This window comes from Lutjanus erythropterus, chromosome 4 (genome assembly GCF_056507025.1).
Source record: "Lutjanus erythropterus isolate fLutEry1 chromosome 4, fLutEry1.hap2, whole genome shotgun sequence".
In the NCBI taxonomy this organism is placed as follows: Eukaryota; Metazoa; Chordata; class Actinopteri; order Lutjaniformes; family Lutjanidae; genus Lutjanus; species Lutjanus erythropterus.
Genome location: NC_139320.1, coordinates 10,089,376 through 10,377,733, shown reverse-complemented (window position 1 = coordinate 10,377,733; position 288,358 = coordinate 10,089,376). Strand labels below are relative to the sequence as shown.

Sequence of the window (288,358 nt, the reverse complement as noted above, 5' to 3'; positions counted from 1 at the left end):
AAGAGGTTTACATGTAAGTGTATGATGCTGTTTTTACCTCTTGTCCATTCTGTAAGACAAGAGGCTGGAAGATGTGTAAATCATGCAGTTGGTTGCTTGAATGCCTTAGTTGTGAATATATTAAAAGACTTAAAATAAAAAGTACAGTAAGTGCCCAACCCACAATTGTATGTAACATTTGCCATACTATTTCATGGCGAGTCCTGGTAGTTCACCTTGAGCGTGCGCCTCATGTATGAGGCTGAGTCCTCAGCACAGGGTTCAGTTTCAACCTGTGGCTCTTTGCTGCATCTTTCTCTCTCTCTCTTTCCTGTCACTTGACAGGTGTTGTATCTAATACAGGCTAAAAAGATATAAAAAAAATAGATCTTAAAATGCGATTCCATGCCCTTACAAGTGTTTTGCACTCCAGCACATACCAGTTACCTAAGCCCAGACTTAGGCCTTAGCTGTTGGGCTGTTGAGATATCAGTACGACTCATCCTCTGGGGACCATTAGTGTCTTTACAAAACTTAAGTCTTGTTGGTCTTAGTTTGGACCAAATTTGTGGACCGACTGACAGGCCGCTAGATGGACTTTCAAAGGGCCATGCTGCTAGAAAAGGCAATAATGTAATGTTGTAGCTATTTAACAAAGTACAACACTGACCACATGGACTGAAATGTGGACGAGGGCTGGAGGGAGACAATAATTGTTTTCCTGAGGTCAAAGAGAGAGTGTATAGGGACACACTTCCTTCTAATCAAATCCAGTACAACAGTCTCTAGTTTCCTCCTCTCCACAAGAGGGAAATGCTTGACTAAACAGGAAATGTCAGATTATAAAACCAGGAAGTAAGAGTTAGATTATCAAATCACAGAGGAAGAGAAAGTTTAAAAACTATGAGACATTCTGAAACTTTAGTCCTGCACACCAAGAACCTCGTTTTCTTAAAACAAGGTGATCCATTCAACCATCCATCCAGCCATCCATCCAGGTTCACCCTTTATTTACAACCCTGTCACCTGACATTTCAAAGTCTATGTAAAGGCATAACAAACCAACAAACAACATGCGTTTACCAAACAAATGATGGGGACAAAAAGGGGCTTTTTTCTGTGGTGATGCACAATTGAGCTTGACAACATGTGGACTGTTTGTAGCTAAACAGCCCCTATAAATAGACAGAGGCATTAGTCAGAGGAAGAGAATGAATGAGGAGTGGGACGTGGTGAAAGAAGTGGAGGACTGCATCAGTGTAACCATCTCCTCTGACCCTAATCCACTATTCAAGAACCAAGACACCCTATTGGCATTCATTAATCCTGAATTGGCTGACAATCAATGAGCTCCTCAATAACTCCTAATTCATTCATTCATCAATACGTAAAGACTAGTCCTGGTCCCCATGTGTCCCACTTGTCACAGGCTTGTCTCTGCTACCCAAGTGCTACCCCTTTGCCTCCATTTTATTAGCCATATTTGCAGTTTTAGAAATCTGACATCCCAATTTTGAGAAACCTGGAGTACTCGGATAAAAACCAGGATACAACCAGCAGTGCTTTTACAACCAGCAGTGCTCACAGTAGACCGTAGTAATAGTAGTAGAACAACTGTGTGTTCCTATGTGCAATATCAATACTCCAACCAGGTGTATTATCATCCAGTGTGCAATATCTGTACCAAAATTCCTAACTCAATGTGCAATATCCATATTCCCCCTGTGCCATGGTGTAAATTTGTAAATAATGTATATTTGCTGTTACCATTTCCTATGTTATATATTTTCCCAGTTATATTTCCCTGTTTATTTTGCTTGCTGCTATTTATTGTCTCTTTTTGCTGTTGATTTTACTATTTATGCTATACACTTTGCTGCTGTAACACTGAAAATTTCCCCACTGTGGGACTAATAAAGGAATATCTTATCTTATCTTATCTTATCTTATCTTATCTTATACTGTGCCACAGAGGTGTGGACTCCAGTTAAACTCAACTCACAAATTTGATGACTTCAGACTTGACAAAATCAAAAAAGACTTTCAACTCAACTTGGACATTAACACCAAAGGCTCATGACTTCATTTGAGACTTTTTCACGTAAAAAATAATACCAAGGGTAGATTTGTTTGAATACAAAAAATGCACGGCAGTCCACAAGAAATGAATTGCAGTATGCAAAATGTGTGAGTCGAAAATTATAGATGGAGACATAAAAAATTCCAGCTTTGTTCAACTTTGGAAGTTGCACAAAGAACAGTAAGTCAAGGCTCTGGTGTTAAATGGTGTTACATTTGATGAAATGTGCGTAACAATTTGTTTCTGACTTGAAATGCAAAGTTAAAAACTTTGGACTTGTCAATCTTGACTTGGGATTTGATTTGGGACTTGAGTGCAAAGACTTGATAGTTACTTGTGACTTGCAAAGCAATGACTTAGTCCCACCTCTGCTGTGGCATGTAAACACCTTATCCAGGGTAATAAACCATCTCACAGTAGCTGAGATGGTGAGAAATCAAGACAAAGCTGCAGGCAGGTGATCAGAAACCTGAATACTGTTATGATTATGTGCACCAGTGGTAATCATTCCCAGAGACTGGGTTGTGACTCACAGGTGGGTCACAGGATATTTAATTTGGGTTGCCAAATAAATAAAAGACTATGGAGGGAATTCTACTAATTTAAGATTTACATCTGCAGTACACTTTTAATAAAGCATTTAAAATGTGTACATTGTTTTACTGTTAATCCCACATAAATCCACTTATTTTGTCTTATTTACAAAGTATGTTAAAATGTCCTAGATTGTTTTCCTGATGAGAGGCAATAAAAACGAGGCGACATGTTCAATCAGCATTTATTTCTCATGTATATTTATATTTATATTACATTCATATATGTTTGTAGATTTAATAGAATATTTAATAACATTGTTGTTATTAAATCTTTTGACTACAAGTGCAGAAGACAATGTGCAAGAATTTTTTTATTTTTATTGTCAACCCATGGTCTCCTCCTGTGCACCTGTCGACCTTCAAGTATGCAAAAGTTTTTTTGTCCTTTGATATTTTAGATTCTTCAAAGCCACCATCTTTTGATAGCCACTTTGCACAGTTGGTATAACCATCTCTTAGAAAATACACTGAGAAGTATGTTTAAATTTCTGACTGGTACTGTATACAGGGATATGAATAACCAGGTTTTTCATTTCCCATGTGAACACCATTATCCTGAATATAATTAATATAGAATTGTATATATATCATAGGATAAGACTCATACACACACATTGGGAGCATAATGATTTTTGCATTAATGGCTGTAAACCCTAAATTTCGTACTATTATTTTCAGATTTTCTTCATTTGTGATAAAAATGTAATGGCTTTTGCATCACCCTGCAGATCTTGTCAAGTCACAGCTGTTTGTTTGTGTGTGTGTGTGTGTGTGTATGTGTGTATGGGCAAGACAGGAAGTGGATCCCAACACATGGCACTGACACTAGCTGATTCCATGCGCGCGTGGAGGGGCGTGTCATTTTGCATAAAGTAAATCAATTAAGCAGAGGAAATCTCAAGGGAAAGAAGGAGAGGTTCCTGTCCTCAAATCCCCAAAGACCCTTGAAATACAAATAAAATTTAAAATGTAATCTGTGTTTCCATTACAAACCACAATTGCTGAGCCCAATAATTCTGTGTCCCACAACAAAAACTCAACTCTGAAGATTATATTTCCCTTGCTGCATCTTATACTTGAACATCAAACCAATGTTGCTTAATCAACTTCATCTTTAATCAAATTAGGTTATGATGAACCATAACGTCTAATCCAGTCTCCTGATACCTCACATGTTTGAGTCAGATAGACAGAAAATATTTATTTTAGTCTGATGGAGATACAAGGCATGAAAACCACGATTCCAGGTTGATTTCTGGGTCATTTATCTACATCATTAATGACTGTAAACAAAGATAAATATTTCACTGCTCATTTCCACTAAACCCACTGCAGTGTGGTGCAGAGGTTCTGAAGCCAAACCCCAGCGCTCAAAGGTTGAACTGTCCCTGAGGAGAGTGGGGAGGTGTTATGGCGGGTGATGGGAGGGTGCATGTGGTGTAAATGGGGTGGGGTGAGCATCTAGGGTACGCTTAGCCTCTGCAAGAGGAAAATCCAAACCCTGCCCCTAAGAGGGAGGTCCACAGGGACAAACTCACCCCATTTTATTAGAAATTCATGAATGAACCAAGCTCATGTGTTCTACCTGTGTGTGAGCTTAATAAATACATATAAATGCAATAAAAGAACAGAAGACACAGCGTTAAAAACAAGAGTTTCTGATTATACTCCTAAAGGTGCTAACCAGAGTTGAACCTCAGGCCTTCAGGAAGAACACTTTTAGAACCCTTAATGAATGTAGATGTTTATATCAAACACAAATTACTCATAACATCTCGGCGTTACTAAAACATCCTAGAGAAACCCCTCACCTCCCTCATCACCTCCCCCCCTGCACTCCCACCTCCATCCTCACCCTGAACCTTCACCTTCACTCCCCTAGAGGTGGAAGAGGGGGAGCAGGAAGGGGACACAGGCGATAGATGAGGGCAGCGAAAAAGAGCAGCGTTTTAATTGACACCCTTTAAGTTATCTGCAAGATAATTATGGCCAACAGCTGTAGACGGTGCAACAAGCAACAATGGGACTTATTTGCATTCTGCTGGAGCGCCAGACCACATGAATGACTCTTAAACAATGTTGATATGTAGTGTATGCACACACAAATATGTACACATTTATACACAGTGGAGATATTCATGCATTGACACACAAAAGCCTTGTGATGCTTTGAAATGGTTGGGGAAATGGTTGAGAAGAGGCTGCAGCTGATGACTTTTGTTATTTTGTTACATCGAGGGGTCATAGCTCTTTAAAATCCACACTCTCCACTCTGCCTCAAAGCAACAGCGGACCCCACTGAGCTTAAGAATATGTGCTCCCCATTTTAGTCCTAATGCGAGAATTAATTATGAATTAATTAACATTACACTTAGGAGCGGCTACTTTTAAATCTCTCTTTTTTCTCTCTTTCTGTGTAGTCAGGAATAATATGAGCGAGAGCCGCAGAGACACAAAGAGGAGGGATCGAGATATGGATGCATTGTGTTCTTATGTCTAAGGCTGTCTCCAGGTTATGAATTAGAGAATGTGTGTAGAGTTTGTTTCTCCCGGCGAGCCATTAAATATTTCATGGAGGGGGATAAATACTGGGAGAATGCCACCCCCTCCCAAACCTGATCCACACTGCAATTAGAGGCCCATTATCCCTCTCTCAACCCTCACGCTCTGTACAAACTGGGCCTCAAAAGCAGCAATAAAGAGCCCTGTGATGAGATATGATCACAGAAATGGTGAACAGAATACTTATCTTTAGGATTTATAATGAAATTACATAGTTTTGCTAACCCGTGTATTTTTATAGGTCATTTCCCGCTAAACATCATCAAAAAAAGAAGAGGAAACCCTCCAGCTTCACACTATTGGGTTTCATTCATTTCATTTGATTTGACATATCATGCTTCTGTGCCTTGGCAATAAGGACACAACATTGCAGCATATTGGCAAGCTCATTTGCTTTTCATAGTGAGCGTTGTGTCCAAAAAAAAGTGCCCCCTGGGATAAACACGTGTACGGGGACTGCGGGCTCGCCGCCCCAGCAGCAGGTGGCCCATTGCTGCCTAATGAACACCGCAATCTGTTACTATCGCAGCGGTGCTTTTCACCAGACAATTAGGCGACTAAGCATGTCATTATTCCAGGCCAACAAGAAGAGCCTCTTCTCTAATTTCATCTTTTCATTCCTGTTTACTCACCCACACTCCCCTCATTAACGAGAGATTTTCCAGTCCATGCTAATTGGTTTCAATAACATTCATTTTAGTTGAAAGGAAACGATTCTGTTAATTGAGGAGCGCAGAGAGAGGAGAGAGGGAGCGAGGAGGGGAAAAAAAAGCGGGGCTTCTTTTCATTTTCAAGTGCGTCCATGAGATGACGCTTTTGAAAAAGCGCTCTACAGGTTCAGAGCTAATGAAATTAAGTGATGCCGGCCGTGGCAAAAAGGAAAGCCCAAATTAAAAGCAATTTATTTTCATTGAGGCATGTGGCACTGTTCGGGCACAATTAATGGGCTGAGCAAAGACACACAGATATGGAGAGAGAGAACAAAAAAGAGACAAAGATACAAAGAGATGACTGGTGGCACAGATGAGTCAAGAGAGAGCAAAGTCTAGACCTGGACAGATTAACTGTAATGATTTATATTATTGCATTTCTGGTTCTTTTCTCTATCCTGCTTGGTTTGAATAGGAAATACAGGCACTGGCTGTCCAAATATTTAAAATAATCTCAAATACTGTGGATGTTTGTCTAAAGTCTGGCACAGAATTATACTGTGTGCAGCTCACCATCAGAATTCTTCTTACAAAAGAAATATTTTGCATGCAGAGGTAATGGCATGAACGTCTTATGAAAATGTTCTTCTCATAATTTTTGGCTGAAAGATGATTATGTTTACCTTTCATCTTATTATTTATTGGTCAACATATAGCACTATCGTATGCAGAATCACCCACATGGCTATCAGGCATGTTAATGACTAATCATTAATCAATTAATCACTGCAAAGAATATAACCAATTAAAAATGCATTAATCTGTAATCAATCAATAGTATAGAAATGGCAGCAATTGTGCCTTTTTTGGTATAGTTTTGATTGCCATTTGTTGAACAAGAAACAACAAAACAAAAAGCAAGAAAAATGATAATCGATATGATAATTTTTTGGCTTGTGAATGAAGCAAATCTACCTGCCACTTTAATATTTTTGCAGCATTTGGTTGGTATGACTAACTCTCATTATTTCTATGTCAAACATGTCTCTCTTTAGTTAAGGTAACAATCTTACCTCTCGGTCCATTTTCTGGCTGTTGGAGCCTTGATCTTATCATATGATCTACATCAGTGGATGGATTTGTCATGGAGTTACAGAATTGATTACATTAATTAAGAGTTAAGTCTTTAATTTATTTTGTTTATTAATGAATTCCTAATTTAATTAATTTATTTGAGCACCTAATAGTCAGTGACAAATGAGCAAACGCCATCTGCTGATGAGGAAGAAATATGATTGAAAACTCTAGAAGATACTAAACGGACACTGTGGCTCAGTTAAACAGAGTCATGTTTCACACACTAATAATAAAGTGAGTTAAAAAAATTGAGGGTGTCAAAATGAAATGTGTTCAATTCACACTCAGCTTTTAATTCATTAAACAAATTAATACTTGAAATGCTCAGTACAAATGAAAATTTGAACATCTACAATTTCATGACAAGTTTGCAAAATCCATTTGCTGATCATCATGTGATTTGATCAAAAGCTCCAGAACAGCTACTAAATAGATCTTGTAGGGATGGTTTCTCATTTGCTGTCTCAAAGGTCAAGGATGAACTTCATGACTTTCTTTAATATAAATGTCCACCATCATACAGAAACAAAGAGCATGACCTCAAAGTGCCGTCGACTGTCAAGTCAAGTTTATCAAATATCATCACATATAACTCTTTCTAGTAATAAATGTAAAATCAGGCCTGACATATATTAGATTTTTACCACACAATTATCATGGTCCAAAGAATTCACAATAGAATCACAATACTTATTATAGGGAAGTAACAATATATTGAATATTTAAAACAAAAAAAGTGCATTCATAATTTATGCATTTATTGCCAAATAATTTTTGCACATGCTTAGATTATGGCAGGCTATTTTTCTTTTATTAAAGAAGTACTGCAGAATTTCATTAGTTAAAAGGAAAATTAATTTTATTATATATATATATGTATATATATATATATATATATATATATATATATATATATATATCTATAGATATATATATATATATGTTGTACAAATCATATTTATTATTTAATAAAGGACATGTTTTCAAGTCATCATCTGTCCTAGTTTTTTAATATTGTGATAAAAATCATATTGTGGACTTTTTGTTGTGGTATTATACCTTTTTTTGTATCGTTACATCCTTTAACTCTGTTTTCTGTGTTCTGTGTATTGTCTCTTTTCTGGGAAATGAATTACACTCAAAATACAAGTGCAAGGGCGTGGAGAGAGAGTTTGTCACCGTAACTGTACAAAAGCACACAAAAAGTGCAATTACACATAATGGACAGTGAAAGACAACCAGCTGAATTGATAAACAAAAGACCCACAAAGCCTAACGATATTATCATATGTGTATTATTAACATGGTATCAATACTTCATTTATTAAATGTCATGGTTAATGTCAATACTGGTATTGCAATACCCCTATGTGAAATTACAGCTTAACACAACCGCCAACTTATCTATTCTTGTCAAAAATCTGTTTTTTGACTCAACTTTCTGCTCAGTGTGAGCTACAATACTAAATGTAATTTCATAGGCCTTCCAGGCAGCATCACCACAGCCTGAGAAATTGGTCTGTAATCCTTCCGGGAGTATATCAAATGTTAGAGCCTAACATCCCTGCCAACAGAGCCACAGTTCAGGCCATAACCCCTCCGCGGCATTCAGATACGGTCAGTCAGCTGCCTAACCAGCCGTTGTATGGTTGTTTAGTGACGGCAGAGTGAGCGTGTTAATGGCCTGTCTAAACAGCCTCAGCTGGGGGCCGCAGTAAATGGATCGGTGGAGGGGGGTGCATAGACAGCCCTGTGGCTGCTCTGCAGGCTGGAGGAGTGGCAGGTTGTCGCCTGTGAAGGCATCTGGAGACCAGAGGAAGAAGAAACGGAAGGGATGACTCAGGCAGCGATAATCATTACTGATCGATATGTTGACAAGCAGAGAGAAAGGCAGGAGGTGGAAAACAATTAAAAGAATTATTTGCAGTGCTGTCTGTTTCCCAGCTGAACCATCAGTATATCTGTCTCTGCCTGTGTTTCAGCCAATGAGGAACCAAACTAGTATAAAGTATGACTAAATGCCCTGCTAGTCTCCGAGGAGCTCTGAGTGCGGAGCTAGCGGGAGATCAGTGCAGTTAATTTACATAGCATTTGCATTATGTCAGGACATGAGCTACAAATAGGTATGAGTGTGTGGCTTAATTAGAAATGAGCCAGGCTTTTCAAAAACACCCTTTTGCATCATAATTGAGTCAGCTCAGCGCTGGAGTAAACGGCGGTGAGTGGGGGAAAAGATGCCTGTTTCTGAACACGCTCACAGATGATTGGTAATTATGATACACCTACCTGGGCTCAGAGCAAGTTGTATTATTTTTACAAAAAACATTTGTGTGTGCTTTGAATGAGAGCAGGGCAAACTGCCCTGTAATATCTGGGTCAAAACAATGAAATATGTGATAAATACTGTATATGAGTGCTTTGTATCCACAGGGGGTTGTGACTGTGAGGTTGCAGGTGTTGTATGTGGGCAGGTTTTTGATCAAAGATGAGCAGAGGTGAGTCTAGGATTTTTAAACCACAGAGGACCAGTGCTTACATCAGGAAGTACAAAGAGCAAGTGTAAACACAAGGTACAGTATGATTCTGTTAGCCATTCTGTCTGTATCCTGGTTTCTTCAGATAAATATTAAATATAGGACACAGTTTATGCAACTTATTTGACTCATGGTGCTTTAAGATTATTCAGGTGAAAATGGAAACTACTGGCTGAACCATGAATTATCAGCTACATACTAAACATATTCTTCCTATTAAAGAGGGCATCCTGGGGGGTTTAGAGACCCAGGAGCCACTTAGACAGTTGTATAATTATTTTAAAATATGTGATGAAAACTTTACTATCATACTAGTTTTTAGGCTACATGTCTATTTCTTCCCTATTTTCAAATTGTTCAGACTTGAGGATGAAACAACAAAAATGGAAAACTGTTCTTTTGTTGAGTTGAACAACACTACTGTTGATGAATCCGATGAGCTAGTTCATCTCTCTCAGTACTTTCTGCGGCTAAAACACTCAGCTCATCGGTGCCTAGTGAAGATGTAAATCTTAAAAAACACGGGTAACAAATATATAGGTTAATTTAAAGTTTCAGTATGTAAGATTTAGGGGGCTGTGTTTTCATTAGTGTAAAATCAAATGAAAATAAGATGTGTTGTCTTTTCATTATCTTAGAATGAGCTGCTTATATCTACAGAGGGAGCAAGTCCTCTTGGTGGTTGACATGTTGCACTGCCATGTTTGTACAGTAGCCCAGAACAGACAAACCAAATACTGGCTCTAGATACAAGCCTTTCATATTCTTTGCACACTTGGAAGAGGAGGCGAGGTGTTTGCAATCTGTAAACCCACCCCTAGATGCCACTAAATTCTGTACACTGCTCTTATAACAATGCTCAGTATTTTCCTAAAACAGCAGGGCACTGAATATTTAGCAAACATCACTGAAACAGGAGTAAAAATGTTTATTTGTAATAATGACTATTTACAGCTACAGGATGTTATATGTGGGACTGAAGAACAAATTTTAATCACAATGAAGGAACATGTGCATAAACATGGCTCAATTGGAGCCACACTATGCGCAAAGGAATAAACTATATCAGGCTTTAGCTAAACAAAAACAAAACTAAATATCAATTAACTAGAAGGAGGATTCATTATATATTTGTCTACTGGCAGCATTACTAGTGAATGTTCAAATTTTACCAGTCACCACACCATAGATTACCATTGTTTTGGGGTTTTTTGGATGGTGAGTGAAGCAAATCTTACAGCCACATGCATATTACACCAACATTTGGTTGGTGGCTGGTGCTAATTTTGAGTGCTGAAAGGGCCCTCGGAGAGTGCAGACGTCCGCCAAGGCCAAATGTCCTATCTTGCATTGTTAACAAAAATTTAATAGGTTGTTAGGGGCCCATACCAACTTTCTGAGAAATTTCATGAAAATATCAAGGGCCTCATGTCAAGGGCCTCGTGCTACTGACAGGAATTGTTTCTATTGGTCAACAGTTTTCATAGGCATGTTCACAACCGAGCCACAGAAACCCCAAATGACCATGTGAAGCTGGTCAATAGTTTCTGTTGCATCTGCATATTCTCCACACATCCTTCCACCTCCTCATGCATTTAATGGCCTCTACGACTCTCAGAAACTGTCTTTATTTTCATTCTCTCTGCTCATGTCTTGATATGTCTTTGTGTGTTTGCATGTAAGCACACAGATGGTGTTAATGTCTGCATGACCTACTTTAAGAGTGCTAAGTCCAGTATATTTTGTGATTATGTCTGTTTTAGTATTTAAACTTGCTAAGTGATGTGCCAAAAAACGGGTATGTGTTGGGGAGCCGTGGTGTTCCGAGTACCTGGGGTTACCAAGGTTACCAAATTGAATCGTCCCCTCAGACATGGCTGATCTACATAATTTGGTGGTATCATTCACAGCGTCTCATGGCCCGGGTGATGAATGGCACCCGCAGAAGATAATATTTCTGCTTGGATGTAATAAATCTTATGTAAAGTGCTCCACCGCTTATATAGCAATGGCAGAGATGTGGTAGAAAAAAGGCACACTCCTTCTTTTTTCACTCTCCCTTCATTTCTCATCTCGTTTTTCCATCCTCAACATCTTTTAGGCTCAGGAAGTCCAACTTGTATGTCAAAAAAATTTTAGTTATTAGCTACAACATTTGTTAACAATCGTGACGACTACACTATAATCATGAGGTTCACGTACAAGAAATTTCTTCGTATACAATAAATGTACTTGTTGTATGTACTCCATGCTGTGTAGTTTCTTATAATGCTTATGTCCTCAGAGACATCCTCACTGCTGCTGCTGTACCTGTTGTATTGATTGCAGCCCCAGCCATCCCCTCACAGACAGCCTGCAGTGTCCTGCTATTACTAAACCAGCCCCTGGGTCGTGAACTCGTGACCTCCTTCTGCTCAGCGCTGCTCAGCGAGGGGGCATGACCCCCACAAGGGGCTGGGAGGCCAGGGACATTCCGGATAGCTGTTCGCGTTATTCATAGCTTCTCGATCATCATGTTTTTGCATGTGTTTATCATGCATTAACACTCATTAGAAAACACAATAAAACTGAGAACAGCATTATGATAGAGATCCAGACTTAGCCAGATTCTTAGCAGTACAAAAAAGAAATATATGTGGAGTGGTTTCTATGTATATAGACTTCTGAACAGTGACTTTGTCTGTGCAGAAACAGAAGCATATGCAAATTAAATGCAAAGTGTGTGTGCTGCTTGTAGTTTAATTTGATATATGATAACGCTGCTCTAAAAGTCAAAGTCAGAAAATGTCTATTTATTCCAAAGGTTACTAATCACAATTGTTTACTAATTAAGTTTTTCGATCTCCTTCCTCCTATTATGCCCGTTTTTAATAAGCTGAGAGTCAGGTGTACTTGACAGTAATGAATGACTGATTTTAGCTGATCGTTATTGCTGCCCTCCTCTTGCCTGTGATGCTCTGCATGTGTGAGTGCATGTGCGTGTGTCTGCGCGTGCCGTGGCTGCCTAATAAAAGGGATAATTGTTCCATCTTTGCTTGCAGACACATAAAGCAGTGTGTATTGACTGCTTGACAGGCTGTGATTCCAGTAAAGCTAATGGCTTTCTCAATTCTCCTGCTCCATCCATCAGGCCCCGAGAGCACCCCGTCATGTTTTCAATTAATGAAGAGAAAACCATAAAAAAAGTTAAAAGGCAGTGTGACACGGTGGACAACAGTGTGTACACACACTCAGGCGATGGCACACACACAGAATTTGTAATATGAAATATACACACATGCACATACAAGCACACAGAGTTTGAAAAAACAAACAAACTTGAGACTTGAAAGATCTCATAGTTTTTTTTTTTTTTACCATGACACACAGAGACACACAGAAAAACAATCCTATCTGTTGTTTGCTGCAGGTTTGAAGCTCTCTGTCTCAACTTCACACCCTCAGCTTGTAATCATAATGTATATGTATTCTGGTGATGGTGGGCCTGCTTAGTTTGGGTGCAGCACGCTGGCTTTATGTAGGAGATAAAGGGAAACTTCCGATCTGCCTGGGTGAGCGATAGTAAAGCCCTCCAATTCAGGCAGGAAATTATGGAGTAAGTGGCTTGGTGGCTGATAGTCAAATGAAGCCAGGGTGGCTGGATGCCTGCTCTAATTAACCGGCTGGCAGGTTGCAGCGATATCAGGAACACCTACCGGCTAACCTGATGACAAGACCAGGGTGCGCATAGGGGGTACAAACAGGCACAGGTCCGGAAATATGCAGGATAATACACACACAAACACAAACACAAACACACACACACACACACACACACACACACACACACACACACACACACACACACACACACACACACACACACACAAATAAACTCACAAACATGCACACAAGCCCAGACAAATCAAGAGTCACTAGACAACTAGACAATAGTCACCAGAATTGGCGATTGTTGGAGCAGTGGAAAGACTAACCATGAGAGTTTGGGTGAGTGACATTTGGTTTCTGTTGAGTTTGAATTGTGTTTTACAATGCGTTAACGAAGCAATTAAGCTTGTCATAGTTTGGTAAAGGTCTTAGTTTGTTGTATTTTACTGGAGAAAATAAGGAATACATAAAAAATAAAATAAAATAAGATGAATGAATAAGTAAATGAATAAGGAAAACAGGTTTTGACAGGTGCTATTGACATATAAGACCTGTGATATTGTTCTGCATTCAGTCTAAATCCCATAATGCCTGCATGCCTACCATATGCTTCCTTTTTGTAGCCACTTTGCTAAGCGGTGCAAAAATAAAGCCAAATAGCACTTTCAGATTTTCAATCTTGTGTGATCTTGACCAGCTGGATTGAAGAAATGTGTTACCCACTGCACCCATAGTGTCACAATAAACCAGCACAAAAATGACAATTAACAACATAAACCATCAAGTTCTGAAAAAACAAATGACAAATGCATGACAAACACAAACATTTGCATTTTGGAAGATAAAACAGTGAATTTAAACCCTCAGCAATGCATCATGCAAAATTCTGTCAGCTGCAAATTGGAACGTCACAAGCCAGAATCATACAGCGTTGCACAATGGACACCATTATACAAACTACACAAGCTTTTCAGACTTAAGTTCAATTTCAGCTTCATGTACTGCTACTACTACGACTACGATTACTATATTGACTACTACTAATACTAATAACAAGTAGAAGAATAAATAAAATAAATAAATAATTAAAAACATGAAGAAAAAAGAGTGTATATCTAATATCGTAATTGAATGGACAAAGGTGTCCCTACCTTTAAGTGTAAAAATGACTTGGCTGAATAATCATAGATTATATATTTTTCCTCATTTGACAGTATGAGAGTAGACTAGATTTTAAGCCCACAACCTTTCTGAGATGCCTGCTGTGTGTATCTGCCTGTATGTGTGTGTATGTGTGTGTCTCCTCTTCCCGACTCAAACAGGCTGATGACAAGAAAGACCAGGGTGTGCACACGGGTATGAACCAACACGTTTGGAAATATGCAGGATAATGCACACACAAACACAGACATGCAAACAAGGCCAGATAAATCAAATTATATTAAATGAAACCCAACAAACACTATATTTCAGACCTTTGACCTTGTGTTGTTTAAGCGATAATGAATGCAAGATGTTTTCTGCTGCTCCAGCTATATTCCTCCTTATAATCACTTTCCAAATAAGATCAGAAAAACAAGCAGAAAACATAAACTCAAAATTTTGTTCCTAAACGCATGTCATCAGCAGAAGAAGCCATTTTCCATAAACAATTCCTTCAGTTTGCCTAATGACGGCTCATGTCTGAAGATCAGCAATCTAACGATCACATCATCAGACGCTTTACAGAATTAATTTTAAATGATTGACAGTCTTTTATATGCATATCACTAATCTCTGTAATTCTCCATTACCTTATTGGACGGAAATAGGCAGAGAAAATGGGGAAAACCACAGTTAGCAGAATAATCAAGTGAGGGAAAAAAAGCAAAATGTGTAGAATTCATTGATCAATTTAAAGTGAAGTGTGTTTAAGGGACCTAAGCACTCAGGTCAATTCATTTGTGACTACAGAGTATACAGTTACAATACTGGGACAAATGAGACTATAAAAACTGTTGGAGTGGGTGTATATTGGCCGGCAAGGAAGAGATTTATGCCTCTTCTTGTGTTTAATTTGCCCATCTAAATCACCAGTGATGTGATGTGAAAGTAAGCTAAAAAAATAAATGTCACAGTGACAAGAGTGCCTGCTGGGAAATGTTCGACATGACTGCCATATTCCTGAAGTCTACTGGCAGTGTTTACACCACACTCGCATATAAAACATTTATATCCACTGCTGGTTTTGCTGAAATTAATCAGGAGAAATACTCAGTACACTGTAAGCACATTATTTCCTGGAATAATGCTAGATTTTTCTTGCACATATATATGTTTGACATTCTGCCTGCATGTGTGAGTGCTTCTGATGTGCTACAATGGGAGTTCACACCCTCGGCCCTTGTGTTTCCTGACCAGTAATAAGTTTAATAAGATGAAAATTTAAAGCGGGGGAAAGAGAAGTTAACTTGGTGAGAATGACTCGATAGAAATCACATGAGCGTCTTGTGCTATGCCTGCACGCCTCTTCACTTAAACCAAACAGAGCTGAAGGTGAGAGAGCTACTGGAGGATAGATGAAGACGGCGTAATCATGCGTGGGAGTGAGATATAACCAATGCTTGTCAATCATCATCAAGCGCCCTTCTTGATGCTCGCAGTTTGACTTTCCTCATCGTTCGGGATAAGTTCCAACTCGACACACTGGAGGCTTTTTGAATTTGATGTAGTTATTTTTCACTTTGCTTGTGCATGTTGAATGTGACACATACCTTACTCCGGCTCGCTAACACACATGCATTTTCACAGCAGTAGGGGTTTTTTTTGTCGTAGGGGGAGAAAAGGAGGCATGGCAGCTGAGGATAAATGCATTTTTCATTATTATAGATTCTCTCCACTTCTCCGCTGGCAGTGAGAGCAACCTCTGCTTAAACATCTCTTCTCTGCCCCTCGGCGCTTCCTCGCGTTTGGACGCCGGCCAAGCAAAAAAGTAATTTAAACATTACAGGAAATTAAATCTCACATTTCCAATTTTTACCCTAAAGTTTAAGTACAATGAAAATGTCACCCATGAATTATGGAATCAAGCTGAATTTCTCCTCCAAACTTTAAACTGTAAATGTAAATGTCCTTGACAACAAGGTGGGCACTTGGAAGCGCTGACGCTCCCTCCCCCCTGATGTGGTGCTACAGCCAATCAGAGGCGGATAAAGAGGAGGAGAGGATAAAACCATTTTGCTGGTGTTTCTCCACTGGAAAAATGGAAGAAGATCAGATGAAAGTGAAATGCAGTGATCACTACTGACTACATTTTTTCATCTGATTTGTATTTTTCTTGCAATGGTGAGAATCTCATACTTTAAAGGGACAATTCACTCATAAAAAAAAATTAGATTTTCCTCCTACCACTGGTGCCATTTGTCTATCTAGATTGTTCTGGTGTGAATTGCTGAGTTTTGGAGATCTCAGCTGTACAGATATCTCTTTGCCTCCTCTTGAATATAACTATGAAACTAGTTGGCATTCAGCTTGTGGTGATCCAAGCACCTAAAAATACATTTGAACTCAACAGAAATGTCTCTTCCAGATATCATGAGCAGATTACTCAAGATAATTCACAGACCTGTATGTATGAACTATTTTTTCTATAGTAGAATCTACCAGAACTGAAACATTTTTAATACATACATGAAGCTGCTCACAACAAAGAATTATCTTAAGTAACCTGGTCATGAAATTTGGAATATGATGCTGGTATTGAATTTTTCAAATGTATTCTGCTTTGACCACTACAACCAAAGTGCCATTTAGTCCCATTATATTAAACAAAAGGCAGATCATAACTCCACAATCTAGATGGACAAATAACATGACAAGCAAGAGAAAAAGTGTGTTTTTGATTTAGGTGTGAACTGTCCCTTTAACTTTCAATTTTGTGTCTATTTTCAAGGCAAACTGTTGAATCTCTTGCAAAGACATCACCTGCTCAACATCATCTATCACAGCATCTAATGTTACATCTTATATTAAGACTCCAGTGTTCAGTCTTATCCCAAGATCACCTGTTAAAACATGTCTTTGTGATATTTCATTCTCTAAGCACAGCATTACTGCAAAGATAATACATCCACTTGATATGTCTCACACCCAGACCAAATTATATTTACTGCTAAATCACATTTCTGATGGCGCCGCGTTATTAGAAAATTGCATGTTGTGCGTTTGATTTATGTCTCAGCATATAGAGAAGAAAAAAAAAACATCCACCCTCCCACGCTTGCAGGTGAGATGAGTTCCTGCAGATTGCTGTTAGTGTCATCCTCCGGGCTAAGTGTTGTATATTAAAGAGACATCGCAGTGGATTGTCACCCCGGCGCCCCACCACCTAGCAATGGGCCATCTTTAATTATGGTCCGACGGAGGTGAATGCATCAGAAAAGGCCTGACAGAGCGGCCAGTGTGTAGATTATTTTAATTTGCGCCCCGCCCCTAGGTGAGCGATGCGGCCGGCCTTGACCCTCCTCTGACTGCATGGATTAATGCCTGGTAATGACTGCTGAGGCTATCATTGCGGCGGGCATCATTAATTATCCTTATTGATTGTTGCTCTCAGAGATAAAGCGTTCTGCTGACTGGAAAATACCCTCTATGCACAAGGTCAAGGTAAAAAAAAAAAAGACGAACTTAGATAATCGCATAGGGGCCACCACACCTACAATAGAAGATAAATATGGCTGCCACCCAATGCGCCCCATGCCGCTAATGTCTCACTCTCTTTGTCCTGTCCTTCGCTCCTGTCCCAACCATTTCCTCCTCTCTCCCTCAATCTGTCTGTCTCACCATTTCCTGCACCGTCCTGTCATTTTCTCCCAACAGGGACTGTAAGAGAGTCCAACAGGAAACCTAAGCAGGTTATGTCCACACCGAGAGATGAAACATACAGTTTGTGCGCAAAGACTAATGATATGACGGGGAAATCTGGCGAGAAAAGAGGGAGTGTAAGTGAAGGAAGATGCTGAGAGTGAGAGAGGAAACAGTTGGAGGACGGCAGGAAAGAAGCGATGGGGAGCAAAGGCAGACAGCAGTGAGGTAGGCTGGGAGGCAGCTGTAGTGCTCAGGCAGATTAAGTTTCTGTGGCTGCCATAATGGAGGAGACAGCAGGAAGTCAGGGTTTTATATTTATACTACTCTACATCACCCTGCCCTCATATACATGGAAAACAGGCACACACGCACCCTTGTTGCCAATATTCAACTCTCCATCCCAGCATGGTGTCCAATCTGAGCATAGGGTACAAAATCACACAAAACTTACAAATACTGTAAACATATTCAACCCTTTTGCCAAACAAGAGCATCGGTATCAGACGACTCTGCAAAACTCTGAATTGTATTCAATTATAATGTTTTTTTTAATGTCCAAAGTGTTTTTAAAATCCTAATTTCTTATTATTATTTTTCTAGTGCTTTTTCCTACAAATTTGCTTTTGTTTAGAGCATTTGATTAGATTGATAACACTATGAAAAACTGCAAGAAGTCAGTCAGACTAGCTTAAAGCTATACTATGCTAGACATGTGTTATATATTTTGTTGAGTTGTGTACTTACATGATCCACCGTACTTGCATGTCTTGCTAGATAGTTGCTGTTTGCCATAACTTTTTAAAATGTATACTCTACGCATTTAAGGAGCAATACGAGAGTTGTTTTCACCGCCTGCCTAAGTCATACAAATATGAATTAACTGTTAATTAGTTAATTTACATTAACTGCTGCTGTCTGTAGCCATCATTAGCTAGTTAGCACACTGGCACAGTGTTGGTGTTCACACCTAATGCACGAGCTTTTGTTTTCAGACCCCATGCGATGGGGACCCAGTGGAGAATGACAGTGGGGAGTAGTGCCGGAATGAGCACCAGAACCGTGGCAGGCCAACCGTGTAATGGAACCGGGCTTAGCAGCCTCCCAATAAACATGGCTGGATCAGGACCAAACAGCCTCCAAGACCAACAGAGGCCAGCTTGACAACAGAGAATACAGTACCTGGCTCCCACCAGGACTCTGAATCTGTTCAGGTTCAGGGGAGGCGTCAGGTGAGAGTGCAGTGAGAAGGAGGTCAGACATGAGAGAGGCAGCCAGGAGCCAGAATATTTTCACATATAATTCGGTGAATTAAGGACTTATTTTGACCAAACCAGGAGTGGAAATTGCTGAAACAGTGAGAAGACAAACCAAGACCGTTTCAGTGAGTTTTATTTTGTCTGTTGAGTGTGAAGTATGTTTTATGGTAAAGTTAAGTTAAAAAGTAGGACTGAAGGATTTTGAAGAAATATCTAATTGCAATTATTTTGACTGATACTGCAGTTGTTCTCTGATTGGCAATATAAGAGGAAAGCATCATTTTTACATCATTATTCTCATTTTCATTGAAAAACACATTAAATTGATTATGGTATAATATTTTTTTCAGGGATTTGTACTAAACAAAGATGTTTTCTGAAGTCTAGAGAATGATGTGTCGGCCAGGACACCTCTGCAACACCACAATATTCAATTTAAATTTTGACACATATTTTACCTTTAACAAATATTGTGCATATAGCGATTTCCATAAAATTATGATTAACTGTTCAGTCCTATTAACAAGACAATTGAAACAGTAAAAAGTAGTTTAAAAAAGCTAGTAAAAACAAGTAAATTAGGCATGACAAAAGTGAGAAATATGAATTCAAGTATGCAGTTGTATTCCTCTGTTTTATAGGGAAAATAGGTCTAAGATTACCTTTCTTAACATTTTGTGAGTTTATTTTGTTAATTTATTGGACAAAAACCTAAAAGGCTAGCTGGTTAGCATGCTAACCTCAGTAGATATCTCTGCAATACTACGAAATCTTTGCTACAACACCAAAACTGTTATTTCTCCAGACTCTGTAATTTTAGATAATTTTGAATGGTTTGAACTCATATTCAACATGCTTGGCTGAATATTCACAGTAGGTGAAGCCTACCACCTTCAAGAGATGCCTGTTGTGTGTATCCGCCTGTATGTGTCTGCATGTGTCTCCCCTTCCCGACTCAAACGGGCTGATCCAGCAGACAAGAAGTGAGTGTGACAGAAATGTATTCTCTTTTCAAACGCTGGTTGGAGAGGCTGCCGTAGTACCTTTCTTGTCCTCTTTCTTGCCTGCCTTCTCCAAGCCTGGTGATTGGCATGTCTTCATATGTGGATCCTGTTCTTCCTGTGACTCGCTCCTCTGTACAACTAGCCAGTGTCAGACAACAAATAAGTTAAAATGAATCCATCCCAAGAAGAGAGGGAGCCACACTTAAGAGGAAGAATATGCAGAAACTCATTCATAAAGATTTATGTAGTTCTACAGAAGAACATTCAGGTTTTCATGTTCTTAAATTTGATATGAAGGATACAGTTAGGCATACACTGCTGGGTTTGGTGGTCTTGATCCATAAATGCACTTTGTCTGGGTTTCATGAGGCGAAAGAGACACAGGCGGTGGAGGTAGGGTGAGATGAATGAGTAGTCTGTCTTTTTTTGTTAGTACCTGTTTGAAGTGTATCAGAAGGAGCTTTCCAAGGTCTGGAAATTCATTACTGGACAGCAGCTTTGAAAGAGGTCTGTTGGATGTATATGGGTTTCTGTGTGTGTGTGTGTGTGCGTGTGTGTGTGTGTGTGTGTGTGCGTGTGTGTGTGTGTGTGTGTGTGTGTGTGTGTGTGTGTGTGTAAGCCTGCAGCCCATTGTATTCTGAGTGGAATTGCTAAGCAGTAGCCTGAGGCCATGAGAAGGCAGCTATGGCCAGGTATGGCTAGCCATTACTGCAGGGCATCAGACTCAATCAGACTCTCTGGAGAAAAGATCATACAGGCCTTACACACTCATATAGGTAGTGTGTGTCTATCTGAGTGTGTGTGCATGCATTTGTGTGACAAAGACAGACAGAAGAAACACACAATCGGTGTCTACATTGTCAAGCTTTTATAGGATCCAGAGTATTTGAACCAGGATTGTGATCTTATTCAGAGTTAAAATTACTTGTTTGATCCGGATCAAATGACCCTGCCCTCCGTGTGTGTGCGAGTGTGTCTGTGTGTGTGTATGCAAGCATATAAAACAGAGAACAGAGGAGGAAAGGAAACTGAGAAAGAGAAGTTACACTGTTGATGTACGACTGTTGGCAAATCAATACATGACCACAACACTGACATGACAGCCCAATCAGCCAAAGGCTGGAGGTACAGCTTCAACACTTACAGTATTAAACACCAAGACATACAGTAAACTGCTGCCGTGTCATGTTTCTTATTCTCCTCTCTTCTTTTCTCTTCCCGTAACTTTGATCAAACATTAGATTACAGTTGAATCTGGCTTTGGTTTTCATAAAGAGAGGCGATCCTCGGGGCAAAAGGACAGATTCTCCTCTAGGACAAAGATCAGTGAGACAGGCTCAACAGCTACCAGAGTCCCAGTATGCATCAATCTTCCAGGCTTCCAGGTGATGTGACTAATGCTGGGTGGTATGGCTCAACATTTATACTGTTGTGTATTTTGAAGCATGGACAGTAATGGTATATAACTCAGTATACTTGTTTTTCTTAAAATTTCAACAGAAGTGCTTCTGAGCCGTAAAGCAATGGTATAACTACAGTATGGTAGCTATTACTGTACTGTTAACTAGATTACTTGGACATATTTCACATGGCTTAAAGTAACAGTGTCACAATTCTCCAAATCCTTAATTTGATTTGACTTTCAAAATTGGGATTACTATTCGATTCGATTCGATTTTTTAGGGGCACTGAAGTTTTGCAATTGCAATTATTTTGACTGATTTGCACAAATAAACCAATCACTGGTTTTATGTGCTGACAACTGTCATTTCTTCTGTTAAAATCTAAATATGATCTCAAGTGTGATATTATGGCTATGACATATTTTACATACATTACAGAAATATTTTAAGAACATTTAATGTGCAAAGTAGAATAATGAATGGAAAAACAAACAAAAACCTTTCCAGTACCACCCCATGTAATTACTGTTGTCCTGGTTATCTGACTTTATAAACCCGAACCACATCTATTTAACGTAAGTTGTACTGATCTTTTTTCCAACTCCCCCTAATCTTTGTTGTGTGATTAACTGAAGTTACACTAATTGTTACAAACAAGCTAAAAATAAAGCTGTCTGTATGTAGTCCAGTTAGTTTAGTTTGCCACATATCATAAAATCTAGCAAAGCTTCAATGTTATCGGTTCTTTTTGGTGTAACTTATCATGCTGCTGCCTTTCCTCTCCTCTGCTCTCCGTGTCAGGGTTGAGTTTCTCCAAATAGACAAACACACGGAGTGAAGTCAGCAGAAAGGCTGCTGAGGAGACAGTGAAGGAAACCAAGTAAAGATAAGTCAAAGGAGAAGGAGGCCGATATTTTAATCTGCTCTGTCCACAGTGTCTCATCCACGGTTGCTATTTTTTCCCCAAGCACAGTGAGGAGCTCAACTGTGCAGCACATTTTTTGGTTTTAAAACATTTTCCAGACAATTAGTTGGAACAGTCTGATTACGACGATTCCTGTGACAAATCTTGGGACAACTTCCTTTTGGTCAAGCAGAATTGATAATTATACCAATCAGCACAATATTGTTACCAACAGTACTGTTTGTACCATCCATCCCTAGGTGTGACAAGTACTAATTATGCATTTTACAGTATGTGTATGATGCTTGCTTCAGATATTAACTGTAATGTTATATAATGAGCTCATTCTATATGCAAAAGATAAGACGAGACATATTACACCTCAGTATTTGATAATATTATATGAAGCTCCTTCTCTTTTGTGCTGCATTTAAAACAAATCGGACATAAAATGTTTTGCATTCTCACGTGGGTGGATGTGATGTGTTATGTGAGCACGCACGTGGACGATAAACACACATAGACACACACACACATGCAAAACAATTTGAGGGGTGCATGGGGGGGCTGGGGTGTAGTAGCATGATGCCCATCTATCTTTCTGACATCTTCTAACCCAATCCCACTGGGGCTAACTGAATTCAATCCTCAACATTAGATAAGCACATACCCCCTCCCTCTACATGTGTGTGCACGTGTGTGTGTGTATGCGTGTGTGTCTATGAACATATCACACACATAGCAGCAGGTTTAGATTGTTTCTACAGTCAAGTGTTGGTGTGCAGGTCACATAGCAGGAGGGGGAACGAGGCAGAAATCAAGAGAAAAAAGCCAACAGGCCAAGCACACAAAGAGAGACCCTGGAAGAGACGGAGAGAGAGAAAGAGGTTTGACGTTGCCTGTCCTGTGGGAGTCCATCCTCTGTTTCTCCCCTCACCCTTTCTCCCCCTCTCGCTCTCTACCCCCTGCCTTGTAGCACCCCCACCCCTGCAGTTCTCCCCTCTCAGCAGCTCTCTGCTGATTGTTTGGGCTTCTTGGTGCCTATCAGGCCCATCGCTCTATGTTTCCATCAAACGCAGCATTTATCTTATCATTGCCTTGACAACTGCCTATTAGTCCAAAAGAGTCTGCAGGCTCTGTGTTCCCATGGCGATGACATAGTGACATTGCCAGGCAGCTCTGAACCGCCCGCCGAGATAGTGTACCCTTTCTCCTCTCCTCCTTTCACCCCACTCTTTCCTCTGTCTTCCTCTTTGCCCATCCCTTTGCCTCCCTTTAGCCCCCCATCCCTGGAGCTTACAAGTCTTTGAGGGTGTGTGCACATGAGTGTGTGTGTGTGTGTGTGTGTGTGTGTGTGTGTGTGTGTGTGTGTGTGTGTGTTTGCGTGTACAAACATGCACGTTTATGCACAACAGATGGGAAATTCTGCTGTCTGTGTCTACTTGCCAGTCTGTATGTGTGGTGTGTTAGTCACCGAACAGGAGAGAACAGGGGATCCAGAAATGTTCTACAAACACCTGGTGAAGGCATCTACATTGTTGTGTTCTCTGTGTTCTGTACCAGCATTTAGGCTGGTATATGACCTCATTAGTGAGGGTCTGGGGACTGTGAAACATTTGAGATTGATATTTTACACTTTTGCTACTGGAAAAGAGATTCTGCAATCACATAAAGATGAATAAAAAAAACAAAAACAAATGATTAATGCAAGAATGAAGGCACCAAGTGGCTTTACAGCTCCAAGACCCTGTCCTGGAGCTCCTGGTGCTCCTGATGCCCATCATCAACAGTATCCTGGTTAATTACTGGGAAACATAATAATAATAAGACAAACCACAGCAGCCTAAATAGAAGATCTGCAGAGGGGGCACAAGGAAAAAAAGAAAGACAACTCTGATATTTTTAGAAAAAGGACCTCAAGCCCCTGACCTTGTCTAGCCTCTTATTGCCTGCCAGTATTATTTTAGGCTGAAGAATAGCAGTGATCAGATGCTAACCTGCTGGGTATTTTCATGTTAAGCACAGACACAGATGAGTAATGTGGAGTACTGAAAATGACACCAAGACTGTGACGAATGATTATTTTAATAAGTGATTAATCTGCTGATTATTTTCACTATTACCTGATTAATTGTTTAGTCTATAAAATGTAACAAAATTGTGAAAAATTACAATTTCCCACAGTCCAAAGTGATGGTTTCTTTTGTCCAACCAATAATTCAAAACCCAAAGACTCTTCATTTACTATCATAAAAAATAAAGAAAAGCTTCAAATCTAGGGATGCATTGATTGACCAGAGACCGGAACCAGACGGTTTTCTGTGTGACTGACCCTGGCCAGTGATCGGCCAGTCAGTGTCACATGTCTGATTCTGTGCTGGTCATATCGACACACATGTTCTGCACAAGGGTCACATCATGCATACAGCAGACACTGACTGTAATGTCACACCCACCACAACGCTGATCACAGCAGCACACACTCAGCACACACTCAGACACATGCTTGCATGAAGTCGGTGTTAGTAATAGATTCCACGAACACGATAAAGATGCAGTCTACAGTCTAACGAGACTGTTTATATACTGACTGTTAAAATCTCACCTCCTGTCCTGGCCAAAGAATAAACAACCTGTATTGATGTGTCTCCTCAAACATCTTCTCATCCAGACTTGTTTAACTTCTGCTTCTGTTTTTCTCACTGCAAAGGTTTCATACAGCAATTGCACTGCGTCAGTCTCCAGTTTGTTTACATCTGCTTCCACATGAGATCAGACTGTGTCAGAATTTAAAAATTCCACGAAATCTCCTGAGATCGCGTTTCCTATAGTATAATGCATTGTGGGATTTGTAGTACGAGTGGTGGGAGTGCTATTTGCAGGCGGGCCATTCATAATAGACACATGAAATTATCTCATGGGCTGTATATAATTGTATTGTGGACTGGATGTGGCCAGCGGGCCTAAAGTTTGACATGTGTGCTCTAGTACATAAGAAGGCTTGGCTGTAATCTCAAGCACTTTTGGAGAAAATGTAAGTGTGTTTTACATCCAATTTAACTTTACAAGAAAAGCTGCAAAAATGTTTGTGAATACTGTCAATTATAGCTCTTAGACTGAAAATTGGAATCGGCAGATCAGAGCCTTAAAAAATCAAAATCACCCATGGAAATCTAATCTGTAATCTGTGCGTCTCTAAGCAAATCTTATAGGCCCAGCAAATGTTGGATATTTTTCGATGGAAAAAACGACTGAAACAATCAATCAAATCAAATCAATCATAATTAGGGCTCTCTTGAAAGATTACACTTAATGCAGAAAACTCAATAATAGGATGAAAACCCAATTCTCAACATTATGATCACCTGTGACAATTTGTAAGACAGGCTGTGCGACTGGATGGTTAAATGTAATGGATGTAAACATGTGTCTTATGTTTACGTTCTAAACTAGGCTACCTCTTGAGTTTTGGTGAGGATAGTTGAGTGTGAGAAACTGCAGATGGATACAATCTGACCGGCAAACTCTGGCTTAAAAACTCAAACTTTTAATTTGACTACTGCATCATAGCCCTCTGTATCTGAATTAGAGGTGCTAAAAGATTTCCTCCACTCCTAGTTCAAATGGTTTTGACAACCTCAGACTAATCTAATAATTGTTGTAATTCTAAATGACATAGTTGAAACATCCGTGGTGCCGAATAAAATACTGTTTCCTAACTCCACTTCATCTTGTCACTGTCTGCTGTTATTTCTGAACACTCACTCACATGTGGTTTCTTAATTACATCTTGTAATCTGTGTTTGAATTTGTTCTTCATAAAAGTACAGAAGACATGAAAACACACTTACACAAACACTATAATTTCACCTCTTATCAGCATGTTATCCTGTGGTCAGTGATTCAGTGCATTAGCCGTGATGTGTTGCTCTGCCTCAGTCCTCTCTGTGGATGAGAGAGGAAGGGGTCTCCGAGGGCAGCTCAAAGGGGCCCAGCTCTAATAATAGAGTGTAAATCTCAGTCATTACTGCTCTGACAGGACACTGTGTCATCATTGTCTGGCGCACAAGTCCACTCGAGTGGGGAGGCTTCAAGTTAACTACTGTTTTTATTGTGGGCAGCCCAGAATCCCTTGTAGTTTGGTAAATGACAGAGTGTGAGGGGAGTTATGAGTGCAACACAGGATTTTTGATTCAAGCTGCAACAACAGATATTATGATCTGTTGTGAACTTTGACTTGCTGCTTATTGATCCAGACAACTACCACAAGGCCAAAAAACTTTTGCATTTGTGAAAGATTTTCTTGAATACATATGTCAAGCAGAGTTATCCTTGCAAATTTGAAAACCACTGTTGCTAAACCAGCACTTTATAAGGCCGCTTTCCGCTGCTAAAACAGCACGCCACTGGGACTGACATTCTATATCCTGTTAAGGAGGAAATCATCATTGGTCTCAATAACAGCGGACCATAAAATCACATTTCAGCATCCATCGATTTTTATTTCATAGTAAATGGCAGGTAACAAACCACGGGGCCGCTGAGCGCTGCAGTGTAAATGCGCCTCTGATAAACAGTTAAAGAAGTTCATCCACTCTGCTGAACTGCAGCTTGGCGGCAGAAAAATCAACACTAATCTGATGAGAGGCAGCAAAACAAATTCTACTGTTGTGCTCTCAACACAGAACTCAAGGGAGAGGGGAGGAGGGGAGAGGAAGAACCAAGACAAGGGAGAAGGGGAGAGGAGAGAGGTTAGGATGAATGGAACAGGTGAGAAAAGAAAGAAGAAGGAGAAGAGCTTAGACAAAGTGGGAGAGGTTGTGAAAATTGCATTAAAATAGAAGGAGCAAGAGAAATGAAAGAAAGTAAAAGGAAAAGATGAGGTAAAGAAGATGTTTAGAGACAGGATACAGCAGGAGATATGCATAGGCAGATGTGGGAAAGAAAAAAGAAAATGAGCTTGAACAATAACATTTATTCATAGATATTTTTCTCTTGATGGCTTGATTTACTTTTTTCCTTGAATCTTGAATGGTTCTATTGCTTTAATGACGACATGTCATGCTTGAATGTGTTAGCCCCATCACTAGATATCATGTTACTAATGACCGTTGTTCAAAAATTACCATTCCATTTTTACACCGAGTCACTACCTTCTGTGTAGCCATCTATTGTATGAAATTTAATTGGAAGACTGAAACTTGCTTGAAATAGGTAATCCTTCACAATGAACACTTTCTGAATCAAACTTTCTGTGTCAAATTTGTTAAATCATTTTAATGCAAGACCCAACTATCTTCACATCCATTGAACAACATGCATGCTTAATCATTGTTTGACCATTCAAGTTTGACTATTCAAAAACATACTGTAGCTTATATACAGGCAGTGCTAACAGACAACAGTCCAATCTCGGATGTCTGAACACCTGCATTTACCATGTGATGATCATACCGTTTTGACAAACCAATTAGGGGTGGATGATCTGGCCAAATAATTATCTATTTCACAATAAAAAAAATAATAAAGTCAAATCTTTTTCTCAATTTTGAAATTCCCTGTAGTTCTGTAACCAGAACTCAAACAAATGGCTGCCTACAAGGTATGAATCCAAAATTTTATAATGAGCTTTGTAAAAATGGATGGCAGTGCTGCTGTAATGGTTTGGAGACCACTGTGTATGCAAGTTGTGGGTAATTGGTTAAAACATGAGTTTAAATATGCTAAACATGCAAGAAGCTGTCTAGTATGTTCTTCAAACACATTTCCTTAACCCCCTACGTGCCCCGTCTCTGTCTATTTAGTCTTTCTCTGTTTTCTTTTCTCCTTTAGTCTCTCTTGTCTCTGTGCTCTTTTTTGAGAAAAATGCCAGATCAACAGAAACGTCACATCCAGGATAAGGGGCTTACTTTTGTATCTTCTAATTGAAGTGCCTTCCTACCTTAGTGTCTGACAGCTCCTTTTGACAAGTGATGTGTTTTTTGAAAGTGAATCAGCTTTCTTTGGCTCTGAGTGCTATAGACAGCAGAGATCAGTGAGGGTCAAGCTGAATGCTGGGCTCTATACTGAGTTACTGCTGTCTCCTGCCATCACAAAGCTTGTCATTCATCTCATCGTTAATCCTGCCTTTTTCTTTCAGCAGATACATTCTCTTCACGAGCTTTTTCCCCTCTGAAGTACCAAACAAGCCAACCAGACATGTGGTTCAGCAGCCCATGTTGTTTAACAAATCTTTAAAGCTGCACAAATCAATATTTTTTTATATAAAACATGGACTACGAACAATGTACTTAATGTTAGCCTTACTTTACAACTCATCAGTGGACATCAGCTACAGTTGTTGGGGTCAGTGTGAGGTATGTTTGATAGAACTTAATGATGAACCAACCTTCTAAGAATTTGCTTTGTTCAAAGTAAGGAGAAGATCTACAGATCTTATGTTAAAGATCAAAGTAAGCACTGTAACATCACAGATATTGAGGATCATTGACACATACCTTTCATTGTGAAATGTCCAGTGTGATCAGTAATACCTGTGTTGTCTTGAGTTTATTAACCAGTGTGAAACACACTGTAGCATCCCTTTGTTTTCCATGTGAACAGTGACTGAGTCAAAGACACAGTTAAGCGTGTCATAAAACCTTGTAGGGGGGATTTCTGGATGAATGGTTGGGTCACTAATGCATGCAACATCAGAGGCCAGACCGGAGGTTTGCATCCGGTGTCCCTCCAACTGTAGGCGTTGGTTTCTTTTAACCTTGCCCACAATCTTCCTCTAACCTTAACCAAGTAGTTTTAGTTGCCTTAACACAATCAACCATAACCACGGAGGAGACGGATCAAAAATGAATCATTTTTGTAACAGTCATGTAGCCTAAATCGTTGTTGAAGATGCAGACAAAATACCTATTTTTGTCATTTAGGCCTGGAGAGTTGTTGCAATTAAAACATATTCACTTACACCACAGCCAGCTAAAATCAGTGTTGGCTCTAACTTTTACAGTAGCTGCCCTGGGAAGAATTTTAAGACCCTGCTTCACATAAAATACTACACTATTGTGACTTTTACCATGTCATGCCATGATCCTTGTGGGCTTTTATTAAAGAACATGATGTCTCAGTCATTCAGTCTTCTTTGGTATATGTCTTGTGGTTCTGGTGGTGGAGCACAAAGCTCATCCATACCCTCCAGCTTCTGTATGTATAATCCCATCTTTGCCTGCACTGTTTAGCATCGCTCCATCAACAGTTAGAGAGTGAACCTTCAATTATATCTTTGACCAACACACACATAGCCAGTACTCATCATTGGAAGCCAGCCACATCCACATGGAATGGAAATATGGTAAGAATCAAGTCTTTTTGTCTGGAAAATTTCCTAAATTTTACTCCCTCTGCCTCTCCTTGGCGTCTTCCCACTTTCCCACTCCAGCTCTGTGTGTGTGATATTATGAAGAACAGATTTTCCAGAAAGGAAATGAAAGGGCTTGTTAGCAGAGGAGAGGAGAGGGAGAGAAAGAGAGAGATCAGAGGGCCAGTGTTGAGGCTGACAACAGCCCAGTCTCCCAGCACCATCAACCGACCCACCCAGCAGCTAGCCAGCCTTCACAGGGCCGCATAAATCCACATGCAGGTCACATTACTGCTCGCCTTCATCAGTGTTTACTGGCATGTTAAAGATTGTAATAACATCGGTCAGGACAGAGATTTTTAATTTAGATGTTTTTTTTAAGGGTTTGTGACCCAGCTGTGGCAAGGGGAGACGTAGTCAGAAAGAGACAGATGCTGGCACAGAGGAAGAGAGGTGTAACCACATTTGGACGGAGATGAGAACAAGGCCTGCAAGGTCAGGCTCTATAAACACTCTTCAAATTAGGATGCTAAACTTTTGTTATACATACTATGGTTCAGTCAACAATTTGTGCATGTCTTCATGTTTTCAGTGGTCATTTGAGTTAAAATAATAAAAGCCGTTTGAGTCATGACAGTAAACATTCAGCTACAGCAAGGAAATAACCCACAAAAACAACTGTGCACAGGGACATCTGAAATTCCCCCTATTTTTTTTTTCTTAACAACTGCCAACAGGGCCGACCCAAGACTTTACAGGACCCTTTGCAGAACTGGATTTAGGAGGACCCCACTGACTCTGTGACACCAATACTATTGAATATTTTTAATTGTTACAATTATAACTATTGTTACCACTGCAATTCCAAAAAAGTTTGGCCATTGTGTAAAACGTAATTAAAACAGAATGCAAATACTTTTTGACTTGTACTCAAAAGTCAAAGAATTCAGGTACTAGACTGACCTGTCTGCAGTCCAGACCATGGCTGGCAGAGGATCACCAGGGAAGGCACCAGGATGTCTGCTGATGTCTGTAGGTTACAAACAGTCATTAACTGCAAAAGATTACATATAGATTAAAGATGATGACTTTATGTTTATTATTATAACTTCAAGACTGTGTCAACTTGTCTTGTTTCCCATTGAAAATGTGTGGTGCATCAATAAAGGCAAAATATGGCAATGGAGACCCCGGACTGTTGAGCTCTTGAAGTTGTATATCAAGCAAGAATTGGAAATAATTTCACTTTCAAAACTTAAACTGTCCTCAGTTCCCAGATGCTTACTGAATGCTGTGAAAGAACAGGTGATGTAACACAGTGGTAAACAGTGTTACAGTGCCCCTGTACCAGGGTTTTTGGAACGTGATGCTGGCATGAAACATAGTATGAGTATCTATTTACAAAAAACAATCAATCAGTTTGAACATTAAATATCTCATCTTTGTACTGTATTCAATTGAATATAGATTGCATATCACTGAATTTTGTTTACATTTATGTTTTACACCACGTCCCAACTTCTTGGGAATAGGGGCTGTAGTTGTAGCTGTGTTGTTTATGTTATTAATATAATATTTCATACATTGGTCACATCAGAGAGTAAGGAAGGAAGTTTGCAAAAGTGATTAAACAAAACGTGAATAAAACTGTAATACATAACCTCATTCACAACATGATTTCTGAGGCAGGCATGTCAGATAGATTTTCATCAGCAATGGTTGCTGTTTAACAATGACGACTAGAATTCCCATGATCCCACCCTACTTCAGATGTCATCAAACTACATCTTTTGCAATTCTTTTAATGTGAGAGAGAATGTACATAATCTATATTTAACATAACGTTGTGTTTTTTCTGATTACCATTGACAACATTAGCATTTATCAGCGTTTATGCCTTGGGCCAGCTCTCATTGCCAACATCCTTCTCCCTCTTTCTTGGGCTATAACTTCTGTGTAAAGGCTTGAAGCTGAAACACGGTTTGTCAGTGTATTTTCTTTGGGTAGCAGGCCATAGCTCTGCTCAACTTAGATATATTGGATTTTGATCAAATACTCGAAAAGTGGAACAAGGACTCTGTGCTTATTTAAACTGTAATGTTGAATACACAAATCAGACTGAGCGCTGTGATGAGGCACACACACTTACACTCACTCACACACACTTGCACATTCCCCTCTGCCCTATAGATTGTTGCTGGGCTGAAGCATGAAGAGCCTTGCCTTGTTCAAGGTTATACACCCACTGTTCTGTTCCACTCAGCTGTGTAACCATAACAGTTTAATGACATGGTATTACAGGGCTATCACACTTACAGCATCATGTTAACACCACAACCACTGCCTCAGTCCCACACAGACAGTAGGCTATATCAGATTTAGGCCCTAATCCCACTCATTTGGCCCATTGTTTTGTACATTCACACGGACTTTCTTTTCTTCTTTTTTTCCTTTGCTTTTCTCATTGTCTTTCTTTCTTTCTGCTTTTTGTACCTTTGCTAAAGTCAAACTCTGTCGCAGTACTACTTAAATATTTCAGTTTTATACTACTTTAGCCCTCTATTACACTATATTTCAGAGGTAACCAATAGTGCTTTCAGAAGAGTACAGCCCTCTACCAGGCAACACATGGTGAAGCACCCACTGCAATTTCACCACAACTATCAGATGCAAGTTGCAAAGCAGTAAATACATTTTATAATATTTTAATAGTCAGAGTTATCTTTGAGATACTTTATGATACATAGGATAGGGTAATGATGTCATAACTCAACATCCTGGGGATTTATTAGTGAATAACCTTAAAAATGAAAAATAAACCCAATAAGAAGTCCAAATTTCATTCATTCATTCATTTTCTGTAACTGCTTTTCCGGAAGTGTCGCGGGGGGCTGGAACCTATCCCAGCTGACACTGGGCAAGAAGTCCAAATTTCTCAATTTAAATTTCATTTTTATTTATTTAGACCACACTGTTAATTACTTAGAACAGAAATATAATAGAGATAGAAATCTACTTTTTTGGAAAAATTCAAAAGAGGTGAAATTCTAGTTAATTTACACTTGATGTTGGTAAGAACCTGCATATCCCAGTGGAAGTTGTGGCTTTTCACAAGGTTAATGTTTTTAGCATAGCTGATTAGATTACCCCCAGTAACTGAATTTAATTCCATTAAGTAATCATTATTGTGTTCAATTTCTTATTCCTATAACAAACCAAATTAATGAAAATTGGTCTAGAATTAAGCTACAATCGATTTTGTGGTCTGCATCTCGTATTTATTTACTAGCAGTCCATGAACGCTCCAATACAGGGACTACACTGACACATAGCAGCAACATAAAGCAGTGACCACTGAGGTACAGTCAGATGATGGGGATTTATATATCCCATATTGTGCACAGCTTTAGTGGTTCATAACATACCAGGCATTAAATTAATCTGCACATACTCTGGTTCAAGATTAAACAAATATTTTTTTATGGATGTCAGTATTTGAACCATAACAAAGGCCACAACATGGCCTGCAACAGACTAAGTTAACTTTGTTTACTTAAGCCTTGCATTTGGTGGTTTGCGACACAAACTGGCTGGTTAAGAGGAGTGAGGAGTCAGCAGTTGGCATAAAGCAGAGCAGCCAATAAAATGTTTTGTTTGTTTTTTAAATTGTGAATCATCACCAGCTCAAGAGGCCCTTGAACAAACATAAATGTGCACAAAGAGACAGAGATAAAAAATAGTTTTTTCTTGTGCTCCACTGCATTTATTTGATGGCTATAATTGTGTACTTTATATATTTTAAATGCACTGTATGATGACCATATAAAATAGGATAAATTGTTTGGGGCTGTAACAATTAATAATTTATTAATCGACTATTAAATTTATCGACAACTATTTTGATAACCGATTCATCATTTTGAGTCTTTTTTTAAAAAAAGAAAAAATATCCAAATTCTCTGTGTTCAGCTTCTCAAATGTTAATATTTTCTAGTTTCTTCAGTTATCTATGACAGCAAACGGAATATCTTTGAATTGTGGACAAAACAAGACAGTTAAGGATGTAATTCTGGTCTTTGGGAAACTGATCCAACATCTTTCACCAATTTCTGACATTTTATGGAACAAACAACTAATCAATTAATTGAGAAAATAATCAGTGGATTAATCAATAATGAAAACAATCATTGGTTGCAGCCCTAGAATTGTTTTTGAGTACGTTTAAGTGCCAAAACTATGTCCAATAATTAAAACCTGCTACATTTCAACCAATTACAGCATTAAATGCAGCATTCACTTTAGTGATCCATTAGTAATAATAATCCAGTGATATGACATATAATAATATAATGCTGACAGGAGCCATTTTGCTTATTGACTCTTTAAATTTGATACTTTAGCTACAGTTTGGTGATAATAATGCTGTACAAATACTGTCAATACAGGATATGTAATGGAGTATTTGTAACATTGTGGTATTGCTACTTTTATGTAGGTAAAGTAACTGAATATTTCTTCCACCACTGTCTCTTCGTTATTCAGACGTGGCACATCTCCTCATTCAGCTTCATCATCAAAACACCAAAAGACAAACTATTTCTTGTGTAGTCTGGTGCAAGTAACAAACAAAGCTGGTCTGACTTGTTTATTTTGATGCATTAAACCTGACCCTCAGAATCAGCCACAACAGCAAACTGATGCCAACCCTCGAAGCCGAGCTAGTCACTTGTGATTTATTTCATATTTCCATTTGATTGGGGGCTGTTTTGGGGTAATCAGGCTCTGACAGTGGGCCCTGTGCTGTGGCTGAGCTGTTTACATAGCTCTGCTGGAGACATGTTGACACTGAGGAGAGCTGAGACGAAGAGCCGTGCTTCTCTCAAGGTCTGGACAGTATTTGGATCTGAGTCCGCCTGTTGTGGCAAAGGACAGGTCAACCAGGGCAAAGAAAAGCCAGTAGAAACAGGTTGGACAAAGGACAGGAAGAATGAAGAAATTAAAGCAGAGTGGAATATTATATACAGTAGTGTAGTAGGAAAAATCCACACTAATCTAATTTAAACACTGTTAATAGCAGCTACTAAGACTGTGTATTTCTTGATCCATTTTGTGGTTTGGTGGTGCACTGTTACCCTTCCCACCAATAGTAGGTTGATTTGATTACAGAAATTACTTTAATCATGTTAAAACACCAACATTACACAAAATTAGGTGTTAAGAACAGTCATGCAGGAAAAATGCCATCACAAAGATGCAGAAATATCTATTTCTTCTGCGATAATACCCTAAAACAGGCCTATTCAACTCGAGGACCACAAGCTGGATGTGGCCCTTTTTAATTTTTCTATGGCCGGCAAGAGGTGGCCTGCAAATGAGACTGGCTTGTGTGTGATAAGATGAATACAACTAAGGTACATATCTCTGATATATAGCTCTTAGACCATATTATCTGAGCCAATATGGTATACTTTAAGCACCTGTGTGCTGTGATTGGCTATAACGGGACTACATCCTGGCTTATGCAGTCAAATTACGTTGAAATAGCAATGTCGAGGCACCGGCTGGCTCAAAATGTCTGATATGGATAATAATAAATCACCTAATTGAGTATGTAATTGGAGAGAAATTTTTATCAGAAATTCTAAACCCAATTCTGGACATTACTTGAAAGACACCCTTCACATTCCTCACGTTTGAACAAGTGGATGGTGAAACAAAATGGACAAATACATGTCATGTTTACTTTCTAAACTAGGCTACTTGTTTACTTTTGGTGAGAATGGATTAATATAACTGCTGTGTTAATGTGTATGTTGCACTTAACTGTTATAGATAGTTGTGCTAATTTTAACTACTTTATACAATGCTGAGTAGATCAACTACAGCAACTCATCACGGTCTATTATTATATATTTGCACTGAAAATTTACAGTATTGATTTTTAGAGAAAATATGTATATTGAGTAGGGATGCATGATAAATATCTGAGCTGTTAAATTATCTGCCAATATTTCCTATCACAGCTATAATTGCCTATCTTGTTATCAACATTTGTTGGCCAATAAATATCGGCTATAATAATCATATAATTTGAAATAGCATGTCAAAACATCTAATAAGCCAAACCAAAGTATGTTTGTTGAGTTTTTTGATGAAGTTTTCTAGAAAAACATAAATGAACATTTGAAGAGTCAGAACTGCTTTTGTGTGCTGTGGAATATAAAATTATCCATCTTTGCTCACTACTTATCTCAGCCTTTCTTACCCTCAGGCGTGCATAAACTACAGGTCATCTGAACTTAAAATACAAAATTGTGGAAATGTCAGTTGTCTTATTGGTGCTGGCAATAAGAAGCAATTAATTATCAGTTATTGGTATTGGCTGAAACAAATCTATTTAATGCATCCCTAATGTCAAGATGTATACATATTGCAGAAGTGAAAAAGCCTAAAAATATCATATGTCATTGTCATGTCATTGTCATTTGTGTGACTAGTTTATTCCCTGTAGTATTATACCTGTTAAATTCATGGTTTAAGAATTATGAGTAGTCATTAATTGACAAAGTGCTCTATGTGACCCACGAATCCCCAGTATTTTTTCTATTTGGCCCACTTGATATTGAAGTTGAATAATCCTGCCCTAAAAAGATCTGAATGTCTCACATTTCCAACTTTTACATTTTTTCAACCAAAAACGAGCTAACTTTATAATAGTTTTGGTCCTCTCTACAAGACAGTTATCAGGTTATTTTTGACACTGTAGAACACCACTGACTGAAGCAGGAGACAAAGCTGGTTGAATGAAAGTGGGTACAACAAAAGAGTTAAATGTGGAGTGAGGAGAGCTGGACTGAAATGTGCTGCACAAGACTGGAGAAAACTATAAACTGAAACTGGAAATAAACTTCTTACTTCCCTTTTCATGTCTGCAAACATGTCCTCACATGCCCGAAAATGAAATGATGCTAAATCTGCGACTGAAACAAGTTCCGAAAAAGTGAAATTCCTGAGATAGAGGGTATTTGCAGCTGTCATGGTGAAGAGACGAGATGTTTATCTCATCTTTTCCTCAACTGCAAAAAAGACCCCAGTAGAAAAAGTCAACAGCCCCCTTTGCACCTGCACCAGCAGAAGGCCCCGGGTCACTGACGAGAGACAAAAAGACATGTTTGTGAACTTTCCAGTGCCGAGCAAGTGGAATATTGAACTTTTCACATTCAGTTGCATCAAAAACCTGAAAAGTTTGGAGAGCCTAATCAATTTACCAAAAGGTTTTTTGTTTGACTGCAGAGCAAGAGTCAAATCTTTGAAAAGCAGAGGCTGACATCCTTGAAAAAAAAAGAAGGCATGCACTGAACCCACGCCTTTGTATTCTTTTGGTCTTTGTTTGTAGAAGGTTCGTACATGGAGGAGGAGGTAGTTGGCTCTGAGTATCAACCTCAAGTAATATCGCACACACATGCACGCACACACATTTGTTCAGTCTTTAAAAGAAATGTATAATGCTGTTAGATATTATTTTAAGTCGAGGTACTGATTTCAATGCCAAATGTCAAATCAGATGTAGATGACTGGGAGGGTTTTTTATGCTAATAAGCTGGTTAATATTCTGATGATATGTCTACATGAAGCCTGAGTGTGTTTTAATATCCCAGAGAAGGTGTGTGTGTTTCTACCTCCACATAGAGACGGAGCTGGTGCACCCAGGGGCGAGCCAACGCAGTAGCTAGCCTGTGTCGGCTCGACTGGAGCGCCTTGCTGTTTTACCGCAGGAAGTAACACAAAAGAGCAGCAGGAATGTTTATGAACACCTCAATCCCCGAGGACCTGCGGGCTGACCTGATTATCGCCTGTCTGTAATTCCACAGTCGGCAAGGTGCTGCTACTCCTGGAGGGGTTTGAAAGGGTGTGAGCGTGTGTGTGCGTGTGTGTGCTCAGTGTGTGTGTGTATTCCATCACTGATAGGTATCATTAAACATCATTAGAGGGTTGGAAGAGTCTCAAGCTGCTTTGGTTTTTGTGTGTCAGGCTGTTTCTGTCAGACGCACTCTAGGAAGATCACTAACAGCGCAGCCCTGAAGATACACACACACATTTAAACACACACACAGTGAAAAGAGGGTATTTATCAGTCAAGCTTGTTTTGTTATTGCATGCATTCTTTTGACATGAGCTCTGACTGTGGCCTTTGTAAAAGAGGAAATCAAATAACAGGGCCAACAGGAGCAGAGCTACAACCCCCTCCAGCATATACAAACAGAAATAAACCTCGGCTGTCTATATCTAACAATAGGACAGCAACTTTTACTTCAAGGCTATTGCGAAGTTTGAGCAGTCATTTAAAAGGTTTGTGTATATTTGTCTGTTTGTGTATTCGGAGACGGCTGGCATCTTCTCATTCATTTCCCCAGACAGCTATTTGTTAAGTTATGTTTAGTATTCACTGCCAGGATGTGTCATGAGCCATTCTGTTGATCAGCTGTTGATTCGTGGGCCGATGCAGGAATGCCGCGGTTAACTGGTTCAGCATGTTTAAATGTAGAGAGCAAGCGGTGAGGACCAGGCCCCCAATCAGCACAGTGACCTACACTGTGTAGCGAGCGCAGCCACGAAACATCTCTATCCATCATTGAACGCAGCATATCCATGAACAGACCAGTGGACACGATAGAGATCAGAGGAGGCCAAAGCATAGCTGGGTGCTGCCATCTTCTGGCCAGGCGCCACATGAGGAGGGCATATTCATTTTGTGGACAGTATGATACATGTTTTTTTAAACATTAAATCAGAGGTTATCTTTTTTTTTTCTTAGCTAAGAACCCCTTACAACATAGAGAAAAATACTGGGGACTTTCTCACGTATGTGTCACACTTGTACTTAGTTATGTAAAAGAACAACACAAGACAAGAAAATTGCATTAGAAAGATCATTTAAAAATATCTGTGTCATGTCAAACAGGGCTGCACAATTAATCACAATATTATGAACTCATAATATGGCCAAGTGCAACACCCAAATCACAGCACCCTGCAATTTTTTGATACAGGAAGAATGTTTGACAAAACGGCATTACAGTGAAGTACTGTAGTGCTACAAAGATGCCCTGGCCTGAAAATCTTCAGATACAAGAAAAAATGCAACACTGATCATTCTTACTATCGCAAATTCAATTTCAGTCAAAATAATCTCAGTACAACTTCTTTATCATATCGCGCAGCCCTAATGTCAACACAGAATAATAGAAAATAGAAAACAGGCCCAATAAAAAACTTCACGACCAATGGGACTTGAATTTGATAAAAAGGAGATGTTTCCACCACTAAGGGGTGACACATGTGTAGGACACTGATAAATGCTTGACTGGTATGTATATATATATATATATATATATATATGTATATATATATATATATATATATATATATATGTATATATGTATATATATATATATATATATATATATATATATATATATATATATATATATATATGTAGAGACAGAGAGAGAGAGAGAGAGAGAGAGAGAGAGATAGATAGGTAGATATAGATATAAAAATATGGTTAAAAATATCATGAACTTTTCACGGACCCTATTTGAGAACCACCACATTAAATTCCCCACCTGTGTTGAAGTTTAAACCATCATGGATCAATACCAGTGAGGCAGATGCTGCAACACTTTCAGCCATGTAACATCCTATATTTAAACTTATATTTGTTATAGCATAGAAACAAATTTTTAGCACACAGAAAACACCTTCAGACTCTAATTCACAGACTCTAATTCTTTAATCTTTGCGAAACAAGCGAGCAACTTAGAAAACTTCAAAGCTTCAATAAACTGCGTTTCTTTACACCCGAATGTTCTGTATCTCCTCAGGTGATTGTACAGTACTACAGAGCGTCTGGAAAAAGCTCCTGGCTACCTCTCTCCACCACGCCTGAACGCATCAAGCTAATACGTGGTGACGCGTGGTGAGTTATTGCACTGAGTACCAGGCCGCTGGTTCTGCTCACAGGCCTGGTTTGATCTTTTATTTACACTCCTTTTTGCTCAGGATTTCAGGACAATTTTCCCAGCTCTTTACAGTCAACAAACTACAAAGCAAGGCCCCCGTCTCTGGGAGGCATGTTGAATAGAGAAAAAGACCGCTGGTTTGGCTGCTTGCTTCAGAAACAAAAAAACTAAATCGGTTCAGCCACTTTGGACTCCATGTTGGCCTGGTAAATAGGTTGATCTGAGCATGACAGCTTGGGAGAGAAAGTTAGGTGGATGGATGGACCAATAGACTGAGAGACAGACGCTTACTGCAGACAGACAGACGGGCAGACCATTACATAGTCAAGGTGGAGGACAAACCATTTTGACTGCGAGTACGGTTGCATATTCACTCAAGTGGCTGTCTGCATCAGAGAAATAGAGCCACTACCTAAAACTATTATTCTGCCATTAGTTTTCTGCAGGTCACGATTGTGGCATAATGCAATAGCATTCATCTATTTCATTCATTTTAGTTCTTAGAGAGCGACACACAATTTAATTACCCATCCTCCTCTTTGGCTGTGGGAGCGGGAGCAAGCGCCTCACCCCCCTCCCTCCGCTCACTCACTTCTCGTAAAGGATCGAGGGTGCCGAAACAATGATGGATAGAGTCTGAAAAGTGCATTATTTCTGATGCATTTTTGATTATTTCTACCCTTTCCCTTTTTTTCAGGTAATGCAATAAGCCTGATACGCCCTGAGTTCTGTCAGAGACATGGATATTGCAACAGCTCAGGCATCGCTTTCTATCGGCAGGAAAGTCATTGTTTCTGAAACAAGGAGGTTTTTTTATAGCTCTTTTACTCTTTTTCTCCCTTTTTTCATTTTTTTTGTCTGTCTGTCTATCTGTCTGTCTGTCTTTGTTCGCAGCCTTTGTGATTTTGTCTGTCTATCTGTCTCCAGCTTGGAGACATTCTCATTTGGACTGGTGCCTTGGATGCCCCAATAGACAGCCACGATAGTTCCTCATCGAAACAATTTCAAGGACCTCTTCAAAGTGAATGAATCAATAGTGCTCATATGTGGGGTTAAAGCAGAGGTTACGCTGATATTGTTCAACTCCAGACACTCCCTTAGCCCCAACATGCTAGCCAGAGCCAGTGACCTCTTGTTTGGTTAATATAATTCATTCTGTAAATAGAGAATATCAATCTCTCTAAATATAACCCCACTTTGCCCTAAACAAATAAATATATATTTAAAAAACACAAAGCACAGGGCGAACCTTAGGGCTAATACTCTTATGTCTAAACTTGGTTTATCCACAATCAAACAATGCAAATGTTTCTGATGTCTGAAACGTAGGTGCTGCCAGCCAGAATTGATCCCACAGTCCTTTGAGCTATTTTCTCAAACAAACCAATTGTGAGTGCAGTTCTCTTTATACAGATTACTTTAACAATATTTTCCTCTCTGCACATATTACTGCTCACTGTGATTTCATTAGTCAACAGGGATGGACAATTCTACATTTTTAAAATTATCTTATTTATGTAACAATCTTACTGTATCACTTATTCTGAATATTGTTCATGAGAAAACATTTTTCATGTTATTAATAGTTGGTACAGGTTGGTATCTTTTACACAATACATAAAAATAAAATAGATCAACACTGTAAAGATTTATTGATCTGCATAACACATTAAAGATATAGCATTAATCTTATAGCCTACCTCCTATCTGTAAATTTTACACAAAGAAGACGTCAGGAGGAAGGTGTGTACTTATGTTTTTGAGATTTTTGCATTAGTGGGGTCTGATCATAAGGGAAAAAAGTACAGAAATACATTTTATGTCTACTAGACCCTTGTGACTGCATTGAAAAAAACTAATTTTGGAATTGATACTTTTTAATGTTTGTTAGCTGAGAAGTAAGAATCAATTGCATCAATCTGTTGATGTCTCAAAACTCTTTGACAAATAATAATAATAATTAAAAAAATACTATAGTTCTCCAATTGGCTGATGTCAGGGAAGGTATTTTGTCATTCAATATACTGCAATATATTGGATACTGTGAGCAAGGTGATATATTGTTATTTTTTGTCTAATTCTAGGTAAACTGTCATAGTATAAAGAACACACCACCATCTGCATAAAATCTCAGTTAAAAAAAGGTTTACTTTTTTATTTGATCTGGTGGTTGGGGGTTAAACAAAACACAAAATGAACCACTGCCATGAATCTTTGCACGCGTCACAATATCATGATAGAGTTTTTGAGAATAGATTAAATCTCAATACTCAAGTGTATTGATATTTTCTGACACCGCTGTTGGAAAACAACATTTTATAAGCAAACAGCTATTAATTGTGAAAATAATCAACCAGTTAAACAACTGTGATAATAATTGATAGTTGCAGCCCTAAAATCTAGCCTATGTTCACTTGAATTTACAGTAGAATTGCTTTACATAATACATGTAATAACAATCTAAATGTTTATGTACGTTTATGTAGCTTAACATCTTTTCAGAACTTTGTGGCACAAAGAATGCTTTGGGACCCTGTGGGTCATAAGAGTGTTTGGCATCAGGTGGAAGTTGCTCAACGTCTGTTTTCATCCATATTCATGTTGTAATTTCACTATCGTTAATTCTGTCTGCTCTATATAGGCCCTTGTTGCATGCAAAGTTGTTGCTATATCTGAGGTTGGTCTCCTGTTTTTTTCCATTAAAAGGTTGTTTGTAAAGTTTTTCCATCTGAACTGGGGGGGGGGGGGGGGGGCAAATATAGTTCATTCCCACCCCCGAATTGTTTACACTTACAATGATAGGGAGAGCAACTAATAAAAAAGAATCCAATTTGAATGTTAGCAAAAGTAGAAGAGTCAGCAGGATAATGTCTGCTTACTCTTGTTTGTTTATTTTCCCTACATAAATCATACTCATTCAACTTTGTTTCACTCAATATTTCCCCTGGTCACCCACACCCCCGCAGTGGTTCTATGAGCCCCCATTTTGAGAACCACTGAGATAAAGGCTGCCGTATGCTGTACAGACTGTAAAGCCCTTTGAGGCATATTTGTATTTTTGGATTTTGGGTTATAGGCCTATTAAATAAACTGATTTGTCTTGACTTATCATATAAATAATTCCTCCATATTTATCTTTTGAAGTAAAATAATGCATTTGCATTTATGGCAGTGCATAACACTGCATGTTACACTAAAAGCTCGCCAAAGAGCCACCATTTGGCACTATTGAGCTCCCCTCATTCTGTGACTGTATGTCCTCCACCTCGCTAACCTTCTTCTTACATACCAGTGTTACACACCACTTTTCTTTGATTCAGCCAACAGTTCTACACATACAGAGCTGCACTGCACCACTGGGTCACAAGCACAGGTGAAGCAGTCCAGGTGAGCTTGGCAGGAGAACGCAGACGGCTGTCTGTAGGACGTGAGACTCAGATGGGCTCTGAAGCCTCGTCTTGGCATCCCACTTCACACGGAAACACAATGTAACCCAGGTAAGGTAACAGTATACAGTACACAGCATTGGCCAGGCTCCATCATGCATTTGATTGGCCAGAGTGCTTTTCTGTAATAAACTGTGGGGAAAAAAGATCACTCATTGTTTAATTAGTGCATTTGAAGCATAATCATTCAGGGTTAGACCTGAGTCTGCGGGACGTAAATTGATTTCCTGATGAATTAATGAAAGTATATTATTGCTGTATTGTGTTGTGTGCCTCTTAACCAACCTATCAGCTGCTGCCCTTTTATTGAAGTGCTTCATGATGGCATTATCTTCACAGCCTCCAGGGTGATCTCAACAGACAAAGCTCAACTCTATTGCTTTGTAATACAAAAGTTGCTGAAATACCAGCTGGTAATAAGATTTGTCCATCAACTGTTGCTAAATGAGTTAAAGGGTCAGAGTGGAAGTCAATCACAGAACTTTACTTTCCTCCTGCAGCTAAACACACAATCACACACAATCCATATTCCACACAATTCATCTGCAACCAGAATCTTCTAGATCCTCTGCTCTCCCTCCCATACACACACACACACATGCTCACGCAGACTCACACACATTTAACAGGCCCGAGGTCTCCTGACATAGCCTCTCTAGTGACATTTCGTCAGAGGGTGAGTGTGGCATCTCAGCCGTGTTGATGTGATTGGCTTTGTGCTTTGCTGTCGTAGTGACCGGGAGAAGATTGATCGTGGGGGCGAAGTGTGTGTGTGTGTCTGAGTGTCTGAGTGTGTGTGTGTGTGTGTGTGTGCGCACATGGGAACAGGTTGGGGTGGTGGTAGTGGGTGTTTTAGAGAGGGGACAGGCTGGAAAGGTCAGGCTTGGAGGTGAAGCCTCTGATATTGACTCTACAAAGGTTCGCTCTGATGAGACTCTAATACCTGTGATCCCACAGCTCCACGGTGTAAACACACACACAAACACACACCCACAACCACAATGAGACATGCAGACAAAATAACAATGCTGCTCTGAGGATTACTTTGAATTGATTACAGCAGTACCCAAGTATATCAAATAGCTAAGAGCCTGAAACAAAAGTCAGATTATTTTCCTCTGGTGTGTCTTGAGTTGCAACAATTCAAATTGTTATTTCATGCTTTAACTCCAGAAAGACTCCAGAAACGTCTGTTCCCAGTCCAACACCACCATGCTGATCTTTGTCCCATCATCCTGTGCATGTTAACAATTATTCAGTCAGTCTTACTTTGGTTTGGCTTTTATGCAGTTGTGTATACAGTAGGAGCATAACTGTTGTGCTTTGTCATTTTGCCAACTTTTAAATTCTTTATCCTGCTGATCGCTATGAAGAGACTTCAAAAATATAGCTAAAGTATCAAAAGTTACTCATTAGACAGAATGGACTTTTTGGAGTTTTATATTATTATGCATTCACAATAATTAAGGATTTCTCATTCATTAACACCACACTGGGAAATTATTTTTTAAAATGTGAACATCTTCCAGCCACTGATGGATAAATGTTCAAATTCATCAGTCACTCAATAGTAAATCATTGTTTTGTGTATGAAATCTGCCAGCCACTTGCATACTTTACCAGCATTTAGTAGGTGGCTGGTGCCATTTCCCACCATGATTAACACATTAACAGCGTTTCACTATCACAGCTGGGAAAACTAGCAAGATCTCTAGCGAGTTTCAAGCTTGTCAGGTCTATTGCTAACAGAATGATAAGTTGAGATAGTTTATTCAACACATGTATTTTAACCATCGACTAGAGGTGTTTCCTGCATATGCAATGAATCTTCAGCACAAAACCTTCAAACTGAACCGATTATAGATTAGGGATGTGCACAGTTATTCAAGTATACGATTAAACATTGCCACCCTCGCTAGTCGGAACCAGAAATACTAGTTGGTTAAACTATTCATCAATATTTTATTCATGTACAATGCCTGTTAAGTGTTGCCTCTAAGATATTATGCAGCTGCTGGCTACTAAATGGGGCTGCAACCCCGCAGACACAGACTGTTTCACCCAGCACAAATACCCCGATGGCCTGACCTTAGATGTTATCTGCAAAGTGGGACAGATGACAACTTGTAACAGTGCAGTTTGTCAGTATTTTGACAGAGAAAATAAAGTAAGCTCGTATGTGCGCTGTGTCAGAATGAACTGACATATAACCACTTGACATGAGCAGTGTGTAACCACATTTAGCACAGACACGGACATAAAGCTGCAAGCAGAGCAGGCTGCTGCTGTTAGCACTGCTAATGTTAGCAACACGGTTGCCCCTTTTTGACCAACAAGAACCCAGTGCTATTTCAGAGCTGGTGCCAGTGCCAGCAAGGAGTTTGTTCAACTTGCAAACCATCTAAGACCCAGCTTACTGTTCCACAGGCTAGAGAGACAAATCATTACACAACGAGGTGTGTAAAAGGAAGAAAAATAAGCACAACTTCTAACTTCTTAACTACTACTAACCACTACTGCCTACAAAATGAACGATTACTTCTGCCATTACCAGCAGATTGATCACACTGAAGTGTACTCAAGCAAGACTGTACTACAACTACGACTTTTACTTATGTAAAGAATACTTCCTCAAACAATGTGAGTCACATGATCTGGTGGGTAACAAAACGATGTTACACTGGCCTGCAGCCCCTCACATACCTAAAACACATTATAGCAAACTTTCCAAACAGACGTCATTTGGATAAACTTCTGTTTAATTGACAGGGAAATTAGCCATTAGGAACATCCCTACTAAAGATTGCTGCAGGGATGACACATATTTCGACCAACCCGGCACTTAGAAATCATCCTGGTTCCTTTGACAATTTTACAGAAAATAAGCTTTGTAGCAAACAAAAGCAGCAAGCAGTGCTGTTGAACAGGGTCCCAGAGAGCAGCAACAGGCCCTCCAACAATGTGCTGGGCAGAATCTGGGCCTTTGTAAGTGATTCTGATACACCTGGGTTCAAAGAAGAACTGAAAAACCAAAAACCCATTCATAAAACTCAGTGACCCTGAGGAAACCAGAGGTGCAGATATGCCAACTCATTTCTGAGTTTTTCTGGGCATTTTATACCTTTAATGACAGGACAGCTGAAGACGTGACAGGAAATGGGGAGAAAGAGTCGGAGAATGACATGCAGCAAAGAGCCATGGGTGAGAGCCTCCGTACATGGGGCGGATGCTGTACCAACTGAGCTATCCAAGCGCCCCAACTCATTTCTGAGTTTTAAGACACATTCCTGCAGTATTCTCTGCTCTGTCAGCATTAAAACTGAATGAATTGTTGAGCAGTGAAGCTCCACTCAGTAGTGACTGAAAGCACCGTTGTCCACTATGCTGTAATTACTGGTTAAAGCTATTTGAAAGACAGCAAAAGCCACAGAAACAATCACAATGTGATTACTGTCCCAAGTAAGTGACCGATGAACAATAAACTTTAATGTTTGCACAGACCTAGTTTTGTACTGAACTACTGAACTCTGATGTGATGCCTTCGCTTAGAACAAAATGAAGTTTATATAAAGTCCATGACAATGCATCTTTAAACTAAAGTGAAAGAAACCATTTGAATCAGCAAAGTGATTCATAATTTAAACCATCGACTCCTGGTTCATAACAGTGTGAATCTTTCCTCTTTAGTGGATCAGTATCTATTCAGACAGATGAAGGTAAAATACAGATAGATGGTGCAACACAGTTAAAGCTATCTCTCACAGAGCACATTCATGTCAAAGTTCAACAAAGTTATACTCAACATGATTTGCACAGATTTACGTCACCGCCACATCATGCCACTGATTGCTAAGATTTGACTGAAACTGCTGCAAAGTTTCACAGTTTTTACAAACTGCTGCGAATGGGCCTTTAATCTGCAATAACTGTCAGATAAATTTAATGCTATTAAAGAGTACCCTCTTGTTCTCCCTCTTGAATCTAGTGGAGTATAACTATAATGTAACATAAAATGAAAATATTCCTTCCTTCTACCTTTTTTCTTGTTTCCTTCTCCACCTTAACATTCTTTATTTTACTTCATTTTTAACTCCTTTCTTCCGTCTTTGTTCAATGTTTCTCTTTCCTCGCTCGTCGTCTTTCTTTCCCTCTTTCTTTCCAGCCGTCTTTCACCACTGGCTGTTGTGTTTTCTTCAGGACATTTCCTAACATTGTTCCTTAGTTCGCAGGACCGTGCCTCTATGTTTCCTGCCCCGTCTCAGTCTGTGCCCGCGCCCATTCGTCTTACGGCCACCTGGCAGCGCGGGCTGCCTCTCAGCATTTCCTCATCTGATGCTGCTGGTGCTCGGTGGGCCCCGGCCTTCTCACTCGCTCAGCCCCGTGCCCAGGGAACCTGCCCAGCTAATTAAAGGAAAACAAACTCTACGCTTTCCACCCGCTCTCTGCAAAACACTGCTTATTAAGGAGTACAAGTCAAACTTCATGATTCATTAAGAAGAGGAAGTGTGAGCAGACTGGACAGATCAGTGAGCAGTGGAGAGATGGAGCGAAGGAGGAAATGGGGGAAGGTTTGGGAGTGTATGTATGTGTTTAAAGTTATTTAACAGTGTGGGGTGGGAGAGCCTAAATTCATCCCAAATGGAGACAGAGATCCACAGCATGTAATTTTGATAATAATATCCTGCAATAAACTGATAGATGTGGTTTTACTTTTTTTTTTACTTTTTGATAGCAAACACATTCCTACACTTTTTTCTTTTCACCCTCTCTCAGGTCTGTTATGACTTCTGTCGTCTTTGTCTCCAATGTGAGTCTTGTAATTTCCTCAAGGAAATGTGTTGAATGAAATATTGAGTGCTGAGAAGCTATCCACACCTGCTTTGGTCGAACAGATACAGTATGGCAAAGTAATGGAAGCACAAGAATGTACTGAGAAGAAAAGGTATTTCAAAATGCATTCATTCAGGCTTTATGTCTAAAATTTGTGAAAACTACTCAATCACACTGAAAAAGAAACAAAGGTTTTTACTTTTTTGCTTCAGTTTGGCACAAGAGTCACACATAAATGCTCATCATTTCATAACCAATGATTTTTATGTAAAATCTTGTTAGTATTTACAATTAAGTAATGATAATATGGTTTTCATTTATTATGAACACAGTATTTCAAGAACACCTTGAGAGAATTTCTTCAAATTTGGCTCAAATGCCCATTTGGACTTGAGTATGAACTGATTAAATTTTGAAGCTCAAAGAAATGCAATATCTGAGAATGCCTAGACAGAATTTCATCAAATGTCCACTCGGATTTGAGAATGAACTTATTCAGACTCAAGAATTAATTGTAATAAAGACAACATTTTACACATATGTCCAAAAGGATAAAATCATGAGGTGTTGACATTTAATATCCAAAATGTTAAAGGTCAGTTTCACTGTGACATCATAATGTTGTGCCAAACACTCAGTCCTCTGTACCTTTGCTGAAAAATACATTTAATATCTTTACTAAATTCCTTCAGATTCATCACTGCATATGCAAGCCTGGATGGACATGGATGTAAACTGCTACTGGACTGGTTTGCAGGGGCAGAAAACCACAAGGCGGTAATTCTAGTTGGGTAATTATAAAGTAATGAAAACATTCTTATGAATATTATGTTCCCTTTATGCCATTTTCTGCCAATAAATCATCATAAATCATCATACACTAGAGCTTTAAATAGCTTCAAATAGATTTAAGTTTCTATCAAATCTTCAGGCACACTGGCATGAGCACTACAGTATCCTATGATGGTGTGAGTCTGGACTTTGAACTATCCAAGAAAAGACCTTTCATGCAAGCAGCACCATATTTTCCTTACCACTTTGTTAGAATACTATTCTCAACATAACTTGAAATAACAATCACAGCTAAAGCTGGGCATGCACTACACAAATTGAGTCTGACTTTTGAGCTGCACAAGTCATTTTAGAGTCAGACCAAACTTAAAAGTTGCTGGATATTGTTTGTCGTGCAGTGTGTGGGGGGAGCCAGGAACAATCAGCTGCTCCCAAATGGCGGTCGGATTGTTGGATAAATTTTTGACATGTCAGAAATTCTGTTCATCTGTTTTCAGGCTCTCACACAGCTGAAGCAGAGCCAGGAGTCGATTCCCCAGCATCAGTGCCTTTTCTCTCACTGCACCTGCGCAAAGTGGCAAACAGTAAAACTGCCATGGTGACACAGCGCATTAGTACGGACAATAAAACGAATCTTGTTTACTTCCAATTCTCTGTGCAAGGCAGCATGTGTCTGCCTTGTTATTGCTAGCAAACATACTTAGAGCTTTCAAACAAATCTATTTTAACAATTGTCACTAGCCAGAACAAAACAAAGGGGCCAACAGGGCTATTTATTTTTTATTCTGCACATACAGGTTGAGCACTCATGTTGTGGCTTGATGATCGGACCGAACAGTAATAGCACATATATTGTGAGCTTTGGCTTTACATCAAAGACAATTTACTCACACAATTTGAGTTGGAATTAAAGATTTCTAAAATCATGCCAACTGTGAAGCCATATTCACGAGAAAGTAAATTCTATAATAAAAAAAGCACAAAACAAGCTATGACCACTGTCTGACAGCTGAAGTCCTCCAGAGGTTATTTATGTGAGCTACGTGGCATTGCGAGGATGAAAAGGTCATCAATCCAGCTCTAAGGTTTCCTGTCTACCTATAGTGATGGTGCTACCTGATCCATCTTTACAGTCAGTTGTTTCCAGCATTTGTCTTGGAATCAAAGTATAACTATTTAAAAGACTGCAGACACATATTGTGTATAAATGTATAAAGCCCAGGGTAACTGCTTCTTTCTACTACTGACGCCATCACAGAATCAAAGTTAGGATCACTGACATGGCTTTTAAATTAGGTTACAGTACTGTTTATTGATGTGTGCATATGTGTATGTCACTGCTAGATGTATATGTGTGCTGGCATGCATGTTTACATATGTCATCAACATTTTGGAATAACAAAGTAATGCACATATCAGTGGATGGGCCAGCTAGTGTGAGTCTCTCAGTGTGTACTGTACGTTACAGTGTGTCAATGTGTCTGTGCCCCATTCCTCTTTTCTCTCCTCTCCTCCAGCTTTCCTCAGTGTGATGTTTTCCTTTGGCTCTAATGAGTTCTAAGTGGCCAATACTTTCTTCTGCAGGAAACTCGTGTCAAACTAATTAACTTTTAATGAGAGGAAACCCACTGATTAGAGTGTTTTTCTTGGCAAACGAGCCTATTAATTCTGTTGGTTTGAGCAGCAGGGCTGAGGAGTCGGGTAAGAAGAAGGCCTCTCTTCAGCAGTCTGCACCACTCCTTCTCTCTCACTCTCTCTCCTGCACACACACACACACACACACACACACACACACACACACACACACACACACACACACACACACACACACACACACACACAGCTCCTGCCTGAACCCCTGCTCAGTCTGTTTGACCAGCTGCTGAAGCTTGGGCTCTTTGAGTCCACACACACTCTTTTACATTCTCTCTCTCTCTCTCTCTCTCTCTCTCTCTCTCCCTCTCACACACACACACACACACACACACACACACACACACGATTGGCATCTCCCCTCTCATCGCTGCCCAATACTGCTCTCTAGTGACTGAAAAGATTTTTAAAGATATTCTGTGGTCACATTTTCGTGTGTGCTGGAGTTTATCTAACAGCACTTTTAAGGTTAATCCTTCATGAGCAGACTCCTCTGCCTGTCTGAGGAAATTAGAGAGAATTGGGAGGAAAATAATGAATACTGAGGTGGTTTTACAGTTTTTAAACCAACTAATAAAACAGTTCAGGAATAGTTATTTATTACTTTATCAATATCAACATGTGACACAATAGAAACAGCGTAGAGTGAGAAAATGAGTACAGACAAAGAGAAAGTTCATAAAAAAGGACAGATCGGCTCGCAAGTATGATACACATATATATTAAGTCTGTTAAGTCTATTACCTGTGTATTTTGATAATAAAGTGGATAGAAAGTTAAGTTACAAAGTAAGGCATTTCAATTCAAAATAAAATTATTAATTATTAATTAATTAATTAATTAAATAAAATTCAACCTTTTTTTCCTTGGCCTTTATTGATATTGACTGAAATCAAACTTTTTATCATGATATATTTTTCAGCTGTTGCCCAACCCTACCTTCCACATTAGTTTGTAGTGTATATTATGAAATAATTAATCAATTCATAAATTATCTTATTGACAGCTACTTAATTGTGTGGATTTGCCTCTTTTCTTTGTCATGCTAAATATAGTTTGTTTTTGGACTGATGGTCAGATAAAAAAGGTTATATAAGGATGAGATGAGACTGAATTTGACTGTATAACTGCATTTTGTATGGTTGTTAATCTCATGATAAAGTTGACATTTGACCTTTCAGGCTATAGGAATCACTAAATTTACTGTTTTGTCATTTTATCAACAAAGCTATTAATCCAAAATAAAATTAGCTGATTAATGTATATTACTGCAAATATAATCATTAGTTGTGTTTCTTAAAATATGTGTGGAATAATGTATCACCTTTTTCATCATCAAACAAACACTAGGGCTTATACTAAGATTTTTTTTCCACTATTGGATTATTCAGCAGATTGTTTTCATGACTAAAAAAAAAAAGTGAAAAATGCTTCTCACAATTTCCTAGAGCCAAAGTGACATTTTTTCAAATTGCTTCTTTTGTCCAACTAACAGTTCAAAACCCAAAGACTCCAAGAAAACCTGTAATTGGCATTTTTGCTTAGAAACTGAAACAATTATTCAATTATCAAAATAGTCAGCAATTGATTTTCTCTCAGCCGACAAATTATCTGACTGACTAAATATTGCAGCTCTAACAAGCACCAAAGAAAAACACATCTGCTTTAATAATAATTGGTCCAGATGTGTGCTGTATACAGTTAATCTTAAGTATACCATTTAATATTTTTAAATTAATTTAACTAACAGACACTCATGGTATACCATGAGGAGTGACAGTAATTACATTCAAAATGTCGACATAAAGATAAAGGTTACAGTAGATACTGACTGATAACATGACACTCAGGCAGTATGAAGGAAAAAAAAAACTTTTTTTGGATATAGTTGTCAGTTACTCCCTTTGTGGGGCAGCATGTGTCTGAATTAGGCTTCCATTATAAATCTGTGTAACGTTAGACTGACAATCACATGAGGGCCACACATTAGGGGGCAATATTTCAATGACAGACACATTTTCATGATGATAGTAGATATTTTCTGAGCGTGTGTGTGCGTGTGCGCTTCAGCAGGATCAGCAGTGGGCCTATTTGACTTGAATTTTCATATCAGAGTGGGTTTAACTGCCAATAGACCACATTAGAAAGTACTAACATCTTATTACGGCGGCATTTAGATCCAGTGGGAGCGGAGCGCCGCTCTCTGCCATTCCCTGGAATCCCGAGTGGGAGTGTTTGATGTGCCGTTCGGAGTGGGCCTCTCAGAACCTGGAAAATGTGTCTGTTTCATCTTTCAATTACTGTCAGGGTTTGAAGTACTGATGTTCTACCTTTATCTGTCACAATATGGCTCAAGTTTGTTGAAGTATCTGGAAAAAAAGGCGAGCCAACGAGTCCAAAAGAGAAAGAAAGAGAGACAAGCAGGCCCGGCAGCTGGTGCTGTTTCAAAGCCTGCCCAAGCCCTTAAAGATGAAATCCATTTTGTTTCAAGTTCCGCACCCAGCTCGCCTGATGAGGGCTCTGGGGGTGAGGAGGGAGAGAGGGAGAGATGGAGGGAAAGAGACAGAGAGATAGAGAGGGAGAGAAATCTGTTTGATTTGTCAGAAGTTCTTTAATTTAATCTACAGCTGTCAGGATGCTGACGATCCAGACCTCATCACTGCCTTTTATCTGCCTGATTTCACCCCAGGCACCAGACACTCTTCTCTAACACACACACAGATACACACACTCACAGGGTAAGTGAATGAGAGAGGGATAAGAGAGGACGAACACTATTCATTTATTAAAGAATACAAAGAAAAGCTAGAAAGTAAAAGTACAAAACAAATAAACAAGGGAACGTCATCTAGTATATTGGACTTAGAGTGACACTTAACGTGCCCGGTTGACTTTGTAAAACTCCAGTCTGTGTAAAGAATATGAAGACATATGAAGACACACAGTGCACACATTTACACTAGGATCAGTGTACATGGATAAATACAAGGCTTCCACTGCAGGGTTGGGCCGGTGGATGATGGTGGACAGTCATCAACCACTGAGCCCTCTATCATCATAACACTGTTTAAAAATCTTCTGTGTTTGAGGTAGTGTCCACTCAGAGTTGCTATAGAGTTGTTGCCTAACGTCATGTTTTTGAAACGTGAGAGAGAAAATGAAAAGAAGCTGTTGCAGCTATTCAAAGTCTATTTTATGCTTATTATTTTCTTTTTAAACACAATGAAGTTACAGACATGTGGTGCAGAGATAAGGACCCTTGTAGACGCATCAACAATATCATTGTCCACCATGATATTTCACTTTGGACATCGTCATATGCTAATTTGGTATACATTACCCAACCCTAATCCACCGGGTGTCAACTGTCACAATTCATCAACAAAATATGTCTAATTTGACATTTACTGCAGAATTAAGGTGAGAAGATCACTCAATTATCCCTTAGTTGACAGAGCAGAGGAGTGATTAGTTCAGTTCAGTTCAATCAGTAACGATTATAGTTGAAGTAATTTTTAAAGCAAAATGCCAAACCATCTCAAGTTCCACTTAGTGATGTTAATGAGTAATCAATAATTGATTAATTGCTGTCAAGAATTTAACTTGTTATGCATGTTTTATGTACCATTTCTCTAGAGCTCACAGGTTTTCTCACCAACTTGTTTGGTCTGCCTTGTTAGTCTAGAAATTAGGGACACAACAGATTATAGTGCGACTGTGGCCCGTACAGATCACTGCCCACGTGATCTCTGGAATAAATGAAACCATCACAGTGTGAAACACAGTTTCACTCTCTCTGTAAATTTTTTAAAGTAATAACTCTCTATATCTCAATGCAGAGTTGCAATGATGTGTGCTGTGTTTTACTCTGCAGCTCATCTCTGTGCAGCAGCTGAGTCTAAAAAAAAGAAGAGTGACTGAATTAAAAGCTATCGCATCTTCTGTATCGAGTGAAATCCTGACCATGACATTTTTACTGGTGTAAATGGGAAACTTGTTGTCATGGACATAGATCAGAAGATTATGATGTTTACTGTAAGTTTATCGATAATAATAATGATATAAAATAATATCATGATGATGATGATTATTATTATTATTATTATTATTATTATTATCATTATTATTATTATTAAATGTACCATTACATTACTATGATGGTGACTACAAACAGAAATCAAAGCAAAATGCATTTTTAAAATAATTTAATAATTAACCCTAATCCCACCTTTTATTTTACTTTGCTTAGCCAAAAAAATGATCTGATCTGCCACACAAAACTCTGATATGATCCAAACCATGAGTTTTGTGATCCGTTGCACCCCTACTAGAAACGGCAGTGATTGCACTGCATTTGACATTGCTTCGGGTTAGACAAGAGCAGTTATTTCAACAGCTATCCAGGGGAGCTATCCATTTAAATTGTTTGTGCTTCATGAATTCATGTTTCTGCTGCTAAATTGGTTTAAATAAAACTTGAACTGAGAAAAAAGAAGTGTGTTATGTATCTTATTAATTATTGAAGATTAATAAATTATTGATTGTTAACATGTTCAACAGAAAATGCACAAAATTTGAAACCCTAGCTCCGGCTTCCAAATGTGAAGATTTGCTGCAAATCAGTCAAGTTGATGACAATGCAGATGGGCATTTTCTCACTCATGATAATCAATTAATTAGCAAAATATTTGGCAAATAAATCAATAATAAAAAAAATACAATACTTGACTTCTGATGTCTGAAAAGATTTTTGTCATTCCCTTGCTTTGGGGTTGCCTGATATCATACTGAATTGACATCTCATTACTAGAAATGCATATTGTTGGCATATCATTGTTATTGGCAAATACAGGATTAAAAGTGAAATATAACAAACAACTCAAAATACATATATATTTGCCGATATTATAACACTTTAATTATACACACACAACTGTCAGCAGTACTTTTCTTATTTTGCCCAGTGAACATTTTGTATTTTATGTCTGAATCTGGCAGTGGGACATCATGAAAAGATGAGCCAGAATAATATTTTAATTTGTAAGAATACGTTAACCCGTTATTAGTTGGAAAATATTGATATATTGGATATCAGCAAAAATTCAGTATGGTGCATCCGTACACGTGACACTCCATTTCCATCTTTGGTCTGACATTGCCTCCACTATAACCGATTTCTGTGGGGGAGGGGGAGGCGATTTGCCCTAACCAATCACTAAAGACAAACTTATCCACCTGAATCTAACATCATTTTAAGTCAACACAGAAAGCCATGCCAAGATATCGGTTTAATAGTGGAGCAGAGCAAAGTAAAAACAAACTACAACATGAGGCACTATTGAAAAGACATACCATCTACAACAGCTCAATGGCAGTGTTTACTTTGTCTATAGCAGTCGCCGTGGCTGTTATTACTCCTTGGCTCCGTCGCACAGCTTGACAACACTTGACAATTGGTGAAATTGGTGAAAACTTTTAGTATTTGAAAGTTTTCAATTAGATATAACAAAAAACATTTTAGACTAAACAGCACTATACAACACACTAACAAACGTCTCTGTTCATGTTTGGCATTTAGGGAAAATATGCAGTACCAGTTCTTTATTCATTCCTTTGCCTCTATTTTTGGCTGGTTACCTAGAAAAATTTTCATCCCTCAACTGGATAGAGGTGCATGTGCCTCTCTTCACGTGTGTGTGTGTGTGTCTCTGTGTGTGTGTGTGTGTGTGTGTGTGTGTGTGTGTGTGTGTGTGTGTGTGTGTGTGTGCGTAATACACTGAGTAGATGTGCAGATTGCTTCTGTTAGCCAGTATAATTTATGAAACAACTGAGGTTTGGAAGGAATTTTGCACCGTGCATTTATTACTGTGTGGCTCTTTATGAGCTGATTCATCTCTGACAAACACATCAACCATATCAACTTACACTTGACTGCATTTGCATTTGATGGCTACTTTGCAAAGCTCAGATTATGAAAAATCAGTGATAAATATATTTACTCAGCTTGCATACATGAGTCAGACTCCTCCAAACCTCAAGAGTTACAATCGTCTCCATGATAAAGACACAAATGCTGGGGTCCCTGAGTGATTCCCAAACGGGGTGGGGGGGGGGCAAGAGCCATTGCAGGGGGAGTGTAAATGACCAGGGGAGAAATAAAGACTGAAATGTTGTTGTCAACTGTCAACTTCTGAATGGGGGCATGTCAGAAGAAGTTTGAGAACAATGGGAGTTGAAAGTTAAATGTGATAGTGTGAAGCAGGATTTGACATTAACCAATGACCTGTATTCTGTGAGTTAAAATTTCTATTACAACAGCAAACGATACCTGTTGCTAACTTGCTGTTCAGTTTACTGATGCTGCTCAAACAGCTAATGTGATCCTTAGAAACACAAAAGGTGGACTATGAAAAAATGAAACAGCAAAGCAAAATTTAGGAGTGAATGGACGCAGGAGTTCAAGTGGCTAGAATATGACACATGTAAGGACGTAATGCACTGCTGTGTGTGCTGTCAGTTTATTCAGCTAGCAGAGAGGTAATCTAATTTTTCATTGGAAACAGTAAACACCACATCACAATTCATAGGAATAAATAAAAATAAAGTTCATTTAAATGGAAGAGGTAATCAGAACATTAAGTTTGTCATATGGCTGCACGATTAATCATCACAAAAAACAAACAAAAAAAAATCACAATCTCGATTCATACCTCTACGTGATCCATTTCTAGATGACAACAATTCACTTGCTCCTTAGGACAAACAAACCAAATCACAAAATCCCAGCCAAAAGACCACACAAACCTCAATAACACAAAGGTTATGCAGTGCATCACCATTCTTTATTTCTATGTTTGGCAGCATTTAAGCTAATTACACTGATTAAGTGTTCTAAAGTAAGAAGAGAATAGAGACAGCACTTTGATATACGTTATGTGGTCTGTCTAAAGCCCTATCTAGTCTAGTTTTTTAACTGGAGTGTAGACTGCAGTGGAGACTGCAATAAATATTTTTATTGAAAAAGTAAGAATTGTTAGTTTGTTGTTTAAGGGATAGTCACATTGATATATTTATTAGTCCTTTCGGAGAAACATCCTGCACCACACAGCAATCGGCAGATAATTAAACAAACATTTAAACAACAGCATCAACACAAAATTGGTGGTTTCCTGTCAGAAAAAGCTGTCTGAGAGCAAGATAAATTTGTATAAATATTCTAAATATAATGTACATTTAAACTGATAGATGTTTTTTGAGTGGCCCTTTTCCTTTCTTGCTGATCCTGTACTGATACTCCTCTCCGCTTCTCCAAACTGAGGGCGTGCCAACCATCATCTACTGTAGCTAATGCACTGACTATTGATAAGTACCTCATACAACCCCACTTCCAATAATCTGCACTTTAAAGCAGCTCTAGCATCACAGATTACAGCTTTTGTCCTCTGTTTTTACTTTTGGAAAGGGGTTGCTCAGGTTCACATCTATTGACCTACCTTCCTGATGTGTTTAGAATAAAAATAAATAAATTATATGTGTGTATATATATATATATATATATATATATATATATATATATATATATACATATATATATATATATATATATATATATATATATATACATATATATATATATATATATATATATATATATATATATATATATATATATGTACATACACACACACACACACACACACACACACACACACACACACACACACACACACACACACTCATATATACATATATACTCATATATACATATATATAAATAACTGCAGCTATATGCTGGACTTTCACCTTGATGTTAACTTGTCCTCCACAGTTGGAAGTCCATATGTTCAAAACCAATACTGTCCATATGTTATTTTCAAATGTTCTGTTTTCATTTTTCTCCATTTTATGCCTCTCCGCCTACTTTTTAATATCACTGTATTTCTTCCTCCATCTAAGTCTCTCTCTGTGGTTGTATATCCACCATCAGCTTGTCCTCTACTGGCAACAGCTCTCATTTCCCATACTCTCTCAATCTTACACAAGTCCAGTCACCTACTCTCCTACACATCATATTTGCATCCTTTAAAGAATATCTCTCAAACACACACTCAGCAGCACACATGCAAGCTTCCGACCCTCACCCCTACAGAGACCATTCTTCTTTTTCCCAGTGGGGGACCCTATTGCAGATGGACATACACTCCTTTTGTGTTAGCTTGTGAAAGAGGAAATTAGAATTAGACACTCCGGCCTGCAGAAATGTGATCCTGCTGCTCTCCCTGATGGTTTCAAATGCTCTTTTTTTTCCCCTGTCCTCAAGATAATCCTGAATCGAGGAACCTGCAGACGCTGGAGAGTGCTATCTTGTTATTGAATCTGAGGACTTAACAAGAAAAATAGGCTGCCTAAAGCTGCACTATGTCGAACCCCTGCCAGAAGAGATCCAGCATTTCACCAAACCTCTTCACTCCCTTTTTTTCTGTCTTGGCTGCTCTACTTTTTCTTTTCCATATCCTGCATTTCACTTTCACCTCTCAGTTAACATTTACTGTCAGACATACAGGACTGGGATTAGGATAGAACTCACAATGCATTCACAGCTGTCTGGCTAACGCATTTTCAGATTGATTTATCATTTATGAGTACACCAGCACTTATTTCTTGGCTACTTTACTTGTCTTCTTCATTGCTGCTCTTTTGCCTCGATCCCCTCTTTTAAATCCACCCCTCCCCATCTGGCTGCCTCTGTCTGCAGCTCTGAGGTGAGTCTAGAAGTCTGTCAGACCGCACAAGATTTTGTCAGGTGTCCAAATAGTATTTCTACATTCTGTGGCCTTTTTATTAGTTGCACATACTAGTGCTACGCAGAGGAGCAATGTTGGGCAAGTTCAATCTGCAAATCATTCATTTTGTTTTACAAAGAGAAAAAATAATCACATAAATTTACTAATTATCTGTTACACAAGCTCCATCAGAGGACCTCTAAAAACTCCAAGGCCAACACACCCACATGTTGGAGTTTCACTGAGCATGAACAGCTATGCACATAAAGGGTTTGTTTCTCTCAAATTCTGCTCATAAATTTGTTGAAAATCTGTGTTAGAGAGCACTTCAGCTTTGCTAAAATAATCCATCCACCTGACAGCTGTGGCATATCAAGATGCTGATTAAACAGCATTAATATTGCACAGGTGTGCCTTGGAAAAAATGCATATGTTCCTGAATTGAGGAACCTGTGGATGCTGCAGAGTGGTACTGAATCTGAGGACTTGACAAGAAAAATAGGCCAAAATAGCTCATCACATAAATTGACTAATTATGTGTCACACAAGCTCTATTGGAGGATGTCTAAAAACTCCATTACACCCACTAGAGATGGGGGAAAAATAATTCTTAGATGCATTGGGATTCTGTCTGGAAAGATTATTAATTCATGCAGAAAAGTCAATAATCAGAAATTTAAAACCCAATTCTCTACATGATCGCCTGTGACAATTTTCTCAGATTGGGCTTTATGTTCCTCACGGCTGAACCAATTGAAACATAATTTATTGTTCAGAACTAGTTTGCTTCTTGAGTTTTTGTGAGGATGGCAGTGTGAGCAACTGCACATACATACAATCTGACCAGCGCTCCCTGGCTTAAAAACTGACATATAGAAGCAATGAAGGGAAAACGGACCTGGACAAGAGTCACACTGTGTGCAAGTTGTGCCTAACTTAACTAATTATAAACCATTACAAATGTGTTATGTTTAAAGCATAGCCACACAGTGAGAAAAAAATAAATCATGTATAGAAATCAAAAAAATGGATGCATCAATAATCATTTTATAATCATATTGTAGTCCTCTAAATTGGAATCAAATAGTGAAGTGACAAGAGGTTTCTCCAACACCTACATACATGTTGGAGTTTCACTGAGCTGAACAGCGAGTTTAGCCCCAGTACTGCTGTATCCTCAACTTTGAAAAAAAACAGGTGATTCCTAGATACATCAGCGGTTAACTAGCCAGCTAAGAAGACACAGGGACTATCACATACTGTAAGACAATTTTTGGGTTACCGAAAGGCATCTCTTTTGGCACAAGCTATCCCTCTGCACTACTTGAGTCCACATGCTACACTAAGTTGAAAAAATAAAAATGAAATTGATATAACATTGTGTGACTCACAAGATTCTGTTACTTTATTAAGAATTTCAGTCCTGACAAGGTGTCTTGTGTCAAAGTTTCTTTCCCCTTCTTTTTAAGCCTCAGATTAGGTTCTGGTTCAATACATCACAGAGATGTCAGGCTGGAGTTGGCTAATGTTAGGTTCATCTCTTAAAATGTTATATTATTAGTAACTGTAACCCCTTACTACACCGCTGTAATCCCATTACTGACATGTTTCTGAGAAACACATCACTTCCCAGCTACTGGGAGAGACTCTACTCTTCGGGGCAAGGATTCAGCACAGGGTAAGAAATATTTCCCAAGAACTTGGCTCGTGCCTGCATTGTAGTTTCATACTATTCCTGCAAAAAAATTTGGTCCATTAATAGATCAGACTTCAGTAGATTGTGCAGGGCATTATATGTGCTTCCACAGGGCAGACTGAGGATATGAAAGGTCCTGACTGCAATATTTCAACATGCCTCAATTGATACCCTACCACTGAGCCTGAAACGGTGCAGGTGGCGTACCATTGCACCAACAGCAGCCAGTTCAGCACAACATCCATTAATCTGTGTATGAATTAATTGTTTCTGACTGCAAAGGTATAAATATAGCAGGTCCAGTTGATGATGGAGTCACCATTATTTATTTACAATCATCTTTGCTTAACGTGGTCTTTCAAATTTTTTGTATAGCCTGTCTAACCTATTTCTAAAGACATAACAGTCAGATTAAACAAAATTAGCTGGACAAAATGAGGATGGTATCTACCTTGTTTCAAATATCTGGACCACAGAAATACTTTCACAATCTGGTCAGGCATGTTTGGCCATTTTACTTCTGTCCTTGTATTGAAGACACCTACAGGCAGGATCACATTTATGGGTGATTACTCCCATCATCTGTTTTGTTTATTAAACTAAAACTGTCCTGGCCGAGATTGACAGCGAGAGAAGACAGATGCAGGCAAACAACATAAGGAAGATAACACAAAATTAAAATGAAACAGAAATGCAATTAAGACGGTGCATGCAAAAGGTTTACTGCTGAGGACGTGTCCAGCACCATTGATCAAGTTAAGGAACTTTTAACATTTAGTCAAACAGTAACTGGACCTTACAATCCTGCCGGTGTGTTTTATCTTCTGAATGACACTTGCTAAACTTGGATTACAGAGATAGAAAGTGTATCTAAAGTGGCCAGTAAGTATGTGTGCATGTATTTCACTTATATGGATATAGAATTTATTTTTATCTATTCCAGATGGTTTCATTGCTATGATAAGAGAAAATTATGTGTTCCCAAAGCCTTCATTGTGAACTCACTGGAAGATTTAATAGTTATTTTTTTTATGTTAAACATCACATATCATACATTAGTATCGTTGGATTGGTGCAAATATCACATGAATGGTTTGTCCTGATGTACAAGCTCATGTAAGGGAATGCCTGATGTGTTACTGCCACCCAGAGATCAAATTTGGTATACCTTTATTGGATACAGTTGCTAAAACTAACGCAGTCTAATAGAACAGACCTGCTACAAATCCTACCATAATGGAGGTCATAATTCTGATCATTTTGGAGGCTTTAGTTTGTGGCACCACTGAATTATATTGTATTATACTGAGAGATGTCTCTATTATTCTGTCTATCCTAATTAATACAAAATGGGTGGACAAGATCTTGAAGATACTTATCAACACGAAACACAATTCATTGACAGCCTTAAAAATGTCCTCAAAACTGAACCAGCACCTCTGTGAAACATACATATACATAATAACCACAAGGCTTATTGCAGGGCTGTTGTATAGACTGCATTACAGTAGCTTTAGCATCTGAGTGCATATTTCCTATGGACTTTGACCTCACATTAATTTACTGTTGCAGAATTAAAGGGTTCAGTCAAAGTCTCTACACTTTGAAGATTTCACAAGAAAAAAGCTATCATCCTGACATTGACATAATCTACGAGGGTGGATGGGAGCTATGTCAGTAGTCAGGACAAGGGTATCCCTTTTAGGCATCTGCCCACAGGGGCCCATCCAGTGGTGGTAAAATAGCAGTACTGAAATCAACAGGGGCCATACTGATGCTGCCTGTTCTTTTAGAGGGGCCAGTCATAAACCTTGGAACAGAGTGCTCATTTTACGAGAGGAGTGGTTCAGATGCTAAGTCAGACAGATGAATGTATGTCATTTGACATTAGGTTAACTTCTCCTGTCAGTGTCCTTGACAAAGATGCTGGCTTGGAACTGGAGTTGATCCCCTGGTGCTGCAGAATGGCTGCCCACTGCTCCAAACATTTAGGATGGGTCAAATGCAGAGAACTGATATAATAATCACTATATACGCTGTACTTGTGGCTGTAAGTGACGAATATGGTTGATTTGTCTTTATTTACCTTTACCAACAAAGTGAATTCAGAGTACCACACCATTTCAACAACAGATTAGGGTTGGGCTGATGGATGATGCCATCGTCTATCACAGTGGCTGACAGTATTCAACCACTGAGCCCTCTACCACTGTGACAACATGATTTCAAAAGTTTCTGTATTGGGGTAGTGTCTTAAAGTTACAGACAAGTGGTGCGAAGACAAAGACCCTTTTATACCCACAGCAACGATATAATCGTCCATCGCGATGTTTCCCTGTGGACATTTGTCACACATTCAATAGATGACTGGACAATCAATGAATACTAACCTGGAGAAATTCTGAGTCATGAAACGCCATGCAGGCACTTTTCTGCTGACTATGTCATGCTATAACACAACAATGAACAAAGTAGGCCTACATATATGTTAAAACATAATTTCAACATCATCAACAGCCACAAAGCAAGAAGTTTAAAATACTACCAGCCAACTGAAGACATTTAACCATCAGGGAAGAAAACAGCTAGACACTGAGACACAGGCAGACCGGTGTATCTGACTCACCTTGTTAAATCCCTGAAGTCTATTTCATGAAGTATCCATATCATATTATATCCAGCTGCACTTGTTGCACTGATGGTCACTCTGTTGGTTTGTTTGACAGCACTCGTCTCCTCTTCCCGTCAGTGGTAGATAGCTAGCTAGCTAACTGGTCTCACAACGTCACGGAAGCTCATATCATTAGCAGATAAGCATAACGCCGTTAACGCTAGCTAACTCGTCGTTTCATTTAGCTAGCTTAAATGTTGTTAACTTTCTTTATAACTTTTTTTTTTTCAAACTTTGTATGACGGTCGTATTTTTCAAGTTTTCGTCAGAGGACTGCCCATTTACAGTTCATTCCTGCCATGAACTGGACTTTATCTGACCGTTTGATGCCAACTTCACCTTTCTCTCAGGTAAACTCGGCACGATTGCCTGGAATTTAACACTGCAATACCAACTTTGACCACACAGTCTAGATACATTAGAAGCCATTGTAACTCGGGGGAGGGAGGGGGGCGCTGTTTTACTGATTTGAGGAAATTATTGTCAATGCAGAACAGATGAAGCACAATGAAATGCGATTTTTAAAATGTAAATTGTACATACACAAATGTAGATATATATTGTTTAAGTTTCTCCAAGTTTTATGGCATTTCAAAATACCTTGAAAATATTATTTCGAACCTTAAAGAACTGAAAAGACTCTGAATCACTTGTGTTATTAAAAATCCCCTTAAAGTTGATTTTAGGCAGTTATCATTTGTTTTGTTTTGCTCACGAATGTTTCTTTTTGACGCTCTTTTGATAATGCTGATTGGAATTATTGTAAGATGTGTTTAACCGTGATTCTACCAGTTTGTTATTGGAAGATGTTTCACATTGGTTTGAAAAAACGAACAAACTAACTAAACATCTAGTTGCGTTATGTGACTAACAAAAAAATATTTGTAATAAAATTATAATTGTATATTTGGAGGATATCTGAATACAAACATTTTTGCTGTAGAGACATGGTGCTGCTGAGCTCATTTTTGTGACCTTTTCTCATTTTAATACACTTGGCACGACGAAGTCTGTTTATCTCCATTATTGCAGTAGAAGTATCTGCAGCAAATATCTCAAAATCCCTGCAAATAAACCCCAAACTATCTTCATTAATACCACTGGTAAAGAACATGCTTCTTGTAACAATACCTCAGATGACTCACCTCATACTGCAGTGCTGCTTTGGCACAGGAGAGGGAGGCAGAGCACTACTGTATTTAAAAACAGCGGCCTGACAGGGGATAAGTAGTGTGTTAAGCCTAGCTTCTGGAAGTGAAATGTGATTATTAATCCTCCCATAAACCAGCATCTACGGAGCAGCATGTCTATTTAATAACTAACATGTCAAATGTAAACTGATGCTGTCAATCTGAATCAGAATAATTCTTTTTGCCAAGTAGGTTTTCACACAGACCTACAAAGAATTTGCCTTGGCATTATGGTGCATAACAATAAGAGAAATGAAGACAAGGCAAGAAGACAAGAATCATAAATAAAATCAGAATATAAATAGAATAATAAATAAATATTTCACAGTTCAGTCTGTTGGAATGCCTCAACTGTCAGAAGATAACTGGGAATTTTTGTTTATGAGAGTTTGAGTTGGAAGAACAAACTGACTGGGCTAGCAGGAAAAGACATAAATCTATTGTTCTAAGAAACATAATTAGTCATCCACTGTCTCCTTATTCTTTAGTCTAATTTATCCCTGTCTTTTGGCGAATACTTTTCTTACTATTCTCAGCAAAATTTTGGTCCTCCAGAAATGTTTTGTTAGGGATTGACTGACCAGAGTCACACAGTGCATCTCATACAAGTGAAGGCAATATTCCTGAGCAGTTCAGGAGTCACTTACTATACAGTAAATTCACTCTTACTCAACTCATCAATCTTCAGATTGTAAGGGGCAGTTTACGATGAGATTTAGGTGTACCAGAACAACAGCTGAATGTTTTCTTAAGCATATTTTGTGACATTTTACAGAGGAACAGCACAAGTGGGAAAAGTCCTTCCGTAATTTGGAACAGCTGTTGCTCAGGAGTCAATACCCCCTCACAAATACATGAACACACATCCACATTCACATTTTCTGCTTTTGAATTCTTATTATTGTTGTTGCTCTTATTATTATTATTATTATTATTATTATTATTATTATTATTATTACGTGATTTTTGTGTTCACAGTAACCTTGTGAAATTTTAATATTATTTAGACAGAGCCCACTGGCTTTGTGACTCTCCCTGCATTCACTGTGTATTATTTATTATCTATTTTTTAGAAATGTACAATAGTTACAATATTTATTTATAAAGGTATGAAACGATATAAAATCTAAGTGAACTAGTTTTTAAAATGAAGAGAGCTGTATAGTAATTAAAACAAGCCATATTCCACATTGATCATAGTAGATCACGTGTCCATTTTCTACCGCTACGTGTCGCTGTTGTCCTGTGTGTCTCCCACACCCCCTAACCTCCACTGTAAATGCTGCTCCATCCCTCCTCGGTCGTGACTGGACTGCTGATGAGCAGTTGACATTTCAGAGTTCCCCTTGAGATACGTGGTGTATACTGTTATTGCCTTAAACACCCGGTCAAATCCAAGTTAGCAGTTTAGACTGTTGAATACTGAATGAATCCATTGTCTGGCAGCATTTTTGGGTTCAATTTTAGTGGGTTAAATTTTTATCTAAAAATATATATGTGTTTATTAATTGATACGAAAGAGAAATAAAAATGCAGTTGCGGCATTGAAAATTATCTGCTTTTTTAACACGTCAAGCTGGACAAAAAGACAGAATAAGAACACTGCCATTGATACTTTTAGCCTTCAAAATAAAAGCACCACTCCCAGTCAAGAACCACTTTCTCTCGTGTTTGCCAAATTTGTTTTAAGTTGAAAGTCTTGACAGGAAGCGCTGTTTTTGATTCAGCCCAGTTTGACACAGGCATCTCCTTCACTCTGCGCTCTGCGTGTGTGGATCCGGACCGACGGTGTATGTGTGTGAAGCGTGTGCGCTCATGTGTGTGTGCGTGTGTGTGTAAACACAGCCCATGTTAGGAGCAGAGGGCTTCAGGTCTGACTGCAGCACAAACGAGGACCAGGAGGCTGAATCTTGCTCGGTGTGACCGCTCAGATGAGGAGATGGCAGCCGAATCGACCCGGAGATTCACCAAGAACCTGCTGAAGCCGGGGAGCGCGGCTGAGATCCGGCAGACGGCGTGCAACGCAGTCAGACACTCCGCAGTGACGGTGAGTAGAGCCGTGGATGATCTGTAAAAACATGGTGGTGGTGGAGAAAAACGCATCACCACCTGTGGGCCCAGAGATTTTTTTTTTCCTGCTCTGAATTTTTATCGCTTCACATCTGGAATTAGATTTGGTCTCATCAGACACCGCAGCACCGCAGCTCCTCTGGCAGACCCGACATTGGCATTCATGTTGCATCTTTCTTCGGTGCAGCAGTGCTGTTCAGCCTCTGTCTATTGATCCTGCAGGAGGGGAACAATTCAATACGTCTAAATGGATCAGGAGGTGCAGGAATCGCCACATTTCTTCACCACTATTGGAAAAAGAAGCCGCTTATTGGCTGATAATGTGGCTATAAAGTGGTAGAGCCTATCATGTTCCCCTGTGGGTTGGAGTTTATTTCAGTGTGGCTCGCTCAAGTGAATGAAATGCAGTAAATAGCGGCTGTGGTAGTAGGATAGTGGGATGCGGCATGATGATACAGGCAGCGGTTTACATCTGCCCAGCGGTGCACCAGCAGGAAAGATGGAGGGAGGAGCAGAATCACCACAGGGCTTGATTTACGACTAATTCTATTATCGTCAGGCTATTTTATAAAATGAATTGTATGAAATGTGTATATTTGCTCCAGTGGGTGTGTCACGCCTTATAATGAGAGCCTGTGATTGACACATTAGATAGTGGGAGGAGGGGTAATCCAGGAAAAAACAGCCACATGTACGCGCACAGACACACACAAGTACAAGGATTTGTGTTTTGATGATGTCCTTTTGATTCATCTGGTAGAGGACAAATCCGCTACCTTGAGTTTTGCCTGTGTGTGTGTGTGTGTGTGTGTGTGTGTGTGTGTGTGTGTGTGTGTGTCCATTCTGTGTAGAGATTAGCATAGAGAAAGGTCACTCCACTCCACTCTCTCTTTGCTGCTACTCTACATCCTCTTCACTCTGGTGTTAGTGTGTCAGTGGGACACATGCAGAACAGAGCGTGGTGAGAATTGATTGGACTAAAGAGAAAAAATTTGATGTTACTCTTGATTTTTCAAACGTGGTGCATGGCAAAAGACAGGATTAAAATGGAAAACAATTGAATAGATTCACAATGAGTGAAACCCTGCTTTTTCAGTGTATTGTGTGACTGGAAAATGGATTTTCTATGAGCAGCCAGATGCTACCACAAAGATTGGGCAGGGCTGTGTATTGGCAAGAATCTGGCGATACGATATGCATCACGATACAGAGGTTACAATTCAACAGCATATTGCAATTATTTCAGATTTTTTTTTTTTTTAATCTAACTTTAGGAAAAAATGTCATTTTAGAAAGAACACACAACCTTATGCATAAAATCTGATTTGAAAAAGTTAACTTTTTAATGCAATCAAAACAGTGAAGATTGATAACAATTTGAGTTGTGTGATATGTTAAAAGTTACAGCTTTTAACATCAGCTGGAAGCTGGCCACTGTAACTGGTGATTGCCTTTATATTTGTCCCCCTCCCACCTCCTCCTATCCTTCCAAGTGTTAGCAGGTTTGCTATGTTACACATGTTCACTACATCAGTGAAAGAAAACAAAGTCACAAAGTATCAATAAATTAAATAGTCTTGCAATATTGTCCTTATCAAACAGAAATATACAGTGCACACCTTCTAAATCCAAGTTTCACCCCATTTAATGAACTGAGATGAGCTTAACTGCCTCATTAACTCACTGTAAAGCACACAGATTTCACTCACTGAAACTGTCTTGGTTAGCCTTTCCACTGTTCCAACAATCACCAGCTCTGGTTTGGCTGAAAAAAATCCTTAATCCACTGCATTAGATGTTGAAATAGACTGTTTACCTCTTTTTCCTCATCCAGCCCAGTGTGCTTGTCGTCCAGCTCAGTGGTGTTGTGCTGTGCAGCCAGGGGCTTTTACTCTGCAGACCATCAAATTAGCAAAATGAAATTACAGAAATCACCACAAAAAAATTCTGCCGGCAATGAACTCAGCTGATCACAGGTAGCTGATATATTCATCCAATTGCCCAACTGTAGCGGTCAGAAATTGAACCATGTATCATAATATCACAGTACAGTGTTTTTTGGGGGGCTGATACAGTATCACAAAAATGAGTATTGTAATATTCAAGTGCATCTTTCTTTCTTACACCCCTAACACTGGGTCTGCTGAATATGACAGGATACAACATAAAGCAAACAATTCCTACATGAAACTGCTCACAACAAGGTCTGTGGATTATCTTGAGCAACTAGGTCATGATATCTGGAAAGAGACATTGCTGTTGAGTTTTTCAAATGTATTTTTTTATGCTATGAGCACCACAAGCTGAGTGCCATCAAGGTCCATCATATTTGAGAGGAACTGACATCTCTATGGCAGATACCTCTAAAACTCTGTAATTCACACTAAACTATTTAGATGAATAAATAGCAATAACAATAGCACAATTGTTTTGATTTTTGGGTGAACCGTCCCTTTAAGAGTAAAGGTTTACTGCCAGAATGCATTTGTCATGTCCTCAAATGGAGTTCAACAGAACAGCGCTTATTGATTCCCTCACTGGATGTAGAAATTGAGTGGTGGGTCACCTTGTGTTGATGTCATTTAGGTCACTGATACAGATGTTGCACTGCAGTAAAAACATACCAAGCTTCACTGCTTCGTGTAAAAGCCCCGCAGCTTAACTCACACATTCAGTCTGTGGTTTTCAAGCATATACTTGCAGACAAGATTACTAGTTAATAGAAAGGAAGTGAAAGATATACATGAGACTGATGAAGAGAGATAGTGACAGAGTGAGAATAAACATCTCAGCCTGAAACAAGAGGCACTTGAGCTGACTGATATCCCACCATTATCACCATCATGTGCAGTTACATTATTAAACATGAACTGTTATGCTAATTAAGACATTAACTAGCAAGTCTATCAACATGTTTGCATTCCTCATTAAGCCCCCCATTATTTTGATCTATTTTTAAGACTGTTTGGCATGCTATAGTAGAAAAAGCACCATTGTAAATAATAAAATTAATGATGGCTAAATTCCATTTAGCTGCTTCAGTTTCAGAGGTCCTGCTATTGTGCATGCTGGCTCACTATCATAGCTTAGTGGTACACTTGAATAGCATGAGAGCGTTATTAGCATTAATGATCATAGCTTTTTAAGGCACTACTAAAGGAAAACACTTGAGTCCATATGCAATAGAACTGGTATTTGTAGCAATACATCTAGAAAATCAGATCTCGTTTTTGTAGAAATACCATTTTTGAAGTTGCTGTTCATTCATGATCTAAATTAGCCTCCTTTAAAGCAACCATTTTGACTCTTGGTTGAGTAAATTTGGAGTTTATTTAAGAATATAAAATATTTGGTGGATTAAATAATGGCTAGAACCTTCTATCCCAGTATTTGACTGATCAATTACTGCATTAAGGTCTTTTATTTCTTGATAACAGACCACTGCCATGGATGCAGTTCTGCTCATGATGAATAATTAAATAATTTTTAAATCAATAAAATCAGTTTAAAATTAGCATTTTGTGTCAAACTGGTAATTTTTTAAAAAGTAAATAGCCATGTACAGTAAACAGGTCATTATTGTGAAATGAACCCCAACAGGTTTTGCAGGATTCTGTACATTATCTCATATTTAGACAGTACTGAGATGTACATTTATTGAGTACATCAACTGAAGTATGTACATTAAGTACTTGTACTATACTTACTCGGATTTCTATATTATACTACCTTATACTTCTACATCACTTCATTTTGTAAACCAACATTGTACTTTTTCTCTTCTACATTTTTGATAACACTAGTTACTTTCCAGATTCAGATAATTAACACAAACTATAATCCACAAGTAAATTATGATGTATTATTATAGATTACTGGAAGATACTCCGCAGTAATGTCATAGAAATCAGCCCAACCACTGCCAACTGCACAGTAATGTCTCTTTACAATATTGTGACCTGGTTACTTGAGATGATCCACAGTGAAGTACTTTCTTTCTACGGTACAAAGAAAGTAGTTCCTACATGAAAGTGCTTGATATTGCGGAAACTTGGCAAGTCACACCAAAACAATCTAGATAGATAAATAGCACTACAGACCAGAAGAAAAAATATTCTAGGTTGATGTGTCCCTTTAAGTACATTTTTATGCTATTACTTTTGTACTTATGTACATTTTACTTGCTTGTAATAGTTATTTCTTTCTTACACCGTAGTACTGGTACTTTTACTTCACAAAGATCTGAGTACTTCTTCCAGCAGTAAATACTGTATATACTGTGATGACATACATTTTCTGTATAATCAGTTTAGAAAGTATTAGTGGATAAAATAACCAGATAGAAACATCTGTTTTAGTTATACTCCAGTGAATTCAATACCTGTCAAGTCAAAGTACTTTATAACATTGGTACAAAAATCATATAAATATACAATGTTCCACTACTTGCCCACAATAGTCTAGTGCACCTCGAGGTACAGATGTATATACATGCCAGTGAGAAGAGTTTAGCAAATTCAAGATTGACAGGCTTATATAATCTCGTGTATATAATTGTCATGTTGCCCACCCTTGTGTGTAATTTACCAGAACACCAAACCAAACTATGTCACAAAAGTTGTTTTTTGTGTCAGTGAAACCCAAAATGGAAACTATGAAGTGATACTTTGATCTATGTCAGCATGACAAACATCCTCATTTTGGTCTCCATCATCCATCAGTGCTAGAGACAAACTGGCTTTCAATTCTTCTCTATATCTTGAAAAAGCCTCTAAAGATGAAACCAGCCATAAATAATTTCTTGAAGTCGTTCTATATACATATATCGGATCATGCAGAAACATGGAGAGAAGCGAGAGGGGGAAGCTGGGTAGAAGAGTAAGCATGTGTGTAAATGTGTAGGTATAACGCTTGTGTGCACACTCAGACTTAGGTTAAGTGGGTGTGTAAATGTCCATCGGCGTTGTGTGTGTGTGTGTGTGTGTGTGTGTGTGTGTGTGAGTGGATGTTTTTGTTAGTGTGTTAATGCACAGGCTTTTGTTGGTGAAAGAAACCAGGTCAGCAGAATCAGGCCCTGTGGCACAGCATTCAATGAAGCATGAGCCTCTTTTTCTCTCTCTCAGTCTGACCCCCTCTCTCTTTTCATAGTAGCCATTTTTCCCTCATTTGCTTAACTTCACCCCCCCCCCTCCACTGACTTAACTCCCCATCTCTCCATCCATGCCTTCACTGATTCACACTCTTCTATATTTGAGTTTTGGCACTGTTTTCCTCTGTGTTTCTTACTGCCCCACTGCTCTGCATGGGTCCTCAATCAGGTTAGATCAGTTTCTGAAATGTGTGTGAATGTGTGTGTGTGTGTGTACAATACCTGGTAAATCCCCCCGGTGCACGCTGCATTTTCCTCTGATGAGCTGCTCTGTGAAAGAAATCACTGCTTTCTGACTACTTCTCTGTTTCTCATAGTGGTCGGCCCACCCGTCCTCAAATATGCAGGGAGCAGGGAAGGGTAGATAGATACAAGAATGAAGGATGTAACGGTGGTTGACTTTTGGTTTTTAAAAAAGAAGTACAGTTTACTGCTTCAGTGACAATCGGATTTTTTCCATTACATCCTCTCAGGCCTCTTGTCTGGCCCTGAGCTCCTGCTGTACACAAAATAACTATGAAATTAAACATAAAACATATACGAGTGAATAACATATAAGATATATTGTTAATATATTGTATATAATATATAATGAAACAGGTTTTGTATCAAACATGCAGTGCAGTTTTTAAATCACATTAATAAATCCTCTTTGAGTCCATTGGGACGTCCACCTCCCTTGCCACAATTAGTCTCTTTCAAAGGCTGTAGCAAGCTTGGTTTTAAAGAGCTAGAGTGAGGATACTGGTGTCATATGAAACAAGATGACCTACAGAATCCACTGGCAGCAGCCAGGTTATGCTTGTTTGAGGCTGGCGAAATAAGGGCCTGTATCTACATAGCATACAAACAGCTGGCAGGGTGCTATGGAGGATTGGCATGAAATGTATGTGCGGTATGGGAATAAACACTGCACGTGGGTTTGATATTATGACTGACATTAACTGCAAAGCAAATGCTAACAGAGGGTTAACTACACAACCAATAACAAATTTACAACATGCAGAACAACTGTGTCCAACTGATCTGCTCCTACAAATGGGCTTTTCTATGTTATGATAGTAGTACATGGACAGAACAAACTTCTCTTTCATTTTCTTAGTTACCAGGGTGATGAGTCTCCATCTAATATTTGATTGGTTGCCTGAAAAAAACTGATGGTGATTACAGTAGTGCCTTTCTGAAAAGTTCAGAGATTTTTTTAACCAGAAGCGCTTGGAGTGTCTCTGAGCGTTCTTAAAAAAGACCCAGACACTCTCTCCTCATTAGAAACAATTGAAGAAAGATGCTGGCGGTCAGAAAAAAACACTACATGGCCACAGGCCTGAACACTCCAAAGCTAGGCTAAATTTTGGCTGGTGAAAAGCTGGCAGTCCCTTGACCTTTCACCTCAAGAGATCTGAATGAAAATGGGTTCTATGGATATTCATGAGGTTCCCCTTTACAGACATGCCCACTTTATGCTAATTCTAGGCAGTTTTGGTGCTAAAACCATGCAGTTATTTGCATGTGTCATTTTTGCCTATTCTATTTCAACCACTTTTTTAAACTTGGCCTCACTGCATAAATGACCTATTGAGACCTCTAGGATAATCACAGCTTCATGAAACTTAACAACCACAAACTAGAGACCTGGATCATTCAGAGAACGTGTTCCTCACTATGTTGACAATAAAAGGTCTCTGAGAAATCCCTAGAACATTTGCCATTCAGTTGCTGGAAAATACACTTTTTCATACCAAATCACAGCATTAGTCAGTCTGTGGTGTTCCTCAAGGTCTTAGTGTCTCAATGTTGTATTGTATTTTGGAGGGATTTCTGACCATTTTTATCAATTACAATGGTAAAGATTTGCACCAAATCTGTTTAATAAAAGGTATCAACGCAAAAACTGCTGCAAGAACGTCATGATAGATCACAGGGATTCACTCATAATGTTCTAAGGCCTCAACACTCTAAACCTTTCACAATGTAAATTAAATCATATGTATATTACAGATATATTATTAGATAAACTTGACGCAGGTTGCGGAGCTGCATCTAAATTAGTCTTGAGGTTCCCAGCTTTCGGTTATTGTATACCACTTCTATATGGCATACACTGCTGACCTGCTATCTCCCCCATAAGACCACTGTCCCCCTCTAAAAATGACAAAAATAAGTGTATGATATGAAATTGTGGAGTGGAAATGGTTAACAAGAAAAACAGAATTTAGACCCATTACTGCACCAGAGTGAGTGTGTTTATCATGACTCTCAGCAAAAGTGAGCAGCACAGCCGTGTAGACACAAGTGTCATTCTTGTTGTGACTCTGGCTGCCTGCTGGGATGAACCACATGTCATACCATGCCTGGAGGATGCCAGCCACACTAACCACACAGCCAGACATTCAGGCCAACATGCCCACCCTGGCATCCCTCTGCAGCTCAGCATTTATTTGCCCAGCAGCAGCAGCAGCAGCAGCACAGGGCTGCTTGTATACAGTCACTAACACTCATTGCTTAAGGCCATATGCACACTCAATGTATTTTTCCACATGGTATCCTAATGTTTGGTGTTATATTACCAGCATGGTCCTGTCTTTCCTTTGGCCACAGATAACGTCACTCCTTCCTGCACTTGGCATCTTCAGTGCCCTTATGGTACTAGCTTCATGCCTGATCACATATTGACTATTTTTGGTGCCCACTCCCAGTCTCCAGGCGTTTACCAGGAATTTTCCATTTAGTTACAAACCAGTGTCTGTTATCCAGTCATAGAGATGGCCCCGTGATCTCATGATGTTAAGGTATTTAGTGTATAATATCATTATACCAGTGTTTCTTTCCTGATTTGGTTTATTAACTTCAAATCACTATATAATTTTTTACATTACTGCTGCTGACCATTTTCCAAAGCAAAACATGAGAAAAGCTGACTGTTGCTGGATGTTTCAAGCATGTTTCAAGTCTCCGCAATTGGTTTTTATTATTCGCTAAAAAGTATTCTCTTACCTCTGCTCTAAAAACAAGAGAAATTTAAGTTGCAATGTGTAAGATATGGCCAGAATTTTAAATGTTGAAAAAAAAGAACTGTAACTGAAATGAACAATTACGTCATTATAGCAAAGATGTGTATGTTTTGTGTTACAGAGGTATCTACTGAAGTTAGCATGCCAACCAGCTAGCCAGGCCCATCCGGTCTAGTAATGATGCTTTGTGCTTCAGGGAGCAACAGTCTGATCCTCTGAAGTTTCAGCTGCTAGATGTATGTGAGCAGTGAGTTTACTTCTTTCACAAGCTGTCCGAGGTTTTTTTACACTTACACAGGAAATATACTTACACATATTGTATATTATTAATAAACTACACATTCTGACATGCTTGTTTATTAAAACATGCTTCACTTCACACCTCTCCTGTCCTCGCCTGCCTTCTTCATTGCTTACGGGGTCAGAACCGCTGTAAATCACCTCAGTACAGTATTACCTGTTGTCAAGTTGACCCCTGCTGGTCTTGGAGGTTGTGTCCAGTCCTGGTCCAGCCGTGTTCACTGAGAGGCTGCCGAGCCTGGTTCTGTTGCCCACAGTGTAAACACAAACGCTGTCCTACTGCTTCGAGCTGCAGGTCCGGCCAGACTCGAGTTAGCTAAAGGCCTCGAGCTACATGGCTAACTGAGCTAACCACAGCTAGTAGCTACAGGCAAACACAGTTACAACAGAGAGTGTAGTGAACAGCAATTAGCAATTACTCTGGTGATAAGCTACACGTTTTTTTTTTTTTGTTTTTGTTTTGTTGTTGTTTTTTGAGTTACCTTTGACAGGTGATTATATTTTATATATTGTTCCTTTGGGTTCAGTTTTTGTCATCATTCTTGTAGGTCATTCTAGTTGTTATCCACAGAGGAATCAGCCTGTAGTGGTCAGTTACAGTCATCAACAACTTACATGGATCAAAAAGCTTGGGACAGAATCATTCAAATGCTCTTTAGATAATTTTACAATTTTTTAAAAAATAATTTATGTTTTTAGTAATCCATTAATCAACCATTTTGTGCATCCAGCTGCTACCTGAGGCTGGTGCTGTACGCATATTAAAATCATGACGGGAAAAATAAAGTAATTTTCTCTCAATGAAAAATGCAGTTTGCTTGACGCTCATGATAAACTGCTAAAAACGAGCTAAAGCGATGCAATAGCCAAACTGCAATAAGCTGTTTATTTAAATATATATACTTACAGTACTATACTGTATTGCAGTGTATATGAATTATGCACAGAAATTGAATTTGCTCAGTAATTTGAAAAGCCTTTGAGACATTTGTACTGTTTTTTTGAGGCGGTCACTTAAAGTCAGTAAAAAGCAAAGCTGTAAAGATGCAAATATCAGTTAGATGGTAATCTGCATGAGAAATAAAGATTTTTTTTTTTTTTTAAATAACTGTTGTTTACAGTGATAGACGTGATCACAATAAGAACTTTCCACTGTAGTTAAATCATTCTGTCAGATCTCTTCTGTGTTGAGAGGTGCCTGGAAGGTATGAAATAACACCAAAAACAATAATTTACCACTCTGGAAACTCACTGACAGTGATGTAAAATACATGTGACTTATAGTTAATGGGCTTAAACATGCAAAAACTCTTTGGTATGGTGGTCCTTTACCAGTGTGGTTCACCTCCATGCTTGTATGTACGTTGCTGCTCTTCTAAACTAATCGCAGGAGAGCAGTATGTGTTCTTTGGCTTTAACACTAAAATGTGAACACTCACACTCACTCTGCAACATACAGAGAGAAAGTCACACTCTGGGTAAAGTTCAAGTGCTTTTCCTTCCTGTATTATTTCAGATTTTAGATATGACTTAAAACGTGTACTGGATGTTCATATTTCATTGACCTCCCTTTAGCTTGTCTTTTTTATTTTCACCTCAGGATTTATTCCATTTGTTACCTAACTCATCTCACTTTACAGTTTGTGGAAGAAAGGGGGATATTTCTTGATCTCCTTTCTTCTCCTCTCCTCTGTCTGAAAATTGGACTGTTTTTGGCTTGTCTCTTTAGATTGGTTAAATTTTCTCTGTTTTCTGTTTATTTGCATGTACATCAGCGTGTATTCCTTTGTCTTCTGGACTTATTCTAGTCATGTTCTGTATGCGTGTGTCTGTTCTTCTAGTAAAATACTACAGGGCATGTCTGTCTGTCTGGAGTTAAAATGTGTGTCAGACAGTGTGGAGGAGCAGTCATTTGTTGGCGGGGGGCTCGTCTACCCTGCGTCCTCCAGTCGGTGATGTGTTGCGGGTGTGTGTGGTTGTGTCCAGGGACATGCTGTCAGTCTGACTCTGCTCTCTCCTCATGACGCATCATGTCAACTGCCTGGGCTGCATTGTGCATGACTGCTGACCTGTGTGTCTGTCCACCACACACGCACAGCAGCCTCATATGTGTCTGTGTGGTACCTGTGGTTCTGCAAAACCAACAATTTAGTCTGCGTCAAAAATCTTGTAGCAAGCATACGGGTTTGCAACTGCTTCCAATTTGTGTCATCATGGTTTTTTAATCTTGATTTGACCGCAGCACACTGCTCGGTTTCTAGAAGAGAGTCGTCAGTGTCACGTAATCAGTCACTGGCCACATGCACTGTAAAAATAAACTTGCTTTAACTTGAAAATGTCAGTGTTCAGGCTGACTTGAAATTTTGAGGGAATTTGAAAAGACACATTGAGGTAATTTTGTTATGATTCAAAACTTTTCTAGTCAAATAAACGTTATTATTCACTTGTACTTGAAATAAGCTATATTGAAGGAACTTTCATATTTTGTTGATTTTGATGAAAAGCTGTCATATTTCCACAACCATAACCACAAAATATAACATCAAAAATAAAATTTTCTGAAGAAAAATCTCATTCTGCTTCTTTTTAACTGGCTAATATACTACTCATTGTTTGGCTGGGAAAATTTAAATACAGGCTTGTTTCATCTGATTTTGAGTAAAATCCAACCTGGTGATATGCATCAAGAAGAAGTATAGAAACAGCTGATCTTTTTGAGAATGATCTTGTTAACTTGTGTAGATTAGAGGCATCAATGTGTAGGTTAGAAGCATCTTGTTAACTTGTGTAGCTTAGGGGTATCAATGATAAATTGAGACCTTTTCATAACCAGTTAAACTACTCTCATTAAGTGCCTTTGTTAAATACTCGATTCTGATTGGTCAATTACAACATTATAAGGTCTGCTACTTCTGTAGCAAACTGATGCTATGGACACAGTTCTTATCATAGACTCTGGAAGAGCAATGAAATTATTTATTATCTTTTTTTAAGTTAATATTTTGTGTCAAATAATTGATTTTTTTGGTGAGTAAACATGTAATAAGCAGGATGTCAAATACAGATGCTTTGTGTTGGTAAAACATCCTCAGCTCAGCAAAATAATGAGGAAAATACGGAAATACAGGCAGAGGGCAGGGTCTCTGCAGATACAGCCACCAGCACACACTTCTACTGGGTCAATTAATTTATTAAACTTTTAGAATTAAATACTAACCTTCATCATTTTTTGTAATATTACTGTGAAAACTAACAAGTATGGCTTATCTTAAAATGTATTAGAAACACACAGCATGTTTTCAAATATTTTTCAAACTGTAACACAGAAAGCTCTCAGGAGTTGAGAGTTTTAATTCTCAAACAGTGCATGCCGGGAAGTCTGCTAATATACTGATCATGTTTCTTTAGACACTTGATGAGTTGATTGAACTCTGTGCACTACATTCATTCAAGTCATCATTTCAAGTTAAAAGACTTCAAGTTAGAAGAACACGTTTGTAAGTTCTGAAGTGTTTTGAAAGTATTCTAGAAATTTTAAGTTTAATTAACTTGAATAAATAAAACTTGTATATTTACGTGATTTTTTACAGTGTGCAACACCAACTAATACGCCCCTCTCATGAGAGTTAGTCAGACTGATAAAGCTGAAAATCAATTGTCCCAGAGGAGAGACACCAGTTAGATTACCAGTAATTAGCCTACAGTCTACCACCACAGCCATGTCTCTGTTACCACGACAACAGAGAAGGGTCAATTGAGATGGAATTCTAACAGGAAGTGCTCCTATCACTCCTTGCATATCTCCACTTTTTTTTTTCCTTGTAATGTATCTTATTTCATCTCATCCATTGCTCTTCTGTTCCCACACTCCCGAGTAGAATTTCTTAAATTAATTTGCTGCTGAGCTGCTGATATTAGATTTATTCTTTTGATTCTGTAACCCGCCTCTGTGAAGTGCTCTCTGAACACCCACTCTGTTTTATCACCCCCTGTGTTACATTTCATGTTATTTATCTATCTTGCATCACTCTTCTGAGGTTATTGTTTGCACGATGACAGCACAGGTAAAACAGTAATATACTTCAGTGTATTAGAAATATAATGCAAAAGTTATTACAAGTATACTTTTATTTTTTTCTTAATTTTAATTATATGTAAAGTGTACTTGCAATACTGTGTTGCGTGTGAATTGTACATTATTGTACTTTTAAAAAGTATCCCTAAACTAAATTGCAAATACTTAATGGTAAGTTGGTTTACATTTGAAAAATAAAATGTTTTCAATTCCTTTGTAATATGCTTTGTATTCTTCATTGAAGTGTGCTTTAATTTCACTCTATTAAAAGGCAAGGTGAGGCAGTTTATATAGCACCATTCAGACACACTGCAATTCAAATTACTTCACAGGAGAATAGAAATTAATTAAAATAAAACATTAAGAGAATATAAAAAATGCATTTAAAAGACCATAAAAACAATAGGCAAAACCAAGTTAATAAATAGATAAATAAACATTACAGAAACTGTTTAAAAGAAAATAACAACAAAAAGGGAAAGTAAACAAATAAGTAGTCACTGGTTACTTTAACAAGAAGTATATTTAAGTGTGCTTATGAAAAGTGCTCTTCAATACATAAAAAGTTTATTTAAAGATGTACTTTAGTGCACTTTGAAAAAGTACCACAGACAAGATAAAGTTTAATTAATCAAACATGTATATTAGTACATACACAGCCATCTACTTGAAGGGTACTAAGAATAGATGAAGATGTTCCATGGCAGCACATGCAGTTTTACTAAATACACTTGACATTGTGCTTTTCTACAATTTAATTTCAACAGAAATATATTTGGTATAAAATTTGCTGTTCCAAAACAGCAAACTTATTGTTAACTAATCATTAACATACTTCAAGTACGTTGGAAATTAGTCTGACTGCAAGCAACTCAAGTATGCTAAAATGTAATATACTTGGCATATTTATTTTTGACCAGGAAAGCCTGAACCGTAGATGGGTTTATCGTTGTTGAAGAAGATCTGCACTGATCCTGACATTTCTGTCTCGTGCCTCTTATTACATCTGGAGAAGACAAGATAGGACAGGGACCAGAGAGAGAGAGCCGGAGCCAGAATCAAGCTTATAATTGGGTCAGACGTCTCCAGCCTTATCATTTTAGAGAGTCAGACTATAAAGAGGGGAATACCACGAAGAGGAGGAGAGAGATTCAGTAGATCTGTCTCACCTCCCAGAGGAGTTCATGCTGTGGCTCTGCTGCAGATAACCCTTAAAAACACTCTGTTCTCTTTTGGTGTATTTAGCAGGCTCCAATTATAAAACAGTTTGCATCTTTTTATGCACCGTGTATGCACATGTCAGAGTGTCTCACTAGCATTAGCAGGGTCATATTTGAGTGTACATGCAATTCTAAGTATCTTTGTTCTATATTCATGTTTGCATGCTAGCAACTTCCCAGGTCCCTGTGGACTTTCATGTAAGTGTTCCAGTTCTTGAAGAAAGTTGGTTTCTCAACACTCTTCCTAGGAGAAATTCTGTGCTGTTGTCTTAATGTCCATGGAGGCGGATATAAAGCTGCGTCACAATTCAACAGAGGCAGCGTTTCCTTGCCTGCCAATAGAGTTATTCTCTTACATAAGTTGGGGTTTTGGAAATCATACCACAGTCAGATTGTATAACCACATAAATAAGACTGTGAATGAAAAGAGAACAATCAAGAAATGAGCTTTTGGCTTTTAACATTGCAATGGAACTATTAAAGTAATGCTTTACAGGATGATTATCTGGGTTTATAGTGAGAGTGGGCAGGCCTGCCTAGAATAAAGACCACCTCTGATAATGTTATAAAATATTAAATTAAATATAAATAACTTCTAGGAAATAAAACTAAAAAGACCAACGCTTATTCACACTACAAATATATTTTTAATGAGCGTGGCTACCACACTACAGGCCAAGCCTGGCAACTTGCTTTGTCACAATACTGGAGTCTCTGAGTTTGATGCAATACCTAAAGAAATATATATATATATTTAATGCCATTTTTGATACCAAGGGGAAAAATTGACAACATAGAGGGCATAAAAGTTTAGATTTTTTAATATGACAAGATGATAACATGACAGCAAGAAGCCTAACCAAAAACATTAGTTGTTTTCACTTTAGATTAGGCATTCAAACATAACTAAATCATCTAATTAACTAATCTTAGAAAATAAGTTAATAGAACTGCATATTAAGTGCATCAGCATTTAAGTGTGTTTACTAACCATACAGAAAGGAGCTGGGGCAATGTGGACACTGCAGTGGTGTGTGTGTGTGTGTGTTGTCTCGCTAACTCTCTCTAACTTCTACACCACTGGGTCACCCATTCTGTTACCACATTTCTTATTTCTCACCTCAAATGTTTTCAGAAACATATTTTGATGTTGTGTTTAGCTGTAATACTTTAATAATGCTTTGATTATAGGTCTTGTTCCGTTGTTCGGAGTGGTTGTTGGTTTATCCAAATGCATCCAGCATTGCATTTTGGCCTGCATGTGTTGGAAATGACCTGAGGGGTTTGCAGATGATGCCAGGCTAGTTTAGTCCAGTATCTACCTGAGACACTGATCACAAAATAAGATGCTTTATGATGCAGGTGAACGAGTTTCCTAAGGGAAACCCTCATTATACTGCATCCAAATTAGCACTGATACATGGCATCATGAGATGTGGCTCAGCAGAGACACAGCATGAAAAACAAAATATTAAGGTGGAGTGCAGCACATTCATTCATTTTAAATTTATATATCATTAATTTTCCATCTGTGTCAAAACTGTTTCACGCCTATAGAAGACGATGCATATGATGAATCACACGCTCACCACAGATTGTGTTTCCTGTCTCCACCTCAGTTTGCATGTAAGTCTTACCTTGTAATCTATGTGTGTCAAAGTCGATCGTGAAAGCACCACCTTCTAGGTTGTGAACACTTTGACAGTGAAACAGGATGTCGTCTCTCTCTCTCTCTCTCTCTCTCTCTTTCTCACACACACACACACTGCATTTTCGGAACAACTCAGCATGCAGCTTTTCTGAGAATCCTTGCTGTGCAGTTCTTCATGGCGCCTTCGTCATGCAGTGCAACCTAAACGTGTGTTCATATCACTTGAGAGATTTCAGCGGGGTGACACATACTTATTCTCTTCCTCCTGTCAAACCTCCCTTCACCCCGTCATCTCCCTCTCTATTACCCCTCCCACCTTCGCTGCCTTTCTTTTTGCTTTGCCTTTTCCATCTCTACATGAATTCCCTAATTGCCTGCACTTCTTTTCTGCTCCCTCTTTCTGTCTCAAACTCTACTGGATTTTCATTCACCCGACTCTTCGGTTCTCACTCCTCGTTATTTTGAGTGAATGCTTCTAGTGTCACCGGTGTGTGTACATTCACACAGACGAGAGAATAGAGAGCAGGATTAGAAGAGATGAATAGCTCTTTGACATTTGTTATGACTGAGCTGCAGACGACTCGGCCGTGTTTGCCTGATAACAGTAGGACCGTGCACTGCCAGGCCTTGGTGTGTGTCTGTCCTCATCATCTTCTCAATGACTCATTCAGACAGGACAGAGAAATAAAAGCAAAGAGACGAGAGAACACAAATAAATCTGAGCCTGTCACTGTCACTAGTGACACTGTCTCCGTCTGAATTCCCCCACTGTTTGAACTCTGCGTGGTGCTGCACAGTGATCTCAGTGGTGTGTGTGCCGAGTGTGAAGACAGGAAATTCATTTTTTCACTCTCGAAATGTATGTAACCTTGTAGCTTCAGACTGCCAGTTGTTGAATTGTATTGGAGGACAAAAAGTCTGTTTAGTCTAGGTACGCTCTAAAGAGTTTCAAAAGAGTTCTTGCTGAAGGGCTGAACTCTTTTTGTAAAAATCCAAAGAATCCAAAGAAAACTTTTTAGAAGAAAGAGTTCTTCAAGGATGGTTAAAACGAACTCTTCCATAAACTGTTCTTTGTAGAACCCCCTGAGTGGGTTCTAGATAAAAACCATGGAATATGAAAAGATTCTCGGTGGAACCTGCTGGGTGAGTCCTGGGTTAGTGCCCTTAAAAGGTTGAAAGGTTCTGAATAGAACCATTACATCATAGAAGGGTTCTCTGTAGAACCTCTCATAGGAGGGTCTCAGTGAAAACACTCACAAATATAAGTATAACTCTTCATGTTGGGTTCAACTTGAACAGATGTCAAGTTGAACCTTTATAAAAAGGACTACCAGGGACCAGAAAGAGTTCTCCTGTGGCGACAAGCCAAAGAACCATTTGTGGTTCCTAGGCTTGGAATCGTTATTTCATGGAGTGTAGGAGAACTGGATGGAGGGAAAGTATGTGTGTGTCTGTCTGTCAGTGTTTGTGAGAGGTCACATGAGAGGAGGAGACACAGAGGTCCCCGGGGCTCCATGCATTGTGCCAGTGTACGTTTACAATAGGCTCTTTGGAGAGGCTTCACAGCCAGTGAACTGCTCCATTCAGACTGAGCTGACCGGGCTTTGCCTCACTGGAGCTTAACTTTTATCCTCTCTCCCTCTCTCTATCTCTAAAGCTCTCCATCGAGCCTTGCCACCCTGTCCCGTACCTTAATGGACACCATGTCCACTCGTCCGTCCAGACTCTTTCCACGGCCCCCAGGGAGGGGGTGAGGGAGGGGAGGGGGGTCCACTTCACATACTGGACTAAGAATAGTTCTCTGCGAGTGAATTGCAGTGTTGTGTCTCTCCCTCACTCTGCATTCCAGAGTAGGAGGCCTGAATATGCTACAGCCATTACCGTCCGACCCCCATGCCCTGCTGCCCTCGCCCTGTCGTATCACACACATACACTCATACACACTGTGTGGCAGTGATACGTGATGTGGACTTTCCCTCATTAACACTGACTGGGCAGAGTGGAACAGAAAGAGTACAAGATTGATCTAATTAAGCAACAAATTGGCCGGATGTAAAGAAAATGTGTCAGCCAAGCTGTCCTCAATGTCTATGACTGGGTTATACCCACAAAGATTAAATCAATTTAATTTAAAAAGATACATTTTAATCAAAATATGCAAAATCAGGTTTTAAAATGAGTAAATCTCAATTCAAATTTAAGCAGAGTTTCAAGTTTTGGTACGGTAGAATGAAGTTTAATCTAGATTTGGAGTTAAACTTGGGAACTGGGAATAAAAAGAGGTTTAAATTTAATCTCTCTTAATCTAAAGCTAGTTCAAAAGTTTGGTGCAGCATAAATTAAAGTTAAACCATGATTTAATCAGGTTTAAAAATTAATCACTTTTGTTGCAACCCAGGATTTAAGTCTTAAAACAGAGCCGTGTTTTTGTTTCATCCATTGAACCCTCTAAAATCTTTTTATCCCTTACTGCTCTGCGTGTCTGACTGTTCCTTCGCTGGCTTTGATCAACCCGCCTGACCCACCAATAATCCTGTCTGACCGAGTCTGTCCTCTCCTCTGGCCCTGGTGTCAGAGGGTAAAACAGAAAGAAACCGAAACAAGCAGCCATTATGGAAATTTCACCACCAGTTATTCACCTCCATCCACACATATACACAAAGATAAAGGCACACACATTATGATGTCTGCAGAGCCTGGCTCCCTGTTAGAAATAGAACTGATAGTCTTCACTTTCAGATAATGTGTTGTCTTGAGTATAGCGACGCACAAGAAGACATAGCTGGCATAACTGGTCATAGCACAAGATAAGTGGCTGAAAAAAGCAAAGATATGACTGCTATCAGCATGCAAGCGAGTATATTCTTCACTTCACAGGTGAATTTCTGGCACATAATCTTTTTCCACAGTAGCCTATTTATTTAAGAAACAGACAATAAACTAAATTTATCAAATTACAAGTGTTAGGAATCAGTTACCAAACTAGATTTACTTGCCGTTTTCAGTAAATGTGTGTAAACGGTCTGCAAAAAACAATGAAGACCATAAGTTCAACCAGCCAATGAGTCAGCAGTATCTATAAATGATTAGTTTGACATTTTGGGAAATACTAGGAGGAAAATTGGGTGTGAAAGTCAATAGCCTACCATGACACCGTGCTAAATATGAAACTACAGCAGTTAGCTGTTAGTTTAGTTAGCCTAAAGATTGGAAACATATCGAAGTTGTGAGGCTGGCTCTGTCCAAAGGTAACAAAATCTACCTACCAGCACTTCTAAAGCTCACTAAACATGCTATATCTTGTTTTTTAAATTTGTCAAAAAAAAAAATTACATGCCATGGTTTCGCAGAGCCATATTATTTCATTTTGTCTTAATAAGTTAGCTTCAGAGGTGCTGGTAGGCTGATTTTGTTATCTTTTGACAGAACAAGATTAGCTGTTTTCCTTTGTTTAAAGCTTAAGCTAAGCTTTAAGCCGAGCTAAGATAAACTAAGATAAGCTATGCTAAGCTAAACAACTGCTTTAGCATGCAGATGTGAACTGTGTTGATCTTTTCAACTATCTCTCTGCAAGAAAGTAAGCAAGTTTATCTCCCAAAATGCCAAACTATTTTTTGAGCTAGTTGTAATTAAACATGACAAACAGCAGTGAATCAACATGAGAAAAGAAATACATGCTGTAAGTTCTACTTGGAACCCTTTCAGATAATTCAACCTGACGTAAAGGTTTATACCTAGAACCATTTGTGAAAACCCCCTATTGGGCTTTTTATACCAACACGGAACTGGCCCTGTACAGGTTCAAGAACCTATTTTTAAGCTACCAGAAGTAAATTTGTTCAGAACCCTTAAAGTTGGTTCCCAACTGGAACCAAAAAAAAAAAAAAAAGATTTTCCTTGGGAACCAAAGTGGGTGTGTCGTATTCTACAGACTGCTGTGCATTTTGCATCGCCCTGTGATGAGGACATCCTTTATTACAACGGTTCTTCTCAACACTGGTGGACATGCAGGCTGGTTCACTAGATAGCGCCAAAGTTCCAAAAATCTTGAATGGAGCTGGTTCAGTAACCAGAGCTGCTTTGGTGGAAAAGAGCCTTATGAGAGGTTTTAAGGAGAACCACTCAGTAGTACAATGGTTCCACCCAGAAGCCTCTCTGGGGGTTCTATCCAGAATCTTTCCACCTCCTTAGTGTGCTAACAATAACCCACCCAGGGGGTTCTACCACGAGTCCTTTCATATTACGGTAGAAAAATCCCTCAACAAAAGCGTTCTTCAAAGAACTTCTGAAGAGCTCGTTTATACAAAAATGGGTATCTGGATAAAAAGGTTTCTTAATGGAACCCTTTGTCTTACAACACGGCCTTGTCAAACCTTTTCTTCAAAAAAGGGTTCATCAGAAGCAAATGGTTCTGGATAGAAACTCAGTCTTATTGGAAGAACACTGGTGGAACCCTTATTTCGAAGAGTTTTACTACCATGGCAAGATAATTTTATTTTAACTTGTATCTTTAATAGGCTGTCTCTCGAGGATGTATGGTCAGAGTCTGGTCACACATTTTTTTCATACAGTGGAGATGGATTAATCTCAGAGACACCTGTCCCACTCATTGCTATTCATGCTGACTGACACAAAGCTGTGTCTCACTGACATGTGTCTCACAGGAAATATAGCCCTGAGCCAAAACACTCAATAAGTGAAGGCAGGTGAGGAAACAATACTCAGATCCATGATTGTCTGTCACGCTTGTGGATGGTGATGTTAGAGGAGGGTGGGAGTATGTAGGATTTTTGCTCTCTTGTCTGGCTCACTGCATGTATGACTGTGTATCTTTCTGTGCGTGTAGTACATCAATTCTGTGTGCCTTAAATGTCAGCCAAAGAGCTGAAAGCGGATCTGCAAAAGAAATAAGGAGGGGAAAAAAGCACAGGGGCAGAGAGGGAGACAGGAGGGATTTTAAGTCTCTAAGAGGGGGAGAGAAATTAGGGGGGAAGGGGGAAAAGGTAAGGGAGGATCATACATATGAAAAGGCATGAGGAAAAGTGTTCAGACCAGCTGCGTCCTCCGTCTAAACTGGGACCTCTGGGAGAGGGAGCTGTGCTGAGTGGGCGTCTGGTAGATAGTTAGTGCTGGTGTAGAGGTTACACAGAGGTTACATGTAGGCTTTGTGTAGGTGTCATAAGTAGGCGTCATGACTGAATGATTTATTGCGAACGAGGCATTCTGGTGGGCTTTTTCTTTACTGTGAGGGTGTTGACTGGGGGCTGGTATGAAGTCTTATCATTTATTTTTCACTCAGGCTGCAGAGTGAGCCTGATGTGACTGTTCATAACCACAGCATCACTGTGCTGGTACAATCTTAGAAATAAAGTGCTAACTAAAACCATAAAGGGTTCTTCGGTTTGTCTCATAGGAGAACCCTTTTGGTTCCTGCTAGAACCTTTTACTAAGGTTCCACTTAGAACCTCTTCTGAGACTTCTACTTAAAACCCATCATACAGGGTTCTATCCACAGCCATCTGTAAAAGGTTCCACCAAGAATCCCCTATGAGAGTGTTTAAAGGAGAACGCTATTATAGTGCAATGGTTCTACCCAAAACCCTCTCTGCAGGTTCTGTCTAGAAACTTCCCACCTTCTAAGGTTTTTAACAGAAACCCATCTGGGTGGTTCTGCTGAGAACCTTTTTATATTCAGAGGTTTTATCTAGGATCCACCCAGAACTTAGAATGAGAAGGTTTTCATCTAGAACCCATCCAGGGGGTTCTACCACCAACCATTTTATATTCCAAGGGTTTTATCCAGAATCTGCCCAAGGTGTTCTGCTAATAACCCTTTTACATTCCAAAGTTTCATTTAGAACTCACCCAGGGGGTTCTACAGAGAATCTTTTTGTATTCCAGTGTTTTCATCTAGAACCTACCCAGGTGGTTCTACTGCGAACCCTTTTATTTTTCAAGGTTTCATCTAAAATCTGACCATTGGCTCTACTGCTAAAATGTTCATATATTCGAAGGGTTTTGTCTAGAAGTCAGCCTGGAGGTTCTACAAGAACACTTTCATATTATGGTACAAAAAACCCTTGATACAAGAACTCTTCAGTGATTTCACTCATCTTTTGGAAGAACTCTTTCTTTGAGGGTTCTTCGGATGAAAAGATTTCTTAATGTAACTCTTAGTCTCACAAAGAACTCTGCAAACCTTTTCTTCAGAAAAAGGGTTCTCTGGAAGCAAATCGTTCTGAGTAGAACCTCAGCCCTTCAGATAGAACTCTCTCCTTTGGAACCCTTATTTCTAAGAGTGCATGTGTTTCTGGCATGCGTGCATGAAAGTAAATATTAGCTGGGGCCTGATGTAGGATGAATATGGCAGGTTCAGAGTGAGGACACATTTTTCAAGCTAACAGAGTTACAGGAAACAGAAATCATTAGGGATAATTGCATCAGGAATAGTTAAGGGTTTCCGAGTGTCCAGCTGAGTGGATGTAAAGGAGAGTTTGGGGTATTTCAGAGTTTGACTTGGCCAGCGTGATGAAGTCAGTTAACTGTCTGATAGGTTGGAGGCGTTCTTACCTGGACAGGGAACAGGAGAGGTCTTACAGCTGTGTAAATGGCCCAGATACGATCACAGAGAAACAGTGCAGAGAGAGTAATCATGACTACTGTACTGGACTGGTATTTATTATGTTGCAGCAGTGCTCTTTCCAGTAATATCAGGTTTTGATAAAAACCCTCTGCAGCAAGGGTCCTTATTCTGTTTCTAATTAAAATCTCTCTTGGACGGAAAACATCACGATTAAAGGAGCTCTTTCGCTCTGCTTGCTGTTATTACCTTAAACTTTTCCTGTAGTACGAGATGAGACTTTATCTGTGTTTCTCATTTAAGCCGTCAATAACAACATACCAGCACTGACTCACATTTTAAAAATACCGCACAGACTGAAAAAAAAGCTTTACTACCTCCTGTATTTGCAGATGGATGGGTATGATCACAAATATTTATTACAGAGTGCATAAGAAGCCGGCAGTGACCTCAGCCGTCTACACTTGACGGCTGAGGCCCGTTCCGGGACAGGAGGAGGGGGAGGGGACGGAGGAGAAACAGCAGGGAGATGTGGAGAGATGCCACGTGGGAGAATGAATTAATGAGACACCAGCTCTGTGACAGTACAGTAGCTGTGTGTGTTTCAGCTGCTGCATGGCTGCTAAATGATACCAGTCTTCACGCCTCACAGGTCAGATTTTTCTCCCATGATGCATTTTTATGAATATGTGAGTCTGTGAGTGAATATTAAAACGAAACAGGTCGGTAGACAGGTAGAAGTTTTATTCCATTAAATCCAAGGTGTTCCCAAAATGTTTCACAGTGGATGTGAGTCACCTCACCTGAAACAAAGACCATCTTCACCACAATCAAAACTGTTATAAAAACTAGTGTAGTTTTATAGAACAAAGCAGATAACTTTAGCGAAAAGGAGCTAATTTTTTTTCACACAGCAAATGCCACAAATTTAATGAGTGTGATTTCTAATCTAATCAGAGATCTCCCCACCTATTGTTTGTTTCAGAATTTCTTAATGCAAAATAGTTGCTTGAACAACAAATCTACACACCTCACACGTTTTTCAAGGACTCCTCAGTGGTAGGCACACAACTTCTGCATGTAACCACCCCAATAAGAAAGAGTGTGTCATAAAAAAGTTTGGATTGGTTCTGTGGTGCACTTAAAAAAAAACAAAAAACTCTTTAGTTGTTTCCACCCAGTTTTGGCAGCAAAAGCAGGGAGATTGTCCTCAGTATCTATTGACCAGTATCTATTGAAAGCATTCAGTGACTGACTTGTGAGTCTACTAATCTACTAATAAAATTTCACACCTGATAAAATGTGTTATCCAGATGTAATGATGCCAAAAGGTCAGATAATACCACAATATGATTTGTTGCAATATTAGATAACAAAAATATATATATATATATATATATAACTTGAAGAATGTCCTTTAGTGAATAATAAATCTGGTCTGTACAGCTTTTTTTGTTCGTTCCTTTCATTCTTTAATAAAATAAAATAAAAGTAGCCAGCCATGACCTAAGTGTGTGCAAAAAAAAAAATTGGCATGAATTGTCTTTGGCAATGGATTCTTGAATTATGTGTGTGCAGTTATTGCAATTCAAAAAATAAAGCAGCAGTCAGTAGGCTCTTTGTAAGATAAAATAAAAATCATAGAAATAAATAATTGGAAATAAATAAATAGAAATGTTCTGATGGTGAACATAAACCTATAAACCTGACACATACAGTATGATACTTATATTTCATACGACTCCATAAATTATGCAACAAACCACAGTAACTTAAAAGTGAAACATCTTTCTCACTTTACATACAATTCAAATATAAAAAGTCTCTTTCCAGTTACTCTCCCATTGATTTATTTCCATTTGAAGCTGTCAGGCTCTATTTGACCTGATACGCTGCCTGATTTTCTGTTATAATAAAGTCAGTTCATTGACTTCCACAGATATATTTGTCCTCAAGCTGCATGTGTGTACATTTGCACGATTTTGTGCTTATCTCCCCTGAACTGTTGGAAGAAGTACAAATACTGTAAATAAAATAGTTCGGTAGTTCTGTGGAGGGCAGGTAAGGTGGATGGACAGGAGAAAACGTAAGGCTGATTGTCGTTCGGTGTCGGTGGGTGAATTTCAAGAGGGAGGTGAATGTGAGGAGGATGAATGGAAATTTTTAACAATGTCCCCCTCCTTCCCGGCAGTTGTTTCTCACCAACTTCCCCTCTCCCTTATTCACCACCTCATCTCCCCTCGCTTGGTCCCTCCCCCAACATCCCTCCTGCCTCAGGACTTTAGTTCTCAGTTAAAGACATTTTAATAGCTTCCTTTTCTAAACAAACCAGCTGCCAGAGGAACAGATAGTATCTCTGGCACAGAGCGCCACCTGGAGGTCATTCATTAAAGACGTGGCAGTGAGAGCAGCTGCTGCACAGAGGTGTGGACACTGGCACAGAGCAAGTAATGCATTCTCTCAGCCATGCAGCCTGCTGTGTCGACTTCTCAGCACTAGATGGCATTGGCAGTGTGCGGTGGCTCTGAATTCACTTCTTCCTGTTGCCTCCTCCAGGGAAGAGCTCAAGTCAGAGCCAGATAAAATAAAACTATCTCAGACATTCCACACGGTCTGTCTTCAAGTTCACAACAAGATCTGGTTACAGTAGGTTAAGTGCGATTTCGGTTCAGATTTTCAATTGTCTTCTCATTTGAAAATATTTCCGCAGTGTGCATTAGGAGGGATATCCATTTAATCAGAACAAGTGCTTCTAATTTCCCCCAGCAAATAAAAAGGTACATGACAGGCAGGCATCAGCAGAGGGGGTCAGAAACAAAAACAAGAGACAGAAGAGTTGAAGTGAAAGAAAAACCTCTGGAGGAGCAACAAAATCAAGACCAAAATGAGTCAGAATCAAGAAAACCCCTCCAGCTCCAAGTGAAATGTTGTGCTTGAACAGAACAGTCTTTTGTCTGCTCTGTCGAACTTTCGGATTCAAAATGACAGTCAGAGGCACTTATTTTCTATAATCTATTTTGCCACAGCTGCAGCACAGCAAGGTAACACCATCAGTGTATACAAGCACCTGAAAGTTCTGACAGACTACCAGGATAGTTTTGTTGACATATTTTCTCTAATAAATTCTTAGCAAGAGATTTTCTTTTTAATCATGCAGAAAACGATTTCTTGGGTACCTTGGTGCATCATGTGAAAAGTGTTCTCAGTTTAGACCTTGTCTGTCTTCCTGTTTGTGCAAAAGACGGTGTGTTGTGGTGTTGCATCCGCAAGCTGAGGTTTTACTGAGAACAGCACATCAGGATGAGTCTGAGACAATATTAAGATCACTTTTACTACATGAACCTCAGAATACTACTATACTTTTACTACATGAAGCTGGCATTTCTACTTGCAACACTAAATGAGATAAATCTGTATTAATCCCAGTGGAAACTCTTGTAGTAAGTAATTAGTAGTAACTAGTAAGAACTACTTCTACTGTGACCACTGGTCCAACAGCAGTTGCAGAAACATACTGGTCATTTGATGAAGTTCATTTTGATCTCATTCAACAAATCAGATCAAAATGTGAAAAATTATTTTAGCTCTTAATAAAATGATCCCAGATCAACTTCCAACTTCCTCTATTCTGCAGAATCTTCCTCCTGGCTGTATTTTCTTCAGCTGCTCAGTTATTTCTCTTTTCTTTTAGTAGCTACAGTCAGTGAACGTTCTGCGTCTCTGCAGCATGTCACAGAGAAACGCTGTATGTGTGCGTGCTGTGTGAGAATTGGGGGGTAGTGCAGCCAGAAAAAGGGTTGACCCCGTGTCCCTCTTGTTGCTCTCTGAATGCCAGGGGCCAAGCCGTAGTTTGCTGAGAACCCAGCAGCCTTGAGTGACAGCATCCTTCCTGTTGTGGTCACCATGGGAACGGGAGAGTGTTTTCCCAAGTAAACTCAGTGGAGCTGTGCACCACATCAAACAGCGCTGCCATGAGTCAGCCTCCAGCTCTACAGGGAACCTAACTATAGCAGAGCTAACTGCTTACAAGGCAGTGTGCAGCAGCTTTAATGGACTGTGGTTTCCTACTTGGCCTAGTTGGCTGAGGTATTTGAAGTCAGTAAAATGGCTTATGTTTGTCTTTTGTGTAAATAGTTAACCTACATGTGTATGCAGCATGCAGGCACACGCATCAAACTGCCACAAATCTGCTGGAGTGTACATAACCACTGCTGTGTCACCTTCAGTCTTGTTCAGCGGACGAACAGTTCTGCTGGGAACAGAAGGATTATAGAGACTGAGGCCGTACAGCTGGAAAACATTAACTCCACAAATGATGGCGGCACACTGCCCTATACACCCCAATGATGTCATTCTTGACAGAGGTTCAGGTTAACCTCGGTCACACAGGGAAGCACAGAAGCACAAGGAGGACACACACTCAGGGATGCTGTCGGTCCAATAACCGGCTCGCCTCCCCCTCCCCCTCCAAGCATATAGAATAGGGCTTCGTTATATAGTAAAAAAAGACATATTGTGATTATTTTGACAGATAGTGTGATATGACATATGGGGAAAAAAAACTATTCAAATCATGATGATGCAACATTTGTTGGTGTTTGTACCAAACAAATATGTTTTCTTACATCTGGAGAGCAAGCTTTGTAGGCCAGGGGGACGTCTGCAGCACTGTACTTCATTATAACGCTGTTTTGTCTTTTTTTTTCAATCAAAATTGGGATTTGCATATTGCACTTGGCCATATGGCAATATCAACAATATTTCAATAAATTGTGCAGCCCTAGTATAGGAGAAGCTGCAGGGGCCGGAAAACATGCGAGAAACACGAAAAATCCTCTCTAGTACAAGTGCTTGGTTTGTCCATTCTGGGCTACTGTAGAAACATGGTGGTGGCCTACATGTATATGACCACTTCTGTCTGCCAGTACAATTTAAAGGCGTGTTATCTAACATTTCCACATTAAAATGTCTAAAAACCAGATCTATACTATATATTTTGTTGTGTTCTTTCCCAAAATGTTTCCAGCGATTGTCAAACCCAGAGCGATCTGGCAACAGTGATCGTTTAACAATGAAGAAGGCATCTAACATAACCAGATGTGACTTCACAAAGCCATCGAACTACATCTTTTGTTGTTGTTTTAATTTGAGAGAGCCCCTAGTGGCAAAAATTATACATGGTCCATTTAACAAATATGGACAATAAAATATTTCATTATCGTTAAACTGTAGTCAGACTTAATGGCACCAAATGACTCTTTGTAATGGTTTCAAATTATTTAAAATACACAGTTCTTTCTCAGATGTCTGTTTGTGTTCTATTATAGTCTTGGTAGCTGCTTTATCATTTCCTATTTCTTTCTCCTGAAGTCACAGTCAAAAATAGCAGAACCTTACCAAGTGCACCAAGTTAACTCATTCTCCATTTCCTCAAAAACAATAGCACCATTCATATTTTCCACAGAGCTTATAAGTAATAATGGATATCGCTTTATTTGGGAAATAAGTAACCAATAAAATAAAGCACTGACAGATATAGTGTTTTGTTTTTTTTTAATACATCAAAGGGAGTTCAGAAATTGGATATTCGAGTTACAGATAATGGATTGAGGATAAATGAGGAGTGACAGTGGGGGGAAAGTGAGAACAGAATGAAGAGCAGATTATCAGTCTCATTGTGTGCACGGTGGTATGGGTGTTTGTGGTTTCATCTGGGGTTGTGAAACTAACCTTGTAGAGTTTTGTTCTCCCATTTCATTGTGTGATTTATTTATTCTCCTAACCGACTCTAACTCAAGAACAAGTGTCCTGGGAGCTGAGCTGCTTTACACTGCATCATCTCCATCTCCGTGTCTCTTCTAACCACAGAGGGTGTGTCACTTTACTTCCATGGAAGCGCGAGGTCTTTATCACTTATTCAGCACTCTCCACCTCATCGGCTCAAAGTTGCCTCAGGCGCTTTGCTTAAAATTCATCTCTCCCTCGCCTTCTGTTTTAAAAGGAGGTGAAGTGAAACAATTACAACAAGGGCTCCAACAAAACAAACATTATGCAGAAAAGACTGTAGCTACTGTAGCTTTCTTTCAATTAACCCCTTACACTGACTCTGCATTGAAACTGCAGTGTTTTACTGTAGGATACCTGCCAAGCATTTTGATTTGAGTGAATTTAACTGTGTGGTGCGATCAGGCCTTAGGTGTCCTAATATCAAATGCATGATTCCATCTTGTCTTTTCATGCATATTTTGCATTTGTGCATAGGGAAAAAAACAATTAAATGTAAATAACATAGTTGCTCCTGCTCCACCAAAAAGCCCACCAATATATATAAATATATGTGAAATACATTTCCTAGAAATATGAGAGGATGGACTCAAAAGCTGACTAGAAGGTAGAGCTTTTGCTTTTCAAATGATTTGATATTTAAAGTCAAAATTCAAAAGCCTTACAGACGGTAGGCAGGCACAGATCAAAACAGACCAGGCAGGCAGGAAATCCAAAATCCAAAAGACCCAGGCCAAAAGTCCAAAAACTAAACAGAAGTCCATAACACTGGGAAAAGAGCTGGGATGGGAAGATGAACTGACAAAGAAAGGAGGGAAACAGATGATTAAATACACAGGGAGGCTAATCAGAGGCAGATAATTAATAGAAAAAGGTGGGAAAGAGACAAAGATGGGAAGAAAAGTCAACAAAGACGCATAAAGCAGGATTTTCTCAAAATAATACAGGGTATGATAAAGACAAACTGGCAAAGAAAGAAGGGAAACACGCAGACAAGACTTCAAATACACAAGGATGCTAATCAGGGACACGTGAAACTATTAAGTAACCCAAAAAAGTGGAAAAAGACAAAGACAGGAAGAAAAGACACATGAGGAGAGATTTTCTTAAAATAAAACAGGGTAGAAAAAAGACAAACTGGCAAAGAAAGGAGAAAAACAAAGACTAAATACTAATCAGGGACATGTGAAACTAATTAGTAATCACAAAAGGTAGGAAAAATACAAAGTTTGTGGGAGGGGGGGTTACCGCAGAGACAAGGGAAGACTAAATAAAAACTAAAATAAAAACAGGAAATAACTGAACTGAAATCCCAAACCATAACAATATCCACATCAATTAAATTCTATAGTTTCAGAATTAAATTAGATAAATTTTCTTGTCTTCCACACATGGCTTGTGTTGCATTAGTTTAAACCTTGCCGAACATTTGGATGGGAATATACTTACAGCAGCCAGCCAGCATGGTGATATAATCTGTGTTTGAAAACAGTGTGAAGGCAGGCGGAGTGAATGAGAGCGCAGCACCAAGCTAACTGTGTAACATGAGGACATTGCTGGCATCTACAGGGCATGTGTGTGTGGGCATATTAGCATGACAGGACCATTGTGGAGGCCTGGCATACAAACAAAGCCCATCTCTGTGACTTCTGTGTGTTTTAGCTGCTGCTATCAGGCATGTTGCACTGAAGAGCTCTCACTGAGAGGCTGCTAGCTGGGGAGGGGTGGCGGTGGGTGCGGTTAATGTTTCTCTTTCTCTCCACTTTGTACTTTGCACTGGACATATGCACTGTCATCTCCTACTGAGTGGGGTGCATTAATATTTGTACAGTGCGTGGGAGAGGAACAGCTATTCCGCATGTCTGTCTGTGTGTTTGTGCGTGCTGTGCTGTTTATATTTAGCTATGTAAAGCATTATAATAATGAGCATTTACGTGGGTGTTGGGTGGCATTTTCTGTCACATTGGCATGGACACTAATGACCTTAATCATGACCTAACAGCATCACCATGGTTACCTCCTACTCTCCGCAGGGAGCTGAGTGTGTGCAAATGTCTGTACCTATACATTATGAGTCACTTGATTACAGATCTACTGACAGACTTTGAAAACAAAGCATACCGGTACATAGAGCTAAATTATAATGTATTAAAGGTCAAAAGTGTAAAATATTCCCTCTAGTGACCTTATGTGTGGGAAACTACTCGTTTCCATTTCAGTGACATGTTGAGATGTAAATTTCAATGTTTGAATGTATTTTATTGTTTATTTGATAGGGACACTGCTTGTTGCTTGTTGCCTGTCATTGTGTAAGTCACACCTTATATATATATATATATATATATATATATATATACACACACACACACATATATATATAAATATATACAGTTTCGCCTCATTTATGTGAAAATCTTGTATCTCCAAAACCATCAACTTTTCTTAAGCAAAGAAACAAACTTTTTTTTAGCCATCTGGTAGCTTTGTTTATTTATTTTAAAGTTAATGTTTTCATCTTGTAATACAACAACCAGTTTTAACCAATAATATTAATAACCCACTCTGGGTTGGTGGAGTCAGCAGCCCAGATTGTCAGGAAATCTTTTTAACAACACTTTTCAACTTTTAGCAGCAGAGACCTGAGAGTTAACAAGCTGGTGCGTTGGATTAGGACACGCCCACTTTTCAATGTTCGAATCAGATTCCCACCTGTCCTGTTTCACTCAGGGATACATCGTGATCAGGAAGCTAGATACTCTTGAAATACCATTCCATGTGGATTTTGATAATTAGGACAATGTTTTTTTCATTTGACAGTGTCACTTACGTCTGTTATTGTGTGATATTGTATCTATAACAAAGAAACAAATGCAGACATATTAATTTTATGTGTTAATATCGGTTAAAACCCACATTGTTGAAAACAGCGGAAAAATCAAATATGGCTCCTTTATTATGATCAGCACATTATCAATTTATTTTCCATAATATGTTAGGGTCTGAAATTATTTTCGCTGTGTGTCTTGGCTGTGATTTTGTCATTCTTCCACCGAGAAAATATTAAGAAGTATGCTTTGGACAGTGTTTGGTTGACTGATGTCTCGGCCTGTCACAAAGATGGCAAAGAACAGCAAACCATTTGTTCAAAGGAGATATTTGCACATCCAACAATCTCAGATGCAGGTATGTTGGAAAGTGTCACTTCAGTCCTGTGAAAAGATAATCCTGCACGCTGCTCTTGCTCAGCATCAAAACGCATTGATCACACCAGCATTTCGGCTCCTCTGAGAATCTGAGAGAGCGTGAAACGCTGTCGACCCCACTCTGGACGTTCCAAAACAGTAGTGTGATCAATAAATTGTGATACCGAGAAAGAGCTGTGTGCAGGATTTTATTTTCACTGGAATGAAAGAACAGCAAATCAAAATCCAGGCTTCAAAGTGCCCCTTCAGAAACCATTGGCTGGCATAACTGGTGCTACATCCATATCGTTTCTAAAATCTATGTTTTGGACAACCTCTGGTTCAACAAGTACAACTGGCAATGAAGAAGAAGAGGAATTTCATAATGAGAAGTATTTCAAATTGCCTGAAAACATATGAAAACCATTTAGTTCTCAGAATGCACATTTCTTTCTGTTCGTTTAGCCACACGCATTGAAAATAGAGGACGAAAAGCAAGACCAGATGTCACTGTGACATGAGAACAATTAGAGTGGTAAAAGTGATTGTTGCTGGCACTCAGGGATGTCAGATCTAATATAATGGAGTTTTATTCTTGAAGCACTTGTTTTAGACCTATCAAACAGCCCAGTTAGTGTCCTACTGTTGAACCAAAGTCAGGGGAATTTCACATTAACTCCACTGCCCTAAAACTTCACATGCATGCTTCATCTGTAAAACCGCCCACTCCCCACTTTCCATCCACTTTCCACTCACCACTCCCAAACACACTCTCCCTGGAGCCTCACACACACTCTGCCAACCTCCACTCTGCAACACTAAGCTGAATTTACTGTCGCAAACACATGCATATGCATAAACACACAGACTTTTAGACTCTTTCTTTAAAAAAAGCAACAGTTTATTTTACAAAGTCAGAGCGTGGGATAGCGTGTGTGCACTTTAAGTCCTGTCTTCAGCGCACAAACCACAAATGTACAAACAGAGCCAGCAGAACTCCGACTTGAAAGGACTGGTGTGACTGGGAGAAAAATGGTGAAGGAGACTGCTGCAGAATGAAAATCAGAAAAATTATGTTGTGTGTGTTGTGTGTGTGTAGCAGCTGGTTCTGGTCAGCTGACAGCCATTGATGACTGTGATTTGTTGGGAGAGCTGGGCTGGGCTGAACCGTGCACAGCTGCAGTCAGTGTGTGTGTGTGTGTGTGTGTGTGTGTGTGTGTGTGCCTGTGTGTGTAAGAGGAAGAGAGAAAGAGAGAGAGACATGTAAGACTGCCAGTGTGTAAGCTCAGCAACAGCACCATTAGGAGCTGCAGACTGGAGTGGAGCGGTGCAGGGAGAAGACACAGAGAGCTTGCAAAGCAGGACTGGCTGAAGTAGGATGGCGTCTCAGGTTTCCTACTGGGCTTGAACACAGCGCAGCACCACTGGCTGGACCAGGGGCTGACTGGGCCAAACTGGACTGTGTCTCCAGGGCAGACAGTTGAATTCAGGTTGATAAATCAGTTCAGGTGACGCCTATACTGCTGGACAGGATCAGGCTGGACTAGGAGTCAAGAGCAGTGGATTATGGGTTGTTCGGCCAGTGTGGTCCTGCTTCTACGGTCAGTGGGCGGGGCTGACTGCGGTCACATGTGTTCACGACAGGACCAGATGTCATTGGATGCTGCCACTCCAACCCTAGAGGGTTACACCACTACCACCTCACCTCTGACCATCATTGTAATGGTAATCAACACCTCCAACTCCACACTGACTTTCTTCCTAATGCATGTGTGGGCAGGTAGAGTAGACAACAGTATGTGGGTGTGCACCATGGCATCATATTTTAGTGTGCATTAATGTATTCTTTTTATTGCATTTTAAATTGCAGTGATGGATGGAGAGATGTCCTGAGCCAGAGTCCTGTTTCAGTTTTCCAAGTTTGAAGTAGCAATTTTTATCATGCGTATAAGCTTTATTTTCTGAAAGGTAGGATTTGTCCAAGCTGTCTGTAAATGCACCACAAAAATAGCTGATTGTTGAGTCTCATTCCCAGGACATCAAATACTGATATTTTGGCTTGTTAAAGTGTCCCGACCACAGAAAAATAATGAGAAGATAAGAAAATACAAGCAGATAACATGGTCTGTGCAGATACAGCCACCACAAGGTGGTCAAAAGTATGAATACTTTTTCAGTACCATGTGTCTAAAAACAATACAGTACTAACATTTAATAGTACTAAAAGCAACATAGCTATAAAAAAAAGAAAATATCTAATTTAAGACCTCAGTTCAATTGTGCTGCCCAAAGTTTGGTTTGCAACAAAACCAGACAGTTTTCATTAACAGCCAGCACTGTGCACAAGTAGCTAATTTAAAAATTTGCTCTTTTTGCAGTGTTTTATATATATATATATAATCTAGTATTGTATTGTACTTGTATTGTATTGAAATTTAAAATTCTGGTATCATGACAAGTCTACCACCACCACACACTTCTAGTTGGTCATAGGTGATTATTTAAAGGGATTATGTTTATATGAGTCTAAACATCGTATTTTTCTGAAAATGTTGCATATTATGCCTTTAATTTTGTCTTTCTGTACTGTTATTTGCCATATCTTTGGCTTTCCTTCTCAAACTATCCCTTCTTTTACTGTCTCTTTCTTTTCCTCTGCTGCAGAGGCTGATGTATGATCAATGATTGGGGCCTGGTTGTTTCTCTTCACAGCTGAGAGGCAGAAAGGCGGAAATGGAGGGAGGAGAATAGAGGGGGGATGGTGGGGTCAGACATGAGGAATCTAGTTTCTGTGGGAAAAATCTGCTTTCTCTGCATATGGCCCACAGAGAAAATGATAAATATAGCTGTTCAAACAGAACCATTAAAGAGATGGTGGAAGAGAATTGCTTGAATGAATCAATGAAGGCTTGAATGACTAGGTGAAGCAATCGATGAATGAATTACATGAAAGTACATGTGTGTTTCTCCTTACAGACTTTTCTTTTCTGTACAGTGCTGCATGTCAGCCATCTGTTTGGTATCTGTATCTATTAGTGCTGGCCAGATTTTTCATTCCCAGAAAGACCCTGGTTTCTGTAAGCCTGGTGGAAAAAATGTTAGAGTTTTGGCACAGTGGGATCTTTACAGTCGCCCTTTCTGTTTCCCCTTTCTTTCTTTCCCCTCCATAAACCATCTCTTCTGGTGCCCGCTCCTCTGGTTTCTGTGGCAAGCTAAAGTCATGATAGTTTATACTGCAAAGCCATGCTTTCCTGCTGATTCTTGTACTATAAGTATAGGAGCATGTGAAGGCCAGAGTGCACGAGAAATGAGAGCACTAACTCTACCTTTTGCTGAGATTTTTTAGCAGGAGAATTTTCCAAAAAATCCAGGGTATCTACCCTTTTTGGCTTAAGTGGCTCAAAAGAATTTATTACCTCCACCAACAAGGCCATGTTTTCGGTGCTGTTTGTTTGTTAGCAGGATTACGGAAAAACTACTGGCTTGATGGCCATGAAACTTGGTGGAAGGGTGCAGCATGTGCCGAGGAAGAGCACATTGAATTTTGGAGTTGGTCTGAATCACAGGGTGTAGTGATTTTCTTAACATTCCATTGTGCTTTTGGCCTTGATGGAGGCCTGCGTTCACAGAGTGCCCTCTTAGTTCCAAAATGCAATCATGTTGGGAATAGTTTTTTCAAAATTAAGTCACCTTTTTTTTAAAAACAATGATGTCACTGTTCTCAATTTTAGCTGTTTCATGCTTAAAGACAGTGATCTAAGGTGTGATTCATCAGTGGTGATTTACACAGGAGGTTTTGTGACATACGCACAACTGCATTAGACACTCAAGTAGGAAGTTGACAGCTGTGTGTTATTTGTGTATGGTATCACCAAGCAGGAGTATACAGACCGAGAATAGTGAAGTCCCGGGTATGGAGCCCTGGGAAACTCCAAAGGTCAAATGCAGCTTTGTTAAAGTTCTCTTATGAAGATATGAGTGGAAGAAATTTAAAACTCAGAGCATGAAGTCATCCATAACTTAATGTCATGCTGTCTCCTAACTGCGGTCAGAAAATTTCTTGAGAAGATGGTCTGTGGTTATGAAACCAATGACATAGTCGACCATTTTGGCTGGGTATGGAAATATTTCTGTTTCTTGTCACTGCCTTATCAAGAGATTGTCAGGATAAACCAAAACTGTTGAAGACAGGACTGATACTGGATTTTTGAGGCCAAGGGGCCAGGAGTAAAACATTACCAGCTGATATATTTGCCAGTATTGCAAAGACCCTTCAGATGTGCTTATCTAAACACTTGTGACAAAAATATGTAGTAGAGGCAGGATATTTTACAGAACAATAAATTTTATTGTCCAAAATGAGAACATGTCACTGAAACGGTAATCTTTACCGGTAGTTTAAATAATTGGTATAAATAACAAAGAATTAGAAGAGGAGCAAATATACATACAGTTATACCTAGAAAACATAACAAAAAAAACTGTCTGGATTATGTTAATGTCATATTGGACAACATATAAACTGATACTGATATAGACCGGTATTGCTTTGATACGCCAATATCTGTCGGGGTCCTATAGGGAATTAGGCTGTGAGAATGTCAAAAGTGACTTTATTACAATAATGCTTTCCGTCAATGACACTCAAATGTCTCTAGTAGAGTCTCTTGAAGATATAAATATTTTCTATTTTAATTAGAGGATCTTGTCAAGCTTTCAAGGGGGTCCTCAGATGCAAAAATGAACAGACATGAATAAAAACATAAATATATTAATAATGATGATGATGATAACAAACAACCTAAGTGAGACACAGCATTGAAAATAGAAGAACAAGAAGAGGAACATACACATAATAGGATATAGGGGTGTTAGGAGAAAAAAGACTGTGGGAAGCAAGGGTCTAATACTTGCTACATACTGTAAGTTGCTGTCTCCACACTGTCAGACATGCAGTACACTCCCTTTTACTTCCCTCCGTCTCTCCCTGCAAGCTTGACTCTCTGTCTGTCCCTCTGACACCCTGTCACTGACACAGTGGTCAGGGGAGGAATGCAAATCTTCCACCCACTGTCCACTTTGGCTACTGTCAATCATCTTTTGGTGTTGTTGACCTTGTTAGACCTCTTGAGTGGCATTTGATAATGTGTTATCAGTTGGTGAACTGGCTGTTGACAAGCTGTGTGATTTTTGGGAATTATTTGTCCATTCACTGTGGAATGGGGGCTGCTTATGGACAGACTGAAATAGATGAGTTAAGTAGACAGCCACCACAAAACAAGTGCAATCTGTTTGTTTTGGAAGAAGGCGAGAAAGTTGGGGGGAAAAAAGTCAACACATCTAATTGCGAACAAAAGTGGAGAACACTGGTTTTCATCAGAGGAGCGACTTCTCTTAGAAGTATGAATCTCCATTAGTCCCTCTGTGTCTCTCCAGCCCAGACCCTGTATTGCTCTAATGATGTAAAGCAGATGGCTTCTGTCTAGTTTCTTCTGCTCTCTGCTGTCTCAGCTGTCTCTGTCCCCCTCTCCTCCCCTTTCTGTCTCTCTCTGTCTTACCCCCTATCAATCTTTCACACTCTCTCTTCCTCCACACTCCCCTTCTCTCTGTTTTGGTCACACTTTTCCTCACATCTTTTCCTTAACAGGATGATAAGCCCTTTAATCTGTGCTTGGGAATGACGCAGACCAGTTTGTGCGCACAAAGAGGTGAACCCTGTGATTTCTCTCCATCTTTGTCTTAATAACCCCCCAACTTTGATTCATTCTGCTCATCTTTTTCTTCCAAACCCTTCTCTCCCTCTGTCTCACTCCCTTGCTCTGGAGGAAAGCCACGTTATGAGCCACCAGTCTAGTGCTCTATTTGTGCCCTCCACACAGCTGTAGTTTACCAACATCAACACCCACTTCTCCTCACCCCTGCTAAGAGGGAGGGAGGGAGTAAAAAGAGAGGAGAGATGTTAAAAGGGATGTTTAATAGGCTGAGAACAAGGGATCAGGAGGGAAACAGAGAGAATCAAAGGCAGAAGAAATAAAGGAGTACGCTGCTGCTGAGGATGTTTGATGACATGAGGAAGCGATAGGAGGGGATGAGAGGGAGGACTGGAGGGATGGAGCCGGCTGAGGCAGCTGCTGTAGAACAGAGGACGGATGGACGGATGGATGGACGGAGGGAGGGAGAGAAAGAGTGAAAGAAGAAGCGGTTGCTGCTGATGTTAAATAGGTTTGAAGGATTGCAGTGCTAAGAAGAGCGTAATTATGATTCACCGTTTCACATGCAAAACATCAAAGAGTTATTAACGATGATAAAGTTAGAAAAACATACAGTAGATTAAGATTAATGCGTTACTTAGAAATGATTTGTCCTGGAAGACTTGCAGAGCCACGTTCTTAGTGTTGATGAGTTGCAGTCATAAAATCGCTTAAATAACAATATAATAAGTCAAAGTGAAACAGATTCAGTCAATCATTCATTCAACCTTTATTTTGTTTCAGAAGCACATTGATGTAAAGACCACATTTTCAACGTAGCTGAGTAAAAAATAAAATAAAATAAAAGCTCCTCCTGAACACACCAATAAGAGCACCAACAAGAAATGTAGATGAAAACGATGATAAAAAGTAAAAACAAAAAAAGCCACAAAACAACTTTAAGCATACATAAAAACATACAATTTAAAGTTAATAAATCAATTAAAAAAAAGATTGTCTGGACATGAAATGTGAAACCAACCTTTTCATTTCACACTTTTGTATTTGACAATTCGTGTGAAAACAGTTTTTGCACTTTAACCTCAAAATTGTCTGTTAACTGTTAACTGACACAGTGTTCACAAACTATTATTGTAGCATATAGAGTATGAAGAGCATTGAGTAGCTTTACTGTCACATGCTAAAAAGGGTTGGAATTGTACAATTCTACTTTTCCACATTTAATCACAAATGATTTAAATGCTTAGTACACACAAATCACAAAAAACAGGAGCCACAGATATTTTTGAATTTGTTTGTTCAGGGTTTGAAATATATACCTGAGGCTGCTACCTCTGCTACAATATAATTAAAGGAATATAGGTAGAGGTGCAGATCTCTACATTGCAAAAAATAATACATTCAGGTGGTTTATTTATACCTATATGCAGATTCAGATCAACTGCATCTCTCTTCCTGTGGAGATGCAACCTATTTCCCTACTGCATCTCTACCTGTCCCTGCGGACTATATTACCTTTTAAATGATGTCAAGTAGGCTTTCCAGGTGATTTCTTTAATGTGTGTTTTATTGCTGCATGAGTGATTTCTTTAATTTACCAATTAGTGGATTAGAGAGACAACTTTGTTTGTTTGTCACTGCACCAAATATTGTGGGACATTTAAGCAGCAAACTACAACTTGACAGGACAGAGGAAACTCAGTTCTCAAAGCAACAAAATTACAGAAGTTGTGCTGCTATGCTTTATGTGTAAATGCGCGCACAGTGTTTTACTTCTTAGGGAGACACACCCTATATATTACCTGCACTTCTACCTGTTCTTGTAGTTTTTATCACCATTTAAATGATGTCAGGCAGTGCAAGCTTCCCAGGTGATTTCTGTGTGTTGTCTTGATGTGTAAGTGTTTTCTTTAACAATTTACTTAGAGAAGCTGCTTTATTTCTGTTTGCACAATAATGTCACTGCAGCAAATGTTGTGGGAAATGTAAGCAACAAAACTAAAAGCTGTAGTTATAAATGTGACAGGACAGAGACAACTCTCCAGAGGAAACAGAATTAAAGAAGTTGTGCTGCTTTGCCTCGTGCAAATACACACAAAACATCTCTTTCCCTCTGGGGAGACGCTTTACCCTATTTCACCCACCTGCAGCCCGTTGACTATAAATCAGAATTTGAATTTTTATGATCAGGCTCACACAATCCGTGGATTAACCAGAGTGCAAACAGTTATAACCGCAGTCATCACTTTTCCATGTCATGTGATCCAGCAACTCAATATCAATGCTGAATTGCATTTAGAAAAGCGTCAAAAAGCCTAATTACATAAAGCCTTATGTAATGTGTTAGCAGCAGGTACAGCACTTTGTTGTATCATCAGGAGCTGTTTCCTCTTGTACTGATCTCTCTTCTCCTATGAGGTTTAGTCTGGAGGGAAGTGAATGTGCAGGCAAACATAAGATATTGGTTATTTGTGGATTTTTCTGTTAATTTTCTGTCAGAGGGGAACATGCACAACTCAGTATCTCTGTTTGTTTTCATTTTGTATATATTTAAAGTTCTATACAGTATGAGTAAACTGTGTTGCAGACAGTGTCATTTAGGAGGAGGAGTAGGAGGACAGAACAGGTTTAGAACAGGAAGTTTGTTTGCATGACAGTTCATGTGTCTGTGTGTGTGTGTGTGTGTGTGTGTGTGTGTGTGTGTGTGTGTCTGTGTGTGTGTGTGTGTGTGTGTGTGGACTGACGGTGTGATATTGATAACATTAGAAGAAGATTAGATGATGAGAGTTTGATTTTGACTGTGTGCAAGTACATGATAAGTGCTTAAATGTAAAGAGGGGCCCCTTGTGTGCACGGTTAGTAATGTGGAGTGTAAAATATTGATTGTCTGTAAGCTGTTACCTTTAATTTGTTCCGAACAGATAATTGTGTCGTACATTATTAATCATATATTCAATTGTCAGAAAGTGAAAGACTGACAGTATGATGTGTACAAACCAGAGGGACTGGTTGGTTGGTTGGTTTCTCATTTGCCGGGGATTTTCTGTGCATACAGTTGCGTGTGTGTGTGTGTGTTGGACAGCAAACATCAACTTCCTCTACATCCACGTGTGCTGACACAAACTCATGAACCCACCCTCAGTCTTAGTTCTGCTTCTGATACAGCACATGCCCCACAATGTGCGTTTTGTTTAGTTGACTTTTAATTTAGTTTATTTTTTTCTTCTGCTGCTTTTTTGTGTGTATACATTCTGACACTATACACACTTGATTTTGTTCACAATGAGCTTCAGGAGCAAAATCACCTTCAGGAAGAAAATAAAGAGCAAACGAGTGCGATCGGATTTCAACCGGCTGAGTATTGTATGTATTCTCTTTCTGTCTCTGTCACGTTCACGCTGCATTACACTCTCAACTGATATTTATTGACTCTTAAATGCCTATAGTTTACTGTCAGTGACGTACATATGCTTATGAGCTGTCAGTCATATTCATAATTGTGATTTATACAGCTAATGGTCTATGGGTAATAGGTTAATCATTGTTGTATGATATCTGTGTGCTTCATTTCCTCATCTTTTGAAGATTTGTTTGTTACACTACATTGAGTCATGCTCTGTGACAGGAAGAGAAGACTTTGAAGTTGACATTAAATGATGTGTGGAGTATTGATGCACACCTAGCAGAGTAAGCGTCCCATTACTGTGTCTAGCAGATGTTGGCTTGTGAGGGGAAAGCCAGACGTTCCCTGAAACATTCAGTCTGATGTCACGTGGGTCAGGGTAGAGTCACACGTATAAAAACCTCAAGCTAAATCTACTCACCTGCTGGCCTTATGATTGTTTTCCAGAAAAGAAACTTTTAATAATTGTGGTTTATCCATACTTATTGGGGCTATGTAGCACCCAATAATGTAATAATTTACTGAAAATGTAATAACGCCTGAAAATGTAATAAAATTTGCACTTAACTCAATCGAAAATGTAATAAAACCCAATAATGTAATAACTTGACCAAAAATGTAATAAAATATTCTGACTGATATTGTAATAACATTTTTACCGATAATGTAATACCTTATTACATTATTGGAGATTTATTACATTTTCAGGTGGGTCTTTTTTTTAAAAAAATGATAATGTAAAACTTGACAGATAATGTAATATAGAGGTCTATATTTTGTGTTTTGAGAATTTAAGACTGTTAAATACACTGACTTTGAAACAAGAGAATAACTATTGCTTCCCTAAACATACTTCGCTCTCAACAGTTTTTCAACGAATCACTACCTCGTGAAAACAACCACAAACCAACAAAACAAATTTAAGTAACACTTCATTTGACGAGGGTATGCATAGGTATTCATAACACCAACACATATATTTAAAATTTGACATAAATATATCCTCTCATAAATGGTTATTATATCACTTTGAATGACGGGGCGGCATGGCTCAGTGGGTAGACCGGCCGTCTTGTAACCGTTGCTGGTTCGATCCTGGCCTGCAGAGCTCATGTTGAGGTGTCCCTGAGCAAGACACCGAACCCCTAACCGCTCCTGATGGGTCGTGTTTAACGTCTTGCATGGCAGCTCTTCCGCCATCAGTGTGTGACTGGGTGAATGTGATGTATAATGTGAAGCGCTTTGGGTATCGTTTCAGGTATAGTAAAGCACTATATAAATACGGACCATTTACCATCTTCCTCTAGCCTATGTCAAGTGATAGTGGTCAGCTGACATACCGTGAGATTTACCTCTATAAGTACAGGTTTAATAAAAATGTCAGCATAAAAATGACAAAACATAATGACAACTGACTTGGTTATTTTTTAACTTTTGGGGTTTATATATATATTTGGGGTTTTGGGTTTTGATGTATTAATTCATCTTGGACGCTGGCATCCTGGCCACTAGAGGGCCTGCAAGGGAGAACACGATCAGGGTCTCTTTCAGGTGGTGGCTAGCCAAGAGAGACATTTCTCCCTTTATGTGACCACTTGGTAAGTGAGGATGCAATGTCAGCATCAATACCTTCAGATTTCTGTGATAACGTTTGATAATATTTGGGTAATGGTAGGCTTTAGACATTTTTTCAATTTTCAATTGAAATAAAATTGAAAAATTATAAATTTTATTGACCATGTGACTGCATATTAGCCTAGTTCTTGATGCTAACTTCTTGACACTTTAGCCAAGGCTTGGCTACTTCTATAAATAGCTTAAGACAGGGGTTCCCAACCTTTTTGTCACTGTGGTCTGTTCACAGGTGGTTCACAGGTGCACGGACCACAAGTTTTATTAATTAAGTTATTTTTTCAATCATTATTAATTTTCGAACTTTATAGGCCTAATGGTTTAGGTTACTTAGCCTATTGTTTCCCACAGGTTTTTTTAGGCATCTGTGGCAGTGGGTATTGTCCGACCGGGGGGTTGGGTGGGGGGGTTCTTTGTTTATTTAATCATTAATTTGGCTCCGCTGAGACAAATAGGGAGACGAGGCTGTAGCGCCCCCTTTCCACCGAGCTCCAGTGCTTAAGTTGAACCGCCACGTCCGTCTATTCCGAACCCCCCCCCCCCCCCCCCATTCCGACACTGCCAGTATGTTACTAGACTATTTCTAGAATTGTTTGTTCTGTGCAATCACCTGTTGACTTTACACTTAATATAGCAGTGCCCGCTCAGTTTTCAAGATAATTTAATCTTTATTTAAAGCCTACAGGTAAATCTCATAATATACTTTATGACTGACCACTTTGTCACTTGACATCTTACTGATTAAAAGTGAGACCATTCATGAGACCATTAATGAGTGAGGCCTATATTTATGTCAGGTGTCATGTAATGTGTATGTGGGTGTTAGGAATGCTTATGTTATATCTTTACAAATGAAGTGTCACTGACTTGTTTTCATGAGGTAATGATATGTTGGAAAACTGTGAAGTGAAGAGGTACGTTTAGGGAAGTTACCTGGGGTCTCCAGTGCTGCTCAAAAACTATAAAAGAATTCCAGCTCAGATATATCTGATATATCTGAGATATATATATATATATATATATATATCTCAGATATATCTGAGCTGGAATTCTGGTCACCAAAGGAGGTAAGTCCATCACACACTCAGCAGGACCAGGATGTCCCTTAGTATCTGCATGTGCATATAGCTGTATGGTATAGGTCTGCAATTCAGTCATTCTGTTGTTTCAAATCCAGTGTAGGCTATATAACAGTCTTGGATTCTCAAAACACAAAATGTAGAACTATATATTACATTATCTGTCAAGTATTACATTATCTTTTTTTTTTTTTAAAAAGACCCACCTGAAAATGTAATAAATCTCCAATAATGTAATAAGGTATTACATTATCAGTAAAAATGTTATTACAATATCAGTCAGAATATTTTATTACATTATTGGTCAAGTTATTGCATTATTGGGTTTTATTACATTTTTGATTAAGTGCAAATTTTATTACATTTTCAGGCGTTATTACATTTTCAGTAAATTATTACATTATTGGGTGCTACAGGCTACAACAATGATTGATAATGATTATTTCCATTTTCGATTTATCTTTGTATTTAATCACCAACTATTTTGATAATAGATAAATCATTTGAGCATTTTTTTTTATTAAAAAATAAGTCAGAATTAAATTTTACTCTTTTTTGACAGTAAACTGAATATCTTTGGATTTTTGTACAAAACAAGGCATTTGAGGACGTCATCTTGGGCTGAGGAAACACTGATCAATTTTTTCACAATTTTCTGACATTTTATAAACCAAACAACTAATGAATCAAGGAGAAAATAATCAACAGATTAATAAACAATGAAAATAATTGTTAGTTACAGCCCTAATTAATTTTAATTTTTTAAAAATCTGTTTATCCACAACACAATGATATTCCACTTACTGTCACAGAGGACTAAAGAAACCACAGAATATTCAGAGTTTAGAGGCTGAAAACATAAAATTTTGACATTTTTCATGAAAGATTATTCAAAACAACTAATTGAGTATCAAAATAATTGGCATTTAATTTAATTCTTGACAACTAGTCAGTTACAGTGGAGCTGCAGCTCTAATTTATTGATAAATTTCTGTCCAAAATTCATAATTTCTCAGAGCTCAAGTTGACATCTAAAGAATGCTTGTTACTTCGGGCTGCAGTGTATGCAATAATTAGTATTATTTTTTATTTTTTATCATTGATTACAGTGCCCATTATTTTCAGTATTAATGGATTCATTCTTTATACCAATACTGGATTTTTGGAGTGGATACCAATAGAACATTAGGGAGTAAAAAATGTTTTTATTTATTTATCACAAATCATATGGTATAACTTGAATTAAGAAAAATTATCAAATATACATAAAACACTGCTTATAAAATAAAACAAAAAAAAAAAAGAAAAAATCTCTGTCATGTTCTGTAAAAAACATATTAGACAATACATACACCGATAATGATATAAACCTACATAGTTGTGCCAGGCCAATGTCATGCCAATAATATTGGCTGACCTTTATGTCAGTCTGGCTCTAATAAAAAAAAAAAGTGAAAACTGTTAATTACAATTTCCCAGAGCCAAAAGTGACATTTTCAAATTGCTTATTTTGGCCTACCAACAGTCCAAACCCCAAAGACTCTTCATTTACCATCATAAATGATAAAGAAAAGCAGTGAATCCTTACGTTTAAGAAGCTGGATCCAGCAAATGTTTGATAGTTTTTCTTGAAAAATTAATCAATTCATTAATTATCAAAACATTTAGTGATTCATTTTCTTTTGACTGACTCTTAATAACTGCAGTTAATCAACTAAATATTTCAGCAGTGATTATTATTGAAAAAGTCATTATATAATACTACTATAACAAGTTATAAATGAATACATGTAGGAAACAAAGAACTGGACAATAACACTGTAGATGAACTGCAGGTCTGGGCTGAGTATAAATCTTGCTGACAGTGTAAATAGGCAAACTAATTTATAATACTGCATAGAGGTAAATATTAACAGTATATAGTGCGGGTGGTGAGCGCTGCCCTCAGCCATAGATCACCAGCTCAGTTGAGTTATATTCTTGTTTCCCCCTCTGTTCTCTCTCTCAGTCGAGGGCCAGGAGGCCTGTTCTGACTGTTAAGGTAGCTGTGTCGGGTAAAAGCCCCGGTCTGCTCTGCTCTGACTGTACGCATGGGAACAAAACCAGAGATCATTACTTCCTCCGTCTGCTACACCACAGTCTGCTCCACCTTTCTCTTTGCTGCTGCTGCTGTTCTCTGAATGACAGAAGTAATTTACTGTCGTCCTTTAAGTGAAAAATACGTGTTTAAAATGTTGTCTTAATGTGACTCATTAATCAGTTACATAATCCTTCAAGAGAGTTTTAGAGCTCTTCAAGAAAAGAGAAAGCTATTGTGTAATGGATTGTTTCGTCTGAAGTGCATCATTATTTTACAAGTTCTGTTTTTTACACTGAGTGTGTGTGTAAGAACTGGTCTTCACATATAGACGTGACGGTTGAGCTCTTGTTCGTGGTGTTTGAGGTTATAAAACGTCAGTGTGTAGTCGCTCTGTTGAAGGTTTCATTTGGTGAATGGAAAATTCACCTAAGCAACACTCAGCAAACTAATATTTCTTTTTTAGTCTCAGTATTGTAAACTGTATTGTTCTTTGTGGTGTGTCAGAGCCTTGCTTCAGCTTCAGCTTCAGCTTCAGCTTCAGCTTCAGCTGTGGTGTGACTTCCTCTTTGGCTTTTTTAGGTCCTAATGATGTCATGGCAAAACACAGGAAATGATCATGACTCTGTCTGTCATGGAGACTGTTTTAATAAAATCTTCACTGTACGCTGTATGAATAATGTGGTTCATGTTCACTACACAGAGACTTTTTTTTGCTTTCACAATATCTGATATATTCAGATATGAGATAAAATTAAAAAAAAACAAAAACAAACAGAAATTAAATGAAAATAGCTTTCAGAATTGTTTTGTATCCTACCAGACAGAAATAACTGTTGCAAAAACTGAAGAACACAAATAGATAATTACTTCCACATATTCTGATCATGCTCTAAACTAAGACCATTAGTGGTAAAACCTGAGGGAAGAGCTGCAAATTATTTTTTTGGGTGTACTAACTCTAGCATTGAAATGTATTAATTAGTTAGACTGAGACTCGCGTACAATTTGTGGACCCAAAGGATCTGACATTTATGTAATGGAGCAGATAAGCTACAGTCAGAGGTCACAAAAGAACAATTTGATAAGACAAAGATTTCTATAATGAACCTATTAATAAAGTTCTAGTCTCATTTACCATACAAGCTGGTTGATATATTATGTGGATGTTTACTTATTTTATTTATTATGAATTCAATAGTTTAGTATTTTGTTTTTCCTGAAATGTATCGTTAACTTAGTTTTAATTCAATCTTAATTTACTATTTCATTCATTTATCTATTCATGTCTTACTCATTTCTGTCTATTATATCATCATACAAAGTAGTAACGGATGCTTGGTTTCACCTAAAATGAAAATAAAGTTTATAAACAAAGGAAAACTTTTCAATATGCCAGTAAGATACCCAAACTACAGTAGATACCAAAGCATTTCTTTTTTGATATCTTAGCTGCTTTACTTTGGGGAATTATGAAAATTGTTTGTTTTTCAACAAATCAAAATATATATGATAAACTACCCAATCCACTGTATAAGTGTCAAATAAAGACATTTTCCTAAACAGAATATAGTCCAAAATTAGAAAATGTTGCTTATCAGGAAATACGTGAATCATTTGACTAAAAATTCAATGTCACCTTGAACTTTCAATGCTTCAATACTTTTTACTAGTTATCATATTGTATCTTACAGTATTTTATTGTGTTTCATATTGAGGTTAGATACTCAACAAAACAATTTAATGCTGATCAATTCTCTCTGTGTTTCCATTTGCAGCAGGAGAAGCCGAAGCTGATCGATCCTCTCGACTATGAAACTGTCATCTCTGAACTGGGGGACGAGTTAAAGGAAGACCCTCTCAGAGACCTGCTCCTGTTCCCTGACAATGATTTCTCGGTAAGTGTGTGAGACTGTGTGTGTGTGTGTGTGTGTGTGGGTGGGTGGGTGGTGGTGGTCTGATGATTCAGTTGTTAATGCATTCAGAACAAGAAGGTCTTTAGTTTAAATCTGAGACAAACATCAGGGAAATGTTCATTATTAAGTTAACTGTCAGTTTGTTCTGATTCATTGCAAGTTACCAGAGCCTGGCATGATTTATTTTTAAGGATTAAGTACATTTTGGGTATTTTCTTCCTTTATTAGACAGTGTGTGGTAGAGAGCTAAAAGAAACTAAGGTAAAGAAAGAGTTAGGATGACATGCAACAAACGTTCATATCCGGGCTCAAAATGAGGATGTTGAGATGACATTTTCAGATCAAACTCAAGGCAACTAGAAAAGTTGTGATGTAGTGTGATGAGATATCTTAAAGTATCTTATTTGGGCTGTACAACAGTACAAAATCCATATATTCGCTTTACAATTTGGTGAAAGAAGAAAAAGCAGCAATTTTTCACATTTATGGTAAGGTAAGATAAGGTAATTTATTTTTTTTCAGTGTCATGCACCAAAAGAAAGGTGCCCAGCCCTCATGGGCTTATAAGACACTACAAACAACAAACACAAAACAAGTCAGGAGCAAACACCAAGATACAAAGAGAGCGAAAGAAACAAGGTCATACATGACAAAATCAAATCAAAGACTGAGGTCTCAGACCTACTTATGAAGCCGTTACCATTGATGGCTACCAGGGATTATGTATGAGAACGTGTACTAAACTGGTACTGGTTCCTAACTGGTCAGTACAGCATGCAACAACTCAAGAAGAAATTGTATTAGTTGTTTCTGCAAAATGCAATAATAACTGCTGACACACATACTTTAATGTCACATCTATTTTTTTGCATTAGTATCAATAACGGTGTTGGTATAATCCATATTATTTTATTTCAAATATCTTTTATTTAACAGCATATTTAATTGATTTGTACTATTCCACTAAAAGAGATTCATGCACAAACAAAATGTATTAGATATTGTTTTGAAATGCCAACAGTTTTGTTGCAAAGAGCAAGCAGAGACGTGTTGTGAGTGAATAAGGCAAAGGCAAATACAAGTTTGAAGAGGCAGCCTGGTTTGAAGGGAGACGGGATGTTTTTAATCAGGAGCAGAAGTGCTGGCTTTGACTTATAACCTTACTTCAGACCTGGTAATGGATCGATTAAACACACTCTACACAAATCCCTCCTCTAACATTAGGGTTGTGTTGAAGTAGCTGGGCTTCTTCTGAAGTCATGACTGGAGCTCTAGCAAGAAGAATTCAGAATTAACCAAATCTCTGTATACATCTCATCAATTTATTGAACAAATTTATTCAATGAAAACATACAGATCTGTGTCATTGTACCCAAATCATTCCCTCATCCCATCACTTACTTATTAATAGACACTTAACAGTTCAACAGTTAATAGTGAGTGAGTCAGATTTTAGACATGTATGGATAATTGTCATGTTGCATCATAGATGACCAGTGTTTGACTTTGATGAGTCACTGTCAACTGGCAAAAGTCAGCTGGATGTATCTGCGGTTGTCATAGTTACTACAGCTGTTCTCTGTAACGCATGTTTACTCAAACGGGCTCTTAGGATGCTGAAGCAATGTTCAAAACATGACTGAGTGTTATTTCATGACACATTTCCCTAATCTAGACTGTGAAGATGAATCGAAGAATTATTAGAGTCATTTTTTTTTGACATTGCAATGAAAAACTAAACAAAGAGGGATTCACTAGGATTCTCGTCCTTTCAACAGCTGTGGTAACCATGACAACCACAGACAGGGTCACTCCTTAAACTGAAACACTGGTGAAGAGCAATTTTTACAACTATAAAGTAGCATAAAGTGTGAGCATAAAGTAGTGTACATGCCATATAACTGACTGTTTTTAATTCCATTGCGGGAACTCTTTAAAGCTCTATATTCTACATTAAATTTACATTCACACAATTTAAAATAGGTCAGTAAAATGGCGGATAGAATATGTAGTGCTATCTAAAGCTGTCAGTTCTTAATTAGACTGTGATATGTTGTTGTTTAAAATGCAACATGTGACATCTTCTCTCCACTCCAGTGTGACAGACTTATTCACACTAATCATGCATGTTAAGCATTGCGGTCTTTTCATTACAGTCGACAATTTATTCTCTGCAGTTCCCTTTAGCTCTTTGTTCATTAGTACTTTCATTACTGTGCTAATGCATTTCTGCAGATGCAGATCCCCTCCACATTAAGATGACCTAATTGGCTGCTGTTTGTGGTAAAGGGAAACGTTTGCTTGTGGACCCCTGGAGTCGTAGCTTTAATGCACGACTCCACTGGTTCTGGGTTCACAGGCTCTGTCTGGCTACAACACAATCTCCTCTGATTTTCTTTGTCTCTGCAGCCTACAGTCAATTTCCATAATTGTAAGTGAAGGCGGCTTGGCAGAGTATTGCTAATGCACAAAAGGCATTTACTAGATCTGCTTCAGTGCCAGTTGGTTAGCGAGCTCAGTGCTCTAGCCAGCTGATTGGGTTGCATAAATCAAAGTCTGTCTCTGTTCCTGCACAAAGATCTTTAGTGCTGACTTGTTTTCATTCCTATTCTGAAGACTTGGAAGAATACTTCTGTTTCTTTTTGAATATGAATGTGAACCTTAAAGATTTAATGCTGATTCTCTGTCTCATGGATCATAAAATGTACTTTATATAATTAAAGCTGCATGATTCATGGTTTCAGTTATCAGTTGTAGGTCTAATCACTACTGAGTAAGGGAATTACTTATTAAGAGATTTGATTTAAATTATTCATCCTCACTGCAATAAAGCTGACTAGAAAGAATTTCAAGAAGGAATGAATGAATATTACATCAATATACGGAATAACTTTTTGCATGTCCTCTCCAGTCATCGCTCATGATGTGTTAATATGTGAGCAATTAAGCTTGACACGTCATACTGATAAGTAAAAATAAGACTACGAGTCTCTGGGCTCTACTTAGGCACACTGGTGCTTCGAGCTAACTGCTACCATCAGCATGATAATACGCTCACAATGACAACATTAGCATGCTAATGCTTAGCAGAGTCATAACTTGGCTCTTATGCTATGACAAATTGAATTTTTAAGGATTCAAACAATGTAATTTATTTAACAAAAGTAAATGAAATACATACACCACAAAGGAACAAAAAGGCATGCGATATGACTGTCAGTAAAGTCAGCGGTGTAGTGTGTGCATGGAGGGTGAAAAAGGCGTGTAAATGTAAATAAGCAAAAGGTGAACTGAGGAAACCTGCAGCTGCCACATCACTGATCAGGGTGCCTGCAGGGAGAGGGAGACAGAGGATGAGTAACATCAGAGCCTGATTTATATTCTGGGAACACCAGGCTCAGGTGTTACAAACCCACCTGACAGTGAGCTACCAGCTATAACACACACTGCTGACCAGCAGGCATGATGTTTTACCGAGTCCATCATCTTTGTTTAGCATATTAGCATGTTAACATTTGGGAATTAGAAATAAACACTAAGTACTACTGAGGCTGGTGGGGATGCCATTAGTTCTATTTGTTCATAAAATGTAAAGCAGAGTTTTTCAACTATTTGTAACTTAAGGCCCATTTATGACTGTTGCAAAATTTCCCAGATGAGAGAAAATAAACTAGGTTGTGACAGGATTTCACCACATTCAACGGCATTGCTGAGTTCTGTTATGAATCCATGTTTGATGTATTCAGGGTCATGCTTCCTCACCACATGTTTTGAAGCTGTTACTGGTGTCTGGTTTGTCTCCCACATCACTTCTTTGTTTCAAAAACCCACCATTTTATGTCACTGTCTCTACATGATGATGTGTCATGATTGCTGTTGTGATATTAAAACATAACAGATCATTGAAATGATATATTTTAATTTGATGTTTTTATGTACGTGAATTATTGAGGACATTTAGACAAAAAATTAAATAAATTAAAATCCTAAATGTTTATTTAACCATTTAGCAGTACCACTGCCTCAGAGGCCCACTAGCTGGGACTCTGAGGACCAACTCTAGGCTGCTATAAAGTATTAGACAAAGTGAAAATTTGACCTACTGGCGACACCACATATATAATAAGGTGATCATATGTTCTGTTGATGTTGATCTATCCACTAGTATTTTTTTGAAATTTCAGTCTGAACAAAATAGTGAGCGACATCCATAATACCATGTTATCATGTCTAATAATGGGTGAGGTCAAGTTTATAAGGAAACCTTGGAGTGCATTATCAGAATGACTGTATGCAATCAATCAAAAATCAATATTAGGCTGTTTCTATTAAGACCATGTAGTGGGATTTTGCTGTGATTATCTGCAGTTTATGGGAGGCACATTAAAGCAAAAAGAGAAAAAACATCAACTTGAAGTTTGTTAGTTATGAGCTGATCCACCTCGAGTCTCCAGAAAAAGCTTAAATGATCCTTGACACACAGTTGATTTGATGAACTCCATTCATCGAGAACATCGTCTGTCGTTTCGTGTTTTGATGACGGTGCTGGAGAGAGCTGTCGAGCGTGCCAATCCAAAATCTGTACAGTTTGCATGTTTGCCCGCTCTGGAAGCGTGTGATTTATTAGCTAGAACAATAAAACTGACTTGACTTGATGAATGGGCTCAGATCTGGTGTGTTTGAAGGCCTTAACATGTGATTCATATTGTTTTTGTACACATCAAACTATTACCATATTATGCTTCTCCACTTGTTTATTCAGTTATTATTCCCTTTAACTGGTCATCAATCTGTACAAAGTGTTTTGATTTAGAACAATGGTTTAACTGTTGAATCATGCATGTAGTAAGAAATAAAAAATCAGTTGCCAAAAAAAAAAAAATAGATGAATGGATGGATGATTTCCTATCAACTATAATCAGTTTCCAACTGGGTTTTTTTTTTTTTTTAAACAGAGGGTGTTGTTCTCAGTTTAGTTCATAGATAACAGTCTAAACAACCCACACTTCTTAAACATGACACTTGCTTGGTGAAATATCACATCTGCTCTTTTCCTCCTAAAAGTTACTGTTTGTATCTCATTAAAGTATCTTAGTTTTATGTTAGGCATGTCACAATAATTACATTATGGACTTACTGAGGTCATTTATAATGATTAAAGTCTCTAGTCCATCTTTTGTATGATATTTCCTGTTGTGTTGTGTGTGTATGTTTGCTTACTTAAGAATTGTACCAACATTTTAGCCAATGTGATGCCAGAATAAACAGCAGAGCTTTTTAATCATATCATCATAAGACTATCATAAGACTTGGATGCAGTGTCTAAGCACTATTTTCACAGTGCCCAAAACAAATGAACAGAAAAAAAAATATGCTGAGACATGTTCTGCTATCATTTACAGAAACTTTGGAAGAGTAAGTTCAAATGGTGACATGGTTTGCACAGCTCCAGTGTGGGTACATTGTGGATTTAAGTCAAATGAGAGAGAATGAGGCTTTTTAAATACGTTTTTCCCCATTCCAATTCCAGTGTCTGAATATTCTTAAGAATTAAAAGTTAATTGCTCTTAGAAAGGGTGTACTTGCATTATGATATGGATGCTATTCTGGTCAAAGAGGCTGCGTCCAAAATTATGCACCACTAAGCACATATCACACCACTTCCTGAAAGCTCTCTTGCCAGTTGCAGATGTGTAACCATAGTAACCTGTGCTAACACCGAAGTAATTTATAAAATATATTACACCTATCAAAGTAAAATCTTACATTTATTCATTCATCTTTTATTTTCTGTCTTGGTACACTGCCCACCATGTCTGTTATGTTGTTGATATTACTACTGCTACAATGCATTGTGGGATATTTATGCTGATGTCGTGTCCAGTACTTGCATACTGTAATATTTCACCCCGAAAAAGTATGCACCTTGCATTCTGTTTATTTCATTCCAAGGTTTTTGACGTACAAAAAAAAACTCACATAAAGTTTTAGCCTATGAAATAGCATGTTAGCATGGAATTTCAGATGCAGTGACATCAATCATTTTGTGTCAATTTATTGATTTTTTTTGGTAAGTAGTCCTGTAATAAATGGGATAATGTGCCACATTATTGCTAAAATAACCCTCTTCAGGGTGATTCAAGACCTGCACCACCTGCTCACTTTATATTATCCCTTACGTATCAGTTCTTATTATTAATTATTTCTGGGACAATACAACGTTCAACAAAAGTAGTCATTGTGACAGGCCTAAGTGGAGCCGTGTTTTGTTTAATAATTTTCTATGTATTTCCCGTTATATTAACAGTCCCCTCTTGATCCTTTTATCCCTCCAGGTATCCACTGTGCCTCAGGAGAGTCGAACTCTCAAGTCAACTGTTCCAGAGGGGGCGGAGCTACAGGCTGAATGTCTGCTGGTCAGACAGGTGAGTGTGTGTGCGTGTCTGTGTGTCTGTGTGTGTGTGCATGTGTGTTTGTACACAGGACTGAACTGAGGGTGCTGTGGTTTGGAGTGAAAAAGGTTTCAGTTGGTGGTGGTTTGGTTTGTCAGTTTAGGCTGGCCTTAATATAGGACATCCTGATAGCAGCGGTTTCACCATGCCTCTGCAATAAACCAGATGTGTGTGTGCATATTTTGATGTGCATGTGTGTGTGTGTCTAGGCTAGGGGTATTAGGGCCCATTTTACATCGACCAGCCATAATCTCAAAGGCTCAGTGGAGAAATAATATCAGAATAGAGAAAAACTCCCCAGACAGTACTGTCACAGCTCACTGGAGACTAGCATGTGTGTGTCTGACTTTATTTGTGTGTGTGTGTGTGGCAGGGGTGGGGGTTGTCCTGTCTGAGTTTGATGTTGCAGCTGATAATATGTTTGGTCTGTTTATAATCTGAGACATTGTTAACAAAAGATCACAATCTTTCTAAACAAATGGATTAAAGAGAATAGCTTCACGGCATTCAAGTAAAGCTCCCTTCCAGTCAATAAATAGTAATAGTACACACCCTGTAAGAGAATTATTTCAACCCCTGAGACAGACAAGTGATCTATTAAGATGTTCAGATATCTTTATTTGCAGATTCCTCAGGGATAGAGACTTAATTCAGTTCCTCTTTATAATTTAAATAATCTGATGATGAATCCCAGCCTGCACATCAGTAACTTGGCCTCAGGAGAGCCGAGGTCTGACTCTGCTTTCACTGTAGTATAGCTGTTCTTCATTGTCTGCAGACTTTACAGCTGCCCCAGGTCCATTTTCCCAGAGAGGCCATCATTTTGGAGAGTTAATATTTAATCTTATTCAACTTAATCTCCATCCTCTCCTCCAGGCCTGCAAGTATTACAACTCTGAGCTAAATGTGGTCCAGTTCAAGTATGACGACTACGCTGGAGACTACCGCCTGCTGCCAAGGTTTGACACTTTGACATCACTCTATCACTCTGTCCACTGCGTCTGCTGTAAGGGATTTAGAGAAATAGGTAATCATTTTGGGAGATACACTTCAGTTTCTTGCTGAGAGAAGGATGACAAGATTGATACAACTTGTACATCTGTGCGATGCTGCCAGAGGCACCTAAAGATGAAGTTACAGCCAGGAGACTAGAAGCAGGAGAAACAGCTAGCCAAGAAGTACTGCAAGATTAATTCTCAGCCAGGCAAAGTGAGTTTCTGGAGTCTTGTCATCACCGTGAGCTTGGCAGACAGCCAAGTGGGACACCAGGGAGCGACTGCATCCGGTCAAGAAATAGTCTGGCACATAGTGAGTGTATTTTGGAAGACTCTGTCAAATTAATCCATAATTTCAAATCTGTGGATGTCTTCTGTGGTTGTTTATCCACTTTTCTATCTAGAAAATAGTTGTTGTTATCATGTTGTTAGCTGTCCACTAGAAATCATGTGATGCTTTTGGCTCAGCCTCTCGACCAGTCAGAGGCTGTGTTTCTGACTTGTCAAGCATACAAACATTAAAGTGGTATTTATTTTTCCATCTAACTCTCAGCAACAAGACAAATTGTGACAAAAAGTGCATTCCCCAAAATGTCAGAAACATTCCTCTAACCTTTGCCGGATATTGAACATTAGCACATTTTTAGTCTGATATGTTTCTGTAGAATTTATTTAATTGTCAAGTCCTGAAAGCTGGCATTGATCAAATTCATGATCTTGTTTCTTTATTCTCTGATCAAATAGCTTGTTTTAGACAGTTTTATTTGGGCAAGGTTTACAAGTTTGGCTTTTTCTTTTTTTGCCTGTTTTTTGGTATCAGTACCAAAACTCTAAATCAGCACTAACATAGAATAGTTATGGTTCTCAGCTGCAAGTTTTTACAGGTGTTTTCTTTGCAGTTTTATAACATCATGTTTTCATGTTAATAAACTACTGTAAAGTATATCTTTTTATATTTTTCTCATGTGCAGTTGTCTCATTCTATACTATTACTTTTGTAATGGATGATTACATCCATGATTAAAGGCATACTGGTATTTTCCTCATAAACATCCAGACCCAGAACAAACCACTAACGTCAAGAATCACCAATATTTGTTACACTGAGGTGGAAGGTCATTAACAAGAACAAGATGTGGCCGATGTTGAGTGAGAAAGGAGTAATAGTGGAGGACTGAGGACGACTCCACTCTAACAAAGGTTTACTGTCAGTGCTCCCTCAATCCCTTTTTTTAAATGTCAGTCAACCAGTCAGACACCCATTCAGTCAGCTGCTCGTTTATTTAAATCAGGCTGTCAGTCAGTTGACTGGAGTTGTGTCAGTCCCAGTGAGACTGACCCAGAGCGGCCCTGCAGTTACTGGTCTCAACCACAGGAATGTCCCTCTTCTGTCCCAGGGGTTACCACTGTATTCTTTCCATCAGTTCACATAACCTCTGAACTGACAACCATGATGGATTATAAAATAAGATACAGCATAAACACCAGTTAGACTGACAACAACATAATAGGTAAATAAGTTAATACTCATCACATTTTAAATTGGAGTTTAAAGTTTTGGTGTGGCAGAATTCAATCAAACTAAACTGAGGTTTAAAGAAAGGTTTAAATTGAGGCTTAAGATAGTTTCAAAGTTTGGTGCAACATAATTTAAAGTTAAGTCAAACCGGGTTTAAAAATGAATCATCGTTGGAGCAACCAAGCATTAGAGCACCATAATACCAACTGATGTTGTCTCTTGGTAGGTGTAAAAGCACAAACACTACTGTTATATTGTTTGTTTATATATTTAACAAGCTAACCAACCATAAACAGTCAGCTTATGGGCTTATAGTGAAAACCCCGGGGAAACCATAGTACAATGGGAATCTACAGCTATTGTATATGTGTGGTTGTCACCATTGTGATTGAGTGGAGCAATCTTCATCTGTGCACGCCAGTATTAGCATTCCTCTGTCAGTGGCCAGGCCGCAATCACACGAAATCTTCTAAACATAGTCCCCTTAAAAGATTTCTTCAGCCAGATTTTTTACGACTGTGTGACTTTTAGCAGAGGGTGGTTCCAGTGTTATCCTCCGCAGACTGTAGCCTGGCTGTCTGCAGCTCACAGCACACACACAAAGACATTTTATCCCATGGCTCTCAGACACAAAGAAGGGTCGGCCAGTGAAACCAGTGGAGCGGGATCGAGTGAGGACTACCTATTGTTGACTCCTGACAGGAGAACGATGGAGCCGAATCAGCCACCCACAGCCATTTGCACCACTCAGATAGAGTGGATTATTTAAATTCCTTAAATCAGTTTCTCTTTCCATCAATATATTTTATTATCAGAGTTCCACATGTCTTCTCTTCTTTCTCCATTCCTTTATAGGAAACTGTACAAGGCAGAGAAGCTGCCATCTCATTCGTTTGAGATTGACTATGAGGACATGGACAAGGATGAGGTCAGTAATGACCATCTTCTTGACAAATGCCTTTAAAATGAATGCATTACATACTGGATATATCCTGAGCTTCATGTTTAAATTAGTTTATTGCAGCCTTAAAGCTGTTAAAACATACTTTGCAAGAGCAGTTAGCTCATTACAGGTCAGTGGGACATTGTTTATGGACGTAATTTGACTGACAAATGGTTGTCCAGAGATAGAGTCTCGGAAGGTCTCTTTTTCACTATCGATCATCTGCTCCACTCTGTCAGAGGGATGAATGGAAAGCTAATGTATCTATAACTGACTGTATTTGTGTGTCACAGGATACCACTTCCCTGTCCTCATCCAAAGGAGGAGGGGGAGGAGGAGGAGGAGGAGGAGGGGGAGGAATCGGTGTGTTTCGATCAGGCTGGCTCTACAAAGGGAACTTTAACAGCACTGTCAACAATAGCATCACTGTTCGGGTGAGGAAATGTCTGATGCCGTCCCTTTTAATGCACACATGCACTTTTTACAATATGATACAACTTTGTTGTCAGTCCACACTGAAGTACACACTGGGCAGCTCCTTTCAACACATTACACACAGATTAAACATACAGTACATATGACAGTTGAAAATGGGCTAAAATGTTCAGAATGTGTCAGACAGTCATGACAAATTTACACAAACATCACATTGTATTGTCTGGATCTAGATCTCAGCAGCACACTGTTTTTAGTTTAGCAACAGGACAGGCTGATGTAAAAAAAAGAAATCTTCAGCCTGTTGTGTTTAAATGGACGGACACGGAGAGCAGAAGTTTGTATTGTCCATTTAAAAAATCAGAAGAGATACTGAAAGGAGTGTCCTACAGTTTTAATAACATTTGCACAAATTTGGATTTATCCGAACTATATAGAGTGACTCTATAGTTTCCTCCAGTCATGTTTTACACAATATAAAATGTTCAGCAAAAAGTAATAAATTGTGTCTGATGTTTTTTTTTTTTTTTTGCAAAATAAGTTCAAATATCCTGTTAAAATGGCTTACATGTAGCTCTACACCTTGCCTTCATTTACTATTCAATTATTAATGATTATGTAAATAGTTTCCTATGACTTCTTCCTTAAACCAGGTTAAGGTATTTACACCTTTTTCTATCTGTGCAGTCATTCAAGAGAAGATATTTCCAGCTCACCCAGCTGACAGATAACTCCTACATCATGAACTTCTACAAGGACGAGAAGATTTCCAAGGAACCCAAAGGTTGCATCTTCCTTGACTCGTGCACTGGTGTGGTACAGGTAAGTTTTTAAAGCATTCATTTAAGACAACACAGTAAACACAGGAACACTTTATTTGAAGGGCTGTGCATAGGATCGACTTGCCACTGTCATAACCAAATTATGATATTAACCAAGACAACATAACCTGACAGGACAGCAGTTAGCGGTTAGCCTACTTAGCCAACAAGTAAACTAGCTATCTTTCCATCAAGTAACTCTGTATCACTTAAGTACTGTACTATGTCATCAAACTGGCCTTATATAATAACATCTTTATGACAAGTTCAAGCTGTACCACTTTAGTTGAGGTCAAAGGAATTATTACACCTTTATGAAAACATGTTGCAGTGTAATAACACTTAATGACATCATCATCGTGATCATCAGTACCTGGGCACAGGAGAGCTCAGCAACACGAACAGTGACATGTAACAATGAATATATAGACATTTATATTTAGAGTCACATAGTGAGGCTTTTCCAGTTAAAACTACTACTAAGTGCCACAAATCAATAAGGTGCTAAAAAGATACAGACATCTAAACACTTCAACATCTATTGTAAGCTTCTGACCTTCATCAGAGCATCCCTCTATACAAAAAACCTAACAGCAGGATAAAGTAAACAGAAGTGACATTTAGCTTTAACTGAGTATTATCTTTTATGAGGAGACATTGTGTTTTATAGTTGTACTGCTGTAAAATGTGGCTCGTGGCATTATAATGTAGGACACGATGGCACTAAATGCTCAAGTCAAGACATTATCATGCTGTGTAGTAGTGGAGAATTTAACCTTTTTTCCTTTTTTTGTAAAAACCCAGTGACTGACAAACCTCATGATTGTCTATTTTATGTGTCTGCATGTTGTTTAAAGACAAAGTTGTCTAGTTTAAATTACAGCATTTGCTGGATGTACTGTATGGTGTTTGGGAGTAGCAGCTTCCTCTTCCTTAAAAGGCCACAATGGAAATGAGCTTTTAGCTATATTGTATTTTTATCCTCAGCATTTTAATTGTATATGCAGGCTTGGGTTTACCTTTATCATGGTCAAATAAATCACAATAGAAAACACAGACCTATCCAAAGATGGATGTTTAATTTAACAAAATTATAAAGTTGAATTAAAAAGGAAAGATGATATATCGCACTTAGAAAGGACATCCTGTTTACAAGTGTCCGCAGCCATGGCAGATGAATGCAACTGTGAATACTGTACTTTTAAGAACTTCCAAACAGTAATTTTAGTGCTGTGGTTTAAGATGTCCTCGTGACTATTCAGAAAAACGATTAACAGTAGGCTTAATAACATTTTAGACATCTTTAGACAGCTAAAGGGCCATTCACACCAAGAACAATTACTGTGTTAATGGCTATAAATATAGCATTTTGAAAATCATGATAACCTAAGTGGATTGTGATTGAGTCCACACCACAACTATAACGAGACAATATCATTAGGATCACTTTCAGAGCGATTTGATGAAGGGCTGAAGCACTGATAGCCCATTAACATCCATCCAAATTGACAGGGTGCACAACTTGCTTATTAAACCCTTACATAACTTAATATTAGGCTGCAAATTCTGCATAAAAAAACATCAACCTGAGGCATCCTGCCAAGTGGTCTCTAAAGTTCGTTCGGTGTGTACTGATGTCTTTTTTTTATCCAGGATACCATTAAACTGATGTTGGCTTATACGAAAATTTGAATACATTTGTCTTCAAAAGACAACAAATCTCATAGCAGAGTGATGGGTTCACCTAAATCCTCTTGTCTTTGAAGAATTTTGGGAACCCATATCTTTCTGTTTCTCATTTGTTTCTCTGTGCATCGTACAGCAGTAACAGGTTATCAATATCTGTTTTCCTAAACTGACACAGCTGGAGTGCACAGCATGCACTTGGCGCCACTGTTTACAGAACGTTATCGTTCATCAGGGTGGATGCTCACATCATTATTTTTATAGTTATTGTTATAATTATTGTTCTTGGTGTAAACATCCCTGTAGTTTATGATGTGATGAAAAATTATGATGATGATGTGCCTCCAAAAACTGCATGTGTAAGAAGAAGTCACATTTTCCAAAAACTGAACCAAGCTCTGGTTTTGTCGTGTAACCACATTCTCCTATCCATCCTTCCACTCATCCCCCTGTAGAATAACCGCCTGAGGAAACATGCCTTTGAGCTGAAGATGAACGAGGTTACGTACTTCGTGCTGGCCGCGGAGAGCGAACAGGACATGGAAGAGTGGATTAGCACGTTGACCCGGATCTTACAGATCAGTCCCCATGATGGTCCGGCTCCTGACCGCAAGAGTCTGGACCTCACTGACCATCGGCAGGGTGAGAGCGGATCTGTTTTTGTATTTAGGGATACACAAAGTTTACCTCCATGATGGGGAACTGAAAAACATTTGGAAAGAGTGAAGGGAATGGAAGTACAAATGGTAATTTGTGGAGACTAAGAGGAAATTTTAGCATAATTTCAACACATGTATAAATCATGGTGCCCTTAAGAGAGGAATGATTTTATACTGAGTGTCAGCAAAAATGTAACCTTTCCCTCTCTGTCTGACTTACTCTAACTAAATAATGTCCACCATCTTGCCACAACCTTAATGAGGAATTTTGGCTGGTTTGGTGTGCGATCCATAACATCACAGTCAGGAAATGAAACTTGACATAAACCTTGACTCCACCTTTGTTTAATACATCATACCTTGTTGTTAAGAAACTTGGAAGTCATAAAACTCAACCTTGTGTGCCAGCTCTGTGAGAGCTTTGGCATGGGACCACAGCCTGTAACATAACACACCCTGACAGAGCATTGAGACTTGGCCCAGTGAAAAGTGGTGGAATGATGCAATAGCCTCAGCCGTCATGGCTCTGTGGTCTGTTAGCATGCCTCTAAATCAGGCTGCGAGCATGTGGTGGTGACCTACCATTAATGAGCCATTTTGTTCAGCGTGGCCTTTGGGAAGAACTGCTCCAGGCACATGAAGGTTATATTTCTGCCTGGCTGCCTTATTACCCATAAATACCACAAATGGAGTCATATTTTATTCTGAGATGGATATGTGTCCGCTGACTCTGGTTAGTGTGTATTCAGTGTACTGCTGAATCCATTTTAGAAAATGTCATATGGCCTTTAACCTATGGGGGGAAATGGACGGTGTAGATTAACTTTCCCATCAACTCAGTGCTAGCAGTCAATCACTCAAAAGCAGAAGTCAGTCTGAGGAGTCCTGACTGTGTTTGTTCTCTCTCCAGATGTGTTTGACCTGTCGCTGAGTGACTGCTGTTTGCAGGAGAATGAAGATACGACGACTGAGAATGGCATCAATCCAGAGCTAGCAAAGGTTACAACTCTATTTCAGTTACCATTATCATATTTCATGTTTGATGAATGTACAATACACCTGTCAGTGTCTATTTAAGGTAGCCTTTGGAGTTTTTGATCATTAGTGTTGTTAGGAAGCAAGGTTTTGCATGAGAATACACATGTACACACACACACACACACACACACACACACACACACACACACACACACACACACACACACACACACAAGCATGCTTGTGACTAGCAATGTGGGCGATTATTTGTCTGGTAGATTACATTTTGGTACCTCGATACTTGGCACAAAAAATACCAGTCAGTTAACTTAAAGTCTAAGACGTTATGAAGCCATGTGCCACAGGAGGGCACTACTGCCCAGGTGTAAATAAGCAATGTGGAAAGTGGGACAAAGAAGAGGTCATTTTGTAAAACCTGTGAGATTTGTCAGTTTTTTGCTCTAGAAAATGAAAATAACATTGTATGTTGGCTGTGCCAGACTTGAGTGGCATCTAATCATTCGGCCAGGCCAATGCATAACCACATTCAGCATAGCAATGTTGATGTTAACCTGCAAGGAGAGAATGTGCTATGTCATATGGTGCTTAATCAACAGGGAAATCAGTTGTGAAGTACGTCCCTGCTTGTGATGCGACACACGTTCCTGCTGATGGTTTCACGCTTCCATTGATCAGCAGTTGGTGATAGTTTTGCACCAAAATGTAGCAATGCATCAGCAAAAGACAAGAATAGGACAGAATAAGGCTGTTAGTCAGTGTAACTATTAATATAAACAACGGCAGTTCCTAGATATGCAAAAAGTTGACATAAAGAATATTTCATGTGAAAAGAAATACATTTGTCATGTTTTAATAGGCCTGAAGGATACAGATGGTGCATTTTGGTGAGAAATACTGAATGGAAGCATACATGTAACTGCGTTTATGTCCAAGACGACTCTATAGGCTACTTTTAAGTCCAAGTCATTAGAACACACCACTCACTGAATAAGCAAAAACAGAAAACCTTGCTGGTTTTACTGATGTCATTATTCATAATAGGCATTTTATTGTTGCATCAAGTTGTTCTTTGACTGTTTCTGTTTTTCTGGCCATCTCTTTCATAACAGTACATCTCTGAGACAGATGAAGGCATTCGCTCTGCCAGGAGAGAAGAGAGATTGAATCTATTCTCACTGGACCCTGATACTCCTGTAAGTATAAAGAATGTGGCTGTAGATTTCTTCAGTGTTTTACCTTTACATAACTTACATTAGGTTTTGACATCACACATTCTACTTTGGGACATCAGTATAATGTTTATGTTTGTTGCTCAGTAAATTCTCTCAGTTCTTCTCGGTGATTCCATCTTGGTAAAATACAATAAAGTGAAGCATGCCTCCAAGTAACAAACTTTCACCACCCACAGGTTCTGAGGAGCCCACGGGCTGAACACTCATCAGCTGAAAATGCAGCAGTGCGTCCATTTGAGGAGAAACTGGGCAGAAGATTTATGGTAACCTGCAGATCACTCAACCTCATGCTGCAGGGCTGCATCAACGAGACTGAAACTGGACCGGTCACTAATGTGAGGAGTAGAAACATTTGCCTTTTGCACTTTCCAACAGTTCTTCAGAGATGCTTCAAAGTTAATTTTCACATTACTGGGTCTCTGTGAAATGAATGGCACTCAGATCTGTAAAGCTATGATTGAAATTGCTTCTTCAGTTACGTTAAATATGTAGAGAATGACTGAACCTAATCTGCTTCACTAGATTGAACCCTTCTTTGTGTCGCTGGCTCTGCTGGACATACGAGAAGGGAGGAAGGTGTCTGCCGACTTCCATGTGGACCTCAACCATGAGGCAGTGCGTCAGATGCTTGGAGGCTGCAGTAACGGGACAGGTGGTCCGGGGACAGGGATCGGAGGTCAGGAGAATGGCCTGTGCTCTCCTGCTGAGAGGAAGCCAGGAGATTGTTACCTCAGCATGGACCTGGACCAGTGGCTCTGCTTTCCCAAACAGGTACACGGATGTTACTTTCCTTCCATCCCATACCCTGCATTTTACATGTAGAATGATTCAAATGTGCCTTTCCACTGCTCTCCATGCAGGCAATCTTCTCTGTGACCAACCCCCATACAGACATAGTGATGGTGGCAAGAGTGGAAAAGGTGCTGATGGGAAATATTGCTTGTGGCACAGAACCTTATATCAAGAATACAGACTCCAGCAAGGTCAGAAAGTGGATTTTTTTTCTTCAATGCTTTAATCTCTCTCACCGACAGTTTTGACGTGTTTACGTTGCTTGATTTTTTTTTCAGAGTGTCTACTATTCGTCTGTTCACACCAGATCCCCTGAGTTTAGCTATAAATAGCAGCAAAATCTCTGAACATATGATGTTGTGGTGAATGACTGGGTTAAGCACAGGCCTCTCTCATGAGAAAGCTGGGTTAGAATCCCATCAGGAGACTGGGATTTGACTGTAGTGTGAAATTAGAAGTCAGCATGCTCCTTGAAGTTTTAGAATTATTTATTTACTTATTATTTATGTTTTTTTATTATTGATTTATTCGTTTTCAATGGCAATTTTGTCAAGGTTTAGGAAGCAAAGTACCCCACCCCACCTTCCTTTTTTCCCACTTTGTTGTTGTTGTCATCACAGTGGTTTTTTTTTTTTTGGTTTTTTTTGTAGGTGTTTGGTTGTTATTTGTTTTGTTTGTTTGTTTGTTTACTTTTTCATTGTTGTTTATCTTTTTTTTCATTGTTTTTGATTGTTGCACTGATATTTGTTTGCTATGGTTGTGTCTAGAATTACAGCTCTATTGTTGTGTAATGTCTGTCACACTGTCTCTCACTTAATGTCTGCATCTCAGTCTGTATTATGCACCCTGCAATGAAAATTTTAGTAAACAAAAAATATTTGGTTATCACAAAACAATTAGGAAAAGGTCATGGTTTGTCTCTGCCATGTAGCTGTTTACACCCCGAGTGCAATAAGCATTGTTGGCTACAGACACCTGGATGCTTGTCTCTGCCATTACAGGCTAAATAAACTTGGGTGTAAATAGCCAAATTTGCCAAATAGCCAAATAGCCACATTGCCTATTCCACCCTGGGTGCAAAAAGCCACCACATTGGCTATTCTCCCACAGGTGCAAATAGTCATGTTGTCTATTTACACCATGAAAGCAAACGTATTGCAAACATAATGTATTGTTGGTGACACACACCTGGGTACATGTCTACAGCTATGATTAGCTATATACACCTGGGTGTAAATAGCTATATTGGCTGTTCTACCCCAGTTGCAAATAACAAATATTTTCTATCACTGACCAACAGCATAGAGCCAAACCTTTTACATTGTCGTATCTCTTGGAGCAAGCTGGGAATAATGTCTCATGAAACATGCTGTTTGGGCTTTTAATGCCAGAGAAATGGCTTAATCTACTCTACCAGATTAATGCATGTCAATTACAAAGTGGTTTTCCTGTAAGGCCAGAGTTTATCTTCATCACCGAAGGCCAGTCCAGTCTGATAGTTTAGAAATTAGGTTTTTCCGAAATCCTATCCAACACAATTCCTGGCTTCCCTGCTGGCAGTGTTCCATGTGGTCCTTGTTTAAATGGCTGTGAGTGAATCACCAGACATTCAACCTGCTGCCAGACCTACTGTATTAAACAACCTCTGGTTTAGACTGTCACTCTGTCTAGTTCAGCTAAAATTTAGGGCTGATCACATCCCATTGTTTTTAAAAATATCAGCTGTGGCGTCTTTCTAAAATGTTCTTCTGTCCATCTTTGTCTGCCTCTGTCTTGCACAGATTGTTCAGAAGATTTTGAAATCCAACAAACAGTTTTGCAGTAAACTGGGGAAGTACCGCATGCCGTTTGCCTGGTCCGTCAGGTCAGTGCCCCTGGTTGGAGAGTCAGTTGTCTAAACATTTTGAGCTTTATCTATCATGTTCTGTTCCCGGGAGTAATCTCTTTCTATCTGTTATAGGTCAGTGTTTAAGGACAACCACGGGGCACTGGACAGAGATTCTCGTTTTTCACCTCTATTTAAACAGGAAAGCAACAAGATTTCCACAGATGACCTGATCAAGCTGGTTTCTGAGTACAAGAGGTAAGACAGACTGTAGGCTTTAGGGCTGTAAGTAAACCAAGGAAATACTTGGTCGACTGAAATTCTACCTACTCTTCAATCTACTAATCAATTGGCTGATGGCACTCAGCACTCTACCTGGTAGCCTAGGTGGGTGCTAACCAGCGTTGCACAACGTTGCCAGGAGTTCCTGCAGTCTGCATTTTTTTTCACACATAGTTAAATTGTTACTTTTCAGTTTACATACAGCAGCAACAAAACACATATATACCAGCATAAATCTATCTGGCAGGCCGAGCACATCTGTCATCTACACCTGCACTGAGGATCACAGAGCAAAACTGGCTTTGACCTAACAACAAAGCCAGTGCTAGCTGAACCAACACTGCAGTAGAGCTTCAGCTCCACAAAAAGTAACATGAAACACAGTTGGTGTCTGACCTACTACTCTTGTTATTTAGTTGGCTTCAAATTAGTCTTAACGTTAACAGTTTTTCTTGACTTTTCCTCAGTGTTACAACATTAGTCCAACATGGTCCCACCCTGTGGGAAGAGCCACATTAGCTAAGGTCAGATTCAACAGGCTAACCAACAACAACAACAAAAAGAAAAACATTAAGCTTACAAAACTTACAGCTTCCAAGTTTGAAGTGATGTCAGGGAGAGCCAGTATTTATCTATCATTGCACTTGAACTGTGACCAACCTTTTAACAAAGTGGACGTTGTAATCAAAAATAAACTTTTTATCAATTTAGTTCTTCTGTCCTCTGAGGCTGGGGGCCGAAGTAGGAATTCATACTGACTTTGACATGGTGTCAACTGTTTATTCTAACTTTTATGTGTGCAGGGCTGAGAAGACCAGCAAACTTCAGAATATTCCTGGGACGCTAGACATCGCAGTCGACTATATTCCAATGGAGCATCCTAGTATGTCTGCTTTTTAGGCAATACTTCTCTTCTGACTGTGTTCATTCATGTTCCCATTCTGCTGTCTTTCTGTTCGCACATTCACTTTTCTGTGCTTTCAGACTGTGTGACATCCTCCTGTGTGCCAGTGAAGCCCTTTGAAGAACTGAGCAAACACCAGCCTACTGTGGAGGTGGAAGAGTTTGTCCAGGACTCTACCAAGTTCACGCAGCCACACCGTGTCTACAAAAACCACATCTATGTGTACCCTAAACACCTCAAATATGACAGTCAGAAGAGCTTTGCCAAGGTATATCACAGGAATTTTAACAACAAAGCACAGTTTAAGTGGAAACTGACTTATAGTTGTACAAACGATCAAAAATCACGAACTGTACAATTGTTTACAGGGTGCTTCTTGTTTTTGACATACTTCATATACTTTAATTGTTTACTGTATTCACATTTTGTGTGTTGACAGCATTAATGTTACAATGGTCCTCTTGTTCACAGGCTCGTAACCTTGCAGTCTATGTGGAGTTCCGCAGCTCTGACGAAGAAGTTGCCAAACCTTTAAAGGTAGAACGCAATCCAAAAACCTGCTGACGGGACATTTATTGGCTTTTATATGACTCACTATTCTCCAGTTAAATTCAGTCTATCATGAAAAACTGGTTGAGCATGACTTCATTTTCCCCCGTTTCTTCTATTTCTGTTATTCCAGTGCATCTATGGCAAGCCAGGAGGTCCAGTCTTCACCACAGCAGCCTGTTCCACAGTCCTGCATCACTCTCAAAACCCTGACTTCTACGATGAGGTAAAGGTTTTAACAAGTATGAAGAAACATCACATGTATATGGATTGACTTAAGATTTAGTGGTCTTTCAAATCAGCAGCATTCCTTGCTTTCCATAATATAACACATGACATGCCTTTGTGTTTTCAGGCCAAGATTGAGCTTCCTACTCAGCTTCATGAAAAGCACCATCTTCTTTTCTCTTTTTACCACGTAACCTGTGACATCAACGCCAAGACAAATGCCAAGAGAAAAGAATCCCTGGAGACCCCAGGTGAGCTGGTGGTTGATCTGGAGCTGCAATTTAGTGAATCATTTATTGCGCAGCAGTGACTAGTTGCATAAAAACACTTTCCCTTAATTTACCATCTAACGATGCCTTAGGGAAAAAAAAGTTGTGTAAAATCACTATTAGAATTTTCTCAGGAATTTCTCAGGAAAGTTTTTTCTCTGGACTACTTAAGTTGCTAGAATGTCTTAGTTACCATTTTCCTCAGAAAATTGTTCTGGGTACAGTCCCTTAAAAGTGAATAATTTGTGGAAAATCAAACAATGGCTGAATTTGTAGTGATGTATTGTGGTCCATGGAGTTTGTTTCACAGCAGATTTCTCACATTGATTTTGTCATTTACTTCTTGCCACATCTTCTGCTTGTTTGTGTTTGTTGTTGTTATGGTTTGTTATGGTTCAATTTACACTCTCTATATTCTTTAAATCTTATCATTGTTTTCTCTTTGTTGTCTATTTTGGAGAACCTAGCTAACACAGACAAACTAAACGTATTAGTTAAGCTAGATAACAACTGAAATTAATGTTGTCTAGTAACATTAAATCATGATGTGAATGATGTGAATGGTGTGAGTGAAATGAATCATAGAAGTGCACATGTGTGGTATTATTACAGTAACTGTCATGAGAGTCTTTGTCTAAACACTTAGGTGAAGAGACATGCTAAGAGGATTTATACAACACTCCTGTATGAACCCCTTAAGGAAATATTTTGCTTAAGGGACAAACTTAAGTTTGAAACTTAAGGTGATTTATGCGACAGGGCACAGGTTTTTTGTGTGTGTGTTAGGTCTTGTTCACCATTCTTGTGTTTTGTCTTTATGCCTGTTTAGTGGGGTATTCTTGGCTGCCTCTTCTCAAAGAAGGTCGCCTGTCATCTCAGGATTTCAGCATCCCTGTCTCCTGTAACCTGCCGCCTGGATACCTGGCCATCAAGGAGGCCAGCAACACCAAGGTGAGAGGCAGAAAGGAAAAGGAAGGGAAAGAGTAATACTGCTGAATAATAAAAAGATTCATATCTGAAAAAGCATCACAGTTAAGTTTTCTCAGTTAAGACTCAAGCTGTCTTTTTATTTCACAGAATGGAGCAGATGTGAAATGGGTCGATGGAGGGAAACCAATCTTCAAAGTGTCCACCAATGTTGTCTCCACAGTCTACACTCAGGTAAGACCATCATCTAGGTTTCTGCAGTCTGTTTGTACTGGTCCTGTGATGGACTGGCAATGTGTCCAAGGTCCAAGGACCAGTGAATGGGATAAGTTACAGTCCCACGTGAATCTGAATAGGTTAAGTGGTAAAGAAAATGGACTAGAATTAGGACATGAACTGTAAAGGTCTTAGCCTCACTTTACCTCAAAATGAGATAATTGGCCATTTTCGTTGTGTGAGCTGTTCCATCCTAGCTTTCTCCAGCAGAATTAAAATAAATGGGCTCTAAAATGACCATTAGATGTCCATAAACGAATTATGCAACATGCAAAAGCTTATAAACAAATGCAATGTGAGGCCACGATGCACAATCAGCATTAGTGGATCTGTATAAGTGGTAACTTCCTCTTATGTAGTGTGGGACATGAAACAAGGAAATGGACTGTTTGTGTTTTCAGTTAGCCAGTAGAGGATGTTTGGAGCGCTGCACAGCAATCTCTTGACTGGCTGTTGGGTTGTCTTAGTTTCACTTGCATTACTTTGTAAAAAAAACAAAACAAATGGAATACAATGATTTAGGAAGAGGATATTTAAAGCTGCTTTCACAGACAAGTTAGAAATTGAATAAATTAATGAATAAAAATCAATGAGTAATGAAGATCAAGTACAGAATAATAACATTTCAAAAAGCCAAAGAGAAAACAGAAGAATGATAAGAGATGATTTTCAAAAATATAAGATATTGATGTCTCTTCTTTTTTATGATGGAGTATTAGGGCCACATTAAGAATCTTCTTATAAAATTTTTCATTTCAAGAACAAAATCTAAATTATTATTCTTAATACTTTTCTTATTCTCAAAATGCAAAATAAAAAAATAAACATCACCTCAATGCTGTTCTGAGGTACCTGATACCACAGTGAAGTCTTGCAGCTGCAACAAAACTAACCTCCACAGTGTAATCATCAGCCTAAAAAAACTTTCCACAATAAATTTTGTGGTTATTTCATGCTATTGTTGAAACTGTAAAAGCTTTAATTTTTTGAGACAAGGCTGAAGCTGGACCACTCACTGAAATTTTGACTGATGGTTGTGCAGTGGTGACATTTTGGGATTAACTGTTACTTAAAAAAACGGAACCGATCCACTAAATCTTACAGCAGATGAAAACTGCTGATTTTCATGGCCTCTTCTCTCTGTGCCAGGACCCCCACCTGAACCGATTCTTCCAGCAGTGCCAGAAGAGAGAGCTGGACCTCTCGCTACCTCCTACCTCCAACTTCCTGAACTGCTTGAAGGTCAGAGAAAAAACACCATATCCTCTTAATTTTCATGTATTGTGACTGACACAAAAACCTTGACTACTGAGCACTGCTGCATTTGCCTCTGTGTGGTTTAGGTTTCTTATTTATTTCCACCCTTCTCCTCCTCCTCCTCCTCCTCCTACACATCTTTTCCACTCTTCTCCAGGGTCTCCTCAGTATGGAGAGAATCCCAGTGATCATCCGCTTTCTGCCAGTGCTCTTCAACCAGCTGTTCAAGGTCCTGACTCAGAATGACAACGATGAAGTCACTACTGCCACCACCAGGTAGGTTGTGGTACTACAATGTTTACAACAACTGGATTCAACATCAGGGTGGGGGCTCAATGGATGTGAAGTTTATAGTTAATTTAATTTAGTTTATTTTGCTCATTTCTGATTCCAGTTTTACAAATTTAGTTAATACACTCTAACACAAACACATTCCATGACTAAAAAAGGAGAAGAAAGAAGAAAAATATGTGTCTTTATCTTTAAATCTTTAAATCTCTATCTATTGTCTGCCCCTTTCTCAATCATAACATAACATAAATACAAACTGTCATTTTTACTGTCCAGTTTCTTTTTTTAATTTTTTTTATTTAGGGATTTTATTGTTTTATTAATCCAGTATCATAAAAATTGAATTAAATTAAAATAGTAACAGAACTCTGCTAGCTGTGAAGTGTGTTAGATGTTTTCTGGCATGGTTTAAGGATAAAGGCTGTAATAAATAAAACAATTTCTTGTTGATGTTCTTTGTCTGCAGAGTGCTGGTCCACATTGTTGCAAAGTGCCATGAAGAAAACCTGGATCACTACCTGCACTCCTACATTAAGGTATAATAATATATGGTAGAAGGTGGTGTGCTTGCAGAAATCCTTGCTATCAAGTGTATGTGTGTGTGTGTGTGTGTGTGTGTGTGTGTGTGTTTTCTCAGGAAGATCATATGATAAATCTGAAGGCTGTTGTTTTCCATAAAGGATTGGAATCTCTGCACAGACTATTTAATTTCTGAGGAAAAAAATAAAAAAAGGGGGGCTTTATGTGTTTGTATGTGTGTATGTTTGTGTGTGTGTGTTTGGGCCAGCAGGAGTGTGGCTAGGGCCGCATGCCCAGAACACAGTGCAAACACACACAGAGAAGTAGAAGAGAAGAAGAAGAAGGAGAAGAAAGGGTGATTGAGTAGGAGGCAAACTAGGACATTGAGCCGGCTCAATCAGAAACACAAGGCGTATTTGTTTAAGGGGGAAAAATCAGTGAGAGAATGAGAGGAGAGCAGAGAAACCACAAGACCTGTTTCATGTTGGCCACAGTGAAGGAAAACTGCAGCGCCTGAAGAGGTAATGGCAGAGACGAATGGTGGGAGGCAAGAGGAGAGGACGACCAGCACAGCTAATGGAACTGGGGTTGCCATGGTAACAGATTGGCATGATGTTCAATAGTAGTGGTGCCCAATTTAAACTGCTGAGTGTGTGCATGTGTGAACGTGTGTGTGTTCAATGAGTAGAGCTGGGAAGAGAGATGGGGGCTGAATTCACTGTAGCATGAACTGAGCAGGGGCAGTAATATTATTTGAATCAAACCTCACTCACGTTTCTTAATGTTTTAATGTTTTTAATGTTTGCTTAATGTTTTATTTGCCTTATTCTGGGTTGTTTTATGTTTTTGTTCTCATGCATCAGCTGTATTTGTGAATGTATGTTTTAGAACATATTTTAGTGCGGCTGAAACAATCAGTCAATCAGAAAATTAATCAGTCATTGTTTATATAATCCATCAATTGTTTTCCAGAAAAAAATACCCAAGCATCCCTGGTTCTAGCTTTTGTTTTGAGGATTTGCTGCTTTCTTCTGTTTTGTATCAATATAGTCTGAATATATTTGGGTTTTGGACTGTTAAAAAAGCAATTTGAATAGGTCACTGCTGCCTCTGGGAAACTGTGAAAACAAACAAACACTTTTCACAATTTTTGACAATTTATTGATTAAATGATCAATTGATCAATCTGGAAAATTATCAGCGGGTGGGGTGCCCTGGTGGCCTAGGTTAGGACCGGAGCTGCAACAAACAACTATTTTCACTGTCAATTAATGCACCGAATATTTTCTCGATTAATCATTTGGTTCATGAAACATCCAAAAACAGTGAAGAGTGTCAATCACAATATTCTGGAGCATGTCATTAAATGTCTGTTTTGTCCATCAAACCATCAAAACCCCAAAAGGATTGAATTAATTGTAATGTATGACAAAGAAAAAGCAAATTCTCTCATTTGAAGTGCAAGTTAGGACCATGAACTGCAACAAACCTGGCATCTTCCCTATCTTTCTCTACATTCATTTCTTCTTTCTTTTTACTTTTCGCTTTTTCCTTACCTCCTTCTTCTCCTTTTTCTTCTTCTTATGCATCCAATATGTTGCATTACTGCCTACTACTGGATTAAAAAAACTGCCTAATCTATAATTTCAAAAAGAAAAAGAAAAAAAACTTCCCCACCCCTCATTTCACTCTCTATTAAACTACCCTTTCTAAATCCATGCCAGAGCTGAGGCAGCCTGAAAGCCTCTCTCAACAGGCCCTGCACCTCCTCTCCAGTAATTCCCTCAGCATCCAAAAGCTTTCCTGACGCATCCATAACTACGTCCATTCTTTCAGATTTTCTTTCCACCTCGGCACCACAGTTAATAACCATGGCCAGAAATGCTAAGAACTTAATCTCATCATTACAAAAACAATATCCATCATGCTTCCTACCAGTCTCTTTTTCTTCTTGAATTTTTGCTTTCCTAGCTTCCTCATGTCCTATTACCTCTTTACTTTCCAATAAAATAGAAAAACTCATTTTGAAAATCAATGCACTGTAATGCAATGCAATACAAAGAATGTTCCTGCAGCCGTACTATATATGCACCTTGAACTTGTATCTCTGACTGCTGTTCCCTTCTCTGTGTCTGTAGTATGTCTTCAAGTCAGAGGCCCACGGATTCAGGACTGTTCATGAGGAGCTTGCTAAGGGGATGACCTTTGACCTGAAGAGCAACGAGCAGGCAGCAGTCAAGAATGTCCTCAAGGTTCATCTCTATCCTCATACCTTCTATTCAGTTATCTATTCTAAATTGGAAAATTAAATTTTTAAATAAGCAATTATTGGTACTGATGTTATGCCTCTAATATCCTAGAGAAAAGTAAATTAATGCCAAACGCAGAGTCATGTGTGCCTCCTGGAGCTGATTAGACAGATAAATACTGGAACAAGTTTGACCTTATATTGACCTCTCTTGGTTTCAGTTTTCATGGTTCTTCTTTGAACTGATTGTCAAGTCCATGGCCCAACATTTGGTCGACTCTGACAAGCTGAAGGTAAGGTTGTACACTTGACTCTCTCCCATTCCTGAACACATCACTTTTTTTTTTTAACCAGTTGTTGTCCTTGGCTCAGTATAGCTCCTTCCCATTTGTATAATCCGACCTGGGACATGGTGCATGATTATTTTACGTTGACTCCCATTTTATGCTGCAGCTTCCAAGGCCCCAGCGTTTCCCCTCATCCTACCAGAGCCGTGTGGAGACCCTGGTGGAGACAGTGTCTGAACACATCTTCTGGAAAAACAAAGACCTGGCAGAGGAGACACGCAGTGCCAACTTAGCTGTAGCAGCTTTTGTCAAGGTGGGAGAAAAATGTGGATTTGAGTTTTAACAAGAAAGACAGGTTATTGATGCTGTGGGAGCTATTAAAGTTGTAGCACATGTGAAGGGAGCACGCTGTGCTATTAAGCTTACTATATATTACTGTGGGAGGGATCGATACAAACTGCATAAACAGTCTGCAAATGAAAAATGTTTCCATTTACAACTGTTGAGTATTGATTCCTCCATGATCTGTGTTAAATGATCTGTCTCTCACTGTCTTATTAGCTGATGTTTGGCCTGATGTCCGGTCTCTGTCTGTCTCTTTGCAGCGCTGCTTCACTCTCATGGACAGAGGCTTCACATTCAAGCTGATCAGCAACTATATAAACATGATCACTGCTACTGACAGCAAGGTAAAAAAGAAAACTCAAGTGCAATTGAGACAAACAGTAATGATTCATTAACTGATACACACTTCATTTTACTTTATTTGGGGATAAAACAGATAGTTCAGATAAATTGAAATGGGGTTATATGAGGTATTTATCCAATGATGGTTTATTATCTACCGTAGATGGCAGTCAACAGGCCCCTAGTTTGGGGAAGCTGCTGAAGTTCCAGTGTAGGAAGTAAAGCAATTTACTGCTGTGAACAGGGTCAGCAGTAAAATGTATTTTAGTCACCTTAAAAAAGGTCCATCACTGACGTCAACAGTCAACAGGCCCCTAGTTTGGGGAAGCTGCTGAAGTTCCAGTGTAGGAAGTAAAGCAATTTACTGCTGTGAACAGGGTCAGCAGTAAAATGTATTTTAGTCACCTTAAAAAAGGTCCATCACTGACGTCAACTGTAGGTAATACACTGGCTACCTTATACACGTCAGACAACCCCACTTCAAATGATCCAAACTATCCCTTTAATGTGCAACACACACATAAAATGCAGTGACATCTTTTTTTGTGTCTTATAGGTGTTGTGTGAGCTGAAATTTGAATTCTTGAGAGAGGTGTGTAACCATGAACACTACATCGCTCTCAGTCTGCCTTTACCCTCCGCTCGCATCACAGGTGAGATCATGAATCGAACCCTGGGGCTCAGTGTTAATGTTGTAACTATCATACATCGAGTAGCTCTCACACTCTCATTTGTCTATTAACACTCTGTCTTCCTCTCTTTCTCGGTCTGTCATTCTCTCTGACTGTTTGTCCATGTCAGACCATGCATCCCCAGAGCCACAGAGTACTCATGGTAAATATGTTCACTCATTCCTTTGTTATGTCGTATGTGTGACAGTGTGTGCATTTATGTGTGTTTGGGTATGCTTTAAGCTAGACATTTCAGACTCGGTTAACTGTGGATTGTGTTACAACTGGGTCAAAAGACATGTCCCAAGTTAGAAGTTAAAGTTAGTGGCAGGTTACAGGTAGAATGTGCTGATTGCTGCACCATTCAAAGTTGGGCCTGACCGAAAGAGCACTGTCGGTCAAGAGAGCTGGAGAGTGAATGAAGTGAGGGAGCAGTGTTAGCGAGAACAAAGCAGTGAATCAGAGGTATAAAATGATATATTCAATATATTATATAATATTTTCTGGTTGTGTCACAGTGTTTACATTCTACAGCACAAATAAATCTGCACAATACTGTTGCTTTGTCCTCAGTCAGCTCTGCCTGTGTGTGTGTGTGTGTGTGTGTGTGTGTGTGTGTGTGTGTGTGTGTATGTGTATGTGCGTAGCTCCCTCTGCAGCTGTCACAGAAAGAGAGCAGAGGAAAGAGTTACACACTGGGCCTGGGTATCTTTTAAAAAAATTACAATGCCAGTACCAATACCAGAGCCCTTAAAATGATACTGATATTAACAGAGTACTTCATCTGATACCTTCTTTTTTCTACTTCATTAGACATCCATCATGTGAGTGAACACACTCCTGAAATAATACTTCTGCATTTAATGTGTTTATTTTTATCAGATACCTCAGCTGTGAACTATAATCATACTCTCAAACATTTTGGTGACATCTGGGCACAGTGAATTATCAACTCCATTAACCGACTTCACCACACCACAGACTGAGGGTTGTAGCTGCCAGTCACACATCGCATCAAACTGTGATGCCCATAAATGTCCTGAACATAGCAAAATAATGAGAAAATAAGAATATACATACAGAGAGCAGGGTCTCTGCAGATACAGCCATCACCAGACACTTCTAGTGGGTCAAAAGTGATGATCAACAGGGATTATTTTATATGAGTTAAGGATGTAACAAAAACTCAAAGTATGATAATACCATGAAAAAAAGGTCAACAATAAAATATTTATTGTGGCATTAATAAAAATCATTATATTTATTTTGTGTATTGTGTGTGTGTGTGTGTGTGTGTGTGTGTGTGTGTGTGTGTGTGTGTGTGTGTGTGTGTGTGTGTGTGTGCATGTGTGTGTGTGTTACAGTGTTATGATGATAATGAAATTCATGGAAAATTGGCTTGTCACATTATTTGCTCGTTGTAACCAGATTTTGTATTTAGAAATGGATTAATTAACTCCCTGATGGAAAACAAATATTGGCATGTGTGTTATTTAAATCACATGCACATCAGTTCATTTCCATTTCCATTTATACAATTTATTTAGATTTCTCAGTATATACAATATACACATTTCACATCAACAAAACAAAGGCGCACAATCTTAACAACAAAACCAAACAAGACATACAACAACACACATTCATTCCACATAAATACACAAGCTCAACATCTGTACCTTCATATCTGATTAGCTTAAACAAAATATGTTAAATATAAATAAACATACATCATATATAACTCAAATGTCATTCCTGTTTAAAATGTGAATCTTTTATGCTGTCTCTGCTCAGTGTCGGTGCCTGAGTACAACCTGACTGGAGAGTTCTGCAGAAAGCACTTCCTGACCGGCCTGTTGCTACGGGAACTGGGGCTGGCACTCCAGGATGAGCAGGACCTGAGACACCTCGCTTTGGCCACCCTGAAGACTCTGATGGCCAAACACTCTCTGGACGCACGCTATGCCACCAAGGTAGCCGGCACACATGTTTATACGGGAGGAAACTAAAAGCCATGAACAATGAGTCACGAGCTCACTGCAGAGATTCCTGTTATGTGACTCATACAAACACATACACACATACACACTGACATGTGATTGTTCCTAACAGCTGCGAGCAGCAGAGACGACGTCCTAATGAATGCTGGGAAACGTCCAGATCTGAGCGAGTCAGTAATCTGCCCTCTGTTAAACACCACCAAATACTGCCAACCACAACACAGCAGCAGGGCTGTAGTCAAAACCAAATGTCTGCAGAGGCCAAATACAAGGCAACACTGTGAAAATCAAGTTTTGTGAAAGATTTTCTTGGCAGGATATATTGGATATTATGTAACTGCATTGAAAAGTATATGGATCGTACAGATTATAGACCAACAAATCATAAATACAACATTAATTAAATAGTAATGAACTGTCCAGGGACACACTGTAAATTCAGCTTTGTTTTTATTAGAAGGGGACTTAAAGTGGCTTTGCAAATATATCAAATGTATCATTACTGGCTCATTAAAAATCAAAGAGCATGTTGATTTGTTGGGGTGTTGCAAAATAATATCACTGCCATTCTATAGGCAGTGATATTATTTTGCATTTCTTTAAAATGTGGTGTCCCTTTAACTGGCTGTCTTTGTGTCTTTGTGTCTTTGCAGGAGAAGCAGGCAAGAATTGCATCTCTGTACTTGCCGCTGTACGGCCTGATCCTGGACAACATGCCTCGATTCTTCCTCAGGGACCTTTTCCCCATCTACTTCACTTCTAGTGACCAAGTAAGAGTCGAGATGAGAGAAAAAAATTATTGATTGACTCTCTGTGTGCTGTATGTATTGACTGTGTGCAATGTCACACATGTCCCTGCAGTGTTTGAAGTAAAAACACTTGGGGCTTGGGGATTCTATTATATCAACCTCACACCAGTGTACTTTAGGGCAAGGAACACAAGTTTTAACCCTGTCAGTTTAACAACATAAATCCTCTCATTCCTCAATCAGACCATGTCCTGTACATCAATCTCTTCTCTATATTACTTCCTTATCCTTAGTTGTTATACAACTAGGTTTGCCGTGATGTTGTAGGTTTGCAGGATGCTGTATTTTGTCTTAATGATGTCTTTCTGTCTCTGTCTGTCCTCTTCTATTTGATTTCCACACTAGCTGCATTTACATGGACTCTAATATTCCAATAATAAGAAGAATAGTGGCCCAATCTGAATAGAAATCCCTTATGTAGCCACCTCAGTTGGAAGAGTCTGGTCAGATCCACCCTGATTGGAGGAAACTGTCAGTCGGGTTGAGAGGGATGTTATTTATTTTTGATAATCTGCTTAATGTAAATTATTATCACTTAATAACCATGTAAAGGCTTAATATGATCGTTTCCCTCTGGTTGGAACTGGATATTTGCCACCTGTGGATGATAGGAATGATTTTCTGGAAAGGACAGAAACATGACAGTAACAAAACAACACTGCTTTTTTGTTGGAGACCTTAAAGAATTTAAGGATTGTTGAACATCTCAACATCATTAAGGTCGTCTGTCACTCTCAACTGTTTAAAGATTGCAGGAGAAGTGTGTACTACTGACTGCTGCTTAATTAAGAAGAATGGCAGAAATGAAGATTTTGTTCCCAGGATACAATGTGGGTCCATCTTGAAATTTGCATTTCAAGCCACTGTAAACAAAACACACTCATAAATACTGTACACAAACTGCAAGTTGAGTTGGAAATACAACAATAAACTGGTCACTTACAATGGAATGGTGAATGTTTACTTTCATTGAAAAATAAGGAAGAAAAGGCAGGAATACTAATAACTGGATATTTCACTTTTTTGCCATCATGAGTGCTGTTGTAAAGTTCTGTCTGAAATCTTGGCAATCTTTGCAGCTTCTTAATAACATGTTTCCACAATTCATAAATACTTTCCTGGATTGTAAAATATTATGACTGAAGTGAAACAAAAGTATTCTCCTTTTAAGTCCTCTCTCTTGTCTGCACCCCTACCAGGGCTCCCGAGATGACCTCAGTGTGGGAGGAGGAGTGGCTGGAGGAGTAATTCCTGTTACTCGCCATGGTAACTCTGTAGATGCCTCCTTCTCCAAAGAAGTGCTCAACTCCATCACAGGTAGCAGTGTGTGATGTTCTTGTCCGTAGACATCCGTCTATTTCTAGTGGTCTATATAAAAATGTGTGAATGAGGACATTGATGCTGACACCCATCCCCCATCCTCCACCAGCCTTCTCATCCCTGGCAGTTGCCACGGGTAACCAGGCCGACTCTCGTGGTTCTCTGATCAGTGTGGACTCAAACCCAAGCAACAGTGACAGGAACAGTGAGAAGATGGATGGATGTGAGAAGGTGAGAAAGGGAAGAGTTCAGAAAGCAGAGAAACAGACATATTTTCTGTTTTGACACCTCCCATATGGTCTTTATTTCTGGCTCTCATAGACATCCAAGCCAATCTGTTTGAGTTTGTTGATACTCAGATCTACTGGACCCACCAGCGTACATTCTTCTTCTTGGCGTTGTGGCTATTACAATTTTTTGAAAAATCTGAAAAGCCCGTTTTCTTGATTGCTTTATTTTACACCGATTGCTGACTCCTCACTTTTCTTAACTGATGGGTAGGTGCCACAAGTCATCAACAACTGCTAGGCTAAAAACAAGGCTTACCTACCAGTGGTAACACTGGCAAAAATAAGTCATGTATCTGCCCTGTGATTCTGATCTGATCCAAAATGTAATGGGTTCTTGCTTGGCCCAGACTACACCTTTCCGCCAAGTTTCATGAAAATTGCACCATTAGTATTTCTGTAATCCTGCTGACAGACAGACAAACAAAAAGCACTCAAAACATAACCTCTTTGGCAGTGGTAAAAACAAATACTGCTGCCATCAGTCCCTTCAGCAGCTCCCACCAATACCAGCCTTTGTGGTACCAAAGAGAAGGCTTTTAATGTTTTAAAAAATCGTTATGTTGCTCATATTTCATTCATAAAGTACACTTTTCTTCCCAACATGAAGGTATAAGAGATGTTTCCAGACCTTCTCCACATTTCCTGGAATCAAAGTTTGGCAGAGACCTGCTGAAACCTTTACTGATGTATTATTTGCTGACATAAAAGTAGTAAAATTTAATCTGAAAATACTACATCAGCTTGTAAAATCCCCATTATATCCATTATAAGTTTCTCTCCAGGTTATTGAAACCCACAAATTCACACACAAAGCCCTGATACTGACAGTATATCTTTTTGACTGAATGCTTCTCCTCAGTTTGCTCGGCCACAGTCTCTCATTGGCTATGGTTCTCGTTGTGACAAGCTGGACCAGGCAGAGACCCGCAGTCTCCTCATGTGCTTTTTGCACATCATGAAAACCATCTCTGAGGGTAAGAAATGACATTTTACAAACATGCAAACTGAAGATTCACACAGTCCAGTCCAGAATCTTGTCAACTTGTGTTTGTACATGCTGTTTATGGGTTATTATATTAAATCTGTGGGTTAGTCACATACTAGATCAACAAAAGTCCAGAAGATTTAGACAATAGTAGTTTTGTCTGCTGTTATTGAATTATTCTAAGCTCTTCAACTCACACAGAGTTGTCCATGTCCCCAGGCCAACATTACTCTCTTTCAGAAGCTGTAGTTCAGTTGAAGCTAGAATGAAGATATAAGAACTAAAGAATTCATTGGTACCAACCGTGTCATGCTAGTTTGTTAGGAAAGAGGCTAAATAACACTTCAAAGTTATGCTAAATTTTGGCGAGGCAGAAACTAGCACAGCAGCTTTCAAAGGGGTCGCGCAATCTTTCACCTCTAGATATCTGAATGAAAATGGATTTTATGGGTGTTGAAGAAGTCTCCCCTTTACAGACGTGCCCACCTTATGTTAATCCTATTTAGTTTTGGGCAAAAACCATGCTGTTTTTTTACAATATGAATGTGTTATTTTCACCTATTCAGTCTCTAGACTGTACAGGTATTACTTAAAATGGATGTGACTGTAAAGCTGGGAATTTTTGTGCTGTTTTTTATATTATTCTGAGGTTCCCAGCTTTCTTGTGGTGTACACCACGTCTTTGTGGCATATACTGTTCACCTGCTATCTCCCCCTAAAAATCTGCGTGCATGTGTGAGAGAGTGAGTGTGTACATGTGTGATCACTGGACCTGCAGCTTGTTCACAGCTAATCTTGAATACTACTGGACCAATCAACCAAATTTTTTTGTGCCCATTCATGGCTGTATGCTGAAAAACCTCTGTGATAGTTACTCGTAACTTTGTGAACCAGGTCTGTTTCAATGACTCCAATACCATATTTTCATTGGCACTTGGTTCCCCCTTCTAAAAATCTTCTGCATGTGTGACATGTCTTTTGTTACCTGTTTCCAGATGTACTGGTGTCCTACTGGCACCGGGCCATTCACCAGGAGATCTCAGACTTCTTTAACATCCTGGAGTAAGTGCTCTTCTTTCCTCACTGCACAGTGTTACCACAGCTAGTGATTCTTTGCGCAGATTGAAAAAACATTGAGACAGACATGGATGAGGACAAGAGAATGAGAAGAGAAGAAAAGGGGGGGTGAATGCAGCCAGAGGGGAACAGATGAAAGTAATGACACAGCAAGACAGAGAGAAGGAAAACAGACCGTAATTCCAGTGAGAGATCCCTATCCACTGAACAGCACAGTTAATTAACTCTATCTGTGTTTCCTGTTTGTGTCAGCATCGAGACTGTAATGTTGCAAGTCAGTTTGATCACATGCACTTCATTTATCCTGTGCTGTCAACTTACAAAATGCATATAAACAAGCAATTCTTCACCCATCACCCAAGATATGTTTGCATTTCCCGTTTCTTCAGGCTGTGTCTGCAGCACTTCAGGTTCCTCGGAAAACGCCACATAGCCAGGTGAGTGTGTTCCTCTGACAAAGAGGCAGACCAGGTCTCATTTAAATGCATTTATTGTAATGCTGCAGATATGGAAACAGCTTATTAACTCAACATACATGCTGCAGCCAAAGGTTGTAACACCCCCTCCACCACCCGCTGATACATAATTCATATAATCATGCACACACATGAATGCACACATGTGCAAATGCAGCCACATATTTGCAAACACACACAAATAAATGAATGAGGCACAGTCAGGCAGAAATACTAATATGTGTTCTGTATGCGTGTGCACACTCAGGGATGAGCTTCAAGAGGGGACAAGGTAAAGGAGGGAAGAAAAGGAAGAGAGGGGGAGGTGAAACTCCTGGATCTCGCTGTTGAGAGAAAAGCACTGCTGGATATTGTACTGTAGTAGTTGGCAAGAACAGGATGGGGGTTGTTATCGTGTGTGTGCGTGCTCTCACTGGAGCTGAGCCATTGGCACCGCTCGACTCCTCCATCTTCTGGTTCCTCCCAGCTAATTAAATTAGCCCTCTTTTTCCTTTCAGCAATAAGATGCTGAGATGTAAGCCAACAAAAGGCTGGGAGAACACACTGCTTTACTGTGTGTGCAGGCATTAGCAGAATAAAGATAGCTGGAAGCCTCGCTAACGCTCTCAGACGTAGATGAGCCTGTCTGGGGCTGCTAGCTACTTAACATTCGTCTGTAATACCAGGCCATGGGGGATTCACAGTCTTACGCCTGTGTCTGTCTCAGCGTCTCTCTCTGTTAGCTCTTTGATGCCTGGCTGAGTCAGTGTGGGCACCCATTGAAGCTCAGGAGCGATGAATTACACTAGCAGTGTGTAGCCAGACAGCAAGCTAGGAAGCTAGGAAGGCAGCTAGTCTGTCAGACAACAATTCAGTCTTTAAAGCCCCTGAAAACTTTTAGGGCTGACCTGAACACTTCAACGCTTCAAACCTTCTACCATTGCCATGGTAATTGACATCCAAATCAGTATTTGAATGTGTTTTTTTATATTGAAGAGAGGAAGGAAACGTTTTGTCAGCTGCACCAGAAGAGAGGCCAAAGACTGCGCATTTGTGCATATTCCATTTCTTGTGCTATATCAAACTCAGCCTTCCATACAGGCTGAGGGTGATGTCTCCCCTCCATCCTCATCATTAGACTTGCACCCCCTTTTAGCTCTGTGCTCCGATAACAGAATAAGCTTGGTACCCAGTGGAACCCAGTGGTCTCTGATTGGCTCACGCTAACTACCCAGAAGACCCAAACCAATGAAGGCAACGAGTACTAGCCAATCAGTCAAAGGGTGGGTCATGACTTTGTTGTACTAAGGAAGTAAAAATGCCTCCAGGAAACAGGAAAGGGAAACATTGACCATGATTCCAAAAGGGGTGGGGCTTAGGACGGGTCAATAAAAATAATTATATACATAAGTATATACATAAATAAGTTTGAAGAATGTATTATAGCTTATTATAACTGAAGGAAGTCATTGAATATTTGTAGGCAATTATCACTAAACCCCCACAAATGGAAATTTGGGACAGCCCCAAAAATTTTTCATGATTAAAGCAGCAATAAAAATTATTGTTGAAAAGACAGCATAGGTATTATTTATTAAGAGTTGATTATCAAAAATGCTAATCTGCTTCATCATGAATGTGTGGATGTAGTTTGATCAGTTAATTTCTTTGGCAGTAGCCTTGCAACATAAGCAAACAACCCCACGTTTTGTCATCAAATGTTGCTAAATCCTGAATTGTACATGGGCATCACCATTTTTTTTATCTGAGCCTCACTCATTTCAAACTGCTGAGAGGAGAACAGACAAAAAAAGAAAACAGAAATCTATCATCTAAAATAACCAAAACTGTTCAAATTTGGCAGAAAAACGTGTTCTTGATTGCTTCCAGTTCTCATGGATTGTCCATAAGGCTGATAGAGAAAATAGTTTACCAGATCCTCTTTTGAGATAATACTATATATTTATTCTTTGAGCGCAGACATAAGGGTCTGATGAAGACCTGGAGTCAATACACATTGGTCTGTTTGTTTGTCTGTTACTTGAAGAGTGTATTTTTAGCAGTATTTCAACAGCAGATGGAGTGCCATAGTTCTCAGTATGTGTAGTTTGTGTGTTGGTGCAGGGAGCCTCTCCTCCTTTACATAAGTCGTATTTTAGACTTTAGCTAGATACAGACACACTCATGCACAGTATACACTACATGACACAAACAAATAATTGTAATGTTTTCTTCATGTTTGACCTTGCTGTTGTAGTCTCTCCTCCACAGTGCATGTCTCATGCCCTCCCCCTCTATGCATGGCTGCTGCTGCTGTTAATGGATCGTCAGTGTGGCTGCACATTATTGATGTTCTGTTGCATCTCATAACCCTTTGTGTATTGACATAGATTCAGAGAATTTATGTTAATACTATCTGTTAGTTTTGTTTACAACCTTTAACACATTTTCCTCATTAATGTTGCATGGTGACCTTGCAGCCCTCTGTCTCTCCACACCCTGCCTCCTGACTGGCTGGACTCTACCTGCTGCTGGGCTTGATTGAGTTTCCTTAACGGGCTCTGAGGCAGTTGTGTTGATTGTTTCACACAGCAGTTGTGTCCTTTTTCTTTTGGCACCAATTGCTTTGTGTATATTGGTAGTTGTTTTCCCGATCAAACATCATTTAAGCATTATATGAATATGATATGTTGAACATCTGTTTGTTCAAATCCAGTTACTAAGCTGATTTCATCACATCTGTACATCTTAATCTTTGCTGTCCACTGTTTTTTTTTACATTAATGCTAACCTAAAGCTTCTACTGTCCACTAACACTCTACTAAGAGTTGATTTACACAATATTCTACTAATGGCAAACTAAAACCATCGACTCTGCTATGCCACTAACCTTTCCATCTGGCTGACCTCCCTCTCTATATGAGCTGTTTGATCTTCCTTTCTGGCACTAGTCGCTCCCATCACACCAAGGTCAGATTGGAGCTCCTGTATGCTTTTAGCATTTCATTTACAGCTTGCTTACAGTCTTACAGGAATACAGTGTGACCTAGTTGCTCTAAATATCTAATAAAAAGGTCACATTATGTTGCCACATATAGTTAATATAACTGACAAATGATGATAATGATGAACACTAACCAACAATGGTTTTGACTAAACTAACTAATATTAGCTTTGCTGTGATTGGCTCATGAACAGGAAGCTAGCGGCGGCAGTAAAGCTGGCCCAGTCCACCCATGCCAATGGCACCCTGAAGGCCTCTAACCACCCCTCCCAGTCCTCTCAACCCTCCAGCCTCTTCCCACAATGGTAACCACCCTCCACCAGGAAAACACCTCAGCCATGATGACAGAGTTAAAGACACTGAGTCTTTGGTTACTGAAATTGTTCTTAATGCTAATGATGTCTGGTGATTGGCTCAAAATGTAAATATTTTCAGATGATTTTAATACATATATAACCTACAACAACTAGATTTAGATAATTATATAAATACATCCATGTCCAGTGTATATTCATGTTTGTTGTGACCACTGTGTGTTTCCATGTTATAAACTGTGACTGTGTTCTCAGCATGTCCTTCCTCATACCTGCAGTGTTTGGTGTGGTTTGCCAGCCTCTGTCTCTGTATGTGTTAATAGACTCCTGATAACAGCATGTCCTTGGGACATGGGTGCCATTTTTATTTACCTGCCTACTAAAATGAGCAAGATCTCTTAAGATGGTTTGCCAAGACGTGGCACTAGTAGTTGAGTAGTACATTTGCTGCAGTGTAATAAAAACAACGTATTAAATAAAATGTGTGAGTACTCTGATTGATACTAGCTGCTGATCCCTGCTGTCGCCTCCAGGATGGCATCATCTGGAGGGGAAGGTCACCGACATGCTCGCTCCCAAACCATGCCCATCATCAGGGGCAAGAATGCTCTCACCAACCCCAAGCTGCTGCAGATGATGGAGACGGGTAATGCACACATAAATTTTGACTTAGATGAGTATAAAGTTGGATTCGACTTATTCATATTCGTGATTGTGTTTCCAGATGGGAATATCCAGGATGGAGACACCTTGAGTCCTACAGATATCGAGGCAAACTTGTCCACTGAAGTGTCCCTCACTGTGCTGGATGTACTGGAGCTCTTTGTTCACCATCACAAGGTCTGTGCTCATAATTTACAACCTGAAACTGTATTTCACATCACACACTTAAGGGGAATCTGTTTTAACTTATAATTTATATTTTATACTTCTGATATGTGAAGCTTCTGAATATGTTTGAATATGTTATGTTTCATTAATGTTAGTATGTATGTCTAAGCTCTGTTTTTTCAAGTTGACAATTACATGTTAATGTAAACAAATCAGTTTAAGTTTAGTTGTACAGCTTTTGCACCTTCATTTTAGGCGTTTTATATCACACCACCTTTTTCATATTCTCTCACTCCCCCTTTAAAAATTAAAAGTAAAGTAAGATTTAGGCTTTTGTAACCATAAAAAAGTCTTCAAATCATCATTTTGCTTCTGCTTCATGATAAAAACAAATCCAGACTTTTCTTCCAAACTAAATTTTCATAGTTGTGTATCCTCCAGATTGAACTGCAGTGTAAATCATGCGCACATTTCCTGCTCAATCTTAAATCAAGCCAGTGATACTCTACTGCCACCTGGTGACTAGAAGCATTTTGTTTTCAAATCTGAACCTTTCAATTATACATGTGTCATACAATATCTTGAAAGTCTGGAAAAGGCTTAATTTTATTTATTATTTATTTCTTTTTATCTATACAATCATCATGTAAACCAAAGATATTTTAATATTTGAATGTAACAGTCTTGTTGTCTTTTTTAAAAAATTCACTGCTAGATAAATCCACTGTTGATCCCTTATTTGTGATCAATAATCGTGATCAAAACATACAATCAATATTAATGTGAACAGCTGGTAAAGTAGTTCCAAGTAAAATAATTCAACAATAAATCAAAGTGAAAATATACACTAATTCTTGTGGCTATGAAGAATGAATTTTACTCTTAAAAAACTGTACAAACCCAGATTAGACAAACGATGTTGTCTGAAGAGACTTTGATATTAAAATGTGTTTTTTGCCCTTTTTTTCTTACATCCATCCACACAGAAGCAGCTGTTGCAGGATGAAGGACAAAATGCAATGATGAAGAAGGTGCTGGACACCTACTTGCTCTTCTTTCAGATCAACCAGTCAACCACCACCCTGCGGCACGTCTTTGCTGCACTCAGGCTCTTTGTACAAAAGGTCCAGCAAAACTTCATGAAAACATATAACATCTTAGCGAAGATTCTCGTCATTTTTCTTACGTGTGGTTTTATCCTCATGTCTTTGTGTAGTTCCCCAGTGCGTTCTTCCAGGGTAAGGCAGACCTGTGTGGCTGTCTGTGCTACGAGATCCTCAAGTGCTGTAACCATCGTTCCAGCTCCACCCAGACGGAGGCAGCTGCCCTGCTGTATTTCTTTATGAGGAAAAACTTTGAGTTTACCAAGGGCAAGTCTATAGTCCGCTCTCATCTGCAGGTCGGTGAGACCAAATGTAGTACAAATATATAATTTTAGTATAGTGTGTTTGGTGAATTGTGTGTCCTCACCACATACTCCTCTGTCTACTTCAGGTTATCAAAGCAGTGAGCCAGTTGATAGCAGATGCCGGCATTGGAGGCTCGAGGTTTCAGCAGTCCCTGGCTATCATCAATAACTTTGCCAATGGAGATGCACCACTCAAGGTACAGCAGGTTTTAATGTTACATTATAGCTTTGTTATTAATAACAGCTTTGAGTTTTCTTTCTTTCCAACCAGAGTTATTCTAGTGTTTTTATTTAATTTTTAAATCTTGTGGAGTGGGTTTGCTTGTTTCAGTTTAGTTTTTATTAGTTTCACTATTAGTTTAAGTGTTTTTATTATAATAAGCAAATTATTTGACTGGAGTAGTAGAAATTTTCTGTATATTTTTATCTTATTTTAGTTAGTTTTGTAGGTACACAAAATAGTTTCAGTTATTTTTTTTAAGTCTAGTTTTTATTTTTATTTCAGTCAACTGAAATGTTTTTTTAAACCCAGTTTTAGTTTTCAGTTTAGTTTTATTTCACCATAATAATCTTGATTCCAACATCCATTGCACTACTCAAAAAACGACCTGCTCATTCCTCACCTGGGTAGTGTTTTATGCAATGTAAATTATGATTTTATGGTTTTTATTATCTCATTCCTCATTTTAAAATGTCTACATATGTATCTCGTTATCTTACAGGGCATGTGCAAGATTTTACATGTCTTTTTTAGAATATTTTACACATTTTCTTATTGTTCTTTTATACGTTTTAAAACAATGAGTGTTCATAACACATTTTGTGCAGAACACTCCATTCCCTGCTGAGGTGAAGGACCTGACCAAACGGATCAGGACGGTTCTGATGGCCACGGCGCAGATGAAGGAGCACGAGAAGGATCCAGAGATGCTGGTGGATCTTCAGTACAGTCTGGCCAACTCCTACGCCAGCACCCCCGAGCTGCGACGCACCTGGCTGGAGAGCATGGCCAAAGTCCACGTCCGCAACGGCGACCTCTCAGAGGTTAGAAATGTTCTACTTTTGAGGATGCTCTTCCTTCAGAAACTTCACAAATGGATTTTTGGGAAAGAGTGTATGTAAATGTAATGTTAATGTGTTTGACTTTCCCTCAGGCTGCCATGTGCTACATCCACATCTCAGCCCTGATTGCTGAATCACTGAAGAGGAGAGGTCAGTGCACATATGCTGCTGTTTTGACTCTACTTTGTGCTGCATGGTTTGTGTGTTTATGCATATGCGCAATCTTAAAAAATTCTGAGAAAACCCATAATTTCAGGGCAACTGCCTTCACTAGATTTTTGAGTTTTGAAATAAACTAAACCCATAATCTTTTGTTGGGATAATTCCCTTTTCTTGTTTACATAAACTTGAATCTTTGAGTTTTCAAACCCCCCAAATATTTATTTCAGAAGTTGTTCACAGTGACCTGTGAACCTAATATGTCAGTATTTGGGTGCTTAGAAATTAAATGGTTGCACTTAAAATATTAGTAATTATTAATCATTATTCATGTTCACTTCAATAAGTTCACTCAACAATTTTTGAAGTAGGAAACTGAAATATGAACAGATGTGAACACCCCCATCTCTGCTACTAGTTTTCCACTTACTCTCACATTGATTACAGGATCAGAAAAGAGGCAGACTCTCTATAGATAAACCAATTAGTTCACTGACAAGAGTTATAGACATCCACCTTTTTTTGTTTTTTCAGCTTTTTAATTTTCACTTAAATTTTTATTTTATTCAGCATCATTCTTTTTTTGTTTTTCTTGTTTTTTGTTGTTAACTATTTGTTTCTGTGTAAAGACTATTGGTACAGTCACTGTACATTTTTATTGTAAGACATATATTATAGGTTGTATACACACACACACACACACACACACACACACACACACACACACACACACACACACACGCAAGCTTTAACTGCTAAAACCACAATACAAAAATCTAAAAAATCAAGAAACAGAAAGTTGGTAATTTGTTTTCAAAATTTAAGGGATTGATTTGGGCTCAAACTGAAAAATCTATTGAAGTAATTTGCCTCGAAATTTTGAGTTTTCACAACCTTTTTGTTTGTACTGTTCATACATATCTGTGCATATGCAGGGCTATGATATTGCTGTTGTAGTGTGTGCATCTTTGCAGACATGGTAACTTCTAACAAGGTCACAGCCATCTTTTGTCAATCAGAAAATCTCTTTTTTCTCTGCTAACACATTCATTGCAACTCTCAGTCCTTCATATCATCACAGGGGTTGATTTTTTGTTTGCCTGAAAATGAGTTTACTGGAGTGTCGAGTGTGACTTTGTTTGGTGAAAATTAATCAGAACATCATAGGGAATGAAGCTGGACAGTATAGATCTGTCTTTGCATCCAAATACCATCCCCATTTACAACTTCTGTTAGAAACAGAGACTGCTCTGCTTCATGCTTTTCTATCTGCAAACCTGTTTGTTCTTGTGTGCATGCTTCCCCGTTCAGCCAATAGCATGTGTTGATCTTTTACTGTATGTGTCATTTTGCATGCACTTTACGCACAGAGCCTGTAGCTAGCATACTGCCTGATCAAACGAATACTGCATGCCAGCAGCTCTGCTGATTCGTGAGCCTTGTCCTTGAGCATAAAAGGCAAAAGCAAGTGGACGTGAACTTTGTAAACCTCCTCCTCCTCCTCCGCTCCTACCAAACAGGCTACTGGAGAGCTGACAAGGCCAGGATGTCCAGTGTGTCCCCTGAAGAAAGTCCTGTCTTTAACTGTAGCTCCTTACTAACTACCTCCCGAGATCAAGACAGTGAGTGTGTGCGCCTGGGGCCTGCTGGGTGGTGGGGTTGGGAGTTCAGGATGTAGTGTTGGAGAGACAAGGAGCTCTGGGAGGGAGTGTGAGTGCACTGATGTGGTTAAAGCAGTTGCAGATGGGTGGAAGGTGTTGACATCTACTGGCGGACATAGTTCTGATTGAAGGGACATCCGTTTGTCAAATCTTAACCGCTCCACTGATTTGTAAGTTTTTCTACAGCGTGCAGTTAAATGTTTTGAGGACCGCTGTTCTTGCCTTAATGATATGAGATTATCCCTTTTTACTGTCACTGTTTGATCCTCCCTGTTCACTCAAGTCTCACTGGATGAGATGTTCAGTGTCACTGGGGTTTGATATGAAGCCTGCTCACATTTTGATGTTTATAATTTTTGTCTGAGTGCGCAAAAATGGAATGCTTGACTGTAAAAACAATGTAAACTTGTATTGTAATACAAGAATGATCTATGTGTTGGATGCATTTAATGCAACTGTATATGTAAATGCTAAACATTACACTAGCAGTAATGTGGGCCCTTTTTTGGGAAGTGTGTATTTATTGAAATACTTGCCCTGACATTACTTCCACTTGTCTGAAACCCCAGCGTCGTTTTCAATGGGCTGGGCAGCGTTTATGTGCATCAGTCCGAATGTGAAGGAGGAGGGTGCCATGAAGGAAGACACTGGTACACAAGACACATCTTACACAGAGGTCAGTGTTTAATCCTGAACAAAACCTTGAACTTCAAATAACAAGTTTTGCTCAATAAAGTAGCATTTTCTAAGCACCATAACATTATGTGGGTGGACTGGTAGTCTCGCAGGACCTGTGTTTCCTTTTTCTCTCTAATGTGTTTCCTGGTCTTGTTGAACTGTGTAGGACACCCTGGTGGAGCAGTTGGAGCTGTGTGTGGACTATCTGTGGAAATCAGAGAGACATGAGCTCATTGCTGACATCAACAAACCTGTCATTGCAGTCTTTGAAAAGAGGCGGGATTTTAAGGTAACTCTTAACCCTTTTACTCTTTGGGACTTATCTTATAACCGACATACAACATGGTGCAACTGTGCTCTTTACCAAAGTGGTTGTCGTCTTCTCACTCAGCACCCACACTGTGTAAGTAGTAAATGTACCTGGGGTCATCTGTGCACCCAAGAATTGCTCCATCGATCAACAAAAACCTGGTCTAAAGTCAATGGTGCAGTATTTTCCTGTGTATTATTTAGATAGTAAGATGAACCTAGCTAGACAGGTTCACAGGACATGTAAACTCTGCGTACACATACTCACACTCACATGCACAGTAGCACGGTGCATTTGCTCATGTGCAAGTGGAGTTGTTGACTGGACAGAGGTTTGGGAAACGTCAAAGGCAGAGGGTCCACCTTTAAAGGAGATACGCATAGCTCCCTCAGCAAAGATGAGTGCTGCTGTAAACTGTGCTTATCCAGCTAGACTGGAACAGACGTTTGTAATTTCTTTTATACTGTAAATCGATCCCATAAGGGTGTGTGTGTGTGTGTGTGTGTGTGTGTGTGTGTGTGTGTGTGTGTGTGTGTGTGTGTGTGTGGGCATATTGAGCGAGGCTTGACCTTATGTGTTTGTGCCCACAGAGGCTGTCAGAGCTGTACTATGACATCCATCGCTCCTATCTCAAGGTGACTGAAGTGGTGAACTCAGAGAAGCGGCTCTTTGGTCGCTACTACCGTGTAGCTTTCTATGGACAGGTGAGTGACAGTCCATCACTGCAGACAGCACACACACACACACACACACACACACACACACACACTTAAACAGGCACATCTGTACAGACACATTGAAAAATACATCTATGGCTTCTTAAGCTACAGGAGCAACTAAAACTTCACTGCTCACAGGCAGAATTTGGTACCCAGTGTCCCTGTTTGCATTGCACTTTACCATACAAATAAATATATATTTGTCCCTGCAAGTATTAAGACAAAACTGTAAACATGTAGGTGCTACTAAAAGAATACTAGTTTCCTGTTGTGAGCCCTGGAAAAACCAAGACTTGGCAAATATGTCCCACTCCACAACCCAGTGGCAAAAGTCATGGCCAAGTATGTGAGGAAAATAGTTTTTTGTAATTTGGGTGAAATAACTCTTTAGAAAGAAAGAAAGAATGTTTGATACAACAGATGCATTGTGCCCTGATTTATATTTAATTCTCTGACTATCTGTGGAGAAACATGCAGTTTGAGCTCAGATTTTAAGAACCTGGATGCTTGACACACTTTTGTGTTTGTTAATGAAGGGATAATATTTCTATGTAAAGATTTTAGAGTTCTGAGGTGATGAAAGAGTTTAAAAAGCTGATAATGAGAATTGGAAAAAAGAGGAGGACAAAGATGCATCTTGTCAGTGAGGCATGGAGATAGAAAGATAGGGAAACCATTTTTTTTTATTACCGGATCAGTGTCCTTAATTTCTCTGTCTGCTCTTTTCTTCCTTTATAAAAAATATTTTCTATATCAAGATTGCGGTAAGTTTTGTATGTCTTTGATTTTCCATTTTCCTCAGCGCTAACCACTTTTACCTCTCTTCTCCTTCTACCACTATTAACATCTGCTGCTCTTACCGTCTGACGGGTTTGTGTCAAGCTTGCTGTGGTCCATTTTACCTCCCATAATCTCCAACAATGAAGTTGTTTCCTCCCTACATATTAAGAAAAGTGAAACAGGACAAGAAGATGCTACTTAATAAACCTCATTTACCTCTGACATTGGACTTGAAAATGATCTCTGAACTTTCCCCATCCAGAACTAAACACTGGCAGTTGAGTTGTTCTAACATGTGTTATGGCCTGTGTGTACAAGAAGCCACCAGAGGGCAGTTTAAAATCAGACTGATGTGTCCACGGTGTGTTGTGACAGCAACAGCAACATGATCTAAATATTACACTTGCATTACACACACACACACTAACACCCATGCATGTAATAGGTTTTGCTAATTAGTGTGTCTGTGTGTGTGTTCTGGCAGGGTTTCTTTGAGGAGGAAGAGAGCAAAGAGTTCATCTACAAAGAGCCAAAGCTGACAGGGCTGTCAGAAATCTCCCAGAGACTGCTCAAACTCTACTCAGACAAGTTTGGAGCCGATAATGTCAAGATGATCCAGGACTCCAACAAGGTAACTGACAGATTATAGCCTGTTTATAAGAGTTTAAAGGGATGGATCACCTCAAAATCAAAAAATACATATTTCACCCCCTACCTGTTGTGCTATTTATCCATAATAATTATGGTGTGAGTTACTGAGAGGAAAACAATGTATTTCTTTTATTATTGCCTGTATAAATTAAATCATAACTATTGCTTGCTTAATGTCCCTTAAAACAGGTAAATCCTAAAGATCTGGACCCCAAGTTTGCCTACATTCAGGTGACGTATGTGGTGCCCTACTTTGATGAGAAAGAACAACAGGAGAAGAGAACAGATTTTGAGAGACATCACAACATCAACCGCTTTGTGTTTGAGACACCATTCACTCTGTCAGGGAAGAAACATGGTGACGTGGAGGAGCAGTGCAAGAGACGCACCATATTGACCAGTAAGTGTTTGTTTACATATTATTTCTTCCCTTATGTCAGACTAGTAGGTAACTACAGTATAAGGCAGAGTTTGCCTGACTGGTTGGTTTTTATTTCTCTCTTCAGCGAGTTCCAGCTTCCCCTACCTAAAGAAGCGTATCCAGGTGGTGGAGCAGCAGAGCACGGAAATGAACCCGATCGAGGTCGCCATTGATGAGATGTCACGTAAAGTTTCTGAGCTGAACCAGCTGTGCAACATGGAGGAGGTGGACATGATCCGGTTGCAGCTGAAGCTGCAGGGCAGCGTCAGTGTCAAGGTGGGGATTCTTCTAAAACGCTGATTGTCTGAAAGAATTTGGGTGCTTTGTTTTGTCTCACCTGATCTTCTTTTCCTTCCAGGTGAATGCAGGGCCAATGGCTTATGCAAGGGCATTTTTAGAGGAGAAGAATGCAAAGAAATACCCAGACAACCAGGTCAAACTGCTCAAGGAGATTTTCAGGTAGGATTAAATGCAATTCAGTGCAAAGTGTTGTGGATTCCCAGCCTCACACAGTAGGATTATGTATGTATAGCATATACATGTCTGGGAACAGAAGTAATAGAGTCATTTCTCTGTTCTCTTTTGCACATTGTACTTACTCTCTTCCATAAATATCCAAGTGGCTGTAGTAATTACATATCATTATACTGAAAATATTGTACCTGTCAGCAGTTCAGACAAATAGGACATTGTAAGGGAATTTAACACCTTATAAAAAGCCTTAATAGAGTTAAAAATGTTACTAGCATAGGAAATGCAGTTTACCACATCTGTAGTTCCCCAGATCTACTTGTACTGAAAACCTGATACACCAGAATCTTTTTTAACATATCAACAAAAGTGAAAAAAATAAAAAAGAAGGAAGTCAAAACTTCAACAAAATAAATATGTATAAAAAAAGTCATTAGAAACAATTTGATTGACCAAGTCAAGAAAAATTATATGAATGACACAATAAAGCACCTGTGAGGTATAACAACAAGTTAGGTCTGCAGGTATGCCAGTCGGTGGGATTAAGGTTAAAGGTCAGGTTCAGTGGCATGATTGACAGTATTAATAATCAGTATAACTCTGTTTGCCCCATGCAGGCAGTTTGCAGAAGCCTGTGGTCAGGCTTTGGATGTGAATGAACGTCTGATCAAGGAGGACCAGCTGGAGTACCAGGAGGAGATGAGAGCTCACTACCGGGACATGCTGACTGAGCTGTCGGGCATCATGAATGAACAGGTCTCACCATGCAATGACCAATGAGTGTCTCAGACTCATGTTGTTACCACATTGTTTGGCGTACTGAGCATCATCTTTTCCTTTGCATTATCTTGTGAGACATTTTGCATTTTCATGGGCATCGGCTTCTGTTTTTACTTCATTCTTCTCTCTGCTTCTTTTTGAACTTTTCCTCTCATTTCAGCTGCAAAAAAGTGTTCTTGCTGCCGGTACCTCATCTCTCTCTAACAGCTCTCTGTCCACTCTGTCTAAGACTGGTATGTCATGTCATCAAATTCCCTCATGAAAGACATCATGTCACGTTGCCACTTGCTTTCTCAGCCTATTCCAGTCTATCTACGACAAAACTGTTACACTCTTAGAAATAAGGGTTCCAAAAGGGTTCTTCCTGAAGGGCTGAGGTTCTACCAAAAATCATTTGTCTTTGAAGAATCCTTTTTTTGAAGACAGGGTTCGTGAAGGGTTCTTCGTAAGACTGAAGGTTACATTAAGAACCCTTTCTGGGCCATTTTTCACCAAACTAGCTTTGGTTCTTTAACCAGGTCTGTTCAAGATTATTTGAACTTTTGTACTGTACAGCCCACTTTTCAATCACTTTTGAGTGGAACCACTGTAAGCAAAGATTTCATCAACAGAGGGTGTTGCACAATGGATACAACAACCTGTAGAATGAGACACACCCGCGTTGGTTCCCAAGAAAAACTGCTATTTATTGGTACCGGCCAGGAAACAGCTTTGTAGGTTGGATATACTCAGACAATTCAAAATTAGGCACAGGAAGGGGACGTTCAATGTTGGTGGAAAAGGACTGTGTTTAAGACAGAGTTCTTCAAAGATTGTTAAAATCTTTGAAGAACTCTTTTGTCAAGGGTTCTATGTACCATAATGTAAAAGGGTTAGGGTTAGGGGTAGGTTCTGGATAAAACCTTTGGTTCTTGGTAGAACTCACCACCTGATTTCTTGTTAGCACCCAGAAAGTGGAAAGGTTTTTAATAGAATCCCCAGAGAGGGGCTTCTGGATGGAACCATTACACCTCAGGATCTCTATGTGGTTCTAGTAGCACCTTTACTTCTAAGAGTGTAGTCTTAATGCTTTTACCCCCTTTTGAATCTTCCTGCTCCAATGCTAGCTTTTTCTTCTCACTCTTGTGCAGATTCCTCACACAAGACAACCAGGAACGGAACGGCACAGCGCCTTCTGAATGGCCAATAGACTCACAGGGAATGCCCTGTGCCAGGGAAGGATCTTTTTCCCTGGAGTGCCAGTTTGAGCCTCAAAGTTGCTCCTTTGCTTTCTGAAGTTTCTGACTGTAGTTGTTTCCTGCTGCAGGGAGCAGCGGGCTCATGGAACTGTGACGAGTGATGGCGAGTGTAGAGAAAACAAGGGAAGAAGAAGAAGACGTGTGTAGACTGTGGTCGTGATAGTCTGTAGTCCTGTCATTGAAAACGTTGACTATCTGCAGTAGAGGCCAGACTGCTGGACTGTTAGCTACTGTTTGTTTTGGTTTTAGAAACTCAATCCATGTGTCATAATATGGATTCCCCTGCCCTGCCAACTGACTCATCAGCTTACACACTGACAGACACAAACAGACACACACAGTGCATATGTTCACACACACATGCACACAGCCTTCTCTCCACAACCCTGTCCCTTTAGAGAACAGTGACCTTACTGAGCTCGAGGTGCGTTCAGCTACATCATGTAATATATACTGTAGCTTTCTGGTGCATTTTGATGACAGTTTTTACATTACATTTTTTCTGTGGAATATCATTGTACTTCAAACTCAACAGACCTTGTAAGATGTCTAATGTGAAAAAAAAGAAAAAGATGTGGGTTACAGGTCTTTGACTAACGGAGCATCTGAAGAGTTGAACGCACCTCCAGTTCCTGTTTGAATGTAGAGCAGCTCCACATTGCTACTTTGTATCCTTGCTAACATTCTGGAAAATATCAGCTTGCCGATTTTCAAATGGAAACAACAACAAAAAAAAGAAGTATGTTTTGTAACATTTTTATGATGATTGCATTGTTACTGTTATTATTTCCTGTACTGTTTTGAATTGTAAATAAGAAATATTAATATTTAAAATGTTTGAAATGTTTCTTTTTATAAAATATACAATATATAAATATTTGTTTAGCTGAATTTAAAAAAAGAACAAAAACTAAAGTTTTATGTATAACATTTAAATAAAATTTTGTTAATGTCCAAAATTGATTTTCCTCAGTATTTCTTCATCTGCTGTCCTGATGTCAGTGTTGCTACAAATGTACGTCTTTCATTCTTTTATAGTTGGCCCTCACTTTCAGATAACACTACCCGTCACATGCTGCATTTTGTGATGAAATGTAACTTCATACACTTACTGAAGTTAAGCACAGTCCTCAGGTAGCTATCCTTGAGTATCTCCATTTTTTGCTACTTTGAGTTCTACTCCACTACATCTCAGAGTGAAATATTACACTTTTCACTTCACTACATTTATCTGACAGCTTTAGTTACTTGTTACTTTACAATTCAAGGTTTTTACTGAGAAAAAAATATAAGTAAGATTTTGAAATCAGGACCAGAGGAGAATGTTTTTACAGTGTGATATTAGTACTTTAAAGGATCTGAAAACTTCCTCATTTCATGTTACTCAGTATGTTAATCATGTTTGCCCAGGCTTCCAATCATGCTGAATGGGGTAAAAAATCTTTCTAAAATGAAATTGTGCCTCGGCTGCAGCTGTGCACAGTGGCTCTTCATATACTGTCTATTGACTAGACCAGGCAGCAGCTAATTATATGTGACTGTGAGGTCCTTCACCTGCACAACACATGTGAAATGTGTGAAATAGAAATGTGTAATGAGAAAACTCAGGCTGAAACAAAACAAGAAGAAAATCTTTTGTTGCTTTGGTTCTTGATGTAGTAGATAATACATTTTTAAATCTATCAGCCACTAATGCCAATTATACTGTTTCCATTTTAACAAATATAACAGTATAGTGTTAAACAATAAGACAACAGAAGGTTGGAAGGAGGCTGACTGACTATTTGTCATGTGTGAAGCTGTACAGAACTCTTATTGTTCTTCTGCATTGTCTGTTATATACAACTTTTTCTTTTTTTTTTTTTTTTTATCTTTTTCTTTTTTGTATTTTGAGTATAAAGTCAAACTTTCAGTATGAATGCCAGACATAAGAAAAAATAAAGCAGAGGCTAGATGGTTAATCTTAATTAACAAAAGACAACAAGTGTCCATGCTAGCCAGGGAGGCTAACAAGAACACAAGCACAGAACAACAAGTGCCTTTGCTAGCTGGGGGGACTAGCAAAGCACATGGGGGGGGGGGGCCCAAACGAGTACCCTTGCCAACCATGGAGGTAAAGAAGGCACATGAAACACAAAGACAAGCAACTTCACTAGCTGAGCATGCTGGATTAGTCTACAGACTAGCAGACTGTAGTCCGCTGAATGGCCCACTGGCCCTGATCAGCTGCACTCTCCAGGTTTTTAAGCACCAGGTCCTGATTGCAGAGCAGCTGCACCTGATGCCAATCACTGCAATCTACAAGGGGGGAGGGGCAGAACCTGGGCACAGGAGAGCACAGCACCACACAGACACTGTGGCACGTAACAATTCTGAACATACAAAATAATGATAATAATTAAAATAACTGATGTATTTTTTTCTTATGCCTGGTGCTAAAATGTCAAGTTTGACTTTATTCTCAAAATGCAAATTAAAAAAGACATTTTTTTTTTCACAAATGCCCAGCATTAACACTCTTTAGCAGCTAGTAAATGTCAATAGACTAATTTAATAATATGTTGTAGTACTTAGCTTTTAAAGGGCCAGTGCAAAGGATGAAAATGCTCTGCTGCATCAAAGCTTTCAGATAAAAGAGATCAGGGTTGTTTTTGACCAGTAGAAAGGCATTTGGCTTTAGGTCAGTCTGTCATGTCATCGTCCTCCACCACCAGTGTCACAAAATCCAGTGCTGCTATGTTTTTCATTACTTTATTGAACAAGTTAAATAAAATCACTTTCCAGTTGTTACACTTTTTTTCTCTTAAATTCTAAACAGAAATCCAAAACTTGCCGTCTGTATAGATTTCCATTACTTCCCTGTCTCACCTTTACATTGATAGACTGCATGACCCACTTCATCTCTATCCTTATTCACTACCCTCCACCACTATGAGACAGTTTCATCCAAAATCAGTGTTCATAACACAACAAACAGAAGCAGCTTATAATAAGTTTACTGTGCACGCCCAGCTCCATGCCATTGTGCATTTTGCTTTCTCAGCACAAAAGTTATTTTTTCCATTATGTAAATTCCTTTAACCACTGACTGCCACGTATCATAGGTTGGAGGGTCTTTTTAAAGGCAGCTCAGTGTTATTGCTTTCTTGGTTGCTTTTCCTGCTCATTGCAGCTGCTGGGATACCCCTAGGGATGCCAAGCAGTGGGTCCCTGGGGAGTTGCAAAACAATTATTTGATCAAGTAAATCAAATATCTCTTCCCAGTTAGTAGTTATCCAGGAATATATGTATGTATATGGTTTGCAGACTCCTCAGTGCTATTATGTTTATACCTTGAAATTTTAAAGGTATTTCAATCTTAGATATGTGTTCAAGTTGTATTTCTAGAAACTACACAATATATGAACAGTAGTGAAATATTCTTAACTCAGAGAGGCAGAGTTGTTGCTGTACAGTAATCCTGCCTGAAAAGAAGATTCAGACTCCAAAAGCAAAAATCCTTTGTGTTGGATTATTGATTTGTTTTTTAACGTCAGACAGGTCAGAACAAAGTCAGCAGCCAAATGAATCCAAATCTGAGCAGTTTGTTTAGATCTGATGGCGCCTAGAGGCTCTGATCAGCACTGCTGTGTGTCTGTCTGTTGTCTGTTGGTCTCAGACTGTGTTTACCCTGGAGCTCTGTTTTTCTTTGTGCTTTGCATCTTCATTATTGATTCGATATTTCACTGTAACCACAGCTGACGCCCCCCCCAGCCAAACTATTTTACCAGTGTTTGTGGAGCTAAGATGCCATCTGGATATAGGAATTTAAAAAAGATGAAGAATGATTTTGTTTAAAGTGATAACAGGAAGATAATTGAGCTTTTGAACCGTCTTCTTTGGAGTCATTTAATTAATTGATTTGCTGAATGTTCCCTCAGGTAAACTTTGTTCTAAGTAAGGTTTATCATAAAAATTTTAATCTCCCAGTTTATTTTTTCAGATGTTTTCTTGGAAAACTAGACATTTTTGACACTTCTTCACATACAGAGTAATGTGTGTATCTAGCCAATAGTAAAATGACCCTGGATGTATAGCCTTTTGTGTGTCAGTGTTACCTGCAGTGTCTGTGTTTGCAGCTTTGTTAGACAGATAAATTACTGACTGGGCATATCAGGCACAGACCCAAGGTGCCAAGGGGTCAGGAGGAAAAGACACAAAATGACCCAAGGGACACAAAGTTACACAAAACAACAACAAAGAGAAAGCAAATAATCACAAAGGGACACAAAATGACCACAGAAAGATGCAACACAACAAACAACGACAACAACAAACACAAAATTACAGCAGAGAAACACAAAATATCAACAAAGAGAAACAAAATGAGACTCAAATAGACAACAAAGGGATACAGATCTACAACAAAGCCAAACAAAGTGACAACAAATATACATAAAATGACCCAAATACAAAGTGACACAAATTACTTCAAAGAGACAAAATGACAACAAAGTGAAACAAAATGACCATAAAACAACAACAGAGAGAAACAAAACAACAAAAAGTCACAAAATGACCACAGAGACACGAGATCATGACAAAGAAACAGAAAACAACAATAAAGAGACACACAACGACCACAAACAGACATTTAACTCCCACAGAGAGAAACAAAATAACATCAAAAAGACACAACAACAACAACAGACAGAGAAAACGTAAGAGAAAAGGAGAAGTAAAGTAACTTCATACCTGTAGAGTGCCTCAGCATTAAGAAGGTACAGAGAAGTGTAGATTTATAGATCTCTGCGTTCATCAAACAGGAATCTTTCAGTGTCAGTATTTGATTCAAAATCAACTTGCAGAAACTTTGTGATAAAATGTATTTAAGGCCCTAACTTCAGCATACACAAGACTATAAAACGTGTGGTCAAGCTTTCATTGAAAGTGAAATGACATTAAAATTTAGCATGTGCTCTGACATAGAACGGTTTTCCATGGGATCTGGTGTCACTTTTTTCCAATCGTTGGGTATAATTACTAACCATGCAGAGAGAGAGCAGCAGAGTGGTTGTTTATTTATTGATGCTAAGCCCGGGGTTGTGGCACTGCACATAAAAAGAGGTTAAGTGGCCCTGAACATGGAGCTGCTGGTTAAAAGACAGCATGCAGTCCTCTGTCTGTGTCTCTGCCTGACAAGACCGCTGACACATTTATATCTCTGTCTGTTCACTCTCCCTCTGTGGTTGCACACCTGAGGTGCAGCAGATTGAGTTTCACTGACCTCCTGCCTCTTCCTAACAAACTCTCTTCCTTACAGCCAGTCAGTATTTCTCTCCCTCCCTCAGTCTCATCTCTATCTCGCCTCCCTCCCCCTCTGTAGCCTATTTTGTGAAGCAGAAAGAGGGGGCTGATTGGGTTTCTCTCCTCTACAGGCTGGCTTCTGTGTGCCTGTCTCCCTCTCAGTGGCCTAGACTGTGGTGGGGTCAGGTTGCTCTGAGCCTGCACTATTCAGTCCAGGTAACAAACAAAGACAACAAACATACCTGGTATCTAATGGCTCTTCCTGACAATATTTCACATTTTATTTTAGAATGGTTTAATCATGGGTCACACCTTATTTGAAAGAGTGTGCATAGGACTGTCATTGTACTGTCATGAACACAAAGGAATCTTTAATGACTGTTTATGACTGTCGTCGTTAAGTCGCATTTGTCAGTTATGTCACTTTTAATGCATTGTTTGAAATCTCTTTGTTATGACAATGTGACATAAACCAAGACAACATAACCTGTCAATGCCTTTGTCATGACAACTTGTCATTATCAAACTTAAATGTTTAGCTTTATGTTCTAACATTATATTATACTGACATACAGTGTGTGATTGGTTTTGACACTGGCCTTCATGAGACTATTATAAGTGTTTAATGAATACTTTCCATAAACTCAACTAAAGTGGTACATTCTGGACTTGTCTGTAAGCTAAATCAACTTTGTGCTGTACTCCTTTGTCAAACTGTCCTTAGAACATTTAATGACATTTTTTTTAACAAGTACAAAATGTACCACATTGCTTGAGGTCACGGAAAGTATTCATGAGACACTTATAACAGTCTCATTAAATGCCAAAATTCCAAAACCAACCACATATAACAATATAATGTTATGTTAAAACATAAAGATAAACAGGTCAAACAAGTTTCATAATGTAAAGTTGTGAAAAAAAGGCATTTTTGTCTTGGTTAATGTCATGTTATGACAAAGGTACCTCAAACAATGTCATCATTGCATTAAATGACAGTCTGATGCACACTCCTGCAAATGTGTCCAAAGTCTGTATGTTTTCATGTTGGAGTCAGACCAGCTAAGCTACAGGTGCACTCAGAGACTGTTTGGTTTATTCATAATGGGTTACAACCTGCAGCCACATGAGCTCCGTTGCAGCACCTGATCACACAATCCAGTCTGTGAAAGCCCCATTGAGTGTAATTATCTGTAATTTCCTCTTTTGTGTGCAGCCTCCCTGTATTTGATGTCTGCTGCACTGATTCCTTCTCTTATTATTTATCAAACGCCTGTTTTGTTTTCATGTGTTTTTTTCCAAGACTGCCTGTTATCATTGGGTTAACCCTCTGACCTCTGCCTTTATCCAACAACATGCATATTCATGACACAGAGGACCACATATTTATTAGTAGGCTTAAATTAGAGGCCAACCAACCCACATGTCTCTATATGTCCATCTTCAATGAAGCGATAAGACTTATAAATGATGGGAATGCAACATAATTAGTCATATATAAAACCAGAAAGAGATTATTATCTAAAAATCGCTACAAAAGTTGTCCATATTAAGCTCAAATGAAGAAGATCATAGATGGAAATTCAATTTCAAAAGTTCATATGCACATAATAAATTAAAGCAGATGTGTCTTTCTACATAGAGTGAAGCTGTGGAATTCTCTGGAAAAATTATTTAAAATGGTGCTCAAATATTATTCAATTTAAAAGACATATATAGCCTAAGGGAAAAATAATAGGACATTATGAACTTACAGAGTAATTTATGTTAAAATGACTGTCACTGACTTGAATGTCAAATCAAAGTCAAAGCATTTATTTTCATATGCACATTTAAAAATAAGTTTCCCTGTACAATAAAATTCTTCCTTTGTCTTCCACTCTGGATGATGATCTTATGTGACTGTATTCAATACTGCATGTATTGATGAACTGTTATATTATATGTTAAAAGAAAAAGGTCATCCAAAAGAGTCATCCATAATTATCCAATAATTATTCTATATAAGATCCTGCTCCTTTTTCAGACAAAGAATGTTTATAATCAGTTTGTGTTAGAATGGACTATCTGTTTTTGTAAAATTGGAATTGGAAAACACACATTGAAGTGAGTGAAATGAAAAATAAAATTAAACTAAACTAACTGAGTGAACTAAATTAAATCACTGTGCATTCAGTTAATACTAGTACAATTACTTAGATCTTCTTTTTGAAGGCTCTGTCTTATATAAATTATCTTCTGTGTCACAATCAGAAAGCACACCTTTTCTCAGTTTCCTCCCTAGATTTATCTTGCTGACAGATGTAATTAATATTTTAGTGGGAGGATATTGTAATCCCAACAGAGACAAGGGCATTACAAGAGGGTGAGCGAGGTGCCAAAACAAATCTGATCTTCTCATATTTTGTTGAGCTAAAAAACATAAAGTTGCTACAGATGCTGGAGCTTCAAAAAGTTATCAAAAACTCTTGCTATTTCAGTGCTCCTGCAGGTTCAGTAGGTCTCCTGTGCAGTGCACATTTCATTTCCGACCCCTGCTTAGTTTTCCTGAAACTGGACGCCGGCTGCTGATTAATAAAACATCCATTGTGTGCTGCTGGCTGATCACCGGAGCCCTTTCAGCTGTATAAGTGGTGAAAGGCGACATAATCTCCCCCAGAACAAGATCTGGACTGAGATTGAGTCACACACAACAGAGAGAGGAGCTCAGCAGGAGGACTTCAGCATGTTAAAGCCTCAGCAGCACGGCGAGCTCCTCCTGCACGACTCCCTACCGGTGTTTGGGAAGCCGTGGTACTGGCAGCGCAGCAGCAGCACCATGGAGAGCACCCGCAGCCTGGCGCAGGTCATCATGGAGATGCGCGATGAAATCAAGAAGCTGGAGGCGGAGAACCGAGAGCTGCGGGGAGACTGTGGTCCAGGGCAAAGCAGCCCGGTGTCTACAGCAGCAGAGCAGCGGGCGGGAGTGGAGGAAAACCCCTATGTGAACCTGAGGAGGAATGCGTCTGCGCCAGTTCTGGAGGGCCAGTACAAAGGTGAGAGAAAAGGCCTGTAACTACACAGCTGGTTGATTTTAAACTAGTAGGTTTATTTATTTATTTGTTTATTTGCTTGTTTTTACTGTTTTATTATCAAGATAATTGTTAATTGAGCACTCCAACAGTTTGCCACCACACTTTAATTAAGCCAGTGGCTACTTCACGCAAAAAAGTGCGAAAATGACACATTTTGATCAATTTTAAGATTATTGGAAAGTTATTAGATAAAATGAGGTTTAAATTAGACCAATATATAGGAGAGATGTTGTGATATCTTTTTTCTTTTCCCAATACTGATCTGATACATTTGTTTTTCTATTCCTTTGACATGGAAAAAAAAAGTTAACAGCTGTATATTATGAAGCATGTATGGATAAGATTGCTGTCATTGTTGTATGTCTATTGTCTATTGGCACTCGAGTGAAAATAGTTACATGGCATCTGTTCAGCTATTTACACTTGGCCCCCTTGTTTATCTAACTACTTTAAAAAAAAAAAAAGGGGTTAGGAAAAGATCATGGTTAGTCTATTCTATTCCATTAACCACACTGGCTAATTAAAGCCTGGGTGCAAATAGCATTTTTGGCTACACACGCCTGGGTGCTTGTCGCTGCCATGTTAGGTTACACACACCCAGGTGTAAATAGCCAAATTGGCTATTCCAACCTGGGTGCAAATGGCATTGTTAGCTGCTGACACCTGGGCAATGGTCGTATCTGCCTTTAAAAAATTAGCAGATGAGGCTAATAAATTACTTGATATTAGACCAGTGCATATTCACATGCTGATGAGTGTATTTAAGGCATTTCCAACAACCCTAAATGTTAAACAAAATTTCCTTTTTGTGTTGTTTTTTCATATATTTCTCTGCACTGTGAAAATGAATCATCCCAATGCACCATGTTCATGTTATTTCACAGAAAACACTGTCATGACTGTCCGAAGGTACTCCATAAGCTCCAACCTGTCTGGGGTGACCATGAGAGAGGGAAGAGCACAGCGGAGTGACTCTGGATGGGGAAGACTGCAAGAGGGAATCCAGCATGGGAATGGCATCTTTGGTAACTCGGCCAGAGGAGAAGTGGGGAAAGTTACCAACAGACACTCCCTGCAGGAATATGTGCACAAAAACAGGTACAGACAGGCATGTCATGCACTTTTAATCCCAGAAATGTAGGGTTAAAAAATTCTTGAATAAAGTTTGGTTGTCAGTTAGTTTTAGACTGGGTTGCACCAACAAAGATTAATTATATGTAAGATTAATTCTAATCATAGTTTAAACTAGTTTTTAACTCTGATTTAAATCAGAAACATGAGTAAATCCAAATTTAGAATTAAGGGGAACTCTGTTGCACAACTAAAAAATAATCTCAGTAAATCTAAGTTTGGTGATGTAAACGGAAATCAAATTTTTAGTTAAAAATGACATAAAATTTTGAGTTTAATCAGTATGGAGTTGCTTGCTTACCCAAATAAAATAAAATAAAATAAAATAAAATAAAATAAAAATGACAAAAAACGCTGCCTTGTTAGCTTGCTAGCTAAAAAGTTCTTTATGCTAGCTAGCTAAAAAATTAACTGAATATTAAATTGTGAACCATAATTTGAGTGTTTTAAAAAGTGCTCATTTTTGGTGTGACTGAACCTTAATATATTTTAAAATGTGTTTTCTCTCATTAAGTTAGATCTTTTCATAAATTTTACTTTATGGCCATGTAAGTCTTGTGATTTCTTTGACATTTTAGGGCCAAGGTAAAAACTGTCACCTTCCTCCTACCTGTGGATGACATTTACACCAACCGGCCGGTTCTGACCAAGCACCAGGAGGAGCCTAAAGTCACTGAGCTGGCTTCCATAACTGAGACAGAGTCTTGAGACAGGACACTGAACATATTTTCAAGACTGTGGCTGTGGCCATGAGACAAAGTACACACTCGAACTGAACCTCTGTGGCTTCAAAACAGGTTAGCCTCTTTATTTAAGTCAGTGAAGATTGGGCTCTTACTGCGTCAGCCAGCAGACCGATTTTATCACACCTGACCACACAAACAGAGGACTCTGGTTACAGGTGTGGTTTTCATCCGGCCATGGCGATCCTTGCCCGGTCAACGGTGATGAGACACGGGGCCCTCTGCAGCGAGGATCAGGTGTCTGGACTGCTCTCCCAACCTGGGGTGTTGTTTTTGGAGTGAGACAAACACCCGCAGGTGACAGGTCTTTAATGGACAGTCGTGATCGCTGACTCAGGCCTCGTGAGCAACATCACACCCATTATTTATTCATCTTTGTTTCTCTTCACAATGTAAACTTAAATGGGTTGTCAAGATGCCACGTGTGTGTCTAAACAAGTGACAGTGTTCGTAAAGAGTGTATTTTTTTAGTCTGAATCATAAGCTGTAGTCTGCTTTCATGTATGGAAGTCTCCTTGTAAATATACCAGTGTTTGGTACAATAATATGAAAATCTTTAATTTTCATAAAGGCAATGTAATCTATTACCTGTGATATATGCAGTGTTATGAATTGTTCTGATGCATTTTTAAAATTGCATTATGTTTCACTCTTATGCAGTGGGTGATTTCTTTTTTAGTTTTTAACAGTAGGGATAGCATTAATCATGTATATTTTTCAAATCCCACCACTTTGATGGTACTGATGGTAGCAAGTTAATGTGATGTGGTCGGTGCAGGTTATTTTCACATTACCTGCTCCACTCCCTTCAGTATTTATAGTATAATTTATAATATATAATACTATCTATCCATGATGAAATTGACAAATGCAGCTCAGAGAGAAAAAGATAATTACAATTCTGCTGCTTCATTGTCTTCAGTGCAAGGCTGGTCAAGTAGAGGGAATCTAGGTGTCACACTGACTGAAAAAATATGCTAAATTCAGGATTGGGTTTTTAAAACAATAAGCTTCTTCTAATCTAAGATTACAAAAATGCATTTTTTCCCTATAGTTTGTACATAATGCTTATTTTCCAATTGTAAAAACTAACAAAGTGGAGAAAAATAAAAAAGCTGTATTATTTTACAAATTTAAATTCCTAACTTTACAGTTAAATGTGAATGCCCAGCCTCTTGGCACTACTTTTTTTAAAATCTGGCCCTTTTAAAAAAGTAATTGAATAGGCCTGCTGCAGATTTTGTTTGTTTTAGAGCACCAAGCAAACAAGGTTGAAATGTATGAAAACAAAAGTAAAGTGACTTAATATTTTTATTCTCACTGACAGAGCAAAGGCATTTATTATTCAATGACGGATACATGAGCTACACAGAAAACACGTGCTGTCATCTTAAACTTTAATATAGGCCTAATATTTGATCTGCTACATTCAAAGTATCACACATTTACTCAAAGGAAACACACAATGCAGAGAATCTAGTTAGCTGATGTAACAAATAATGAACACAATATACAAAAAGCTGTTTTGTTAACCAGCAATGAGTTAAATATGCTGCATCTTGTCTGATGAGTCAATTATGGGCAATCAGCCATTCATCAGGTAATTACCAGTTCACAGCACCACACAGAACCTGGTTTGGGTGTGTTTGCTTTGATTGTTTGTTTCAACAGCACCAGACATCACCTGTTGGTCCTCTGTGTCCACATGGCTGTCACTCTCTAAGCTGTGCATTTGTTTTTCTGTGAATTTCACCTCTGTTTGGCCAAAATCACCTGTATCCTTTAACTGGTCTCCATCCTCTGATTGAACATCAGTGTGCAGGCTTCCGTAGCTCTCTGAGTCCCGAGGTTTGATGGCTGGGAGTGTCTGGGGTTCAGACATATGTGAGGATGACGGGGGTTCAGTCAGGCTGTCTCCATAATTCATTGGGATCAAGCAAAGGTCATCCGTACACGGCTTCTGAAAAGCTACAGCAGAGGAAGAAAGTGAGTGAGAGAGGGGAAGAGATTGATGTATAGCTGACTGCAGGACATTTAAAAAGTAAATAACTGACAATTAAAAGTCCTTCTTCCCCAATTTAAATGATGCAGAGTAAATCACTAGGCAGCAAACAGACCTGGTCTGCGGAGACCTGGCTGATTGCTCATCTGGTTGTCCTGATGTCTGGCACCAGTCTCCAGGTCTGAGAGACCCATAATCTGCTGCTCACTGACTCTTGTGTTCCTCTCAAGAAAGTAAGTGGTCATTCTGCCTTTCCCCTTCACCTCGATCTCCCCTCGCTTCTGGATAACAAAGCTTTTATTCTTCAAAGCCCTGGGAAACATGGACAGAGGACAAGAAGATGTGGAAATCAGAAAGAGGACAAATGTCAAATTGTGTATGAATACAAGTGTTTTCTGGCATGAGTGTGCGCTTCCTCACTGGTGAACAGTTGGGCTCAGATGGATCTTGTCGGGGAGGCCGTGACTCTCCATGCGAGATGCAGTGTTGACTGTGTCTCCAAACAGACAGTAGCGAGGCATCTTCTCCCCAACTACACCTGCCAGGACAGGACCACTGTGGAGACCCACTCGGATCTGCAGACATATAAGGAGTCAAATAACAGATGCTGTGTTCTGACAGGAGAGAAAAAACATGTTTAATGCATAAAAGCCTTAACACACATGCTTTTGAAGCAACGGAAGAAGCCTTAAAATTATTTACTTCAACACACAATATGTAGGTTGTGCTGCTCTGGGTGTCTCAAACATTGACACGCGCCTGGGATCAAAATCTATCTAACATGACTCAGGCAGAAATCATACTCAATTGTTGGTAATATTATAGTTTTATTTACATTATGGTCATGTGTGCTTACTTCCTTCTTCACACTGTGGTGTATAGAACATATCCTGTATTTTCCCAGAAATTACAACAACTAGTAGCTTGCAGAAAACACACTGTTTCCTTGAATAAATTACAGCTTTCTCTGGGTTTACCCAATGTTAGAAACAGCTGGGATAATGTAAGTACACAACTCATCTAAATATATAATATAGGTCTATGTTATTTAGATATTTTAATGCAGAAATATTATGTTATCATAGCTTTACCTAATGCCACACTACAAAAATACTTCAGTATTAAAGTAAAAGTACAGAAGTACAGTATGAGCAATAAAATGTACTCCTTAGGCAAAATGATCGCTATGACTTTTATCAGGATTTTTTTTAGAATTGGATCACTGGATCATTATTAAAAAAATGGTGATGGGTAGTTTATTTTTTATATTTTCTTTGTATTTAAGTAAGAAGTCATCAGGTACATCATACACTTGTTTTGGAAACCACACTAAACAAAACAAACAAACAAACAAAAAAGTCCAAGAGTCTGTGTGTAGAAGACAATCAGGATGGTCACAATACAACTCATGCATTTTACATGAAATCTGTTCTACATGGGTTGATAAACTCAATCTTTACTTACTGATATTTATCAAATATCTTTTAGAGTAAAAAGTACAATATTCCCCACTGAAATATGGTAGAGTATAACTATAAAGCATAATAAAATTGAAATAGTCAAGCAGAAATACTTAAACTTTGTATTTCAGTAATGTACTTGGGTAAATGTACTTATTTACTTTCCGCCATTTTGTATTTGTGAAATGCAGTACAAACACTGTTGCACCTGAATGGGTCCTCCTGTCACAGGGTTAATAACCTCTCTGGCAGCCAAGATCATACCCAGGGCAAAGTTGGCCACCCTCTCAGCATGGCTGGAGACAGGAATGGGCACCCCACCTACCACCATGTAGGCGTCCCCGATGGTCTCAACCTGGGAAACACCAAATAAAAACAGACAATATCAGTGGCTCAAAAAGTATGGCGACAAAAATCTGTGTTAAATTTGTTGTGTGTACCTTGTAAACATTGTGCACAGTTGTGAGCCGGTCGAATCGGAGGTACATGGAGTTCAGCATGAGGACAATTTGGATGGGCTCACAGAGGGAGCAGATGTTAGTGAAGGTCACCACGTCACTGAACAGGATGGTGCACTCTTTAAATTCTCCTATAGGATATACAAACACACGTAGCAGAGACACAATCGTGCACACAAACTTCAAACTGATTCAATATTCATAGCATTTTCCCTCCATGAACCTGCTTCTACAGTCTTGCCCTCCTTCAGCTGGTTGGCGACATGTTTGGGCAGCATGGCATACAGCAAGTTCTCTGTCTTCCTCCGCTCCTCCTCCAGGTGCTGAGACAGGAGGCGGAGCTCCTCTTTCTTCTTCTCCAGCTGATTGGACAGCTCAATTTCAGCCAGTCGCTGCTGATTGAGCAGGATTAGGTCACGGGTGACGTCATGGGGCGCAATGTCAGAAATGTGCATGTCTCTCTCCTCCAGCTCCTGAAGGCTTCTCAGCAGAGGAGAAGCTTGGTAGAGCATACAGTCTAGAGACGGCATCCAGATCATCTGACCTGCGCGGAGACAACATAAATACTTCTTTTATCGGCTTATAGTACACAAAGTATATATACATTTTTTTTCTTTTGTCCTCTACCTCTGAGTTGCAGCATGGGCCTGTTCTTCCACCCTTCAGGCATCATGTCCCTCCGTGTTTGCAGGACAAAGTGGCTGTTAATGAACTTCCTGATGCTGGAGATGGTGAAGGTGACTTCAGGATGCACAATGGTGAAGTAAAGGTCCAGGTGGATGCTCATCGTTTGGAGTCCAGGGACAATCCTCTGGAGGTTCACCCCTGCCTGGTGCACCACCAGCTGCCGCAGACACCACCAGGGTCAATCAGTTAATATGATCCAGTTACATGTGAATGGCGGATTTCAGATATTGGACTTCAAAATGCCCCTCTAATATATTGTAAAATATGCTGCACCTGCTCATCGAAGACTATGTGGAATGGGAAAGCATGGCAGAAAGTCTTCAGGTCAATGTTGAGGGTTGTAGGGTACACCGGCTGAAAACCCTTCAACAGTTTACCTGTGAGGCGAGACAAAAGGTGTCACAGTTTGTACTTTGCAAATAAAGGCACACATGTACAGGTGCCTGTACATGTGCAACTACTCAGATATTTTACTTAAGTACCAGTACCACAATATAGTAAGTATGTATAAATAAAGATTGATGAAACAGTGCAGAAGGAAGAATTAAGTTCTGCTATACAATTTCTATTAGTATTTTGTTTTTGTTTTTTTCTAATATTAAATTTTAAGTGAAATATTGGATCATTTGATCTCTGAGATTTGAACAGCTTTTAAGTTAAACCATCCCAAACATTTAAAGGGGAACAGTCTTCATTTGAAAAGTAAGTACTAACTATAGCTGTCAAATAAATCTAGTAGAGTGCAAAGTACAGCGTTTCCCTCTGATTTGCAGTGGTGTAGAAGTTCAAGAACATCAAAATTGTACAGTACTTGAGTAAAAGTACTTTGTTACTTTCCATCACCGATCTTGGATACAATTAATTATACTTTGGAATTCTGTTGACGTCTCTGACTCAACCTGTTGTTTCAAGGTTTCCATAATTATGGGTGTGTGTACTTTACCTTTCCCAAGGTGAACCAGTCCCCTAATGGTCTCCCAGTGACTCCTGTGCATAGACAAACTGAGACTGGATCTCTTTTGATGAAGAGGCTGAGGACACAGAGAGGACAGAGGTGGACTTCCACTGAAATCAGTAATGTCATGTTAACTGTTATGGGTCATATAGTTCATATGTAGCTAACCTCTTTAATCCAGATCATGGCATTACGTCGGTTAGCCAAAGGCTGGAGGGATTGGGTTCTTGGAAAAGGCCCGGTTTTACTGGACCGAGCAGCAGCAGCCGGCCACTGTGTCACCAAGAAAACCACATGCTCCTTCTTCCCAGTTCTCTCCTGCTCCTCCAGCTGGCTGACGATCTCCATCGTTACCTCACTGTTGAAAAAATCTCTAGCAACAGCGCTAATAATACCTGTAAAACAGATGGATGTCACTTAAGTCAATTTAATTAATCAGGAAGCCAATGAAAAGGGCTAAATTATGAGAATAATACAAAAGGTCATAGATAAAACTGCCATTTATATTAGATGAAGTGTTTTTAATTACCAGGAACAATGTGGCAGAGTCCTCTGCGGTCTGAATAATAATGAAGAAGCATGGTGCCATCAGGGTTTCTCTCCACCCGAAATGATGGTGCATTCATTTCCTACAGGAATCAAGAACAATGGATTATAAATCACAGTTTTCTCTATAAAATAAGAAAACAAGATAGTAAAGACCACACAGAATTGTCATGAGAGCAGGCACCTTGTAGGAGAGAGCGAGGTAGCTGTGAAGTGCATCCAAATTCTCGGTGAATTCAAATAAATTTCCGCCTAGAGTCCGCAGCATATGATCATAGCCTGAGCGTTTGCAAAACTCAAAGAAATATTCTCCAAACTGCCTCAAGACAACCTCTGGCTTCACGCCTGCCAAAGAAGGATAATGTATGACAAGTATGTTACTTGTTCATTCATTTTGATTTATTTTCCATTTAAAACTGCACCAATGTCTGAAACATGAACACACATGATAATTAATTCACCTAGAAGCTTGCAGGCTTCTGTAACTAACTGCATGGTGATTTCATCTTGATAGACCTCATAGGTGAGGAAGGTATCCTGGACCCCAGCTGCATCCCTGTAGGATGGTGATGATGTGGGCAAGAGAGTGGATTTATTGTTTCTGTGATTATGATAAAGATAAATGATGAAACTTGAAGAAGAAATATTGATTTTAAAAATTAAAATCTAAAGGTAATACATTATTTACCAACTACACAAAGTCATTTGGAGCTTTTAACCCTCATCCTGCCAACATAACATACAAGGACTATCAACTGTGGCCCTTGGGAACCCCAAACATCACAGCAAAATGTCATCTTATTTCTGTCTTATTATAATACTATTAGTTATGCACTTAATGTCATCTGAAGGAAACAAAGGAATTATTATGATCATTTTAGGAAAGTTACAGTTAATTTGCATATATGTGTAAAATGAAAATGAGCACATGAGGAAATCTGTCTGCTGCATCTGTCTCTTGACAGAGTGCCCCTACCCCCCAGTGGTGTGTGATACTCACAAATTAACTCAATAAATAAATAAATAAATAAATAAATAAATAAATAAATAAATAAACAGTCCTCCCTAAGAGTGTCTGACACTGAGTAAATATTTTTTTAAATAAGTATTTATTTAATAGGTATTTATATGTTCAAATCATCAAAGACTAATTATTATTTATATTTCATTTGTGTCTTCATTCATGCTATACTGACCTAACTATATGTTATTTGTGCAATAATTCAACTGTGTAATACTGTGCTATAATATTAAATCAGCAGTTGCTCATACGTCTATTCTTGAATAAAACAGTTTTTCTATAACACTGCATAAACATAAGAAGAAGACCGAAAAAAACACTGGTTAAAAAACAGAAAACAATGATATGGAAGCATTAAGAGCAAACTGACTGGCAAAGTCATGAAAAACTGTGAGACAGCTGTGAGATATGACAAACAAGTATATCTCTAGGATTCATCAGTCGGTGAGATAAAGTAAGCTTTGAAACCAAACTGTGAATACAGTAAACAGAAAAATGCTCTTTTACCTGAGATTGATCCACGTCTCCTCGCCAAACTTTTCAACTACCAGCGATTTCAAACAGGTGTTGATAAATCCATACTGTCGAGGACAAGTACATCATGGTGAAACAGGTCTAGAGAGAAAATAATAATAATAAAAAAAATAAAAAACAAGCTCTGTAAAAGCAGCATACCATATCTTTGACAAGTTTTACAGCCTAATTTGTCCACCGGTCACTTTTTCCTTCAGAGTCTCCTCGTCACATCGCTCTGTCCGCAGTCAGTCCAACCTTAAACCCCGATGATGGTGATGATGATGATGATGATGATGATGATGACTGTGTCCCCACCGACTGTAAACGCAGCTGTATGGAGACTGACAGCTGTGTCCTACAGAGACAAGGAGCTGTTCCGTCCAGCCTGGTGCTGAAATCCGTCCTGGACTGGAGACAGTACTCCTCCACATTAGAGTTAAATACATCCCGCTTTTCTACTACCTACAGTTTATTGTTAAACATCTATTAAAAGCTAAACGATAGTGACATCTTGCAGGAATCGATAAAAAATGATTTAGTTATATACATATATATATATATATATATATATATATATATATATATATATATATATATATATATATATATATATATACATGTATATACATGTATATATATATATATATATATATAAAAATAATGTCAGTGGTTTTTTTTATGGTTATCTTTAAGGAACATAGCTAAATTCAGCCTAAAATTGATAAGATTGCGGTGAAACAGTTGCAGATAATTTGTTTTCAGGTCGTTATGATCTTATTCTGGTTTGATTTCTACTGACGTCAAAAGTTCCAGCATCAAAGGCAGATAAGAGCAGTCTGTCCAAGAGTCACAGCAGGGTGCAGAGACACAGAGCATCACTGCAGTATCATCACACATACAACTAAATACTGCGCCAATGCTGTCGGTGACACATATTTCACCACAACAAAATTAAATGAAGCCGCAGGCAGCGATGAACGGGGACAGATGATGAACATCTGGCTGATCAACAAAGAAGGTGATGGACAGATCGCGCCACATCCAGTGTTTTGCCAAATATCCTCGTGATGTTTCCTCAAACAATGAGAAAAAAGAACATGTGCATACAAAATAACAACACGATGTTAAATATCACTGCGGCCTCCCCGTTTGATCTCAACACAATTTGAAACACTTGATATCAACCATTTACAGATTATGTTGGTCTGAAAAACAACATATCGGTAAAGTTTGTAGATGATGCTGCCTCATGTTCAGGATGACTGGCCCGACGGTCTGGGAGGAGTTTGCAAAAACAGGACTTTGATCAAACGGTGAAAAAGTCATAGAGTTGACACTTGTAAAGCAGAAGACTGACTGAAAAAACATGCACATGAATTGGACGATTAAAATGGTGAAATCATTTTGAGTTTTACTGTACTGTACTGTAATAATAAGAAATAAATAAAGAATGATCAGAACAAAAATAATCAGGGTCTGCAGAGCAATGCTGCTTGAACCCCTAAATAAAGTATAATAAAAAACAGTACTGTAGTAATATGTAAATATAAATAATTTATTTCTCAGAGAAATATGTCTTCACTCAAAAATAGATCACCCATGATTGTCAAAAAAATATCAAAATCCACCAACATATTTGTAGAAATACTTACAAACGTTCTGACTGTAGCCCACAAACACACATGTGCACAGATAACAAAAAAGTGGGTCTGCAATGTAACACAATGAAGGGGAGTCAGTCATTTTAACTAAACAGAGCACAGTATATTTTGTTTTAGGTCCTTCTGCACATCGTTGGACTAATCATAAATATGTATCAAACTACTTTACCACTGCAGTTTCTTTACCAATACCTTTTTCAATACCAACGGCTGCTGCATCCATTTATTTATTAATATATATTTTTTAAAATCTGAGAATCCACAACAATATGCAACTACAGGAATGTTTAGTAGCACCATGAGATATTGCCCCCCCTAAAAAAAGTAAAAAATTTAATTAAATTATTTTATGGGAGTCATTTAAGTCCCAAGTTGTCCATTACTGTAAACCTTGTTTCCATGTCTAAAAAAACTACATGAAAATCTAAAGTGAAATTTAAAAAAAAGAAAATATCTTTTCTAGCACTCTTTGTGTTTTGAATTATACAGAGCTATGCTTAAAAACTTTCATGCCCTCTGCTGGTAAAAGACTTGAAATTAAGAAAATGATGACATTCGAGCCAAAATTCTCCATGAACAAAATATTTTTTTTTTTTTAAAGAATAAGTCAATTATCATTTTAAGTCCTCTCTCTTTAAATCATTATAAACAGTCATTTGAGACCAAGATAAATTACAATAAACTGTTTTGATAAAATGTACTCTGGGCGGGCTGGTTGAGGCAACTTTGGTCCACAACGTCTTTTTGGATGTGTTACAGTGTTCATAATACAGAAAATAAATAAATACATGTTTTCTCATATGTTAATGAATATGTTGTTTTAAGTAGGTTGGTCTGCCATATTCTGTAGTGGTCAGTCAGTGGTTGTGCTGATGGTGAAATAATGGCCGTGGGTAGGTAGACAGCACCAATAAGATGAACCTAACGTGAAGTGTTTGTGTCCTGGTGGGCTTCAAGTCCGTAATGAGGTCTGCAGAGCCTTCATGTCCCTCAGCAGTCTCAGGTTCCTCTTGCTTCTCTCTCCTGGTTGAACTCTGACAGCTCCAGCAGAGCGACCTCTAGTGGACACTGTAGTCATCACTCTCACCTCATTCCCACTGCTGGGTCTAGAATTATTGGCCTCCTTTTTCAGCTTCTTTATCTGAAGAGAAGAGACATAAACGTTAAAGGCTCTTGCAGTGTGGTTTTGTGTGAATTGATTTATTTATTTATTTTTTTTTGCTGTGAGAGCCTACCTGTGTTTTGTGTTTGTAGAGCTTACTGATCTGCTCTCCCTTCCTCTCCATCTTCAGCAGGAGCCTCTCCTGCTCCCTCTGAAGTTCTTTTCTTTCCTGTTCAGAAACGCTGGCCTCCACCTGCCTCATCAGCTCATCCTGCTCCCTGCAAACACACAGACAGTAAAGTTGAAAGGGCTGTGTGAGGCACTTATCAATAGTCCGGGCTTTTACTTCAGCAGATGCCAGTCAACATGCCTCCAGTTAGGACAAGCAGAAAGACGAACCAGTACAAAGCTAAACAATGACCTGCTTTGAACAGGGTCAGGAACAAGATGCATTTTGGCCACTTAATTACTAATTTAAGCGTACACTATATTTAGGATATTTTCACTGCTTTATTTTGCAATCAGACAGCTTCTTTTAATGGGAATCAGCAGTTATATGAGCAAAGCATCACTGTCTGCAAACTAATTGAACTGAGTAGATAAAATCAGTAATTTTACCTCACTAAACACAGGAGTTGCTGGTCTACCATTGCCTCAGTGGGAAAGTTTGTTTGAGTTATTGTGTAACTTCTGTGTTTTAAAAGGATGGTTTGGATTAATCAAAGTCATACATTGACACTTTCACTAACAGACTGAGGCAGCAGTAGACCAGCATCTCTTGTATTCTGCAGAATTAATTTTGCCTATGGAGTTTGGTTTGGAGAGAGCAAGCTTTCATTTACATAATGGTGGTTTCTTGTCATAAAAAGCAGTCTGATGGTAAGATAAATCACATAAACTGGTGCTGATTATTTTTTGTTGGACCTTTTTAAAATGGCTAAAATAACTTTTGTTGCTGACCTTGCCCACAGCAGTTCATTGCTTAGCATCCATGCTGGTGCTCCTCTCTGCTTCTCCAAACAAGCATCTACTATAGATAATACAATAGATAAATACAAAGCAAGCACTTCAAATAATCTGAACTAACCCTTTAATACTATTCTAAGAATTTTAATCCTTATAGAGCTCAGATGCGGTCACACTCACACACTCATGAGTCGCAGCTCCTCCTGTAGTGCTTGCAGCAGATCTGACAGCTCTTCCCCACTAACAGAGGAGGAAGAAGAGGAAGAGTCTGAATGCCTGGGACTACACGTCTCATAGCCATTTGCGTTGTTACAGAGCACACGGCTGTTGCAGAGGTGCGGCTGGTGTCGCTTCAGCAGAGACAAAACCGACTGGACATTTGCTCGGACTGAGTGGCTGCCGCCTACTGACTAGGAGTCATGCAGGAGAGGAGAAAGAGAGTCAAAGAGAAAGCCAATGTAGCATTAGAAACTAAGTATTACTTTATTTCGAGGTTAAAATCACAAATACATGCATGTCCATAGTACCGTTCCAGCAACAAAAGGTACATCTCTGAGGCTCAGTCTGTAGTGTGGCTCTGTATAAGAAGACTGCTGTGGTGATGATTTCTGGAAAACAGAAAATGAACATAAACAAGAGTAAAATCCACAGGATAATGCAAACTTAAAAAATATTTATTTCACTGTGACGCCAAGCAGAGAAGAGAAAGGTATTCTTATTGAGAGTTGGATGCCTTTCTGAGAAACAAATGGAGAGAACATTGAATTGCGTTTTAAAAATTTAGGGTATCCGAAGGAATGCACTGCAATTTGTTCCTTCTTGATTCAACATGACATTCACAGATGTACCAACACTGTAGAGATACACTTGACTGCAGCCATCTTGTCCTATTGGTTCAAACATCTACTTTTAAAGAGGGGTTGAAACATTCTCAGTGTCCTCAAACAGAAGTAAAACCTTAGACCGTCACTGTGAAGGTCTGTACCTTTGAATTGGACTTCCTCTCTTTGGACTGTCTGGTGGACAGGCAAGGTGACACTGAACGCAGCAGTATCCTGTTGGCCTCTAAGCCTGTCTGTAGCTGAGGAACACACACACACAAAAAAAAAATAAATAAATAAATAATAGGTAAGTGTGTGCATGAAAATTTCATCATTTAGATGTTGCTTTAAACCTACAGTATGTAAAACAATAGACTAAGCTTCCTTTCATTTCCAAACAAGAAATTCAAATTAAAACTTTGTCACCTGTTTGGCCTTATCCTGGACCAGCTTTCTCTGGTGCTCCTCCTCCTGTAGCTTCATCTCCAGCCGTCGAATCTTCATCTGACATATTCAGACATACACAATTATCATTATTGTGGTGATAATAATAATAACAGAATTGAAGTTTTTTTTTCCTTCTTGTTACTGACAATTTGAGATTAAAACATATATTAGCTTTTAACAGCTGAGTAAGATCATACTCTGGATTTTCTTCTGAGATGACAGGCTTGTAACTTCTTAATGTATCTGAGGAACCAGAGTTTGATCAGAGGTTTTAAACCTACAAGATTTGGTTTCTGACCCCTTGCCACAAGTCTATGGCCTTCGTGTGGACATAAGTTGTGAGCAGTTTAACCAAAGACTGACTCTCAAATTGAGGCCTGAAGAGCTAAAAGTATTCAGAATTAAAATAACAATAATCAAATAAATCTGTTTTGTTTTGCAATTAACCACCTCAATATGTATCTTGGCAACCCATGTGGTGGTCCTGACTCCCAGATTGGGAACCACAACTGATGTTTGTCTTTGTGCTATGAAGTATTTAACCTTCTAGGGTCTGTCCGCACAGAAACAGGCTGTGAGCAAGCTTGACCAATTAGTGTCATTTGGTCTGTGTAGAAATGTAAGTACTCTAACATTTCACTGTCTTTGTGTGTACCTCGGCGTTGTTTTGTGTGCGTGTCAGCCGTAGATACTCCTGCTCCAACCGCTCCAGCTTCTCCAACTGGGCATGCTCAGACACTGTGTCGGGTGGTTGATCAGCTGACTTGGCTGTCTCCGTGGAAACCTGAAAGTGTAGAGAACAATTAATAACAGTTCTACTAATCTACTCGCTCACACATGAGAGGCTTTTACTCAAAAACATTCAAGCATGTTTTATGTGTATTTTTAAGTCTTAACATCTATTAAAGGTTGGCTTTTAAAAAAAAAATCCTGTGGGTCATGGGATTCCTGTGGAATTGCCATGGGATGGCAGCAATTTCACTCTTTATCTTGTGACTGGGACAGGAAAAAAGAGCCAGTAAGTGGGCAGGACAGGAATCTGAGTAACAATAGATCAGTTTTTACATAGATACACTATTTCCATATATATGCTATATAACACTATTTTCTTTATTTTGAACATAATGCAAGTCATTTTGTTGTCTTTTTTTCTATCCTGTCTGCTCTGAGAGCTGGCTGCTGGTTGGTTGAAGCCACCTGACCAGTGCATGACATGTGTGGACTGTGAACTGAAGATGCACACATGGTGCAACTGCCAAAATTTAAGAATTTCTTACTCTGTCAGGGGATTGGATGGTACAGGAGCAGAGGTTGCGCTAGACTTTTTTATTGTCTGTCATTTTGACTGACAGGGTCATAAAAATCCCATCATAAACTATTTTTACCTGCCTGTTAATTTTTAAAATGATAATAATTACATATTCAATAGCATTTAATTTTGATTCATTTTTAATTAACATTCAATCCAAACAAGCTGAACAGAGAATCCAAACCGTACCTCTTTTATCAACACCATCATTGTTATTGGGCTTTTTGAAGAAACTTCAGCTGCTGACACTCAGCTGCTGTGACACTAGGTGTGTTCGAGATGAGCCAGGCCTGCGCCGAATTGATCAGCGGTGATCGCTGCATAGTGCATGCCGGTTAGATTTGTGTCCCGACTTGATCCCAACTTGCACATGTGGGCAACAATAACCTCAGGAGATCGAGGCGGCCGCAGTTTGTAGAGACAGATGCCGCAGCTGCCCTCCACCAACTGCAAACGCCTGGCTGTCACCTGATTGACAAACTGACAGGCTCTGATTGGCTCATAATTTTGACAACAAACACCACGTGTTGTATAAAATACAAATTTTCTGTGTAACTGTAATATTTAATGCTGGACATATCAGTCTTCTGTTGTGCAATGAAGTTTTAATCTGTCAGCAGCAGATATTTAGTGTCTGATAATAATAAAGGTTATATATATGACTTATCAAAAGAACAGTTTAGTGCTTTACAAGGCAGATAAAAGAACAGATGTTACAAGCATAAAAAAGGAGGATCTCTTCTATTTTAACTTCAATCAACTATCAAGAACGCACTTTATTTCTTCAGCTATGATCATGATCTGCAGACTACAGGTAACCTACAGGTGATCTAACAGGATGTTCGCGTCTCTTCCTCTACTCTCTCGTAAGTCTGTTGAAAACTGTGCGACTTGACTGCAGCTTTTTGTCTCCACCTCCTGCTGCGGCCGCCTGATCTCGTCTACTCTCCAGGCGAGGCGCACTTCATCTCGAACGAACCTAACAGCTAATTAATATGCTCACTCGCCACCAAGTGGTCAGGGGTGTGAATTGCAACCTGTCAAAATGACAGATGACCTTCAGATTTTTCCGTCACCGTTTTAAAAAAACGGTCAACGACGGAAAATATTCGGTTAACGCGACCCCTGTACAGGAGTATTTTTTTTTTAGACAGGATAGGAGTAAAAACCCACTCCTGTGGCACCCTCTAGTGTCTATACCACAACTGTGACACTAAGGAGCACTGGGTTAACCTGTTGTTTGAGGAGGCTGGTCCGGTCTGCCTTGGCATTGCGCAGCATCCTCCTCATGTGCTCCAGCTGTCGCTCCAACTTCACACAGCGAGACTCTGCAGCAGCCAGGTGGGTGATCAACACTGTAGAGAAGAACAGTGACATGTCATAAGATACAAGGAAGAAGAGACGAAGAGAAAAATAAATTGCGTCAGCTATTACATCTGATTCGTACACCCACCTTGGTTGCAGTTGGACTGACCACTTTTCTCTCTTTCGTTGTGTGTCTCATCATTTAAGAGTCTCTGTGTAACTTTATCACTCTGCAGGTGTGTGTGTGATGCATCTCTCCCCACAGTGTGCAGACTGAGCTCTGCATGTCCTTTCTCCAACTCCAACCTCCTGATCTTCTCCTGGAGGTTCCTCAAGGCAGATAAGATTGCTACACACACATGCAAACACACACATGGATTGTGTGTATGAGGTTAGATACACAAATATGATGCATATGAGGGAATTATAGTCATGGTAATATGTATGTACGTACGTATGTATGTATGTATGTATGTATGTATCTATCTGTCTATCTATTATGGTGTAATAAGATATGATGTCCAAGTCTGGATGGAAGAATAGGAGGACTGGATTGGAACTTAGTGGGGACAATGTGAAAGAATGAATAGATGTCACTGCAGCCGAGACATTCAAGTAGTGCGGCATCACGTTGCACGTGCCGTAACCATGGAGCTCGGAAACACCACAATACCTGAATGGAAACTTCGCAAAACAACACACACACACACACACACAGAGATGAACAAATTAAAGTTACCTGCACTGCTGGTCTCTGGGAACGCCTTGCTGGGTGATGATGGGCGATGTAACTGATGTGTGCGTGTTTGAGGTGTGTGATGCACAAGTGTGTTGATGAAAGGACGGTGAATGGGATACTCTTTATAAGATGGGAGTGACAGGCTGTCAGATACTACTCCACTGGCTGGTGCTGGTGGACAGAACTCCTGCAGAGACGCAACACACAAGATAGACTTATTTCTCATTATTCAACAGGAGGCTGAATATAAAGATTAAGATTTTGTTTGCTACTTGTATACAGTAGACCAAAATAAAACAAAACTTTTTACATTAAAACTACTTTACATGGCTAAACGTTAAACAGCATCCACAATATCTGGGGATATTTTACTAAAGCTCCAACAATTAATCAATCATGAATCAATTATTAACTTACTTGCCAAATATTCTGATAATTGATTGATTAATCAGTTTGAGCAATTTTAAAGCATTTTTTGTGTAAATATTTTCTGGTTCTGATCAAACAAGTCATCACTTAATTGAGAAAATAATTGACAGATTAATCAACAATGAAAATGACCATTATTTGCAGCCCTATATTGTACACATCTTCAATAGTGATACTGATGTATGATTTATTGATATTCTGCAGTGCTACGGAAGCAGTTATTACATTGTCATCATCAATCAATATTTCCTATGTGCAATGGTGTAAATGTTGAGTGTATCTTGTTTATATTTCTTATATCTTGACAATATCTTGTGTGTTTATTTATTTATTATTTATTGACTTTTAACTGATGCTTCTTAATTCTTGTGCAATAAACTTCGCTGCTGTAGCATTGTAAAATTCCTGTTTGTTGGATAAATAGGGAAATATTGATTTTATCATGAGCAATAACGAGCAAATGAAGAATAGAAAGTTCAATAAATGTGCTAAAATCTTAAATTCATGCTGTAACTGAACTTAATGTTGAAACATAGTTTGTTTGTCCTGATCAAGGCAAATAAAACACGTTAAGATGAAACTTCAGGATATTTTCTAGGTCTGCAACATCAGCTGGTCTGAGTTGTAGCAACTGCTGCTAGGTAGCTTTCTGCACAGTGTAGCAAACTCTATGGCTATTATAAACGGTACTCGTAATTTTTCAGTTAAATTAGACAAAATTTAGCAAAGCTACCTTCTTCTCCCGCGTAGCATCAGCAGCGGGTGTTTTTGACAGAATCTCCATTGAAATAAAGCCAATCCAGTCTCGCCTCGCTTGTGCTGAAAGAAAGTAAAATATGCAAAATATGCTAATGGTAGTTTAAAGTCAAACTAAGAGACTAACCTAGCTCGTTTTAGCTTGTTAGCTTAGCGCGGTTTCTAGAGCTGCCACTGCTAAAATAGGTTGTGTAAAGAAAACATCACTTGACAAGCCACATAAAGCAGGGTTTCTGAGGGATATGAATGATATTCATCCCAGCCTGGTCCGCTGAGAGCTGCGTACATACACGTTCACGTTAAATGAGACTCACTGCGAGACAGCGGGCGCGCCCTTTAACACAAAACAAACGCACACAACGTATTTACCGGAAATGTAGTTTTTCCTTCGCGGAGATTGCGCAGTTTAGAACGGTGATGCCTCAGAATAAAACTACACTACCTCTGAGCCATCGGTGAGGGGCGGAGAGAGGGTTTGCAAGACTTGCCGGGATTTTTACGTCAAGTTTACCGATGCTGGAGGAGGTGGGTTGCACGAAATGTATTTCCACGTTGTAGCTATAGCTTACATATCGAATAGTATTTGTTTAATGTTTCATTTGACATAAATTGTAAGTTAGACGCAACCGATTAGTGAACATCAGCTTAAGATCGTTTTAGCTGTCGTATGAATAACTGCCACTCCAGGGTTTTACAACAAAAGTGAAAGCTAACGTTAACTTAACTCATAATCCAATCAGTTACTTGTTACTGTTAGCTACTGTTTTACGAAGTGATTATTAGGTAGCATTACTAGCTACCACACAGTTAAGCTAACACAACGTACTGTAATATGAAATGTCTGCTTAATATGGCTCTGTATTATAAACCCGGGCAATAATGCTTCATTGACATTTCTTATTTACTTGGATTCATTGTATTTATTGTCCTAACTATGATATGCTGTAGCTAGTTGCTTACTCCTCAAACACGTTATCAACATCAATCAGTCCTTCAATTTTATTGATTTCTTTTGCAGGGAAACCTGCTGACTACCTGTGAGTTGTAGACAGATCTGACATTTCCCCACATCATCATGTCCTCGGAGAAGAGCAACCTGTGAGTCTGTTTACACGATAACGTTAAAAACAAATGAATTTGATTGATGATTGTGCTGATTGGCTGTTAACAGAACTTCTGAATTCTTACAATTATTAGGAAATAACGTTTATATTCAGGTGGCATACAGTATAGGTAGGACTGGGAAATATGTCAATATTAAATCGATATTGTTATATGAGACTATACATCATCTCATCCTTTGGATGTTGTTATATCATTGTATGTTTTTTTTTTTACAATATCAAACAGCCCTATTTTTAATGAAAGTATTGTGTGCTGATTTTTCTAGGGATGATGAGGATACCTTCAAGATCCTGATCGCTACAGATGTTCACCTCGGCTACCTGGAGAAGGATGCTATCCGTGGCAATGACTCTTATAACACATTGAATGAGATCCTGAAATGTGCCAAGACAAATCAGGTATGTGGAAGTTGATCGATGTGTGTGTGTGTGTGTGTGTGTGTGTGTGTGTGTGTGTGTGTGTGTGTGTGTGTGTGTCAGTCAGATGGATGACTCAGCAGTAAAGCAGATTCATGTATATCCATGGGTGAAAGTAAATTGAAGTTCTTGCCTGTACTACTATTCACTACTACTATTTATTAAGTGTTATAAGTGCCATGTAATAATTTGTTAGTGTTGACACAACTTTCTAAATCGTAATTTGTTTTAAATTAGAGGTAAATTACAATATGTCTGCTTACAAGTTTCAAAAGTATGAATGAAAGAGGAGATGGTGATGTGTAAAAAGTCTCTTATTTAATCATACAGGCTGTCAAATCAAACGCACACTTCCAGGCACTGTGTGTGTTTCGAAGTAACAATACTCACCTGCGCTCCTATTATGCTAGAGTTACAGAGCAACCCATGGACCCAGCTTGTTTGACCTGACGCCTGTGTTGTAGGAAACAAAGCTGAACATCATGAAACATCATAATGTGCTTTGTTTGTCACTTTACTTGAAAGATTTTTGGAAGAAATAACTACCTGCCAAAACTCCACAGCCTCAGTATCAGACAGTCACCTGCAGCAGAAGTTGACGTTAGCCAGCAGTAAATAAATGGTGTTGGAAAGGCAGCAGGTTTTAAAAACCCGCAGGTCTTTGCTGGGCACAAACATACTGGAACAATTCAGAAGCAACTTATGAGGAAACTAACTTGTTGTTTATGTTGACCTAACATTATCAGATGTGTTTTCTTGTTGGAAATGTGATTGTGATGGTTTTGGCAGTCAGCTGCTGTCCTCACTTCTGTGTATCAGCGCTGGATCTCTTAGTGTTGTGGATTACTGGACCATACTGGCCTACTTTCACCCCTGTGCTCATCTCTGTCTGTTTGAATGAACATCTTCAACTTTCTTTTTGCTTGTTTGTTTGCTTGCAGGTTGATTTCATCCTGCTGGGTGGTGATTTGTTCCACGACAACAAGCCGACACGCCAGTGCCTCCACAAATGCATCACTATGTTCAGACAGTACTGCATGGGAGACTCGCCCATACTTTTCAATATTCTCAGTGACCAGACTGTCAATTTCAACACAACCCGGTGAGTCCTCCTGTGTTTGTCTGGCCATCCTTGCAGAACACTGTGTTCTTGTTGAATGACTGTTTTATTAATATTGTTTTACATGTGTTGATGTGTTGTAGTTTCCCCTGGGTTAATTATCAGGATGAAAACCTGAACATCTCTATTCCTGTATTCAGCATTCACGGTAACCATGACGATCCAACTGGGGTGAGTTACCTCCAGAATGAAACAACATTTTTAGATGCAACACAAGATCTTAATATCCAAAGCGTGAGTCATTGTTATATTGTTTTCCTCCAGGCTGAAGGTTTGTGTGCGTTGGATCTGCTAAGTGCTTCTGGACTCCTCAATCACTTTGGTCACTCCAACTCAGTGGAGAGGATTGAGATTAGCCCCATCCTCATGCAGAAAGGCAACACCAAGCTAGCCTTATATGGGCTTGGTAAGCAAATTTGTATTTTGTGTAATCTTTGTCTTTGTGTAGGATTAAAAAGAAGGGAAATAGAAAATATTGTTTCGGTCAAAATTGTCTCTCTCTGTGTGTATAGGCTCTATCCCAGATGAGCGCCTGTACAGGATGTTTGTCAACAATCAGGTAACGATGCTTCGCCCCAGAGAAGACCAAGATGACTGGTTTAACCTCTTCGCCATCCACCAGAACAGGTGAGTACATGCATGTTTATATTATTGTCTAATCCAATAGGAGGGAAATAAAAGTAACATGTACAATTTGGTCATATAGCAACAAATGCAAATTGTTAGTGTGGGCTTTCTTTGTTATTTTGGCCTTGGAGACCCTCACACCTTATTTGCTTCCACTTCCTCACTTCTATTTGGTTAATCTCTTGATAATTGTTCTGTAAATAAATGTTATTCTTTTCTGCATTTTAAGTGTTTCAGCAGCCTTTTCTTTTTGCACTGGGTCCAGTTTTGCAAAGGTTTTGGGTGAACTTGTTATGTTGCCCTCCATGTATCTCTAGAAATTAAACAAAGGCCAATTAGTAAATCTTCTGCTGCTGCAGTAACTCACAAAGTCAGGCCTTGTTTGTAATTTTAAGATTTAAACAGCTATATTTTCCAAACTATATCATGCTTTTAAGTGGTATGTATTTTCTGTGTGTCTTTGTCTTCTAGGAGTAAGCATGGACCCACTAACTACATTCCTGAGCAGTTCCTAGATGAATTTCTTGACTTGGTGGTGTGGGGTCATGAGCATGAGTGTTTGATAACACCAACCAGAAATGAACAGCAGCTCTTCTATGTGACGCAGCCTGGCAGCTCTGTAGCCACCTCCCTGTCCCCTGGAGAGGCCACCAAGAAGTACAAACAGACACACAGTACACACAGTGAATGATTCCTTTATGTCTTTTAAAGTGATGAAGTATCCAAACTCTCTCTGTTTATGTGTATCTAGGCACATTGGGCTGCTGAGAGTGAAAGGTCGAAAGATGAACCTGGAAAAGATCCCCTTAAAGACGGTGCGTCAGTTCTTCATCCAGGATGTGGTGCTGGCTGACTACCAAGACGTCTTCACACCGGATACACCCCAGGTCACAAAGAAGGTGGAAAACTTGTGCCACGCAAAGGTAACACCACCAAACATACAGAGCTGGTCTTTCATGTGTTTCTCAGTCATCTTAGCCTTCTTTGATGCTATTCAGACCTGGTGATATTAACATGTGTCTGAGTGATCTGATCAAAAGTGAACAGCTCTGATTATGCGAGTTCATACCTGGCATTAAGAATTAGAATTAGATTTCTCACTTCCCCACTCTATATGCAAATGAACATGTTTGCAAAATACGTCATTGTTTTTTAACGGTAGCCGAACAGTAGTAGCCATCATGCTGAGACAGACAGTGTTTATAACACAAAGACAGACATAACTTAATGTAAAAGATGTGCTGAATTTACCCAAGACCCAAATAATTAAGATTTTTTTGTGTACACATTGCTGAAAGAATATGGCCATTTGCTGACCAAAGGTAGTCTGACTGATTGGATCTCATTGCGTCTTCAATGGGTCTTACATTCATTCACACCTGTACTTCGAGCTGTCCACTAGCATTGTCATCACTCAGGATGCATGACAATAACAAGTGTAAACAGGCTCTTATGTTTTTCTGTCATTCTGTAGGTCACAGAGATGTTAGAGGAAGCTGAACGAGAAAGACTTGGATGTCCTCTCACCCCAGAGAAGCCTCTTATTCGCCTGAGGGTAAGACGGACAAACCTGCAGTGTGTGCATACACCTTGATATTCACCCTGCATCCAAACCCATCTTCTTCATTGCTTTCCTCAGGTAGACTACAGTGGAGGCTTTGAGACGTTCAACACTTCTCGCTTCAGTCAGAAGTTTGTGGACCGCGTGGCCAACCCGAAAGACCTCATTCACTTTCTCAGACGCCGTGAGCAAAAGGAGGACATCAAAGGTCTGACACAGACAAAATGCACAGCTATTCATCTGCAGCATTCACAATAAATCAGAGGTTTTCAAAGTGGGAGGCATGCCTCCCCAGGGGACCTCCAAAGTGTTTCAGCAGAGGCTCAATGAATGGAGGTGAAAAATATTACATTAGTTATTAAATCAGTTATAAAAAGGAGATCTAATAGATAGAGATAGAGATAAATCAGAGGTACTTTATTAGGAAATATTACTGTTATTCTCACTTCCTTAGAGTCAGAAAATAATAAATGCCTTTGGACAGACCTTTTTATATATATATATTTGGTGCAATCTGAAGTTATGTAAAACAGCAATTTTAGGATATTTGGCTCAATTGTTTAATGTATATGGGATCAAATGACTGAGTAAGAATAACTGATTGAAACCAAGCAAGTAATCGAGGGGAGGGTTGCACATGACTTTGTTTGAAGGGAGACCCACAGTCTCAGACTTCCACAGATCGATGTACAGTATTGCCTCTTTGATATGTTTCTATCTTTGTGCTTTTCAGATGAGATGAATGTTGACTACAGCAAACTGTTGAAACCCACAGCAGTTGAGGGGCTGAGAGTGGAGGACCTGGTTAAACAGTACTTTGAGGCAGCTGAAAAGGTACAGTACAAGAACGGGTTTACCTTCTCATACTGAAAGGGTGTCGTAACACTGGATTTCATCTGCTGTGTATTCTGTGTGTGTCTGTGTATCTCTTTACAGACAGTGCAGCTGTCCCTTCTGACCGAGCAGGGTATGGGGAAGGCCATTCGGGAGTTTGTAGACAAAGATGAGAAAGACGCCATTGAGGAGCTGATCTCTTACCAGTTAGAGAAGACACAGCGCCACCTCCAAACAAGAGGAGTGACTACAGAGCAGGATATAGACACAGAGGTAAGAGGGTGGCGGAGCTTGCATGGGAAGTAGGTGAAGCTGGTGTTGTTTGTTATTATACAAGTGTGTGTTTTTACATTTTAAGGTTCAGCGATTCAGAGACTCCAAAAAGAACACAACTGAGGAAGAGAATGAAATCAAAGAAGCTATCGGCAGAGCCAGAGCACAGCGTTTGCAGCGTGGCGATGACCTTGAAAACCTTTCCGATGAGTTTGCTGTTGCCATGGACTCTGATGAAGATCCAGCCCCTCCCCCTGCACCAGGCAGAGGGCGAGGAGGCAGGGGGCGGGGAGGCCGGGGACGGGGGAGAGGTGAGTTATCATAAAGATAAAGTGAAACTAGAAGCAAACTTTTCCTGAGTTTTACAGCTGCTGTAGATTCTCCTTCATGCTTGGAAGTGGAGAGCGCGCCGAGGTGTAACTTTGCAATCTGCACATTCAGGGGTTGATGCCACTAAATCTTACAAACTGCTCATTTAATTTGAAGCTTCACTTTGAAATCAAGAAGTTCAACTTCTTTTATAATGTACACAACAAGTGCTGCTGTAATTAGCAATGAAATCCTTTGATCTTTGGCTTTCCCAACTGTCTTTTCACAGATATACAGGCGCAGCATATAAAATTATGTACCATTTAAAGAAAAATGACATAAGTGGAACAAAATTGTAAAATACAGCAGCAGCTAAAATATTGTAATATATAACATTGAATCCTGTTGAGTAATAGTGAATTGTATAAACTAGAATATAAACAGGTTTTGTAGTAATAAAGCAAATGTATATACAAAATGACAACAGATTATAGACATATGCATGTAAATATATATACTGTGATGAATAAATAGCTTATAAATGGTAAAACCAGATACCACTCAGTGGCTCTACACTTCAATCCCAGCAGAGGGCAGTAAACACTCTGTAGATCATGTTACACAGTTTGTCCTCTCAAACTTTTACTTATGAGAGTTAAAAACAAAAAAGTCTGCTATTAAGTAAAGCTCAGCCCTTAATCAAAGTCAGCGCCTCCTACAGCTGCTTTACAATAATAACCTTCCAGAAAAGATTGTCCTCTATGTGATTATGAAGTAGGGGATGAGCTACTGTTATTGGGGGTAGATTAGTTTAGCATAACTATGTTTTAACCAGTTAAAGGTATGCTTCAGTCTGTATGTGGACATTTTCCACTGTGTACTGGTTTAGACAAAGATCTGAACAAAATAATCATCGCTCATATGACACCAGTATGGCCCAGTGACAGTTAATTGGGTTCAGTTACATTTAAGGCAATAAAACAAATCACTGTATATAATGATGCTGTGCATTGCATCATAAATCGCTCATCGGTTCTTTCAGGTGCAGCTGCCTCCCCCACAAAGCCAGCTGGTCGGGGCCGTGGCCAGAAATCTTCAACAGCAACCCAAAGTAGAAGCATTATGCAAGGTAGGCTGTAAACACTAATGCAGAGAATTCAAAGCAGAGAATTCTAATAAATCGTATTATATTTTATCAGTGTATGAATCCGTTTACCATCTTACAGTTTTTTCCTTACTCCTTAACTCCTCCTTCAACATGTTTCTCTTTCTGTCTTCTTTCTACGTCATTCTTCAGCATTTCAAAGTACATCCCAGAGATCATCTCGGGCTGGAGCCGCCAAACCTCACACAGCGGCTGAAGTAAGGCCAGTGAAAACACACACACCTCCTTATTTTAATATTTATCTGACCTTTACCCTCATCTTTATCCATCTCCAGGTGACCATTGATGACTCAGATGACGATAAACCTGTAGTGAAAACCACCCGACCCCCTCCAAAGTATGTTTTTTTTCCAGTCTACAGCTTGGTAGTCTGGTCCTTCAAGAGAGAGTAAACCTCCACCAGCTGTACTTATTTTACTATTATTATATTTTTTAAAATCTGTGTCTTTCTGTTTACTATAGACCAGTGTCATCTTCATCATCCTTCACAAAGCACAGTTCTCAGAGTCAGAGCCAGCCATCGAGAGGAGTCGCATTTGATGACAGTGATGATGATGATGAGGTAATTAGAGCAGAGAAAATGATTTAACTGTGCTGGGGTGCAGACTAGAGCTGGGTATTGTTCCAGTACCAATACCGGTACCCTTAAAGTGATATTGATACTAGCTTCTGGTCATTGACCATGAGCAAAACCATACCAACAGTAATGTTTTTATTTACATCTGGGTGCAGAAAGGATTGAATGCAGGTATCATTTGACTGGAGAATTTTGAATACTACTTGGTACTGACTTATGTAGGTCAGTACCTTTAAGGTATGAAGTACTGATACCCAGCCCTACTGCTGTCTTTTTTTTCCATGAAAAGTGACTTGACTTGTAAATCGGCATAACTGTGTAACCACATTGTTTTAAAAATATACAAACAATCCATTTTATATTTGTTTGCCAAAATGAATTGAATTTGATTATTCTAACCTTTCAGTTTCCATGACTCAACCCTTTTTTTGTTTTTATTTTCTTTTCTTTCCCGATACAGGATAACCCATTCAAAGGCCCCAGCCGTTCACGGAGATAACTGAGTGCCTCTGCTATGTTATACATGTTGATTTACCAAAAAATCTAAAAATTACTAATTACCAAGTTAGCTGCTGCAGTGGTGTTCTGAAGGTCTTCAAAGTGCTTATTTCACAGCACTCATTCGAATGTTGACAGTAGATAATTAAGTTGATCAGCTGCTGTTTGTTGTGGTAAAACTGTCCAGTCGGTCAGTGATGGTGACAGGAGGTTTGCTTAAAGCTAAAGGCTACAGGGGGAACAACCACCTGGTGAAACCCTACTGTTACTGCACAGTAACATTGATACGTGTTGGCTTTTGTCCTTGGCTTTTGTAGTTCTCTGATATTCAGGAAATTAATAAATGATTTTTTCATATAAAATCAGCTGTCTTTGTTTTTGAATTATGGCCTGTTTCTCGCTCCAACGTTGTAAAAGTCATAGAACTTCCAGTAGTTTTGGTTGATATAATGTTCCAGTGATGGGTAAGAAAAATCTGAAAATTTCAGATCTGTGACAATTAATCATTTAATCGATCAGTTGATCAAAAGAAAATTAGTAATTAGTTACTGTACTGATGGAAATTTTCATTAATATGCTGAATACTTCAGAACTGCATTGCAGGATGATACTAAGAGCTTGTGACACTTTCAATACACCCTTATTTTTTCCTATTGACCAATTTTCTCCATTGCTGTTGAAGAATGCAAATGTTTTATTGTCATGCAGATTAATCGATAATGAAAATAATTGCTATGTGAAGCCCTGAAGAGCTTACAGAGCTTACAGAGCATGCATGCAACATGCTGAAATGTCTGATTCTCACTCCTACCTTGGCTCTTTGCACTGGCCCTCTGTCCTCTGCTTTGTCTCTTCAGAATTTTTCACTAAACAGTTAATTTGTTTAATAGAAATTTTAACATTGTACAACATTTTAGGGGTCCTAGCACCAGGGGAGCTGGAGCCACACACTTATTTCCTTCCTGTCTTTCTGCTTTGCAGAAATGCAAAGCATGTAATATGTTGTGGTAAAGGTGACCTGGTTACACAGAAAATTACATCTTTCTGCCATAAGAGGGCGGCGAATAATTTAGTCTGAGACACTGGGTGACACTTGAAGTATCATGGTGTGTTGGAGTCAAAAACTTGTAGGTAAATTGCATTTATCAAAATTAAGATCTCTTAACTTTATTTTTAAGTTATAGTTATTTTTTATTAATCAGATAACATTAATTTAACTCTTGCACAATCCCATGTGAATTTAAGGTATGTTCCTCTCATTGTGTATGAAATCTGAGAATGGTCATGGGCACAATCTTTTGTTCAAAATTTATATAACGATTTGCATAAATCCTGTTCCCGGTTGTTTCTTTTGTTAACTTCAGGTCAGAGGGTGTGTTTACAGGAGGACGACGATACTGAATGGAATGAGGAGAGATATGGTTTCAGGCACATACACTTACAAAGAATATGTAGCCAGTTGTGTAACTAAATAAATGTCCCAATTGCAAAGTTAAAAGAGAATGTCTTTATTATATTCACAATTTATTTACAGGTATATAAAAACAAACAATAACGTTCCATATATACAGTTATGCCACTGTGGCACTCACCATACTGCAAACCTTCAAAGAAACACTATTCATGTCCACCTAGTTTATAGTATACAGTATAATACAATATGTTTACCATTATATTTAAATCCAGAAGTGCCAATTTATACTGATTTAGTGCAGATCTCGACCAGATCAGACCAAAGAAAGAAGGAAAAAAAACACAGGTTGAGGTTTCTTTTTCTTTGCTACAAATGGAATAGTTACTTTAAAAACAACAAAATGATGAAAGGATTTTGCCTGAGTGCACAAATTTCCATACTATACATGTTGTTGCTCAGTTTCAAATTTTAGAAACTACATTTACATCCTTTTAGCTGTGACGGCAAAAACTCAGTGACCCCTGCTCTGAATTTCTGGCTGCTGTGAGTTCTCTGAAGGCACACTGGATATCTGATTGCACTTTGAAACTCAATCTGGAGGCACTATGAACACATAACAGTGTGATCCGAGTTGTACAGTAGCCTTTTGTGCATCATTAGACTAGATACTTAAAATCTCCACATACAGTAAAGTCAAGTAATTCTCACTTTCCACTTAAAGTGCTCATGAAAATCAACCTGTGGTAATAGAAAAGCACACCATCTGTGCTGTAAAAAGGTGCATTTGTCCTTTAATAGGGACACACGTCAGATCAACTGAATCAGCACCATAAATGCATTAAACTCTTGGCCTTAACATCATTTTTACAACATAGGTGATACTAACCTGAGACTGAGACACCTAAAATCATACCGCATAGTAATCAAGTACATTATGTCTGAGGTCTGCCAGTCTGGTAAGGTCCAAAAATCTTCACAGACAACATGGTTTGTTATTACTGATATTAGTATAATGTCTTCAAATATTCTATTATCATTTGATATTTCTGTTTCAAACGTGTATGAATCAGTGAATTGGGTCTGTCAAATTACAACTTTGTAAAAGCTAAAAGCACCCCAGACTGGCCGGCGGCACGTCAACATAAATATACTTGTCCCCTGAGATAAGAGTCTGAGATGGCACAAACCACACCTGAAAGAAGTTCCTGTTAAATGTATGTGTGTGTGTGTGTGTGTGTGTGTGTATAGTGCTTTTGCATAATTTAACAGTTCAACAAGTTAACAGTTCTGCATTGCTGCTGAGATCGATCTTCAACTTGTGTTTCCCATTGTTAGTCGACCACATCGAAACCAAAGTGTTCTTCTGGTTTCACAGTCTGTCCAGGCTGGATTGGACAGATCTGTGGCAGGTTTGTGGCGACTGCTTGTCATGATGGAGGAACTCAGGGATTTTTCTGCCAAGATGAAATAAAAAATAATTAGGGTGATGTTTGTATGTGTTGCAGTTCTCATAATTTTTTGTCTATATGTTAATCCTAGGGTTTGATGCTTGAAGTCAGTTAGGTACAGTATATTTATGTTGTTGATTTCACAGAAAACTCAAAAACACATTTTTTTTCTATTACCTATATTGCTATTTATCCATTTAGATTGTTTTTGTGTGAGTTGCTGAGTTGTGGATCAGCTTTAGAGATGTCTGCTTTTTCTTGAATGTAATGGAATTCAGATGGCGCTTGGCTTGTTGTCTCAAAGCAGCAAAAAACTACATTTGAAAAGCTCATGTCTCTTTATAGAAATCATGATCCGGTTACTCAAGATAATCCTCAGACCTTGTCGTGAGCACTTCCATTTAAGAATTACTTCACTGATAATGAAATACACCCACCAACCATATCACCAGGCAAAAGGAAGCAAGTATCTATTAATTGATAAGAGGCTCATGTCGTCATTCCTGGAAAGACAGATGTATTTTTGGTGCTTTTGAGCACCACAAGCTGAGTGCCATCTAGTTCCATTAGAGAAGGCAGACCTCTCTACTGCATATATATGCACACACACACACATAACTGTGAACTGTCCCTTTAACAATCACATTATTCTTCCTGAGTCGAACCACTATTAGGAAAATTAGTAAGTGGACTCTACTATCACAGGCACTTAGCTTTTTCTGTATGCTGTACCTCAATGACAGTATGAATCCAGTTTAGCATCTCTTCCACATTGCAATAGACCCCTGGTCTTCTCTCCCGAGCACAGCCAATGCCCCAGCTCACCACTCCAACCAGATGCCACTGAGACGAGGTGAAGTGGACCAAAGGACCCCCACTGTCCCCCTGAGATTCATAACAGCACAAAAACATTTTATTACATTTTAATGTCCAAACATTTTGCCAGAGGAGAGTATCAATAATGAACCATCCTACAAACTACAACCAACACTGAACTGCAGGCTTTTAGAAGTATAACTTCAAATAAATCCAGTTTAAAAAGGTAAGGCATTATAAATGTGATTATTAGGTTGAAAATATTATCATCAGTGACCCGTTACCTGGCAGGCATCAACTTTCCCCTCTAGGAAACCGGCACAGATCATCCTTGGGGTGATAGAGCTACCATACACTGTAGGGCTGGCACACTTGGCCCAGTCGATCAAAGGGATGGAGGCCTTCTGAAGTGAAGGAGAGACCTTACCTGAAGGCACAACAGGGATGCAACATTTGAGTTAGAGAGGTCATTTAAGAGAAGGCATCTTTTGTTGTTCACAAGGTCACACAGTAGATAATGATGAGAGGTTGGCTGTAAGGTTTCTCACCATTTTCCTCCAGGTATCCCCACCCAGTCACAGCCATGGTGGCTCCAGCGGCAAGGCCAAGGGCTTTAGGAGGTAGACAAACCGGCTTGCGGCTCACTGAAAGACAAAAGTTGGCCTTTAGAATTCTTACTAGTTTGTTTTTGTCATTGCTGTGCAGTTTAATATAAAATGTATGCTGGGTTTAAAAGAAAATCAGTAAAAAATGTTAAATAAAGTTATGTATGACTCAATTTGAGTTAGTGTACAGTATGCTGTTTGACATGTCCACCACTAGAGGGCAACGGAGTAAAGGCTACTAAATATACAGTATAAGCCTACTGAATTTACAGTATCTTTATTGGAACTGTTCAGGCTTAAACTTTAACTACAAAGTCTACAAAGTCAGTTAACCAATATGCTAATAAATATACCAATCAGTCAGGGGTGGTGACTGCAATCAGTGTATATGAGTATTAAATTAAACTCTAACCTCCCACACTGACTGGGCTGCTGAGTCTCATCAGTGCTATGTCATAGTCATTTCGTGCTGGATTGTAGTCTCCATTCAGTATGATCCTGTCCACATAGGAACCTCCCAGTGTGCCCAGGTATGTCCGGCCTGACACCACTCTCCAGCGACTTAGCTCCTTTTTACTGCTGCAAGGCCCAAAACAAGAGAGCAAGGAGGAGGTATGAGTTTATGTGTTAGGCATTAACCACAAGGCAAATTCACATGAAATGCTGTGTATGGAAAGTTACCCAGCAAAGCAGTGGGCGGCAGTGGCCACCCAACGCGGTGAGACCAGCGAGCCTCCACACACATGTTGGCCTCCCTGCTGAAGGCTGACCTGCCAGGGCCAGTCCTCAATGGACGCATCTGTACCCCCAACAATACGGTCCTGAGAGCTCACCTCTCCACAGTCTGAAAAACAAAAAGATATCTTGTTATTTTCAGGGATTATTTTCCTTTCTTGTGTTATTTTATGTCTGTGTTGCTAAGACAGAGTTTTGCTGTTTCCAACATGCATGTTTGAGCCTGTCAGTGTGAAACTGATCACACTGTCATTGTCCACCCACCACACAAAAAGCCCCACTCCGCCTCATCATAAACTTTAAACAATGTTACAACAGTGGTTACTTTTCTAAAAATAAAACTCACCTGAACAGGACAATGATACCACAGATCCGGATCTGCATACACTGCTGTTGAAAGAGATTATCAAATATTTAGTGTTACACACGTACCACAGAATTAGTCAAATAGACAAGATACACAGTCAAATGTCAACCTAACTTCACCCCCACACTGAACTTTGTCTCTGTTTCAGTTCTGCTCTGTGTGAGTAAAATACCTGACCATTTCATTCACTTTCATATAGGATAAGACAGAAAGGAACATAACCTGTGGAATTTTTTGTATTTAAGGAACAAAAACCTTGAGAACAGGCACTACCTCAACTAGACATATTAGCTGCAAGACAAAAGGAGAAGTTTTTTAGCAAACAGAGATAGAAACAGATGGGACTATAAAGGGGGGGAAGGAGAAGTGTATAATATGCTTTCTTTTTCAATACAACTGCCACTTTCTAGTTCAGAGGAGAATCAGCTCTGTCAACAGCTATCTTTGTCAGCCTTAACATAAAACATAAAAGAAATGTGAAAAGCAACAAACAGTTTCCTAAACAGCAATGTATTTTTTAGATAAGTTTAGATCTATGTAGCAATGACAAATAATATCAGGAACTGTGACATTAAAGGCATTGTTTGGATTTTTTGCAGAGGGGTTGTATGAAAAGAAACAGGTACTGAAGTAGAACATTAAGCAACATAAAGCTGTGGACAGGGTTGGCAGCAAAACGTATTTTAGTTGCCTAAAAAGTCATATAATAAAACAAACTAACACTAACTAATCACTTTTTAGCTATTAGGAGCCCCAATCATCTGGCTAGTCAGGTAAACAATTATGATGTATGTCTGCCGATCAACAATCCCCGTTATTAGATAGAAAAAAATAAAGAAATAGGGGTCTCAGTCATCTGACAGATATCTGTCATTTTATTTTCTAGTTTCTGCAGACTGTTGAACCAAACTTCATTCTTAAAGTGTTTTTTTGGTATGGCCATATTTATCACAGTAAAAACTTTAGTTACACCATCAGACAGTTTTCTGACTCATTTTGATCTGCAGGCACAATTGGCACACGTGTCGTTTAGTCAGTAACATCATTAACTAACCTGATGATGAAATGTTTGACACAGACACACATATTTTACAGTGCTTGTTTTCACCCAGTCGGAGGTGTGGTCGTTCTGAGGACAGGGACGTGACATGTGGCTGCTCTCATCCATGGATAAATACCTCATACAACCGAACTTCAGAAGTTATAACTATCCCTTTAAATTTTATTTTCCTAGTTTGATGACATATGTGTTGCCTTCCTCACCGGTCCATGGTAGCCTGGTGTATGGGTGTGTTTGTAGTCCCAGGCCTGACAGCTGTGAACGGTCCGGTTTTCAATAAGGGTATTAATGTGTCCACTGGGACATTTCTGCTACGAGGTTTACTGTCAACACAAAAGGGGGGCAATGTAAGGCTTCATTTCAAATAACCCTGTCATTAAATTTGCAACACAATCTATTCATCCTCACTAGATGTGAACTCACTTTGTGTATCCCAGCTGTTTACATGCCGTCTGTGTGTGCTGCTGGGTCCAGTCGTCACCACACACACTCCGCCAACCAGCGCCAGGACTGTACACCTGCAGGACGTGCCGAGCAGATGTGAGACGCACTGAAAGGGAGGAGGGAGAAGAGGAGTCATTTTTTCACCCTAGCTTTGTTTTTGTGTCTGTGATGACAATGCGAGACAGGGTCAGGTTTTTGTTTTACCTGGAAACGTAGTGTTGGCTGCAAATCTTGACACACAGGTAATTTCATCCTCTCCTCCAGAACAGTCATCTTTCCCATCACAGGTTTGGTCTAATGGGATGAACTTCACTGAACTCTTGCAGAAGAAATATTTGCTGTCAATCAGCTGCTTGACTGCAGGGAAAAGGAGTGGCACGTTGGCAGAGAAGGGCAGACATAGGTTAGATCATCAGAGAGTGACACATAATCCTGTCATGAAAACATGTTTCTCCAGTATCCAAACAGTGAAGACTTATGGGAATATGAAAGCATTCTGTGGTGTGAGTACGTGTGTTTGAAGGAGGAAACTACTGTCAGACATTGTGACTCACTGAAGTATCCTGCAGTGACCAGTATCCCCAGTAACACCACAACTGTCAGGACAGTCAGCAACACTCTCTTTGTCTTAGCCGCCTTGTCTTTCTGAGTCTTTGGAGCCGTCATGGGCCTTCTGTGGCGGCCTGGCCGTGGAACCACTGGGACTAAGAGGGAGATTTTAAAAAACACTGTTATTTTTACCCTTTATTTTTCATTTAGTCTATCTTTTTATTTATTAACGCTACTACAAGAAGTTCTTAAGTGGTAATGAAACCATCCCACTGGGTCAGACTCTCCTTGATATTGGATGAAACAAGCCTGTGTTTACATTATCCCTGCCAAATTTACAGTGAATAGCATGTTAGCCAGTTTTAAAGAAGCAAGAGAGATTTTTATTCAGATAATTTTATTTGTGACACTATTATTATTTTGGTAGAGACACTATTAATTTTTTCCACAAGGGCCTCTAAAATTAACAAAATGTGAAAGTTCCTTGTAGTAGCTTTAGTGCCTAGTATGGTTTTAAATAGAATAACTGACACCACCAGGTAGAAACACAGTGAACTAAGAATGAAATAAATTAAAAATAACTTGTTTAGGGCTGCAAAGTAAGATTTTCATTATTTATAATTTCTAATCCCTAATTAGTTTACTCATCGTTGCAGAGATTAGTCAATAGGAAAAAACAATGGTTCACTGAATGTGCTGCAAGTTCTCAGTATCATCCAACATTACAATTTCCACATATTTAACATTCATAAAAAGTTCCATCTGTATAGTAACAAAGCGGACAGCTTACCTGGCTGCCTGGGATTCAATGGTTTCGTACTTTCCTCAGGCACCTGGGCAATTGTCTGAGGAAAGAATACCAAAGATACAGAGGATGAAATGAGCACAGGTGTTGAAACAACAGTGTGCACTGCATGGCTTGTGAGAATATGCTCAGTGTGTGAAGGTGGTGTGTGATTGTGTAATTATGTGTAAGTTGCCGTGTGATTTTCTAAGCGCTCAGAATGTGTTTGCATGCGTCTTTCAGTGTTTATTTCCAGATGATCGATCAAATATATTTGAGAATAACTAGCATCTTTCTGTCCAAAAACCTCACAAAACACAGTAAACTTGAGCCATGTGTAAAACAGGTGTATATTACAATGCATATCCACGGGAGGAGCCGCAGAGGATTACTGATGGTGTACACATGGAACACAGTGTGCCACTACGAGTTGTCACGTTACACCCATGTGCATATGTCAGTCCATATGCTGCAGGCAATTCCCATAATCTGTTATCAGACAGACCCCACCATGCAAGTATAATGAGAGTGACTCGGACTGTACACCATTGTTGGGTGTAATGTGGCAGAGTCTACTGGGACCCAGTGAGTCTTCCATTCAAATGCAACAGAAAACTCTCTAATGTTGCTGATGGTATAGTGAGATGGGTGGCCGCCCATCAACCACTAGAGCCAGGGTAAAGCCCCATGCGGCTCATGTATCCATGAGCAAGACATCAGCTGTATGCCAGTTGCATAACTGGATACAGCACATTTCAGTCTGCATTGTGTGCGTCACATGCAGGATTAACTACAAAATTAATTACAGTAGTTATGTCACATGATCCTCTAAAGCTGCTGTTTCAAATAAATAAGGATGCAGTTGAGTAATTTCCCTTCCGATTATTTTCACTTGAAAATTTAAAAATGGAGCCTCATGCGGTAACAATGTAAAACTTTTGAATTTCTTATCTTGTTTAGGGCTGCATTATTATTTTCACTGTTGATTATTCCATCTATTATTTTCTTGATTGATCAAGTAGTTGTTTGGTCTATAAAATGTCAGAAAATGGTGTAAAATATCAATCAGTGTCTCCTAAAGTCCAAGATGATGTCCTCAAACATCTTGTTTTGCCCACAACTCAAAGATATTCAGTTTACTGTCACAAGTGACTAAAGACACCAGGAAGTATTCACATTCAAGACACTAGAATCAGAGAATTTAGACATTTTCCTTAAAAAACAGACATAACACAGAAACAAAAACAGTTGGTGATTAATGTAAAAATTAGTTCATAATTGATTAATCGTTGCAGCTCTAATCTTGTTAGCTAGGCTAATCATCTGGCTGATGCATGATGGTAAGCTAAGTGAAGACCTGGCACCTACAACCCTGTTTAGCCAGTCCAGTCGCATTTAATTCAAACATTTGCATTTTTATCACCATGAAGCACCAACGACGCTTGTTCGCTCTTACCGGGAGTTTGATGGTCATTTTGGTCCTTTCAGTGGACCAACAGGTCGGGACTTTTAGCTTGCTGCTGCGAGTGTGTTTAGTTGGGTTAACCACTACCAACATACGAAAGATGCTACTCTCGGTGAGTACCTGTCGTCTTTAAATTTTAAAACTTGTTATACATTTACCACGAATAATGCTGTTTTCAATGGTCACGTTGTTCGTAGTTAGACGGTGTGTGAACGGCACGGCATCATTCAGTGAAGGACTGGACGTTTGGTGTGTTGTAACGTGCTGTCAACGGGGCTAACGGCGGACAGCTAGCCGTTGGTGGCTAGTAGCTAGAGCTAGCTAAATACTTCCACCTGAGTTGACTTTAAACTACAATATCTCGTTTTCTAGTTTTACACGCGTTAAATGCAGAATATGTGACTTGTGGGTATTTTGCTTTAGAATTGTTAGGGGAACTTTTGACAGTGTTGACAGCTGAGTAAACATAAATTAACTTCTTTTTGCCACTTGGGGGCAGTACGCATAATATTTTTAAGTTGATGCTACTAACTTGTTAGCAAACCGCTAACAGCTTTTTGCTCTTTTGGGTTTCTAGCAACTCCTGAGGAGGAATATCTGGATCTTAAGCTGCTAATTCTTCCACTGTGTTTGCCAGGTATGTCTACTTTTTCTTCTTCCTCCTCCTCTTCTTCTTTTTATTATTATTCTTTAAATTGCACTAGGTTACTGCCTCCTACTGGCAGCCTGTGGCACTCTCTGCCAGGCCAGCCAGTAGCCACCTGTGGCAGCTTGTGGTATTCAGTGGTAGCCTGTGGGATTCAGTGTGGCTGTTTATGGCACTCAGTGTTGCAGCTTGTGGCAGCTAGTGTCACAGCTGCACAGAGTGCCACACTTAATTATTTCATGTAATTGTCTACCTGCTGTTGTGCTATCCCAATTAACCCTGTAAGACCCACTGTTGCAGAATTACAACAATTTTTGTTATCCCCCAAAACCCCCTTTTTTTTTTTTTTTTTTTTTGGTTCAACCACATTAACATACTCGTTTGGTCCTATTGTTCGGTCTCAGAATGCTATTGGGTCATACATTTGTATATAAGGCCTGCCATCAGGTCAAGAAGTCACACAACCTCCAGATTTTTGAGAAAGCATCATCCCCTCGATTTACTGGACTGGATTTATCTGATTGAAGTAAGTAAAATGCTTTAAATATTTTTTTTTGTGTTTATTACAGTGTCTAGAACATATCCATATGTAGTCATTGTGGAAAATGTGCCTTACATTTTATTTAGAGCTTGTTTTGTAATTGTTGCAATATTACAACGTTGGGTGAATGTGGTAGTCAAAACAACCCTGTTTTGAGAGGAACTTCAATTTAAATTTTCCCAATATAACTTTAAACTACACATGATTTACACATTCTAGCCTGATATTAGATTACATATTATTGTATTAGAAACTAGTGTGCAAAGATATATTTCCATATCTAATCATTTTCTTTTACTTATAATGATTTCTAACCACGTTCAACACTCAGTATTTTCCCCTTATCACAGAAAGCAGGACTTTCTAACAAAGAAATTCTGTTTGTGCATGTCTGCCCTTTGTCTTGGCTATCGATAAGAAAATGTTCCTATCAATTCATAGTCAAAGCAGTTGTGGGGGATGCTTGGGGGAGGGCATTTTTCCATTGTTCTGGAACAGGTGTTGATGTTCAGGAATGTAAGGTGTTGTTGTAAATTGGAGGCCACCTGCATACCTATTAGTATGATAATCAGAGTTTACAATTGGTCAGCTATACACTATTGTGTGACCAGTTAAATGTGTGAATAGGTTACTTCAGTGCAATGTGTAAACGCTTCATATTGAAATCAATCTCCCCACCATCCCCTCTTTTTCTGCAGGTTATCTAGAATCTAATAAGAATGTGTGCTGTTTATATATACATTTGTTTCAATCTTATTTTTTCCATTTCAGAATGCCACCAGCAAGGAGAGATCTTCGGTACAATGTGCAGGATGTGATTGGGATTGTCCAAAATGGAGAGAGTGATGTGGACATAGAGTTTGACGACACTGATGCGAGTGACGAGGACTCAACCATCCCTAGGTGATGGGAGTCCAAACGGTCCCTCTTCCAAGAAAGCATGTGCACACCCCCCACAGGATGTGCGCAAGGACCTAACTGGACATTTCCCAATGAAGGTGAAGAGAGGACGCTGCAGACATTGCAGTAAAGGGTATACTAATACCCAATGCAGCAAGTGTGATGTTCGCCTCTGTTTTTCAGAGGACAAGAACTGTTTCTGGGACTATCACTGTAAATAAATGTCAAAGTTCTAGTTGTTGCAATAAATGACTGTTCATAACAACATGACTGAGATTATTTTTCTGTTCTGGGACAAAAGCAAAACCCTGCAAATGAATCCTTAGTTCTGTATTGTTGTTCACACAATGAGTACAAATACAGGAGATTCTGCTCCCCATTGAGCCCAACGTTGCAATATTACAACATTTCTGTAAAAACTTACAAAAACATTTTGTTTTTAAAAACACCTCATTTTTAGCATCAAAGGCCTCCTACAACAACATCTTAATGGTTGAAAAAAAATTTTTTAGTGTTTTTCTATATTTGGGTTTTACAGGGTTAAGGCTGCACAGTTAATTGCAATCAAATCAAAAGTGCAATATCCAAATCACAGAACAAGAACCAAATCACATTTTTTTTGAAAAAGGAAAAATGTGTGAGAAAACAGCATTATAATGAAGTACTGTAGCCCTGCAGAGAACTGAACCAAAATAGTAAAGTTGAAGGTTGGCCAGAAATTCACTCCATAAGGCCAATGGGAGCTAAAAATTCAGGTGATAATCCTCTGCAGGTTCATATCTATAAACTCTTTCACTCTCACATTGTCATTTGATATTGTATTGTAAAATTCTCAGTTATTGTTGTTGTAAAGTATTATAACAGGTAATATAATTTTAACTATCTTCTTTTGCCACTGAGTAATTAGTGAATCAATTACTTTTCAATTAGTTACTTTCTCAAATTATGTATCAAACTGATGCGGTCACAAGATATCTTCTGACTTCACCAGTTGATGGAGGCAAATGCAGAGCACAGTGGATTATGGGATGTTGAGTGATACAAGGACACACCAGGTCTGTCATCCAAATTCAGGCTAAAGAGGGCTGCATTTCACAGCTAAATTTGGACACAACTAGTGACTGAATCCCTTCTAGGTCTGACCGATCTACATCTTTAGCAGACAGAAAGTTTAGCTTGTGTGCTTTTATTCATCAAAGGTGAATGTGGTTCATTATATACTGTAGTGTTTTATGTCAAGTATCACATTAGAATGGCTGCTGACTGGACGTTCTACTGATTAGTTACTGAGTTTGAAGACCACTTTCATCTACCTGCTGTTCTTCCTTTTGTAATGTCCTTACAGCTTTACATTCATTATTTGAACTACAAGCATATTAACAGTACACTTGGTTGATAATGTGTGTAGTTTGACAAACGTGCCTAATCTTTGATGACTACATGAGGAATTGCAGGAACAATAACTAAACAAAAGAGCTTATGAGGAACACTACATATATATCTCTCATTTTCACTTCTGCTTTAAAATACTTGGTAAAGTACCTCATTTGCATATTTCTTTGCTGCCAGGCGTTTTTAAAATTGACTTCTGTTTAAATAAAGGCTGATCCAGCTGTTTCATGTCCACTAGCAGGTCTTGTCAGTCAAATGTAGGGAACCAGCAAAGTGCATGGACTCTATAGAGACAGAGGGACAAAGAATGTTGTTGGGCAGGTTTTTTTTTTTTTTTTTTGGAAGGGAGCTGACTTCATCCTGCTACGAATCAGCTCTGCTGATCTACAGTCTTACATAACACATAATTTAAATAACGTCCACCTTAATAGAGCTGCATACATCAAAGACCCACTTTGTTCTTTACAGTCTCTATACGTCAAATCTCTCTCAGATTTCTCTTTACAGCGAAACAAGTTTGTTTCACTTGTGTGCATTGGGCCCTGTGGCACTTTTGTAGGTAACATGAGTGTTGTACTCACTAAAATGCTGTTTTATGTAATTAGTTTATAGCCATATACCTTTCACTTTATGTAACAGGAAGTAAGGTGATTCTGAGATGCCCTGTCCTTACAATTTTCCTACAAGATTAAAGACTCCTTTTTTTTGAGAGAGAGAGAGATTTTTTTGTAAGTCACATTGATACCACAGTGGTTCCCAACCTTTGATGACCCCTGACTAACTGACATATTTTATGGACATTTCCTATTATATTCAATGCATAAGAATTAGAGTACAGTAACAGATAAACTGTTAGGTTAACCCAAATATTACATGCAGTAACTGCAGGAAGTTTGTGTAAAACAAAGATGCATTTTGAGCAGATTATCACATGTTAACATTATATCAGAGGTGAGTTTTCTGTATCTTTTGAGGACCTTAATAGGCTTTTACAATTCTCTCTTTGTCTTGTGCATTTTTTTTAACTTGACAACTACTTGTTTTCTTCCGCCTGATTGGCCTGATAGCCATTTTTATTTGAGCTATTTGGTTGTTTTAATTGTGTACTTTTAAAAGGTAGGACAAGGTGTAGCAGAGAGTGAATTCTCTGTCAATATAGCTTGGGTTCAAGGTCCGTATTGTGCCCTTATCATGTGAGATTTATTTGGATTTTATATCTTAAAAACTAATAATAACGTAAACTTTTAAAAATGATTATTTTACTTAATCTTCTTTCCAGAAATTAATGAACTGCTGTGACAGAGGCTTGTACTGTATATATTCTTTAAAAGTTTTCTTAAATCCCCTAAAAAATCAAGATTGTGAAACATTGGCAACCACTAGTGCAGGTCAGGACCCCAAGATTGGGATTCAGTGCCATTCAGTACTACATTAAAAAAATGTATTTAATGCTACTCCAAGGAACTTTGATATTGTGCTGATTTTGGAGGCTCCTGTGGGCAAAAGCAGTAGTGCCCTAACTGCCATAACCACAAAATATAAAATTATCTCAAGAAAAGCACCCACCTGTTTACTTTTAACTGGAAAACATACTACTCCCTGTAACTCTGCCAGGGAAAATGCAAACACCTTCTTGGTTAGTCTGAAAAGAAGCCATTAAGAATAACTGTTTAGAAATAGCCTATTTTCTTGCTGATGGTCTTGTTTGCTTATGTAGGTCATATAGAGGCATCAGTGTGCTGATTAATACACAACCTAAAATTAGTCACTCATCACTAATACTACCTGTCAGAAATCTCAATTAAAAAGAAAAACAATAGGAGAAACTAGGTCACCATACCCAGATTTCATACAACATGAGCTGTCTGAGAGAAATAAAGGAAATGATTAATGAGACAGCACACAAAAGGGGAGGTCATCCAACCAGGGAAACCAGAAACATGGCTAAAAACAGTCATGTAGCCGAAAGTGGACAAACACATACCTGAAAATACAAGTTCTGTTTTTGTCATACAGTAGCACAGCATGATGGTAGTGCCTCCTGGGAAACATAAATGTCATCAGCGGTACCATGACTAAGATAAACCAGTTTATGACCCGGAGCAGTGTTTCAAAACAATGATGTGGCATTAGCCAAGTGTCACCGTAGTGCTTGTCTGAACCTGATTTTGTTTCATTTTGAGTCAGACCAACCCAGCCAGTGGACTTCAGCCAGATAACCCAGGGTTAGTGGGAACTGCTCCAGCTCCAGCGAAAAAGCATAACTGGGTCAGCCTTAACAGATAAAAGCCTTGACACGGTAAACCTTTTGTTCAAACGAGGTGTTCCCCTCACCTGCTTCTTAGCTTTGTTGGATTATGTTGCTCTCAACTGAAATTTTCACAAAAGGGCTTTTGAGTAAGTACGCGTGACATGTTGGACAAGCTTTAATCAAAGGCAGAGATGTAGACCAGTGCAGAGCACTCATGTTTAGATATTTACAACCACAAAAACAAGCACATCTACAGTATATGGGCAGAAGTGTAAACTATAGTTGGTGCTGAGTAGACTTTACTCACTAACACACAAGCAGGCCCATGCACCAAGGCTCATTCATATAATGCAGTGATGGGAACACATTCTTTAGAATATGTCTGCTATCTTGTTTGAATAAAGTCAAAACTGGTCCTTACTGCATGCAAAGTAAATAAAAATAATCAGTATCAGCATGATCATTATTATTTACAGTCTTTATTAGATAAGGACCTTCCTCAAATACATTAATCTCAAAAACCAGAACAGTTGATTTATTCCAGATTTAGCTATTAGCTGATTTAAGTCTGTAGTCCCCGAGCAGGTACACGCACAACAACCACCAGACACTAAAAACACCTGAGGTCTTCACATTACATAGTCTCTGACACACTAACACTTACTGTATTTAGACAAATCTACAAGCACACATCAACATTCACCCAGTACAGCTATACGATTATAACATAAAGTCTGCTAAACTTTCAAACTCATACATTTCTAACTCAAACTGATCTTCCTGGGTGCCATTTTATTATCTCACCTACAGTAAGGCTGCAGCTAACAGTTATTCTTATCACTGAGTATTACTGTAGTTTCTCAGTTAACTGAGAAGTTTTTGTGTGAAAAATACCATCATAATTAACAATAAGCCATATTCAAGTAGGTTGTTTTGTTTGACCAACAGTCCAAAAGCCAAAGCTATCCAACTACTACTACTACTTACTATCAAAACAGCCAAATATTTTTATTAGTTTACAGATTAGAGTCGTCACAAGAATCCATACCAAAATATCAGAATTTTAAACTTCAATACAATACTACATTAAGGAAACGACACTCAGTACCTAATTTTCACAGCAGAAAAAATAAAAGTTCTTGCCACACAAAATAGTTGTTAAGAAAACAAATAAGGCAGTGTTCAGTGACCTTTTCTGTACCAGAACTGTGTGCAGGATGTTACTTGTTTTGTTTTGCTGCAAGCCAAATTTCAGGCAGAATTAAGACTCAACTAAAGTGAGGTCTTGAATGAGCACTTGGATCATTTTGTATAGCTTCTGAACTTTTAATACTATCATTAACAGATATTGGTTTAAACACCTGGGCTTGAAAAAGTAAAGTTGACGACTGGCTGCTGCTGCAATTAAGGCTGCAACTAACTATTATTTTCAATACTGATTAATCTGTTGATCGTTTTCTTGATTCCTCAATTACTCACTTGTTACATAAAATGTCAGAAAATGATGAACAATATTGATCAGTATTCCCTAAAACCCAAAGCAATGTCTTGTTCTGTCCACAACCCAAAGTCATTCAGTTTACTGTCATCGAGAACTAAATAATCCAGAAAATATTAACATTTGAGAAGCTGAAATCAGAGAACATGATTATTTGATTATTTGGTTTCCTTTGAACGTTGTCAACTAATTGATTATTCAACTAATTGGTACAGCTCTAGTAGCAATATCAACCTAAAATGTTCCTACCGGCACAGGAGCTGCCACTGAGAACACACCTTTAATAAGATGCTGAATTTTGTTTTCTGTATACATATGGTCAACTATCAACTATCAACTCCAATCTACTGTTTAGGCTCCCATTTCGTTGCACATATCATTTCCAGCATGCAAAACATAGCTGCTACGAGCCAGTAGATTGCAGAAACTGGTTGAGCCCAAGTAAACAAACACAGAGCACCTTTAGTTTGACACTCTATCTTTGTACCACAGTATGATAACAAACTTGCTAGCAGGATATGTAGTGATGATCATATTCAAATGGACTCTCCAATGGAAATCAGTTGCCATTTTCTCAGTCAATATGTTGATTGTACTTTCAGATGCACTCACCCACATGATGTAGTTTTCTTTCTTGGTAAAACCCAGATGTACCTCTTCTGAGCACAGAGTAAACACTGCCCTCCCTCCCTGGAGGTGGGACTCCCCAGTAACTCACTGTCCGCTGTATGTCCTTCGTCCTCTTCTTCCTCTCACCCTCCCTCTCCACTGGCTTAAACTACAAAACCTGGTTTGATTCAGTCTCTCTCTCTCTCTCTCTCTCTCTCTCTCTCTCTCTCTCTCTCTCTCTCTCCCCCCCTCTCTCTCTCTCTCTCTCTATCCTTTTCTTTCTCTGGCAGTGTAACTGAATCCGGCTTGAAGGGTGCCTGACTCCCCTATGAAACCTTAGGGCTGTAATAAAGGGTGCTGGTGGCGTGGCGTTGTGTTTCGACGATCCACAGATTCAGAGAGAGTTGTTGTTGAATGACCAAGCCCTGCTGACAAAACAAAACTAAAGTATTCCAGGTAACCTGACTCTTGAACCCTCCTCTCTGATTATCTCTTCCTACCTGTGTGCCCTCCCCAGTTTTGTCCTTCCTCCGCCCACACATCCCTCCCACTCCAAACTTTTTAAGCCCTCTGGATATAAAGCACACCATCTCTTCTTTTGCTTCCTTTGTGTCCTTTACTCCTGAGCTCCCCTCTGGTGCCTCTTTGCCTCTCAAATTTTACCCAAACATACACCCACACAGCCATGCATCTGCATGCATACAAATGAATGCAAAAAAACTCAGACACAACATGAAGGTAACAGTGGTGTGGCGTGTGTGCCACAACATGCCCCGAGGCTGAGGTGTGTTTGCTTTTTTCACCTGTGTTGTTTTGACAGTCTAATGAGAAGGCAGTTGGTATCAGTCAGGAGTTGCTGCCTGACATCAGATAGTGACTCATGCCACGTAGCATGAGCATAACAAGACTATGACAAATACACTCAATGACCTACAAGACTGTACAGTCATGCTAGGGTCTGTGAGGCTGCATGTAGGTACATTAGTGAGTGCTTTTATCTAAATACTAGGGGTGTCACAATGTCAATATTAAATCAATTTCAACAATCGAAATCAAAGGAAGAACTGGTAGTTCTCCCAGTATTTTCTTTTAGCAGCATCTGGCAGGTGTCCGGAGAAAAAAACACTTCAAAGACAATACAGCATAGGTTTCTGGCAGTTATATCACCATATTCTTCTTTTTAAAGAAGAACTAAATGAACAGAACAAAATGTAAATGACAGGCGTGAAATCAACAATCTGTTGATCTTTACAAACCAAGACTTGGAATTGTCATGCCTACACCTTCAAAATGCAAACATGCTGTAATCATGTAAACAGGTATGTTTACCATGTTCACCATCTTAGTTTAGCACATTTGCATTCTACTATTTGCTTATTAGCATTATATGCAGTATAGCTGATAGGAAAAGTCAATAGTTTTGTAGTTATTTGGTTGTGACCATTTTCACCCCCCCTCCAATAAAAATCAAGTTTTTATCTTTGTTAATGTGTCCATATGGTGTTTTTTATGAGCTAGAAGACATTGCATTTGCAAAATGTTAAATCAAAGCTATGGCTGAACATTTCCGCCTTGGAACTGGATTGTATGACAGTCCCAAAAAGAAAACAGATTCAGACAGCTGTGGTTTCATATGAAACATACGGAAGAAACAAATCCCATCAACTTGCCTATCCACATTTGCTCTGGCAAAATAAGGGGTATCAGACAAGCAGCCAGGTGTAGCTTTCTATCTATCACTGTTTTGCACGCTAAATTTCACTCTTCAAAATGATGGCAGAGTAGTATTCTGTTTTCAGTTGTGAAGTGACAAATGGAGAAACGCTGAGTCTTCATGAATTATCAAAGGACGTGAAAAGCCTAGAGAAATGCAGTTTATTTGGAAAAACAGTAATGAAAACTCTAATTGAAAGTAAGGGAATCTCTGTTATTGTAATTGTCCTTGCAGGAAAACCTGAATTTCTGTAGCTATTTTAATGACAATCTATTAGAACTGTATGATACTGTTTATAAATAATAGTTCAATATTTTTAGGCTATTCCGCAATATACAATATATATCTATAATATATATCCATTGCAATAATATTGTAGGGAAATAATATTGAGATTTTTAATAAAGAAACATCAGTGATGTGGATTTAATTACTAAGTGGGTAAGGGCAAATAGTAGACCAGCTAGAACAGTCTGGCAGGTTCAGAAAATTTCCTCATTTACTGTAATTCATCTCTTAAAACCAGGAAAAGACAACACTATGCCATATCATGATATAATGATAAAAAATTAAAGACAATGGCTAAACTCACACCATGATATCAATATAATATTGATATATCCCCCAGCCCTACAATATATCCCATATTTGTTAAGATATTTCACTAAAAAACAAAAAGATCAACATGGTGCCACTAGCAGAAATCAGGGAAAGTCATTATTGTGCTCCAAACAGACAAATAGATGGTTGCGTGACTGGAATTCAAGATGTTGAAAATATATTTGAACATGCCCTTAATCTATGTTTGATTAAATGTTAACTGAAAACAGAATTAAATTAGCCATGTCAGAAAAATGCTTTGTGTGGGTTACATGCAAGAATGCTGCAGTTCTAGGCACACCCATGTAGGGTTGTCACGATACCAGAATTTCAGTAGTCGATACCAATACCTGTGAATTTTCACGATTCTCAATACTAATTCGAAACCCCGATTTAAAAAAAAAAAAAAAACACAAACGCAGAAACTCTGCTACTGCCCTATTCAGCTTTTTTGCCTCAGTTGAATTCGAGTCATATTTTCTGTGCCTTTCAAAAGCTTCTGTGATTTTTGGCTGTGTTAGTGTGTGACTTTCCTCCTGCTTCTCCTGGTCTGGCTCACACTGATACTGTAAAGGAAAAAAAAACTTTTAGTTTAAATAACATAAGAGACTGTCAGACAGTATCATGACACCTTACGTATAATGACGCAGACCGCATCGTTACGTTAAACGTCATCTACACGAGGGAACGACTGAGCGAGAGAGTAGAAGCCTGCACGGCTGCGCTTCAGCTGACTCTCATGCCAAAATGACAGAACGTAGCAGGCATATTCGGGTTAACGTATAACGTGACAGTGACAACGGTGATAGTAAACGGAAACTCACTCACTTTGAATTCTCTAAACAAGTCGGGGTGCCTGTCTTTGAGGTGTTTGGCCAGGTTTGATGTGCTTCCTCCTTTCGTTTGAAAACTTCTGAGGCACTGTTTGCATGTCGGCTTGTTTGAGTCTAGAATTGCTCCGTATTCATCCGCCTCGAATGCAAAATATTTCCACACGCGACTCTTAGTACCTGTCTTGTCAACAAGCCGACGCGTTGTACCACTCTCACTTGCTGAAGCTATTTGTTTCTAAGACGGCAGGTTTTATTCTTCAGCGCCACTGACTGCTCCGTGCTGCTCACACGCGTATAATGCCCCCATCAGTTCCGCCAAGAATCGACACGGCTTGCCGAGGGAGAAGTAGTATATTCAGTTCTGACGGTACCAGAAAAAAGCAAGTATCGAATTATTTTTTTCGTGTTGGTATCGAATTGGTATCGAAAGTATCGGTTCTTGTGACAACCCTACACCCATGTATGTGAAGTAACCAAGTTTGATTAAAAAAACAAAACAAAAAATAAAATGAAAAACTTGTTATGACATCTCTGATTGGATTGTGGCCAGATGTGCTACACACCTGAACATTTCAACCTGTAGAAAAAAATACAGCAGCAAATTTCTGTCTTAATGCAACAAATGTTAAATGACCCTTTAAGGATGCACAGGGTGACAACTGTGGGCACTAGGTCAGTGCTTCTAAAAATTAAGCCACTGTGAATGTCATGGGACACTGAGCAGAGACAATGGAAGAAAAAAATGGGAGTGTTAGAAAAAAGACTGATAAGGTTGACCGAAGAGAAGAAGCCATTGTGGGAAACAAGTGCTGATTGTGTCGTTTGACCTGGACTATTAAATGCAGTGAACCTTAAAACTTGCTCTCAACCTTTCCTCACTTATCAAACTTGGTCTATTGACTCAGAAATAGTCTCAGAATACACAGTATCTGCAAAGATAGATAGATGGATGTATTTAAATGTAGAGTAGGGGGTAGCTGGATAGAAATTTCTAAGTGGTTCAGTTTGAGGCTGATGACCTCTGATTTTTCTTCACACTGGTCTCTTTCAACAAATAACCTCAGTTCACCATGTTGATATATTCAGATTCCCATGCAAGTTGCCAAAACATTTAGAGGCTCCACCCTCGTATGAAATCTGGTGCCTGACAACCTACTGTGTGTTTGCCTAACTGAGCTCAGTTAAAGTCAAGCTAGTGTCATTTAGATATCAGTTTGTAAAATGACGGGGGACAAAAACCCTTTATCATTAAACTGTCATCCACTTTTTGTAGTCGTCCCCTCCCCCGTTTAAACTGTGACTCACATGAACATTGTGCAGTCACAATGTTTATCCAGGCTGACATGGTCGAACAATAGCTGACAAGATGTTTGCACACGCTATAAAGCAGAAGATGAGACCAATTCAGAGATCTAATAAATGTATTGCATGCCCTTGTTTGACTTAAGGCTTTTTGTGTTCATCGGCTTTATTTTGTTCATAATCCCATCAGCTCTCACAGCACGACAGCCAAACACAAAGTCCACATCAAACTGAAGAAATTAATTCATCTGTTCATTTCTTTGTCAGTGAAGCCACTTTGCTGCTAAAATCACTGGTGCTTTTGTTTGAAACTGGGTACACGGAGGTTCAAGGACAACTAAATGTACCACTGACTTCGTGAACAGTTTATAGTCCAGATGGGTTACATATTAACAGATTAGTTGAGGGCTATTGCTGTTATTTTTGGATTTCAGATGTAATTAAAAATGGTCTGTAGTTTAACGAAGATCACTGAAGCTAAAACTAATCAATTAAATATATTTTCTAACATTTGTATTACGTATTCTCTGACAGCATCTTTGGAAAATGTTGAAAATATTTTAGTTCTCATTGAATTGTAAACTGCAGCAACAAATTCAAAAGCAGACATCTTACAGCAGAGGTATTGATCATGTTGAAGAACTTAATTTGATCACAAGACCAATTTTACTCTAGGGTTGTAAAATTTGTGGATTTTCTTTAAGTGATAGTACATTACAACAAATAATCATTCATAATTAATAAGATACAAAACACGTTTTTGTTTTTGTTCAAGTAACATTTGAACAATCCTAGAGGCACATTAGTTATGTGAAACATAAATTCACGAAGCAAAAACAATTTAAACAAACAGGGTCTTGCTCAAACAGCTGCTCTTTTCCATCCTTATTCAACAAATGTCTGTGTGAAACAAAATGTCAAATGAAGCTCAGCTGCTGCCATTTCTAGACTAACAAGACAGACCAAATAAAATCATGAGAAAACCTGTGAGCTCTGGAAAAATGGTACACAAAACATACATTATCAGTTCATACACTCTTCACTGATTAATTTCTTAACAGCAATTAGTGATTAATCATTAACATCCCGTTTTTGAACAAAGCAAAATAAATATGTAGCCCGATTACAATACAAATCTAACATAGTACTAATATAGCAGCATATAGAATTAATTTTAATTGAACATGGAAACAGAATTCAAGACCTTCCAACCTTTATTTTAGCTCATACTATGCAGTTCACGACCACAAGGCTGGAAATACTTGTTATAAGATCTGGACCTTTCTGATAAAGATAGTTTACTAAAGTTTAGATGGATGAAAGTTCTTCTCTGAATTGGCTGAGTTTGTGAAACACCTCAATCAGCAACAGACACTGATAAAACATAAGTAATAAAAAACATCATCATCATACACACAGAGACATGATTCCTCATATCAGTGCTCTTCCTCACCTGTAACGTGACTGTCACTCGTCAGCGAAGCACCTGAACATTTGTGAGAAAACTGGTCATCTTTCTCTGAAGAGCCGTTCTTGTTTCAACAGGGAACTCGCCTCAGAGTGCCTTCACCACCACCTCTTTGCCCTCCACCTACAGAACAAACAATTTATCCCTGTCTGTCTCTCTCCCCCTGTCTCTCTCCCTCACAGACACACACACACACACACACACACACACACACAACCACCTCTATTTACCATCAAAGCCATTACAGAAACATCTCCCCCTGGTCAATCCATTCAGACCGTCCTTTGTCCACACAACTGTGTATTCTGAGAAACTTGATATTAAGTTTGAGAAACAAGAGGAAGTGTCGCTTAAAAAATATAACTGGTTAATAATTAACACCTTCACATTTCATGTTCCCTGGACTCTAAAGAATGTATGTTGTCTCATTGAAACCCAACTGATTTGCATGTTTTTCACAAAACTGGTTTTGAAAATGGACCAAATATCTTTTGAAATGTTTCAAACTCAAAACAAAAGGCCAAATTCTTGTTGGGCGAATGCTATTCAGGTCAGGTATGTGGTTAAAGTTTTTTTGGTTAAATAGCAGAGCTGCATATGTTAATTGATTACTTGTGACCTTTTGATAATTACTCAATAGGTTTGAGTCATTTTTTAAGAGCAAAAAGTCAAAATTCTTTGAATATTTCTAGGTTTCTTTACTTCTCTGTGGCTGTAAACAGAATATATTTAGGTTATTGACAAACTGAGGTTTAATTGTGATCCCAGTCCTGCGTCACTGTCCTCTGGGAAAACAAAAGCCTTTTTTAATAGTTTTATTGTGTCTGCTGAAACCTACCTCACCTGACTGGCAATTGTGATTGAATGGATTTACAGTATGAGGAAGTACTTGTTCTCTCTGCTGAGAAATGCAAAATATATCACATCATAAGTTGTTACATAAGTAGGCTGCATGTTTCCACAGCAATTCATCAGTACAGAAGTAATGATAATTGATATCATAGATGGAGAGCTTTGCGGCCTGACTGTCTATTATTACCTTAATCACTGTAAAGAGGATCAGTGACACTTCTCTGTGTGATGTGACAGTGAGATGAAATTGTTTCTCAGAAATTTGATGCTGTATTACCAAGAAACCCCCAGACGAGTTTCTGAAAGTGTATATTTTTTCTGCTTACTGTTACCGCTCACCTCAACACACAGACATAAGCTACATTTTTGAAAATTGATATGTTGACCTACTATTTATAATTTGTTTTCCCTCTAGAATACATTTATGAAATCAAACTTTAGACTTTGTTATAGTTAAAGTCTACATGGATTTATTTCCACTGTTACTTTAGCCTGTCAAGATGGAGTAAGGTACTGATTATCTGAGTGAGGAACTGTTCAGTCAATAGCAGTTTCATTTCATAGGCCTAGGAGCTACTAGAAATTTGAATTATATGAAGAAACTGCCATGTCCTGCCATGGGACCTAACTTTGGAGAAAATATGAGCTGTAGTCAATGTGGAGAGAAATATTTTTTGATCCCCTTTTAATCGTGCCACAAATCATACAGTCAAATTTTTTGACTGCTCAATCGATTTTTAAAATATAAATAACTGGTGTGTAGTTTGTTACCTTGATGGTAAAATATAACAGGAATTAACATTGATGTGACAAGAAGAAATAAGCAACTAATCCATTTTATTTGACTTGTTAATTCAGTCTGTTACTCTATGCTCCACACTGACCAACTAAGGCAACCTCAAAGGGTCTGACGTCAAACTCAAGATTCATACTTTGAAAATTCAGTTTGATGTATTGTGTGTAGTTTTCAGGGGGTCTATTCAATTTGGTCTCACATCTTGTTTTATTTACTATTTTCTAATGGCACCAGCTTGATGAGCAAGAACAGCTAATTTACTTTAAAAGTATTTTATTTACTACTTTTATAAGCACTATAGAAATTATGCTGCTGAAATATAGGGTATACAGAATATATATAATCTAGAAGTGTACGATTCAACTTTTCCCATGGTCTAGTATTTAAAAAAGCAACTAAATATCATAATAAACTGTAGTACCAATTTGCAGTACTTAAGAATCACAATACATGTCTAATCAGCCACTGAGTATTGTGATAGTATCGAAATTGGGAGATAAGTGTACTGTCCAATCATCATCATTTTCCGTCATCACTGACAGGTGCAAAGTTTCTTCACTATTATTTTCACATATAAAATGCAACACATTGTATTTTGCAACTGTTGGCACATGAAGCAAACACACATGGATGCTACCTTTTTCATTATTTTAGGGCACTATATAATGGATAAATTGACATTCTCAAAATCTTGACACTCATTAAAAATGGCGCAGAGTAAATGTAATGACCGATACAGTCAATAAGGTGTGTATGTGGACATATGGCCTAAGAGTCTGTAGCCATGCTAACAGCTCTTTTTTAGGCTGTAATGTACAGTGGTGCATTGAGCTGAATGCTAACATCTGCATGCTAACATTATTTAACAATTACATATTCTCTACAGGGTTCACTATCTTAGTTAACATGTTAGCTAGCTAACATTTACCATTTAGCAGTAAGACGTATGTCAGTAGTTTTGCAGGTATTTGTTCATAAATGTAAGTATTGGACAAATTTTGAGATTATGATAGCACAACAGGAAAGGTCAGGTGATCACTGTCATTAGGATGCACCCTCTCTGTTCATGGCAATCCATTCTGTAGTTGTTGAGATATTTATGTCTGGACCAAAATGTCACCCCCAGAGCCATACTGCTCATGTGGCTAAAAACTGGAGACTGCAGAAAGATTACAGGACTGGGGAAGCTAGGCCATGCAGTATATAGTGGTAACTGAAAAGAAACTCAAAGTTCCTGACACTCATTTGCTGTTGTGCAAGAGAAAGAGTTTTTATTTTGCTTCCCATGAAAATTGTAGCACACTGATTTGAGAAGCAGATGAAGAGCAATCATCAGACTTCAGATGAACAAGCTCTCACTGAATATAAAATAAATCTAATTTTATAATATTCTGTAACAAAAATGAAAAGTATACAAAAGAAAAAGTCAAATTATTCAGACAGTTTTGAAATAAGTCCTTTCTCACATTAAATTTCTAGGTGTCATAGTAAATGAGAAATTAACATGGAAATACCATATTGAATTTGTCTGTAAAAAAGACCATGAAGTCAACTGGAATTTTGAGGACAGTTCACTCATTGATAAGTCATGCTTGTATTTTAACTTTGTTACAGCTTAATTTATCCTTATTATGTATTGTAATACTGTGTGGGCTGCCACATGTCCCACTTTTCTTAATAAGATTTTGCAAATCCAAAATACATTTTTGAGAATATTTAGATTTGCTAAAAGATGCAGTTCATCTGCTACTCTCTTCAGAAAATACAAGCCACTACCAATTTCTTAATGTGAACATATACCAGACTTGTGTGTTTATTTATAAAAATGTGCACCTAAGTCAGGCATTGCCTAGCACTTTTTTTAATTTTCCTCATTCAGTCACGCTGTACAAGACTCTCAAAGGACTTTCATCTTTGGACTTCCCTGAATCAATTCACGCTGAAATACAGAGAGCCATCTCTTTGGAACAATCTACCTACATCACTACAATCAACATCTACATTATCAATGTTTAACACTGTAAAGCACTTAAAAAAAATCATGAATTAGCAAAGACTCGTAGCACTTTTTGGATCTCACTGTAATGCATTGAACATTTACTTCTGTAAATCTATTTTATATCACTACGTAGTCTTGATACTTTGAAATATAACCATTATTATTTATATATAGGAGGTATTTTCATAAGCCTTTTTGAATTCCAACCTCTCCTGCAATATTCTAACTTTTTTATTATTTTTATTATGTTATTGGAAACAGATAATTAAATACATGTGGTGGATGGAAGGGGTAAATTAAATTCAACTTAAATTTTATCAATCAGTAGTATTTGCCAGCACACATATATATGTATATGTATATATATATATATATACACATACATATGTGTGTGTATGTATGTGTCACCAATCTGGATATACTGTAGATAATGTTGATATATGCAAAGCAGGAAATTCACTGTGTGGGTCACATTCCGTGGTGATACTTGTGTGATGTCAAGAGTGTGAATCACCCGTGTAGGTTAAATAACAGGAAACTTTCCACTGCTCAGAACTGATAACATCTCGTGGATGAGAGCTGACATGTATTGAAAGTTCACACTTCAAGCTGTTGCTCTACTTACTAAGTTGCATCAGTTTAGTTAATTTAAGTCTGTAGTAATGGTATACGCATACTCACAACCACCATGTTTATGTTAATTTCCTCCTTTAAGCGGTACAACACCACAAATTGTTTATTTGAAACTATACATTTATAAAAATGCGCTTGATTCACATGGAGGCAGTTGCCAGGGATGGGTGAATGGCAAACTTATAAGTACAAAGGACTGTAACTTTACAGGCTGGGATTGCATCCAGACTCCTGCAATAAAAGCCCTTTGGTTAAGATTAAGGAAAGCTCATCATGTCAGTTAAATATTAATCCATAAATTTCATGTCTCAAGTCACTAACTTTTTAATGATGCAGTATTTGGAACAGTAGATAGAAACTGTATTGCTAGATTGCTTATTTAGGCAGAAAATGTTGTCAATGAACATTTTAATCATAGGTTCTGTCTCAACATTTTTATGACTTGCCAGGTACATTAATTAATATTCCCTCATTATTTTAATACAAAAGATATTTTGTCTGGCATTACATTTCCCACGGTGGTGCAGCGGTTAGCACTGCCGCCTCACAGCAAGAACGTCCTGAGTTCGATCCCCTGGCTTGCTGGGGCAGAGTTTGCATGTTCTCCCCGTGTCTGTGTGGGTTCTCTCCGGGTTCTCCGGCTTCCTCCCACAGTCCAAAGACATGCATGCTAGGTTAATTGGTGACTCTAAATTGCCCGTAGGTGTGAATGTGAGTGTGAGTGGTTGTCTGTCTCTATGTGTCAGTCCTGCGGTGACCTGGCGACTTGTCCAGGGTGAACCCCGCGACCCTTCAGGATTAAGTGGTTACAGAAAATGAATGAATGATTACATTTCCCTCAAAATGTATTTGCTGGTACATTTTAGTTGCATGTAAATGTAATTTCCAGGAGACAGGGCTGGAATGACTGGAACCAGCTACCAGGTGTAATACACTTATTACGTGTTCATCCAACAGTAATGAAAATCTGAGAAAAATATGAGCTTTCAAATTGAATCCCAAAACTTTCACTTTTAACACAATATACTAGAAAGTGATTTGACTTTTCTTTGTAAAACTTTTTATTTAATTTCATCCTGGAATAATTATATCACTACAGTACTTCCCCTGGATATACTTTGAAATATAGTGATTAATTGTGGGTAATTCCGTGTGTTCAGTGATTCAGAACTGTGTGAGTGGGGGACACCTGAGAAAACATGTCTGACCTATAAATGCAACTGCAAGATACTATCTGCTTATAACATCAGATTTTATGATTGATTGTAACTTTTATATCAACAAAGAAACCTTTACAGCCAGTACATATTTTAGTCACACGATATGACTGTTATCAGCCCACTGAACATGATCACAGTATAAATGCTCTAAACAGCCTCCTGAAAACAAATGTGTGATGATAATGCCTATTCAGTGGGCTGAAAACAGTTGAATACGGTGTTTTAGTGGAATTTTGTGATTCAGAGTACCTGTACTTGTGTTTGTCTCAGATGTTTTTGGTACAGTTTCCTGTCGGGGTTAAATTGGGTTTCATCTCATGATTGCGCAGTTATTTTCAACATTGCTGATAAGGAGGTGTAATAACTCAGCCATCCAACAGGGAGTCCCCATGTACCACCTGATTCAGGTGTTATGGCTGTCTGGAAAAAAAGGAGAGGCTGCCTCTGGGGGACAAAAGAAGGGCAGTTCCTTAATGAAACATATGGAGCCAAAGCCAAGAGACCACCAGTTTGTTGTGTTTGAGTTTCCTGTTGTAACTCAGTGAGACAAACAAAAGCAAACAAAAGAGTGAATGTCTTGTGAAAAGTTATTAGATGTTGCACAGTATCAAAGTACTCCTATGTCAACTTGGGTTGTTTGGCATTACTGTCAGTCTGTGAACGACAAGTTGTCAGATCCACTTTGTTTTAACATTTAGACTACTAATGGAGGGAGGGTGGAGGACAGCCAAGACAGAGAGAGAGGACGGACCGGTTTTAAGAGAATGATTGGTATGGGGACATGGACAGACAGACGTAGGTAGGAAGAGTGGAGACTTCTCTGGTTTTGTTCTTCACCAGTCAAGACAAATCATGTAATAAAGACTTGTGTAAAGTCAAATAAGTGAGTAACAGAACTCAGCTCTGAACGGTCCGAGAGAAGAGAAGAAGACAGACAAAATACAAATTGTCATCCTGGCTTGTCAGCTATGGGGAACAGTGGTAAGTGTTTAATTTCCTCTTTGTTTACAGTAACTACATTTCTAAGAATTACTCTTCGTCATCATTCAGACTAAGTACTTTACTTTTGCAACATTGCTGTTCCTTAATTCCAACAAAATGTATTTTTCTTTTTTTTGAATCAGTGCGTTTTAATGTTTTGTTGGGTTGTTTGTTTGTTCCAAAGTTTGGGTCAACATCATACGATTTCCAACATAAACAAACTCATGGTTCTTGTGTCATCAATGTGTTCTGGATGAGAGAATACTACTTTAAATCTACATCACTATATTAGTAACTTGGATACAAGGGAACATAAATTGACACTACTCCATATGAAGGTTGTCACTGATTAACAAATTTAATATAAAATTAGAAATATATAAAATAGAAATATAACTTAAAATAGCACTTTAATATTACTTTCAAAATATAAATGTTGGCAATGATGAACTTGTTGTTGTTGTTAGCTCAACGTGTTTGAGAAGATGTTGCAAGAAAACAAACCCACTTGGTCTTTTTTAGTCACTTATGCTCTAAGGGTTAAGAATTTCCTTTTGCACATTCACGATGACATATCCAGCTCCATTTCACATGTAAAACACAGTTCCTAGTAGATTGTGGACAGCACTGAACCCTGCATAAATAAATTTATTTAAGATGCAATGAGAAATTGTGGCATCACCTGTTTTAGACAGTTTTTCAGTTCTTTCCCCCCCATTCGGATTTCTAAAGGCTTTTGACACCATATAAATGACATATTTATGAGACTAGAACAGTTGAAAGAGTTTCTGTTGCAATTTATGTGGGGTCCTGTCGTATAATGTCTGTAATAGTTACACATTTCAGACAGTGACTGAGGTATGCTTGTCTCCTGTGACTATAAATTACAAGCTCTACTTGTGTTTTGTGGTAATATAGAACTTTTAAAATATTGAAAGAGTCACTTAAAACAGGGAATCAAATTTATAAAGTTAACTGTAAGTCCTGACACAGTTAAGAGACGAAACTAAAGGACAGCGTAATACAAACTCAGCTGTTGGTGCCATGTGCCAGCACCCATCATTTCAGTGTCTCTCCAAAGACTGCTAATGAAGGCAGAGCCAGAGATTGATTTTCCAATCTCATTTCATCAGCGTGAATATTCATTCATAACGAACAGATCTATTGATCCAATTAGGCCCCGGCAGCCAGAGAGACGAGTATTTCAGTTGGTAATCATTTATGTCAGGAAGTCAATACCCTGTAAAATTCATAAAGGACCTTTTTGTACTTCAGTCGTCTTGTTTATCGTTCTTTGAATGCTCGTAAGGTGATCTGTAAAAATGTGTTAATCTATGGCTATAAACTCATTATTAGCTCTCTGTATTTATGTTTGCAGGGAGCAGGGTAAACCCAACAGCAGTAGGGATCGCTGTGGGCTTTGGGATCCTGGCAATCCTCTTCACCATTGCTATTGTACAATTCTGCTGCAAGCACAAATGCAAAAAGTGCAAGAAGTGCTGTAAGAAAAAGGGTGAGTGAAGCTTTCATTAGTCACATTCAACCAAATTACAAAAAAAAAAAACATGTTTTCTTTCTGTCTTATATCTAGTGGTATTGAGCTATGTAGTTAGACTGGATTTTATCTGCCCAGGTTTCAGATAGGTTTCAGGTCATGCACACAGCATTGAAAAATTATATTTTGGAAGTCAAATGGTAACATCTCATCGCCCTGGTCTCTCTTAATAACCAAAAAACCTCTGTGAACCCTTGTCATACTGTAGGAGCTGTAATAATCTGCATAAAAATAGCTGAGTAGCATCACAGTCTTCACACTGTCATCAGAGAAGACCATAGATTTCCTGTCCTGGGAGTTTGGTTTTAGGACACTGTCTGTTGTGGCTGTCCAATCTCTGAGAGGCAGACTTGGTTACAAATGTTAAATGTGTAGGCCAGCCCAGTGATATTGATGGTGTGGTGCCATCATCTTGTTGTTGCTTCCTCTTTGTTATCTTTGCATCTCGGGTTGAGCCATGGTGGTTTCTGATGTCAGCAGCTGAATGTAGAGTGCCTGCAGCCATAGCAGATGGTCCTGAGACGTATCTTCCTAGACGACAGGGTTGATGTTGAGGGACTTGAGTAGCAAAGCTCTCGTCTTGGTCTCTCTGGCATGATCCAAGAGAAGGGTAAACCAATACATTTGGCATCAAGTCAGCTGCTGGACTTGCTAGAACAATGAGATCTGAGTTATGCTGAGAAATATTGAATTCAGCAATGCGTTTTAAGTTTTCAAAAATGTAATACTTTTCTATGCTGCATGCTCCACAGATTCATTCACCTCCTTTGTATTTGGATAGAGGAGCAAAAGTCAAACACAGATAACTAAAAACATGCACAAATAAAACCATAACTATTGCATGGTTGTTATTTTTGTTGAACCGACCCCTTAAAGTACTTTATTTGTGAAACTGGCATGCACATTATTACATGGTTGCTAACATTAAGACTACAATATGATGAATTGCTAAATGAAAGAAATGCATATCCACTCTGTCTCCTCTTATTCCTCTATAGAGCCATCATTGAAAGACAAAGTACTCAAGTAAGTGAAATATTCCACACAGGCCCTTATATCTAAGTATAAAGTTTTATTTCCATCTATATAATTATTTCAAGGGTGTATTTGTAATGTTGGTGTGTTTGATCTCTCTGTCTACAGAAAAGTTGGCTTACAGAAGTCACCTCCTCCCTTCTCTGTCAGCAGCATCATGAAATGACAGCCGACTTGGTGGCAGTTGGTTCTTTTAACCGCATGATGGAAGGCACAGCCCTCATCTGTCTGTCACTTCTCCTGTGTGTTACATCTTGCTTTCAGCATGTAGGCTGTGTTATCTGTTCTTGTTTGTATTTTGCTGCCCTAATTCATGTTGATGCTTTCATTTAAATATCAAGGAGGGAATTTACCATGCTATTTTTTTTTTTTTTGTTACGTTACACTGGGCACTTTGTGTGATTTCATGCTTTTGGACCATGTCACTGCCTCTTGGTTGACTTTGTTTTTTTTACCTGTAAAACAAAAGTGCCTACTTCCTCTTGAAACTGAAAGAGGGGGCATAAATAATACTGTGTATATAAAGTTGTACATTTATGCCATTTAATACCATTGTAAAAGAATGACTTAAAATACTACTGGGACTATGTGCAATTTCACTTTGTCAGTGTTGCTATTTGTCTTGAGAACTGTCTCAGTTTTACATGCTGCGGCTTCTTGTGGTACTGATGTGAGTGTGCACACACACACACACACACACACACACACACACACACACACACACACACACACAGACTTGTCTTACAATATTCATGAGGACCTGTCAATGACATAATGCATTTCCCAGCTCCTTACCCTGACCGTAAAACCCAGTCTTAACTCTCAAACAGCCCTTTAAACTTGTGGGGTCCTGCATTCTGGCCCCACAAAACTGGTCGGTCCACACAAGTATAGTTAAACAAACACAGACACACCACACCACAAAGAAACAAGAGACTCCATTCTGCCCGTGATGAGAAGCACATTTGAGGTGTGGGCTGAATATCAACAGCTTAACCACAGCAGCTGGGCGGATCAGTTTTCTTGTAAGCTGCAGGTGACTTCCCTCCAAAGTCACATATCTAGTACCTTTTTGATACTTTCAGTGGTTGGCGGAACTTAAATGTCTCATAGTTTTTCCTTTAATGAAACTAAATCATGTTTCTTTGCATCTGATGTTTTTCTGATATGAGCTGCCGACAATAAGATGAACCAAGGTCAACTTTTCTGTTCAGTCAGAAACTTTGAACTTGAATTGAAAAGGATGAAAATAAGTTTACTCTTGAAGTTAAAATAAACTTCCAGAGTATAATTGAAATTATTTTAGAGGACTTAAGGCTCCCCTCTGTGTATTGATGCTATATTTCACAGAATTCTATTTGCACCCATTGTGTAAATAGCCAATGTGGCTATTTGCATCCTCGTGGCAGAGCCAAAACATGATCTTTCTAAACCTACCAAGTAGTTTTGTTGCCTAAACCTTCAAACTGCAACTGAAAACCAAAAATAAATAAGTAAATAAACTATTAAGCAGTTTCACACTACTGTTAAATTATAGTTGTTCTCACTCTACTAGTCTCTACTCTAGAAAGGCCTTTCATTTAACCCATACTGACGTTTTTTTAACTCAAATAAGGCGGCTGGGTGTGAATAGCTGAATTGCTGCTGTGTACCTATTCGTAGCTGGGTACAAATAAGCACTCTGAAGTGTAAATAGCAGATGATCCACTTAAAGAGCTGACATGAAAGCTTTTGTCTGCATTTCTTCCTTGGTAGTTATATATATAATAGATCAAATGTAGACTTTGAATGCCACTGAAAATAAAAAAAACAAGTCTGTTGTCACATCTGTCACGGAAAGGCAAATTTAAGCCAGTTACTCAAAAGGTATCAAGCAGGCCTACCACTTGTGCCTGGTGTTGTACAAAACACTTCCTGTAAGTGTTGCTCAGTTGTGAATCTCCACAAATCTTCCACTAGTTTATTTTAATCTCGGGGGAAATTACTGCAGTCTTGTTTTAAAAATACATATTATGTTTTTCAAGAAATTACAGTGCAGTAGCACTTTTGATTCACACATTAAGAGCTGTGTGTGACTGACGGCTGTTTTCATTTCTGCTAAGTGACAAATTCATTTTTAGTTAACTAACTGCAGCTGTGCTGATTTGCACTCCTGCACAATCTGCATTAACTTGTGCCGTGCCACTGACAGTCACTGGTCATTGGATATGCATGAGTTATAGCAATGTGCCACAGACCAAAATGATAGATGAAGCAAGGTGACAGCACACAGATGAACTTTTTGGTCTTGGGATCACTTGCCTTCAAAACTGTCACTGCAGTTTGTCTGGTGTGGGTCTAATGTGATGTTGATGTTTTGATCTAATTTGAAGATTTTGTTAATATCACTGCTAGAATATGTAACATTTCAGCATTAAAATGTCTTGAAACCTATGTTATATATTTGTTGAGTTGTGTACTTACATTATTTCAAACCCAGAGATTTCTGTAATTTGTTCAAGGTAATAATTTGTTTCTAAATAGCCACTAAGTGCTGTTTAACTTTCAGGAAAACATGGGATATGATGTGACAAAGGAAGTTGGCTAACGTGACTCAATGTAACATTAGCATAGCTTCTGCCTGAGCCTCGTCAGATTTTAATCAGAAATGGTTGTTTAACATTGAAGAAAACAACTCCCATCCTCAAACCACATCTTTTGTCAGCGATAGAACTTAATTTGGCAAGTTCCAAATGCAGTGGCGTCTTGTTCCAACACAAACTGTGAAAGACTTACGTGATCATGGGCAACAGGCAGAGGTGGGATCGAATCTCCTGTCTTTGCACTCAAGTTCCAAGTCAAGACAGATGACTCCTTAGTCAAGTCCCAAACCATTTTTAGCCTCGACTTGTTTCTTGTCTGTGTGCAACCTCAAATGTCAAACAAAGTTGGAAGTTGTTAAAACTTCTCCATCTGCATACTCCTTTGCATACTGCAAGTTGTTGATTCAGGAAATTAAGGGAAATTAACTGATTTGTGGCACACCTTTTACAGAGCATGCTTCTTAAAGATATGTAGCATTTCCACTTAAAAAGTCAAATGCTAGACATATTTTGTTGGGTTGTGAGTCTACATTATCCCAAATGTTTCTAAAAGTGTTCAAATGCAGCGATACCTGTAATTTATTCAAGGCATCAGTGTAAGTCATGCCTGCCACTGCAACTAGCAGGCAATATGTCCAATATGTCACATCAGAGAGTGAGGAAGGAAGTCGGCGCATGTGACTAATAATAACATGAGTAAAAATGTAATTTTCATTGTCCATGAACATGATTTCTACCTGACTCATGTCAGACAGAGTTTCATCAACTGTGATGGTTGTTTGAAAGTGAAGATTACAACTCCCATGATCCCACACTACTTCTGGACATCATCAAACTTTTTCTTTTGTTATTGTTTTAATGTGAGACAGTTGTAGATTTTGCATATTGTGGGTTTAATCTTTCATGTTTGTTCAAGTGGTGTCAGGAGTTATTGGTTTTAAAGTCCAAGTCAAGTTGCACAACGATTTTTGATTTTGACAAGTTGTGTCTCAAGTCATCAAATTTCAAAGTTGAAATCTTATGATCGAGCCCACACCTCTGGCAACAGGGCCATAAGTTATATGTAAATACTTACATGTAAGTGGGAAATGTGTGATAGAGTCCAGTAAATATAAAGATGCTCTGCACTGTGGGGCTAAACAGAAAATGTTTACCACAGTGCCTCCTAACAGGTCAATCCAGTCTTTTAAAAAATAAAAAAGATGAACCATGACCTACGTTTGGTGATCGTCAGTGGACATGTGCTACAAAACCAGGAACATGTGATGTGTTGCAATTCGTAGAAAAAGCTTCTTCTTAACCTTTAAGGATTAACCAAAAGTTTTCTCACTTCCCCTATGCTTTCTGCTGCACATGGAGAAGTAGATCACCACTCTGCCTGGGATCTGTTTTGTCCTAATAATGAGCAGCAGTTACCCCATAGCTGGTGTAAAGATATTTCATACATATTGAGTGGGGATATTCAGCCCTGTTGACAATATTCACTCTCTTTGCGCTCAGTGTGAAGTGGGACTTTTTCAAACTGAGTGGAACCCTGAAAGAGGAAGTGTTTGTGTCTCAGTTTAGACATTTGAAACCACCGCTCTGGTTCCTGAACAGAATTTACATGCGGAGATCCCATGTTCAGCTAAATGATATGTAATGTTTATTTTCTAGAAGGTATCACTTTGTTGTGTCAGGGTTTTCCTTGTTGGCTTGTTTCTTTGACTCGTGGTTTCTGAAGTCATCATGTGTTCGCTGTTGGGTTTTTTTGTGTAAATGTATGAAATTTACAGAACATTCCAGGTGGACAGTTTCTCAGACTTTTAATCACATACAGAAAAGCAGTTATAGTGATATACAATAAATATATATATTTTTTTTTTTAACATCCATAAATGTTTACTAAACATTTAAAAGAATATGTAACAAAATGTCCTGCACATCATTAAAATGAGGAAAGGCATATTTGCTATCCAATTCTGCAGTTGTTTTACACATTTGATACTTCAAATGTTTGTGGAATGATAAGAAATGATCTGACAGCATTAATGACAAGCGAGTAATCCATCTACCTGAAGTCGCTCACAAGTAGTTTTCATTGTGCAATTTTTAAAAATAGTGGCAAAATTTTTTCAGAAACTTTAAGGGTGGATTACTGACAGTGTTGGTATCAGTGTTGGCAGAGGTGAGAGGCAGGGAGAAATCACGAAATGTCCAAAAGCACGTAACTGTCAAACCATTTCTCTCCATTGCTCCCCACACCAGTTTCACTTCCGGCATACTGCTTTTTACTTAGTTGTAAATATACCGACTGAAACTGGGTTGATGAAGGTCTTTGACGTTACATACTCCGTCTCAAGAACCTCCTGAGACTCAATCCAACAGCTACCATTCAGCAGCTGTGTGGTCTAACCTCTATTTCCTTCCTATCTTCAATAACAACCTGTTGCTCACTCTGTTGTCTCCCACAGTTTTCCCCTTTTGGAGCATTTCTACTCCCCAGATACTAATTCATGCTTCTGTTCATGAGTTAGGACAGTGTGTCATGTGGAAAAAAGGAGTGTAACCCTCCAGTCCAGCTCTCAGACAGATTACATAAACATGAGTACATAAATAGCAGTGTTACGTTCCACAGTGAATCAGTCACTTGTCAGTTGTATGTCACAGAGAGAGAGGGACACATTGTTCATGTTGAAGTCCTGCCCTCCATCCACATGGGGCAGTGGTGTTAAAGTTGTTAGCAGAGGAAAAGTCTCCCCCAGTGGTATAAAAGTTGTGTCTAGGTCATCTACCATGACAGTGTCCATTTGTGTCTTTTTAGAATAACCTGGAAATGAAAGTCCTGCTTTGTAAGAGTCCACAAAATCACATTTGCCGCTCAGTAGTCCATCGTCAATACACATTGATCTGTATTGTTTGAAAACTCCTGTTCCAAAAAGGCCTTGTTTATGGCACCACGTGCACTGACCTGCTCCTGAGCATATGCATGTTTGAGGTCCAGCTCTGTAGCCTGTGAAGACTTCGGCCAAGACAGACTCAGGGAGTATCTGTTTAAACTCCTCCTTTTCATTACAGACAGGAATCTGCACAGATGAAGGGCTTTGTCTGCGATAACTACCTCCAGAAACAGCCTCATTCAGAGACCCACTGTCCTGTCCATGCAGAGCCATGGAAGAAGAGTGACGCTGGCAGCCGAGCCAGCCGACTCCACTATCCTCCCTCTTCCTTGTGATGTCCGTGTCAGTCCTCTCTTTCTGCAGAGGGTAATCTGTTTGTCCACTGCTGGAGCTCTCTGGTACACCCAAGCTCCCACAGCCACTGTCCTCTTGTCTCTTTGGAGGACTTCCTCCACTGTTTCCAGTGGAGTTGGATTCCATGCTGACCCCACTGTCCATGCTTGTCCTCCTGTCCTCCTCACCGTGGTCTTCTGTGAGTGCATGTGTCACTGGGACTTTGGCACAGTTTTTCACTTCAGTTTTGTTACTGGACAGGAACCATCCTTTGTCTGTCACTACCTCCATGGTTCCCTCACCAACAGAGAGTGGAACCCAGCCAGTGATAGGGGATTTCTGGGGTAAGAAAAGACGAGAAGACAGATATTGTTCTATTATTCAGTGTTTTATGAAATCACTTTTATGACCAACTGAGGCTAACAAGGCTAACATCAAGAATCTGATGCAAGGGAGTAAATACAACTAACTTATTTTTTCTTTTTATCTTGTCGGTAACTTTTTGTTCTGTGTCCAGCATAGTGGACAGTATAAGGTTACATAGTGTTGCGGAAACAGACAGTCAGAGATCTCTACTGTTGTGACAAAATTATCCCCCTTAATTATTTTCAAATACATGCCTCACTTAAGCACTTAAAGTGCAAAATACAATTTTTTTCCAGCCATTTTTTTTTAAACTAGCTGGGGAGTTGTCCTCAGTCGCTACTGAGTGAAGCATGTCGAGACTGACATGTGCATCTAAAAATTGCAAATTCCTCCCAATATTTTGTAATTTAATATACTTACCAGTGTAGTAGGTATTTTCTCTGGACGTCTCACGTAACATAGGAGGATGGATGCCATGATCACAACTAAAGCCAGCACACCCAGAATAGATAAGGATGTCACGGCTACTATGAACCATTCTGGGAGAAACAAAAACAGGAAAATGCTTAACAGGTGCAACAGGGTGCTTTGGATGAAAAAAAAAACAAAAAAAAACACACATTGTAATTTCACTGGGGGTTATATGCTGGATTAAATAAAACTTTGACTTAACATTTTATTTAACATTAGTGAGCTTTAGAGGGGCTGGCAGGCAGATTTTGTTATCCATATTAGCTGTTACTCCCTGTTTCCTCTCTTTATGCTAAACTAAGCTAACCAGCTGCTGACTGTAGCCTTTTCTTTAACATGCAGACAGTGATGGCAGGCTTTACCCAAAGCTGTAGATTTAAACCTGTATTGTTTTGCTTTCTCACAAATTTAGGCTTAAATATAGTTTGACATTGGCGGAAAATACACACTTTCTTGCCAAGAGTTAGATAAATAGATTGTTCAGGAAGAGCTGATTCTTGTATGGTAAATCTGAAGCTGTTGGCAGCAGCGGGTTAGCTTCACTAGCTAGGCTAGCTATTTCCCCATTTCTTGTCTTTATGCTAAGCTTAGCTAGCTGCTGGCTGTAGCCTTATATTTAGTACACAAATATGAGAGTGCTATTGATTTTCATATCAAAATGTGATCATAACAAAAAACACTGCCATTTCCTTTAAGGATTAAATTTAAGATTTCATAATTCGAAGTTTTGTCGTACCTCGCTCTGGTAGACGCACACACAGTTCAGGGGACACACTGCTGATGGAGAGTGATCCGCTGCCCGCTACCTTGACATTGACACAGTACTCTCTCCCTGAGTAGAGAGATTTGAAAGTCTTAGCCCTCTGATCATCTCCTGCATCATCATCCAGGTATGCTGTGGTATTCTGTGGGGTGAAAATACAATGCAGATCAAAGCATTGTACAGTCTGGACCACAATGTTCAGTATAGCCTGGGAAGAGTAAGGTAAAGACGTTCATTTAGATAAGATAAGAAAGAAAGAAATATAATAATATATAAATATTGTGGAACTGTTTCATTGGATCATTCACCTATAGTACCTAAAACATACAGTACATTTCAAGTGCCTTCATATGCACAATTGCAGAACTTGACTCAAATAAGCTTTTTGTATTCTTTCACATAATAAATAAGGAGTCCATATGTTATGTTTTGAATTTTAATGATAGAGTTAGTGGAAAGGGTGGGTGCTGTCTTACACATTACATTATTTTACATCTTGTGCCTTTAAACATTTAATTCTGATACCCACCTTATCTTGTCCTTTCTCCATCAGGTAGATTGTGTACTTGGGCCCGAAAGGAAAGAGTTTTCCCAGAAAAGGCTTTGGGTCAATATAAACTGTCAGAGTGCTGGATGTAGGCCACAAAGTGAAGGACGGAGGCCTCAGATTACCTGAGGGAGCAGAGAAAGGTAAGAAAACAACCCTATAGTGTGCCTAAATGATTAAATAGTAGTAAGTAAACTATATGCTTACTTTCACGTGGGTTAAACCTCTTGAAGAACATCTCAGACCTGTTATTTCCTGTGACCAGCTGAACTTTGACCCTGTAGCCAGTGCCATAGTCATGTATAAGGCTGGTAAGGTCACAGGAGGTGCGTGTGATCCCTGTGCAGCTCTCCACTTCAGTATAATCACCACTGTGACTAAGGACAGAAAACACACCAGTCACCAAATAGAAGGAGTGGCATTGGTAGATGATAGAAGGTGAAATAAAATCTAGCATTTCAATAAATGTCATTCTCTCAGGTGGATTATATGAATCAATAGACAAAAATTATATAGCAAAACGAGAAACAGTTGTAATCAGTTAAAGAAAAAACTAAAGATTGCTGGGAAATATGAATTGCAAAATAATAGGAAGTTGGTTAATAGAGTATTGTAACAGTGACATTTTGAAGTGAAACATACTTTGCCATTACTACATTGTAGTAGCAATCTGGAGGGGCACCAGCAGGATGATTCCAACTCACTTTTACTTCCCCATCCAAAATATCCACCACCACTCCACCAGACTGAGGGACGGCCAGGCCTAAAACAGAAAAAAAAAGAATTATGATACATATATTCACTGAAGATCATTTAAATCTCTCCAAATAAAGTGCAGTTTTATACAAGGTTTCTGCAGGTCCTTAAGTCTTAAAACAGCTATGATGGAGAAATCTTAAAGTGTCTGTGATTTTGACTTAAAAATTGGTTGGAATCTGAAGTCAGCATTACTTTCAAAAGGTTGCATTAACTTACATCTCACTTTTAAAAGTGTTTGGGGAAAAAATACTAATCAATCTGTGACAACTATAAAACAAAGCTAACATGGAATCTGATTTTCCTTTGGATCTTTCCTACTTTCTTTTGCCAGTATGGACATGAAATAGGCCTTAAATTGCATTTAAAACTTGTTTAAACTGCAGAAATTGTGTTTATAGTATATGGCAGAGAGGGGAGAGATCTATGCTGCTTTGGTTTCAAACTTTAATATAAAATCATAAATGTGGTCTATATATGCTAAGCAAATGCTGAAAACGTTATTTTTATTCAAATTTGTGTGAAGGTTGCAGTCAGGCGGAGAATAGGAAGTCTGGCTGACGAAAAGACGCGGTGGTCTTGTAAATCATGTATGGGATCTCTGATCGTAATGACATTGTGGGTTTTTCAAGTGAACGATGTTTCACCCATTTCCACTCCAAATGCTGAATTCCATTACTAGAGTGGAACACTTAAAATCCCGATAAATATCCCAAAAAAATTTAAAAAGAGGTTTAAAAGTAGGTTTCATCATAACAATAAACATTTTCAAGATTTTCTGTATTTAACCTATCATGATAAACAAAAATCATTATCAGGATAACATAGTAGACAGATTAGGATATAAGATTATAGGATATAAGATACAGTGTAATTAAAGTTGTTAATTACCTGACAGACAGTTTATGTAGATAATCAGGAAGACAAGAATCAGTGTCTTATTGCTCATATCCATTTCTGGTGTCTGGAGCGGTTTCTTCACTCAGTCATAATCCACAAAGTAGTCGCCAATAAAGTTGCTTAATCCAGTCTTCACTGAGACAAATGAGACTGTAGAAGCATTTTTTCTCTTCAGTAATTTAGTGTAACAGCACAGATTAACATGAAAGTGCTGAAAAATGTTCACAAAAGAAGTGAATCAGCTGTTCACTCTGCATCTCTCTCTGTTGTGACTGTTCATCTGTGGAAGAAATATGAAGAGGCAACTTGTTTCTTTCCCCTTGCGATGTCATTTACATAGTTCTACCAAGATACCTTCCTCTCTTGCTCAACAGCCCTCCCTCTCAGATGATGCGTTTCCTGTTATCAGTGACGCAGTGAGTTTCGTCTGTCTCTCTTCTCTCACAATAATTTTTCCTTCCTCTTTTGCTTTTTTCTTTTCCCCTTTCCATGCTCTCAGCAAGCTCGTGATTTGTCAGTGAACTGCCCCGTGTGTGTCCAAAAAACAGAAACAGGTCAACTGTTGGACTGTACACTGCTCATAGACAAGAAAAGGGAAGCCTTCAGGGACTCCCCTTTCACTTTCCTTATTTTGAGCAGTAGTTAGGTAAGAGAGGCATTTTGGGATATTTGAAGTGAATTTTAAAGTTTCTTTTATAGTCTGTTATTAAAAATATACAGTTTGACCCAGTAGCAGGTCATCTTGTCCTTGTTTGCCTCTGTTTAGTCGGTGTGTGCATTGCCTCTTAGACCACAGTACGTTGTATGTTAATATCTTTTCCTGTGACGATTTGTGTTTCAGTTGTGGTTATCTGCATTGTAGGTTCTTTTTGCAAAGAGCAATGGTAGAGATTATAGCAAGGGGGCTATACACGTGTATAATTGTGGGATAATTTTACTGAATATGTTTAACATGGAAGGAATTACTTGATTTATTGATAGAGGTTATGATTTTATATGCCATCTAGATATAAATCCTATAAACTATATGCATTAAAAGTCTGGTATGCAGGTTATGAAGCTGGAGTTAAAGGTCCAGTGTGTAAGATTTACAGGGATGAATTTGCAGAATTTGGCAGAAATAGGATATCATATTCATAGGTATGTTTTCATTAGTGTATAATCACCTAAAAAACATTGTTTTTGTTACCTTTGAGTATCTACAGCGGGTGCAAAGCTCACAGCGTCCACCATATTGCACCACCATACTACTCAGAATGGACAAATGGACAATGGACAATTCAAACACTGGCTTTAGATAAGTAGCTTGGAGAGTGAGACAAGGTGTTTGCAATCTGCAAGCTCAGTGCTTAGCCCTTCCTCACCCAAAAGTCGTACTTGTTGGTTGCATGTGCAAGCAATTTATTCTGATTTTAACATCCATTTACTGTTAGGCAGTGCCCCCTAGTGGTTGTAGTAAGTTTGGCAGGAGAGGTATAAGAAGTATAAGAAGTCCACACATGGAGGAGGTGGGGTGGACGAGTGGCTCAAACACAAGACTTTCATCCACAAGACCAGGGTTTGAGTCCTCTTAAAAGAAAAGTAAATGTGTAGTTGTTTAAAGTTTTTAGTAACTTAAAGTTAAGTTGTGGAGGTGACGTCCATTATGTCACTCCTGCTGCATGAGTGACGTCACTTCTGTCACTTGTAACATTATGTAAAATACTTAACATTTAACCCCAAACCATGATCTTTTCCTAACCCTAACCAGGTAGTGTCATTTCTGAAACCTAACCAAGTATTTGTGCTTAAACCTAACCAAACTGCAACCCTTGTACAACATAAACCAAGTGCGTAATGTCACGTGACATACAGTACAGTAAGCCTGTCGCTGCTGGTACTCTCCACCAGTAATATATGTTGTTCTGGGAGTAATTGGCAATCAACCTATTCTTTTATGTCAGTATGAGGATGTGTTGCATTGCTAGAGGCCATTTAATCCCACACACTGGTCCATTAAGATGTTTCTTTTATGTTGTGTCTTAAATTGTCTTGTAAGTTATAAACTCATGTTTCTTAAAGCTACTACAATTACCTTTTCTATTTTGTTGATTGTGGAGGCCACTGTGGACAAAAGCAGTAGTGTTTTCACAGTAATATCCACAAAACGTAAAATAAAAATTTTTTAAGGGTCTGACCTGCCAATTACGATTTTGGCCGATTACTATTTTCAGTCTTTCTAAGAATTATAACTGACAGCATTCACAAACATTTTTGCAACATTTCTTGTAAAAAATTAAATTGGATTTTCATAATAAAACACTGACTATTAAATATTCATTAAATTCTATTTAAATTTTCTCCAAAGTCCTCCAGGTTAGAGCCAGGCCTTATTATAGTTTTATATTAAGATTATGAATAGGGGAACGCGAGATTTCGTGGAATGCAATTTCACGTGGTCTCATGTGGAAGCTGATGTAAACAAACCAGAGACGGATGCAATGCAACAGTTTGCTGCAGTAAAACTTTGTCGTGAGAAAAACAGACACAGAAGTTAAACGAGTCTGGATGAGAAAATGTTTGAGGAGTTGCATCAACACAGGTTGTTTATTCTTCAGCCAGAACAGGAGGTGAGATTTTAACTGTCAGTCTGTGAACAGCAGTCTGCTGCTGGCTAACATTAGCATGAAGAGCTACAAAGTTTATGGCTGTATTGCGACATTGTCCGCTGCTCTGTCTCGTTGTAGACCGTCTGTCTTCTCTTTATCCTGTTCTCGGAATGTGTTGCTGACACCAACTTCATGCAAGCATGTGTTTGAGTGTGCGCAGCTGTGATAGGTGCCGTGGTGGGTGTGATATGACTGTCACTTTGTCTGCTGCACGCATGACGTGACCATCGTGCAGAACACGCGTGACAATAATGGGCACAAAATCGAATATGTGATGCTGACCAGCCGGTCACTGGTCAGGGCCAGTCACACTGAAAACCGGCCAGTTCCTATCTCTGGCATGTCGACTGGTGCATCCTTAATGACAGGACAGGGGTAGAGAGAGTGGGGGGACAAGGACCCACAACCTCAGCACATGGGGTGCATGCTCCACCAACCAAACCACCTGACCACCCTCCTGCGTCTTTTTAACTGACGTACTACTCACTGTGACTTTGCTTGGGAAAATGTAAACACAGGCTCATTTCATCTGATTTCAAGAGACTCTGAAGCGATAGTAGACATTTAGTGACTAAAGAGAGGTGTGACCTTTACAGCTGTATGACATATCTGTCTCTATCTGTGGTCTCAACAAACCTCAGTGACAGTGGAACAGTATCTCCACACCACATCTTGGTTTTAAACAGTTTTTGGTCAGGTATCGGTTTTCTGTGTATTTTGAATGGAAATGAGATATGAATGTTTTTTTTATTATTATTATTACCTAGAAGTAATATTACCTAGAAATGGCAATTACAAATGTAGTTGACACTTTTATCCTGAGGTGGCAAAAGCAAACCTTTTGCTTTACTCAATTCTTTACTCAAGTAGAAGTACAGATACTTGTGGAAAAACAATCTGGTAAAAGTAGAAGTGCTGATTCAACATCTTTACTCTGTTTAAAGTGAAAAAGTACAGGCTCTGAAATGTCCATGAAGTATTAAAATTAGAAGTATCCCTCTGAAGGGCATTTCTCAAAGCAGTTTCTGTGCAAAGCTAACTGAACCTCATCTTTTCTCGTCTGTTCCGTGTCGTTAAGTCTTACATCATTTTTGTCTTTTTAAGTTTGTTGTATCTAATATGCACTGATGGATATAACAAGGAAACAAATTTTACATGTTTTGTTGTTCCATCCGTTTAGGTTGACATTGGTCTTGATGTTGGAATGGTGGCACACATAATTAAACACAGATACTGATACAGATACACTTTACTTGAGAACATATTTTTCTGACAAAATTGTTACTTTTACTCCTACATTTGAACACAAATATCTGTACTTTCTACTTTAGTTTTAATGCATTTGAGAGGAATTATTGATTATTTTTATTTTGCATCATTGCACAGCATCTTCCAGAAGTAATAAGATGTAAATGAAGATTTACGTAAAAGAAATAACAACATGTAAAAGACGCAAACGACAACAAGAAGAAAAACAGTCTAAAAGACGAAAGAGGACCAAACAGACAGAGAGGGAGACTTGACTGTGGAAAAAAGGTGACGTTCAGTTAACTTTGCACACAACAGCTGGTATAGAAATGTTCTTCAGAGGGCGACTGTTTACTATTATACTTTGAATACATTCCAGAGCCTGTACTTTTTCACTTTTACTCAAGTAAAGAAGTTGAATCAGTACTTTTTTTTTACACAAGTATCTGTACTTCTACTTGATTACAGAATTTGTATATTTTTGCTACCTCTGTGCAAAATAAAAACAATCAATAATTCTCATCAAATGCATTAAAACTAAAGTAACAAGCCTGTTTTGAGTAGGAAGTTCAGATATTTGTGTTAAAACATAGGGAGTAAACACAACAAGTTGCCAAAAAAGTGAATACTCAAGTAAAGTACAGACACCTGAAAACTCTACTTAAGTACAGTAACAGTAAAGTATTTATACTTTGTTAATTCCCACCTCTGCTTTTATCCAAAGTGACTTACAGTGAGTGCATTTGGATACAATCCAAAAACATAATGTGAAAACTTTAAACAAGGCCTAACATCTTCACACACACATCTGGATTTTCATCTTTTATCTGGTGGATATGGTACTTTAATACCTGTGACATAACAAGGTGGATTTCTAACACAATTGGCCTAAAACAAAAGGGATGTTTACTGTTGAATCAACCCAAACTACATTTGCTGTCCCCGTTGTTTACATGACATCAGTGCCAGTCATTACCCAAGGTTTTTCTCATGACCTTGTTTAGTAGCTAAATACAATGTTTATATCCTTCACGGGACATTTGTTTCATCATGAAAACACCAAACTCTTGTTGTTTGCTTGCTTCCCTAATGTTTATAAATCCCATTGAAACTGCACTGATAACAGTGTTACTACACTGAAGAGGAATGCATCAGGATGTCCAGGAAGAGAAGTCAATCATAAACTTATCATTTGTTTTACTTTGCTCAAATTCTTTTCACTTTGGCAGTACTTGAATTGTGACAATACAAATTGTACTTCTCAATTCTGAGAAATTACTTTTCTTCTAATTATAACAAAATATATGACTTTCAGTTTCCTGCTCTATTTCTCACCTTTCTTCATGTGACTGACTAAGTTTTAGTTCCTGGTAAACACACACACATTAAAACATGGACCTGGTATGTTGGTGTTACCTCTTGGTTTCGGTTTTGAAGGCGGACAGAGAAGTGCTGAGTGATTTTGAGCTGTGGGACGTGCTTAAATGTCAGAGATCATCTGCTGTTGTTCGTTAGGGGACTTTTACTACAGTTTTCTTGGTATGTGAGAAAGGTGCAATAGGTCTCATGTGCATACGAAGAGATTGTATACAACATCACCCTCTAGTTGTGGTGCAAGATGAGCATATCTTCACAGATGGGCTAGATTAGGGGACTCAGTTCATATAATCCTTTAGAAATTAATAGAAAAGAAAAGGACAGAGAAGACAGAAGAAAAAAGTTCAAGGATAAGATTGCACACACTAGCAGACATTCATATTATATATATATATATATATATATATATATATATATATACATATATATATATACACACAAAGTAATGAATTATTAAATATCAGTTTACAAACATAATCCATAACAATAGCATTGTGGAGATAAAAATAATTGTTTAACAGTGTTCTTAAGTTTTATCGATGCAGAGTTAAAAAAAATGGCATGGCAGTACATTCCATTTCACTTAACCTCTGTAAATTAAGCCAAAATGTAACTGAGATGTTTGATAGGAGGCCTTAGTTTATAGTTCATTGTAGTAGAATAATTCTGGAATTGAAAGACTACAAATATGCCAAATATCATTCTCTCCAAAGCAGCCAAACTCTTAAAGGAGAAACAGAAAGAATCCAGGATCAATAAGTACCTCATACAACCCCTCACCAAATGATGTGAACTATCCCTGTAACACTCATGGTTACATATTCTGGTGACACTTACCTCATTTCTGTAATAGTACAGAGTTGTTGCAAAGAGGAAACATGGGGAGAGAGACAGGTGGGGACTGAAATGCTACAAAGGTCCTCAGCCAAGTTCAGATCTGGGACACTGTGATTATGTGGTATGTGTCTTAGACCACCACAGTGCACCATATTCAGAATTATGTGTTGAGTAGCATGTTGTATGTAGATAAGAACAGGCGCTCAGCACCAAGCCGGTGTAGATCGAGGCAGAGGTCCCTCTTATCACACAGTCCCTGCAAGCTAAATTGTTCCTGGTAAGTCCAATATACAGAATTGTGTCAGGGTGAAAGATTGACACTGAGAAACAAAGCTACTGTAAGTATACCCAAACAAGACATGTTGACAGACAGAGAGCAGAAAATGATGCGGTGGTGACAGTGGTTAGACCAGAGTCTCAGGTGACAGAAAAAACTAAAAAGGTGTAATATGTGAAACTAGACAAACATTAGGGTCTGAAAGAGGAACTAAAGGGCATTTTGAAAATGAATGTAAATGTGAGAACAGAGGTGGACAAGGAAATTAGAGGAAGGTAGCTCCAAAAGTTTCCAGACAACCACAACAACTGAGGTCAGTGTGCAGAAAATTCACCGCTGTAGGGAACAGCTAAGACAGGGATATTCAACTTGCTTTGTATGGGGGCCATTTTTGCACAATGACAGGAAGCCAGAGGCCAATTAATAAATAAGCATTAAGAATATTTATTAGATAAAACAAATAAACATTAAAAGACACATGAGTCATCTTTCTTTAAAATTCAAAATTTTCAAATCAACTGACATTAATTTAACTTAATTAACTTAAAGTATTGACACTATGACAGATAAATCAGATATTTTTCTGCATTTAATAATTGCAACTGCATTTAAGTTGTAAATGTTTTGGTAACATTTGAAAAGGTATATATAATTTTAAACATAGCTGGAACTGGATCATGCAATCAGTCACATGTTTCTTACATGATTCTGACTGACTGAACATAAACCATGAATATAAACTCTCCTACCAGGGACTGAATGAAGAGTGTGTGTGGGTAGGATAATATGCAACTTCCTAAGCAACAGCCATGGGACATTATTGAACATTTTCAGGGGTCAGCAACCTTTACTATCAAAAGAGCCATTTTTTGACAAAAAAAAAAAAAAACTGTATGCATCTGCAACCATTAAATTCTCTATTTTCCTCTAAGACTTTTCTTTTTTTAGCATCCATAAGTCGCCTAGGGAGAGTCAAGACTAACCACTGGCATAATTTAGAGGAAAAGGGAAATCACACAATTAGAGAGGGGCGGACCCCTGGTCTAAATTAATTTATTCTCAGTTACAATTAGAAAATGATTGGCAGGCTGCTCAGATCCCTATCATGGGCCAGATTTGGCTCGCAGGCCTTAAGTTGAGTATCACTGAGCTAAGATGTTTTGCTGAGACTAGAAATTCACACACAACAGCACCACCCATGTAAGTGAGCAAGTGAGCATTTTAAAAATAGTATCATATTTATAAAACCTTAATCATTAGCTTTATTTCCTGGAGCAATGACAAAGCTCTTTTTTTTCCAGCATTTTCCTTAAATAGCCTACAAGCCTATTGTGATGTAAAATTGACAGGTAAGACGTCCCACATTAAACTGAAATGTAACTATGTTAAAACAATTTAAAAAATAATGAATGAAAAAAAAAAACCCTTTAAGATGTTATTCTTTGTATACAGGAGGACATTTTGGTCCAGGACCCTGACAGCTCAGCTGGTGTCATTTGAGCCATAATGGAGCTTCATACTGTGAAACAAGCTTTGACAGTCTCTGGCTGCCCAGAAACCGGTCTGGCAACTGGGAAACTGGTGCACTGGGCACGCCCGTCTCTGTGAGGAGAAGAATGAAGGATTGAGAAAAAGATGGAGGCCGGGGGTGGGAGGTGTCAGGTGGGGAGGGCGGGAAGGCAGATCAACCTGTTGTTGCTCGGATGAAGGTCAGAGACAAACACACAGTAGAGTAGAAAGGAGAGGAGAAGAAAAGACAGAGGAGAGGTGTTCGATGTGGCACCACCATGCTCTAACCGCTGCTGTCTGACTGAGTAAACACCTGGATGTGAAAAAGCTCCACCCACCTGCTCTCACCTCCACTCTCCACTCTCTGCTGACCTGAGTCCGATGGCAAAGCATGACCCGGTAGGTTCTTCCTTCATCTTTCTCTTAAAAGAAAAACTACTTCTTGTTGCTACAGTGTGTTCTCCGACTGCAAGCTTCCTCAAGTCAATAGTCTGGCTTCCTCCTTAATCAATACTCACCTGTCTCTCAGACTCTGTTTATCTGTCTCTTCTTTGTTGGCTCTGTTTGAGTTTCAGTGTGTTGATGTGTTCTGTAAAGCTGTGCGGCCTCTGAAAGAGCGCTGTTCACTGCAGGGTTTATACGCTGACACCAGTGGTTTTTATTTGTTTCAATTTACCTGCCAGACAGCAGATAAGAACAGACTTTGAATACAGGTTTTACCTAAACAAAATGTTTAAATGGTTTCTGTCTTTAGTTTTTACAGGTCAACACTTTATATCTTGCTTGAAACTCTTTAGATTGTGACACTTTTTGTCTCCTCAACATCAAGAAAAAAACAGTGCTCTCGGCTTTGTGACAATGCATTAGTCAGATAATCCGGTGTGTCATAAATGGTTTGTTTAGGTCAAGAAGTAGGAGAACTTATCTTCATCAGTAAAGGAAAATGTCATGTCACTCACCTATTGCAACATAAACTTGTAAAAAAAAAAAAAAAAAACAGTGTAATAGTTTTTTGCATAGTGTTTCTTCATCCAAATAGAGAGTCAAAGGAAGCAGGGTGTCGTATGCTGTGCTGATTGTCAAGAAATGTGACTTTGGGTTCTATGAATACACTTGACTTGACAAGGAGTTTTTAACTAGTTATGAAACAGTCTCAACTGAATGTCGATGCCTCTGTCTGACCCACATATGTTAACAAGACCATTCGCGGATGCCTGCCACTGGGTTGGACTCTCCTTGAAATCAGATTAAACTAGCCTGTGTTTACATTTTCCCAGCCAAAGTTACAGAGAGTAGTACATTAGCCAGTTAAAAAGAAGTAGGAGGAGAGTTTTTTTAGTTTTAGTTTTTTATGCTATATTTTGTGGTTATGGCGGTGGAGCCTTTAAAATCAACACAATATGAAAGTTCCTTGAAGTGTCTCTAAGAACTTCTACTTATTATGTTCTGAAAGCTTTTTTGTTGGTAGTTCTTATTTTGGACATTTTATATGAAACATCAAATTCATTGAAATGATGTCCGTGTACACCACATTTCACCTACCAGTGAAATATTATCAAATTACCAACATGATTACACTAGTTTGTGTTTTGTGACATGTTGTTGGCGAAAAGTGGTCTGAGTTGGACAGACAGAATATCAACTAGTTTTCAAGTAGAAATCAACACTGAAATCTAGGGCTGGCCAATATAATGATATTATATTGTGATATGACACTTGATATCATGATAGATTTTAGATATCATTATATCGTGATATGTCAGAAGTGTTGTCTTTTCCTGGTTTTAAAGGCTGCATTACAGTTAAGTGATGTCATTTTGAGAATTTACCAGACTGTTCCACCTCATCTATTATTTGCCTTTACTCACTTAGGAATTATATCCACATTACTGATTATTATTTATCAATTAATCTCACATTTTGTGAAAGCACCAATAGTCATCCCTGTAATATTGTTGCAATATAATACAACAAATTTATTTTATCTCCTCAGCCACTTCCACACTTTGGACCTCACAACATATCAGTCACAACTTACACGATCAATAATTATCGATATCAACCGATATGAAACTTCACTATTGTGAGAGGTTTTTTGACTATATTGCCCAGGCCTACTGAAATCCCAGTTGGGTGGTTGAAACACAAATTTTCCGGTGGACTGAAAGAGGAATATTTCAGTTGTTTCATTTGTTTTTCGGTGGCAGTCAGTAGTAGATTTGCCTCACTCAACAACCAAAAAGAACAATGGTAATGCATTGAGTGGCGGTTAAAATATTAACATTCACTAGTTCTGTGGGCGGTTGACAAAATAGTTAATTTTTCACCCTGGTTGAATGCAAACTGACAACTATCAGTTGTTAAGAGATGCAGTGGCCTGACTTATAGCCTATCTGCCTTGGTTTCAGCTCTGCAGACTAGGCAACTAAACATAAACAGACACACAAGTTTCCCATTTCATGTCGGGTAGCTTTGTAATGTTTTATTATCATAGTTATTGTTAGAGAGCAATGATGACCTTTTCACACTGAACCCCTAATCTTTTAATGTCTCTCAGTATTTTTCCACGATAATGACCCATAGGCAAACTATGCAAGATGATCCAGGTGAACTCAACTGGGAAATATGATGAACCTGCTCCTCCACCTATTTCAGCTTCAGCCATTTTACTTCAGTTAAGTTGGGTGTATGCTGCCTATAGGCTGAAACTTGATAACCATGCCATGGTCTTATGAAACACTTTTTGTTGCGAGTCCACCCATAGTCTTCTAGGGGCTTCCATGATAGATTGATTCCTTTCTTTTTTTGACAAAGGATATGCCCTCCCCCAGTTTATAAGGTGTGACCACAGTGATGAATGGTGAACGGTCACAGCAGCTACGGGGATCAACATTGGTTGTTGGGAACAAAAATTTTAGCTTTCTCTGCACTACAGCACTCTGCAGATTCAGTGAAAATACTGTTCAAGGCTGCACAAACCAAGACTAAGTTGACTGTACTAAAAAGGCAGAAGCAGACAGTGCAAGGTGATGGAGCTTAAGTATTAACTTGTACTCAGAAGCTGGATTATGAAAAATCCTCCTCCCACAGTTTATTCTTCTTCCGCTTTTCTCTTGATTTGTAAGAATAATAGAAGCGATAGTACGGCCTTGTCACAAACTTGTTTCCCTCTTCCTCACTTTCTATAAATTTTTTGGTGACAGTGCAAACATGTGATCAGGCGACAATGTGTTCCAACAAGTTTAGTCACATAACATTCTGCTTGCAGAAGCAGAATGAACCGAAGCAGAACTGTTTATATCCCTCCTTAAATCTTACCAAGTTACGTTCCACATAGCACTGTGTAGCACTATATCAACATACACATAGCAGTACAATTTGCAACTGTACATACATGTATTAGCTCTTTTTTTTTTTTTTTTTTTTTACTGAAAATTAAGTAAATTGTTTGACATTTTGGTATACATGCTTATTTACTTTCTTTCTGAGAGTTAGATGAGAAGAACTCTCATGTCTGTATGGTAAATATAAGTGCCAGCAGTGGGTTAACTTAACTTACCACTGGAAATTGCAGCTTATTTCTGTTCAGATATAACAAAATGTAGCACCTCTGACACTCACTAATTAACATATTATAGGCCCATCTATTTGTTATATCCCAGAGACTGAATGTAATGAAATGCAAGAAATGTTTGGCCATGAAATAGTGCAAAGTGAGATAATATTTTATGTGGCAGGAAAGACTGGGCAGCAGTGCCTGACAGTTGACATATCTATCAAATGAAGCCACAACATGGATCTATTAAATGATTACTGATGAGTAAATGATTACTTAGTTAGTACCCAATTTTATCAGCCGGCCTGCACCATTGTTTATTGTGCATCACCATGGTCAAAGTACATAAAACTGGGATTGTTTCCCTTTTTACTTTCCCAGATAATAACAGTATATATTTTATTAATATGTTGGCTGCAAAAATGGAAATCTCACAGTTTTAATTTCAGAAATCTGGTCACCTGGCACTGAAACATGGTGTTTTTACAATCTGGTTTTTGTATGGATATAAAAAAAACACTAAGAGAGGCTGATAAATTATAAGCTTTAGAGGGGCAAGTTTGTATTTTTTGTTAGCTTTGGAGAGAGCTACACTAGTTGTTTCCCCATGTTTCTAGTCTTTGTGCTGAGCTAAGCTAACTGGCAGCTTCCTTTAGCTACATAGTTAGTATAAAGACTCGAGAGTGGCATCAACCATCCTATCTGACTCTTGTCAAGAGAGAAATTAAGTATGTATTTCTCAAAATATCCAACTATTTTTTCAAATTAATCGTAATATTACCATGTAAAGCTGTTTGATCAGTTCTTTACCTTATCACTGGCTCTTCTTCTTTCCTATCAGTGTTTTTTCTGTCACATTATCCTAGTTAAGAGCATCTTAACATATCATAACATAACATCCCTGGAACAGGCTGGAAGAAACTAAACTTTCAAAACAAATTTTTGCAAGTCATTTTGGTAGACAGAAAGACAGAGCAACACTAGGGTGATCAGATGTGAATGGGTGAAATTTTGGACAGGGGAGTTGGGGGTGAGCGTGTCATGTCAGAATGATTAAATAGAATAATTCACATCAGATGCTAAATCTGATAATTTCTTATAAAAATTATGAAGGTGGTGATTGCACACTCTGTCATGTGGTTTAAAACAGGTTCAGTGACATCAACAATCCATTAGCAGGAGTTAGAGTTGACATAACTGATTTGATCTGAATATTTTTATGGCTTCATATGTTTTTCATATGACCCAAGGTTACACAGAGACAGCAAGATAGTCATGGCAGTCGGGGAGAGAGTGCATCTGTTTAGTATGAGTCAAGTCACAGTGAGCTCATGAAGCCAATTTGATAACCATCCAAACCTCAGTCTCAGTCTTAGTTGACTTCCTTCACCTTATTAAATCTCATTTGTGAGCAGATCCTGTCCCAAAAATCCAAATACTGGTTAAACTGTGTCAAGTACCTGATATGGCTACTGGGTGCCATGAGTCCGAAAGGGCAGATGAGATCGCATGAAAAGAGGAATTAGAAAATAAATTGTTAAAATCTGATCTTTTAGATGCTGTTGCCAGGATACATCGTTTGTGTCTTTGTGCAGAAGGTTGTTACCCAGGTGTGGACTTAAACACAGGTTTGATAATAGTGTTAGGATTGCATGGAGAACAATGGGCTGTGTGCGTGCTCAGTCTTGGCAACCAAAAATATGCAGGTGTTGTGCCTGCCTATCTATTGTCCATCTATTTAAAGATATTATTATACCTATTAAATGATGTCTTGCTTCCAAAGGTAATAGATGAAAGAACAAAGACATCACGCTGTGTGTTAGTACAATAAGGGATTTTATCTATATAATAACTTCTCCTTACTTATTTACCTAACTTTTTATCTTTTCTATCTTTTTCTCACAGAACGAGCCCCCTCCTCCTTACTACTCTGTTGCCTTGCACACCCAGCCCCCCCTCAAGCCCTATGAGGAGGTGGTATACGGCGTGGGTCCAGGCCTGACACCCCCCACCCAGCCACATTACATCCCCCGGTATCCACAACCTGTGGTTGTTCCACAAGTCAGCATACGTGAGTGTTATCCACAGCCCCCACATTTTCCTGAGAATACAATGGGTGCAGGTGTACAAACAAAACAAACAGAGACAGAGTTGCTCTGAGGATTATTAATGTGTGTTTGTGTATATTGTGTGCTGTCTGTGTCCAGCCCCCAGCCGTAAGAGGAGGAGATGCTGCGAGAATAATGCCCAGTGTTACGGAGGGTCAGGGGGAGTATTACTGGTGCTTGGTCTACTGGCTCTGGCCATCTGGCTTGGAGGTATACTGTGTTTTCATACAGATCGCTGGACATCATCATTAATAATCGTTTCCTGCTGTAATTTATTTAGGACTATTATAACTGCATGTAAAGTATATGCTAGTCACAATGTTTCTTGTGCCCTTGGGCTTCTGATGACCTTGGATTGGTTTGTTTTTTGTAATAAGGCATATTTTTTTATAAAGGATTATAAGTTGGAAAAACGTGCCTTTAAATAAGGTTATAGGTCTTCATACAGCTTGTGTCGGAATTAACAACATTTTGATCATCTAAAATTTGTATGTTTTTAAGGAAATCAACTTATTTTTGTATTAATTTAATTAGATTTTTTGCATATCTTCAGTTAAAGGACCAGTGTGTAAGATTTATTGGCATCTAGTAGTGACAGTTTAGATTGCAACCAACTGAATACTGCTCACTTCACTCTCCCTTTCCAAGTGTGTAGGAGAAACCACAAAGGCCTTATCTAGAGCCAGTGTTTGGTTTGTTTATTCTAGCATACTGTCGAGGGCATAGAATTTGGTCTGAAGGACTGAAGGGGCATGTCCCTTCCAATATCCAGGGATTACTGAGACACCTGTGCTAATTATAGAACCTTTAAAACAGACGTTTTATCACATATTAGCTGCTACTGTCAGTTAATGAAAGAAAATAACACAAAAACAACTGGTGTTAAACGCTGTAAAACGGATCACCCTCTGAATCTAAGGTTCCCTCTTTTACTGAACAAGATGAACTGTATTGCCTTGTTAACTCCTCAAAAACACACTTCATTTAATCTCAACAAACAGAAACAAAGTAACACTCACCAAAACCATCTTGCCCAGTTGCTCCACTGTTCCAGCAGGCATCAGCTCTAGTCTGGTCAAAATGAATCCTTAATTCACTGTGTTAGATGTGAAAATAGTCTGGCTCTACAGGCTGTCTTCCTCTCACCTGTCCTACCGGCTCAGTGCACTGTCCTCTGGAGAGCCATTGTTAAGAAAAAAGCGAGCAAAACAAAAGCTTAACAACAGAAAAGGGGTATATAGGTACAAAGCAATGTGTTTTTAAGTTTTGCACCACGTCTACCATGACTCTGCTTTTACTGCCAAAATAGTTAATATATGAATTAAGCAATTAGTGAGTTATTCAGACAATAAAGGGGAAAGTGAGAGGCATACAATAATCTATTATTTTGTAATTAATCCCCTTGCCATAATCTTAGTCAGCACTCCTCTGGCAGCAGCAGAGCACCTCTGGGTCTCCCATTGCACCATGCATCTCAGATTGACAGCTTTTACTATGCTTATGGGGACACTGTCACCTTGAAACTTTGTGACAACATGCAACAGAAGAACAGTCAGACAGCACAGAGGGAGAACAAGGAAGGGTGCTAAAGAACGTAGTTCCAGCAGACTTGTAGTCCTCCCTTGGCTGCTGTAGAAACATGGCGGTGCAACATGGTAGCCTTTGTAGATGAAAACACAAGGATTTTTATTTGTAGGTAATTATACACAAAATGAAACATACTGAGGAATATTATATTCAATTTTTGACATAGTTTGCCAGTAAACCCCAATAAATCTTACGCACTGGAACTAAACAGTTGTTAAAATATTTTTTAATAGCTAGTAGCTAGTATTTATGAAGTGAAGGGGGTGATGTAATCATTAAGTTCCATTTCACTGTTCTTATTTCATATTTAGATTTAGTCTTAGTTAACTACAACAATATTAGCATACTTTACCGCTACTTACTCGCACTCTACTCTACTCTACTCTACTCTACTCTACTCTACTCTACGCTGCTCTACTCTACTCTACTCTACTCTACTCTACTCTACTCTGCTCTGCTCTACTCTGCTCTACTCTAACAACAGTTCGTTATGGCACTCGGTTGGCAACAGTAGCGATCCTCCTCGATGACGATGACGATCACATATATGAAGACCCGTCGTTGCCAAAGTATGACACCTGCCCCAACAATACTGTTCAGTGTGATGGGATAAGAGACTGCAAACTGAGCACTGATGAGACAAACTGTGGTGAGTAGGCACATGCACGCAAGCACGCACGCACACATGCACGCACACACACACACAGACCTTACCAGCACCAGACTAATACATGGACAGATGGTGTACTGTAGAAGGATGAGCAGGCATTTGACAGCCAAAAGGATCCCCTCAAAATGAAAAACAGAGTTATCATACATGGGTTTGGTAATCAGGATAATATAGTATTTAGTGTCAATGTAAAACATCTTTTTTAGATCTAGAGAATTACAGCTCTTTATTATACAAGAGACTGAAAAAAATTGAACCTCCCAGTGTAAACAATTTATTGCAAACAGTAGAGGTCATATATAGTATGTCAAAGGTAACCCACGAAATCAATAAAAAATGAAAAATAGTTTGAAAAAAGATGGGCTCACTAAATTATGTATAGGCAGTTGACTGAAAATATGTTTTAAGAAGAAATTTTTAATGAAATTGTAACAGAAAACTGTAGTAGCAAAAAGTCCTATTTATTTTCTTGACTCATTCATTAGTTGTTTGGTCCATAAAATGTCAAAAAAATGGGAAAGAACATAGATCAGTGTTTCCCAAGGCCAAAGATGACATCCTGTCTGATAATTCAAATTATTCAAAAATAACTTAATCTTAATGACAATTAATCTGATTATCCCTCCTTTTTCTTTTTGCCCTTTGAATTAACATTTAGGTACATGGAAGTATAAGTATGTATACACAAACCTATACATTGGTAATCATGGTAATAATTTCTATAAGCGCTCTATTTTGTGTATAGATGAAGGATTACAAAAAGCAAAAATGTAAAAAGATAGTGTCAAAATATTTTAAAAACAGAAAAGTAGCAATGATATATTTTGCCACAATAATGTATTAAAAAACAGTAATCGGGGAATTATGTGATACAAAGTGCACACAGCTGCACGCTTGCATTTGTGGAGTCTGCACAGTGAAGTTAATTTATTTCATATTAGATTTTTGATTCCACTGTAATTGTCTCAAGCTGCTGCAACAGCAGCAGCACACAGGCCAAAGACTCTGCATTACTGTCACATAATGTTAAGCATAACCCACTGAAGAGACACCATCTAAGCTGCTCTCTTCCTTTTGTCTCCCTCCATGTCTTCCCCAGTGAGGTTTGGCAAAGACAACAGTCTGCAGGTGAAGACGGCTCAAGATAGCCGCTTCCTACCAGTGTGCTACAAAGGCTGGGACCAGAACTACGCCGACCAGACCTGCGCTCAGCTAGGATTCAGAAGGTAAAAGAATCATCACTTTAAAACAGTGGGCTTGCCAAATACAAACACCTCCCTTCGCTCTCCTGTTGCAGGCATGCAGGAGAACCCACAGTGGCTGTGAAACTCGTGGAAAACATGACCGGCTTTATCTAGAAACAGCATGGTGCAACATGGTGGATCACCACCATTTTTGTTTGCAATTGCCCGGACAAACCAAACACTGACTCTGGATATGGCTGTTCACGTTTTCTGTGAGGTTTCTTCCCTGCTGTAGGTTCTCCTGCACATGTGAAACGGGAGGGCGAAGGCAGGTGTTGGCAATCTGCAAACAAGATATACACAGCTCATTCTAATGTAACAAAACACAACAATTCTTATTTTCACCTGATTACAGACTAATGAAAACATACTTAGGAATATTTTATTCCATTACTGCCAATAAATACCACTAAATCTTACTCACTGGTTGCTTTGAAGAACCAGTGTGTCCACTTTTCAATAAGTGGTGATGGTAATTGTAGTCATTTGAAGAAATTAAAGTCAGTAATCAAGAATTAGTTAATCCAGTGACATGGCTTTGACATCACTGGACGCAGGAAGAATGTTTTTTTGCATCATTAGAACATCGTTTTCTCAGTCAATATAGCATGCCCTGTAGAATTTATTGTTTCAACTGACTACATTTACCATCAGCAGTGACAGGATATACACAAGAAAAATGCAAAAATTTTCCCCTTAAGTCCACTATGATTTTGTCAAAGCTAACCTAACTTAAAGTGTGCTAAACGACTCACATAAAACAGCAGTGTTGAGTGCTGAAAACCATTTTGGATTGGCACTCGGCACAACATCAAAATATTATCATTCCCTGTCATCATTCAGAGCGATCTCATGCTTCATGAAGGAGTGATTTAGCTAGTCATTTTGCCAGACCCAATTTCAACATGTGGGCTTCTATCTCCAACCTGTAATTTACCCACTGAGATCCATCTAATTTCTTCTCACCTGCTGCTGTCTGTTAAGGGGCTGAATTGATTCTCTTCAGGTCTCTCTGGGGTGTCTCAGTGTGACAGAACCAGAATGAGTTTTCAGACCCAATCAGGCATTGTTTCAACAAACCGGTCTCTGAATGTACGAGTTCATCTCTTCAGATATCTAAGTTGCCCTTCCCTCAATCTCCAGGTCCTATAACACCAAACCAATTCAGTCCCAGGAGTCCATTGGTTTAACCCTGGCCAGCACATCAAATTCACCTATCCAGTCTCGGGTAAACATCAGGTATACAGCCTAGTCCTTTTTCTCCATTGATTCATACACAGATCAGACCTGTCTGAAATATTTGACATTTGACACAAAAAATGCCCTAATGGTGCACAGTGGTTTTCTGCATGTACTCACGTTAACTGATGTGTTTTTCACATTGTGGCATGACGCAGTTCTTCCTGTCCAGACCAGAATACTGTCTCCCTGCAGTGTGTGGGTAAGGAGCCTCCATCTGTTCCTAAAGTCATGTGTCACACACGGTTACACACACACACACACACACACACACACACACACACACACTTCTCTGTCTCTACCTCAGATCATGGTACATACTGTATTTTTCCTTTGACCTGCAGTGTTATTTCTCCATCTAGATTGTTTTGGTAAGATATCAGCCATAGAGATGTATGCCTTCTCTTGAATATAATGGAACTTAATGGCTTGTGGTGCTCAAGGCCCCAAAAATCCATTTGAAAAATTATTCAGGTGACACAGGTGTCTCTCTTCAGAAATCATGACCTGATTACTCAAGATTATTCACACACCTTGGTATGAGCAGTTTCATGTGGGAACTGCTCTCTTTCTAGTACAAAGAAAGTACAACTGTAGTTTCAGTAGATTCTACTGTAGAAAGAATTATTCCTTAATGAAACTGCTCACAGGAAGCTCTGTGTGTTATCCTGTGTAACTGCATCATGATTTCTGGAAAGAGACACTGGTTTTGAATTTTTCAAATTCATTTTTTTGGGGGGCGTTTTGAGCACCACAAACCGATCGCCATCTAGTTCCATTATATTCAAGAGAAGGCAGACATCTGTACAGCTGATATCTCCAAAATTCAGCAACTCACAGCAAAACAATCTAGATGGATGAATAGTACTCCAGATAAAAAAAATATTAATTTTTGTTTTTGGGGTGAACTGTCCCCTTTAAAATTATTGATCCAGATTAAAAGCAGGACCACATTTTGATGACACACAGAAACGTAGAGACTTGCAAGGTGAAAACAATACTAGCCACATGCTGTCGCAGCTCAAGACCAATGTGATCATTCTGTCACCAGCATTTAACTCAAACCAACCAAATGTTATCACTGAATTATCTCCCAACCCTCTCTAAAGGATGTTTTAGCTGTTTGTGCAGTATCTCACTTTGTCTCCTGTTCCCAGACTGCGGTCGGCAGCAGTCTACATCCCGGATCATTGGGGGCAGCGTAGCTAAGATGGGTCAGTGGCCTTGGCAGTTGTCGCTCCACTTCAGAGGATCCCACGTCTGTGGAGGAGTCCTGATCTCTCGTGATTTTGTGCTGACTGCTGCTCACTGCTTCCCAAGGTGACAGACACAGAAAATGTGTACTTCCTTTTTTTTCTATTCTGCAATGATCTTTTTTATTGTCTCTATTAGTTATTTTAAAGAAGTGCCGATGTCCATTGCTTTCCACTGAACAGTCTCTTCCTGCGTTGCAGAAACAACAACTTAGCTCTCTTAGCAGCTAACTGGAAAGTGTATGGTGGAGTGGTGTCTCTGGAGAATCTACCAAAGCCCTACCTGGTTAAGAGGATCATACTGAGCCAGAACTACAATGAAAAAACTAATGACCATGACATCGCTCTGCTCAAACTTTCATCTCCAGTTGCCTTCAATGGTCAGTCCGTCATCCTCTTTTCATACCTGAGGCTGTGGTCAGAATCAAATCAATATCCATTTAACTGTTATGGTGGAAATCTAAATTAAAATGTTTGACATGAAACTTGAATTCATATCTGAGAACTAAAGCTAGATTTAGTTATCACCACCATATAATGAAGGTTGGTACATTTATAAATGATTTGTTTATGAATCACAAACCAAAATCTAACATTGGGTCTTGTGCATGAATCATTCATACACACAGATTTAATCTTGAACGTTTGAACTTCAACTTTTGTGGTGTTCATCAAAACATTCCTGGTCGTTCTTAGCTAAGAACAAAATTTAAGAGTGCTGCAGACTGCTCAGAAGCCAGTACACACAAAGTGAGCTTGCATTTTCTGCTGTGAAATTTTAATAATTATGAAGATAAAGTAATTTTCTAAATGAAAGCACAGAAGAAAAATGTCATACAACCATTTATTTGTTTAATAATTTTAAAAACTTCCTGGCACACGCATCCAATTTAAGATGGAGTGTGATTCATCAACATACTCAGGTGGTCAAGAACAGATTTGGTGGTCAGTAAACGTTTCATGTATCCCATGTAGGATTTCATATTTTCCTCCCATTGCTTTGTTTAAGAACAAATATAAGAGAAAGAGAGAAGAAAGGAAACGATTCAAAATCATGCATGGGACCCATTATATCATAAAGTATATAGACATAGATGAAGCAAATATGCAGGACAATGTTTCCTCTTGCAGTTGAGGCTGAGCTTTTAAAGTCTGTGCTGAGTCTACAGTCATATTGGTAATCTGATTTGCCCAGCCCAGTGTATTTGTGTGCATGTGCATCTGTCCACAGTGCTATCCAGGGACACAGGGTAGCTGGTGTGTTTGTGAAAGTTAAATATGTCTTTTTTTTTGTTATCCAGATAAAGTTCAGCCAGTTTGTCTGCCAACCTCTGACCAGCGATTTCAACAAGGAACCAAATGCTGGACCTCCGGTTTTGGCACCACTGACGCATCATCAGGTAAACTGGGATATGGAGCCACCTACAGTAGTATACCAAAAATGTAACAAATTGCATAGTTAATACTTTTTTTGTTTGTTTTTTATTGGATCTCTGTTAGCTTTCACAGTACCAGAAAGGAACATATATTCAGTGATTTGATCTACACCTTAAGGTACATCTGCATTTATTTCTGAAAAGTGAAAACTTGTGTTTATTGTTCCATTTTACAAAAGCCCTGTACATAACTATATGTTTTAAAAATGTTAGTCTCCAGTCTAGTAATATTGTATTATTATTGTTTACCTACATACTGACTAGAGGAAGGATGTAGTAAGTGCATAGATATAGATTAAGGACAAGTAAACAGGAGACATGTTAGATATAAAATTGGTCAGATAAATAGGGAGGGTTGCATCACGTTGCGTCAGGAAGGGCATCCGGCATGAAAAGGCTGTGCCAAATCAAATATGCCGATCCGTGCTGGGTTGGGCGGGTCCTGGTCTGCCAGCGAGCAGATGATCCGCTGTGGCTTCTCTAATGGGAGCAGCCGAAAGACACAGAAGATTAAATTGATAAAATAATGAAGGAATGAATGCATACAAGGGTGCATATCTCTTTGAGGAGGACAGGAGCGCATCAATAGATAGGCAGCGCTAGACCACACCAGAGAGGATGTTACTCTTTAACAACATGTCTGTCTCCGTACGGATCCTTTCCATACTGTTGTCAAATGCTCAGAATAACAATCTGAGCCTGTTGGTGGAAAAAACAAGCCCTTTAGCAGACGTTCTCTGATGGGTATGCAAAGCCATTTCAGCCCATTTTGTGATTGATGACAGGACCGTTTCCAAAACTTGTACTGATTAGTTGTTCTGACAGCAGAATATATATAAAATCGATCCTGGGTTTAAAAATACCGGAATTATCCCCAAAGGTATCAGGATGAAGTAAGCTGTTATATATTATATGCAACAGTTCAGAACACTGAACGAGATACTTAGGGGTCATGAACAAAACTTTCTAAAATTGTTGTGTTTATGTTTGAATTATTTCAAAAGGACTAGGCTTCTATTGCATCTATGTTTTAAGTTACATAATATTTTTGGAAATAATTTATTTGGGGGGGCAACTTCATGTTTTTTAGAAGCTGGAGGGGAACTCGTCCTCTCTGACGCCCCATATGATCACAGATCTGTTACCCACATTGGTCTTTATTGGGTTGAAAGGCAAGATTATAATCAGGAACAAGAACAACATACAACTCCAGAGAGTTAGGGCAGTCAGGCAGTAGTCAAAAATCAGGCAGATAGCCATCAGACAAAGCACAGGCAGGCCGAACAGAACAAAATCAAGTCTGGACCCCCTGAGGGAACATGAGTGATCTATCAGAGGCTGACTGTCTGTCCTCTCTTTACTGAGCAGATATGGGCAAAGTTTCGCTTTTGACATCTTTTAGAGCCTTGTTAGAAGAATGAATGGGCATATTGCTTCCTCCAATACAGGAACTGTCTCCAAGGATCTGATGGAGGTGACTGTGGACATCATCGGTAGAGACGTGTGTAACAGCCGCAGCGTGTATGGAGGTGCAGTGACCAGGAACATGCTGTGTGCTGGGGACCTGCAAGGAGGCAAAGACTCCTGTCAGGTGAGCAGTCAGTATGAACAGACAGGTGCACAGCGATGAGATGAACATATACTTTTAACATCCAGTAAACTTTAGAGCTGAGATTTTTGACTGGCCCACACTGAATTTTTAAAAATAAACTGGATTATGGCTTGTGCTTGTTTCTGAAAAAGAAAATCAGTGTGAACACTGGGGGTGACATTTTGAACAACTACTTGACCTACACTGATTAGTTACTATTGTGTGAAAACATTTACCTCAATTTAATAAACATGGTGGAGCTGAAAAAAATGGAAGATAGCAAACGCATGCTAAAAATTTCAGAAACATTGGGAAATTGGCAATTTCTGCTTGTACTGTACAGGTTTATGCATAAGTAGTTCATGTAAGCATTTGAATTTAAAAGTAATTAATGAATTTAAAGAGCAGCAGATACAGAAATGCTTTTCGTAATGTGTGGGCACATCTATAAACCACTGTAATGTCAAAAATTCGTCTGTTTAGTAGTGGTTGTAGATATTTTGATAGAAAACAAATTTTCTATGGCGAGTTTTCTGGTCTAGAAACACTGTTTTTCTTGCAGTAGAACTGATCAAAAACAACGTATTTACTATTATATTCCTGTGACTTTTATTTTTTCTGTATATGGCCCACAAGTATAGTGCTTTGGCACCCATGCCTTAGAGTAAAACTTATGTTAACTTAGTGTGAACTATGTATTTTCCAGGGTGACAGCGGGGGACCTCTGGTGTGTCAGGGGGGGAGCCGTTGGTACCTGGCGGGGATCACCAGTTGGGGAGCTGGCTGTGGAGAAAGAAATAAGCCTGGTGTTTACACCAAAGTCAGTAGTCTCCTGCCCTGGATCTACAGCAATATGCAGGTAAGAATAGATGGCCCCCAAAAAATTAATAAATAATAGGGCTGTACCTGACTCTGATTTTTGTTAGGTGAATCGGATGTGGCTGTTCAGTACAAATATTCAGTAATTTGTTCCTTTTTTCAAGCATTATTAAGCAACATTTTATTGAACTGCCCCAGATTTTTGACCCGAGTTTGGTAGGATGTTCAGCGTGACAGCGACATTTATGTAATATAGTAAGCAAGCTGTTAGCCCTCCAAGCTAACTAGTGCTCGGTATGCTAGTGACGGATTGGAAATGCACAACATTTTTTTGTCGACACTAGATATCAAACAAAAGCCATAGACTATATTGTATTAAGTTAAGCTGTAAATTCACCATTTCTAAGCAGAAGGCAGAGGATGATGCTGTCGGTATTCATCTGGGCTGCTTCTTCAGTCTCAGAATTATTACACAGCTGTGGTGTCTGCAGCTCACCATGTATGCATCCATTTACAAGTATAATTCAAGCATTTCTCAGACTCACCACAGCTGCCTATAGGCCTACCAAACACAGCCATCTTCACCAAGTGGACAGGACAAATTGATATAGTAGAATGATTTTATCCCAGTGGCAGCGAGGAGCGCTCACTCTGCCACGCATACAGACCAAAAAAAAAAAGAAAGAAAAAAGATGACTGCTCAGTCAGTTAAGGGGTCTCCAATTGATGATTCAGATCTTTGACTTTCAGGGGGCAGCCCTAATAAATAATAAAGGAGAGCATGTTTGACATCCAAATGATTATGATGCATTGAGATTTACTGCATATCATGTTTTTACCATCTTAACTCTTCCTCTGCCTCCTACAGCGAGAAGCGCCATGATGTCCCTTTGTCTCCTACTTTCCCACCTCTCCAATGAACCCTGCACTATGAAGTCCTCTCAGAGAGATGGATGGATGGATTTACACGTTTATTACAATTGAAGAGGAGACACTGTTGACAGAAAGTATGCAGACGGATAAAAGGTTGCATGCTGGATTTGGGGGAGTGTAAGCAAAACTTGAACACAAGGACTTCTGTGTCAGTGTTCCACATTGTCTGTAGTCACCTTCTGTCACACAGCAGTTTTACCTGAACCTGATTATTGATACAAGCTAATCTATGCACTGACTTCAGTCTTGCATTCTTGATTCTCTTCCCCTGTCTCCTGGTGTCTCAGTCATGCAGTATAATCACGTTTACCTACATGTTAAGCAAGCTTTAAAGATGGCTGGCCCTTCTCTCATGTGTTCTGTGCCAATGAAACACAGTCCACTCTACTGTGATCTGTTTAACTAATTTGAGAATGAGTCTCTTTAAAAAATGATATATGATTGTAGAGGTGTGTTTTTTCTCAGGCACACATCTCAGGCTTTGACTTTTGTTTACCATGTTAAAATTTAAAGGAGCAATATGTAAGACCCTAGCATTCAAAACTAATTTCTAAAATGAAAATAGCCAGTTGGAGCCATAGACGGTATATTAAATAGGTTGAATCCTCAATTTAACATATGATCTCTGGTTGAAGCCAGACTCAGAGCTCAGGCATGTTGCCTGCAGGCTGCAGTGCAGGAACACTGAACCTACCCAAGCGCAAGATGAGCTCAACATTATACTTTCACAATAACAAGCAATGATGAGTCCTACACTGTAAGCTGATCAGCTGTTTATAACTGTTAATTGTCTGTTAATGTAAAGTTAAGCTTGTTATCCTGAAAACAAAACATCGCCGCTCTGAAAATACACACTCTGGAGTTGGAGTTCAGTGACTGCCTGCCAGACTCCATTAACAGGTTGCTCAGTTTAACCATTATGAGCATGTACTCCTTCTAAAAGACTATTAATAAAGCTTACTCATTCAGAAAACATTCAGCATTAATTCTAAGTCTAATAAACATGAAATGGGAAAACAAAGATAGTTGTTCTGGAATGGAAATTTTGAAGGACATGCTGGCTGCAGCAGAGAAGCCAGTCTTTCAACTTGGCATGTTTCCTTTATCTCTGATGACATATCACAGTCATCTTATGATTTATTATAGGAAATATATTACATATTTCTCCTTTAAAAAGGACACTTTATGTATTCACTTTGTGAAGGAAGAAAGCAGTGTGACCCTTGACTCCCTTATTGAGCTGGCACTCTGTCTGCGCACCTAAACCTCCCCTTATACTCACACTGTGAAATGATTCAGAAATTGTTCTTCTTGCATTGTATACCACTGTGTGTGTGTTTTCTCTGTGTCATATTTATGTGCATTTGCTATGTTGTCTTGAAGATTTTTCTATTTGTCTAATGTGTGGGATCACTGAGCATTATACACTGAGCATATATAAAATAAAGATCAAGAGAAATCATTGTTATGGGGTTGATTAACTGAATAAACAAAGTTGGACCACAAGACCATCACAAGATAAGGACAGTAAACAATGTGGGACATTAGTAACACACTTTTTATATTCAGGGATTTGGTGGACTTAAAGACTGCACAGTGTTCAAACAAGAAATAATTCTTTGTCCTGGCAACATTTAAAAAATGTTGAGAGGGGGCATAACTTGAAAGGGAAATGTAATTCTTAAAAACCATTCTTAAAAGCTTGTGCATATCAATTTGTTGGGTGATTCTGTGAAATGGACTGGTGGATAAAATCAAACAAAGTAAAAACATCATACAGTTTTTTATTCCATATTTTTTGCAAGGTACAGAAATGAGGAAGGGGAATGTAAAGCATGTTAACAGTGATGCTGTTGTAATTTGTTTTCTTTTTCCACCTCCAATTCTTAATTTTTAAGTGCTGTTGATTTGATATAAAGAAGACAAAAATAGTGTTTAAAATAGTGGTTGGATAGTTGCAGTCATGAATGTGATATGTTAGGAATGCTTTCACAGAATTTTTTTTTTTAAACTTGGTACACATGTCCACTTGGCCTCGAGGATAAACAGGTTAGATTTTGTGTGGTCAAAGGTAAAAGTGGTCAAAAGGTGGTCACTGTGACCTCACGCTCTTCCCATTCTTGTGAAGGACATGTTTCAGGAACACCTGGGGGGAATTTCATTACATTTGGCACAAGATTTTTGGGGGTCAAAGCCAAAGGTCACTGTGACTCCAAAAACATGTTTTTGCCCACAACTCATATCCTAACTTTGACAAAAATTTCCACACAAATATTTAATAGGATAAAATGATGAGGTGATGGGATTATATCCAAGGAATCAAACATGAACTTCACTGTGACATCATAATGTTCAGCTCTCTATCAGTCCTCTGTACTCCTCTGTAAAAAGAGTCTATGTGAAGACAACACGTTTCTCACTTTCAATTTTTCATTGAAATCACACATGTCAATCTAGTGATAAAAAATACAGTAGATACCTTTAATTCCTTCAAAGTCTTCACTACATACATTATACAGACATTGATGTAAACTGGAACTAGTCAAGGTAATGCTAGTTAGACACAAAATGTTAATTTATGGTGTTCATTTAAAGCCTGTTGAATATTTATGTATGTTTATTTAAACATATATATTTAATTTACTTTTTTTTTTTTTGAAGTGTTTGAAATCCAGTCAAATCAAAGCTGTCAGTCACACGTGAGGCTTGCATTGTGCTGGGGGTCTATGAGGTGTGTGCGCCTGGCACAGAGGAGAGAGGCAGGGGGAGAGAAAGAGAGCGTGAGTGAGGAGGGTTCATGTACTGAACAAGCAGTCACTCCAGGAGTCACGTTGTTCCCCATCACTTCATCTGTTTCTCCAGGAGGACAAGTAGATGTGTGCAGTGTGTACATATTGACAGATGAGAATATTTGGAACAGAAGCCTTGTGAGACGAGCTAATTGATTTCTGTGGGTGGAATTAAGTGTTGGTCCGCTGGAGAAACAAGAGGTAAGTTGATAAGCGCACATATTTAATGTCTTAGTGTGTGTTGTTATTTTTTTTTTTCTTTTGGGAAAATGAGAGTCAAGAGGAGTCATGAAAGATGGACTGGAAGGAAACGCAAATTTTTATCAGAATTTATTTCTAGGAGCTTAAATAAATCATGTAATTAGTAAGATTTTCAGTGAATCGCACGTTTATAAGTTAATTTATTTCATGCACAAACGTATTGTGTTGCAATATGTACACATGCTCTCATTTACTTGCAGAGATGCCGTATTGTTGTTTATCAGCGCTATAAAATGAGGGTGTGTCTACTGGCGCCGATCACTGGAACCTTCACCGGCTGCGCGGCAAAAATATATTTGCAAATAGAAATAAAAGCCTTAAAACGAGCGCGACTAATTCATTTTTCTCTTTCAGCAGTCGGAAACCAAATATCTGATGTCGTGTATGATGTCACTGCTGTTATTGTAATATAAACGGTTAATAAATTGTTTCTGTCAATGAAAGGGAGAAGCACAAGGCGGGTGACGACTCGTTTTAGATGATCCACAGGTTGAGGGACGCAAAAGTGGATGAATACGCCGACGTCACACATCGGATTTTGAGATATTTTCTGCCAGTTGTTTATTATGAGTCAGTCAGTGTCAGTGATACCTGGCACTGCGCTCACATCGTAATGGAGAAGTCATCATCATCAGTGCGTTATTATTGTCGGCGCGCGCAGGTAATCATCAAAAGGAGCTGAATTTCTTAACAGTTTCCTTACAGCTGACGCGTTTATTGATAAACAGATGAGTGCCGATTTATCTTAAAGATCGACTGAATTTCAGCCGACTGATTCTGACTTTGAAACCGCCTGCCACACCCCTTTATCCCCTGTTGATGTGTGGTTGTCCTTGTGATGTGATATGATATGTCATCTTAACCCATTTCTCTTTCGGCGCCAGAATTTTCATTTGGAAACAGTCACCATGGAGATAACTGGGCACTATAACGACGCACATAGTTGTCATGGTGATGTAACATCATTATGATGGCAGATATTGCCCCCCCCCCCCACCCACCCACACACACACACACACACACACACACACACACACACACACACAAAGGTTATAAGACCTGTGGTGTGACCTATTTAGCTGCCCTACATTTTTAAACTTTAGGTTGATGAATAGGAAATACATTTTTAATCATCCCTGGGACTTTTGTATTTGATTTGTTTGAATATTTGGTCACCAAAAACATGTCCTTTTGGAAACCTTTACAAACATAGAGTGAAATGGGGAGATTTTGCACAATGATGCCAATCGACCTTACATTTAAAGGGATAGTTTGGATTGTTTGAAGTGGGGTTGGACGAGATCCGTTAAGGTAATCAGTGTATTATAGTAGATGCTGGTTAACAGGCCCCCGGTTTGGAGAGGCAGAAAGGAGTAGCAGCTGGGAAGGTAAACAAGGACAGGATCAGCAACTTAAAAAATCAGTTGAGGGATACGCTACATTTAGAATATTTTCACTGATTGAGTTTGTTGTCAGACAGCCATTTCTGGTGGGAAACTGCTGTTATGTAAGCCAAACAACGCGCTCTTCCAACCAGCCAAACTCCATAATGCAAGCTTAGTTGTTTTACCTCGGAGCTGGTCTGCCACTGCCTGGACTTGTTAGTTTGTATTATTGTGTGACTTCTGTGTTTTAAAAGGATAGTTCAGATTCACCAAGGTCACACAATAACACAAACAAACTAATAGATTGAGGCAGCAGTAGTCCAGAAACTCTTGTGTTCTACAAGGTAAAATTACTGATTTCACCTATGGGGTTTGGTTGCTGTAGAGAGAGCTACATTTGGCTTGTGTAACAGTGGTTTCCTGACAGAAAAGGCTATTTGAGGGCAAAATAAAGTGATGAATTCTAAATACAGCATACAGTTAAACTGATATTGATTTTTTTTTAGGTGGATCTTTTTTATATGGTTAAAATATTTTCATTGCAGATCCCGTGCACAGCAGTACATGGCTTACCTTTAACACTGGGGCTTCTCCCTGTTTCTAACTGGGTACATATTAGCTGGTATCTACTGTAGGTAATACAACACATCAATAAGTATCTCATACAACTTTACATCAAATAATCTGAACTATCTCTTCAAAACATTGCACATAAATGCACACAAATATCCTGCTGACAGTAAAGACACAATTAATAGTTTGTGGGTTGCAGTCTTAATGGACACTGTAGTCATACTCTGTCATTTGAATATAGTTTTCTATCATGACCTTGTCCACATTTTCTGTAATTAATCAGTTAAAGTGTAATTTTGGATGTTTGTGTTACAAAAGTTTGCATCACACTGATCGGACGATTGTGTGCAACACACACATTTGCCAGATGATATCAAAAGATGAGGTCATTAGTGACTGTTGAGCAATCTGCTGCTCAAGTCTGCTTTATCATCTCACTAATCATGTTGCTTCCAGTTATGTTGTCTCTTTGATCGTTTCCGTTTCTTCCTTTCCCTCATCACATTTTCCTCACCAAATTTTCTGACCTTTCTTCTTAATGCTCTGTGTATTTTAAACCCGAAATGCCACTATCATACAACTGTCCGCCCCTGCCTTGCTCTCTCTCCTCAGACAGTGTCTCCTCTGCATGCCCTTCGCCTTGTCCTCTCCTGCCAGACAATGTCTGTCTCTGTCTGCTTGTCTCCCATTCTCACTGTCTTTCAGCTTGCCTTTTTGTTGTCCCCGCATGACAGAAAACAGCCTTTTTTGCCCACTATTTCCTTGTCCTCCATTACAGTCGCCCTGCCTGCCCTTTTCTTGTCCTCTCCTCTCAGACAAAGGGGAGTCTGGTGCTGGAACTTAATATTGCTAAACAATAGTGCAGATAAGGTAGGTTAAGGAAAGATGGAAGGGCGACTGCTCAGGTGCTGTGTGTCATACCTGGGGAGTGAAAGGCTGCTGCTGAAAAGCTGCATGATACATTACAGTGGGCAGTGCCAATGCTGCCAAACATCCTAAAGGATTCCCACGGGACAAATGTGACACTGACCCACTAACGGTTAAAAATACTCCCCCTCAAAAGAGATTCATATCATACCCTAACAAAAGTGATATTCTTCACTGTGATCTCGTCATTCATTATTTCCTTTATTCATGTGAAGGTCAAAATTTCTGGTCGGTAATGTACATTTTTAAGAAACGTAAAATATAAAAGAGCTATACTGATAAATCAGGCTTATTTGTAACAGCGTATAAGAGGAAAATGCAGCACGGAATTGCTGAGACACACCAAGCTTTCAAGTAACTTTAAAGTAAGCTCATCCATGTCAGGTGACGAAGTATAAAGAGTGAGTTTATGGTGGAGTAGATAGATGATACAAACAAACACAGGATTTTCACCCAGGAGGCCAGGGTTCATGTCCTGTCTGAAACCAAAAGTTAACATTATCCAGAGTTTTATTTTACATGACTTACTTTACTTACATCATGTTATGTACTGTACATTACGTAACATACTTTTAACCCAAAACACGATCTTTTCTTAAACTTAACCAAGTTGGTAGAAGTTGATAGAAGTTGGTAGAAGCCCGTGCTTGGTCACAGTTCTCAAAGCAGAAAAACTAAATTCATGCAAATGTATGTCTTGTCCAACCGCTCAGGCTGCAGTTTATATCCATGTCCAGACTGATATGATGTATGTAGGGAAGATTATAAAGGTATTTAATAAAAAGTATTAAGAGAATTTTTTGGATGTATAAAGGGACAGATGAGAGAGCTGAACATTATGATGTCACAGTGAAGTCAGCCTTTTGACCTTTTCGGTATGAAATATTATCACTTCATCATTTTATTCTATTAGACATTTCTGTGAAGTTTTGTCATAATTAGTATATGAATTTTTTGCGTTATGGCCAAAAATGGGTTTTGTGAGGTCACAGTGACCTTGACCTTTAACCATCAAAATCTAATCAGTTCATCCTTGAGTACAAGTGGGTGTTTGTCAAGTTTAAAGAAATTCCCTAAAATGCGTTCTTGAGATAAGGCATTCACGAGAACAGGATGGACAACTCAAAAACATAATGTGTCTGGCCATGGCTGTCACCGGCATGGAGGTATAAAAATAGGTTTATAGTAAATTCATCACTATTGACCGAAACCTTATGATCAGCTTTCAAATATTGAAATCTGTATTTGTTACCAGCTGCCAATTCAAGGTCTATGAATAAGCCCTTTAAAATACCAGTAAAATGGCAGCAAAATGTAAATGTAAATAAAGAGCAGAGTTAAAACCAAGACGAGGGGTAAATTTGAACAGATTTATTACAAAAACACCACAATTATCAAAAAACTCAAATAATTCCTAAAAAGTCCATAAAGTCTTTGAGGTACACCCCTGCCAGTCCTTTGCCGTTCCTGTTTTGAGTTGAGCCACTCGTCCACATGAGATGCCAGCGGCTGGCTCCATGTGGTCACTGTGTTGTAGCTTGTTCTCCCTGTGTGTCTCCACTTTTCTCCTTTTCTACTTCCTGTACGCAGTGCCTGCTGCTTGTTGCCTTGATTGCTGCCTGGAGTTTGGTCAGTGTCTGAGGCTTTCAGGGGCAATAGGAAAAGACCACACTGCATACAAAATAATCACTTAACCCTGCACACTTACTGTCTTATCCACACCATTAACTTAGGGCATGATACATGATAGGGCATCACACCCCTCTCTATCCACCAGCTCAGCCTCATCTTTCCCTTCAACGTTCTGCCTCTCCATTAGCCTCACACTGACAGACTTTCACCGCCGGTACAGGAGAGCATCCGGCTGAACCCACACTGGGCGGGGGAGAATGTTATTCAGGAACATTTAGCAAATGGCTAAGTAGCTGCCTCATTCATAAGTTATTTTTCTCAAGTTAACTTGTTTGTTATAAGTATAAAGCTTTTTACTTTTGGTCAGACTTGCTGTTTCAGAGAGCATTATAATCCCGACTGTCCACGTCTTTCAAGTTAGATTGCACTTGACAGACATATGAAGGGTTTTCACGCCAGTTAGGCAGCATGTGATGATTGAAACATGAGGTGGGGGAGTTAAGAGGAGAAAAAAGGGAATAGAGAGAGAGTCTTGTTGATGCTGAAGAGGGGGATCAAGGTAGCTCAAGGTCGAATTCCCAAACAGTATCTCATTATGGTAACCAGCTCTATGGTGACGTGAGCCCTTAGCCACAAAGATTAACTCTTAAAGATCTAAACAAGGTTTGTGAGTGTCATGGATGCAAAACACTGAGTCCAACAATTAGTCTCATTCCCAGGTCGTCAAATACCTTACCAACCTGTGATTGGCCAAAGTTTCTGTCATGGGGTACATTTTCTAAAACTGAAAACTGCCAAGACAGACATATGGAAAGTGGAGTGAAAAGCCAGAGAGGAGTCAAATGAGGAGACACAGTATTGTTTCAAAATGAAGATAATGGCACATATTTTCAGACATATTCTCCTGGAAGCCCTTCAAAGTGTTGCACTTGTTGTTGTTCGCATCAATATTTCCGCAAATAGCAGTGTGACAAATGAGAGGAAGAGATCTAGAAACAGAAGCTTACTTTCTCAAGGTGTTAAGTGAGTGTGAATGTTGGACTGCAGGTTTTCAGAAAGATAGAGAAATTCTAAGCAACAGTCACCGCAGCAAATATCATGGGACATTTAAGCAGCTAAATGCAGAACTGTAATAAATTTAACTTGCTCTAACTTAACAGGACAAAGAAGAAACACTCAAGTGGGGAGACACACTCTATTACCCACCTGCAACCCATCTGTTTTTATACCCCTGATTAACCACACTGCACAGGATTGTAACTGTGGTCTGCGCATCACTAGCTCGTGTGCATGCATGTGTGCATCATAGGTGCACTCCAGTATTTAAACAAATAGCACTACACCCCTGGAAATATGTTATATATTTACTATACTAAAACATAAAAAGAAATAAAAGAAAGATGCCAAGTTGAAATACTTGCTTCTCCGACAACAACGCTACAAATCTTTTCACATTTATTCTCTTTAAATGGATCTAAGATCAATATGAATGTTGGCAGAATGAGTAAATGTCTGTCTGAGTCATAAGAAATCATCAGTAATCTTTTGGAAGGAGTAGATTTTTATTATGGTTAAATTGAGCAACATGTTAAAGGAGTTTGTCAGGCAGCAAGACAAGCAGTCACTGAACTCCAACTTTCAGAGCAGTGGGCTTTTGTTTTCTGCATAATGGGCTGGACTTAGCATCTACAGGCAACTGACAATTATAAATAGCTGATCAGCTTACCGTGTGGGACCCGCCTCCATTCCACCCACCTTGTTATTGTCAAAGTATGATGTTGTATAAAGTTCAGTGTCCCTTGAGCTCATGTAGGATAAGTGTCTCTCCAGCCTGCAGGCAGAATGCCTGAGCAGGTGGCGGAAGGAATCAACTCACTTCTACACATTTAATATACTTTCTATGAATCCAGCTTGTTATTTGCACTGCAGTGGTCATTTTTGAACACTAGGGAGTTACATCTTTCATTTCAAAGTTTTTTTTATGGAACTTTTGTCCAGTGACACCAAAAGAAAACTGCCTATCCCAGCTTTAAGACATAATTATCCAATTAGACTGACAGAGACTGTCTCAGGGTGGCAGAGTGGGTACATCACAGGGTTGTCACAGACTCACACTCACATCTACAGGTAACTTAGAAACTAACAGCTAGTATATATGCACTAGATGTGCTGAAATGGAACAACCCAACCGGTTCTCATTCTCTGCACCAGAAGAAATGGAGGGATGATGATGGTGAATACATTATGCAACAGAGATAGACATTTATTGATATATGAGAAATATCTTGTTATAAAGACAGCAAATGATTTTCTGTAATGGTGGCATCAATATGCTGCTGTCTAAAAGGCACGTCTGCCTTAGCATGAATAATTTCCCCGCCTGCTGCACTTGATCATGTATTTATTAATGTGTCTGAACTGAATATAAGTGATGTACAGTTTGAGGCCAGCCATCAGTCATCACCTCTGGTGTGGAGAAAAGATGTCTCTTTCAAGATGTGACAGACATGCCTTCAAAGACTATTTTGTCATATCTCATCATTCAAATCTGGATTTAATTTTAACTGTACTATGAAAGTCCCTCTCTGATTGCATCATATTTTTCATAACACATCCACCTTAACAGTTAAAAAGACGTTGAGAAAAGTTTTCAGTCTCGACTGCACAGTCAAAACTGAAATGAAAATCCTCTTTTCTCTCTTGTATTTCCAAATATTAAATGACTTTAATATGTTGGTAAATAACACTGTGAACCTGAGAACGTCAGCAGCAGTCAAACAAATGAGGCAATCGGTTTCCCAAAATTGTTTGAGTTAATAAGCTCGAAGGTTGAGTTACGTAAACGCAGATGTTTTCAGTAAATGCAACTCATACTATCAATTTACCCCCTCAAAGTTAACAGAAGTTAGCAGAATAAATAATTTTAAGTATAAAAACGAATTATTTCATGTTCAGTAAACTCAGTGATTATTAGTGTCTTTTGCCACAAAATTCATACTTCAAAAAACTCAAAATCATTCACTGAAAACAATATGTGTATATGTCAATATTTTGTAATTTATCAGCTGAAAACTTTTTGTCCACAGTTTTCTTGTTTAGCACAGTCTCAAACATAAATTATATTTGACAGAAAGGGAAAATAAATAAAACTTAACAATTGCAAAGGGGTGTCTTGCAAACCTTTAAGGCACCAACTTTATACATTTGTGAAATCAAGACAAATATCCAATACAAAAAGTCCCTCAACAAATGTAAATGTCAAAACTAAAAAGGAAACCCCATTTCACACCCACATCCACTCAAAAACATCAAAAAAACAAACACCTAACATGAAAACAAGTAATTCTAGTGAACTATCTTGCATGAAACATCCCATTAAACAAAATATTTTTTTTTCTGTAAAAGGTCACATAGGGTTGATTTTAGTTTTAAGTGTAGATACCATTAGTCTAATGATTGCCATAGGCCTTACATTATGTTCCTCAGTGTCATCTTATGTCACATTATTTCATAAATGTTCTAGTTTCCAGTATCTGTATGAAGGCTCATAAATCAAATAGATGGAGCACCAACATGCAAACAGCAACTAGGCACGAATGCTACAGTCGGTTCCTCAGCTAATGACTATAATGGACTCTATTCATTTAAGTGCACTATATGTCCTCTACCACTGCTATGGCTGGAGACAGACAAACACCCAAATGGACATAAATGGACCCAGTCAATCAGAGAGCCAGTTAGTGTGAGGGATGGAAATAAATAAAAGCATGTAGGCAGACCAGTGGACAGACAGGTGGCACTCTCAAACAGGAGAGGTAACGCTTGAGTTAAATAAAGCTTTTGGACTCTGAAGGCTATAGGTTAGAGCTTTGACATGTTTCATCAAATGCTGTAATCAATTACTGTCAAACCTTGTTTCCATCTGTAAACTTGATCGGAACTAGTTTTTTTCAACGTGTTGTCCGTCCACATAAATAAAGTGGATTGAAAAGCTGGAGAGGAGTCATGTGAGGAGACATGGCATTGTTTCAACATGAGAATAATGGCACACGTTCTCTCCTGGAAGGCATTCAAAATGTTGCACTTGTTGTTGCTGGCATGAAAAGTGCCACAAATAGCAGTGTGACAAATGGAAAACAAGACATCTAGAGACAGAAGCTTCTTTTCTCACCTCTGATTAGCTGGCCAATCAGACTTTTGGAGAACTACTTGGAGAAATTCTTGAATGCAGTCACCCCAAATCTGATGTCCAAAATGCTTAAAGGGAGGAGATTTCTGAAGATATCTGATGATCCGACAAGCTTGGAGTATCGGCTATACTGGCCTCTTATTCTGCTCCTGAAGTTTGATGCATAATACATCACCAGATAATATGAAAGGAAATGAGACCACACACACACATATTGACTAGTGACTTGTTGTTGCCACCAGGTCTCCATTTGTGCAGTCATTAAGTACTCTGGCTGGTTATTATTTTATTGAAATATCAGAAAGAGAAAACAGTAGATGACCTGACCTTTCAAACCTGTCTTTGTGGAAGTTTTATATGTGAAGACCCAGACATTTTACACTGACTGAAAGCAAAATGGTGGCTTCAAATAGATAAATAGCATCAATAGAGTTTCAGACATAAGTGCAACAAAGTGCATGTCATTAATCAAAACATAGTGTTACCATAAAACCTGAATCACACTTAAGTTCCTAGGAACAGATATTTTGCAGATACATTCAATGTGAATATTTTGTATCTACATTAGATCATCAGTGGGTTGACTGAAATAAGACAAAATGTCACACAAATGTCCACAAGCATGTCAGTGAATGTGTAGGTCTTCACATTGGCACAGAGGTGCTTTGAGCTAAATGCTAACGTCAGAATGCTGACATGCAGTTGTAATGTTTACTATTCAACTGGCTTAGTTTAGCATGAAAGCGTGCTAGCATTTCTTAATTAGCACTAAAAGCAAAGCACAGCTGAGGCAGGACTGTCAGTTTTACCCATATTTAGTCATAAACTTGTCTGACTCCTCTGATCATCAAAGTCACTGGGGTAATCGGGGACCCACAGATGTACTGTATGAACAAAATATCATAGCAGTCCATTCAGTCAGTTTGTTGGTGCATAAAAGCAAAGATGTCAGAAGATCACCAAAGTAATTAGGATTCATCCTCTGGGAATCATGAATGTCTGTACAAGTTGTCTTTGCAATCCATTCAAAAGATGTGGAGATATTTCAGTCTGAAGCGGGTGACAAACTGTCATTGTTACCCCTGGAGCCATGCAGCTAGCATGGTTAAAATGTATCTGACTGATACTACAGCTCCACCAAAATGCATTTGGCTATGAAAACCAGTTTAATATGAACACATTTTGTTGGAGACACAGTGGGCATGTGTGTGCATTGAATAGCCTACATGAAAATAGGCCAAGGTTGTGTGATGTCCACAGGGAGGAAAGTGTAGTTTCTGCCAGGAAAAGAGAACATGTAAGCAGGCTGTGAACATGGATCGTTATGCAAGATAAAAAAAAATATGTCTGCAGGCATCAGTCAAACTCTGGGGGTTTGGATGGAGCCAGGGCTGTGTGATGTGATTCCCACTTTCACACCACTTACTGTGTGTGTGTGTGTGTGTGTGTGTGTGTGTGTGTGTGTGTGTGTGTGTGGTGTATATAAACTGTATGTGTGCATGTGTTCAGTGTTATTGTTTATGTCCCATATTAGCATATATGCTCTCAGCTAGAGCCATAAAGGTTTCTTCAGCTTATCCTCATAAAGAAACACTTTTTGGTTCCTAGTTGAATCTTTTATAAAGGTTCCACTTAGAACCCTTTCAGAAAATTCCACTTAGAACCCCACGGAAAAGGTTATAGCTAGAACCATCTGTGAAAGGCTCCACCCAGAACCCCCTATGAGAGGTTCTGCAGAGAATTCTTCTATGGTTTAATAGTTCCACCCATAACCCTCTAGGCCTTTTCCACCAACATGGAATAGGCCTCATTCTGGTTCCCTCACCTACTTTCGAAACAAGCATTTCCACCTAAATAATGCTGTTATATAAATAATGTGCCAGAACTGGAAAAAACTTGGTTCCCAGCTAGAAGCAAAAATGAACAGGGTTTCCTTTGGGAACCAAAGTGTGCATGTCATATTCTACAGGCTGTGTGAAGTGTGAAGTGTCCTCTCTTGATGACATCCTTGATTAGAATGGTCTCACTCAAAACTGGTGGAAATGTGGGCTGGTTCACTAGATAGTACCAAGGTTCCAAGAACCTTCTTCTTAAAGGGCTAGAATTTGGTGGAAAAAGGCCCGCTGGGAGGGAGAACAAGCCATGCTTCCATTCCCTCAGTGAACCAGTCTGAACATTTCCACCAAAAATAACCTGGATCAGAACCAGGAAAAAAACACAGCTGGTAAAAACAGCAGGTTTTCCTTGGGAACAGATCATTGTGCACTGTGCAGTGCCCCCTGTTGACACCCTTTACAACGACAGGTCAACTCAAAACTGGTGGACGTTTCACTCCACTCTTAGAAAAAAAGGTCCAAGTGGGTTCTTCCTGAAGGGCAGAGGTTCTACCCAAAAACCATTTGCTTCTGAGTAACCCTCTTTGAAAAAAGAACCCTCTTCATCCACAGAACCCTTTTTGGAGGAAAGAATTCTTCATGGATTTTTTTTAAATCCTTGAAGAACCTTTTTTGTCAAGGGTTATTTTTTCTCTAATATAAAAGGGGACTCATTAGAACCCCCTGGGTGGGTTCTGGATAAAAAATGTGGAATATAAAGTGGTTCTCAGCAGACCAACATAGCTGGGTTCTTGTAGGCACCCTTAGAAGGTGGAATGACCATGGCTGGAACCCCCAGCGAGGGTTCTAGATAAAGCTATTGCACCATAGAAGGGCTCTCTTTTACAGCTTTTCATAGGGCATTCAAGGTGAAACCTCTCACAGATTTTTCTACGTAGAACTCTCTGAAATGCTTCCAGGTGGAACCTTTATGGAAGGTTCTACCAGGAACACTAAGGGTTTTCCTATGGTTTTACTTAGAATCTTTATTTCTAAGTGTGTAAGGTTCCAGGAATCATGAACAGAACCAATTCAAAAACCAGAATTTATTGGACCCTTGATGAACACTTTCTTAAAAAAGGCTCTTAAGAAGCATATGGCTCTGGGGAGAACCTCAGCCCCTCAGGAAGAACCCATTTGGAGCCCCTGTTTCTAATGGTGTGTGCTGGAGTAGTATAGCTTACTAAAACAGACCTCTCTCATTATATATTTTTTCTATTTCTTCCATTCTCTCTCTCGCCCTCCCTCTTTATTACTCTGTGTCAACAGTTGCCATGGAAACTATTTTGCTCTTCCTCTCTTCACTCCTGGTGTGTGTGGCTGGTAAGTGCCCCTTTTGCCATGAAACACTCACACACACACACACACACACACACACACACACACACACACACACACACACACACACAAACACACACACACACACACACACACACACACACACACACACACACACACACACACACAAACACACACACACACACACACACACACACAAACACACACACACACACACACACACACACAAACACACACACACACACACACACACACACACAAACACACACACACACACACACACACACACACACACACACACACACACACACACCCATATCCGTTCATACAAACACACGTAATTGTCCATGTGGAGGCAGTGTCGGGGCAGGCAGTGATGCTACATGAAAAGGCACTTAGTGGGTGTGGGATCGTAGCAAAACATCAATTACTACTTTAGGGCTTTATGTGTGGGCTTCACACATTGGCGAGTCACTGACTGTGTGTGTGAGGTCTGTTTATAGTGTGTGATTAAATGTAAGACACGTAAACACATGCTCACACAGTCACACACTACAAACAGATGATGTGGTGCTGCACACTGTTTGTTCTGACACTTGGAGCATGTGTGAGGTAAAACACAGACAGACAGGCAGATAGACAGACAGGCAGACAGATAGACAGACAGGCAGACAGATAGAAGATAGACACACAGACAGACAGACAGACAGACAGATAGATAGATAGATAGATAGATAGATAGATAGATAGATAGATAGATAGATAGATAGATAGATAGCATTTCTAACTCATCTTATCCCTTTCAATTTCTTATTTCTACCCTTGTCCTTTTCTCTTTCTCAGCTGTAGCAGACTCCAGTGCAGACGGTGAGTACCCTTGATGTAGTCTCTAATGGGGGTCACACCTCAGTCCTCACTGCCAAATAGGAGGGTCCATTGGTTTCCAGACAGAATCAGACCCTTATAGATTGCCTCACTACAGTGAGCAGTGACAGATGAATTGATTAAGTCACAACCAGACCCAACTGTGTGTTGATTAGAAATAGATTTTTATAGAGTGAAATCAATGCTGAAGACATGAAAGTGGTTGTGTGGTACGAAAGAGAGAGATGATAATGTATGACAGTGTATTTGAGTGTATTCATATATACAGTATATGTACAGTTTATGCATCTTAAAGAGTATGAACAATATAATTAATTTATTTATGATCTATTAATTAATATAACTTATCCTATTCTCACTCCCTATTCACAAAGAAGACAATGGTAGCCCTAATCCTTGTCCAATCACAGACAAGTCACAGTCAAGTCATTCATAAAATCTCAGAAAGGTGTCTGCAGCTGATAAAAGTTGTCAAGTTTACCTCTTCCTATGTAAGTCAGTTCTTAACTCCAGATTGCAAAGCATCTCTTTAATCCAGTGACAACAATCAGGTCTCTGAATATCTTTCCATATGTAAAGAAATTACCGGTTTGGTTTGTAACAGACAGAAGTTAATAAATTTGTGTTTACTTACATTAACTGGGGAATCTTCAGGGCCTATGAGCAATAAACATGTTTTAGCTTCTTTGGGGAACATCATGGTTACTGTTAATAAAAGTGTACAGGTCAGCTGGAGCACATAGGTGAAACAGAATATGTGGGTGGAGTTTAGTTACAAGAGTGATTTAAATCAAATCCTTTGGATATAACTGGACCAATTCAGAAGTGGCATAGTGAATATACAAGATGATGACAAGATGATGATGAATTCTTGGATATACTTCATCAAATGCATTTCTGTCAAATTTTGTTGTATAACATACATTTTATAGGAATAAGAAATTGAAGGATTTTTGATATAAAAATATGTTACTTAGCATGTAACAATACATAAATGAACAATTAACAAAGAAGAACTTATGTTTAATGACACCACTGATAAAATATATCATAAATGTGTGGTTTCTGTCTATAATGTTTTCACAGATAAAAAGGACAAAGTTGACAACCCATTTATTTATGGTAAGTTTAGAAAAATCTGTATTATCTGTAAACACTGATCATCATCAGCACATTGTGAACTCACAGAGACAGTGTCTACATAGATAAAAACTTATTAAATGGCACATTGATTACATGTCTTTCTCTCACTGCTGTGTCTCTTCTGTGGTATTCTGGCGTCAATTTCCTCTGCAGACTATGAGAGCCTGAGGATTGGGGGATTGGCATTTGCCGTGGTGCTGTTCGCACTGGGCATTCTTCTCATCCTTAGTAAGTTAACCTTTGTCTGTTTGTTTTTATTTATTTTTCTATTTAGCTTATATTTAACCAGGTGAATCCTGTTGAGATCAGCAGTCTCTTTTTCAAAGAAGACGTGGCACAGCAGCACAGAAAACAGCAAGAACAACAATAAAACATATAACATATACATTTACGTGTCAAAATAATCAAAATTGCTGTGGCAAGTGCCAGCTGATTCATTCACCGCTGTACTGAGCTCCAATTAATCCATTAAGACTGATCTCAGATGGTAACTAAAGTGTACAGTCAAAGACCAAATGTATGATGGGACTTTACCCAGCCTGGCTTTATTAATGAACAAATACCTGTGCCTGAGCCAGAGATGGCCAACCAAACCTAGAGAAAAATGTACTGTGACGAGTGAGGGCCTTACAGTTTGTAGTAAATATGCAGTGTCTCACATGTGTAAGCAATGTGTTTTCTCCTAGAAAGGCACGCTAGAGGCCACTTCACCAAATTTTGTCCACTGTAAAGGCACCCGAAAGGACATTTTACCACATTATGTCAACTGGAGGGGCACCCTAGAAGACACTTTATTATATTGTCTTGCACATTGGAGAAACATGACTTATTTCTAAAATAACACTCTAACTTTAGTCTCAGCTTTTTAAGAGGATTATCAACCTGCAGTTCAGAAGACAGGCAGTCATAAAGCCAAATACTGAGATATTTATGACAGGAGACAACTTCTTTTTGTGAGCAATAATAATATTCAACATGTTGTCAGGCTTTTCAGGCTTCTCTTTCAAGCATTTGAGAAATGTTGTGTTCTATTAGCATTTTAAACCAGCTTTAGTTGTGATAGCTGAATCTCAGTGTATGTGTGTGTGTGTGCTTCTATATCATTTTATTATGTGTGCATACACGCACTCAATGTTATTAAGTGTTCCAGTCACTTTAAGAATAATTAGTAATAAATGAATGAATCATTATGGCATTTCCACACTACGACAAGGTTACTTTATCAGGTGATATAACGTGTCTAACTAAACTAATTAAACCTGTGGCCAACACAGCTAATGATTTCTGATGTTTGTAGGTCGACGATGCCGCTGCAGTATCAACCAGAAGACCAGGTATATCAGTGTCCTTCTCTGATTGAATAAAAATAACAAAGACTTGGCTGTTTAAGGGCTTTTCTGTCATATTACGTGATTTGGTTGCCATGACAACCTGTGGATCCTCTCCTCAGGGCCCCTGGAGATGAGGAGAAACAGGAGGAGAACCTGATTGTCTCCACGGGTGAGATGCACATTTAAACTCTCTGTCAGCTCCTCTCACCTCTGCTTCACCCCCTGACATACTTCCATAATTCAATTTCCCTTTGGGAGAGGACACAGCAGCACAGAGGAGGAGGGGGTTCAACGCATGTTGAACCATACTGTATGTTAGAGACACACAGAGAGAAAGCATGCAAGTTATATACTAGCTGACATTTTCTAAGACGAATAACTTTGATTTTAAGTTTGATCTTCGAAGCTGTTTCAGGTTTTAGTTTAGTTCCATAGAATAAAAACCTACTGATAAAGAGTTGTCAAACTGTAATAGGTAATTTATTACAGGGAACAGTTTGTCACCTTTACCCTCCCTGTGGTTGCATTTGACGACACTCCAACAACTGAGACTACTGTCTGAGCTGTTGTCTGCAAATCAAGTGTTACATGAAGGAAGGAGCATCTATAGCAGAAGGTAATAGAGCAGAATAAAGTGGGGGTAACTTATGTATTTTTTAACTTGTGTGTAAGTGACTAATTGAGGTGACCATTTTTGTAATTGGTCGAAGCACTTCCACTAAAAGAGCTTTATTTGCCCTTGACAGACTTACATTGTTGTCTGACGACAATGTTTTTTAAAAGAGCAACCTAACCTTTGCAAAACTGTAATTTTAACATTTTCATTCTCTACAGAAACAAATTAAAACTCCCCCCAAAACTTCTTTGTTAGTCCTTTCAGTATTTCAACAATCATCAGCTCTGGTTTGGTTGAAATAAACTCTTAATTAAATGTGTAAATATCAGGAGGAGAGTGAGAGAGAGGTCCGCTATCAGCCAGAGTATATTCATACATGAATACATTCATTCCTTAGCGTGGTGAATTAAAGGTTTATTTTGACCAAATAACAGAGTTGGTCATTGTTGAAGCAGTCAGTAGGCGATTTGTTAATTTTTAACAGGAGGGATGGCCCAGTGGGAACACCCTTTCGCCTTGTTCTTTTAAGTAACCCACTATGTAAGCTATATAGTTTCAAGAATATTATAGACCCAAGACAAAACTGACAGAAGGGCGGGACAGAGTTAAAGGCACAATTGACATTTTGGTGAGTTTTATTTAGTCTCCAGTGAGTTTGAACAAAGATGACTACGTCAAAATTATAGTTTTGCAAAATTAATCTGGTGAAGTTTGGTGAGAGCAACAAAACAGCTGTTTCTAGCTAAACAAAACAAATCTCAGTCTTTAAAAAGGTCTTTGTTGTCAGACACTTGTGATAACAATCTGAGCATGTCCGCTGCAAAACAGGCACTTTTAGTTGACTTACTTTGATGAGGCGCAGTTGCACAGAGGGAGTTTGTAGATTAGTTTTGCTTCTGACGGCTGCAGCGTCTCAATTCTGGACCAATTTCAAACTTATGCATTAGTCACTTTAAACATTGGAAAATAGGGTCCAGGTAGAACCCAACAGTATTCAGAAGTTAAGTTTTCAAGTCTTACCTAATTAAAAAGAGTGAAATTTCAGAGATGGAAGAAAGAAAGAGAGACACATTCTGGACAGTCTCATTAAAGGGTGTATATCAGTAAACAGTATAGTGTGTCTCTATAGTATTTTGTATTTTTAAATACTCTGTGGAATCTCATAATTATGCTCAAAGACAACTCACTATCTTCCTCCTCAGGATCAACTTGAAAGCTTCTCTCTGACTCACACATGCACTGCTCATTCCTGCTGGTCATTTGCCCAAACGAGGTTTGTCCATCCAGAATAACCAGTGAATTACAAGCTAATGTCTGATCAAAATGTCACTGAATTTTTTGATGGTATAATAGTTTGCAACAAGGTTTGAAAACTAAAAATCACACATAAAACTCATTATGTTAGCAGCACTGCTTCATACAGTGCTTTCAAACCAGTTCAAGGATGCTTTGATATCCTTGAACGCACCACCAAAGAGACAGTTTTATAACAGCTCCTGCTTGTGATTGTGTTAACATAAAGCTGCTGAAATGTTGAGGGTGTTGTGTTACTAATCTCAGTTAGGTTCCAAGACTGTGAAGGTTCAGTTTCATAATGTGTTTTTCAGCGTGGAAGGCACTGGTATTCAGATCCTTCGTTCACGTAAATGCAGTGATACCAGAGATTTTTGTTTTGTATTGTCTTTTCTTTTTTCTTTTTTTTTTTAGCTAATTTGAACTGTTTCTTACATGCTGTTTGGATGCTTATTGTATACTCATGCATCATTATTTTATAAGGCTTTTATATGTTTTGTCTATAAATAGGGTTATCGCAGTGGCTGAATTCCCCCTGTGTTCATTTAGGTTGAGCATGGTATGCAGTATTAGTGCAACTCTTTTTTTGCATTTGCCAATCACTTAATTCATGATAAATGAAATAATCTGGTGCAGTTATCAACATTATCTGTGGATCTCACCTAACTGACCAGCAGGCAAGTTTATGGTATGAGTGATATCGTTCCCTTCAGCGCATGTTTATCGGGTAAATTTACATATAGCAGCAATTTAAATATAGCAGCAATACAAACATGCACACTATAAACATTCACAAAAAGAAACATGAAAAAACAGTTACCTGCATCAAACCCATTACTCTTGTTATTTAGTGGGCTTTAGATGAAGCTTAACATTCACACAGTTTCTCTTGACTTCTTGACTGCCCTTCAATATTGTGTCATTTTTCTAACAGCTTCAGCCTGTGGTATTTACCATACAAGCAGTACAGCATGCTGATGCTGAGAACAGGCATTTTTGCCTTTATTTGATAGGAACAGCTGAAGATATGACTGGAAAGGGGGTAGAGAGGGAGGGGTTGACACACAGCAAATGGGTATTAGGCTGGTGTTGCACCGGCGGCCCGCTGAGGACGATGAGGACTGACACTGAGCTACAGGGGTGCCCTACAGCCTCTAAATTTTACAGACAGCCAGTATCGATCATCCTTGAGCGCCATATTGTTTGTTGAAGTTTTTTTAAGCACTGATTCATTCACTTAACATGCACTGAAGTGTTAAAAAAAGAAAGAACCAGTCTCGTGAAAAAAGAAAAGACAAAAGCGGTTGTCTTGATTGCTTGCCATGCCCTGTGGTTGGTTTGTCAATCAAGTGGTGTTTCAAAATTGTGGTGATTGTGACAGCCCTATGTATAGGATTTTAATCTGCAATGTAACCAATAAGTACACCTATTCAAAAATGTAGTGCAGCAGAAGTATAAAGTAATAAAACTAAAATTAAATACCTTGAAATTGTACCTATACAGTTGGTGAGCACTCCTCATCCTTAGAATAAGGTCAGCAATTTTTATACTGCATGTACTCACCAACACTTAAAGAGCAGCAGAACTATCAGCATGGTCCTTCAGGTGACTGTATGTAAGTAAATGGATAAGAGAGACAGAAGTAGTGAAATGACTGTGGGCAAGATTAATAATTTCCACTTAAGCCTCAACTAAACAACTTGTCCTTCACCTCTTTCAGCTCCAGCAGTTGCAGCAACTGCAGCAGAGAACTGAGGCAACTTCACTGGACCGGACTGCCTTCTGCCATGATGATAAATTTTGTTTGATATAAAGCCACTATAACAATGGAGACATTGATTATTATTATTATATGAGAGGGTAAGAGGGGAGTTATACATTTAGAGGTGAAATATGTACATAAATCTTGTGCCCTGAAGACAAACCTTTAGCCTGTTGTGCTCCGTTGTGACCGTGCTAGTTCCACAGTGCTCTTGTCCGTTCCTGTGCCTTTCTGTGACAGTCTCTCACGCCAGTTCTTCGTCTTAGCCAGTAGCACCTTTGACACAAGATTGTCTTTGAAGACTTTTTAATGTTGTGTGGTCCACCGTTCTTCGTTTTGTACTCCTATTTCTTGACTTTAGGTTTTAGGATTTGTCAATTTGTTGTTTATTTTGTCAGTTGTCTTGGATAATATTTGTCACTTTGGACTATAATATATATGCATATATACTGTATACATATATAAGTATATATATAAATACAGATAGTTTACAGATAAGATATACAGTAATATATCCTTCATTTAGGTCTTTGTTTGAATGGTTGGGTGTGTTTGTGTGCACATGTTGGCATATGTGTACATGCATACCCTGTATGACTGTGTGTCTATCACAAGTGCATGTGTATCTCTACATGCCTTATAAAAGACAATCTCAACTGCCACAGCTCTCTGACTGAGCACAGGAATGGTTTGCAGGTATCTGCACGAACTCCTCCACTGCAGTGTTGGTGGAGGGAGCTCCTGCATCAGCTGTCTCACTGCCTTCTTCTCCACATATCCACTCCTCAGCCCCGTCACTGGCTCCACCAGGATTAACTTGTCTCCACCAGACTATGATTAGTTTCCCCATACATGCTCAGTAGTGCTGCAAATCTGTGAAGCCCGGATCTGTTTCTTTTCTCTGTCTTGTTTGTTTATTAAATTGCTAGGTCGATCTCTCTAATGTGATGTTCTGAAAAAGAGAGACAAGGTTTAAGTGTTGAGTTTGAGA

The 288,358-nt window shown here is 38.8% G+C and overlaps 9 protein-coding genes and 2 long non-coding RNA genes across 15 annotated transcripts; 7 read left to right on the top strand and 4 right to left on the bottom strand.

Annotated features, from left to right (window-relative positions):
- Window positions 1-66,784: 66,784 nt before the first annotated feature.
- On the top strand, window positions 66,785-164,007 carry dock10 (dedicator of cytokinesis 10). The gene is made up of 57 exons (XM_084716933.1): window positions 66,785-67,079; window positions 113,735-113,854; window positions 120,208-120,297; window positions 121,201-121,283; window positions 123,694-123,766; window positions 124,075-124,215; window positions 124,904-125,038; window positions 127,179-127,365; window positions 128,293-128,381; window positions 129,491-129,574; window positions 129,790-129,948; window positions 130,136-130,384; window positions 130,474-130,596; window positions 132,187-132,269; window positions 132,366-132,488; window positions 133,316-133,395; window positions 133,497-133,684; window positions 133,888-133,953; window positions 134,099-134,191; window positions 134,321-134,444; window positions 135,292-135,413; window positions 135,540-135,623; window positions 136,815-136,907; window positions 137,080-137,198; window positions 137,680-137,749; window positions 139,871-139,984; window positions 140,202-140,273; window positions 140,434-140,580; window positions 140,873-140,956; window positions 141,511-141,607; window positions 141,756-141,788; window positions 143,420-143,598; window positions 144,279-144,395; window positions 145,634-145,751; window positions 145,864-145,985; window positions 146,904-147,018; window positions 148,025-148,091; window positions 148,496-148,543; window positions 151,760-151,870; window positions 152,413-152,525; window positions 152,604-152,719; window positions 153,697-153,834; window positions 153,927-154,109; window positions 154,205-154,315; window positions 154,947-155,162; window positions 155,273-155,330; window positions 156,860-156,961; window positions 157,570-157,676; window positions 157,845-157,967; window positions 158,579-158,692; window positions 159,972-160,118; window positions 160,328-160,538; window positions 160,645-160,835; window positions 160,918-161,018; window positions 161,648-161,786; window positions 161,971-162,043; window positions 162,941-164,007. Exons 1-57 carry the CDS (start codon window positions 66,972-66,974, stop codon window positions 162,997-162,999), a joined length of 6,612 nt encoding a protein of 2,203 aa, XP_084573059.1. The 5' UTR covers window positions 66,785-66,971; the 3' UTR covers window positions 163,000-164,007.
- A 7,013-nt stretch (window positions 164,008-171,020) lies between these two features.
- Window positions 171,021-174,143, top strand: LOC146328088 (coiled-coil domain-containing protein 195-like). Its single transcript, XM_084716342.1, has 3 exons — window positions 171,021-171,369; window positions 172,293-172,506; window positions 173,118-174,143. Exons 1-3 carry the CDS (start codon window positions 171,060-171,062, stop codon window positions 173,245-173,247), a joined length of 654 nt encoding a protein of 217 aa, XP_084572468.1. The 5' UTR covers window positions 171,021-171,059; the 3' UTR covers window positions 173,248-174,143.
- A 636-nt stretch (window positions 174,144-174,779) lies between these two features.
- On the bottom strand, window positions 174,780-181,342 carry LOC146328087 (guanylate cyclase soluble subunit beta-2-like). Its single transcript, XM_084716341.1, has 15 exons — window positions 181,087-181,342; window positions 180,919-180,992; window positions 179,852-179,946; window positions 179,575-179,735; window positions 179,374-179,473; window positions 179,013-179,239; window positions 178,833-178,920; window positions 178,163-178,266; window positions 177,830-178,046; window positions 177,426-177,746; window positions 177,185-177,333; window positions 176,953-177,099; window positions 175,705-175,859; window positions 175,400-175,596; window positions 174,780-175,250 (listed from the first exon to the last, which is right to left on the bottom strand). The coding sequence occupies exons 1-15, from the start codon at window positions 181,087-181,089 to the stop codon at window positions 174,895-174,897; spliced, it is 2,394 nt and encodes a 797-aa protein (XP_084572467.1). The 5' UTR covers window positions 181,090-181,342; the 3' UTR covers window positions 174,780-174,894.
- A 2,047-nt stretch (window positions 181,343-183,389) lies between these two features.
- Window positions 183,390-190,736, bottom strand: cep57 (centrosomal protein 57). 2 transcript variants are annotated; one of them, XM_084716932.1, is made up of 11 exons: window positions 190,440-190,736; window positions 189,278-189,464; window positions 188,687-188,887; window positions 188,467-188,588; window positions 186,580-186,708; window positions 185,904-185,981; window positions 185,642-185,731; window positions 185,184-185,264; window positions 184,837-185,066; window positions 183,824-183,968; window positions 183,390-183,729 (listed from the first exon to the last, which is right to left on the bottom strand). In XM_084716932.1, the coding sequence occupies exons 1-11, from the start codon at window positions 190,488-190,490 to the stop codon at window positions 183,541-183,543; spliced, it is 1,503 nt and encodes a 500-aa protein (XP_084573058.1). In that variant the 5' UTR covers window positions 190,491-190,736; the 3' UTR covers window positions 183,390-183,540. The 2 variants fall into 2 exon arrangements, with proteins under 2 accessions (XP_084573058.1, XP_084573057.1); XM_084716931.1 differs by having other exon boundaries at window positions 185,642-185,737; window positions 190,440-190,734.
- A 709-nt stretch (window positions 190,737-191,445) lies between these two features.
- On the top strand, window positions 191,446-199,329 carry mre11a (MRE11 homolog A, double strand break repair nuclease). Its single transcript, XM_084716930.1, has 18 exons — window positions 191,446-191,560; window positions 191,853-191,985; window positions 192,945-193,105; window positions 193,207-193,294; window positions 193,388-193,529; window positions 193,636-193,750; window positions 194,222-194,407; window positions 194,502-194,673; window positions 195,225-195,305; window positions 195,390-195,519; window positions 196,045-196,145; window positions 196,248-196,418; window positions 196,504-196,729; window positions 197,770-197,856; window positions 198,025-198,089; window positions 198,168-198,229; window positions 198,355-198,454; window positions 198,930-199,329. The coding sequence occupies exons 1-18, from the start codon at window positions 191,538-191,540 to the stop codon at window positions 198,966-198,968; spliced, it is 2,082 nt and encodes a 693-aa protein (XP_084573056.1). The 5' UTR covers window positions 191,446-191,537; the 3' UTR covers window positions 198,969-199,329.
- Window positions 199,330-200,459: 1,130 nt separating this feature from the next.
- On the bottom strand, window positions 200,460-222,559 carry tmprss4a (transmembrane serine protease 4a). Of its 4 annotated transcripts, none has more exons than XM_084716929.1 (13): window positions 222,394-222,559; window positions 207,196-207,250; window positions 206,411-206,560; window positions 206,061-206,213; window positions 205,836-205,962; window positions 205,616-205,735; window positions 204,332-204,375; window positions 203,932-204,094; window positions 203,663-203,829; window positions 203,194-203,289; window positions 202,930-203,072; window positions 202,562-202,714; window positions 200,460-201,835 (listed from the first exon to the last, which is right to left on the bottom strand). In XM_084716929.1, the coding sequence occupies exons 3-13, from the start codon at window positions 206,520-206,522 to the stop codon at window positions 201,824-201,826; spliced, it is 1,290 nt and encodes a 429-aa protein (XP_084573055.1). In that variant the 5' UTR covers window positions 206,523-206,560; window positions 207,196-207,250; window positions 222,394-222,559; the 3' UTR covers window positions 200,460-201,823. The 4 variants fall into 4 exon arrangements, with proteins under 4 accessions (XP_084573055.1, XP_084573054.1, XP_084573053.1 ...); XM_084716928.1 differs by lacking the exon at window positions 222,394-222,559 and adding an exon at window positions 216,495-216,729; XM_084716927.1 differs by lacking the exon at window positions 222,394-222,559 and adding an exon at window positions 208,646-209,067 and having other exon boundaries at window positions 204,332-204,372.
- Window positions 222,560-228,527: 5,968 nt separating this feature from the next.
- On the top strand, window positions 228,528-232,078 carry LOC146328083 (uncharacterized). The gene is made up of 4 exons (XR_014769968.1): window positions 228,528-228,889; window positions 230,268-230,402; window positions 231,443-231,470; window positions 231,588-232,078. It is a non-coding gene; the product is annotated as an uncharacterized LOC146328083 (long non-coding RNA).
- Window positions 232,079-235,923: 3,845 nt separating this feature from the next.
- On the bottom strand, window positions 235,924-241,152 carry il10ra (interleukin 10 receptor, alpha). Its single transcript, XM_084716924.1, has 7 exons — window positions 241,068-241,152; window positions 240,063-240,183; window positions 239,628-239,797; window positions 239,403-239,545; window positions 238,847-239,015; window positions 238,060-238,178; window positions 235,924-237,612 (listed from the first exon to the last, which is right to left on the bottom strand). The coding sequence occupies exons 1-7, from the start codon at window positions 241,129-241,131 to the stop codon at window positions 236,683-236,685; spliced, it is 1,716 nt and encodes a 571-aa protein (XP_084573050.1). The 5' UTR covers window positions 241,132-241,152; the 3' UTR covers window positions 235,924-236,682.
- Window positions 241,153-249,146: 7,994 nt separating this feature from the next.
- On the top strand, window positions 249,147-266,495 carry tmprss13a (transmembrane serine protease 13a). Its single transcript, XM_084716923.1, has 13 exons — window positions 249,147-249,371; window positions 254,434-254,599; window positions 254,736-254,846; window positions 256,708-256,872; window positions 257,993-258,119; window positions 259,281-259,376; window positions 259,535-259,578; window positions 260,534-260,696; window positions 260,831-261,009; window positions 261,931-262,029; window positions 263,514-263,656; window positions 264,363-264,515; window positions 265,344-266,495. Exons 1-13 carry the CDS (start codon window positions 249,354-249,356, stop codon window positions 265,356-265,358), a joined length of 1,479 nt encoding a protein of 492 aa, XP_084573049.1. The 5' UTR covers window positions 249,147-249,353; the 3' UTR covers window positions 265,359-266,495.
- Window positions 266,496-268,213: 1,718 nt separating this feature from the next.
- LOC146328080 (uncharacterized) lies at window positions 268,214-281,204 on the top strand. The gene is made up of 3 exons (XR_014769936.1): window positions 268,214-268,398; window positions 280,308-280,361; window positions 281,181-281,204. It is a non-coding gene; the product is annotated as an uncharacterized LOC146328080 (long non-coding RNA).
- A 773-nt stretch (window positions 281,205-281,977) lies between these two features.
- Window positions 281,978-287,702, top strand: fxyd6 (FXYD domain containing ion transport regulator 6). Its single transcript, XM_084716270.1, has 6 exons — window positions 281,978-282,002; window positions 282,309-282,344; window positions 282,519-282,593; window positions 283,663-283,699; window positions 283,816-283,865; window positions 287,326-287,702. The coding sequence occupies exons 1-6, from the start codon at window positions 281,978-281,980 to the stop codon at window positions 287,358-287,360; spliced, it is 258 nt and encodes an 85-aa protein (XP_084572396.1). The 3' UTR covers window positions 287,361-287,702.
- The last annotated feature ends 656 nt before the right edge of the window (window positions 287,703-288,358 follow it).

Coding starts and splice junctions, on each gene's coding strand:
- fxyd6 (XM_084716270.1), top strand. CDS start 281,978: ATGTGGGTGGAGTTTAGTTACAAGA. Junction 282,003..282,308: donor GGTGGAGTTTAGTTACAAGA/GTGATTTAAATC, acceptor ATGTTTTCACAG/ATAAAAAGGACAAAGTTGAC. Junction 283,700..283,815: donor AGTATCAACCAGAAGACCAG/GTATATCAGTGT, acceptor TCCTCTCCTCAG/GGCCCCTGGAGATGAGGAGA.
- mre11a (XM_084716930.1), top strand. CDS start 191,538: ATGTCCTCGGAGAAGAGCAACCT. Junction 196,146..196,247: donor ACTTTGAGGCAGCTGAAAAG/GTACAGTACAAG, acceptor ATCTCTTTACAG/ACAGTGCAGCTGTCCCTTCT. Junction 196,419..196,503: donor AGCAGGATATAGACACAGAG/GTAAGAGGGTGG, acceptor TTACATTTTAAG/GTTCAGCGATTCAGAGACTC.
- dock10 (XM_084716933.1), top strand. CDS start 66,972: ATGGCAGCCGAATCGACCCGGAGATTCACCAAGAACCTGCTGAAGCCG. Junction 141,789..143,419: donor AGAGCCACAGAGTACTCATG/GTAAATATGTTC, acceptor GTCTCTGCTCAG/TGTCGGTGCCTGAGTACAAC. Junction 154,316..154,946: donor ATGGAGATGCACCACTCAAG/GTACAGCAGGTT, acceptor CATTTTGTGCAG/AACACTCCATTCCCTGCTGA.
- il10ra (XM_084716924.1), bottom strand. CDS start 241,131: ATGGATATGAGCAATAAGACACTGATTCTTGTCTTCCTGATTATCTAC. Junction 240,184..241,067: donor CTACATAAACTGTCTGTCAG/GTAATTAACAAC, acceptor TTTCTGTTTTAG/GCCTGGCCGTCCCTCAGTCT. Junction 237,613..238,059: donor AGAAAATACCTACTACACTG/GTAAGTATATTA, acceptor TTCTTACCCCAG/AAATCCCCTATCACTGGCTG.
- tmprss4a (XM_084716925.1), bottom strand. CDS start 208,747: ATGTTGGTAGTGGTTAACCCAACTAAACACACTCGCAGCAGCAAGCTA. Junction 207,251..208,645: donor AAATGACCATCAAACTCCCG/GTAAGAGCGAAC, acceptor TTCTTTCCTCAG/ACAATTGCCCAGGTGCCTGA. Junction 203,830..203,931: donor GCCGCCCACTGCTTTGCTGG/GTAACTTTCCAT, acceptor TGGGCCTTGCAG/CAGTAAAAAGGAGCTAAGTC.
- LOC146328088 (XM_084716342.1), top strand. CDS start 171,060: ATGTTAAAGCCTCAGCAGCACGGCGAGCTCCTCCTGCACGACTCCCTA. Junction 171,370..172,292: donor TCTGGAGGGCCAGTACAAAG/GTGAGAGAAAAG, acceptor GTTATTTCACAG/AAAACACTGTCATGACTGTC. Junction 172,507..173,117: donor GAATATGTGCACAAAAACAG/GTACAGACAGGC, acceptor TTGACATTTTAG/GGCCAAGGTAAAAACTGTCA.
- LOC146328087 (XM_084716341.1), bottom strand. Junction 178,267..178,832: donor ACTGGTTCACCTTGGGAAAG/GTAAAGTACACA, acceptor CTCGCCTCACAG/GTAAACTGTTGAAGGGTTTT. Junction 175,860..176,952: donor TGACAGGAGGACCCATTCAG/GTGCAACAGTGT, acceptor ATATGTCTGCAG/ATCCGAGTGGGTCTCCACAG.
- tmprss13a (XM_084716923.1), top strand. Junction 259,377..259,534: donor CAGTCTCGGGTAAACATCAG/GTATACAGCCTA, acceptor GGCATGACGCAG/TTCTTCCTGTCCAGACCAGA. Junction 259,579..260,533: donor TGTCTCCCTGCAGTGTGTGG/GTAAGGAGCCTC, acceptor TCCTGTTCCCAG/ACTGCGGTCGGCAGCAGTCT.
- cep57 (XM_084716931.1), bottom strand. CDS start 190,490: ATGGAGATTCTGTCAAAAACACCCGCTGCTGATGCTACGCGGGAGAAG. Junction 185,738..185,903: donor TCCAGGATAAGGCCAAACAG/GTGACAAAGTTT, acceptor TGTGTTCCTCAG/CTACAGACAGGCTTAGAGGC. Junction 183,730..183,823: donor TCTACAAACACAAAACACAG/GTAGGCTCTCAC, acceptor TCTTCTCTTCAG/ATAAAGAAGCTGAAAAAGGA.